The 288358-nt window shown below is 41.4% G+C and overlaps 1 protein-coding gene and 1 pseudogene across 4 annotated transcripts; both read left to right on the top strand.

The window, feature by feature from the left end:
• The first annotated feature begins 47519 nt into the window (after positions 1 to 47519).
• Positions 47520 to 283989, top strand: RAPGEF4 (Rap guanine nucleotide exchange factor 4). 4 transcript variants are annotated; one of them, XM_050968978.1, is made up of 32 exons: positions 47520 to 47613; positions 48368 to 48553; positions 70693 to 70835; positions 73146 to 73234; positions 104737 to 104883; positions 176660 to 176732; positions 178138 to 178202; positions 201841 to 201894; positions 204271 to 204377; positions 208033 to 208154; positions 209658 to 209841; positions 219753 to 219837; positions 220251 to 220311; positions 221047 to 221123; positions 233237 to 233383; positions 234559 to 234674; positions 239694 to 239782; positions 242963 to 243041; positions 250332 to 250482; positions 251576 to 251664; positions 252204 to 252234; positions 252480 to 252558; positions 259757 to 259903; positions 260631 to 260728; positions 265377 to 265502; positions 265941 to 266119; positions 270189 to 270279; positions 272515 to 272565; positions 273133 to 273220; positions 273583 to 273647; positions 282007 to 282061; positions 283846 to 283989. In XM_050968978.1, the coding sequence occupies exons 1-32, from the start codon at positions 47549 to 47551 to the stop codon at positions 283971 to 283973; spliced, it is 3267 nt and encodes a 1088-aa protein (XP_050824935.1). In that variant the 5' UTR covers positions 47520 to 47548; the 3' UTR covers positions 283974 to 283989. The 4 variants fall into 4 exon arrangements, with proteins under 4 accessions (XP_050824935.1, XP_050824937.1, XP_050824936.1 ...); XM_050968980.1 differs by lacking the exon at positions 48368 to 48553; XM_050968979.1 differs by lacking the exon at positions 201841 to 201894.
• LOC127030045 (cyclin-dependent kinases regulatory subunit 2-like) lies at positions 66756 to 66974 on the top strand (annotated as a pseudogene).
• Positions 283990 to 288358: the final 4369 nt, after the last annotated feature.

The raw sequence follows: 288358 nt of genomic DNA, 5'->3' as shown, positions 1-288358 counted from the left end.
GGGTCTTCCTCCTTCTCAGCACCCTCGCTCCCACTTTCCTCCTCCTCCTGCCTTGCTGAACTGGGCTCTGAAGTGTTCGTGGTGGTACTCAGAGTGGAGCTGGGGTCGCTCCCAAGTATCGTGTCCAGCTCTTTATAGAAATGGCGAGTTGCGGCGGTTTGCCTTGCGGGCTTTGCGGTAGGCATTCCGCAGCTCCTTCACTTTAACCCTGCACTTCAGTGCCTCCCAGTCATGGCCTCTTTCCATCATGTCCCTTGATATCTGCCTGAAGCTATCATAATTCATATGGCTGGAGCACAACTAGGACTGGACAGCTTCCACCCCTGATGAGGTCCAGCACCTCGCCACTGCTCTATACTGGGGATTGCTTGGTGCATGGAGGCATGGTCACCTGAAAAGATTCACTGAGAGCACTCCATGCCTGGCTGAGGAAGGGGATTTTCAAAATTCATAGAGAATTAAAGGGCGGGTCTGATGGTTGGTCACCTGAGGGCAGGGCAATAGAGTTCAAAGTGATGGCCAGAGTGGCTAGAACAGGCATTGTGGGACACTTCTGGAGGCTGATCAAAGTGCATTAACAGACCAGGGCATCACACTGGTGCCATGGCACTCCAGTGGTGGCGCATCAAACATTATTCCACTCACCGAGGTGGAGTACCAGGAGCGCTCTAGCCACGGAGTCAGAGCGCTCTACGTGCCTTCCCAGTATGGACATGTCATAAGTTAGAGCACACGGGGCTTCTTTAATGCACTCTAACTCCCAAGTGTAGCCCTGCCCTGATGCAATTAGAGCTTATTAGGTATCTAGTTGGAGAGAAGGTATAGCAATTCTATTAACTGCAGGTGCCTGTGACTAAGACTAGTGCTCAGGCTCCTGGGAATGTACAGTTTATGCACTCTAAGGCTTAACATACCCAGCATAGTCACTCCCATACTAGTAACAGATGTAGCCTTCCAGTAAGCATAGGTTAAAAATGGAAAAATATATTTAAATTCATATGTTATTAGTGTTGTTAATAATTACTGCAGTATGTGAAATATATGCTCTCATATGTTGTCAGTTACTTAACTACAAAAATTAGATCTCCTGGCTTGGTCACAATGTGGGAAGGTTTCCTGTGCTTTTTCTGTATTAAAAATACATATATAAAAGAGCCTTCCTGTTTCTTTTAATATTATAAAACTGTCCAGTTTTGGCTCAGGTTCTGGGTCCTTTCTGACTCTGAGAACAGTAATCAGTGCTTGGTTCTTTATATCACCTACCTCTGAAACCATGAAGGACCTATCTGATTCACAGGTCTCAGACAGAAAGCAATGTAGGGTAAATGGTCAATTTTCACCATGGCAATCGATTAGCAGTGGGCGGGGGACGGGGGGAAGAGGAACAGCCTTGAAGTTCTGCAGCTTGACCAATGTAATTTAATGTATTTATCGGTGATCTGGAAAAAGGGGATAAACTCTGAAGTGGCAACACTTGCAGATGACAAAAAATGTAGGCCAGTCAGTTCTAGAGGAGACAGTGAGGCATTAGGTTAGGGGTTTGTTATAGAAGTGGATGGGTGAGATTGTATGGCCTGCATTGTGCAGGAGGTCAGACTAGATGATCATAACGGTCCCTTCTGACCTTAAAGTCTATGAGTCTATTTCAGAAGACCCTAATGCTAGATGAATAGGCAGCATGACGACAGGGGAAATTCAGTGTTGACAAATGCAAGGTAATGTACTTTTGAAACAAATAATTTGACTTACTTATACATATTTCTGGGTTCTATTTTAACTATTGCTATTCAGGGAAAATACCTGTCTGTCAGGGTGGATAGTTCTATGAAAACCTCTAGGACAGACAATATGACTGGAAATGTTATAATGCTATTAGACAAAGAAATGCTGCACCCTTACCTATAATATTATGTTCCGTTCTGGTCATCTTATCTCAAAAGAGATAGAGCACAAATAGATTGGGTACAAATACACAGCCAAAATCTGTTAGATGTCTGTATGAAAAGATTGAAAAAAAGACTAATGTAGGATAGGTCCATCAATGGCTATTAGCCAGGATGGGCAGGGATGGTGTCCCTAGCTTCTGTTTGCCAGAATCTGGGAATGGGCGACAGGAAATGGATCACTTGATCATTACCTGTTCTGTTCATTCCCTCTGGGACAGCTGGCGTTGGCCACTGTCGGAAGACAGGATACTGGGCTAGATAGACCTTTGGTCTAATCCAGTATGGCTCTTCTTATGTACCGTTTAATTGACAGAGGGCCTAAAAAGGCATGATAGATACATACAAAATAAAGATTGCTATAGAGAAAGTAAAGGAGTTGCTCCTAATTACTTTTTCTCACATTAAGGGGAAAAAGTGAAACTGAAAGGCACCACATTTAAAACAGATACAAGGAATTTTTTTTAGACATTGCATAATTAACCTATAGAACTCCATTGCCACAAGTTATCATTGAGGTCAAAAGCTTAGTAGGGGTCAGAAATGGAGTATATATTTGTGAATGTTCTCATTATCCAAATAATTACTATAGATAGAAAAAAAATAGGATTTATGCCCAACTGATGGGGCTAGAAAAAAACCTCCATGAGCAGGAGACTCCATCATTCTCCTCTACAGGGTTTCTTGCCTCCTCCTTTGAAGCATCTGGTACTGAACTAGACTGGCCAGTGATCTGATCAGGTATGACCATTCTTAGGTTCCTCTTCTGGAGGGAATCAACAAATAGTTTAATTTCCACACCCATTTTTTTAGCTTTTTCTGCTGAGACTTGCAATAAGTGTGTTTGTTTCTTGGAGAATTTCTTTATTGTTTGGATTTAGAAATCTTCATTAGGAGACCGCCAGTTTATTTCATGTAGGCCACAAACCAGCAATCACATATTAACAATTTTCGTTTATCATCCATCTGAGCTGTATTTGGACCAGTGACACATTGTGAACCATGCTCACAATCCCTGAGCTAAATGTTCATCTCTCAAGGGAGGTATTTTAGGTCTTTGATATTCAACTGCTAACTTATGTAGAGAGCATAGGTAAAGAAGTCGATCAGCCCTCATAAGTAAATTTTAATGTTTGGTATATTTCTGTAGTTGAAAACAAAATCTCTCTCCTGATATGGAAACTCTAACTGTCCAAATATGGAAATGAGGCCCAATATGGCCCGTTTAAAAACAATTTGGCTCAGTCCCTTGAGAACTTGAGTCTGAATGACAGCCTTAAAATGGCCGTATAACTACCACCCTATACCGGAAACCTACTGACCACTATACTTACCTACATGCCTCCAGCTTTCATCCAGACCACACCACTCGATCCATTGTCTACAGCCAAGCTCTACGATACAATCACATTTGCTCCAACCCCTCAGACAGAGACAAACACCTACAAGATCTCTATCAAGTGTTCTTACAACTACAATATCCACCTGCTGAAGTGAAGAAACAGATTGACAGAGTCAGAAGAGTACCCAGAAGCCACCTACTACAGGACAGGCCCAACAAAGAAAGTAACAGAATGCCACTAGCCATCTCCTACAGCCCCCAACTAAAACCTCTCCAGTGCATCCTCAAGGATCTACAACCTATCCTGAAGGACGATCCATCACTCTCACAGATCTTGGGAAACAGGCCACTCCTTGCTTACAGACAGCCTCCCAACCTGAAGCAAATACTCACCAGCAACCACAGACCACACAACAAAAACACTACCCCAGGAACCTATCCTTGCAACAAAGCCCGTTGCCAGCTCTGTCCACATACCTATTCAGGGAACACCATCATAGGACCTAATCACCATCTCTGCTTAGCAGTCCTTCCTGGAACAGCATCCCATGGTCAAGGACAGGGCCACCCAGAGGAGTCGGGGGCCTGGGACAAAGCAATTTTGGGGGCCCCTTCCATAAAAAAAGTTGCAATACTATAGAATACTATATTCTTGAGGGCTTGGGGCAAATTGCCCCACTTTCCCACCGTCCCCCTGCCCGGTCCTGGTCAAGGAAGCTGAAGCCCTTCTGCCAACACCATTTTCTAGGGTGATCAGATGTCCCTATAAAATTGAGAGAGTCCCGATTTTTGGGTCTAATCTGTGCCTTGCTGTGTTATTTTCCCAACAGATGTTTGAGTTGTTGAAGTCCCCCATCACTACCAAGTCCTGTGCTTTGTATGATTTTGTTAGTAGTTTTAAAAAAGCCTCATCCAATTCTTTCTGGTTAGGTACTCTGTAGTAGGCCCCTACCATGACATCATCCTTGTTTACCCGCTTTACCCTTACCCAGAGACTTTCAACAAGTCTGTCTTCTATTTCCATCTCAACCTCAGCCCAAGTGTATACATTTTTAATATATAAGGAAACACTTCCTCCCTTTCCCCCCCCCCACAGTCTCTCCTTCCTGAGCAAGCTGTATGCTTCTATACCAATATTCCAGTCATGCATATTATCCCACCCAGTCTCTGTGATATGTCATAGTTGTGTTTATTTAGTACCATTTCGAGTTCTTCCTGCTTATTCCCCATACTTCTCGTATTAGTGTATAGACATCTATGATAGTGATTTGATTTCCCCCCTCCTCAGTTCTGTCTTGTCTCTCCCTTATCCCTGCCATAACAGCCCATGCTCCTCTGAAATTCTGACCCTTCTCCTAGGCCTTCATGTTTACCTGTGGGCTATAGTCACCCGCCCCCTTCAAACTTAGTTTAAAGCCCTCCTCAGTAGGTTAGCCAGTCTATAACCAAATATGCTCTTCTCTTTCCTCGATAGATGTTAAGCTAAATAGATTGAGCTCCTTGATTCTATAACTATAAGACATGTTTTCTAATCCTTTAATCACTCTCATGGCTCTTCTCTGAACCCTCTTCAATGAGTCAACATCCTTCTTGAATTATGCACACGAGAACTGGACACAGTATTCCAACAGAAGTCATACTAGTGCCAAATACGGAGATCAAATGCCCTCTCTACTCTTAAACTTGAGATTCTCTTGCTTATGCATCCCATGATTGGAATTGTATGTTCAGCTGATTGACACACATACCCAAAAATCTTTTTCAGCATTGCTGCTTTCCAGGATACAGTCCCTCATCCTGAAGGAATAGCCCATGTTCGTTATTCCCAGATGTATACATTTAAATTTAGCTGTATTAAAAAACAGTTATCTAGATCACTCTGAATCAGTGACCTGTACTCTTCATTATTTACCACTCCCCCAATTTTTGGGTCATCTGCAAACTGTATCAGCAATGATTTTGTTTTCTTCCAGGTAATTGATAAATGTGCTAAATAGCATAGAGCCAAGAATAGACTTCTATGGGGCCCCACTGGAAACAGACCTGCTCAGTGATGCTTCCCAATTTATAGTTACGTTTTAAGACCTATCAGTTAGCCAGTTTTTAATCCATTTAATATGTGCCAGTTAATAATATATATTCTCATTTTTCAGGCAAAATGCCCTGTGGCTCGAAATCAATTGCCTTATGGAAGTCTGCACTTATGTCAAAACTATTACCTTTATCAACCAAAATTGATATTTTAAAAATGAGATTACAGGTTAGTTTGACATGATTTATTTTCCATAAACCCATGTTGATGTGCATTAATTACATCAACCTCCTTTAATTCATTATTATTTGAGTCCTGTAACAGCTGCTCCATTATCTTGCCTGAATCGATGTCAGGCTGACAGGCCTATAATTACCCAGGTCATTCTATTTTCCCTTTTTAAAAACTGGCAGAACACTTTCTTCCAGTCTATGTGTATATACACACACCATACAAACACTTCTGGTCTGGACTTTATTCTGTTTGCACATTATAAATGTGATCAAGTCATGATCACTTGCATCTAAGCTACCGTTAAATTTTAGTTCTGTGATCAGTTTCTCATTATCTGTTAGAGAAAGATCTAATATTGAATTCCCCCATGTTGGCTGCAATACTTTGTTAGGAAATTGTCACCTATAATGTTTATAAATTCCAAAGGTAGCATGGCAGCATGAGGCATACATCACTCAAATTGAAATCTAACATGAGCACACAGCTCCCCCCCGCACACATAGTAGATAGGCACATAATACAGTGATTGTTCTGTTCCCTAGTGTGATTTGGTAGTCTGTAGCAGACATCAACTAATACGCCATCTTGTGCTTTATCTGTTAGGGCATTGGTCCAATAAGCATTCAAGATCACTATCTTAGTTATCCATATCTCAGAAAAAGTAATGCCACTTTGGACATGGAATGCCACTCCCTCACAGCTTTTGCTCACTCAATTCTTCCTAAACATGTTATAACCATTTATTTTAACATTTCAGTTGTGCAAGTCATCCCATCAGCTTTCAGTAATACAGTACCAACTAGACTGAATTGCTCATTTGTGACTATACATCCAAATTCCTTGTTTGATACCCAGGCTCCAAGTATTAGCATATAGGCAATTCAAGAATTTCTTTTTATATACTTTATTTCCTTGATTCATTTTGTCCTCAACATCTTGATTTTATGCTGAGTGTTCATATCTTCCTCTCTCTACCCTCCCATTTTGCTATGAGTTTAACCCTTTCCTGACTACTCTAGCCAGCCTGTCCCCAAGGAAATTGGTTCCCCTTCTACTGAGGTAGAGGTCAACCTAACTATACAGCTCCCTCTCCCCACAGAAGGTGGACCAATATTCCACATAACCAAAGCCCTGCACCCTACATAACTTATTTAGCCAGTGATTCGCTTCCAAAATCTTCTGCTTTCTGTCTTCCTTTGCTCAAGGGTCAGGAAGAACCTCAAAGAAGATTGCTTGGATATTCTTCTTCTTCAGCATGCTTCTGAGTTGCCTGAAGTCATCTACAATCTCTGAGATATCCTGCAATGCAGTGTTCTTAGTGCTGACATGAATCATTACCACTGGATCCAGGCTTCTGAAGTGTATGGGCATATCTAGTCTTAGAGCAATGTCTTGTGTCCTAGCTTCGGGAAGGCAACACACCATCCTGTTGTCTGCTTGTCCCTTTCAGAATGTTCTAATTCTTTGGACTATTTACTCTCTTAACAAAAATCACCTGTCTTGGGCGATTGGGGAACTCTTTGCAGGTAAACTTGATTTTCCTACAGGTTTGTCTGAGCTACCATCCACACATGTGTCCTATACATCTCTCCCTTCCTTTGTACCTGCTGGATCTTGAACGGTATCTTCCATAGTTTCCCCATTGAGGAAATAATGTTGATTTGAAACTTCTAGTTGTGTGTAATTCCTGACTGAGTGTACAAATCAGTAATTCAGGGAACAATGCATTACTGAGGACATTCAGAATTAAGGTTAGATTTAAAAGACATTGAAACATGTTACAGTATGGAAATGCACATTAGAGCACTCAAGCAACCTTAGCCTTAACTTACGCATGAAGAGAAGTTGAGGGCAAGAGGGAGTGGGTCCATAGTTCATGGCCCTACAGGGATTCTGGGCTATATTAATGCCCATAGGAAGCATGTGACAGGCTGCTGTAAGTTGTACAACAACCCCAGCTGCTCTACAGGCCAGTGGTCTGACTGGTGGTCCTTTTGCTCTATGTGGATCTCAGACAGAGTGAGGAATGTTGATTAGAAGAGCGAATGAATGCAAGGCAATGTAGGGAACATTGAACAATTAAACTACTGGTGTAGGAACGACTTTCTTCATCTGTGCAGAGGGGAAGGAATTGTTGCAGGGACCCTGTCTCCTTCAAAGCAGCCAGAAAAAAGAGTAGGAAGGAGGAGACAGAGGAGAGACACATTACATCTTTACCTCTCAGCAGTCAGGAGACTTGCATAGCTTTTATACCCTAAAAGAGATTCATATTTTAAATAACTGGAATGATTTTAATAGAGACTTAGGAAATGGTAAAGCTGAATTTACCAGCAGGTACTGCAACATTTCCTCTAAGAACGCAGAATAGCTGCACGAAAAGCTGGCCACTTATAAGAAAACTATTTTTAGGCAATATTGAAGTTAGAAGTTTAATTGACAGAAGCAAGAGAAGACAAGGACTGAAATCCCGTTCCTAAATTTTACTCTCTCCATGACTAACTCAGTTCCTAGCTGGCATTGAACACATGCTGTGTAATCCATAATTCCACATTCTGCTTTCAGACTTCTGCAATAATTAGGCCCAATGGCTAGCACTGAGGACTGGTGGCAGCAAGTTCACACATTGATCCCACAGAGTTACTCTCAAAGGCTCTCATTTCCTGCAAAAGGTTTGTTTTTGTATTTTGTTTTTTTCCCCCCATGGGATAACTAATGCACTGTAAAATCCTAGTGGAGACAAGGTGCCAGCAGTTTTTACCATGAGGTAGGCTAGGCAAGGTTGGCCCCAAGTGAGGGTGTCATGTTGATTTCGCTAGTGATTTCACACTAAAAACTATAGTGCCTTGCCTCCACTAGGCTTTTACCACAGGACAAACAATGTGTGTTAGTTATCCTGCAGTAAAAATACATAACCTTTTTAGCAGAGAAGACAAAGTGAAAGTCTAGAGAATATCCAGCTCAACGCATGACAGGATTAGGAATACTGTTTTAACCTCACTTTGGAATTTCTTCCTGCTTGTCAGTTTATGCTCCCACATTAATGTTGTTTAAATTAAGGGTTTCATTGAATATTTTTTAAATAGACCACGCTCTACAATATATGTTTTAGGAAATCCCTGTAAAGCACCCTTTGCAATGGGAATTATGGACAAGGTGTCACATCTTAAAGTTAAAGTTTTTTCCTAATTTTTTTATTATTGAATAGAGAAGCTTATCTGAACTACTAAATGCAGTTCACTATGCCCTCAGTGCTAATGGGACTTCAAGATAAGACATGCATCCAGGGAAGGGTAAAGTATGCCTAAGGACTTCATTTTCAGAAGTGCTGAGCCTCCAGAGCTTCCATTGAGGTAAATGGGTGCCTCTGAAAATTAGGCCCTTTAAAATGGTATATGGTTTGAGAAGCCATTCCATTCTGTGTAGTTGCAAGAAACCCAGCAAATGCATAGTCCACATCACATCTCTCCTTCTATTTGGGTGTTAGGTTCCCACATTGGCATGTTGCATCACACACAAAAATGAACACACCCCTGTCTTTCCTCAGGACCAGTCAGCAGGTTTGCCTGCCTTCCCTTAAGTTGTTTAGTAGAAGCTAGTTGCACTAGTAAGTTTCTTTTTCACTGAAATGAAAACTAGCTTACTATAGAGAAGGGTAAGAGGTGATTGATTGCAGTCTATAAGAACCTACGTGGAGAGATGATTTCTGATAGATTAAAGAGCCTTCTGCTAACAGACTCTGGCATAACAACATCCAATGGCAGGAAGTGAAACTAGATAAATTCAGATGGAAAATTTTTTAGTAGTTCAGGTAATTACCCATTGGAATAACTTAACAATGAATATGGTGGATTCTTTATCATTTGAATTTTTTAACTCAAGATTGGAGTCTTTGTAAAACAGATGCTGTAGCTCATCCAAAAATTATTGAGTTGGTTCACAAATTGCTTGGTGAAATTCTGGGGGGCCTGTGCAACTCAGGAAGTCAGCATAGATTTAATGGTCCCTTCTGGCAAAAAAACGCTATGAATTTATGAAATTTTCCATTATCTTATAGACTGATTTTTACCAATGCTTGTGAGACTGGTAATTTCATAGTTGAAGGTGCTTTTGTGACCTATGTTCCATATTTTCTCAGCTCTATTAATCTTTGAATATATGAGTTTATGCTGAAAAAAAGATAGCACAATCTTAATTCTCTTTATTCCCTGAGTCCAGAACAGTGATACATGTATAGTCCTATGAACGTTTGCTGAACACCTTAGTGTTTTGCTCAAGCTTTTCATGGCACCCATCCCAAGTGGCTCCTGGGAAAGCACCAGGTGTAATACTCAAGAGATTAATTATGCTTGCACAACTGGTGCTGCAATAAATAATCTTATGCCCATCTCTCCCTTTTTAAATAAAGCTGACATAGTGGAATTTGTTAAATAGGTAGCTGAAATCCTTTGAGTGTCCAAACTATTACTATTAATTACAACAAGGTCCTTTGAGATCTCTATAGATATTAATCACAAATTTATAATTTAATTAACTCAGCACTACTTGTTGTTTCTGATCCACTTACAAACAGATAAAGCAGCCTTAATCTGACACCTACAAAGTCTGGGCCAAATGGTGGTCTTACTTAGACACTACATCCCAGCTGAGGCCAGAGTGAGAACAGAATTTGTCCATTTAGGGATTGCTTTGTCCAGGCAATGTTAAAGCCCATCTTTTTATTTAATTTAGTAGTGTGCTCAGATGTATTCTGTTTGTCTCCATTACACACTAGATACTGTTTTTTCCCAGGACGAATGTCATTTTGAAACTCGGATACTGTTTATTTTTAAATTGTGTATATATGAAAAAAGACTAATTTTAACTTGATACATTACTGCATATGAGTAGCACTGCAAATAAATTGCCAAGATTCCAGCTGTCTTTTTATCAGTGTCAGAGCAATTTATCCAGTGTTTCATATTCTACACTAAATGTTCTAACTTTGCATCCAGAGCTTTAACATTAATACACAGAGCAAAGTGCACAATTTCTTTTGAGATATACATGTAAAACATGCATTGTTGATATCAGAAATAATACTTTATTGCATTCCATCATATTAGAAAAGAGGGAATGTTGTAGATTAGAGCCACAAAACGAATAGCACAAATGTAGACGTTATGTACAGCCCAATTCTATGAAGTGTATTCTCATTAATTTCAGTGGACATTAAGATGCTTTATTCTATGCTAGCCTGTTTAGGTTCATCCCTGTGCTATTGGCTCAGCACTTCTCAGTACCCTTTACTTTAAGCAAGAGGAAGTCAACACTGGAGATTTTTGGTTAAGCTGTAAATAAACCCAAGTTTAAAAAAAACCTTTGAACTCTAACCTTTTAGCTGGATGTTTTTCAAATTCTTGAATGGATGCCATTTGCTTGTGGGTCTCCATTTTTTCCAAGTATAACCAGATATGAGTTCCTTATTATGTTTTTAGGCACTAAGCTAAAATAATATTTAATCCATGAATCAGAATAAATGACAGTTCAAATCCATTTTTTCTTTTTAAAATATTGTTAAAACTATTATTGATTTAAAAATTGTATTGTGGATTTAAAACTAATTTGATATGTTCTTTAGATGTATGCAGTGTTGTTGTAGCTGTGCCAGTCCCAAAATATTAGAGAGACAAGGTGGCTGAGGTAATACCTGTTATTGGACCAACTTCCGTTGATGACAGAGAAACTTTGAGCTTACACAGAGATCTTCTTCAGGTCTGTGTAAGCTTGAAAGTTTGTCTCTCTCACCAACAGAAGTTGGTCCAATAAAAGCTATTACTTCATCAACCTTGTATCTCTATGTTCCTTGGACTCTTGCACTTCTGAGATATACAAAATGTGAGCAACTGGCTCAGATTTCTGTCTTGAGTAGGTTTCTCAAGGGAACTGCAACCTAAATATTTGGGGCCAGAGCCAACACTTTCTGAAGTAAGAGAAGGTTCCCAGTGGTTACAGTGGGAGTTGGACTGGGTCCATAAAGTCCAGTCCTGCAAGCTGCTTCTCATTGGTAGACCTGACACCTGTGAAGAGCTCAACTGAAATCAATGGGGGTCCAAACAGACACAGAGTCATACCTTTCTGGAACAGATTGAGGCCATTTTACTTAAGTTTTTCCTTAAGTGAATGTACACGATTTCAGATACACTACCTTTCACATGCTATTAATTGTAATTTTCAACAATATTACAATGCTTTCAAAATGTTTGACATTGCTATATTTGAGATATTCCCTATTTATTAATGGAAACATAGAAGGGAATATCAAAGTGTTCGTTATTATTTCTTGCTTTTTATTTCTAGCTGGTGAGTTTGTGCCTACTGCTGTAATGAGTTACCTTAAAAAAATAACCAACCCAGATTCCAACTTGTGAAAACATTGTTCCAGGCAGAGCAGGCTAAATGACTCCGAGGCAGGCACAAGAATCTCTTAGATTTGCCTGTTGTGAAACATGGCTGCCCATAAGTCTTTTTCTTCTTAGTCCTGGATACACTTCTGATTCTGAGTAATACAAACATCTGTAGCCAAATCAAAACTTCCTGTATATATTTACATCAGCTCTATATACAATTTTTATAGTCTAAAGAGGGTTTTAATGCCTGTATGTTTGCTGTTTCAAATCTATGTGATGCAATATCTATGTAGCTCCAGTGCTTCAAGTGTCTTCCACCAGTGCTGTTGCAATAGATTTTACAGTATGTTGAAAATTTGTAACTCGTGAGTGAAGTTTAACGCAATCATTATCTTGTCATTGTGAGCTAATCCCTCACATCCTCTGAATAGCAATACTAATTTTATGAGGACACAATAGGTACTTATTATTAGTGGTATTATTACTGTTATTTTGTAGCAACTTCACAGAGGAAAAGAACCCTGCTCCAATAAATCTCATCTTTGCCACTAACTGAAGTTTAACATGGTAAAAACTGAATTCATCTCCCTCTCTTTCCCCCTTTGCTTTGCTCTGTTGGACACTCCATTGTCTTACCTGATATCCAGACCAACAATCTTAATGTCATGTTTGACTCCTTCTTCCTATCACATCCAGGATGGTGGCTTTGTTGACACATCCTCTTAATTCTTCCTTTTTAACATCTCAGTAATCAATTTGTTCCTCTCTGCTCCCTCACCCTGCTACAAAAAACCTTGAAAACAAACACATTATTCTGGCTTTGCTCATCTCTTCCTCTCACTACTGCAACTTCCTTTTCGGTCTTCCTGCAGCTATCTCCCCATTCCTCCCAGTCTATAGAAATGCTGTGTCAACAGGCTTAGTGGCTCCTTTAAGAGGTATGGGACAGTGCAGCTGTGATTTATCAGCTGCTTCTCAATTAGGCTTAATTGGCTACCTGGATTATATAAGACCAGTGCAGCTAGGAAGCGTTGCTTGAGAGAAAGAAGAGCAATAGGGAAGTTGGTAAGAGGTGCCTTGGTGGGGGGAGAGATTGCTGAGCTCTGAGGGTAGCTGGAAGAGAGTTGTTGGTTGGAACTGACTAAATCTGGGGAGTGGATGAGTGGAAAACTTGAAATGAGGCCCCTAGGAGAAGGGGAAGATCCAGCTTGATCAGGGGAAGCTGAGCCCAGAAGCAAGAAGGCTGTTGCTAGAGGGTGAATCCCCAGGCATAGGTGTAGGACTCACAGGCAGGGAGGCCTGGGGAGTGGAACACTGCAGGAGAAGGTGTCCTCTGGATGAAGTACTGAGTGGGGGGGCTGTTGGAAGAGTCCAGGTTGGTCATGGAGGGCTGTTCCCTGAGCAGGGATAAGGCTCCCAGGCAGAGAGACCTGGGGAGTGGAACACTGGTGAGTTCTGTTGGGGAAGACCTGACTACAATGCTATGATACATAATCATGAGTCTGGCCATTCTCAAGTGGAGGCCTGGAGATTGGGGCCCTGGAAGAGAGGGAAAAAGAGCTGGAAACCAAGTGCTGGTGGACTCTTGTGTGATGATCTGGAAGTGATTTCCCTGGAGAGGGAAATAGAAAACTGCTGAACTGTTTATATGTTTTACTGTGGGAATCAGAGAATGGTTTTATTACAAGGATTTTGGGGAGCTACTGCTCAGGTGTATATGAATAAATTAGGCCAAAAAGTGGGACTTCATACTAGATGCTAAGAGACTATGCTTCTTTGATGGATGAAATAAGAGGAAACTGAAGTAGATGTACATGTTCTGCTGTGGCCTGGTGCTGGAGGGTACTCAAGGTGGGGGCTGCTACACATTGTTTTCTTCTCTTGTCACTTTCTGAAAATGTATTTCCCTTCTTAAATCTTTCTACTGGCATCTTATAATCTTCCATATCAAGTCCAAGCTTGCCTTCTAGTCTTTAAGAATCTTTATCCCTGCCTAAATCCCAGCTTTCATTTCTTCCTCCCCGACTTATGTGCCCCTTAAACTATCTTATTTCAACTTTCTTTTATGTTGCTCCCATTCTTATATACGTACCTTCTTCCATGCTGTCCTTAATGCTTGCAGATGTTTCCCTCTCCTTGTGCAGCAAACACGTGCCCTCTGTATAAATCCCTCACTAAAACACTTCTTCTGAAAGCCCATCAATATTAATCTCCCAGCAAAGGAAGTGAGGGACACGGGAGGGAATTAGATGAGATTAAACTATTCTCTGATAAGATGGTGTGTTATGTTTTAACTGTATTAGTTGTCTAATGTAAATTATGAACTCCTTGGATAAGGAACAGGCTTCCTTCTTCTGTATAGCACTGAGCATGCTAACATCATGCAAATATTAAATAATTAGTATTAGTCAAAAGGGATCAACTGTAAGCATTATTGAAGAGAGCCAAAAACTTGTAAGTAATATAAAATTTACTTACACACTAGGGATTTTTCTGTACTGCTGTGGTTGGTGGATTTAATACTGGAGTGATTAGGACACTTTTGAATAAGTGGGCCTTTTAAAAAATGTTAGTTATTGCTCTGTTCTCTTCCTTGCATTGCTAGCCCAGTGTCTCAGTTCCCAGGCGTGAACTTTTTGCTTAGGTAAATACCATTGACTTCAGCGGGATTTTTGCCTGACAAAGGACTTCAGTACTACTTACTGCTGCAAAGACACACTGATGGCATAAAGAGTGCAGGGCATTTCTCTTCTTCACTGCTGGGTAATTATATTACAGAGAAGAGCTTTTAACTAAAAATCTGACTGAGAAAACATTCCTGAAACATGAATTTCAGTCTGGCATGCTGAATGTGATGTTCCCACATCTACTGCTATTGCTGACCAGACGGGAGGAGAACGGCATCTTAAGACAATGGGGTATGGGCAGGCTGGAAAGAGGTGAGGGGTATAAATACTGTTGGTGGCTGGAGTGGCCATGAATTATAACAGTATCTTGAAAATTTTGACATGGCTTTTAGAAGAAGGGCAAGGATTAACATTTTCATACATGAAACACCATCGGCACATGTTTGCCCCACACAGCAGTAGTTCATGATTGCAGTTCTCCCTGTTCAAATTCTAATTGCATCACTGATCTTCTAATCAACCCAATAGAATGAAAGAGTTAACTTCCAGCTGAGTTTATTCATTTCTATTACACACCATTGTTCTATGGTTAATCTTACAATGATTACTATTTATGCAATAAAAATTGCCTTTTTATCAATGGAAAAAAATGCCTATTACGAAGTAATTCAAGCTCTGGGTCCCTGTGCAACTTTAATTTAAAAAAAAGCAATACACATTTTTAATACCCTTCCACTATGCAGAACTTGGAGGGACCTAAAGTTTGGAGCACCTTTTGTGCTGTTGATTCTTACCAATTTCTTGGCTTGAGGGGAAACTTCTAAGTGTAGTTTGAAAGGCTTCCTGATCTGTAGTGTTTGGTTTTTTTTAAGAAAATTAAGTTAATCTTTGAGAAGTAAAACTTGGTTCACATTGGTGTGTTTTCTCACTGGATTTTCTCACAGTTCTGAAACCCCATGTGCATATGAACAAGCCCCCTGTAGAGTAGGGGTTTGATGCCAAGAACCTCCTACATCACTTTTGCAGCTGGTTCTCAAGATTGCAAAAATGGCAAATTTGGGGTGCTTTCAGTGTTTCAACCAACCACAAGCTGACAGAGGAGGAAGAAACTTTCCTATGACAAGGCTATTCCACAAATTCCAAACCAAGAAGTTTCTTGTACCTTCCTCTAAAGCATCTGATACTAGCCTTTGTCCAGACACAGGACAAGATAGGCCACCTGTCTGACTGGCATGGCAATTCCTATATTGGTACATTCTCTGTACCAGCATGTTTGTGTGACTCATCCTTGCAATAGCTCTGCACAGAGAAATGGTCACATATATAACTGAAAAGCTGGAGATGGGGCTTTACCCTGTGATAATGTGACTAATCTGTTTCAGTCAGTGGATTAAAGTGAAAGGCTGCTGCAGAATTATGCTTGGCAAAATTCATGTTTTAAAAATTTTGATGGATAATATTGATATTTTAAAGCATTGTTTTAGATTTTTATCAATGTAAATGTTCACAGTTGTAGGAATTATGAGTGGGTGGTCAAACAATTATTTAATGATAGATACTGAGATTCAAAAAGTTAAAGCTTCACAACTGTTAAAACACAAATTCAATATTTTGACATGTGATATTGACCAAGTAATTATCTGTAAATCAAACACTAAAGTTCTCAAGCAGCATTTTTCTTACTTTGCCTAACTGTAAATTTTATTATGGATACAAACATTTTTTCATTGATTAGTGTAGGGTGAGATTGACATTTACTGACACTTAACAAGAAAAATCGAATCTTTCCAAGCCTAAACATAATGCAGTGTAAAATGTCCTACTTCTGTGTGTGCTTAAAAAAAATAAATTCAAATAACAGAAAATAAGCAAAAAAACCCACACACCTATTTGACAATGTCCTTTGAAAAATTAACATGTCTGACAAATGTAGGAATGCTTGTTGGAGAATATTGTGCTGTTGCATTAATTTAGATGGACTAAATGGGCCTAAGGTGTTAACATGAACCAGTGTTAAAAAAGGTTTTGGATCTGATATACAGAGACCTTAGCCTGCTTAATACTGTAGCAAACACCCCATTAAAATCCTTTTATCATATTAAAGGTAAAGGAAAGATGGTTAAAACAGTTGAAATGTAAAGTATGAAGTAAGGATTGCATTTTAACATCCCATGTTCCTTTTTCCATTAGCCTGTTTTTGTTTTTGTTTTTGTTTGACAGTCTCTTGGATGGTATAGAAGATGTTAATAGGACTAATAGCTGTCCTTTTGGTCAAAAGAAGAAAAAAATAGTTCCAATGGGCTGGAGGAGGAGTTGTTTCTGTTATAGCCCAAATCTGTTTCATTCTAGATATTTGGTAATCGGATGGAGTCAGTCAGGTTGCCAAATTTTGGTTGGACATTTCAGACTTCATCGCATGACATAATCTTTAATTCCTTTAATTTTGATTAGTTAATTTCCAGTTCCACATCATTTTGTTTTCTTTAAATATAGTTCTTGAACCATGCCAATAGGCCCTTTTGTTTAGGCTAATTTAGGGTATGTCTACACAGCTGCTAGGCACCTGTGCCTGGCCCATGCTAGCAGACTCAGGCTTGTGGGGCTCAGTCTTAGGCTGTTCCAGTGCTGTATTGATGTCTGGACCTGCAGGGTGGGAGGGTCCTAGAGCTTGGGGTCCAGCCTGAGCCTGGAAATCTACACAGAACTGAAACAGCCCCACACCCCAAGTCCTGTGAGCTTGAATCAGCTGGCATGGGCCAGGCATGGGTTTTTCTTTGTGTAGACATACCCTTAGTCGACTTGTCCCCCTTAATACTTTTTCCAGCAACATTTCCTCTTATAGGTTATTGTGACATCTTATGAACTTTCATATACTTTTACAGTTGAGGTCACAATTAGAGTACATTTTTCAGCTCAATTATCACAACAGCTGTAACCCAAAATGAGTGTTCAGTATAGGATTTCTGAGCTGGTAGTTGGGGAGCAGACAGTTTCAGCAAAACCTACCTGACTTAAAAGCCTGTGTTTGCAAGCCACTAAATGTGAATGGGTTTATGTCCAAAAATGGAGCAGCTGTCACAGGGGCTTACCTAAATGGCCTGGTTAGTTGACTGGGAGAAACCAGTCTAAGGCAAAAAGAGGACATCACCCCTGGGCCCTATAACAAAAGCATTTTGATATATGCTATAGGCCTCAGGCTCGCACAAGGAGGGTGTTTTTTTAGAAAAGGGCATTTTCCTGACAGGAAGAACAGACTGGCAGACACACTCTTTGAAAGAAAAAAGGCTCAAGAGGTTCTAGGCTTGCTTAAACAGAAAAAAAAAATGTAGGTTGGGTCTGCTCTGGTCCTGGAACTCAAGAGGGAATCCCATTTAATTTGCCTTGTAGTGAAGCATAAGATTAGATGAGCATGCATCCAAGCTATTTGGGTTAAAATCATTTTCCCTAATATTTTGTTCCAACTACCAAATCTTTCTTGTTTTAAAAAGGCTGTTTGCCACTGCACAGGAAGGGAACAGAGGTGCAGCCAATGCCACAATTGTGGCAGTAACAGAGTTCATTTAGTAGGCAAAGTCAGAAAGAGGTATAGCCTTGGGCTAGACTACAAATTTATGTCAGAATAACTGTCACTTGGGGTGGAAAATCCACACCTCTGAGCAACATAGTTATACTGACCTAACTCACTGACAAAACAGTGCTATGTTGATGGGAGGGCTTCTCCTGATAACACAACTACTGCCTCTCGGGGAGGTGGAGTACCTATGTTGATGGAAGAAGCATTCCTGTCAGCATAGGTAGCGTCTTCACTAAGTGCTACAGTGGCACAGCCTGCATCTGTACTTTTCACTCCATGCATCTGAAGAAGTGGGCTTTTTACCCACGAAAGCATATGCCCAAATAAATCTTAGTTTTTAAGGTGCCACCAGACTCATTTTTGTGGATATAGACTAGCATGGCTACCCCTCTGATACTTGCATTTCTTTGTAATTTCTTACAGGCTTCAGAAAGGTGATCTCTATTACTTTCCACCCCTTCAGAAAGGTACTCCAGCAGTTCTATTTGCAGGGATGCAAAGAATCTTCTGTCTGAGGGAGTTAGTCCTATGAAAGGCCAGAAGAACTCTCTAGTGCTGCTGTAGGCTGAGGTGGGAAGGAAAGAAGATTTATTGGCCTATAGTCAAACTTCAGAAAATCTCTTGAGCTGTTCCCAAGGGGGAAGGAGTGAGGGCTTTGAGGTAGCTCTATGCTTAAAATCCTTTTATTTTTGCATTTGCACCATTTAAAACAACTCTGAAAGCTTCTTGTCTCATTGGCAGGTCCTCTCTGTGAGCTCAGCCAAGAAGAACCTTATTTAGCATTTGCTCTTACTGAAGCTCTCTCTGTCTGTAACAAAATTCAGTGGGATTTTAGAACAGAAATGCAGTACAGACACTTTTTTGGCTATGTAAGCAGAGTCAGGGTGAGCTCTAACCAGAAATCTGGTGGCAAGTTGTGGAAAAGAACTTCAGGGGCTGATCTTGTTTGAATAGTCACACCCACCCCACCTAGCATGAACCCACAGCAGCCCAAATGGTCACTTTGGCTGCTGTGTGATCCTTAGTTTCTCTGTTATTGGGTCAGGAAGAATGAAGTGTTACCCTGTGTAGCAGAGTGGTTACCCTGCTCCTGCCCTGAAGGGCTTAAGACAGGCTGTGGCAAAGGAAAAGCTGAGCTGACTGGGGAAGAAGCTGCAGCTGGGCCATGCCCCAATCAGGCAACAGCTGGCCTGTATAGAAAGACTGAGCCAGAGGCCCAGAGGAAGTCCCTCTCTCTGCCTGTAGAGGGAGAAGGGCCTGGCTGCAGAGAGCTAGAGACCAGGTAACTGAGTAGAGCAAGACTTCAGAAAGGCAGAGGAGCAGGGGAGCTCCCCAGGCTGTGACCTAGCACAAGGACAACAGGTACTGGGGGTTGCAGAGGGCAGCCCAGGGTAGGCAAAGGCAGCAGGTCCAAACCCAGCCTTGCCAGTGATGAGTAGGCTGATACTGCAGTCTGCCCCAGGGCGTGGGGACTAGACAATGACTGGCAGTAGCCTGATACTGAGGCAAGGTGGGGATAGTGTGTTGGGGTTCCCTGGGGAGGGGAGACCCTGAGGCTAAAAAGGGTTACTGCCAGGGGCAGCACCCTAGATAAAGGGGCACTGGGTCCTGGGAGGGACATGGGGGTGGGGGCAAGAGACAGGCAGATCACTGGCCTGCAGAGGGTGCTCTGGAGCTGGAACTAGCTAATTCCTGGAGAGACCAGCAGGAGGCACTGTAGGGGTGAATCTGAATGCTTATACCCTGATTATGTGAATCAAGGACAATGAAACTGTTTTATGCCAGAGGGACTTGCCAGCAACTAAGTAGCACTCGCTAGACAAGGGACATGGGTTCAAAACCTAGTGAATGGAGAGAGGCTGAGGACACGTATTTGTGCCTGATGGTATGGGCCCCTTTTGAGGGCCTGAAATGCCAATTGTACCTCCTCCCTCTATTGTAGAATATCGGAGCTAATTTTAATTCCGTTAGGAGTCTAGTTACAGGCTGCTGAGCTGAATTAACGTTGGACTAATGGTGCACCAGCACTGAGGCTCCCCTACTACAAGCTGAAATCACTGAAGTGCTAAAATCATTAAGAGCTGAAATCACTGAGTGCTGGTGGGTGTGGGGCTGAAGCTATGTTGCGGAGTGGCTGGCAGACTTGAGCAGCTTGCAGGACAGCTGGTGGAGCTGAGCGGTTCACAGAATGGCTGGTGGAGCATCTTGTGGTGAAGGCTGCAGTAGAACCCCATGGAGAGGCAGGTCAGTTGGCCTTGTAAGGTGCCCCTTAATACTGTTGTGCCCTCCCAGGTTGGGAGGTAAGTCTGCAGATAAACTTTTGAACTCTGGGGCTGTGCTGACCAAGGACAGAGACTTTGTGGTGGTGGACTTTTGGGACTTTGGGTGATTTTTTTGGGTTGCTGGATTTATGACTCTGAGGGGAAAATGACACTGCCAAACTTACATGGGGGTGGGTCTTTTGCTCATGGTTTGTGTTATGAATCCTGTTTGTGGTGTTTCCCCAACATAATGCCACATTGGTTCCCTCCTTTATTAAAAGGATTTTGCTACATTCAGACTCTGTGCTTGCAAGAGGGGAAGTATTGGCTCTTAGAGGCACATAGGGAGTGGTATGTAATTGTCCCAGGTCACTGGGTGAGGGCTTGAGCCAGTCTTTCACTGCATTATTGAAATGGAACTGTTGGTTACTGAACCCAGCCCTTGTTACTGCCAACTCAGATGGGCAAAAGAGTTACACCTATAATCAAACTACAGGTGCAATTAATTGGTGTGTCCTGATCTATGGGGAGCTTGCTTCTGATTTTATAAGCTAGGGGAAGGGGTGTGTGGGGGGGTTTGGGAAGATTTTTGAATTTGTTTTAGTTTAACTTCCACCCATTGGATTGTGTTACTTTTCTCTACTGAATTGCAGTCTGTTAAATACTTCTTCCCTGTATAGGTACTTACAGACTCTGATCAAGTTATCCCTTAGCTTCCTCTTTGTTAGTCTCAAAGAGCTCAATTTATTGAGCTTATCTCTATAAGGCATGTTTTCTAATCCTTTAATCACTCTTGTGGCTCTTCTCTGAACCCGCTCCAGCTTATTAATATTCTCCTTGAATTGTGGACATCAGAACTGGACAGTGATTCCAGCAGTGATCACACCAGCCGCAGATATACAGGTAAAATAACTTCTCCTATTTGAGATTCCCTTGTTTATGCATCCAAGGATCACATTAGCCCTTTTGGCCACGGTTGCACTGAGAGCTCGTTTAGCTGAGTATCTACTTCAAACTCCAAATCCTTTTCAGAGTCACTGCTTCCCAAGATATAGACCATGCTTGCAGGATAAAGGACTCTATATTTTTTTGTTCCTAGATATATACATTAATATTTAGTCACATTAAAACTAGTATAGTGCAAGGTAGAACAGAATCTTTTCTTGCTTCTCAGATGCCTTTCCGTGTGCTTTAAATTTATGCTCATATTATAAAAATAGAAATCTGTAACCCTGTAGCATTTACGTTACAATACCTTTCATGTTCTCTAACCTGTACTCTGCACAGGCTTTAGGGAATATAGTTTATGATCCCTAAGCCAACAGGCTGCTATATGGCATTTCAACTACTCATACATTCTTTCAGTTGGCATAAAATTCCATATGATTAGCACTTTGCTCCAAGATTGTAGTATAAATAGTGTTATTGGAGAGACAAGGTGGGTGAGGTACTAACTTGTATTGGACCAGCTTCTGTTGGTGAGAGAGAAGATTGAGAACTTAAACAGAGTTCTTCATCAGGTCTCAGATCTCTGTGTAAGCTCAAAAGCATCTTTCTCTCTCACCAACAGAAGTTGATCTATAAAAGCAGCAAAGAATCCTGTGGCACCTTATAGACTAACAGACATTTTGGAGCATGAGCTTTCGTGGGTGAATACCCACTTCATCAAATGTATTCACCCACGAAAGCTCATGCTCCAAAATGTCTGTTAGTCTATAAGGTGCCACAGGATTCTTTGCTGCTTTTACAGATCCAGACTAACACGGCTACCCCTCTGAGAAGTTGATCTAGTAAAAGATATTACTTCACTCACCCCATGTTTCTCTAATATCCTGAGACTGACACAGCTATAGCACAATACACTACCTTTTTGTAGTCTAAGTGTGGAAAAAGCTAAGTGTCTCAAGAACTCACTTACACTCCTGACTTGTATAAACTAAAGAGTGTTACATGTCTACATGAGGGGGAAAAAATTGCCTGCTGTCTGTTATGTGCTTCAAAATACCATAAAAGACCCCCAACTGGAGTAGTCACTCTGCTGCATTCCTCCCCATCCATCTGACCTTAGAGACCCTACTCCATGAACTCCATGTCTGTAAGCAGAATGAGCTACAGAACAGTCACTGTGCATGGCATACTCACCTAAAGTCAAGGCAGATATCCAGGGCCAAACTGGACTATTGGTAGCTGGGCCATGGTATCCTGCATGCTGTTGCTTTAGCACAACTGTTGTGTGTTTGTGTGGGGGGATTACACATGGCAGCACCATCAGGAATGTATGGTCCTAATCTCTGCAGATATCACTACTGGAACATAGGTGGAGGGTGGGGAGTCAAATCCTGCCCACCACCAAAGGAAATACAAGAGAAATTCTGAATGATCTCTATCAATTCTAAGTGGCGATTTTAGTGAGAGACAGTTGGCCATGTAGTTGCGTCTAGATTAGTGAAACAGGAACACAGATGTTGCACATGAACCCATCATACCTGGCCTCTCAATAAACAAGCACTTTCAGTTTCTCAAATTTCACTGTGAAATCTTTTATTTACCCCATATTGACTTCCCTGAAACTATTTTTGGCTGGGAAAACCCAACATCTGGATCCATCCTTGAATCTTACTAGTTTTACTAATTTTTTTAGTTGTACTACATTTTGTGGCTGCCATGAACTGATTTCAGATTGGCTCTTTTTAATTTGATGTAACATACTGTAGATTTACATGGCCTCCAGTACTCTGCTAGACACTTCCATTTAAAAAATGCAGGTGTTTCCAAGTCATGAATAACCAAAGCGATGTTTTCATGTTGCTTGGATACAGTTTGTTTAGTTGGTGACAGTCTTCACTAAAATATTTCAGCTTCTGCTCTAAGAGCTAGAAACATGCTTTCACATGTAATCTTATAAGCTCAAGTATTGTCCAATATATGCACATTGTATATTCACAAATGAAAATAAAGAATTGCATTGCAAAGACAGTGTCATTACTGAACAATCCTGTATATTTGGTTAATTAAAAAGTTCCCTAGCTGACCCACTTCCCCTGCTGTTACTACAGTGGCCTACCACATGTGAAACAATGTTGAAGGGCAAACACCAGTACTTTGTTCCTCTGATTAGCAAAGACCAAGTTCCAGTGTTACTATCAGGAGATGATTACTATTTCATCATCACCATTTAACACACCAATTTACCAGCCGGGTATGTCTATACTGGCAAGTTTCTGCACCACAAGTTATACCACTTTTATTAAAACACTGGAATTAAACTGCTGTTGCATGTCCACACTGTGCTCCTTGTGATGCTGGAGTGCATCCACAGTAGCAGCTCTTGCAAGAGCAAAGACAGCAGTGCACTGTGGTAGCTATCCCACTCTGCAACTGGCTGCAGAGTGCTTTGGGAAGGGTTTGCAAAGCTTCATGGGGCAGGTTTTCCAATCCCATTGTTCCAGGGGCATCCTACTACATTGCCAGCTGCTTTTCAACTGAAATGGGGAAAGGGGAGAGTGGGGAGGGAGAGAGAGACGGTGTGTTTCTGGGGACAGAGTGTGTATCCGCATGCTATCTTGTAAGTTCAGACAGTGGCAGGAAGTAACCAGTCCTGAAGCAGCTGGAGGGGAAAACCAGGACATCAGCCCCTGGCTCTCTGCACAGCAATCTCTCTCTCTCCCTCTCTCTCGCACACAGGCGCTTCTGGGTTCAACAGCATGAGCATTTCACATTAATGGTTTGCTATGTGCCTGGAGCAGGTCAGCACAGCATGCAACAGCTGTCAAAAACAGTGCTTTGAGAAGGGAGGGGCATGTGTCTCCAGGGCAGCCGAGTTCAAAACAATGAGCAGAGCAGTCACTTGAGGGACATTAGGTACAGTTCTGGAGGCCAATTACAGCACAGAAAGCAATCCAGTGTCTACATTGGCAATAGACCGCTGGAACCTCTATGTAAATAGCCTCATGATTCTCATCAAGGGTTTTCTCCCCCCTCCAGTCCCAGTGCTGCAGCTGAGGAGTTTTTGTGCACAAAGTGGCTTGGCAGTGTGGAAACATCTGCTGTTTGAGCAAAAAAGCTGCTATACTGTGCAGAAACTGTCCAGTGAGGACTAGCCCTGCTTGTCCTTTCAGCCACATGGGGAAGAGCAGCATTCACAAGAATAATGCATGACTAACATTTATGAAAAGTTATGATGCTTGGAATTGGAGGGAAAAGGTGAAACCTTAAGTTTTGACCCCTGCTTGGACTAGCCAGATTCCAACAACAATCAGTTTGGAATGGTGAAAGCTCCTTCCCCTTTCTTTTACCACAGTCAGGTTTTTGTGGGATGAAGTTTGAAATTTTGCTCAGGTCCCTCAACTACAAAAATGGATGAAACAATAAAAGTTGGATTTGTTTTGACACTCACTTACTGAGAAGAGTTAATCTAATGAAACCAAGATAAATAAGCCTGATGCTTAAGTGAAGCATTCTGGATTTAAAAATCAATCAGGGAACCTAAAGCATACTCTGCTGGATAAAAAATTGGGATGTCCTGCCAATTAGAGGGCCTCCATGAGTCACAGTTGCTGTACCATAAGCTGGGAATGTATTATAGCAAAAAAAAAAAAAAAAAAAAAAAAAGGCTGCATCAAAATGAGTTTATGAATGAGACAAAATAAACTTAGCTGGTTTCTCAAAATTTCTCAGTGACTACATTTTAATGCAGAAACTGTCTTCTCACATTTGTAGTCCCATACTATCCTTGTGGCACCTGCAGCAATTGCTTACATGAGAAAGCAATATTAGGGTTGCTTTAAATGTATTTTTAATTTACTTTTAGCTTGATTTTAATGCAGATTAGCAGCTGTTACCTGCTCAATTTAGGGCACGCTGCCTGCAATTAGAAATAAGATGCAGGATACAGCATCATGTGACCAGTCAGTGCTGGGGAACACATGCAAGTGCTCTGGAGACCAGTTTGGGAACCTTTGTATTGTATCCTTCTACAAGGTGAATCCTCATCCTGGGCAATTCATCTAACTATGAGCCCATCAGATCTGAGGGGAGTAGGTAAACCAATGAATGGTACGGTGAGTCACCGCTATACTTGTCTGAGAGCTTAAACCTGTATGGTGAGGAGATGAAAGTATATGTGTGGAGAGGCAGATATTGCTATATATAAGTGTGTAAAGGGATCCCAAAGGAATATTTGGGATAGATCCTCTTCTAATATACACATTTTATAGGAGATGCAGTGTACCTGAAAGGTGCAGGTTTGAGCATGTTTTCTTGCTATTTTATTCCCTTGGGAGAAAGAAGCTAAATTCTTACAGCTTTTTAATTCTGGGGAGTACCCAGGCAAGGGGTTAGTCTGGGTATTCCTCGGTTTCTGCCTTATTTATACAAACACTATGGATGATATAAACCAGCATCACTAATGGCACTGAGTGGTGCCCTTATTGGTCATGGTCATGGTTAGCAGAGAGGCCTAAGACGAAAGATGAAAATGAAACCCCTATTAGTTGGTCCCTGCTGCTCAGTGAGGCATCTTGGCATCACAGTTGGGGAAACTTGCATTTTTGCTGCCTCTGCCATATCGTGGATAAATAGAGGATTTCAGGCTTAAAGGATGTCAATCCATCTCCCTTCAACATTTAATTCTCAAGAAAAAATTAAAAGGCTATTTGAACAAGAATATTGATATTCAAATTTAACAAGATGAGACACAGATCAGGGAAATGGCCCACTTGTCCCAGAATCACAATTACTGTTTAAAGAATTTAAAGCTATATCCTCCCCCCTTCTGGGGCTCGTGGGGAAGGTTATGCCACATAGAAACTTCTGAGCAATGGCCGTTCCTCTGGGCAAGAGGGACCTATGAGAACACATGACACAGATGTCCCAGGCATGCCACTGACTCTCCATTAGTTTCCAGATTAATTTCAAAGTCATGGTCCTAAATTTAAAGTCATTAATGAGCTAGGGTAGCTAGGTAAGAATGTTCTTGGCAGAGGGTCACCATTTGAGGAGCTTTTTCCAATAGGAGAGCAGAATGGTCTCATGACTGATGATTACAGGGGGAGGGATAGCTCAGTGGTTTGAGCGTTGGCCAAGGTTGTGAGTTCAATCCTTGAGGGGGCCATTTAGAGATCTAGGGCGAAAATCTGTCTGGGGCTTGGTCCTGCTTTGAGCAGTGGGTTGGTCCGGCTTTGAGCAGGGGGTTGGACATGACCTCCTGAGGTCCCTTCCAACCCTGATATTCTATGATTATAGAATGCAAGGCCCAATTGTTTGCATAAGACTTTACCCAATAATAAAGGCTAAAGAACATCTCAACATCTTGCAATGATGGAAGAGCAATAAAACAAACATCTCTTATGTTACAGCAACTAAATCAACAGTTGGTGAAAAGTAGGGTCTTTTGTAGACAAACCTAGTGTGTAACCCTTAATTTTGCATTTGATGTGATGTCATGGTGATGGCTATATTAGAAATGCCTTTGATAATAAATACAGTAACTCTTGTCTCAGTGAAGCTAAATTAATCCTGAACCAGTACTGGAGGTACTGTAGCAGCCACATAATCATCTCTACCTTGAAGGATGCAAAGAAAGTAATCTAACTGACACTTGCAGCCATGAATCAGTATGTTGCTCCCAGATATGACTGTCCCAAGTATTCTGGCAGTTTTAAATAAAAAATTATTAATGTGCCTGTTTACATTTCAGAATGTTAGGTGAACATTTCTCTGCATCATTTTGCTCAGTAACTAAGGAGAGCTTAATTTTCCTTTCATTGCTCAATCTGAGAACTGACAATCTTGGTCAGTAAGAGATTGTGGCTAGACTATGGAGATTGGAAGATGAGCTATTCACGAAAGAGTTTCTAACTGATGGTCTGTTTTAATGCCCCAAATCTGCAAAGACTTTAGTAAGTGTTTAAGAACATGCGTGGTCCCAGTGACACTACTCATCTGCTGAAAGCTAAACATCTTTATATCTTTGCAGGATCGGGGCCTCTGTAAATTAAGTGAACTTTCCCCCATAGTAGATAAAATATTGTTATTTACTGATTTCACCAAATTTATCTTTACCAAGATATTTCTGCTGTTCTAGACAAAAGTTAATTATTCATCCATGATCCTTAATAGCTCTGGCCCTAGTAAAATTAATAACAATGGGAGGAAAGCTAAATCCCTCCAGCTCCTCCCTGTTGTTGTTGCTGTTTTGTTTTTGGGGTTTTTAAATTTTTTTTTAGAGACATCAAAATAACAAACTGAAAGAAATCAGAAGCATAGAAATTAAAGCTCTGATCCTGCAACGATGTAAGTATGTGCATAAATTACTCACCCAAGTAATTCCATTTACTTCAGTGAAACTACTCAAGTGAGTAATGTTGCTCACAAGTATTTTCAGGACTGGGGCCCTTAGATATTAGACGTATTCTGTCTTTTCTTGTAAAATACCATGGCTTAACTGAGAATGGAAACAGTGTTAGGTAGATTAACAGTATCTGGTTTAAAATAATCCAGAATATGAATATTTTTCCACAGTACCATACAATTTTTAGCAGGACACCCCTCTCCCCCAAATCTAGGCCCTGATCATACAAACTGTTCCACACTCTTTGCAGCATTGTGGATTTATTTTTAAAAGCATCCTTTTTTCTTTTCTTTTCTTTTTTCCTTTCTAATGGTGGTCATTCCTTCGTGGTTAGCTGGTCCCATTTAATCCCATTGGATGGTAGTCAGATGCATCTATTATCTCAAGAGACCCAGGGTTCATTGGCTTCAGGGTCCATAGTACTGTTTCATCCACAACAAAAGCTGTTTTTCAGTTTCACTTGTCTAGTAATGGATAATAAAAATCTAATTCTGCCAGTCTATCAATTGCCATTTTGTAGCAGAACTGTAAAAGCCTGACCTAATAAGTGGAGGTAAAGATATTCAAATATTTTGTTCTGAAGTGGATTTTTGTAACTTTCACCATGCACATTTCAATATGCTCATTCTGTCACTGATTAGGGATTTTAAACAGTCTTTTTATTTTTGTTTTATAAGAAATTGTGTGGGTCACCTTTTAAATGATCTATTTCTGCATCTACCATACAAGAGGCAGAATTTAATTACATTCACAAAATGAGGAATAAAAACGTGGAATGTGGCATATGTTCATAGGTGACTCTGTAGTTCACTGGAAAATTGGTTTTTATGGTACATTGGTAGGCTAAGGTAGGAAGTGCTCAGTTTGTAATGGCACAGGCATAGGATGGTTCAAATGAATAATGGAGTTCTATTTATTTCACTGAAATATCAAAGAGCTAAAAACTTAAAGTAGTGTATTATTTTTTTCATCTTTCTACAAAGCAGCACCAGACATGTAAGGTCTGTTGGCTATTTCCCCTCAAAACTAATTCACTTTAACTTATGAGAAATATGAAAAGCTTTTTTTTTCCAACTGCAGTGCACGAAGCAGGATTTTTTGCCCAAAGAGATGGATGAGTAGTTCCCCTTAAAACTGGAGCTAGAGTATTCAAAACATGTAAAACAATAAGGCAAGAATTTAAATCTTTAGACTCCAATGTAGCACAAAAAGATTTAGGGAAAGCATAGGAGAACAAATACAAATCTGCTAAACTTCTTGCACAACAAATTAAGACAAATGAAGTGCAGAAACATATTATTGGTGTCAAATCCCTTTAGTATATTGTCTTATAAATGAGGTGTCTGTTATAGCATAAAATCTTCTGCAGAAAAATGTCATTTTTTAAAATTGTGCATCTGAAATAATTGAAAACTAAGAATAAATTAGATCAGTGTCACTTCATCTGAATTTGCATTTTAAATGTTGCAACTGTGAAAGCTCCATGTAATTGGAGTATTAACATTCAGTTCCCCTCACCCCACAAACTGGTAAACTCCATGCTGGTGACTTTTTGTACTGGGGAGGGTGTGCAGAAAGACGGGGAGGAAGGAGAGAGAGCATGCATCATATTTTTCCCACCACCCCAGCGTGCAGGTTTGCAGAAAGCTCCATATCCCTTTCTCCACAACTTTAAGCATTATAATTAATATTGCATGTGTGTTGGTGGAAACTCATCCCTGTGCTGAGGGCCTACACAAGGCCCTTCTTCATCAATTCAGCCCCACTAAAGCTCTGCATTTAGCTTCATTAAGGTCCTCCCACTGAATTCAATGGCAAAAGCCTCACTGCCTTTTGTGGGACTAGGATTTGGCCCTTAACACCAGGCTGAAGCAATGCAAATGGATTGACACAGCTAAGGAGTCATATAGCATCCCAGGCTTTGCTCCCCCTTCCTCTGTATATGAATAGTTGTATCCCTTTAAATAGCTTGTGATAGTTCTCATTGTGTTCTGTTTTACAAACCAGTCAGAGGAGCAATGTGCATTTGCAGCTGATCTGGCATATTGTGCAAATATAATAAATATGGTGATCTGAACCCCACCATCCCCATGTGGGTCCTTCATATTACGTAATATTCACAGCTGTCATCTTTTGCCCTTTATGTTTCACACTTCTTAGGTGGCAGAACTTCTCTTTCCTTCTGGAACTATGCTGAGTTTGTGCCCACTCTACTCTCCATCCTCCTATAATTAGAGTCTCAGGCAAAAGAGGCTTTCCCCCCTCTCCAATCTTCTTTATCTAGCTGCTGCTTGAAGGAGCAGTTTCTTGTCTGGAGGTAGAAGTGGTTACAAAGGTTCTGCTGTTCACTATACTCCTGCTACTGGTGTGTGGTGCTGTCTGAGCGGCTATTTTTATTTTTTTTTAAGTGTGTAAACTTATTACAAATTTCAAGCATAAAATAAACTGCACTGTACACCTAATGTAACCAACCAACCAAAGCTAGACAGGCTGTTCAGATGGGTTTATAATATACAGCTGGGTGAAATTCTTTTAGTTGAATAGTTTATTTGCCAAAAAATGCAGTGTAGGAGGTGAACAGTTCCAGCCAAATTTAAAAAAATGAAGACAAAATGTCTACATTTTGTCTCTGTTTTTAAAAAGTGTTTGGTTTAGAAATTTAGCTTGATTTGTTTCCTTTAAAAAAGAAAAAGACCGATTTAAAAAAAAACCTGAAACAAAAACTAAAACCAACATTTTTCAGGTGAAAGTCAAACTGCAAATTTAGGTTAGTTGTTGAGTCTGGAGCTGTATAACTTTGTTATCTGGGTCTGAATCTGCAACATGCTGAGCCAGGTCAGCATCTCTTTTGAGGCACTGAGCACTTCAAATAAATGGGCCTTCAATCCAGAAGTTAGACCCAATTTCCAAACTACTAATACCAGCTGTCAGGTGAGCAAAGTGTTAACAGGGATCACAGGTCAGTGTATTTTGCCCCATGAAAGAACTGTTTGCATGTTCCCATATAGAAAATGCAAAGTTACAGCACATGTAAATAGTTTCTTTCAGATTCCTTCTTTTCCATGGATGAACAGTATTTAAAGAGCAGTGAATGCATTTCTAGGTGTACTATGGAAATGAATTTATCATTTTATAACACCTGTTAAAATATTTTTACTATGAATCAGTGTAGTAATAGCCTTCTTTCCTAGAGGCCTCAACCCTACACCTGTACAGTACATACCCTTATGATATAGCCTGATGTACAGGTTTCCTGGTTTAGCTTCAGTTTAAATATTGTTTTTAAAGGACCCTGGAAGCATAGGGGCTGCAATTCATATCTTGTCCTGGTTTCTCTGCTAAAGAAGATTAACTGATGCCACAACCTTTATGGACTTACATCTTCAACAGAAAGAGATGCTGACAACCTACAGGGATCCAATCTGTCTCCAAAACTGGGTGGTGTTGGCCAGGAAGGGGGCATGGCAGGTCCAAGAGAATGTGTTCTTTCCATATACTTGCTCAGGAGCCTCAACCAGCAGGAACCTCAGCTGAAAACTAAAACTGCTCCCCTCTATTCCTCCCAGAAGACCCCGAGGGTAGGTCTACACTGAAATTAAAAACCTGCGGCTGGCCTGTGCCAGCTGACTCGGGCTCATGGGGCTGAAGTTAAGGGTCTGTTTAATAATGGTGGTGTAGACATTCAGGCTTGAGCTGGAGCTGGGATCTAGGACCCTGTGAGGCGGCAGGGCCCCGGGCTTGGGCTGCTGCCTGAGCATGAACATCTATACTATAATTAAACAACCAGTAAATTCATTCTGTAACACTTATTTTACTATTTTAAAAAGGCCCTAACAGAATAGCATAAATATTACAAAGAACAGATTTAGAATCTGCATTCTGGTAAAGCTAGTTAATAGACTGCTAACATTACAAGGAACTGTGTTACAAAAGAAAATGTATATATGTATTTTGGGCATTTTCTCTAAGTCATATATTACTTACAAAAACTATATTAAAAGAACATTATTCTGGTTTCAAAGTCAGGCACTTAAAAGTTAGGAAATGCTAGTGTTAAGGTCGCCTGTGCAATCTTAATTCGGCTTCTTTGTGCATATGCATTATGATATAGTCTTTAATTACATGATTAGATACTATATTTTTCAGAGGGCCCCTGTTTCATTCAGTACACAGAATGGAAGGCAGTCACTGAATGAGCAGCTATTCAATGTTTTTCTCCTTACTGTTCAGGGTATGACCTCAGGTCTTATCCACTGCACACTATTCAAAGACTTCTGAAGACAGAATTATTGACGTCCTCATGAGCTTCTTTGTGTTGCTCCTCACTGTGGTATATAAGTGCTTCAGACATATTTTCACTGCACCCTAGGAGGTTAGGAGATAGTCCAGTTTTTACAAATGGGGAGCTGAGGCCCAAAGAGATTAAAGTTAAAAGTATCCACTAATTTTGCATGCCCAATCTGACACATCCAGGGACCTGATATTTTTTCAGAGTAGTTAGGAGGGTGGATTGATTTTAAATCAAGGTGATTTAAATCACCAAGTGAAAAGCCTCTATTTTAATTCAGTTATTTGCTAAAGAAAGATACATTCTCACTGGTTGATATAACGACTAAAACACATTGATTTAAAACTAAATAGAGCCTTTCCATTGGATTTGGTATATCTTTTTGCTACATAGGAGGGTATACTAACTATATACATTTATTTAAGCAATTTTCAGATTCATATTGTCCATTTTTAGTATGTTAGAAAATGGTGACCTGATAGTCTTATTTACTAGATAATTAACTTTTTGTTCCTGTTTTGTGTCAAGCTGCATTAGGTCAGTAACTGGAATTAAATAGACACACAACAGACTATAAAGTTTTATTTTTATTAAGCAAAACACCTTCAGTGTTTTGGATACATAAACATCTCTTATGAAAACACGTTTCACATTTACCACTAACTGATTTACTAAACATAGGGATTAACTGTAGTCAGTGAATTAAACTGGTTGTTTCAGGTCAGCCTGGGAAAATTTACAAATATTCCTGTGACTGGAATTTAAGGCTGTGTCTAGACTTAAAATGCTGCAGTGGCATAGCTGCAGTGCTTCATCTGTGCTGCTATAATGCTGTAGATAATTATTACAGTGACAGGAGGGTTTCTTTGGTCACTGTACTTAATCCAACTCCCTGAGAGACAGTAGCTAGGTCAACAGAAGAAGAATTCTTGATTGATTTAGTGCTGATTGCATTGGGGGTTGGATCAGCATAGTTATGCCTCTCTTGGGGTCTGGATGGCAGTAGCAGGTTCTCATCTTGTATGTGAACCAGCACTAGAGGAAGACGGGACACATTTTTCAGTGGATTTCACAGCTATTTGCTTACAGAAAAGGAATGGTGAGACTCAGGAATCCTGTCTTTACCCAACCATATTCAGTTCTTCCCCAACATCCAAGCTCCTTGTCAGATATGTTTCCCTCTTCCTCTTCCCCAACACCCCTGTTCTCTCCAAACCTCACTGGTTCTCATTGTGCAGCTAGTCCCAATCTCCCCCTTTCTGATCTCAGCATCCTTCCTCCCCACAACAAGCTGCCAGTGCCCCTCCCCCTCCTTCAGTGGCTCTCATTCCCAGTCTCCCTCCTCTGACTCAGTCTCCTTGCCCAGTCAAACCCACTCTCTCCCCCCATTTCCAATCCCAGTCTTCTCTCCTCCTCCCCTGCTCTCTCAGTCCCCATGTCACCAGACTCCTTGTCCCCATCTAATTCTTTTCCTCCCCCTGGCCTGGATTTTGTTCCCTCTGGATTTGAGTCCAGAGGCTTCCTCTTCTGTGAGTTCTCGTTGTCAGTGGTGGGTGCCATTGGGTGTACAGAAGAGACAGATTCCCTGCACTCAGTTCCAGTGCCTGGCTCACCCTATCCTTGAGCAGCTGTGAGCAGCCATTACAAGGAAACTTCCTTGTCTGGTCAGCACAAGAAGCTGTGAGAGGCTGGAGCATGTTCAGTGAGGAGAGAATCTTAGAGATTTTAGCGCTAATTTCTAAAATGTCTCTAAGTGTGTGAGAATTGTGGGGATTTCCTCCTCCTCCCCCCAAAGCTTTATAACTTGGCCAAATTTGGGTAGATTTCACAGGACCAGTAAAAGACAAATTCCTGACACAAAGGCTACCCTCCTGCCAAATTTCCGCTCCCTGTCTAAAGTATGAGGGTGTCAGAAATGTTCAAATAAAAGGCTGCCAAACTATTTTAAAATAGCAAAATATATTTTATTTTTCTCTAGCCTCATTAGTAGAAACAGCCAAACTTTTGACTGATACTTTACAACTGGTGTCTGCTGCAGGCTGACACCAGACATTGAAAATTTTAAACTGGATGGTTAAAGTTTGACAAAGTTATAAGCAACTGAAAACAGGACCTTGTGAAGTGTCAGGCAACCTTGATAAGAAATTGTGCTACCAGCCTATATTATCGCAATCAGTCATAGGAGCTGGAATCTCAGAGAGTGAAAGCTGATTGTATAGGGTTCCCTATTTATGTCTTCAGTCTTTATCATTTCCTCTTTTCCTACTTTCTCTGGAGTGCTCCAAAAAGTAATTCATGCTGGGCTTCCCAAGAATAGTTAATCTAAAATGACCTCGTTTTAGGCATACCTTGTTGGTAGCAGAATATGTGGCATGATGTCACAGAATTTTGCCTTTCCTGTTGGGAGTTGAAAGTTCCCTCCTTTATTTGTAGACAATCTTTTCAAAAGATTTAGCTTTGGAATAACAAAAGATCTATTACAACTTATTTTCAGTTTAAATGGATCATCTCAGTTGTTAAGTCATCTCGGTCGCTCTTAGGAGTTCAGAAAAAATGTATTCCTTTTTCCACTTTCAGATATGTTTCCAATTCAGTAAGACTGCTAACATCAAAATGATAGAAATCAGGAATAGCAAAAACTGTATCCTATCTGGGCTATGTTATGACAAGACAATGCTAGTACTGAAAGTTGAAATAGACACACTAAACCTTCTCTATAACTTAATCACTTAAATTTCTAATTACTTTTCAGGAACATTTTCATAAGAACCTAAGAATGGACATACTGGGTCAGACCAAAGGTGCATCCAGCCCAGTATCCTGTCTACCAACAGTGGCCATGCCGGGTGACCCAAAGGGAGTGAACCTAACAGGTAATGATAAAGTGATCTCCACCCTCTGACAAACAGAGGTTAGGGATACCTTTCCTTACTCATTTCAACTATCAAATGTCTGAAAAGCCAAAACAGCAATGAAGAGATTTGCACAATAGAATCTCTGGCCACTATGTCTAAGAGTCAAAATTTTGGCACAAGGTTAAGTGAATGTCTAAGAAATAACTGTGATGCTGGCAGGCCAGATGCCAGCTCATGCCCAGGCTGCAGACACTAGCTAAGAACTGACAACCTTGTAGCTGAAGACCAGACCAGGTCACTTGATATTAGTTTTGCGCAAAATAGGTATTGGTCTTATAAGAATGAATTTACTGTTTAGACTATGAAATGCTTGTATGTTACTGCATGCATTAATCTCACTTATAATATCTGTATCCCATGTTATAAGATAATATTTACGTGTTTTGCTCTGAAACTGTAAAACCCAGACAGGACAGAAACATTACTAAGTGTGAAATACTAGTGTACCACAAGAGGTGTTATCTCCTGCCCAATAAAAGACCCATAGACACCAGACAAACCATTGTGGAACATCAGAGGACAAAATATTTTGATAGCTCTCCCCTCACCCGCACCCCGGAAGAGGAGACGTACAAGTGAACTCATCCCATCATCTTGAACTCTAGGGGGAAGAGAATAAAAATCCCTGAGAAGAAGAAACTTCATCTTTTTGGCTGTTTGAACTCCGAAGGGCCAGAGACTTTAAACTGAAGTCAGAGATCCCAAGAGGGCTGCTTCCAGGGTCTGCCCTGAAAGACTTCTTGAATAGACAGATCACCACAACTCTGTCACTCTTCAGATTTAGATGGTAACTGATTGGTGTGTGTATTTTTTGCTTGCTTTAACCTCTAAAATCGCTCTTACTCCTTATTGCTAGTTAAACCTTTAAATAGTTTATTACAGGATTGGCTACAAGCATTGTCTTTGGTGTAGGATCTAGAGTAGCAATTGATTTGGGGTGAGTGACTGGTCTCTCGGGACTGAGAGCAACCTGAATGTCGTGTGTTTGTGTTTGTTTTTGTTTTGTTTTGTTTTTTTGTAAGCGACCATTTATCACAAAGTCCAGTTTGTCTGGGTAGTAAGATAGACTGGAGAGTCTGAGGGGACTGTTTGTGATTCCATGGTAAGATTGATATTGTGTGATCCAAGAGTTCGCATTTTGTTACTGGCTTGGTGAAATCTAATTATAGAACACATCGTGTCTACCCTGTTTTTGACAGTCTGCCCTGAGGTAGACACTTACGGTCGTGAGCCACCCCAGACAGCGTGACAGTAACCATTCTCTGTTTTAGCCAAGCAAATAATGCTTTTTTTTCTTGATCAGTATGATGATTTTGTTAAATTACTTCTGCCTTGTCCTTGAGAAATTCAGATACTGTACATAGTAGGATTCAATTAATTTCTGCAGTCTGTTCCAGCCATTTGTTTCCAGTCTGGTCGCCCTCTTTCACCCCTTTTTTTTTTTGCCTGCTCCTCATTTGCTTTCTCTCCTAGCCTTCTCTAGTCTGCCTAGTCCACTTTATCCCTGTCTTCCTTCTTTAAACTATGAAAGAATCCATTGGAAAGACAGACATTTTTAGACAATTTAAAAACTATTGTCAAGCATGAATCTTGTTAATTTCAGGGGACAAGAGAGACCTTGAAATGGAAAGACTCGCATCAGGAAAAAAGAGACCACAGAAAATAAGTGAAGGTTTCTGAAGAGTTTGACTATGCATAATATAATGTATCCTGAAGCTTGTAGATTTGTTCACAACTTCCTCTAGCACTAATGGGAATTCTATGTGGAAATCTCTGTGTAGCAAAAAGGGTGTTTATTGCATCATTTCTTTTGTGGTGTCTTATCACTAACATGTTTTAATTCATTCAGGCTCCTCTCATTACTCGTACAAGCAGGTAGCACCTGATGGGTGCTGTTTTACTATAGGGCAGATTGTGTTGCACAACAGCACTCTACAGTCTGTTTGCTACCAATAAATGCCATCTGTTTGTGGCAGCCAGAACGAAGCCTTCAGCTATGGCATTTTTGTATTTATCCAGCAGCTCACCTTTGTTCTTCTCGGCTAGAACACTTTTCCCTCAGGGCTGTCTATGTTGTAAACAGCTCACTCCTTAATCATTTAGTTTGACCATAACGTAAATGATTTTTGTACACAAGCCTGTGTTTGATTGTGAAGAATGTTTAAGATTATAAAAAGAATCCTGTAAATATTACTGTAAAATTTATTTTTAAGTCTAGTGTATGCAGTGTTTGTTTCTCTAGTTTTATTTACCAAGTTTCACTATTTGTTTTTAAGGATGTGTTGGTGCCCCCAGCAGGCTCTGAGGGAAATAAAACATCTAGTAAGAGGCTAAAGTTGGTTCCTTACTCCAGTTCCTTTTTTGTGGCTCCCAAAGGCCAAAATTATTTTAAGAATATCAGTGTAAGATTAAATTTCTAGAAACTTCATCACATGAATGTGATTGTGGCAAATGTAAATGACTAATTAAATAAGAAGCTGAGTTTTGATAGACAGTTTGACAACATAAGTTCTGATCACGCTTCTTGATTGTAGAAGCACAGCTCTTTGTCCATCCAAAAAGCTCCTCTTAGGGAACTCACAATTTTCATTCACATTTTTCTGTCTAATTTTTTTTCCTCCCAATCAATTTCATTCATAATTTTCCTCAGCTTTGGAAGATTAGCCTTCTTGTAGAACCGTGTGTGTGTGTGTATATATATATATATATATTACTGGTTGGGACTGTTCTTTGTTTGCCTGTATTGAATGTAATCAGGTCATGATCACTGGTCCCCTACCACCAACATCCAGTGCAGTGATTAATTCCCCATTACCTGTCATAATGACACCCAAAATGGAGCTACCTCCTGCTGGATGCAGTACTTGATGATGTGTTAGAAAGTTATCTATAATTTCTAATAACTGGAATGATGTTTTATTAGTGGCTGCATAAGGCCTCCAATGTGTCTCCTAAATTGAATTCCCCCATAACAGCACCATTTCTGTCAACACATTAAGCAGCCCTGCCTTTACGCCAATTCCCTGGAATCGGGCCCCATGCTAAAGAGTGCCCCGCTCCGGGGGTCTTTGGCATTTCGGTGGGGGGTGGGTCCGCTCTGGGAGTCTTTGGTGGCATTTCGCAGGTGGGGGGTCCTTCAGTGCCACCGATGCCCCAGACCACTGCCGAGTACTCCAATGGGGCCCCGCAGGTCATAAAGCCAGCCTTGATGTTAAGCATTGGTCTGTAAGGAGTAATTCATCTTGTTCTCAAGTTTGATTTAGTGGCCTGTAACAGACTCCATGCTAAGCTTTATTAATTAGCATATTGATCCATGTACATTCAAGACTCTGTGGGTCTGAATTATTCTAAAACAGATAATGATGTTTTTAAATTAGAGTGGTACCCTCCCACCCCAAAAACATATACCCTTTTTACCCACTCTATTTTTCCTAAACAGGTTAAAACCAATCATTTGGTGAATTGTGAATTGCTCAGCCAGGTTTCTGTAATGCTAATTATATAAAAACATTTTCTCATAGACTTTAAGGCCAGAATGATCATCTTAGTATGACTTCCTGCACATCACTGGCCACAAAACCTCACCAACCTACTCCTGCAATAGGCCCATAACCTCTGGCTGAAGTACTGAAGTTTGCAAATCTTGATTTTAAAGACTTCAAGTTACACAGAATCCACCATTTACTTTAGTTAAAACCATCAAGTAACCCATGTTGCAGGAATGAGAATTTCTAATTATTATTTTTGATAGCTAGAAAGAATTAGTATATAAGCAATTGAAAAATTCTTCTTTGTGTTTTTTTGCAATCTTAAGTCTGAGTTTTAGCACCCTCCCCTTGCACTGGTAGTTTAATGTCCTCCTTGCTACTCCAGGTAGTCTCTAGCCAAGAAGGTCAGCCCCCTACCTGTGACATGCAGGCCCATACATTTGTACAGTCACCTCTCTCAAGGGAATGTGAACCAATGTTCCACAAAACATTCAGTCTCAAGCCAATTGTGCAGCCAACAGTTCACTTCCAGTATTTTCTTCCTTCCCTCACTCATTGGACCTGTAGGATCTACAAGACCATGTGAACTTTCCTTTTCTTCCACTCCATTCCAAGATGCTGGAGGTCTCCTATAATCTGTATATTCCATGTGATACTCTGTCATTGGTTCCAGTGTGTATCACTCAGTGGAGACTTGCCAGACAACTTCATAATCCTATCTAATCCTGTGGTTACAACTCAGAAGAATTCTTCCATTGACCTAGCTACAGACTCTCAGGGAGATGGATTACCTATGCTGACAGGAGAACCCTCTTGTAGGCATAGGTAGTGTAGCACTGTCATGTTTCTATAGTAGATAAGCCCTCAGACACTCTGGTTTCCTTCCCCCAACCTAAAGAAGAGGTGTGTGTAGCACAAAAGCTTATCCCTTCCACCAAAGGAAGTTGGTCCAATGAAAGATATTATTTCACTTAGCTTATCTCATATCCTGGGATGAACACAGCCACAATACTGCAAACATAAAGTTATGAAAGCATGGTAGTGTCTCCTTAGTCAATGTTGTTTTAGGGGCTACGCTGTCTTGTAATCCTTAGTGTGACACCCACCCACCATATCTTTAACCTTAGATCTGAGTGAATGATTTTGTTCTGTGCATAACATACATTGGGGGAAACTTTTTCCAGAAAATTTCACTTTAGGAGAGCATTTTTACATATTAATTAATAAAAATTAGCACTTTTCAACATTTTGTTGCAATGCTTGATTTTCTTCATCCTCTTGTTTTCTCATCATTAGACATATTTAAATTCCCCTATTGGCATATATATAGTTTCGTTCGCACACTTGATCATAGTATTCTTTGTAAAGCTATTGCATTTGAGAAATAACCAAATTGTTGTGATTAAATGGATTTCTGTTATAGGAGCCAGTTTGTAAAGGTAAATGTATGAGTCAACTGGCATTCAGGCAGCTCTAAATTGTGCTTGGGGAAGTGACCGACATACTGCTGAGTTCTGACTAGGGGTGCACAAAATGACAAAAGCCTCCCTGGCACCTTCCCCTGTACTTATCTGTCCCCGTGTTGTCCTTAGTTGCAGCTGTGAATTTGGGCTATGTTTCAGTGAGAATTTTTCTGTTTGGTCTGTTTTTTGTGAACAGCATGTAAAGGTTGATGTGAGAATTTATTTTTGTCAGCTTGGTTGTTATTTCCATAATTCTTAATGTTTGCAGGGGTTTGGTTGTGATGTTTTGTGGTTCTTTTATAAAGATGTGGTTTAATATCTTGTCCTAATTTGTACTCATTTAGCAACCTTAATGGTAACCCTGTCAAACCTTAGTCCCAGATTTGGACCTTAGCGTCCAAAATATGGGGGTTAGCATGAAAACCTCCAAGCTTAGTTACCAGCTTGGACCTGGTACTTGCTGCCACCACCCAAAAAATTAGAGTGTTTTGGGGCACTCTGGTCCCCCTGAAAAACCTTCCCTGGGGACCCCAAGACCCAAATCCCTTGAGTCTCACAACAAAGGGAAATAATCCTTTTTCCCTTCCCCCCCTCCAGGTGCTCCTGGAGAGATACACAGACACAAGCTCTGTGAATCCAAACAGAGTGACTCCCCCTCTCCGTTCCCAGTCCTGGAAACAAAAGCACTTTCCTCTTCACCCAGAGGAAATGCAAAATCAGGCTAGCAAATCCAACACACACAGATCTCCCCCTGATTTCTTCCTCCCACCAATTCCCTGGTGAGTACAGACTCAATTTCCCTGAAGTAAAGAAAAACTCCAACAGGTTTTAAAAAGAGAGAAAAATACATACAAATGGTCTCTCTGTATTAAGGTGACAAAATACAGGGTTAATTGCTTAAAAGAAATATGAATAAACAGCCTTATTCAAAAAGAATACAAATCAAAGCACTCCAGCACTTATATTCATGCAAATACCAAAGAAAAGAAACCATATAACTTACTATCTGATCTCTTTGTCCTTACACTTAGAAACAGAAGATTAGAAAGCAAAAACTACTTCTCCAAAGCTCAGAGACAGCAGGCAGACAGAAAACAAAGACCTCAGACACAAAATTCCCTCCACCCAAAGTTGAAAAAATCCGGTTTCCTGATTGGTCCTCTGGTCAGGTGCTTCAGGTGAAAGAGACATTAACCCTTAGCTATCTGTTTATGACAAACCCTAAAAGGATTTTCTTTATTTGGGAATTTACACATTACTAACTTATATTGCACTCCTTATAGCATCCGTTGTCAAAGGGTAAAGACACTGCAGATGTGTATTTAGTGTGAAACTCTGTTCTTTCAGAATACAAAGACAAATTTCATGGTTATCTTCTGCAAACTAAATAATAATACTTGGTATCTAGAGTTATCCTGCTAATGTGTGATGTTCTTATTTACTAATAAATAACATGATAGCATTGGTGTCTGCCTGCCATGCATAGAGGGCCAGATCCTGCAACCTTTACATAAAAAAGAAGAGTAAATAATTGACTGGTTGTATTCTATCTTATGTATCTGTTTATTGGTACGTCTTTATCCACTATTGTAGCTAGAATAGATGAGTCCTGGAGTTCATCCTTATATAAGTTACTGTCCATTTGATAATTACGAAAGCACAAACCTACCTAATCCTGGATCTAATTATCATGCATCTTTATGTGTACTCATCTAATTTTCTGTGTCATGGAGTTCTGAAAATAATTAGACATTTTATGTAAAATGTGATAATAGAATAAAAAATTAGGAGTGTGACTGAAAATTAGCATATATATTGTATAATAAAATCTTCACATAAATATTTTTTACTTTAATCGCCTGCTTCATTTAAAAAATAGAACTCCCCCCTTATCCAAAGTGGTTTAGCTTGCAGATTATTTCAGTGCAGCAGACAGTTTTTTCTTTCCTTATAAGAACTGGTACCATCAATTAACCAAGAGACTTTTAGCTATGGATCCAAAGCTAAATGATATGATATTCCCATTGTTCTTTGTTTCAAGATTGATTTCCATAATAGCTGTGTGTTGTTACAAATACTGACTTTTAGCACATGATGACTGAAAGGTAAAAGTAATAATGGTACAAATTCAGTGCTTTTAACACTTAACAGGAAAACCATTTACAACATTAAATATTTGTCATTCTACATGTGTTATGTAGGACTGTGCATTTGAATTTCTGCCTACACCTAAATAAACCCAAATGTATTGATATTTGTGTAGCTCCTAATAACAAAATAGTCATATTTATGTAGTGCCTTTCATCTCCAAAGCAATGTTTTCCAACTGTTTAATATTCATAACATCCCATGAGGTATGTAACTATGGATTATTAATCATGAATCTATATATTATGTAACTTTTCGTATTTATGGGCTCTTTCTTCTTCTCCATTTTAAAGGGGCCAAAATAATAGGATATCTAGCCTTTCTATAATAGTTCCATCATCCAGGGACTGAAATAGCCTGAGAAGACCCAAACCCACTTGGCTTTTTCTTCCCTATTCTATAAGTCTGTTTCAAGGAGTTAAAAAAATTACAATTTTTGAAAGAAAAATACTAAAACTCATGCATTTCTTCCATATTGTCAATGTGTGAATATCAACATTAGTAGTAGTAGTAGGTCATTTCTTACCTTAATATGGTTTCTTTAAGTCCTTTTATAATCCAGGATATAGGCTCTGTTCATATGTGGAAATCAGATAACCCTCTGTTTAAAAATGATATTTTACAGAGAGGCTTTGATATTGGGCATCCAAAATTTTTGGCAAGAATGTCTGTGAAATATCCTGTTAAAGTTCCTTCTGCCAAATAATAATGCAAAAGGTGGTTCTGAGAACAGCTTTTGTTACTGAGGAATGACTTGATTTTAATCGGATGCTAAATATCTGAGATGATTTTGGTATTAAGGAATATTAGCAAACATAGCCTTCTGTTGTGATTGGCCACACCTACTCTTGTATGAGCAAAATCCCTGAAGTTTTTAATTCATTTTCATTAGAAAGGGTAACATCAAATTAGGAGAAGTAAAACTACTGCAGAACGCTACATAGTATAAGACCTATATGAACAAGAAGTCCTCCACTGCTCAGGAAAGCTGTACAAACTGGGCGTATATAAAGTTACAGCCACAATACAACTCAGTTTAGGTCCTCCAGTTTCAGGAACATTCCAGGTCCCATTGAAGCCAATACTAAAATGCCCAATGATTTCACTGGGGCCTGGATGTCACAATTCTGATTTAAATAGCTAATGAGAGATACACTATGCCATCCTTTCCCATGTAACTTTTTTGCATTTATGACTGCTTGGTAATGGGGCAATCTTCAGGCTCCTGTATGTTTTCTCATTGATATGCTATACAAATACTCTATTTTGTCTTTGATAAGGCTGTAACCTTCCTGTAATTTATCAGTGTTTGAGATGGAAAGAGGGCCAAACTAATATGTTGCTTATAAGATTCATATGACAGAATTATTAATATATAGATCAAGTTGCTTTTGTGTGTTCTGCATCCATTGCAGCATGAAATCCCAATAGTGCTCCTATTCCTGCTTCTGTCTTTATTATGCTGGGTCCTGTTTATCCCTTTGAAGTCAATAGTAGTTATATATGCCACTGATGAGACAGTTTTAGGTTGGAACTTTAGCTGTGCTGAATCCAGCATGAGTTGGTGCTAAACTTGTCTCATAATTTTGAACCTGCCAGATTCATTCTTAATTTCCACCCCCCAAGGAATCTTTTGAAGTACCATCAGTTTAGCCATACAGTAACTCCTCATTTAACATTGTTTCAATGTTACGTCCCTGCTCAGTTAGGGAACATGTTCATTTAAAGTTGCGCAATGCTCCCTTATAATGTCCTTTGGCTGCCTACTCGTAAGATTCTGTGGAAGACCAGCAACTTTACAAGGGAGCATTGCACAAGTTCCACTTCTCCGCCTTCTCCTCCTCCCTCCTAGTGCTTCCCCCACCACCAAACAGAGCTTAGGACTTAGTGGCGGGGAAGGGATGTGGTGTGCTCTGGAGACGAGGTGGAGTGGGGGTGGGAAGAGGTGGGCCTGGAGCGGAGCGGGGACAGAAAGAGGTGGGCCTGGAGCATTCCTAGCAAAATCTGAGCCTGTTCTCGGGGAAGCTGCCGCTGCTGCTGCAAAGGTGTTTCCTAGTGTCCTTGCCTGCAGTGGGCTGTGCCTGTGTGGGGTAAGCCAGGGGCACTTCTCAACCACAGTACAATATACAGTATAATGCCTTTTGTCTGCCCCTCCCCCCCAAATTTCCTTGGAACCTAACCCCTCACATTTACATTAAATGTTATGGGACAACTGGATTTGTTGAACATTGTTTCACTTAAAGTTGCATTTTTTAGGAACATAACTACAACATAAAGTGAGGAGTTACTGTACTCTAAAATGTATTCTCCTGCTATGTTGGATACACAGCAGGACCATGTGCTGCATGGGAACTGAACATGACCAGTTCAGTATTTGAGGTCAGGAAGGAATTTTCCCCCAGGTCAGATTGGCAGAGACCCTGGGGGTTTTTTGCCTTCCTCTGAAGCATGGGGCGTGAGTCACTTGCAGGTTTAAACTACTGTAAATGGTTGATTCTCTGCAACTTGAAGTCTTTAAATCATGATTTGAGGACTTCAGTAAGAGGTTGGGGGTCTATTATAAGAGTGGGTGGGTGAGGTTCTATGGCCTGAAACGTGCAGGTCAGATTATATTATCATGATGGTCCCTTCTAGCCTTAAAGTCTATGATGTGTTAGCATGAATCATTGTTTGAGCTGGAGTCTGAGAACCAGATCCTGGCCTACACTAATTACTTGGCTTCATTCTGGCAGCACAAAGCAGACGAAGTTAGCCTAAGTGACTAGCTGTGGATTCTCCTAGAATAAAGGGAACCCTTGAATGACTTATACTTGGTGGTGGAGCCAGTCCTACCTGACCCTCTCTCTGAGTCACTTGTGTACGGTCTGGGGCACGTCAGGGTGAAGGAGTCTTGCTGTGCTCTGGTGATCTCCAGCTCGTACAGTGGCACCTTTTGGAGTCAGTCTAGCTGTCTTAAGTTAGAACAGCCTGAGGCAGAACATAGGAAGCAGGGGAGTGTACCGATGGCCCACAGCCACCTTTTGTTTCTTCTTGGGTCCTGTGTTGAGCACAGATGGCTGGAGCTGAGGAGTGAGCTTGCCATGAAGTGAGATGCATTACAGAGGTTAGACTAAAGCAAGTTGACAGCTCATAGGCCCCGGAACCATTAATTCATTATTTATTATGACACTAGTTGTATTTATTTTCATTGGTGGAGCAGGAACCTGATAGCACCTAAAACTATAATACAAAGCATGGCAAGCCTTGCTGTTACCAATTTTATCACAATATTATAACAGTGGTGTGGTAGTTACTGCTGTAATTAATACTGCAAATACATTTCTATAATTTTTGTACTGCTACTGTGGTAATGGACACTCTATACATACATTTTAATAAATCTTATTTTTCAAGCTCTGTCACAAGGTAGCTGGTTTCTGTGAATAGACTGAGCCCTGTGCCCCTGGACTAGAGCAGGTGAGCCCAATCCAGCTAATTAAAGAGGGCTGGCTACACCTGGTCTATAAGGGCTGTTAGTAGGGAGCTGAGAGGTAGACTGAGGCTGGCTGAGTCCTGGGGAGGAAAACTCAGACAAGCTGAATTGCAAAGTCAGCATAAAAGTGGTGGCATTAACTCCTGGGGTGAGTCCCTAGAACAAGAGGGGTTCCAGGGAAGCAATCCTGAGGTTGCTGCTATAAGGGGGGAGCAGAGCTGGCTGAGACTAGGAAGCTGCCAAGAGCTGGAGTGTCAGAGCCTCCTGGGAGGGGTGGTTCTGAAGCCTGTGGGCCAGGTACTGACTTAGGGCTGTATATTGGTGGTTGTTTTAACCTTTGTCACAAAAGAATAAACCTCCTTGACTGGGTGTGGCAGTGCATGGTTACAGCTGGGGCATAGTGGCAGCCATCTTGGTGACAAGCTCCAGCTCACAAATTCACCTTTTTTGGATCAAATTCTTCACGTCTAGTCTCTGGCTGAAGATGACTTTTTTCTGGAACATTTGAGAAAGCTCTCAATGGCCATGTCTGAATTAGTCAAGGGTGAATGGCTGGTTAGCTGTTCTGAAAAACTCCGATAATGCTCTTTAAAAACAGATATAGTGAAGAACAGTGGGAGTCTGAAATTTGACATTTTCAGCATTACATCCAAGTAACACAAATAACAACTTGAAGGTCTGCATTTTAGGGGCTCTGAGGTCTTGCTGTTACTGGAAAACTTGCAGGCTGGCCTGATTTCTGGTCTTCCGTGTTGAAGGCTCTTAAGTGGCACTGTTGTTCTTTGTAAAAAGCAGCAGATTAAAAAGGCATTTCATCCCTCAGATACCCAGGTTGACAAATGTCTATTTCCCAGCAGCAGACTCCTTTAGAAGCAGCTGCCCTCCCAACTCTTTGGCTATAGAGTCAAGTCTCATGAATCTAATTATATTAAATCTTATTCCCATCCCATTGCAGCAAGAGAAACAAAATTGGTGACAACATTAGGAAATTTCACAAATGATGGAAAGGCTTAATCTGTTTCGAATGAAAGACACCAATACCAGCAGCCATTTTAATAAAGTCTAATCCTTCCAGTTTTCCTGAACGTAACCTTGTAAAAACTCTAGTAGAAAATATGTGTGGATGCAAGTAAGGTTGAGTACTAGGCATAATCCTCAGCAATAAATGGGAGTAAGTCTCAAACCCCTTAGGGTCTCCTCTTTTACCGGTAGGTGCATCGTAGCAAAGTTGGGCAGGGGGAGGAGAATGACTTTGCAGATGCGAGGGGCTCTTCTGAGAAAGTGGGCAGAGGGGTAGGTGGCACGAGACTGTGGGGGAGGGCTGCCTGTGCAGTGGCGTGAGAGAGCAGATGCCTCCAGGAGCGGTGGGTGGGGCACTGGAAGGATTTATATAATAGGGTGATACCGAGAGCCACTGCCTGGAACTGTAAACATGGTGGCTCATAGACACATAGGACTGGGAGGGAGCTGGAGAGGGCAGTTACTCCCGTCCCCTGCTCTCAGGGCAGGACTATTACCTAGACCATCCCTGACAGGGGTCTGTCTAACCAGCTCTTAAAAATCTCCACTGATGGAGATGGAAGCCGCCTCAAGCCCCCCTTCCAGCCCTCTGCTGCTGGGGCTGGAGCGGGCAGGGCTGCGCTTGGCACGGCTCGGGCCCCACACAGCCTGCAGCGTCTGGCCCTATGACGCTGATGCCGGTGCTACAGGAAGGCTCGCTCCCATCCCCTGAGTTTTTCTCACGCAAGGTGACATCCCCCCCCCCCATCTGTGCCCTTCCCGCCTGCTGGCTCCGCTCTGCCGTGACCCAAGGGCCCGCCCTGCTCAGAGCCAGCACCTGAGCCGCGGGGAGCCCGAGCGCTGGGCCAGGTGGCTCTGCCCACGCGGAGGCAGCCGGAGCCTGTGGCTGGGAGAGCCCATTGCTCAGCGGGGGGAGAGGCGGCAGCAGCCGCGGGAGGGGGAGGCAGGGAGCAGGGGAGGGGGCAGAGCAGCCGCCGCCTGGGTACGCAGGGAGCCGGGCAAACATGGTCGCTGCTCACGCTTCTCATTCGTCCTCCTCCAGCGAGTGGATCGCTTGCCTGGATAAAAGGTACCAGCATCTTCCCGGGAGCGGCGGCAGGAGGGCTGGAGCGGGCCTGCGGCCCCAGCTTCCCCGATAAACCCGGCTTACATAAGCAGGTGCTGGGGGGCGCAGTGGGGCCGTTCGGGGGCTGAAAATGCCCAGAGGAGGGGTACGGGCACCGGCAGGAGAGGGGGTTTGGTGCCATTGTAAGAGCCCGGCGGGTCTCGTTGCCCTGGGATTCTGGTGCCTAGGAAATATTGCACGTGGTGGAGGTGAAATGTATCAAAGAACCGCCTCCCCCCCGGGTTTTTGCTGGGTGTTGGTTTAGGGCTGCTGCTGGCTTTGCAGAGCTTGCCGATAGGTGCAGGAGGCAGAGGAATCAGTAAGCAGCACACAAGCATACATCCGGCACTGATGGTAAAACTACTGTGGGCATTATGGGAGAGGTTAAATCCTGCATTGATGGGGAATGGACTGTGGTCTAGGTCTTTCCCAGCTGTAACTTTTTTTATCCTAAATAACGTCGAGGTTGGTGCACTCTGATTTAATAGCTCCAGTGGACGCTTTGAATGACTGCATGTTGGGATTACAGCATAAACCTTGTGAAGCTTTCAGTTAATAGACTGATGGTCTAAAAGTCAACCACAGCTACTTGCCTTTTGAATGCCTAGGGTAGGTGAAACCCATCCATTCGGTTTGTTGTGTTCATAGGTCCTGTTCCACATCTAGATATAGATTTGCATGAAGCAACCCCATCAAGATCATCCTTCTCTCCCCACAGATCTCCCTTCCATCATCCATGTAGGATGAGAAAAGGAGACCCCCATTCTGCTACCCCATTCACCAGGCTGAAGAAAGAAAAGATCCTCACCACCCTAACCAGGCAGATGAAGGACACTTGGCTTGTAGAGGCTTGTATAAATACAAGTTTTCTCTGCAGTCTCTTTAAAGAGCACATCAATGAACTGTAATTGTTCCCAAAACACTGACAGGATAATTTTCTGTTGGATCAGATTGTAGGCCTAGTAGTAAACACTGAACAGTTAGTATATATAGTTTTAACATGGATTAAAAGGTGATATGTGAAAAACTTTATAAAATGTAAATAAATAGTTATTTTAAAAAAAAACCATTTTTGTATTTCACACTGGGTGTTGGTGGAGGTAAAAATGTAAGTCCTATGCTGTCAGCAGCTGTGTGATATCTGGTTATATAGTAGGTGTGGGACGTTATACATTCCTTACTATATTATCTTCAGATTTAATTGATTGGATTACACTGCAAGCTTTAAAGATATCCAAGAGAATGTACTGTACTTAACAATATAGCAGATTATTGAATGCTTCTGGCAGTAGGAGTCATTCTGGGCTATATTTTGGTTAGCCTTTTGTGTGTGCGCAAGCAATCTTTTTGTCCCTTCTGCCTTTGTGTAGGTGCAAGCCATGGTGTCACTGGTGTTAGAATCCCAAAGGAGAGATGGTTGGAGCACAAGTTGAGAGGATAGTAGAGCTCCCCGTCCAGTGTGGACTCCTCAGATCCCATAGAAGAATTCTGGCTGAAACAGCCTCCCTGAGCCCACCACACCTACACAATGCAGGCTTTTACTCAAAAGTATAACTCTGTTAAAAAATAATATACAATATCTGTGAAAATTAGAACTACCAAGACAAATACAGATAAAACTGGAGTAGGTTGGTCAGTCATATAAAATTATGGGCTACTTAAGCTGAAAGCATGGGCCTGATTCTCTACTCTGATATTAAATGTAAGAGGAAAGGAATGCAAACCAAAATAGGGAAAGAATAGGTGAAATAATATTGAAATAAGTTCGATGTATTCAAATTGTCAGAGCCTGATGAAACTCATCCTAGGTTACTTAAGGAACTAGCAGAATCAAGCTTGAAACAGTTAGCAGTTATCTTCGAGAACTACTGGAGGATGGGTGAGGTCCCAGAAGACTGGGGAAGGACAAACCTAGGACCCACCTTTAAAAAGGGGGATTTCTAGAATCAACCTAATTTTGAAAGTTGGAAAGATACTCGCGCAAATTATGAAACTATCAGTTTGTAAGTACCTAGAGGATAAAAGTGTTATAAGGACAAATCCATTCGGGCTATTGAAGAATAAATCAAGCCAAACCAACCTTATTTCCTTTTTGACAGGGTTACTGGCCTAGTGGATGGGGGAGAAGCAGCTGATGCAGTCCTAAATTACATTCTCATAAGCAAACCAGGGCAGTGTGGTCTAGATAAAATTACTATAAAATGGGTGCACAACTAATTTCCCTCTAAGCTGCATGGCTGCACAACAGGTTCTCAAGGGCTGTGCAGGGGCGAGAGGCACCTCTCCCCTGGCCCCAGAGCTGCTGTGGCGAGAGACGGCTGAGGGGTGTCCTCCCTACCCACCGCAGCCCTGGGGCAGCCTGCACGCCAAACCCCTCATCTCTGGCCACATTCCAAAGCCTTCATCTCCCAACCAGAGCCCTCACCCTCCACACCCCAACCGTCTGCCCTAGCTCTGAGCCCTCACCCACACCACACATCCCCTCCATGTTGGTGCACATAACAAAATTAATTCCGCATGTGGATGTAAAATATTAGAGGGAATGTTGGTGCACAACTGGTTGAAAGATCGTACCCAAAGCATAGTTATCAATAATTTTTTTCTTTTGGCAAACTGGGAGGACATATGTAGTGGGATGCTGCAGGGGTCAGTGTTGGGTCTAATACTAGTCAATATTTTCATTAATGACGTGAATAATGAAGTGGAGAGTACGCTTATAACATTTGTGATGACGCTAACATGGCAGAGGTTGCTTGAACTTTGGAAGCCAGAATTAAAATTCAAAACAACCTTGACAAATTGGAGAATTGGTCTGACATTAACAAGATACAATTCAATATATATAAGTGCAGAATACTTCACTTAGGAAGGATAAATCAAATGTACAACTAAAGAATAACTGGCTAGATAGTTCCAGCAGCTCCCATTGGCCTGGACCAGCGAACTATGACCACTGGGATCTGCGATCGGCCGAACCTGCAGATGCGGCAGGTACGCAAACTGGCCCAGCCTGGCCTGCCAGGGGCTTTCCCTGCACAAGTGGCGAAACAAGTTTGGGAACCACTGGTTTAAACAGACACCTGTCAAGGAAGGTCTAGGTTTACTTGGTCCTGCCTCACTGCAGGGGGCTGAACTTGAAAACTTCTCAAGATCCCATCAGCCCTATGTTTCTCTGATTCTATGGTATGTTGACATTAGTTTGACATTGCAGTTAATGCACTACACTGCCACTGGTGTGAGGAAGTTGAGAATCAGGGCCAGAATTTTAAATGAATAGTCTGACATTTATCAAGTAATTTAACCATAATAGTTTATGAAGTACAAATTTCAAGTTTGACTAAACCTGCGAGCCTGAATTTTATTTCAATGCATGAAGAATAAATGTGGGTGGGGAATGGTAGTTTCTAGGAAATACACATTTTGAGTAGTAGGTTTTCAATTTATATCTATTATTATGTATGTTTTTTATTGGCAGCTGGGCTGGTACTTTATTTTGTCCCTGTTGCTCACTTAGAATAACTTAGCAATAGGTGTTTGACAGCTGAACAGTTTAGGTTAAAACTGCTTTTTGAAGTAATTGTTTGAGAAGTGCATGTAGTAAGATGAGGCCCTGAAACATAACCTCTTGTGTCAGAGGCCCAGACTGAGGCCTGAAGCCTGAACCAAAGTACTTTCAAGCACTGCTAAGCAAAAGCTGGGCTGTGAGCGAGAGGCAGGCCTCACTCACAGAAATTGGTGAGAAGAGGGTTGTTAGAAGCAGGTGAGTTCACACATAAGAGCTAATAAGAGGAACTTGCACCAAGATGGCAGCTGGACAGCCTGATATAAGGACACTCCATAGACAACAAGGAACAGGCAGGTGCATCTTAAAGACAGGACAGCACGATGGATAGATCTGTATGTCTGGAACAACATGATCAAAGGGGAGACAGCATCCTAATGAGCCAAGGGGCTGAACCTCAATACATCAGTAGGGATGAGTAATCTGTCCTGTAACTGTATAAAAGTAGGTCCCGAAGTGCGTGTCTTTGGCCAGCCTAGAGGGCAATGGAAAGTCCCGTCACTGACTGAGCTGTGTCCATTGCCAGGGGGCACAATATTCGTAGTATGTCCTGTAGAGTCTGTAGGAAACTATTACTGTGCTTCATTTGACAATAAACCTGGCTTGGGTTCCATCGTACTTTACTAGAGTCTGTGGTCTTTGGGGGTTCTCTTGGGGTTTGCTGTGTCAGCTATCTGTGCAGAGGGAGCATGCATGCAGCCAACTGTTCTCATCATCGAACAAGAGCAGAGCACCACGCCAGTAGCTACTGACAACAGTGCACTTTCTACAGAGGCAGTGTTATTTAGGGGATATGTCACAAACTTGGAGGTGAGAAACATGGATTTTCTTCCTGGCTCTGCTACTGACTTGCTGAGTGACCTTGAAAAAACATTAATATTTCTTTTCCTCATCCCATCTGTAACTAAGAATAACACTATTTTAGTAAAGTGCATTGAGAACTACAGAGGAAAATGCTGCAAGATTACAAGTATTATATAGGTTTCAGAGTAGCAGCCGCATTAGTCTGTATCAGCAAAAAGAACAGGAGTATTTGTGGCACCGCAGAGACTAACAAATTTATTTGAGCATAAACTTTCGTGGGCTACAGCCCACTTCATTGGATGCATACATAGAATGGAACATACAGTAAGAAGATATTTATAGATACAGAGAACATGAAAAGGTGGAAGTACCCATACCAACTATAAGAGGCTAATTAATTAAGAGAAGCTATTATCAGCTGGAGAGAAAAACTTTAGAAGTGATAATCAAGATGGCCCATTTCAGACAGTTGACAGGAAGGTGTGAGGATACTTTAACATCGGGAAATAGATTCAAGTAGTGTAATGACTGAGCCATTCTCACTCTCTGTTCAAACCTAAGTTAATGGTATCTAGTTTGCATATTAATTCAAGTTCAGCAGCTTCTCATTCGAGTCTGTTTTTGAAGCTTTTCTGTTGCAAAATTGCCACCTTAACATCTGTCACTGAGTGATTAGAGAGGTTGAAGTGTTCTCCTACTGATTTTTGAATGTTATAATTGCTGATGTCAGATTTGTGTCTGTTTATTCTTTTGCGTAGAGACTGTCCGGTTTGGCCAATGTATATGGCAGAGGGGCATTGCTGGCACATGATGGCACATATTACATTGGTAGATGTGCAGGTGAACGAGCCCCTGATGGCGTAGCTGATGTGATTAGGTCCTACGATGGTGTTACCTGATTAAATATGTGGACAGAGTTGGCCACGGGGTTTGTTGCAAGGACAGATTCCTGGGTTAGTGTTGTTGTATGGTGCGTGGTTGCTGGTGAGTATGTGCTTCAGGTTGGGGGGCTGTCTGTAAGTGAGGACAAGTGTGTCTCCCAAGATCTGTGAGAGTGAGGGATCATCTTTCAGAATAGGTTGTAGATCTTTGATGCGCTGGAGAGGTTTTAGTTGGGGGCTGAAGGTGACGGCTAGTGACGTTCTGTTATTTTCTTTGTTGGGCCTGTCCTGTAGTAGGTGACTCTTCTGGCTCTGTCAATCTGTTTTTTCACTTCAGTATTTGTCATAACTATAAAAGGAAAGGTAACAGCCCTCTTGTAGACAATACTATAAAATCCCTCCTGGCCAGAGACACCAAAATCCTTTTACCTGTAAAGGGTTAAGAAGCTCAGGTAACTTGGCTGACACCTGACCCAAAGGACCACTAAAGGGACAAGATACTTTCAAATCTTGGTGGGGAGAAGGCTTTTGTTGGTGCTGTTTGTTTTGGGGGTTGTTCGCTCTTGGGACTAAGAGGGACCAGACATCAATCCATGCTCTCCAAATCTTTCTGAACAAGTCTCTTATATTTCAGACTTGTAAGTAACAGCCAGGCAAGGCATGTTAGTTTTATCTTTGTTTTCTCAACTTGTAAATGTTCCTTTTGCTAAAGGGTTTACCTCCTGTTTGCTGTAACTTTGAACCTAAGGCTAGAGGGAGTTTCTCTGGGCTCCTTGAATCTGATTACTCTGTAAAGTTATTTTCCATCCTGATTTTACAGAGATGATTTTTACCTTTCTTTCTTTAATTAAAAGCCTTCTTTTTAAGAACCTGATTGATTTTTCCTTGTTTTAAGATCCATGGGGGTTGGAACTGGACTCACCAGGAATTGGTTGGGGGAGGAGGAAGAAAGGAGGAGTAATAGTTAATTTCTTCTTGTTTTAAGATCCAAGGGTTTGGATCGGTGTTCACCAGGAACTTGGTGGAGAAGTCTCTCAAGGCTACCCAGGGAAGGGTTATAGTACTTGAGAGGAAGATATTCTGGGGGGAGGTAGACAGAGTTTCCCAAATGACCCATAAATAATTTGGGTGGTGGCAGCAAAACCAGATCTAAGCTGGTAGTTAGGCTTAGAGGTTCTCATGCAGGTCTCCACATCTGTACCCTAGAGTTCAGAGTGGGGAAGGAACCTTGACAGTATTATATAATTACTTTATATATTTTTCCACATGTATTTTTCATATTGTACTTCTTTGTTCTGTAGGTGTTCTGTGATTAACTCGTTGAATTATTATGCAATTTCTGTGTATTTTAAGGTTGTTTTATAATACTGTTTCTTTTATCTTAAGACATTTCCTTATTTTAAAGGTGGATTTTGTATCTGTGGGACTGACCCCCAGCCCTTCAATGTATCCGTTCACTTTAGAAAAATACTTGTTTTTTATAAAATGTTTGTTAGACTTCTAATAAACCTGAAATACAGAATATGTAGCATATGTTAAGCAGACATTATTTATGAATATAGCCAGAATTATGTAATGGATTTACCCTGTAGAGTGATAGAAGGAGCCAAGGTAATTTAAAAATAAATATAATCTGGTATCTCAAACCCAATTTTTTTTTGTTTAAAAAAGAATGGAACTTTAAACAGAGGTAGCAAAACATCTCAAACAAAATAATGATGTGTCTAAGATCTTCATGTTCTTCTCCAACCTCTGTGGCAAACTAGAACTAATAAAAATCTAAAACGAGAGCATATTTATAACAAGTAAAGAACCTCCAGAGCGTTTTATGACAAGTATGTTATTACTTCATAGGGCCATGTGGGCTAAGATCACTGATGTTTAACTGCATAGCCTTGTTGATGACATTACTGAACACAGAGGCCAAACATCAGCACTTAGGAATAAGACATCAGACATTATATGTTAATGTCATAAGAACAAAGCACAGGGAAAACATGACAGTCAGAGAGACCAAAAAGGTCACAAAACCCTGTTGTGTTAAGAATTTTTCATTGTTACTGGACAGAATAGATTCTCAAGAGGAGGTGAACCCACATTATTGTTGAGTACTGAAATAATTTATTTTTTGAGGAGCCTGATCCTGTTCTCATTGAAGTCAGTGGGAGTCTTGCCATTGACTTCTGTGGGAGCAGAAGCAGGCCCACTCTCTTAGCATTTTCCATATGTCTTATCTGCATACATCTCAGTAAAATGTTGCTAAATCTGTTCAAATGTGTTTAATGTATTTAGCCTATGGGCAGCCCTCCTGATTTCTTTTACCCCAATGTGTGTTGGTGTGAGAGAGAGAGAGCGAGAGTTCTATACTGACTTTTTTTTCAAATCTTTAATTTTAAATAAATATACAGTATGTGTTCAGGGCAGGCTGAGTGTCTTTTATAGAATTCTGTCATTTGACAAAACCAGAGTACAGCTTTAATTCTTCTGTGGGTTTTAATTTGATTCAGCCATCAACTCTTTTTAATGATGTACAGTGTTCACAACAATTAGATAACCCACAGATTTCAGGTCTATCATCATAATTCTGTGCTTTCCTGTGTTTTCGATATAACCTGCAGTGCCTTAGCTGACTGGTATGTTTGACTGCAGGAGCAGATCACAGAGGAAATCATGTAACTTTGCTATCCTGGTGTGTCAAGAATGTAATGATCTTGGCTAAGCTGTTTATGAATTATTTAGATATGAATGGTGTTTTGAGGGCATATTGTACATAGTTACTTTCTGTATCTTTTGTTACCCCGATAGACTTTAGGTCTCCATTATTTAGATCTAACAAGAATAAAATACCGCATGTGGAACACTGATCTTGCAGTCCTTAATCAGGCAACGTTTTCATTTATTTAATTAGACTAAGACTGGACTATAGGATTGGGCCAAAAATTTGATTCAGGATTTCCCATCTGGCTCATTATATTTATGTTTGAGACCTAGCCAGCTCTTTATACCCTTAGTGATAAATACAGACAGGAGTAGCGCTGATAGTGATTGTGCAGATAAACTAATGCGGAGAACTGGGATTTTGAAAGGAGAATACATGGTGATAGAAAGAAGGTAGTTGCCATCCTGGGCAATGTATCATTGTTTCAAGGAAGTAAGAACTTGATTGGCTTGTACTTAACCTGCCTGATCTAGCTGTACTATTGCTTATGACAACCACATTTTATTTCTTTTAAAAATATGTATTTTATAAGACTATAAGGAAGCACTCATTGCTTTCTATGTATTTGTCTCTAGTCCAGTTCTATATTTATAATTCTTCCTTGGAAGCAACATCACAGTGTTTCACCCAGTGTTTTCTAGTTTCCTGTTTAATACTCAGTCTTCTGACAGTGATAAATAAATAACAACTTTTCCTGTCTGTCACCTGACTAAGGCCATTTTACAACTACGATATATAATACTAATATAGGCATACTATAATGTTGTCACCTCTTTGCATTTTATAAGGTGCTCTGCTTGAAAATACCCATACCAAAGGCAGGAGAAGCAAGGTACTTCAAGTAAACTCGAGAAGGTTTATTTTCTGTAATCACAAGATTAGGATTTTCAGTTGCATCAGCTTCCATTTTTGCTCATACAGGATTACTAGTCTTCCTTTCTACCTTCCTTCCTTTACACACCTACGTAGGCAAAGTGAGTGCACAAGCATTACGTGCCTGATGCATCTTTTTACAGTCCACAAGTGCACTAGCAAATGATGTGTTGTGTCCTCTTCTGCAACACCAGGATATATCTGGAAACCTGCCTGTGCTGGATGCATCTGCAGTTGTCTGTGTTGCTTCTTGCATATTGATAGGATTTGACTATTGAAGTCTTGTATTCCAAGCAAAAATGCACATGATTTTATGTCATCTCATTTGCTATTGCTCTCACCTTTACCTTTGACCTTGATACCGAGGGCCTGGTTGTCTTTTATAGTAAGGTGTGTTTTACGCTGCTCCTCGCAGACCTGTTGTCATTGTCAGAGCAATATAAAGGATAGAGCTGGCTGGAAAATGAACTTTATTCCCATTAATAAACTATATTTTGGACTGTCAAAAACAAAATCTAAAACCTAAAATGTGACTATCAAGAACAATTGATCACCATCCTTTTTTACAGCCCTTAACATATTTGAAAACTGTTATTCCCCTCACAGCTTCTTTTGTCAAGACTAAACGTGTCCAGTTTTTTCAACCTTTCCTCATAGGTCAGGTTTTTTAAAAACCTTTTATCATTTTTGTTGCTCTCATCTGGATTCTTTCTAGTTTGTCCACATCTTTTCAAAAGTGTGGTGCCCAGAATTGAACATAGTACTCAGCTGAGGCCTCACCAGTGCCAACTAGAATGGGACAATTACCTCCCGTGTCTTATATATTGACATTCTTGTTAATACACCCCAGAATACTAGCCTATTTTGCAACTGAATTACATTCTTAACTGGTATTGAGTTTGTGGTCTACTATAAGATCGAGGTCCTTTTCAGCCATACTACTGACTAGCTAGTTGTTCTCCATTTTGTATTTGTGCATTTGATTTTTCCTTATCTTCATTTCATCTTGTTGATTTCAGACCAATTCTCCAATTTATTAAGGTCATTTGAATTCTTATTCTGTCATCCAGTGTGCTTGCAACCCCTCCCAGTTTGGTGTCATCTGCAAGTGTTATAACTGTACTTTACTCCATTATCCAAGTCATTTAATGAAAATATTGAAGAGCATTGGATCATGCAAGACCCTTGCGGGACTCCATAAGATACAGCCTCCTTATTTGACAGCAAACTATTCATAACTACCCTGAGTATTTTCTTTCAACCTGTTATGCACCCATCGTATAGTAATTTTATCTAGACCACATTTCCCTGCTTTGCTTATGAGAATGTTATTTAGGACTGATATGAAATGCAAGATTTAATTTTCTTTGTTTTTTGCATCTTGATACTTATTGTACATTACAGCTCATGTTGTGTTACTCCCTTTATTCTGTTATCGTTCTAACTGTATTTTGCATTATAGCAACTCTTAGTATTCTTACTAATTTTTTCAATAGAGTTAATGCACATTAACTTTAATGGCTTTAGTGGATGATCTTCGAATTAAACAGCTGTCAAAATTTATATATGGCAATGTAATCTTCCAGAAGTGATCTCATAGTTTCTATAAAGTTAAAATATTTATTAACTTCAGCATTAAGCTAGACTATATGTGGGTGCAGGTGCAATGAGGATAAAACTCTCATCATGGATTCTCATGGCTAGAGTTTATATCCGGATATTTTTGTCACTAAATCATATTGTTCTGTTGTACATTTCGAACAGTGTTTATCTCCACTAGTCTTCACATTGAAGTCCTCAAAATGTCTGTTACATTAAATGGCATGTTTGCTTTATAATATTATCTAGCTCCACTCTGATCAGAAGGAATGTTAATTGCGAGCTCTAGTTCATATTCACGAGAGCTTGTGTTTAATTCAATGACATTTGATCTGTATTTTAGTTCTAAAGTGTGCATTATGTGGAAAGGACATTTTCACAAATGAAACAGATACATTTCCTTATAATTTTAATCTCTCTTTAATATGGAATATATTCGTCTTTTTCTTAAAGGTAATCTTATTATGAAAAAATAACAGTTTTATATTTTCCTGTGCTTGCAACTCTTCCTGTAACCGCTGCACTATTTAAATAATGAATTTCTACCTGGAGATAAATCTCTATGGATGTCATTACTCAACAAATCAGTTTTTCTCTCACAATTGTTACAGCTTGAATGCTGACCTTTGTGTTGGATGAAAATTCTGTTTGTTGTTCAGCAGAATTGCCTGAGTGTATACAGTGTTTGTTTCCATGCCAAATCTTTTTTCAAGGGACACTGCCAAGTAGTTTGAACTTAAAATGCAGTGTGTTTAAGTTTGCAATATTAAAAGTGTTCGATACAAAATACTGTTTTTTATTATACTATTCCCATGCAGTGTTGCAAATCCCAACACTTGAGTCCTGTGTTGATATATCATTAAGTGCAAGTGGCTATAAAGAGAGGAGTCTTGCTTTATTTATCTCATGAGTCAAATGGAAAACATAAGTAAACAAACAGCATACATGGAAAAGAGTGTTTTTTCAGAGAGACAGTCTCTGCTATGAGATGCCTACATCTAAACAACTGAGCGTACTGGTGTTTCCAATTCTCATGAGTTTATTGCAAGTCTTGTGATATTTCATGGCTCCTGGAGTCATGTGATAGATGTTAATCTTAATCTTTTTTTGTTTTGTTTTTTGGTTTCCTGGTGATGAGGGGAGGGGAAAAGCTTGAAAATATGAACCCTAAAGACTCAGAAACGGAATGCAAATTGTCTCCCGTACTGCTTGGGATTGGCAGTACTGCCTCACTAGGTGCTGTGCACCTCCTGGGAGGGGCTGAGTGCCCTCCATTATGGTAAAATTAACACCATCTCCTGACATGACATCATATTTCAAGTCCCCTCTTTCTTTCTGTCCTCGTATACCTCCCTCTCTCAGAGCATTTATATATCCGAGAGCCAAAGGGAAAAATTAGCAGCCAGTCAGTGAGCCCCAAAACTGTTTGTTTGGAAGAGAAACTTGCTTCATTGTTCTCCTACTCCCACATGATGTAGGGGACGGAGAACATTCTCCTACTGCTGAGATTCTGCTGCTGTTTCCTCCTTCCCTCCTCCCTGCCAGAAGGTGGAAGTGGGTACGCAGGGCACAGAGAGCCGCATCTGGTAGAAAAGACTACCCGGCTGCTTTTTGCAGTGACTTCAAAACAAAATATATACTCTAACATACCAATAAAATGAGCAGGATTTTCAGCTGTAGTGGTTAGTTATACTTGTCAGCTCATTGAGTTTGTGTTTATAGCGTTGGAAGTAACTGTTGCAGTTTTAGCCCATGGAAGGACTAGTTGTATTTGTGAAGGACCCTGTTGTGTGACTTTTCTGTGTCTAACAGATTGTAGACTCTTAAGGGCAAGGACTCTGATGATTTCTGTGTCTTGTACAGCACTGAGCAACATACAAATAATTAATAACACAGCCAAAATATTAAAATGTTTTATGAAAAGTGATACATGCTGTGCACTAAGGGAAATACTCTCCCAGATTATGTACAGCTGAGTAGGAGACTCAACTCTCCCTTTTTGTATATGTGTGGTGGGGTTTTTTTTTAACTTTGAACTTGAGTAGCTGTTTTTGAAGATATAAAATATTCTCCTTTAATTATGCTTTTAGAAGGCTTTTTCTAATGTCTGTTGTATAAACTTCCTTGCAAGGAGAAATGTCAGGTAGGTTACCTGAGATCCTGATGATCAAATAAATAAATCAAATAAATGTTGTTTAGGGGAGAGAGATTGACATAATTGAGTAGGGTTATGTCATTAGTAATGATGCTGTCACATGTGTATGCATGCTGTGAAAGTGGTTATGCAGTCTAACCAGGCAAGAAACTGGAGGAGAGAGGAATAAGAGGATGCAGGGTATGAAAATGTTACTGTAAGATAAACTCTGTGCCATTGTTCTGAAGAGGGAAATTAATTATGTAGTATAAATAAATAGAGATTAAAGTGTTCAGTGGATAAGCAAGGCAAGAGTGTGTATAGTGGACTGATAGGAAAATACAAAATTCTGACAATGTAATGCATGATTGCCTACTCTGAGTTTCATCATTTTGTGATGGTGGTTTTTTTTAATTTAATTTAATTTTTTTTAAATCCATATTGAAAAATTGCACGCATGGATCAGGGGTAGTCCTCTGACAGCCTTTTCCAGATTTACTCCCTTTGCCCCATGTTCAGGATCTAATAATATGAAGGAAGAACAACAAGGAGGCCTACATTCCCCCGCCCCCAGATATTTCAGCTGGGAGATGAAAAGCTGTATTGTTAAGCTAGCAATGAAGACAAACTTCAACATTTCTTTATTTATATAACTTAAATTTTATCTTCCCTTTTTTCTCTAAGTGGGGCAACAGCTCAGCACTTTCATTGTATCCTGGATATTCGCAAAGTTGGAAATAATCCTAGAAGCTACTACACAGTTATCATCAAAATAGAACACTAAGGCTTAAGGTTTATCATTTACTTTGTTTTGAACAAACAATTGGGCAGTATGAAGAACTGGACAATAGTAATAGGCAAACTACCAAACAATTAAGGTTTTTAATTTCATTGTTAGATACAAATTGCAGAAATGCCTTGGATAACTTCAGTCCATTTTCTGGGAGGGAAAGCACTATGTGCATTTGCAAATGGATTAAACTTCAAGTGAAATTTTGTGTCAGAATCCTATGGTACATGTCAGCTGTAACCTAGTGTAGAATCAGAACTAATAGTTTGGAAGTTAGAACAACAAATATTGGAAAGAATCAATAGTCAACCTTAATTCAGTTTTTAATGTCAGAAGATAACCTTCTCACCGATCTGAATTGTAATTACTTCTACGCATTTAGACATGCTCTTTCTGGCTGTTTTTCATTCTTTTCCATGAAATGTGCCAGAAATTGGCTGAGAAATACTATGTGCAAAATATAATTTCTGCTACGCCCAGTCCGCACACACAACTAGACTTAAGTGAAAAATACTGTATGAAGAACCAGACTCCTGCTTTTTCTGGCTATGATGTTTTATCATCCTAAAAATAGATTGTGTCAATAAACATTGGCTGCTAATCATCACAGATTCTCCTTTGCGGACTTAGCCAAGCATTTTTCAGGTGGCAATTTCTAAATTGTGCTACCTCCACTTTTTTTTTTTTTTAACTGCTTTGCTTTGTGACCAAGTTAAAGTTAGGATACACTTATAGAAGTAAATCACTGCTAGAGTCTGTCACGGGAAGTGTTTCTATTGTATGTCTTGCAGTGGTGGAAAGGAACAGTATGCAGAACCTGCTGTGCTTCAGAACTGTAGTTATTGCACTGTGTAGTTTGCAATACTCTCCTTCATTTGCCTTTTCAGGGAGGTGGGGGAGGAGAGCAGGGTGTATCATATTCTCATAGCATTTACATTGTTTTTTCTGTTTCTCACTTCACTCCATTACATTCTTCAGAGCAGTGGTTTGTGGACCACCAATGGTCCATAGGCCTTTCTCTCACATTGATTGAAGAGTCTGTCTTCAAGTGGTGATGCTATCCGATAGTTTTAGCCCAGTACAGGACTCTTTAAAATTTGTTTAACACAAAGAAATGCTACTCTGTATGTTGTATGGGTGTTATGTCTTTTCTGTGCTGTTTCTTTGGTATAAATTCAATCAATTTACAGGCAGCACCAATGTTTGTAGATTTCAAGGCCAGGAGGGACCCACTGTGATCATATAGTTTAGTATAACAAGCCATAGAACTTTCCCAAAATAATTCCTAGAGCGTATCTAGGAAGGGTAGCAAACACACTAGAAGACAGAAACAAATGCAAAGTGACATGAACAGACTGGAATGCAGAGACTGAGGAGTATTGATTAAATGTGAAGACCAACATCCTGGTAGAGGAAAGAAACAGCTACAAAATGAGAGAAACATAACCAAGCAGCTGGGACACCATAACAACACCCAGATACCATGGTGATGAGCATGGTATAAAAATTCAGGAAGATGGAGTACATCTCTCATTAGAGCAAGATGATTTTCATCTTGTTGCCTTAAGAGCATTTTAATTTTACCCTCATGTAATCAAGCACCATAGTTACCTCAGGGAAAGGGTGGAATGTGAGGGGAGGAGAGGATGTGGCACTTGACTGCCTAGATTCATGGATTTTAAGGCCAGAGGGACCATTAGGATCACTTAGTACAGTGGTTCTCAACTAGGGGTACTCTTACCCCTGGGGGTATGCAGAGGTCTTACAGGGGGTACATCAACTCATCTAGATATTTACCTAGTTTTACAACAGGCAACATAAAAAGCATTAGCAAAATCAGTACAAGCTCAAATTTTTATTCAATTACTTGTTTATACTCCTCTGCATACTATATACTGAAATGTAAGTACAATATTTATATTCCAATTGATTTATTTTATAATTATATGGTAAAATGAGAAAGTAAGCAATTTTTCAGTAATAGTGTGCTGGGACATTTTTATGTCTGATTTTGTAAGCAAGTGGTTTTTAAGTGAGGTGAAATTTTGGGGTACACAAGACAAATCAGACTTCTGAAAGGGGTACAGTAGTCTGGAAAGGTTGAGAGCCACTGATCTAGTCTGACCTCCTGCATAACACAGGCCCCAGAACCTCACTTAGTAATTCTTGCATCAAGTCCATAACTTTTGTTGGAGCTATAATGTGTATCTTTTAGAAAGGCATCCAGTGTCAGTTTACTACTTAACCTTCACTGATATGCTTTTTTAAAAAGCAGTACTATGCTCATCAGTTCATAACACTATGGCTTCAACAGCAGGGGGAATATTTTCACTTCAGCAATGGAAGAACATTGGTGTCACAATATGTAACTAAATTATCAGTGTTCAGGATGGATTTGATTTAAATCATGATTTACATCACTAGTCAGGAAGATTCTATTTAATCATGGTTCTCTACATAAAAGTGCATTCTTGTTGGTTGTCATTAACCTTAATACATATTCTTCACAACTCAGATGTAGGTTTAATTTTTAGAAGGTACACGCTGTAAATGTTTAAACAGTGATTTATTTTGAACATTTCAGATTAGTTGTAGAGCTATATCAGAAGATGAATGATTGCTTATTTCATTTACCTCTGGTAAATGAAGCAGATATTTATGAAGTCATTGAAAGGTGAACTATCTCCAATTCAACAGGTTAATCATTAATATTTGGAGGATTTTTTTTGCCATGCTATATTAGGAGGAGAACATCAGGAGACAGACATTTAAACTGCTTTATTTAACTAAAACAACAATGTTAAGTATTCTGGATTTTTTTCTTCAACAGCAAGCATATAAAATTTTAACATAAGCATATATTCCTCGCTTCTCACATTTCTCTCCGGACTTCTTCTCCTTGTCCAGATCTATTCCATCCCCAACAATCTTCTATTCATTGAACTTTGAAACTTTGCACTTTTAGAGAGAGGTAAGGGATTGACTCTGTGCACAAATTGCAGAGGGACAATAGAGTTGAGGTCTGTTATTTCTTACCTCTATATATTTTATGTATGTATGTATGTATTTATTTAAAAACATGTTTGCTGTTAACAAGCATGTTACCTCTGGGGAGACAAATCCACAGTTTGAGAACTACAAGACTAAAGCATCTCTGATGGTATCTTTTTAGACTGAGCACTGAGTCCCATTGAGTGGATAGAAAGATTAACCTAAATAATCTATACAGAAGCCTGTGGAACCCCGTAAAATTGGGTCCCTAATTCATGAACTATTGGAACTCACTTAAAAAAACATTACATGAATATATTATCTCATGCTATAGAATTAGCATTTATAATCCCTATTCCATGATGAGATAGTAGAGCTGTAATGAATCTTAATTAAAACTACATTCAGATAGGCTTTTTCCTCAAGAAGCATTTTATCAAAAAATTTTATTTATTTTAAATAATTGATTTTTATCCACCCTGTCCGTGTTCCTTTTTAGATTGGTATGAACGAGCCCTGCACTTGAAGCATACAGCTAAATGTGATTGGACTCACATCTGCCATTAGTTTTTCTTTTCTAATTACTGGATCAATTATTAACTTTCTAAAGACTGTGTCACAATAGTATTTAGTTAGCTTTAACATTAAAATCTGCTTTATTTATTAAAATCAAGTCAAATCTTCAACCCCTTAATAAGAGAGCTTGAGAAAGGAAGTTAATTTATTTTATACTGTATTGACATTGTTCCTTGCTAGGCAGCTTGTACCTAGAATAGAACACACTTGGTCATACATAGATTGTTAATATTTAATTTCATGATGATGATTATGATTTTGTTAAAAGACATAAGTGGTCAGTGTGATCAAGCCTGAGTTTCACTAGTGTTTTAAGGAATAAGTAATTGAAGGTATGACACTTAACTAGCTCCATTACAACTTGCTATTAAGTCAAACCATTCTTCCTTCAAAAACTAGTGCTATTGATATAGTTTATAAATGCTTAATAAAATTATCTTAAGTAAAACTACCATTGTTGTTGTTGGACTGAAATCTGCAGAGATGTACTAAAGCTGTGGTGGAGCCCACAGTTGTCTCACTGCTACAGAGGCTGTAGAATGGATACTGTACAGAAATTTGGGTGCGGTTACAGGGGAGGGTGTAGTTAAGGCAGACCCCTCACATCCAAAGTAATACATCTAGGAGCAATGCATGCAGACTATGCCTCCAGAATAGGGGACTGTATTCTGGAAAATAGCGACTCTGGTATGGTGAATAAGCAGCTCGATATCAGCTCCCAAGTCCTTAGCTGTGTCAAAAAGAGCTAATGTGATCTTTGGATATATAAATGGGAGGAATGAACAGGAGCAGAGAGGTGACTCTGAACAGCGTTGGTGAAACTGATACTGGAATGCTGCATATCCACATTTTAAAAAGGATTTGGAAAAACAGGAGAAGGTGAAGAAAAGGTCTACAAAAATGATCTGAGGCTGAAGGAAATGCCTTGAGACTTAAAGAACTCAGTCTGTTTGTCTTATCAAAAAGAAAGGTGAATAGGTACTGACCATTGCTGCCTCAGAGTTCCTCTCCTTCCATGAGGACCTTTTGAGGTACAGTATGATGACCTTATGAAGCAACAGCCAAAGACTAGCTTTGTTGGAGGAGAGAACTTTCATGGAACTGGTCCAAGCCTATGGCATTCATAGCCAGACAGAATAAGAGAGAGCCCCACTCATTGTATTTGTAGCCAATTGTAAAACCCATCTCTTTGGCTTATGGCAACCCTTTTCAACAGATGAGCATTCTCACACGTTGCAAAAAAAGCCCAACAAAGCTTGTTCCTGCTAGCAAGGCTGGAAGAAAGATGTTTGTTCTTTTCATGAAAGGCACTCAGATAACATTGGTAGGCAATTTTAAAAATCTAGATTGCCTGCTAACCCTTCTTGCTTGCGTCTTGTCCCTTGATATCAAACAATAATAATAAGGCTATTTTTTCCATAAGTACAGTCTGCTGGTCCCATATGGAGCCCACTGCACTTCAGTGGGGCTCTCCAGGGATGCAACAGTCAACTTACATATAGCAAATTATGGGATCAAGGCATTAAATATTGACAAAGTTCCTCTATCTTGGTGCGTCCTGCGCTTATTGGTGGATTTGTTCACCTCAGAGATTCACCATGTGGGTCAGGGAACAGTCCAGAGACCTTCCCCTCTGGTAGAACTCACAGTCCAGGTCAATTTCTCTTGTGTCTGATCAAGAGTTGGGAGGTTTAGGGGGGAACCTAGGCCCGCCCTCTACTCCAGGTTCCAGCCCAGGACCCTGTGGACTGCAGCTGTCTAGAGTGCCTCCTGGAACAGCTGTGCGACAGCAACAACTCCCTGGGCTTACTTCCCCATGGCTTCCTCCCAACAACTTCTTTATCCTCACCCCAGAACTTTTCTCCTGATATCTGATAATGCTTGTACTCTTCAATCCTCCAGCAATACACCTTCCCACTCTCACCTCCTAGTGCCTCTTGCTTCCAGCTCCTCACATGCACACTACAGACTGGAGTGAGGTCCTTTTTAAACTCAAGTGCCCTGATTAGCCAACCTGTCCTAATTAATTCTAGCAGTTTCTTAATTTACTCTAGGTGTCCTAATTAGCCTGCCTTAATTGGTTCCAGCAAGTTCCTGCTTGTTCTGGAACTGCCCTTGTTACCTTACCCAGGGAAAACGGATCTGCTTAATCTGGGACTAATATATCTGCCTTCTAACACTACTCCGACAAATACTTCGAGCATTACGAGTATCGACATGTGATGTTACCCAGAGAGCTTTCAAAGCAAGTACCAAAAACCCATCAAATGTCTGAAGAGGAATGGAAAAGACTTGGTGTCCAGCAGAGTCTTGGCTGGGTCCATTACATGATCCATGAGCCAGAACCACACATCCTTCTCTTTAGATGACCTCTTCCGAAAGACCAAGAAAAATGAACGTTTTTTTCTGGAAAACATCTATTAAATCTTCTGGAACTTTATGTATATGAGTGTATATATGTTGGTAGTATTCAGTGAATACTTGAAAAAAAATGTACAAAACATACATCCGTATCTGTGCATGAGCAGTATTATTCACAGCAACAGAGCTCAGTCAAATGCAATTCCAGGTAGGCTGCTATGGTGTCTAAAGATTAATACAAACATATTCATTTGCTGTAAAACAAACAAGAACACTCTCCTGTAGCCATCTGGCCTGACCTTGTCACAATATTTCGAAGTACCTTGTTCCCAGCCCTGTGCTTTCCCAACTCCCTGATATCATCCTCTGGTTTGTAAGTAGAACTGGGTGAATGCTGCAAAAATATAATGAAATATTAATTTGACTTTAAGCACATTTGCTTTGATTTGGTGTTTATTTTGTTGTTCCTTTGTAACCTACCAGTGTTTCCAACACAGAAGGAAGCAAACTACTGGAGGCAAAATGACACACATTTATTTTAAAAATTGAGAAAGTGACTTTGACATGAGGAGTTTAGGGTTTCTGTGGGAAAAGTGTGCTGTGCTGAGAATTATTATTGTCTTCCCTTTCTTTGTCAACCCTTGCTGTTAATGTTGGGGTACATGAAAGAAGTGAGCTGGTGTTCCAAGTGCCAGCATGGTGTAGGTAGGGATCTAGTATAAATGGATTTTAATTCTGTTTTCAAGCTGCACTTCCTAATATTCTTAAAAGCATTTTGACAAGAGAATTAATACTTATTAATAACTGGCAGATAGTGCAAAGATTTAAAAAAATAAGGAGGGTGAAAACCTTGCTTGAAAGAATTTAAAAGGGAGCAATTGTAATTGACTGTGGTTTGAAGAAAGTAAGAGGATATACCTATGGTAGTAGGTAAGAGGATATTGCTGTGATGTAGAAGCAACTGTATATACCAGAGTTGGCCAGCCTGTGGCTCCGCGGAGAGCCATATGCAGCTCTTCAGAAGTTAATGTGTGTCTCTTTGCATAGGCACGGACTGCGGGGTTGGAGCTACAGGTACCAACTTTCCAATGTGCTGGGCAGTGCTCACTGCTCAATCCCTGGCTCTCCCACAGCCCTGGCCCCACTCCATTTCTTCTTGCACCCTCCCCTGAGCCTACCATGCCCTCGCTCCTCCCCAGAGCCTCCTGAACACCACGAAACAGCTGATTGAGAGGAAGGGGAGGTGCTGATCGGCAGGGCTGCTGGTGGGCAGGAGGCACTGGGAGCAGGGGGTGAGGAGCTGACACGAGGGCTGTTGACGTATTACTGTGGCTCTTTGGCAATGTACATTGGTAAATTCTGGCTCCTCAGGCTAAGGTTGGCTACCCTGGTATACACCATAGAATTATTACTCTCATCTGTGTTAATAAAGGTAAATTGGAATGCAAGTGAGGATAGAGGATTTAATCCCTCCCAGACACAGTTTAATAATAAATTGAGGGCCAGTGAGACAGTGTGAAAGGGATATGGTATTCCTCACTGGGGCAAGCACTGATGCCAGCATTGAATGACCAATTTATATATATAAATTAAGCTAAACTTTGTCCCTTTTTAGTCATGCTATTTCCATGTATTTAAAAGAAATTAGCATTTTGGTCAGTTAAATTAACTGATTTGTGGAATCACTAGATTCAGTGTCTAGACATGAAGGGCACTGAAAATGATTTAAATTTTCCAGACTCCTTTGTACAAGAATAATTTCAGCACCTGAATTTCCAACATACTGTCATTGAAACATTAAAATTGCCATACTACAGCAGACCAGCAGTCCATCTATTGCAGAATCCCACTCTAGAAGTGGTCAGTTTCAGTAGTTCCACAAGAAGATGCAAGAAAGCTTGTACTGAATCTTCCATAATTGTTCTTCCCAATGCCTTCAATTAGTGGTCAGTTTATTCTCTGAATTACAGAGTTTTATAACTACATTTTAAAATGTTCTATTAAAGTAACTATGGAGGTTCACATTAGCCATGTAAATGTCAAATTGTTTTTTGAACCTACTAAGCTCTTGGGCTCAATTCCATCTTCTGCCAGTGAGTTCAACAGTCTTGCCCTACCTCCAATTATTTTCACTCCCCGTTGTATGATACAGCATGAATAAAAAAGTATCTGTTTAGAGATAGGGGCACTTTTGTGTTTAGTTTTTAATGAAGTTGTTCATATCCAGCTTGCATAACTTGTATGCTTTTATACAACAGTATTTTACTTTTCTTGTACAAAGAAAAGGACAGAAGAGGTGGAGCAGAGAAATGGATTTGTTGGAATCATTTGTGTTTCTATATGTATGCAGAAAACTGAGTTGGAGATTCAGAAGTGCCAAGTAAAATCTAAAAGAGCGGGGTGGGTGTAATAGTTATTGAGCATGCTTACTAGCATTCCTTAAAATAATATAGAAAACCTCCATTATGGCAAGCAGTTCTGTATGTCTGATGTATCCTCAGTCTTCAGAGGTGGGCCAGGACTCTAGGTTTCAATGCTATGTTTACCCCTTGTTCTCCACATTGTGGTGTGGTTTTGCTCTTTGTTTTAGTTTTAAGACTGCAAGATCTTTTGGGCAGAGACCATGTCTTCATAAATATTTATACAGTGCTTGAGACAATGGGGATTCAGTTTGTGACTGGGGTTGTCAGGCACTATGATAACAATAATAAAGTTGAATATAGTGGCTAGGTGTTTTCATAGAATGTCAGGGTTGGAAGGGACCTCAGGAGGTCATCTAGTCCAACTCCCTGCTCAAAGCAGGACCAATCCCCAGACAGATTTTTGCCCCAGATCCCTAAATGGCCCCTTCAAGGACTGAACTCATAGCCCTGGGTTTGGCAGGCCAATGCTCAAACCACTGAGCTCTCTCTCCCACCTTTAGCGTTGCACAACTTGTAAAGCCCGGGGTGCAGGGCATGCCCTGGCCCAGGTACTCTCACTAAACAACTAATTAACTATAGGTACCATGCACTGAATAGACAAGCAGTTTTGGGGACAAGCTACAGCAAAGCTGGAGCAAAATGGTTCCGAAGCATCTTCACTGGTGGCAAGAAGGAACTGACGGTGGTGGTGGTGGGGGAAGTGTGCAGTGCCCCTTATACTGCGCCATGGAGACACCACTCTAGGGGTCGCTGGCTCCCCTATAGGTACTGCCAGGGGAAAAACTTCCAGCACCAGTGCACATAGTGAGCACACACACCTATTATAGAATACACATGAGCAATCACTCAAAGAAGAACACAACTGCGAAAGGTTCTAAAAACAGAAAGCAAATAAAAAGCAACATTATTTTTTAAAAAATCTCATTATTCTGAAATGAAGATTGGTAGCCTTGCAATATTTAAGACAAAAATTGTTTCCTTGTTAAAACAAAAAACAAATACAATCTTGCAATCTTTGTAAACTGGAACCCTGCAACAGTATACTAATTCCTGACAATCTGAAACAGATTCAAAACTGACAGACAAAAGTGACTAATGTGTTAACTCACCAAGCTCAGAAAAATGCGGAAAGCAAACAGTGCAATTAAAGATAGGAAGCAAAATTGAGTTTAATTTTATTAATCTAAGGTGTTCTGTACCTACCACCTGCATTTAATAGTCTCACAAATATTAAATTTTAACTAACAATCTTAGTTTTAGTGTATGTGGATGAGAATTACCTGTTTCTGTGATAAAGCCTTTATGAGCCATTCTTTTTCTCTTCATGTAGACCATTGGAACGTTCCAGTGAAGATGTAGATATTATATTCACCCGACTGAAAGAAGTGAAAGCTTTTGAGAAATTTCATCCAAACCTTCTCCAGCAGATATGTCTCTGTGGATACTATGAAAATCTGGAAAAGGGAATCACATGTAAGTTGTTGTTGTTTCATAATATATTTGACTTAGTAAGTCAAGATTTGGACTAGGATTCCATCCTAGGGACAGATAAGGCAACAGAATATATGGGGAATCCTGTTGAAGAAGTCTACATTGTGTGACAAAATTCCTCCTCTACTTTGGTAGGTCCTGCGCTTATTGGCAGATTTGCTCACCTCAGTGATCTTCCCCTCTTGTGGAACCCACAGTCTGGGTCAGCTCCTCCTGTGTCTCATCAGGAGTTGGGAGGTTTGTGGGGGAACCCGGGCCCACCCTCTATTCTGGGTTCCAGCCCAGAGCCCTGTGGATCACAGCTGTCTATAGTGCCTCCTGTAACAGCTGCATGACAGCTACAGCTCCCTGGGCTACTTCCCCATAGCCTCCTCCAAACACCTTCTTTACCCTCACCACAGGACCTTCCTCCTGGTGTCTGATAATGCTTGTCCTCCTTGATCCTCCAGCAGTTCACTGTCAGCTCCTCTCACACACTCCTTCTCCTCTGACTCCTGACTGGAGTGAGCTCCTTGGTAAATCCAGGTGCCCTGATTAGCCTGCCTTGATTGGCTGCAGGTGTTCTAATTAAAGTAGCTATCTCCACTGCCTTCTAGAAAGATCTTAATTGGCCCCAGGTGCCTTGATTAACCTGGAGCAACTGCCATTTGGTTACTAGGGTCCTAGGGATTTGTTTAGCCTGGGGCTAACATACCTGTTTCTCAGTACTTTACTGTAGCCATCTGGCCTTGCCCCCATCACAACTGCTGGGACAGAGTTGACTAAACTGCTATATGACATCATGCAGTTCTACTCTGAGATCCTGGAGACAGTGCTCGATAGTGGATAGAACACTGGACCAGGACTCTGCCACTGGTTGGCTGGGTGACCTTGAGCAAGTCATGTCTCCTTGTGATGTCTCCATTACCATGTCTGTAATTGGGGATAATGATGCTTACCTCCTTTGAAAAGTGCTTTGAGATGTAAGGATAAAAGGCAGTGAACAACAGCTAGATATTAGTATGTGACCTGCAGTCTCCCTTGTTAATACAGAAGAACTCAATCTTACAGCAAGTTGCCAATGCAGCATTAGCTTTGACAGACTTTTAGAACAGAAAAGATGCCACAAAAATACAAAAACATCAAGCAATAAAAATAAGTTATTTGTCTAAAATTACTTTCAGAGAAATACATATCCGATAGATTTATAATATGTACGCATGAACACAATTTAAAGTAGGTATTAACACAAAAATGGTGATCTGTGCTACAGAAATTATTCACACAAACATTGACATTGCTTTTGCAGGCTTGTGTGCCTTTGCTTCGTCTTTTACAGTCATAAAATGGATTTTTTGTGTTTTGTTTTTGTATACATGTAGTTAATGTACCTAAACCATTCTAAAGCACACATCAATATAGTACATACATCCTCTATATTTTACTTTAATATAAAATAGCATGAAATAAAGTTGATTCTCAGCATAAACTTTATTAAAGCACAAGAGGAATCCACAAAAGTAGCACTGTAGATAAATATTTTAAGTCTTTTCTGAAACAGAGTTATAGGGACCTTCCCCAGAAAGAGAAAAGTGAATTATCTCCTTGTATTTCTCCTGATAAGGGTATTTTTCTAAATATCTTTGGTTTCTATTATCTATTCTTTTTCCTGATGGGAATCAGAAAATAGTAGCAACATAACAAAGACATGTGGATCTCACTGTAATATAAAGATCCATTTAGGAATGGTTAATAAAGGGTTAGCAAATGATCAATAGATGTTATAAGCTATTACAGATATAAATAGAATGTGTTATAAATTATTATAATCCATGGCTTATAAACAACTTACTGATCTGTTGGACTGTATAGCTATCTAAAACAATTGATTAAAAAATTTATTAAACACCTGTTAATAATTTAACCTTTTTATAAAAATAATTTTAATATAAAGTGTGATTGATGGGAAAGTCAATAAATATTTAAAATTTCAGAGGCATCATAGTAAACGCAAGTTCAGAGGACCTTTTTATTAACTAGAATAGCAGAAAAAAGAAAAGCAAACAAGAAAGGTGGCCTGAAACATTTCTATCTATTTCCATTTGTACTGAGATTCTATGTATGGATACCCTAAAGTTGGTATGCTACAGTTTCACTGGGTATCTTAGCAGATAGATAAATAGTCAGATATGGTGTGGTGAATCCTATGGTGCTAGCAGTCAGTACAGTAATATATCAACATGAAAACGTTTATCAGCATTGTTAGATATGCTTACAATAATAGTGTTTATTTACAATATTTCATCTCTTCAGTATTTCGTCAGGGTGATATCGGAACAAATTGGTATGCTGTTTTGGCAGGATCACTGGATGTTAAAGTTTCTGATACGAGCAACTACCAGGTAAAAATACAACTGTTCTTTAAAACAACCCAGCTGTATGGCACAAAGAAATATTATGAACTACATAAAAGGGCTAGATGAAAATGGTCTGCATAGTGTCAATACTTTGCTCTTTTGTCCATCATAAGCATGCTAGTGTTATCTGTGTTTTCTGTTTAAATTTACTTTTTGTCTTTTTGCTCCTGTAAGAGGCAACCCATGTTCTTGATTTAGGGGAACTGAAATTTAATAATCTGAAAGAGGATCTGGATCTGAATATAAAATAGGAATCACCACAGTCTGTCATATTGTGGGTTTGCATTAAGTGCAGCTCAAGGTCTAACTTTTTAAACTTATTTATGTGGAAAAATTTTATTTTAGTCCTTTACTTAAGAAGTTTAAACTGAAGCCCCAGCCACTGCAGTTTGCTGATCCTGACCGTCAGGAAGCAAGGTCTGCAAAGCCTCACCCTACTGAGCACAGCTGGCCTGTAGTAGGCTCCTTGATTGGTTGGAAGAGTCAGCGGACCAGCTCTTAAGCCTCGCAGCAATTTAGTGTCTGCTCAAAACATTTGCCCATGGCTGTGGTAGCTTCCTTGTTTGCTTGCTCACAGCCTTGTTCCTGCTTTATTCCAGCCTTGATTTAGTTTTGCCTTGGATCTCCTGCCTTGGCCTTAGCATTGCCCCTGCTTTACCTGGCACCAGGTAACCTGGTCCTAACCCTCAGCTAGGGCTGCCAACTTTCTGATTTGCAGAAAACTGAACACCCTTGCCCTGCCCCTGCCCTGAGGCCTTGCCCCCTGATCACTCCATTCCCCACCCCCATTGCTTGCTCTTTTCCACACTTGCTCATTTTCACTGGCAAGAGGTTGGGGTGCAGGAGGGGGCGAGGGCTCTATCTGGAGGTGTGCTCCAGGGTGGGGCCAGGGATGTGAGGTTCAGGGTGTTGGGGGAGGCTCAGGGCTGGGGCAGGGGTTGGGGTGCATGCTCCGGTAGGGAGTTTAGGTACCGGAGGAGGCTCAGGATTGGGGTATAGGAGGGGGCTGGGGCAGGGGGTTGGGATGTGGGCTCTGGGTGGCGCTTACCAAAGGTGGCGGGAAGCGGCGACATGTCCCTCTGACTCCTAGGTGCAGGGTTGGCCAGTTGGCCATCCGGAGGCACCGCCCCCGCAGCATCCATTGGCCGCAGTTCCCGGTTGGCTGCAGCGGCCAGCTCTGCATGGCTCCCGGAAGTGGCCGGCATGTCCTGCTGGCTCCTAGACGCAGGAGCGGCCAGGGTGGGTCTGCGCGCTGCCTCAGGCACAGACGCTACCTTGAGCCCCAGCTCTGCAGCTCCTACTCACCGGGAACTGCTGCTAATGGGAGCGATGCCTGCGGACGGGGGCAGTCCATGGAGACCCCTGACCGCTCCTGTGCCTAGTAGCCAGTGGGATGTGCCGGCCAATCCCAGGAGCCATGCAGAGTCATCTGCTCTGGCAAACCAGACTTTTAGTGGCCCATTCAGCTGTGCTGACCAGAGCTACCAGGGTCCCTTTTTAACTGGGCATTCCAGTTGAATGCTACCCTCAGCTCTGATTCCAGACTTCTGACCATGGGCTCTGATTCCTGGCTACCGACTCCAGCTCCAACTGCTAGACATGAGCACCCATGTGTCTGGTCTCTGACAGTAATAGCACACTGCAGCCTTCACTGTAAGATGAGGAAGCTAGTATAATAACATCAAAGTATTAGGACTGCTGGCAGGGTTGCCCAGAGGATTCAGGGGACCTGGGGCAAAGTAGGGGAGCTGTGGTGGTTGTACTCACCTGGCGGCAGTCTGGGTCTTCTGTGGCATTTTGTCAGCGGGGGGCCCTTTGGTCACTTCGCATCTTCAGCAGTACTGAAGGGCCCCCCGCTGCTGAAATGCCGCTGAAGACCCAGACCGCTGCCAGGCCAGGGCTCGTGGGGCCCCTATGGGGCCTGGGGCAAATTGCCCCATTTGCCCCCCTCACCCCCCAGGCAGCACTGACTGATGGTGTGCTAGGCCAGGCACCAAGAAATAATATATGTGCAAGACATGGAGAGAGGAGAAGCAGTAAAACACTTACTAAATTCTCAATAGCTTGGAACTCCTGGAAATTGCAAAATTTAAAGTTTATATTAAACACATAAGAGGACCTTTTCTCCCAGAGTGTAATCAACACATTGAATTCTCTGCCTGAGGAGATACTGGAAAAAGCCACACATAGAGCTTATTTGTATTGTTTGTTTTTTTGGATTTGTGTAACAAGTTCCTTGAGCCTGTGTAGCTTCCCCCAGTTTGAAATCCATCTGAAACCATTTCAGGTCACTTCTTGCAGCTATGTATCATGTACTCTAGAAGTTTGCACCAATATAGCTACATCAGTGTAGCTACACTAGTGTAAAAACTTTAGTGTAAACAAGCCTATGAAAGCTGGGGTTCAAGAAGAAAAAATCACCTGACAGTTACTTCCATATTTCCATATTCAGTATAGCTGACTGGCTTCCCCTATAAAGACAATCAAATGGCAGATACTAGTAAACTTACATGATTCACTTATGATTTGGGATTATGTTTTTCTCATTTCTGATTATGACCTTTAAATGTGAGCTGGAAATTTTTTTGGTTAAAAACAACAACAAACCATTTATAATCCCAGTCCCTTCTGACCTTAAAGTCTATGAGTCTATCACTGACAGAATATAGATCCATAGATTCCACGCACGAAAGAGACCATTGTGATCATCTAGTTCAGTGGTTTTCAACCTACGGTCTGCAGATTATCTCCCAAAGGGGTCTGCACCGCTATTTGAAAATGTTTAGGTGTCCACAAATGAAAAAAGGTTGAAAATCACTGATCTACTCTGACCTTTGGTATAACACAAGCCATAGAACTTCCCCCAAAAAATTCCTAGAGTGTATCTTTCAGAAAAAAAATCCAATCTTGATTTTTAAAATGACCAGTGATGGCAAATCCACTATGACCCTTGGTAAATTATTACAATGTTAATTACTTGCACTGTTAAAAATGGATCTTCTTTCCAGGCTGAATTTGTCTAGCTTCAGCCTTCAGCCATTGGATCATGTTTATATCTATCTTTCTCTGCTAGATTGAAGAGACCATTATTAAATATTTGTTCCCCATATAGACTGTCATCTAGTCACCCCTTAGCCTTCTCTTTGTTAAGCTAAATAGATTGAGCTCATTTGATTCTGTCATTATAAGGCAATGGTGGGCAACCTGGGGCCCGTGGTTCAACCGACTATCCACCAGGGCCCCTATATCTTTTTTAGAGTAACTGCTTCCCACGACAGAATCCCCCATCCCGTAAGCATGGCCTACACATTCTTTGTTCCTAAATGTATGCATTTACATTTAGCTGCATTAAAATGTTTGCTTGCACCCAGCTAACTAAGTGATCTGGATTGCTCTATATCAGTGACCTGTCCTCTTCATTATGTACCATTCCCCCAATTTTTCTGTCATCTACAAACATTATCAGTGGTGATTTATGTTTTCTTCTAGGATGTTAATAAAATTGTTAAATAATATAGGGCTAAGAACCAGTTCCTGTAGGGCCCCTCAGAAAAACACCTGTTGGATGATGATTCCCCCATTTACAATGACTTTTGAGACCTATCAGTTAGCTTTTAATTGTTTAATATGTGCCAGGTTAACATTATATTTTAGTTTTTAATCAAAATGTGTGGTTCCAAGTCAAACACCTTACAGAAATCTAAATGTAGTGCTGTACACTATATCAACATAACTCCCTTTTATCAACCAAACTTGTAATCTCATTGGAAAAAGATATCAGCATAGACTTAAACATGGCAAATCAACAATTTTAATTTAAAATGAGATAATCAGCTCTTCTTTTTACTTAGTTAACACCTGAACAGGCTCTGTGTTTCTTTTGTAGTAGACGTTGATGATGTTAACTACTACCAGCAAGATGGGAACTCAACTGTATGGTGTTGAAATTCCTGATTCTTTTCTATTTTATTGAAACAAGGTATTTCCCACATTGATTTAGATGTTAGAGATAAAAGGAAAAACACAAATTTAGGATTTGACAGGTAAAATGTCTTGTTTTACCTGAGTTGGGATAGTATTAAGCTATCTTAATATGTGCAGAACTGTAGTGTATCACAAGAGGGCAGTGTTAGAATACATAAGAAACAAGAGAAATTAGCTTGAGGGAACCTAGAATATTTCATACCAAAATGACTAGTTTAAAAATCTCATCCAGCTATTTAATCTATTCATTTGTTGAGTTTTAACCAGAATAGATTTCTCTGTTAATAGTAATTCTGTCTCTGTGACAGAAAGAGATGCTAGCTGCTCCCTACTTCTGCAATAATTTCACTTGTCATTAAAATGGGGCAAGACAATTACAATGCAGAAAAGTGTCAGAATTACATGTCCAGTAAATGTTGAGCGGTGTATGGGCATTTCCACACAAATTGTTTAAGTTTTGACTATGTGTTCAGCAATGTGTAAGAAACGGAAGAGGATGTCTCTGTTTTAGTGATAAAAGTATCACACTGGAAGGGATGGAAGAATTTGCAGTAGATTTTCTTGCCCCCGTCCCTACTCCATTTATTCCCTTCTTTTATGGGTTAGGTAGTTGCATCTACCCTGATAACACTTGTACATGGGATCAGCGAAGACAACTTCCTGGGCTTGTTATGAGTTTGGTAGAATAAGGTCCTTACTCAGTGTTGTAAATGGATTCTGTGCACAATTTTTTTTCCTACAATGTTTTTAATTTGTACTGTGATAGCACCCAAAGGCCCCCATCGTAATCAAGGCCCTATTGAGCTGGGTGCTGTAGAAACACACAGGAAACCTCTACATACTATAAATTTGTTAACTCTCTTTAAAAATAGGCAGTTTTTCAAGTGTCACAACTGCAATGCCTCAAAATGAAGCTGTGAGTAAGTTTTTGATAAGAGAAGGCCTCTAAGCAGCCATTTAGGATCATCTTTATTATTATTTTGTTTTTTATTGCCACAAAGTGTGCTGAACTCATAACAGCAGACATAAAAAGACACTGGGCCAGCCTGATCTTGCACTATTGAGCTTTGTCATTGACTTCAGTGGACACAGGATTGGACTCACTAACTCTTCCCACAAATGCTTACAATTTTAATGTGGACAAGACACAATGGAGGAAATGGGGCAGTGAAGGGCTAAGATATCTGCAAAAAAGTCACGTAGGCCCTGATCCTGCTGCAGTCCATCAGCATGACTCAGAATGCAGGATTGGGCCACAGTTACTAAGTTTAAGGCTTGTATGCATTTTGGTGGAATTTTAAAGACCATGTGTCAAGTTAAAAATAGTGAAAATAACTCAATTGCTTATTGCAGGCTTCAGAGAAGTGAATTTCCAGGAGGAATTTAAACAATGAGGGATGAGGGCTTGGCACACCAAAGTAGGGGAGGCACATCGATCATAAGCACCTAAAGAATAATAGGGTTGTAAGGAGTAGGCAGCATGGCTTTGCCAAGACCAAATCATGCCAAACCAACCTAATTTCTTTCTTTCACAGGGTCACTGACTTAGTGAATAGGAGGAAGCAGTAGATGATGTGTCTTGATTTTTTAGTAAGGCCTTTGACACAGTCTCACATGACATTCTCAAAGCAAACTATGGAAATGAAGTCTAGATGAAATTACTATAATGTGGGTACACAACAGGTTCAAAGACAGTACTCAAAGAATAGTGCTCAATGGTCCTCTGTCAAACTGTCTGTATCAAGTGAGGTTCCACAGTCGTGGATCCAGTACTAGTCAATATATTCATTAATTACTTGGATAATGGAGTGGAGAGTATGCATAGAAAATTTGCAGATGATACCAACATGGGAGAAGTTACAAGGACTTTGGAGGACTGGGTTAGAATTCAGAATGACCTGGATGAATTGAAGAATTGATCTGAAATCAACAAGATGATGATAAATTAAGAAAAGTGCAAAGCACTTAAGAAGGAAAAATCAGATGCACAGTTACAAAATGGGGAATAATTGGCTAGGTGGTATTAGTGCTGAAAAGGATCTGGAGTTTTTAGTGGATCATAAATTGAATGAGTCACAATGTGATGTATTGTGAAAATGGCTAATACCATTCTGGGTTGTACGTAAGACAAGGGAGGTAATTGTCCTATCCAGCAGTAGTGAGACCTTAGCTGGAGTACAGTGTACAGTTCTGGGCCCCACACTGTAGGAAAGATGTGGACAAACTGAAAAGAGTCCAGAGAAGAGCAACAAAAATGATCAAAGGTTTAGAAAACCTGACCTATAAGGAAAGGTTTTTAAAAAACAAACAAAGAAACTGGGCATGTTTAGTCTTCAGACTTAAGTCTAAGATTACCAGAGGGGGAGTCTTCATTGTCTTCTTAATAACAGCCCTTAACATAGTTGATCAATGGTTCTCCATATCCACTGAAAGTAGGACAAGAAGTAATGGATTTAATCTGACGCCAGGAAAATTCAGGTTAGATAACAGGAAGAATATTTTGACTGTAAGTATAGTTAAGCTTTGGAATGGGTGTCAAAGGGAGGTTGTGGAATCCCCATCGCTGGAGGTTTTTAAGAACAGTTTGGACATATACCTGCAAGGGATGGTGTAGGTTTACGTCTTCCTGCCTCAATGTAGGGGCTGGACTTGACTTTTTTTTTTCTCCTCCAGGTCCCTTTTAGTGCTACATTTTTATAATTCTTTGATTTTTATAAGGGACTGCTTGCTCTAGTGTAAATGAAACAGTCATTATGAGATATATGTGTATATCTCTGTGTGTGTGTGTACATATATGTGTGTATATATATGTATGTGATAACAGACTATTTGGAACTACAAGAAACTTTCATGTAGTTTCTGTTTAAATGTGAATTTTTAGACATTTGCTTATCTGCGCATTACCAGAATTTTAGGACTTTTTAGACTGTTTAAACCATGCTTGCTACACTTGAGCAAAGTGTCTGAGATCTTTGCCTAATTTTCCTATGAAATATTAAAACTATCTTCTCAAGCCATCTTGCTTTGGAAAATGTGATTATGCATATGTGACACATGCCCTTTGCTGGCTCCTGCGTTAACTATGTAAGTAGCCCAGTTGGTGTGGTATGTAAATATTTTAATTGGAAGCTAGAAGAGAAATAGTGCTTCTAAGAAACATGATGATCTCCCAACGCAAATTACCTTTCCTCATATAAAGAGTATTTCCCTAACAGTTTTTTCACAATGACCATATACTGTTGAACTGCTATTCTAATATGGAAAATCATTGCCACCTTAGCTCTTACAGATAAGCCAGTAGCTGGGCAAGAGCTTCTTTTCTTAGCAGTTTAAATGTATTTTTATGTGGATGATACTACAGGAACGTTCCTTCATAATACAGATTCTTCTGATTCATTTATATCCTTTAGTTTCTCTGATTATATAAGGGAACTTGGCTTGAAGTAAACCTGAAATAGTCAGCAAGCCATGGTGTTTTTAACAGTTCACCTTTAAAAATACATATTTGTATATTCCTCAGAATGAATGTGCAAAGGGTGGGGAAATAATAATCCAATTTTTTTTAACTGAAACAACCAAATCACCTTTCCATCATAGATTCAAAACACTGAATAAAATTAACTTTCCAATTTAAAAAACCCCAAAACCTCTTCTATTCCCACAAAATTATTTTTCTCTTTCTCATTCTCTCCTTCTGTGAGATTGCTCACACAGAAAGGCACTACTCCATATGAATGAGGGTGGCAGAATTTGGACTTTAGGGAATAAGTAATTCCCTTGTGCACACTACAGTCTGCCATGTTTGAAAAAGGATGTTCCAGAAGAAGGGGAGGAACATACATTGTAGATGTCTGGTGTTTGAGGGTTTAAATTTGTGATTCTGATCAGTTCCATAGGATGTTATTACAGCTCTGTTATAACTGAGGATTTTTGAAACAACATCTTTCATCACGAGTCTTAAACCTGCCACTGAAATGCAGTGAACCTAAGTACATAGTCTGCGACCTGAACTCTCTCTGATTTCACAGTGTGTGCAAAGAACATACAGCAATGGGAACAAACATATCTTTCCAAGTCCTTAATGCTTCTTCCTTTTAAATAACTATGTGACCCTTGGCTGGTACCTGGCAGACAGAACCTCCTGCTGCTTCTGGGATTGCAGAGGGCAACAGCAGCCTGAGCTTCTAGCTGCCACAATCCTCAAGATAGTCTACATGAACAGCAGGAGATCCTTGAGTGTAATGTTAACAGGCCTAATAGGAAGTGTTCCTAGGGGCTGGGAGATACATAAACAGAGAGCAGGGGGAAAAAATGGGACTCTGAAGCCTTGAAGAAGCGAGATGGGCTTGCTCCCTAACTGGCTCAGAGAAACCACTTCTCATGTAGAGAAATGATGGCTAGAGAAAAGTTGAAAGAACTTTCACTTGACAGAATCCTGGACTTTTCTTTTATGAACACATGATTCCTCAGGCTCCTTGACCTGAAAACCTATGGTGTTAATTTATTTCTCAGGGTGAACAGCTGCCTCATCAAAAGGTCTCTTAGAAAGTGACTCCTTAACAAACACATGTCCCTGTCTATCCTTCATCTAGTCTGGTTTTAACAAGTCTTTCCTTTCATTGCTGAAACCCCCAAAACGTGGAGCGGTTTTTTTTTCTATTTTTGAGGGGTAAAGAGAGTAATAGATGTAAATGTTGTTCATAATCTGTCTAATTGGAAAGTTTCTATTTCTTCCATTCTATGCAGGGCCGGCTCTAGCCATTTCGTCGCCGCAAGCATGGCGGCAAGTCGCGGGGAGCGCTCTGCTGCTCGCCGGTCCCGCGGCTCCGGTGGACCTCCCGCAGGCGTGCCTGCGGATGCTCCACTAGAGCTGCGGGACCAGCGGACCCTCCACAGGCATGCCTGCGGGAGGTCCACCGGAGCCGCCTGCTGCCCTCTTGGCAACCGGCAGAGTGCCCCCCGTGGCATGCCACCCCAAGCACGCGCTTGGCACGCTGGGGCCTGGAGCCGGCCCTGATTCTATGAATTTATTTCTGCAGTAAGGACAAAACAGAAGCCATTTACTGAATTTAATAAATAAAGCTGAGAGTATCGGAGTCCTTGAGAACAAAATCAGTATGGACAATAAAGGCATTTCTTTGTACCTCCATTTGAGTGCATTGTTTGATAATGGTTGGATAGTTACAGGACGTCACCTCTAAAAACATCATACAAAGTTTTGTCTAGGGAGAGACGTTGTCTCTGGGTATAATTGGACTGCTGTGTAACCGCTATCTATAGAATCCTATATGCTCTCTCCCACACACCCTCCCCCATAACTGCTCACAGTTGCCTTCCTGGAAAATGTATTACCAACAGTTGTTAAATTTTTTCCTAGATCCTTAATTCTTTTCCAAGACTATACTTATTTTATTTTTCTGACTATATAATTTTATATGGAAATATCTGTACAAAAGCAATTTGCCATGGTTCAGGGAACTGGACTATTATGGATATTTGTCTTTGTAATGTGATTACAGAACCACTTACTTGGTCTTAATAACATTTGCCTATTATCATGTATTAGATGCATGAAAGGAAAACAATGCAATTTTCAGACAGAGAATGATGCTGAAATATGCTCATGAATGTCCCCTGGTTTATGAGCCATGGACAAGAAGTAGGTACATTGCCAGAAATTACTGTTTATATTTTGTGTCCATTGCAAGAATCCTAAATTTTAGAATTAAATCAAACTGTGTTATTAATGTTATATCAGGTAAAATGAGCTTTACATTTTCTCTGTCTTCTTGTATGTTTCCCCAGTAAACTACAATATATGCATTTTTTTTATCAGACTATTGATTGATTTGAGGCCTTCATTTCTAGTACTCTGCTTTTGTTTGGCTGCAGTAATGTCATTTATGTCAGAACTATCCCAGGGGACTGGATGATTAAGGAGACTGGACTATGGGTCTTCTCAGTTCTAAGGCCGTGATCTTACAATGAGATCCATGTGAGTGGCTTCCTGTGCTCATGTGGAATCTCACCCACTGAAGTCATTGAAGTGGATTTCACTGCAGTTTGGGGACCATAGTTATTAATCTGAATCCATTCCCAGTTGTTCTGGACTTGTTACCTTAAAATGCCTGATCTGTGTAAAATGAGTTTATAGTTTTAGTCTAATTTCTAATGTACTAAACCATTGGCAGATTTACTGTAAGTCTCAGTTGAAAGGCCATGAATTGATTTGATTTATAGAGGGCACTGCCATCAGACCTTGAAAGATAGACAAATATATTATACATACAAGAGGATATAAATCCATTATTATTGGAAGATGACTTTGTTAAGAAAAAAAAGTTGCAGTCAAATATTCCTTCTGCTCACAGCCAGGGCCATCCTTAGGCATAGACAACATATGCAGCTGCGTAGGGCACCTGAAAATTTGGGGCACCACTGGGTCTTAGTGTCCACCCCCTTGTTTTCCTATCCCTGTTCTGACCCTTCCTGCAGGCTCCCACAGATGGTTGCTCTAGCCTGGTGAGTCTTCCTTGGGAGGGAATCTAGTAGTTAAAAGTGAAAAAACCTCCAGCCTGCCAGACCTATTAGCACAACATTGAAACTGTTAAAGAGATATTCAAGGGGTAATAACGCCATTTAACAGGCATTTGCCAACCCCAAGGTATATACTGACAGGTTTCAGAGTGGTAGTCCTGTTAGTCTGTATCAGCAAAAACAAGGACGAGTCCTTGTGTCACCTCAAAGACTAATAAATTATTTGGGCATAAGCTTTTGTGAAGTAGAACCCATTTCATCAGATGTCCACAAAAGCTTATACCCAAATAAATTTTTATACTGTCAGTTTCTGACGTTACTGACAAAAACAGTTGTGCATTAATGTAATATTTACACAGAACATGTCAGTCTACAGGACCTTTGTTTAAAATTTGCTTTAAAAATATTTCATTAGTGAGCTGGTGAAGATTATAAAATCACATTTCTAAAAAATGCTTGCATAGAGTTTTAGATGCACAATCATCTTTAGCCTTAAATGCGTGGATCTTCAGACATACAGTTGTGTAAATAAATCCTTCAAAAGACCTCCCTTATCTAAAATACACATTTTAATTACTATAGTTAAAAAAAAAGTGCTTCCAAGTGTAACCCTTCTGCCCCTCTGAGTTGGCAGCAACAAGGGCCGGGTTCAGTATCCAGGGGTTCCGTTTCAGTAACACAATGCATAACCGGCTCGAGCCCCCACCCAGTGACCTGGGACACTCACATACCACACCCCCCTGGGCGCCTCTAGGAGGCAATACTTCCCCTCTCGCAAGCACGGAGTCTGAGTGTAGAAAAATCTTTTTAATAAAGGAAGGAATTAATGCGGCATCCCAATGGAGAAACACCACAAACAGGGTTATAACACAAACCATAAACAAAAACCCACCTCCAAGTACGTTTGGCACTGTCCTTTTTCCCCTTAGGGTTTTAAGTCCAATCACCCCAAAGTCCAACAACCCAAAAGTCTCTGGTCAATGCCACCCCAGAGTTCGAGAGTTTATCTGTAGAGGTCCCTCCCCCCCAGCCTGGATAGAAAGGGGCACCTTACATGGTCCGGGGCCAACTGCCCTGCCTCTCCGTGGGTTCTGCTTCCGCCTTCTCCACGAACTGCTCCGCTTTACCAGCTGCTCCACGCTGCTCCTCCAGCCGTCCTCACAAAATACTCCGCTCCACCAGCTGCTCCAGTTCTCTCTGCAAACTGCTCGGCTCCGCTCGCTCTGTGGGCCGCTCCACCCGTCCCACAGCTACTCCGCTCTGTCAGCCACTCTGCTGCCACCAGCTGTCCCGTGATCCGCTCCAGCCGTCCCCACAACTGCTCCACTCCGCCAGCCGCTCTGTTCTACAGCATATCTTCAGGCTCCCCCACTAGTTAGCACAGTACTCAGTGCTCTCAGCTCAGTTATTTCAGCTCTTTAGTGATTTCAACTCTTAGTGATCTCAGCTCTTAGTGGGGGAGCCCCAGTACAAGTGCACCATTAGCCCAAAGTGATTTCAGCTCAGTAACCTGTATTTAAACTCTTAAGGGAATAAAAAAAATCAACTCTGACATTCCACAGTGGAGAGAGGAGGGGGTGCAACTGGTGCTTCTGGCTCCACAAGGAGACTGCACCACCAGGCACAAATACCTGTCCCCAGCCTCTCTCAATTCTCTGGGTTTTGGAACCCATGTCCCATGTCTAGCCAGTACCACCCAACTGAGGGTGAGCAATTTGTCACCAAGCAGTCCCACAGCTTGGGAGTCTGGGATAGGGTAGGCGTGCCTATGCAAATACACTCTCTGAAATTCTTTCCACCAGATGTCAGTGTAGAGCTTATCCTGACTCTGCTTACATCCTCCCCCCAGCCAAGAATTTGTCGTCCCGACAAATCACATTCCCTACTATACCAACTTATTGGTCCCCTCCAAAAGGCATTAGATAGCCCACTTTAGCTTTCACAAACCTGTGTGCTAAATGTATAGGCTCCTCACTAATCACCCCAGGTGCATCGTAAGTTAACCGTTTCACTGGTCTTATTACCCTGTCTCGCCTATTGAGAATCTCTGTTGCTATGGTAGGGGGGACATCCTCTTGAGTGACGGATGGGGAGGTTTCCTGTGAGTTCCCCTCAGGTACTGGCATAGGCCCCTGCATTTCTAGTTCTAACAGTGGAGGATCGCAGGTGCTCTGGACATCCTCCATCTGTATGTCGCCACTGTCCAATAGTCTGTGTAAGTCATTACACGGGGGTCCCACCAGTGGCTCAGGGATGTCAGGAATGGGCCTAAATACTTCTGCCATAGGGTTTAGGGCGGAAGAGGATGTGCTCTCTTCTGATTCAGCGGATCGAGACTGAAATCTTGTCTTCATCCCAGGATACACCATGGTTGTGTCTTCCTCCTCAGACTCACTGTCAGATGTGCTGAGTAGGGGTAGGTTAGCTGCAGGAGGCCGGCTGTCCACGTTGGAAGGCGGCTTTGGTACAGCACCTTCGTTCTGCCCAGTTGCCCTGTTGTGGCCCATCTCATAAGGGCTGCCTACCAATTCTCCCACCGGAAGCAAAAGGTTTCTATGCACGGTTTTGGTCTGCCCTGGACCCTCTTCAGGTTTGATCTTGTAGACCGGCAGGTCTCCTAGCTTTTCCATCACTAAGTAAGGTATTGCCTTCCATCTGTCAGCTATCTTGTGCTTGCCAGCAATACCCAAATTTCGCAGCAGGACTCTGTCCCCTGGCTGGAGCTCTTGCAGACGCACCCTAGCATCATATCGCTGTTTGTTGCGGTCTGCGTTCTTCCGAGCTGCAGACGTAGCTAAGTGATAAGCATCCCGTAGCTTTTCTCGTAGTCGGGATACATATTGCTGATGGGTTTCATAGCTATCGCCATCCTCTGATACACCAAAGCACAAATCTATGGGTAGTCTTGGTTCTCGCCCAAACATCAAGAGATATGGGGTGACCCCCGTAGCATCGTTCTTTGTGGCATTGTAGGCGTGCACCAGAAATGCAACATGTTGGCTCCAGGTTGCCTTCTGCTCTGGCCGCAAAGTCCCTAACATATCCAATAGGGTTCGGTTGAACCTCTCTGGCTGAGGGTCACCTTGTGGGTGGTAAGGCGTTGTCCTCGACTTTTTAATACCTGCTATCCTCAGCACCTCCTTCAGAAGGTGACTCTCAAAATCTCGTCCCTGATCTGAGTGTATCCGGGCTGGGAATCCATAAACTGAGAAATATTTTTCCCACAGTACTCGAGCGACAGTGGTGGCCCTCTGATCACGTGTGGGGTATGCCTGTGCATATCGCGTATAATGGTCGGTCACTACTAGAATGTTCCCAATATTCCTCTTGTCTACTTCTAAGGACAAGAAATCAATGCAAACCAGCTCCAGAGGTTTGTTGCTGGTGATGTTCTTCAGATATGCGGCCCTTGTGGGCAGAGTTTTCCTTTGAACACATCGAGCGCAGGTGTCACATTTTCTGCGAACATCTTCGGCCATCCGAGGCCAATAGAACCTACTGCGGATAAGTTCCAGGGTCCTCTCCATCCCTAAATGTCCAAAGTCATCATGCAGGGCCCTCATGGCCAGGGCTCTGTACTCTTTTGGCAGCACTAGTTGATTCCGTTGCTTTTGTAGAGGGTCTGTGGTCACGCGGTGTAGCACTCCCTGAATCAGTTTCAGTTTGGTCCATTCTCTCAATAGTAGTTTACCCTCTGGGGTAGGTGGGACAACCGCAGCTGGGCCTCGCCCCTCTCTTTTGGCAAGTAGTGTATCACAAATGTCAACATCTTGCAGCTGGGCTTCCTGCCAGTCAGCTGCATTGAGCATGGGCAAGGGAGATTGGTCCAAAGCAATATAGTTCACTGAAGCAGAAGGCACGCATTCAGGGGGCAGGCCCAAAGCTTCAGCAACACATCCATGAAGGCTCTCAGGGGCCTCCGGCTCTCGGCGACTCACACTGCAGATAGCTCTCACGCCATCCGTGGGTATCACAGCGACATCAGGTGCCTGCGGACGTCTGGGCAAGGCATCTGCATCTACATTGCTCCTCCCTGATCGGTATTGAATGCTGAACTCATAGCTAGCCAAGGCGGCCACCCATCTCTGGCCTGTAGCATCCAATTTAGCACTTGTTAACACATAGGTCAGTGGGTTGTTGTCCGTCCACACCTGGAACTGAGCACCGTACAAGTAGTCTCGAAATTTCTCAGTGATGGCCCATTTCAAGGCCAAGAACTCCAGCTTGTGGATGGGGTAGCGAGTTTCACTGTCAGACAGTCCTCGGCTGGCAAAGGCTACCGGTTTGCGTTTGCCTTCCACTTCCTGATACAGTACTGCTCCCAGACCCTCCAAACTGGCATCAGTATGCAGGATAAATGGTTTGCTTGGGTCAGCAAAGACTAGGATGGGAGCATGAGTTAGGCAAGTAATGATTTCCCGAAAAGCCCTCTCACATCTTTCATCCCACCGCGGCCCAAATGGTTCGAAGGGGCCATAGTGTCTCTGCAAAGGAGGCTTTGGAGGCCTCCGCTTATTCTGGGTCTTAGATTTGTTCTTGTTGGACTGGTATCCCCTGGTAAGATCATTCAGAGGTTTTACAATCGTAGCATAGTTCTTCACAAATCTGCGGTAGTAGCCACTAAATCCAAGAAACGTCTTGAGTTCTCTGTAGTTACTGGGACGTGGCCAGGTAGTGAGTGCTTCTATTTTATCGGGGTCAGTACTCACACCCTCTTGGGACACGATGTGACCTACATACTTCACTGAGGTTTGGCAGAACTGGCATTTATCGATTGAAAGCTTCAAACCGTATGCCTCCAACCTATCGAGCACTTTAAGAAGTCTTTCTTCATGTTCCTCCAGGGTTCTTCCAAACACAATCAGGTCATCCAAGTAAACTAACACCTGCAGTAAATTCATGTCTCCCACGACTTTTTCCATAAGTCGTTGAAATGTGGCAGGGGCCCCAGAAATCCCTTGTGGCATGCGTTCGAACTGGTAGAACCCTAACGGGCAGATGAAGGCTGTCTTCTCCTTATCCTCTTCTCCCAGAGGGATCTGGTAGTATCCACTCCGAAGATCCAACACAGAGAACCACTGACTACCCAGCAAACAGTCCAAGGCATCTTGTACTCGAGGCATGGTGTATTGATCAACTGTAGTGCGCCTGTTTAGGGTGCGGTAGTCAATACACATCCGGATTTTTCCACTCTTCTTACGAACGACCACAATGGGTGAGGCATAGGGGCTTCGTGACTCTGTGATGATACCATTCGCGATCAGCTCTTGAAGATGATGGCGCACGTCTTCCATCTCAGAGAGGGCAATCCTCCTAGACCTCTCCCTGAAGGGTCGGGGATCTTGTAGCCTGATATGGTGTTCCACTCCCTTTGCACATCCCACGTCCCACTCATGTAGTGAGAACACCTTGGATCTCTCGCAAAGCTTCTTCCTCAGGCGATCCTTCCACTCCTCAGACAGCGGTGAGTCCCCGAAGTCAAACTTCGCAGGATCTATCATTGGAACTTCAGCTTCACACTGGGGTCTCACAACGCTTTCAGGCTCAAAGATGTCTGCAATCTTCTGCCCTGGTTTTACAAACACATCACGGCGTGTTTCATTAGCAACCAGTATCATCACCTCCTCCTGGGCTTCAACAGGTAGGGTTATGACTCCACTGAGAACCAGCACTCCCTCTGGGAGCCCTCCCTTGGTTGGTTGCTCTACCACAGCTAATGTTCCCTTACTGCCTTTTAGGCAGGTACTCCTGACAATCACCTCTTTTTCTGACATGGCAGGCACCACTAAAGGGACCGGGCCCGCAAACCTCAGTGCTCCTACTGGCAAATCAGGCATCACTTTTCTTGTGTCCTCAATTTTTCTGTAAGCCGCGGCACAGTGTGTGTTTATCACCAAGGTGTTCAAATATTGGTCTCCTGCTTGCTGTCTGCAGTAATCAGCCAGTATCCTAAAGAGGCTGGAGTTGATCCCTATCAGCACAGACACATCAGAGGTCCCTTTCGGGTCAGGGCATATTAAGGCAGCGGTGTCTACCTCTTGCCTTACCCCAGCAACCTCCTCTGGGAATTCCAGGTGCACTATGACATACCCTTGATAGGGGCATTCATCCATGCTGAGGCCACACAGACCAATGCCAGTCAGTGGCTGTATGGGCAGGTGCCTAAGCATCTGTTGGTAGAATGACTGAAATATAATAGTCACTTGAGATCCAGTGTCAAGCACGGCTTTACACTCCGCCCCTTCAATCCTCACCATGACCTCTGCTCGAGGCCCTATCAGTCCTGCAGGGATCCCAGCTGGATGGTCTCTTCTGGGGGAATCTTCAAATCCTCCAGGCCTAGGTGGTCTCGGTCCCCGGACCTTCTGACAGCTACTGGATCTCTTCCAACTAATCCTCAGTTCTTCATACACTAAAGAGGGGTTCTCTTCCTTATGGCAGTTAGCAGCACTGTGCCCATCCTGACCACACCGGTAGCAAAAGAATTGTCCTTTCCCCATTCGGCGAGGTGGGACGGTGACTCTAGATACTGACTTCTCTATCGTCACAGTCTGAGGCTCCTTTTTCCTGGAAATCTTAGCTTGGTCAATGATGCTTTGCAGCTCAGCTATCCGTTCTGTCAGGACTTGCATTTGTTTGGCAAGTTCCTCTGTGGTGCTCACCATCAGTACACTGGCCATTGGCGGTGGCGTCGTGCTGGCTGGTTCCAATGTTTGGGCTTCCCAACACTCGCTGGCCGCCTGCCTTTCTTCTTCTTCCCTGACCTCCTTTATCAGCTGGGAGTAACTTGGGGGATGTTCCTGCCGTTCTCTTAGTCGGAGGTGAAGTAGGATCAGGTTCTGATACTGAGTCCCTCTTACAACTTGAGCCAGTCTGGTCTGATCCATCTGCTCAGCAGTCACTGCTCCCCTCATAACAGCTCTCTGAAGTAGTCTCTCCAGCCTCTGTATATAGGCTGAAATTTTCTCACCCCTTTGCTGTTGGGAATTAATGAATTTACAGTAACTGTCCTCAGGGCCCTCTGTGCTCCCAAAGGTATTATCAAGGGCCTCTGGGCAGTCCTTCACACTGACCTCAGGGTCAATGAGCTTCAGGGTGCGAATTACATCTAATGCTGGGCCACTAAGGCTCTCTATTAGACATCATCGCTTTTCTACATCGGGTACGGCCCAATCCCGCAGCATTTCAGTAGTATGCTCTGACCAGAGTTCAAACTCCTCTTCCCCATCAAATAACCTTAACTTACGACAAGAGGTCGACGTAGCATAGGCCAACACAATCTTTTCCAATATATGCCCCCGTGCGTTTGCCCAATCATAGGCTGAATCTGCTGCCCCTGAGCTAGAGGCTGCAGGACTGGAGCCCAACAAACCCGACATATTAGCCATTATACAAACAGTAGTTTCCTCAAAATATAAAACACAATTATTTCCCATTACAGTGGAACACTCAATAGGTTCATTGCGAGGGGTACTGACCCAGGCATCCCGGACGAGCCCCCAAAAATGTAACCCTTCTGCCCCTCTGAGTTGGCAGCAACAAGGGCCGGGTTCAGTATCCAGGGGTTCCGTTTCAGTAACACAATGCATAACCGGCTCGAGCCCCCACCCAGTGACCTGGGACACTCACATACCACACCCCCCTGGGCGCCTCTAGGAGGCAATACTTCCCCTCTCGCAAGCACGGAGTCTGAGTGTAGAAAAATCTTTTTAATAAAGGAAGGAATTAATGCGGCATCCCATTGGAGAAACACCACAAACAGGGTTATAACACAAACCATAAACAAAAACCCACCTCCAAGTACGTTTGGCACTGTCCTTTTTCCCCTTAGGGTTTTAAGTCCAATCACCCCAAAGTCCAACAACCCAAAAGTCTCTGGTCAATGCCACCCCAGAGTTTGAGAGTTTATCTGTAGAGGTCCCTCCCCCCCAGCCTGGATAGAAAGGGGCACCTTACATGGTCCGGGGCCAACTGCGCTGCCTCTCCGTGGATTCTGCTTCTGCCTTCTCCACGAACTGCTCCGCTTTACCAGCCGCTCCACGCTGCTCCTCCAGCCGTCCTCAGAAACTGCTCCGCTCCACCAGCTGCTCTGCTCCATGAGCTGCTCCAGTTCTTTCTGCAAACTGCTCGGCTCCGCTCGCTCTGTGGGCCGCTCCACCCGTCCCACAGCTACTCCGCTCTGTCAGCCGCTCTGCTGCCACCAGCTGTCCCGTGAGCCACTCCAGCCGTCCCCACAACTGCTCCACTCCGCCAGCCGCTCTGTTCCACAGCATATCTTCAGGCTCCCCCACTAGTTAGCACAGTACTCAGTGCTCTCAGCTCAGTTATTTCAGCTCTTTAGTGATTTCAACTCTTAGTGATCTCAGCTCTTAGTGGGGGAGCCCCAGTACGAGTGCACCATTAGCCCAAAGTGATTTCAGCTCAGTAACCTGTATTTAAACTCTTAAAGGAATAAAAAAAAATCAACTCTGACATTCCACAGTGGAGAGAGGAGGGGGTGCAACTGGTGCTTCTGGTTCCACAAGGAGACTGCACCACCAGGCACAAATACCTGTCCCCAACTTCTCTCAATTCTCTGGGTTTTGGAACCCATGTCCCATGTCTAGCCAGTACCACCCAACTGAGGGTGAGCAATTTGTCACCAATCAGTCCCACAGCTTGGGAGTCTGGGATAGGGTAGGCGTGCCTATGCAAATACACTCTCTGAAATTCTTTCCACCAGATGTCAGTGTAGAGCTTATCCTGACTCTGCTTACACAAGTCTTCCTGTGTCCTTTCTGTCCATCCCTTCACCACCTCTCCCCCCACTCTCCACTGAAGAGAGCCCTTAAAGGGACAACAGTCCTTCCCTTCCAGATAGCTGGACAAAGAGTTTCCCTTTCTTTACTTCTGACTATCCGACGAACTAGTTTTAAAAGAACCCTCCAGCAAAATCAGTACCTTAGTAAGACAAAATCCTTGTTATACCTAAAATCTTTGGAAACATATTTTTTTAAAGTTGTTGAAATTTCATAACCATGTCTTTTGTTATGATCACACAAAGTAAATTACTGTTCCCTTTTTCTAAAAGCAATGAACATTGTTATGAACACACTAAACCTCTCTGATTAATTTAAAAGAATGTCTTTGTTTCAGTGAGTTAAATATGTAGTAATCTGGAATGCTGGCTTCAGATTTGAGTACATTTAAAATATAAATTCAGCTTAGAAATATTGATTAAGAAAATGTAAAACAGAGAAGAGCTGCATCATGTATTCCATTATATGTAATGTTGTATTCAGCAGGACAGCTGACTCACCCTTACTATGAAGTTTTTGCAAATAAATCTCTGACAAACTTCAGGGCATATCAAAAAACCTGTGACTGACATTTTTTATTCCCAAATTTTAGTGCTTTTAATTAGGTACTTTCTTCATGTCCATTCTGCATGAGGGAGAGGGCATGGAAGTCTCTGTGGGGAACTGTGACTCTCCGCCACCATGAGGCAGGCCAGGCATCTCATTATCCTTTGCTGTCAAGTCCCTCCTCCCCCTCCCCCACCAGGCTGTGAGCTTGGGCTGCCATCTGGCATAGGGGCACCAGTTTAATAATACTGCGTAGGGCCTCATAAATCCTAAGGACGGCCCTGCTCACAGCAGCCTAGAAAGAACAGAAACTTTAGATACAAGAATTGCCTTTTCTCTCCTAGTTACCTTCTGATCACCCCTGTCATTTTTAAAGGATCTCATTGTAACACGTTGCCCCCCTTTAAGGTGCCACCTGATGTGCTGGTGTTAGGTAAATAAAGCAAGTCCTCACTCACCTCTCCAGCACCCGAGTTCGTGCGGAGTTGGTATGGGGCACACAATTCTGTCAGAGACCAGACACCAATGCGTTGATCAACGGGCTCACACTATCCTTAGCTCTAAAAGCTTTAGATTAAGTGTGGCCCCTTTATTAGGGGTGAGCATCAATATTTATACACAGAAGTAAACAAAGTGATTAACAAAAGATAATGGTCATGCATAATCAATCAAGATTTTACAGGAAAAGCAAGTTAACAAGTAAATGCATAGAGATAAAGGCTAATGGCTATTTGAGAAAAGGGGGTGTCATGAGTAGTTTGCAGGTCAGTGCTTTGTTCAAAAGGGTTCAGGAAGGATTATGCAGAGACAGCCAGTCTGGGTGTGTTTTGGCTCCCCAAAGTTCACCAAAAGTTTAGACCCAACATTCCTCCATTTGTAGCTTTGGGATAACTATTAATCAAAAAGCTACACCCTATTTCAAGATCTCAAGGGCCGCTTGGCAATTTCAGCCTGGGCCAATTCGAAGAGAGTAAGGCTTTTAGCTGAAGTGGGAAAAGAATAAACTGACTTACATGAGTTTATGAGGGAGGGGACACACTGAATACAGCAACACAGTATTATAAGGACTACTATGGCCCCAACAACACCCACCAAGAGTTTTTTAACCCACCCAAATCCGGGCAGCCAATTCCATAAGGCTCCCCACCAATCATAAGGTGGCTGGCCAGAGGAGTAGTTTTTAGCCATTTCCCTTAGGTGTTTGGTACGTTGAAAAGTGTCAGAGTAGGTGTCATTTACAAAAACACAGCATTCTTCATTTATGAGGGCGCACGTTCCTCCCTGGGCTGCTAACATTATGTCTAAAGCCATTCTGTTTTGCAAAGCTAACTGGCGCAGCTGGGACATTTCCCCGGCCTGATTTTCAAATAGGGTTGCAGTTTCATTGGTCAAAGATTCTAATAGTCCCTGTAGACGGATGATAGCACCCTTCAAGCTAGTGTGACCAGCCCACCGCTGCCAGGACAAACCATCACGGAGATTAATATCTCTGTCAGTTTCACGGATGTTACGAACGTGGGGAAAATGAGGGGGAGTGAGGGAGATGCGAGAAGGCGGTGCTAGCCATGCCAAATAACATGACCCTGCCCAATCAGGGGAGAGAAAATAATAAGCTTTGGGCCCGCACACCCAGTATGTTCCATATAATGCGTTTTGGGTATTCCATTTCTCAAAGTAGGAGGTAACCCACCACCCGTTGTACCACTACAGTTGTCAGAATAAAGGGTCCTCTCATTTTTTTCGAGTCAATTTAAGTCTAATGTCTGAGAGAGGTAAGCTGGTCCACTGGTCGGAGGCAGTGTCCTCAGTGGTGACAAGAGCTGCTGGTCCGTCACTGTGGTCCACTACGGCTGGCTTGACGTGGGAGTGGTGGATCCAAGATTTGCGTCCTTCCAGGAACACTGCAGTCTGGGTTGTCAAAAGAACCTGGTGGGGTCCAGTAAACCTTGGCTGGAGGGTGTCGTCACGAACGAACTTTTTGGCCCAGACGAAGTCCCCTGGTTGGAACGGGTGGATCTGTTCCTCCAGCGGCACGGTCTGGGAAAACTGCGAGGCTTTCCAAAGGGTACGGAGGCGAGCCTGTAGGGAGAGAAACTGACACGCGGTCATATGATCCCCTCCCAATAGTGAAACATCAGTACGTGGTAGCGCCCCGCCTTTGAAAGGGGGGTGTCCATAGAGCAGTTCAAAGGGGGATAATCCCAATGCGCGGGTTGGGCGAGTACGAAGGTGAAACAGGACCAAAGGAAGTACCTGAGGCCACTTTAATCCTGTTTCCTGACAGTATTTAGCCAATGTAAACTTAAGTTCCCTATTCATACGCTCAACTTTCCCGCTAGACTGGGGGTGGTAGGGTGTATGAAAGGAGTGTGAAATGCCCAGTCCTTGTTCTAAACGGCCAAGGACATGACCAGTAAAGTGAGGTCCGCGATCTGAGTCGAGCACAAGAGGGATGCCAAAACGGGGTACAATGTCTCTAAGGAGAATCTTCGCCACTGTGGCAGCAGTACAATTAGCAGTAGGAAAAGCTTCGACCCAGGAAGTCAGAGGGCAAACCAAAACAAGGAGGTGCTTTTTCCCAAAAGCCTTTGGCATATCTGCAAAGTCAATTTGAAGATGTTGAAATGGAGCAGCAGGCGGAGGTCTTCCACCCTTAATTTTGTTAAGAGGCGGAGCAGGTCCATTACGCTGACATGTGCTGCATGCTTTCACTATTGATAGGCAATAGGGTTGAATGCCTGGAGCATACCAAAAGCGAGCGATGGTGTCCACGAGGGCGTGCGTGCCGTAGTGACCCCCTTTATCATGGTGCCAGCGAACTGCCACGGGGTATGTGGAGCGAGGGAGGCAGGCTCGGCCATCTGGCATAAGCCAGGTCCCTTTGACCTGAGTGGCCCCGAGGCTCTCCCACGATTGTAGTTCAGCAGCGGGTACTGGTACGGGGTGCGGTGGAGTAAAGGAGGAGGCTGCAATAGCCAAGGTGGGCATGGCTAAAGGTAAGGTGGCAGCCTTCTTGGCGGAGGCGTCAGCCAGGGCATTCCCACGGGTAACGGGGCTACTATCTTTAGTATGGGCCCGGCAGTGAACTACAGCCAGGACAGAGGGTTTTTGGAGGGCGTCCAAAAGCTTGTGGATGAGGGGGAGGTGCTGAATGGGTTTACCGGCAGCTGTCTGGAAACCTCGAAACTTCCAGAGGTGGATATGACAATGCACAACTCCAAAAGCATATTTGCTATCAGTAAAAATGGTAACGGTCTTACCAGCGGCCAACTGGCAAGCTCGGGCCAGGGCATAGAGTTCAGCGGCTTGGGCTCCCCAGTTGCCTGGCAGTGAGGCGGCCTCTTGAATGTCCCATTCAGAGGTGACAGCATAACCAGTGAAATGCTTGCCATCAACATAGAAGGAGCTTCCGTCCGAGAAGAGGATGCAATCGGGATTGTCCAGTGGCACGTCAAACAGGTTGTCTCTTATCTGTAAGATGCTGTAAACTACTTCCACACAGTCGTGCTGATCCTGGAGGACTGGCAGGTCAGGAAGCAAGGTAGCTGGATTAAGGGGTCCACACCTTTCAAAAATTAGGTTAGTGTCTTCTAAGAGTTCGGCCTCTAGCTGTTGCTGACGATGGGCCGAAAAGACTTGGGTTGTGCCCCTACGCAGAAGGGCTGACAAGGCATGAGAGGTCCAAACCGTGGTAAAATGACCCAGGGTTAGGCTCTTTGCCTTTGTGATCAGCAGGGCAGCTGCTGCCAGAGTCCGGGTGCAGGATGGGGTTCCCTGAGCGACAGGGTCGATTTGCTGAGAGTAAAAAGCAAGCGGGAAATGGTGGGGCCCGCTCAGCTGGGTAAGGACACCACTAGCAATTCCGCCCCTCTCGTGGACAAAAAGGTGAAAGGGTTTGCTGTAATTGGGGGGGCGGAGAGACATGGAGGAGGCCACACTGTCCTTGAGTAACTGAAAGGCTTGAATAGTGTCCGGGGACCACTGCAAAGGGTCAGGAGCAAGGTTAGCAGTGAGTCGGTGGAGCGGTTTGCTTAACTCCCCGCAGGACGGCAACCAGGGGCGACAGAAGCCAATTAATCCTAAGAAACCTCGAAGTTGTTTCTTGGTGTTCGGTAGAGGGCAGTTTTGAATAGTCTTTATGCGGGCTGGGTCCATCTGTCTTCCCTCTGGGGTTAACAGGAAGCCCAGATATCGGACCTTCTGTGAGACCCACTGAATCTTTTTAGGGTCTACCTTGTGGCCTCTGGTGTGTAGGTATAATAAAAGTGCCTTACCATCGATGCGGAGGGCAGCTTCTTCGCGATTACCTAATAGGATGTCATCTACGTATAGGACCAATGTGGATCCCTGCGGACTGGTGAAACTTTCCAAGTCGTGGCGGAGGCACTGGCTGAAAATCGTGGGGCTGTCTCTGTAGCCTTGAGGAAGTCGTTGCCAGATATAACTTTGTCCCTCCCAGGTGAAACCAAAGAGATACTGAGAGTCTGGGTGCACAGGAATGCTGAAAAAAGCTGATTTTAAGTCAATAACAGTGAACCACTCAGCATCCCAGGGGATTTGGCTGATGATAGTAGCTGGGTCAGGAACTACTGCATGAAGAGGGACCACATATTGATTAACAACTCGTAGATCCTGTACAAAGCGCCAACGAACAGGGTCTCCGTCCTTTTTAGGAGGCTTTTTGACAGGCAGTATAGGGGTGTTACAGGGAGTGCGCTGAGGGCGGACTAGCTTTTGTGCAATGAATCCCTCGATAATGGGGCGGATGCCCTCCCGGGCTTCCAGCGACAGGGGGTATTGAGGGACTGACGGGGGGGTTAAGGAAGGCTTCACCTGAATCCTTACGGGCTCTGCCGAAAGGAGCAGGCCAACATCAGTGTCAGAAATTCCCCAGAGGGTTGAAGGCAAGTCAGTGAGGTCAGGGGAGAGAGAGGGGGGTGTTTCCCAATTACCCTGAGTAGGGGCCGAATCTCCTAACACTGTCATCAATAATCCTACCCCTTCAGGAGTGCAGGTTAAAGTAGCCTCAAGCTTACAGAGTAAATCCCGGCCCATCAAAGGGATCGGACAAGCTGGGGAAAAAAGAAAACGGTGAGGAGAACATTTATCAGCATAAATAACATTCAAAGGCAAAGTGAGTCCCAGAGACTGTGGGTTGCCCTCCACCCCAGTCGCAGTTTTAACCTCAGAGGATAGCCAGGGAGAGGGGGCATGATTTAAAAGAGAGAAAGTAGCCCCAGTATCAATGAGGAAAGAGACAGGCAGTCCCTGGACTGAAAGGGTTAAACGAGGCTCTTTGCTGGGAGGGGAGAAAGTGAGAAGGGAGCCGGCTAAAGACATTAAGGAAATAAGACCATCACATTGTTTGCCTTCGCCCCCGGGGTACCGTCATTGAGGAGGCTGAGTTTGCTGCGGCTGCTGCTGTTTCCCGTAGTTGATCCAGGCCTGGGGAATGGGCTGAGCTGGTGGTGCAGGGGTGTATTCCTCACTTGTGTAAGCATCTGCGGATGCAACCAGACCCTCTGGGCGTCCCCAGGGGCATTCACGTTTAAAGTGACCGGGCTGTCCGCACTGAAAACAATTTCCTGATGGCTGGGGTCGCCAGGACCCTCTTCCCCGAGCACCCTGGAATCCCCTGCCACGGCCACGGCCTTTGCCTCGAACACCGCCGTGAAAAGCTAAAGCCATCAGCTTATATTCTTCCTTTTTCTCTTTCTTTTTACTTCTTTCCCTTTCTTTCTCCCAGGCAAAATCAGCTACGTCCAACACTGAAGTGACTGACTCACCTCCCCAACCAGGGCGAAACTTTAAGAAGTAATCCCTTACAGGGGGCACCGACTGATTCACAAAAAACGAAATAAGAGTAGGGTGGTCTGCTTCTCTCTCAGGATCCATCTGAGTGAACATTCGGGCCCCCTCCAATAGCCTCGACCAGAACTTTCTGGGCGGCTCATCAGATTCCTGCCGAATCTGCATGAACTTAGCCTGATTAGGCGAGCGGCGAGCCATTTACTTGAGTCTCTCTAACAATCGCTCTCGATCTGTTCGCAGCTGAGTCAGCCTTGGCTGAGTCCAGTCTAGGGGATTCCAGCCAGCGGCCAGATCCCGCCTATCCATCCAAGTAAGATTAACTGCATTGCTATCTCCCCATGTCCTTTCTGCCGTCCACAATCTACTACGTTCCTCTCCGGTCAAAACTCTACTTAACAACTGATCCACATCCGTATAAGTAGGATTATAACTTAAAAACAATCTTTCTAGAAGTTCTATGATCTTTCGGGGATTTTCCCCAAAAGACCCTGACAACCGTCCCCACTCTTTCAAATCCCATTCTAGCCATCCTTTATATTCCACAATATTAGCATGTTGTAACCGTCCATCATTGCCCATATAAGGTTGATCGTGCACCTGTAAAGGCATCTCTCTAACTATACTTTTATTACTCGCAAGAGATTTGACGGGGACATCCTCTGGGCTATCCTCAGGGGGGGGGCATGCACCCTGCTGTATCTGCTTGGACATTAGCCTAGTAACTACTCCTCCCGAGGTTTGCCCCTTCATTTCCTCCTCATCCTTCTGCAGAAATTCCAATCTGGGATCCTGCAGATTCCCCTCTGCTACATGGAGAGAGTCCCCCTGCGGAGGAATAGGGGCAGGTGCAGAGGGGACCAGCTGACGAGTCAAAACACGCCGTGGTCTACACCCTTCATCGAAATAACCTGGAGGGGGTTCACTCTCGGGAGAGTACCTGACTGCCATAATTTTTAAAGATTTCCACAGCTCTGCTGCTGTGTCCCAACAAAACCAGTAACATAACTGTCCCGGATGGTCTTTTTCGATCTGGCTCTTTACTCCTCTTAAGGCAGCCTGTTCGAAAGAGCCATACGAAGGCCACCTCATCTCCGGGTCGGCCAATACCGCGGTATACCCAGTCCAATTCCTTACACATAGTGTGTACAACTTCTTCCTAGACATTCCTGTCTGTACTGGGAGTTTCCCTTCGTTCCATAACTTATTTACAATCCCCAACGGACTCTCAAGAGGCACGCTAGTCCCTTGACCCATGGTGTCTGACAGGAGCCCTCCAACTGGCGTTTACCCTGCTGTCCAATACACGACCCCTCAATATTGAATTGGCTGGGAGAAATCTCCTGTGGCGCCTTGCCAATTCATATATGAGTGGTCTGACCACTGGACAGAGGTACCGCACCAGAAGGAATCCCAGACGAGCCCCCAAATTGTTAGGTAAATAAAGCAAGTCCTCACTCACCTCTCCAGCACCCGAGTTCGTGCGGAGTTGGTATGGGGCACACAATTCTGTCAGAGACCAGACACCAATGCGTTGATCAACGGGCTCACACTATCCTTAGCTCTAAAAGCTTTAGATTAAGTGTGGCCCCTTTATTAGGGGTGAGCATCAATATTTATACACAGAAGTAAACAAAGTGATTAACAAAAGATAATGGTCATGCATAATCAATCAAGATTTTACAGGAAAAGCAAGTTAACAAGTAAATGCATAGAGATAAAGGCTAATGGCTATTTGAGAAAAGGGGGTGTCATGAGTAGTTTGCAGGTCAGTGCTTTGTTCAAAAGGGTTCAGGAAGGATTATGCAGAGACAGCCAGTCTGGGTGTGTTTTGGCTCCCCAAAGTTCACCAAAAGTTTAGACCCAACACTGGGATACCACTGAGCCCATCTGTTCCACCAGGCTGGGCCCCCTTCTAGGGCGCAACCCCCTGTGCTCCCTAGAATGGAATCTGTCCCCTGTCAGCTGTGGGCTCACAACTAACAGCCAGAACAGACCCTTCACTGGTAAGCTTTGTACCCTCCTCTCTCCTCGAATTGGGTTTGCCTCCAGTTAGAGTCCATGGAATCTGCACCCACCGCAGCAGTCTCTAGGATTCCAACACTTTTTTCCTTTGGGCTTTCTGCTAGGACACATTTTTCTATGCATTTTAGAGTGAGTTCTGTTCCTTGCTTAACTACCACTTCCTGGCAGCCAGCAACCTGGACAGACTCCCTACCATCAGGCAAAACACTCCTATCCCCTGAGGGGATAGCCACCGGACAGGAACTGGTTTTACCCACTCCCATTCCTTTGTAGCAAACTGCTGCAAAGGAATTAGAGAAACTCTCCCATTTCCTCAGCAGTTTCTGTAGCTTGGTTCTTTCTCTCTGGGGCTTCAGCACAAGATTCTTTCTTGCTGCTGACAGAGCTCTGGACAGCATGAGCCACATTAAAAAAATCGTTACCCAAAAGAATTATTGTAGGATTATGAGGAACCACAGCAACAGGCAATTCAGCTTGCAGAGCCCCAGTTTCCATGTGCATGTTAGCCAAAGGCACAAGAATTTTGTGACCTCCTACTAACAAAGGCTCTGCCAGCTGTCCTGGCAGAATGTCTTTCTCCTGAACCAGGTCTCTCCTGACCACAGAAATTTCTGCACCAGTATTTCTCCAGTCAGGGAATTCTCTGCCATTTACTCTAAAAGCTGTCAGGTGCTTACTGCGTGGCTGTGCAGTGTCAATCTTAAAAAACCCTGTATGATAAGTGGCAATTGCCTGATGTGCCTCTGTGCTCTGCAAAAAAGACAAGAAGTCCGGTGGCACCTTAAAGACTAAGGGATTTATTTGTGCATAAGCTTTCATGGGTAGAAAACCTACTTATTCAGATGCATGGAGTCAAAATTACAGATACAGGCATAAATATATATTGCACATGAAGAGAAGAGAGTTTCCATACAAGTGGAGAACCAATGTTGAAGGCCAATTTAGTCAGGGTGGATGTAGTCCAAATAAATCTGTTAGTCTTTAAGGTGCCACCACGCTCCTCATTGTTTTTGTGGATACAGATTAACACGGCTACCCCTCTGATATGCTGTGCTCTGGGTAGCAGCATTTCCATGAGTTACCTGCTGCTTGTTTCCACTAAGTACAGGGTATTTATTCCTCAGATGCTCAGTGGAATTACAATGATAGTACCTTCACAGCTCTTCTGGTTTTACAGGAGATTTGGGACAAGGACTGGAGGAGTGAACTTGGGGAGGTGAGTGTCCAGCCTCCCATCCACCCTCCTTCATCCCAGGGGTAAATGAGGACCTTACTTCCCACCAAACTTTAACCCCTCTGCCTGTGATTTATTCCTAATTGGTGCTTGGGATTGTTAAAATTTATCTGCAAAAGTTGCAAGTTCTTCGACCTCCTCTATCTTTTTATCCCATAAACAAAGTTTTACATCATCATTAGACATAGTCAGGAACTGTTCCTGAGCAACCAAATCACACATTGCTTCAAAGCTTATAATACCTTTTTCCGTTACCCACTTATTCAGTACATCTCTCATTTGGTTCATATAAGTCACATTACTTAATCCAGCCTCTCTCTTACCGCGTCTAAATTTTACTCTGTAAGTTTCAGGGGTAAACTGAAACTGTTTCAAAACCAATTCCTTAAATTTACTATAGCTTGAAGCATCACTAATTGGCATCTTATTGAATATATCCAGAGCTCTCCCATTAAATTTTACAACCAAAGTCGTCATCTTTTGATCCTCAGGAATTGTATGGAGCATGCACAGCCTCTCAAAGGTGATGATGAAGTATTCAGCAATGTCCCCATATTTGCTGTATGCTGGACACAAGCGCTTCCACTTGTGAATTTTTGGAGAGGTGGAGCTCCTGGGGGGGTTCTGTCTCCTCCACTCCATTACGGCCAGTTTATGCTTCATTTCTTTGTCTTTCAGTTCCAGGGCATTTTTCTGCCTGTCTGCTTCTGCTTCTGTGGCTCTCTGGTGGGCTGCCTCTTGCTCATCAATTTCCATCTGTTTCAATTCTAACTGTCTCTTATGCATTTTTTCGCTTTCTTCTACTTGCAATCTATAGAGCTCCAACTCTTTGGTAGCTTCACTTTCAGTCGTTTTTATGCTTTCCCTGTTCTTACTTCTCTTGCCTGAAATAAGCAAACAGAAAATAACAAACCAGTAACCACTTTGTCTGTTCTCTAGCCAGCACACTTAAAACTTACTTAAAATCACCACCAGTGTCTCATAACAATAAACGGTGCACAAAATCCTTCTCGACTACGCCTCAGTGACAGGTTTTCCTCCCTTTAAGGTGCTACCTGATACCACTGAGCCTGCCTGTTCCGCCAGCCTGGGCCCCCTTTCCACTGTCTTGCTGAGCTGGGCTTGTAAGCCTCCACTAGCACACGCACAGGCAGGGCCACACCCAGCTGCAGAAAGACACAGAGACTGAGGTCAGCTCTGGGAAGACTCAGCTTAAGGGACTTGCTCCAGCACCAAGTGCCCACCTCTCTTGGAGTGCAGACCCAAAGGTATATTTTCTTGCTCTGTATTCAAAAATCTGCATAGCGCAAGCTCACAAAAATTCACCCTCTCCCTCAATGTGAAGAGAGCGATGCACAGCTCCTTGGCCGCCCACCCCCAGATATGAATTGCACAAACTGGGTTATGTTATAAACAAGAAATAAGTTTATTAACTACAAAAGACAGATTTTAAGTGATTATAAGGGATAAAGCAGATTACTAAGCAAATAAAGCAAAACACGCAAACTAAGCTTGATTAACTAAAAAAAAACCAGGTTACAAAATGTAATTTCTCACCCTAAATGTTGAATTAGGCAGGATGCAGAGTTTCTGTAGCTCAGAGTTCCAGTTATTTCCTCTTACAGAGTGGACCCCTGTCTCAGTCTGGACTCACCCCTGCATTTCCCTTCAGGTTAGTTCCTTTGTCCTTTCAGGTTCTTTCAGCAGTCCTCCTTCTTGGGTAGGCAATGGAGGAAAGTCAAGATCAGCCCCCTCCCCAGCCCTTAAAAAAGATTTACCTAAGGCAGGAATCCTTTGTTTGATCCCCACCCCCCTACAGAGGAAAAGTACCAGCAGTGTCCAAGATGGTATTTTGTATCAAGTGGTCTTATCACCTGACCTGGTAGTGTCACAGCTACATCTCTTAGGAAGGAGAGAGATTAGAATCTTCACAGTCTTATTGGTTCTTCCTATTGGGTCGTTCAGAGTGATTGCCTACTGTCTGGTAGGTGTTCCCCCCAAGTACACATGCAGTTGTAATTGTTACATAATCAATATTCCTAACTCTGGATACAGAAGTGATACGTGTATACAAATTGGATAATCACATTCAGTAAATCATAACCTTTCCAATGATATCTTAAACGAGCCATCTTGTAAAAAGTATATCTCAGTTATGTCATTCATATCACACACTCCATATTCTTTAGAGAAATATGGTTAACGTCACTCTCATCATCACAGCTACCTAAAGGGATACATGACCAGAGATCATGACTTTTTCTTCCAAAGGTGATGGTGACTCCTGTGCTGTGTAGTTTACAACAAGGCAGATCTGATCCAGCTAGTGAGCAGGGAAAACAGAAGTCCTAAGTGCATTCTGAAATCAAGGCTTCCTGCGCCACTGGACCAACCCAGCCCTATCCTTCCACTCCAGTGTTAAAATGCTTATCCTAAAAAATTAATTAAGAATCTAAGGCTGTGCTGTGTAGCATAATCAGCTGATAAGTGATATAAAACTACAGACCACTTCAAAAGCCAGGAATTTAATGCATGTCCTTCTTTTTGATTCAAAGGATGCTGTGACAATATGTACTCTGGGAATAGGAACTGCTTTTGGAGAGTCAATTCTGGATAACACCCCTCGCCATGCTACTATTGTTACCAGGGAATACAGTGAGCTCCTTCGAATTGAGCAGAAGGATTTCAAAGCACTTTGGGAGGTAAAGCCAAAAGATTTATTGAACAATTAATACAGTTAGAGAAAAGTGAAATGTATGTATATAATGACTTTATGTTTTCAGTTTTAGCAGAGGAGTATAATTTTAAAAAATGTTTTTTGGAGAATGAGTTAAATCCACTTGTCCCTTTTTTGATACTTCATCTTCTGCAAGATTACATATCCTTATTAATATTTCTTCAAAGACCATCCTGTTTTTTTGTCTTGACAACTTAGCTTAATAAGTTACTCCACAAATGCATTAGTCTCCATCAATAAATAATTTTCTAATATTTGTTTTAAAATTTACTTTAACTGCTGTTTACTTCTCCCTTTAACTTATTTTGTAAAATGAAACTAACTCAGATTAACATATTTATTTGTTGGTTTGTCAGACTTCTGTTTACTTTTGACACCAGCTAGTCGAATCACGTAGCAGACCCTGATCAAATTGCACTTGCATATTGTTCCTCATTCCTCCTTGTTGTTATCACCAAATGGAAGAGTTTTAGAGTTGGTAACTGACTGAAGAGCACTTTAAAATTCATTGGTATTATTTGGCATCGTGAATGCTTGCAAAGCCCCCCAATACTTCCCTCTTTAGTGAATGTGTAGTTCTTGAATCTGCTTTCTAATGTTGTTTAGTTGGGTGTCCCTGCCAAGCAAGTGTCATTTGTGTGCTTGCATGCTTAGTTGGCAGATTTTAATAATTCATGTCTGAATTTTTGCAAGATTTGAAAAATATTACTGGCAATTGGAAGACACCATTTAGGTCTAGTCCACATTATGCTATCTAATCCATATGAATGAACCGTTGGATCCATGCAGAGCCCTATTGATTTAATTGGAATCTGTACAAGTTAAGGGGTCCGCCTGCATGTAACAGATTGTGGCCTCGAGGTTCTGCAAGTAATAATTATGTTTAAAGAATGATTACTGCTTGTAGCATTCTAGCTTAGTTTCCTTGGCCAGTGTGGGCAAGGTTTGGGTTTTTTCCACTCTCTGTGACCTGTATTAACAAAACAGTGCTATCCTCTAAGAAGCATTCTGGTAATATTATTATAATAAAGTTTTCAGAAAAATTTCCTGGCAACATTGGTCAGAGGAATGTCACTAGTGTCAGTCCCCTGTAAACTTGGTTGTTCCATGCATGTTTTATGTAGTATAGCAGGGGCGGGCAAACTTTTTGGGTTGAGGGCTGCATCGGGTTTCTGAAAATGTATGGAGGGCTGATTAGGAGAGGCTGTGCCTCCCCAAACAGTCAGGCATGGCCCAGCCCCTGCCCCAACCCCCTATCCAACCCTTCCTGCCTCTTAGCCCCTGCCAGTCCTCTGGGACTCCTGTCCCATCCAGCCCACCCTGTTCCCTGTCCCCTGACAGCCCTTGGAACTCCCACCCCTGACTGCCCGCCGCCACCCCATCTGACCTCTCCTCTCCTTCCAGACTGCCCCCGCAGGACCTCTGCCCTCATTCAACCTCCCTGTTCCCTGCCCCCTATCCACACCCCCGCCCCCTGACCACCACCCCAAACGCCCCTTCCTTTATCCAACCCCCCCGCTCCCTACCCCCTCACCACACTTCCTGGAGCACTGGCGGCTGGCAGCACTACAGCTGCACCACCCAGACCACCAGGACAGGCAGCTGTGCCACCCGGCTGGAGCCAGCCACACCACCGCGCAGCATAGAGCACCGGGTCAGGGCCCGGCTCTGTAGCTGTGCTTCCCCAGGAGCTTGCAGCCCTGCCTTTCAGAGCATTGCACCAGAGGTGAAGTGAGCTGAGGCTACGGGGGAAGGGGGAACAGCAGGGGAAGGGGCCGGGGAGTAGCCTTCCCAGGCAGGCACTCAGGGGCCGGGCAAGAGGGTCCTGCGGGCTGTAGTTTGCCCACCTCTGTACTATAGCGTGGGCAGGGCATCAGAGTGCCAAGGTTGAAACATGTCTGCCACTGAATATACTGATAGTGGCAGACTTTGCTTCATTGGTTGTGCTTCTGTAACTTACAGCAGAATTTGGCCTAATGTCTTTAGCTCAAATAGAGCTGTAGGTAAACACTCGAGCAAATATGTGAAGAATGCTGTTCCTGCAACGCTCTAGGCTCCATCTCTCTACAGATATTACAGTGTTTAAGTGCCATGCTTAACTTTGGCATGCCTTGACTGTCTTGTAACTTGGTTTAGTGTTACATTTACAGATGGCAAAACTTGCAATGCAGATGGAGTCTTGGATGTTAGTGATGGAAGAGAACAAACTTGGGCTCAGGTTTTGTCAGTTAAAATGCTTTTAGTTTACCTTTCCCTAGATGTAGGACAAGAGGTGTCATCTGTGACATCCAAGAGATTTCCTTTCTAAAAAGAAAGTAATTGGATCTCAGCTTTGATAAATGGAAAAAAAGAAAAAAAACGTTAGCATATGGTTTGCTTTTTTCGATTCTGAACGTTGTATGCTTTTAAAAATATTTTCCTCTGTCAGAAACACCTTAAAGATGTTCAAACGAAAATTACAAAGCACTTTTAAAATGTTTTTCCTTTGACTACTTAAATGGTTGATACAAGGTTGTTTATTTTTACAGAGCAACTTTTATTTTTTATTATGTTGAAATTATAACAACTCAATCCAAAAATGGTAGTTTCCATCAAGAGAGAGCTGTCTTGGGAGCATTTAGCAGTCACTTTTCAGTGTATTTCTGACCTGTTAAACTTTTATACAAAGAATATTGTACGTGCTGCAGGTGTGACTCATAGACTGTAGGTTGACTGGCATGTGCTTTCTGTGCACTTTCCAATCAAATTATTTCTGAATCTTTGAAGTCTTTCTTGTGGGCAATATTCCTGAACATCCTATTCAACAGGAATGCTGAAGAAGTTAGCACTAGTTGGTAGTTTAGGATGTATTAGCAGGACTTGAAAAGGGGTATTTGGTTTTTGCAAGGCTGCTTTTGTCTCTATGCGGTACGTTAATTCCAAAGCCACAACATATGTGGCAGATAAAAAATAAAAATTCTTTACAAAGAAAATATATATTCAAAATATGTGACTTCTTTATGAAAATCTCTGAAAATAGTAATATTATAATATCATTTTACTATAAGTGCACATCTTTCCTTTTGCAGTAACTTTTTGATGAGTTGTGGGACTTGTGTTGTTCAGGGCTTGTTCTAAGATCAGGTCACCTTGTTTAGCCAAAGCAGATTTTGGCAGACTTGTTCTGACGCAGTGAACAAAGACCATGCCATTCCATAACTTCTATATTTACTTTTATTAAAATGCTCTACATAACCAAGAATGGGACACAGATTAGTTTTCAGTGTGTCCTGGGAAAGACAAGAAGACTACAATGTTAACATCATTACAGCAAATATCTTCAGGAAATTAATATTAAAATCCACTGCATACCATTTTCAGCCCTCTAGATAACTAGAGCTGAACTGCAGGGTTGGGATGGGAGAAGCTGTTTAGTTTCTTTAACAAATTCAGAAAGAATTTTAAAGTAAGGCTATCTTTATAAAGTCACATTGTAGTGCCAATTTTGAATCAGTGCTATTTTCATACAATTTTCTCTGTGTATTTATTTAAATGAAATTGTAAATTGGTTCTATGCCTGTATAAAGTTACACCACTGTAAGAAACAATATTATTGATCTTCTGTATTGCTTCATATCTCAGGACGCACACAACCTGATGATTAAGTGTGAGGGTTTACGCCCCGGTAGCAGGGCAGTGCAGCCTAACGGCCGGAGTCTATAGCAGGGGTCGGCAACCTTTCAGAAATGGTGTGCCGAGTCTTCATTTATTCACTCTAATTTAAGGTTTCGTGTGCCAGTAATACATGTTAATGTTTTTAGAAGGTCTCTTTCTTTAAGTCTATAATATGTAACTAAACTATTGTTGTATGTAAAGTAAATAAGGTTTTTAAAATATTTAAGAAACTTCATTTAAAATTAAATTAAAATGCAGAGTCCTCCGGACTGGTGGCCAGGACCCGGGCAGTGTGAGTGCCACTGAAAGTCAGCTTGTGTGCTTCCTTCGGCACACATGCCATAGGTTGCTTACCCCTGGTCTATAGAATTGCCCCTGGTTGCAGGCCAGCGCGGCCTAGCGGCCAGAGTCTATAGAATCGCCCCTGGTTGCAGGACAGCACGGCCTAGTGGCTGGAGTCTATAGAATTGCCCCTGGTTGCAGGGCAGCGCGGCCTAGCGGCCAGTCTCTCCCACTCTGCCGGGCCCCGACCCGCGGCTGTAACAGCAACATAGGACCTTGCTATTGGCTCAGCGGGGGGGGGGGGGGGGGGGGGGTCCTACCGAAACACGCTGAGGCTTACCAGGGGCAAGGTACCAGTCCGTCACCCCCCCGGGTCGCTTCCTATCGGCTTGAGAGTTGAGGTCTCCCACGAGTCCCTAAGTTCTCCATGGGTCTCCGGGTCCGTCGCCTCCTCGGGCTCCTCCTGTAGTAGGGCTTCCTGCTGGCATGGAGAAGCTTCAGTTTCAGGCAACTTCCAGGGTGGTGGCTGGTCCTCTGCAGGAGCTTCCTGGTTAGGATCTTCCCCTGCAGCCGCCATCCCAGACTGAGCTGAGTTCCCTCCTTTTATACTCTCTTGGAGCATGCCCAGTATGGCCGGGGCAGGACTTCCGCCATCAGAGCTACTGGTTTGACGCTGCTAGGGCTAGTGCAGGGTGAGGCTGCCCCGTCACAAATAGTTAATGTGTATTTGGCTTAATACAGAACTTGTGACTCTTATTTTAATTACTGTAGGACTTCATTGAGAATGCTTCACCCTCTACCTGAAAAATAATAGATTTACTTCTGTACAGATTTTTGCGGGGAGTCTTTTTTCCTCCCTGAATTTTATAGACTTTGTATATATGGAAATACAGTAGTTCTACCAAATATGTGTAGGAGGGAAGGCAGCTCGTGTTTCTTGGGAAAGAATATTTGAAAAAAATCGGATATTCTTTCTGCCCTTTAAATACAGACAGGATCTTCTATGACCTCCATTTTTAATACTCAGGGAATAAGCCAGTCAAAACAGATGATATCGTCCTGATAAGAGCAATTACCAGTGAAAATGGTCTTGTCTTTTCTCTAATGCCTACGTCCATTTAAGCAGCACCCTGTTCATGAACATCTGCTCAGCCTCAGACTGTGCTCATCCTCAGAGACATCTAGTTTTACACCAACAGCTGCTGCAGCACATTGGAGAAGATGAAATTTCTGGCTAAGTTCTTACAGTGAGCTGGACATTATTGCTTGACAAAGAAGCTCCAGGAGGAGTCCAGAATCTCCAGTGTCCTGCTTTTGTGCACTGGCTTATCTCTGGTCTTCCTCTTCAAGGAGTGTTAACATAGTCAAAAAATATGCTTCATGTGCAAACTTATTAGTCGCTCTGTTAGTACATGGTGTTTTATGAACGTAAGAGACATTCCCTCTCCCGAAAAGAACTTATTTTTCCCCTGTGGCATTATCAGGTTAGTACAGAGCTACTTTCTGGCCCTGAATACTGCAAAGGACTAAGAAAACCATATCCAAAAATAAACATAAAGGCAGAAACTACACACCAGGAGCTCTGGTCACGCATATCCTTTTGGGTCTGTGGTTCACTCTGCCTCCAATTTTCTGTTTCTTTTAGACAGACGAGGAAAGAACTACATTTATTTATATGGTGTATCTGTTATAGGAGTTCCCTCACTACTCTATCCACAAGCTTTGTCCTTTTATGCAGTTACGAACCGACACAAACTATGACAGGAAGGAAGTGCATCTGCTGGGAGGTGACTTATTTTTAGAAGTCTTTCCTACTACTGTGAATTGCTCAAACTTCTTGGATAATGCACAAACAGCTAGTTTCTTCTTCTGTGGAATAACATACATGCCCTGAGAGATATTTGATCATGATTAAATGAAGAACTGATCTTTACTTGGTGTGCAGTAACGTTGGAGAGAGAAAGAGAGCTGGCCTCTACAAGGTCAGATTGAATACTTTTATTCTTTTTATTTGCATTCAGCAGCATTATACACATTACAGCCTGATAAATAATAGTGTAACTTGTGTCCTACTGTTGCCCTTCCGATGGTATTCTAGCGGCCCTCAGTGTGTCTCTCTGCATTGAAATCAGAACTTCTGAAAAAAATGCTTTCCCTTGGAAAGTTCTAATGTTACCATTTAATGAGCTGGTCAAAAATAGATCCTCTGTGAAAACACAGGAATTTACAAGAAGATGCAGTGGAAATTTGTTTAAGAAATACAAATATTGAACTGTGTAGTGACTTGAATGTTCCATAGTATTAGATGTGAACTTTTTGAAAGGGTTAGTTAGGTTCTCAAATAATCAGATTAACGGCAATTACTTTGCCCTCAGTGCACATGTACATGATGTCTGTCTGACCTTTCTAATGCAGTCTTCATCTTAGGATGCAGGCACCAATTTTATGTCAGTGGGACTTCTGTGTGGATCTTAACAACAGGCTGCATGTGTAAAGATTTTCATTCATTTATATTTTCCATTTGATCATTCTTCTTAAACAGAGCAAATGAGTTATTTATCTAAACAGTACTGTGTCATTGTTAAATTGCATTTAAGTGTTTTGGAATTAAATACAGTAGGCTATTTCTGAGAGGTAGGATTTCCCTTTCCTCTTGATAAGTGGAGAGCATACATTAAATATTGGTAGAGAAGAACCTTATGTTTTCTCTGTAGTAGAACCTTTCTCAGAATACTGTTTCTTGTGTAAGGAATATTGAGAATTTCGAGTCAGTGTCAGCACTTTCTAATTCACCTTTTCATCACTGAGTATTGCATAGCTGATATGTTTCACAGTTAATTTGAGAGGGAGAGTAAACTAGATACAGGAAATGAAATATTGAAATAAAAATGCAAGAGAAAAATCAGATTCGAGTCCAGACACCTGAATGGTTTGGTTGATTTATGGTATACTATTTTGACAGTTTATTGCTCAGTAATCAGTTGCACAAATCATTACTATAATTTATTAATTACCACTAGGCAAGTACAGTACAGATATAAAACCATATAATTAATAAAGTGAAGAATATTTAGCTTGATGGGATAATCGGGTGATTTAAAATAGTGAAGTGTTGAGACCACATAAGTATAAGAAATGTGTGCATGGAATACTCAGCTACATGTAACCACTTAATGGCATCCTCTTCATTGGCTGCTGAAACTCGACTTGGATAGTTCATTTCTCTTATATGGGTTTATTTAAGAAATGGAAAGGAGATCAAGTTATAGTAGATTGCCGGATGCTATGCTCAGACAGCAACCTGTCAAATACTTGTTTAATCAGACTGAAGGAGAAACAGTCCATGTAATAAGGAAGACAACACACATTACAGGAAAATAAAGATATGGAGAAGTACAAGCTTGTAAAATCTAGTGTCTTGTGTAGTTTGGAAATACACACTTGACCATCAGATGCTTGTGCAAAGGAACAGAGCTAATGTGAGAGATGCTGAGAAATGTAGTGGTGATTGGCAGACAGAAGATTGTTGCTGGAATAACACATTAAAAAAGTCAGAGCATATGCTAATTACTAATATGACAGTAAACACAGATTTGGCAGAAAGTGGGGGAAAAGCTTCTTACGCAGCCAACATCTCACCTTCGTATTTTGCATAATACTCCTCTTACGTGTTTTACCAACATGAACAAGGAGAGCTTCCAAAATATTTATTACACTCAAATTAGTGTCAGATTTTGCTCTCGGTTACAGTGGTATAAATTCAGAGTTACTCCCATGAAGATGGTGAAATAATGCTGGATTTACACATGTATGACTGAGAGCAGAACTGGCCCAAAGTGTTGCTATTACTCTGGATTTGATTATTTTGCAATATGCTTTTACAGTTTGTTCTTTAGTTTTAAATGTTTATTTTCAAAGAAAAATTCTTAACTTAAATAAATGATTCTCTGTCTGGTAGTGCAGATGTAAATCAATATGGAATGAAATTCTAGCCGAGTAGGTGAACTGAAGAGTACACCAGAAGAAGCTGAAATTGTGTAAGAACGCAGCAATAATGGAGCTGTGCTGGTGGAAGGTGGAATGCTGAATACTTGCCCAGGTTTTGTGGCTCTGTGGCAGGCCATAATGGGTCATAAGAGTGTACCTCAGCGGGAGGGCTTTGCTTAAGCAAAAGTCTCTCTAGCAGTATTTGTTCCCAAGCCCTCCTCAACTGCTTTTGAGATAAGTTAAGAGACTTTTAGTAAGGGAGCAGACATAAGATGGAACCTTTCTTTGATAAAATCCTTGATAATGGCAGGAAAAAAATAGGCATCCATTTGAGATTGGGATGTTTTCTTTGTCTGAGGAGACAGTACATAACAGATATCAGGCGTAGTTTTGTTTGCAATCAGAGAACACCATGGAGTCCTATCACGTATACTATGTTTATGTATATATATGGCTGTTTCACCTGAAAGGTTGTTTAATACTTTTTACCTCTATTTATGGCTTGAATTAAATGTTAACAGATGAAGTTTTATTTCCAGTCATCGATCTGTCATCTCATTAGATTTCATTAACAAAGTAAGGTCAGGTCTGGTCAGTTCTTGAGTGGGAGACCTCCAGGGAAAACTGAAGGTGCTACCCAGAAGTGGTTCGGAGTATCTCAATATTGTCTCTCTGAGACTGTAGCAAACCAGAGGTGCCTTATAATGCTCTTTCAGGTCTATAAAGATATAAAGCTGAAGCATTGACCACTGTGGTTATGAAAGATCACAACGCACATTTGAAAGAGTGGGCAAATTATATTCTGCCTTCCTGGGTAGTTTTCATTTGGATGTATTCATCACTTCTTGTAACAAAACTGCTGTATATTATGTAACACTCTTTATGACAAATCTTTCTTCTGTGAGGACTTTACTGGTAATTGCCTTAGAAGAGAAATCACCAACTGTTCAGAATTTCCATGGCAGTCATCCAGAGGAATTTTTCTGTTGGAGCTGATGGTGCTGGTGAGCATGCTGAACTGATTTTGTATATGCTTACAAATAATGTAGTGGGATTATGCTCAGTAAGATCATAATCAATGGTGATCTACTCTGTTTCAATTGATGCGCTGTGTCCTTATGTATAATATGTAGTATTGCCATGCAGATGCAATTTATGCAAAAGACTAAAGGGGCCAAGTGGCATGAAATCCGCTTGTCTACACAAACATTTTAGTTTGTGGCAAACTGGGGTGTAAATTTACCCCACTCTAGTCTGCCATGCACTCTCTGTGTGGGCCCTGCTGCTGCACCCTAATAGTTACTTAGGCACTTTGAGCTACCCATTTCAAAGCAGTGTTTCCATTTCGCTTTAGTTATCCTTGGTTTAAGGTGACAGAGTCTTGGGAATCTCCTTAAGCAATTAAAATGGTGTTCTCTGTAGATGTTTTGAAGCTGCTGTTTCTCCTGGAATTTGTACAGCTAAAGTTGCATTTTACCCAATGAACTTGTTTTATTTTTAATTAATGCTAAAAGCACTTTTGATCCTGAGCAGCCAGCTTATATTTTTAAAATGGCATCTCTATTATTGTATGTTATTCCTTCATTTAACATATTCCAAAAAACGCAACTCCCATTTTGAGAAGCATAGTTCCGGACTTCAGTTAATAGAAAGTAATGAATGGGAGAAAATTTGCAAAACAGTCTCACTGTCTTTCTTGCCAAACGTTCACTTTTCTTGTTAAATGTTTGCTTCGGTGACAAACAGTGCAGCACCATGTGCACACAAGAAAATCACTGCATTAAAATTTAATTAATCTTGTCCAGAATTTGTGTTAAATTGACTGGAGCTTTGATTCTGACTGGATTTGTAGTTGGTGCGGACTTTCATCGCCTTAGAACGGATACCAAAGTAATCAACTGCGAAAGCTGTGCTTATACTTCTGGATCTTTTGACTTGACACAGTTTATCCATTCTTCTGCTCAAGCTCATGGTTATGGGGGTGAGGTTATTTTGGGCATTGACCCGTCCTAATCTCTCAATGTTGCCATCTCAGTTTTTGGTTTCTTTACAAATGAATCTTTCTTTTTCATCTTGCACAAAAGATTAATCTGTTCTCCACCCCAGAGACAGTTCAGTTCCTTCAGGTTTTGAAGTAAAATAAATTCATTGCTTAGTTAGAGGTTTCCTTTTAATAATGAGATATATTGCTGTTTTATGTAACTCTACAGTGCTGGGTATTTCAGTGTGTCTCTTAAAGCATTGCTTTAAAGAGCATACTATGTCTGTGTACTTGGTGCTTATGCTTATAATGGACAAGACACATAATATCATTTATTGCATCTATATATGTTTTAACATTTACTTTTTTAATCCTTCAGTTTCAGATGCTGGCAGTTTAAAAAAATTAATATACAGGTCCTTGATAATAAACAGTGGAAGATCTTTTTGCAGATTAATGAGCAAGCAAGCAAACAGAAAAGCAGTGATAGTGCATCAGATTGTATCCTGTTCACTTTTCTGATGTGTAGCTTAGTTTTTTATAAATATTTTTATAAATGTTTGTGAATAACACATAAGACATGCCTTATAAAACCTACTTATTTTTGATTTCTCCTTCCCAGAGGCTTGAGTAGCCTTCATCTAAATAAATCCAACTATTTAAATCTAATCTAGGTGTGTAGTATAAGAAATGATCTAATTTTTTTTTATTTTTTTTTTTAAGTTCTTGGCCTGTGTAGGGTATAACAATTCTGGGGAAAGGAAATGCTTTTAATTGAATATATTCCAAGTTTTAAAATAGAGCTTCTCCCCTTCTAGGGTATAAACAGGAGACCCTTTGCCCTTTCCTTGAGGCTGGTTTCTCCTACTACCATGGGTGAAATCCTGACTTTATTGAAGTCCATTGGAATTACTCTGTTGACTTCAGTTGGGCCAGGATTTCATCCCAGATTACCACTTCTTGTTTCCTTTTAGGACCTGCAGTTTGGCCATCTCATAATCTATTGACACCAGGTTTATATTCTCTGCATCTTTTGCCACTTCCTTGCTGTTTCCACATCTTTACCTAGGTGACTGGAAATGAGAGGGTTTGGTCTGTCAAGTAGATTTGAGGGCCAGTTGTTCAAGGGCTCCATGTAAATCAGACAGGTATAGGCATATATATAGATAGATAGATATTAAAAGCAATAGATACGCTCAGGTAAGTCAAATTAAAGATTTACAAATTATACAAATTCCATATGCACCAGACTAATCTAACACTTATACAGGATCCATCCAGCGAGCCATATTCCAGTATTGTCTCCAACTCTGCCCTGTATCAAATGCTTCAGAAAAAGGTTCAAGAATCCTTGTGTAACAAGGCATGCTGGCACTATTCTGTTCCTGTTTCAGCCCAAACAAGAAGGTAATTCTGAGACTTGTAGTTTCCAGGGTTGATGGGAGATAGAGGCACAGCAAGAAATGCTGGGGAGACACACTATGGGATAAATGAATTACATGTCCTAGTCATTTGTTTGAGGGCAATTATATAATCAGAGTTTAAAATTGCCATCCTACGTTTAGTATTTATTGATATAAATTCAGACTGCTTAAATATCAGCCTCCAATCTTCTCCTGAGTAATCTGTCTTTTATTTTGCATTCCACCTCCTGGTTGAGCTTTGAGAATATCTCTTTGACTGGCAATCAAAAACATCATCTTGGAGTATTAATCACTCAACTTTCCAAATATAGCTGAGACTCATTCAGTTATTTCCCCAAACTATATAAATATATTGTTTGAATATCAAAAATGGGCAGAAATGACCAGCTGTAATATCATATGTTTTGTTTTATCATTGAAAAAGAGATTGATATTTCTTTATCAAACACATCAGTCAACCTAATTATGCCTTTTCTACATGCAGTTTAAAATAGATACCTAAATAATATACTAGTTGATCTAGAGTTTATATTAGATATACTGTTATGTAACATAACATTACATAACTATAATTATTACTATTGGGTTGTATAATCTAATTTTGATGAGTTAATCCAATCATATTGGAATATATTAATATGTTTGAAAAAATAAAATCAACATCATGAATCCTCACTACAGCATTCCGCCAATAATAATTTGGTGAGAAGTAGGCAAAGTCCAGCTTCTATATCAGGAGTCTGATTTGTCTTGTGCATCCCAAGTTTCACCTCACTTAAAAATCACTTGCTTACAAAATCAGACACAGCACACTATTACTGAAAAATTGCTTATTGTCTCATTTTTGCCATATAATTATAAAATAAATCAAATGAAATATAAATATTGTACTTATATTTCAGTTATAGTATATAGAGCAGTATAAGCAAGTCATTGTCTGTAAGACATTTTAATTTGTACTGACTTTGCTAGTGCTTTTTATGTAACCTGTTGTAAAACTAGGCAAATATCTAGATGAGTTGAAGACCTCAGCGTACCCCGGGGGTAGACATACCCTTGGTTGAAAGCCACTGTTCTATATGATGTATTGGATCTGGGATTAGCCTGGTGTGCAGTCTTCAAAAAATATGTATTCCTTTGTTATCCCATGTAACCATGTGTGTAATATCTATGTGTATTGTGTGTGTGATTAATACAATATGAATGTTAAATATAACTGTGTGTGTGTGTATATATATATGTGTGTGTGTGTGTGTGTGTGTGTGTTAAATTATATAGCTTATGCTTGCTGTCACCAACTGATACAAGGCAATACCATAAGCATGAAAGGAAATAATCCTCATTGGACATCTGACATGTAGCTTTGCAAAGACTGGAGCCAGCAGTTGGAATCTGCTGGATGAAAAACAGCTCCAGCTTTTCATTCCACCAGCAAAATGTAGGGCACCAGTATCAGAAGATGCCTCCCATCTGTCAAGTGATTCCAGCACTGTAGACTCACTCTTAGAGCACTGGGAAATAATAAACCAAAATGAACATTGTCCTCAAGTAAAAATAAACCCTCAGCCTTTGGCTATCTTACTGCTGTTGCCCCCAGACCAATCATTTTTTTTATGCTGTACACATTCATATGTGTACATATTCCAAGGCATGTTTTGGGCTGTGCAGTCTGACTTTTATCTGAATTGGATCCCGGCCAACTAAATCCTCCTATGGCACTACAAAAAATTGTATTTTTCTTAAATTTAATTTTGGGGAAAATTTTTTTGGCTGATGTATGCTCTTTTGTTTAATTATCTCTGGAGGTAATGCTATAATGTCTATCTATTTTATCTATCTACACACACTCAAAAGCCTGTTTCCTTTCTGCCTCCATTTCCTGGACATAACCATTGTATTGGATGACTTTTCTTCCCTAAGTGTATGAATTTGATTTTTAACTTTGTTTTTTTCATTTTTAATGTTTCAAAACTCTACACCACCTTTGCAGCTCTTATCCCCTATGAAGTCAAAGCCAAAATTCCCATTGACTTCAGTGGTGCAGGAGCATGCCCTGAGCTCTGTGGCAATCCCTGGCTGCTGGAAATATCCTTTGGAGCCAGTAAATAGGTGCACAGTAGTACAGTCATGAGGGCTGAAAAAGTCCTTTCATTGTCCCAGGATTCACACTCCCCCACCAGTTAGACAAACCCTTGCACTTTTTCAACTGTGTTGCCTATGGGAGCACAAAGTAGTAAAAGTTTAATCACTTAAGTAAGCAGATATGACACTGAATACACAGAAGTAGCAGGTTTGATTATTTAGAAGACATCATTTTACATAGTGCCTTTTCAAGTAGAATCACATCTTACGCTATCCTAGAGCATAGAATGGCTGGAGCATTTACCTTTGAGTTGCTGTATTATTGTGAGCTGTGCCGAGTGCTTTGAGCTATATCAAGTATGACATGAAACCTATGATAGAAAACTAAATTCTATTCTATAAATAACATTAAAGTTTACCAGTAAATGTTGGCAATATGAATGAACAACAACTCCAATTTCTTTACATAAATGTGACCCAATTCTAAAATATATTTCAGATGTATATCAGCGGGTGTTATTTTTTCAGAGTAGTTAGTGCCTGAGATATGATTGTTTAAAATATTATATATTGTGAGATGATGGTAGAAAGTCACATTGAAACTCTTAGCAGGATATTTCTGTCAGATGTGATTATATTCATTTTGTACTGGGAGTTGCCTGATACCCATTTTAATAAATACATTTCTTACACTGAGGCACAGACTTCTTTTGTTTTTCCTCAACAAAATGAAGGGTTTCCTGCCTCTGTGCCTTTCTGATGAATAATATGATGAGACTTCAGGAAGCGACAGATGGTACCAGTCAGGTCGTAAGTATTTGTATTTTAACTGAATTATTGACAACTTTGTGCTCTCAAATCATATCTAATTTCTATACAGTTGAGACCTGCAGGACATACTGGAAATATCTCAGGAATCTAGCAGAGCAATCATAATCTTGCATGATGGTACTTGTTGGACCCAGATGCCCTATATTATATCATCACCTACTTTTTATATAGCACCTTTAATCAGTAGATCTCTAAGCACTTTACAAAGGAGGTCATTATAACTGTCCCCATTTCTACACATGGGGAAAATGAGGCACAGAGAGGAGAAGTGACTTTCTCAGGATTGCTCTGCAGGCCCGTGAGGCCCAGTCCAGTGCTCCATCTACTATGTTGCTGGTGTTCATTAATTAGGCAGGATTGTCAATTAATCTCTGTTGAGTAGTGCATAGATGTGCTGTGCAGGAGCAGACAAGAGCCCATATGGTTCCAAAGGGAAAGTGATCTGCTACCTGTAACACTAGAAGCTGTGCTGACTAGTTTATTGCATGCGGGATAGTAGCCCAGCAGAAACTGCTCCCCAACGAAAGTGGCCCCATTGCCCAGTCTGTGCCCATTTGAAGTCAGTAGGAGTGACAGGTGCTCAGCGTCACTCAAGATTAGACCCTTACATTGTAAACTGTCTCTGGAGCAGTGATTCATATATCCATAAAGTAATACATACACTGTTGCTGTATACGTGTTGGCTGTTGTTCTCTGCATCCAACCTGTGTGCTTTATTTCTATCTTGTTTCAGAGTAAAAAAATATCGTGCATAAAGATTCTCTCTGTGTGGATAAAGATTTATATCTTTCTTTCAGTGTTCATGGCATGCATAAAGTTCCATTAACATTTTAAGGGCCAAATTCATACTTAGCATAAAGTCTGTTTGTTACACTGGGACTCAGTTTGGCCCATAAAGTTAGTTATGTCTAGTTCTTTTATGCAAGGGAAACACATGTTTAGAGGTCAATGGAGCCTTTTAAGAAAGATCAATATTTATATAAGCCAGATTCTAAGATGGTGTAAGTAGTTGATGTTGTTCTAATTTTAAAGCTTGTGCTTAAATAAATTGGTAGTCTCTAAGGTGCCACAAGTACTCCTGTTCTTTTTGCTAATGTTTATATTATCTCACTTATTGGGATTTCACTTTTACTGTGGAAGTCAGAGAATTCCCTTGCTTTAGTCTAGGAAATCTGCTACAGTTTTCTGCATATACAGAAAAGCTTTCTCCCTCCTTCCCCCTGCTGCCCTTTCCGCTCCCCATAAGAAGTGAAAGAGGTCACTCTTCCTGAGTTTATTTTGGAAAGTTTTTGATGGACTCAACCTGTGATTTACTTGGAAAATAGCAGTTTTACTGTGGGGATTAGGCCAATTTCCATGGACCTTTGTAACGACTAGAGCTAGATCTGAATTGAGGAGTGGAGGCCCAGCCAGCATCATTACATAGCATAGGGCTTTTATGCCAACCCTGAACTTTTTAAAGGTCAAATTCTGCTCTCAAATGCATATGAACATCTTCTACTTGAAGTCAATAGGTCAAATGGAATTATGTTTGCTTATGTCAATGATGGCGTTAGCCCAATGGTTGCTGCTCATGTGTCCAAAGCAGAATTTGTCCCATACTGTTTGCAGGGTTCTAGTGATGAATTTCAGTTGTGAAGGATTGATTACAGCTCTTTGAAAAATGGATCCCATATCATAGTGATGTTTTTATTTATCCATTTTAGTATTATTTATCCTATGTTTTTATAAAATCTTATAGACGGAATAATTGGACAGTGCTTTTTTGGTGGTGTTTTTTGCTTAATAATATAGCCAAAATTCTAGTAAAGTTGTCCAATATTTCATTTACGAAAAGGATGTGTGAGGCAACAGAATATTGACAAAGTTGTTGCCACATTGCAGAAATGCAATATAAATCATATACTCTAAAATCCAAAAAAAGCTTTTATAGTAAAAAGAAAAAGCAGCCCTGTTTTGAAAACTGTTAAAGAATAATGAATACTGTCTTTATATTAAATATATTCCTTTTTAAGTGAACACATTTGAATGGCTTTCTTTGTATAAGAATGATTTGCTGTAATAGAAAACTCTAAGCATGTGACACTCCCCAAAATCAGGACTCCTCAGCATGAAGAAAATAAATAGAAATATATATGGAAGTTTCTGATAACCAGCATTTTCTTCTGAATGGTATCTTAACTAAAAGATTAACTGTAAAGATTCTGCTGGGTTACAAGACTTGAATCTCCTGCGTTGTGGACCTGTATCTTGTCATTTTTTCTGCCATATCAGAGCTGTTCTTTTGCACTTGGCATTCATCAGACTACTCCATCAGAAGAAGTGGGATAGAATTCTTATATTGTCAGTTGCTCTGAGTGGCAAGTTAAGGAGCAGCAGCAAAGATTATATATTCCAAGGCTTTTTGGACTGAGCAGGCTGAGTTCTGGCAAATTACATCATCTTAAATCTGTATTCCCAGTAGAAGCATAGGGTAATATTCTTTCTTCATTTACAGTACATCCATGCAATCCTCTTGATTTCATTGTGACTGGTGATGTAATTGAGGGTAGAATTTGGTCCATAGTGTTTACTCTAGCATAGCAGTTCTCAAAATGTGCGTCGGGACTCCAAAGTGGGTTGTGACCCCATTTTAATACGGTCGCCAGGGCTGGCATTACACTTGCTGGCCAAAGCCTGAGTGCTGCTGCCCAGGGCTGAATCTGGAGCCCAGGGGCATCAGCCACGGGTGGTAGGGCTCAGGTTACAGCAACCCTGCCTGGGGCTGAAGCCCTTGGTCTTTGACTTTGCCCCCCCACCACCTGAGGCAGTGGGGCTTGGGTGGGCTCAGGCTTCGATTCCCACCGCCTGGGGTCATGTAGTAATTTTGTTATCAGAAGGCTGTTGCAGTGAAATGAAGTTTGAGAACCCCTGCTAGCACATAATACAAGACTTCATCTAGTCCTTTGTCCAATCTCCAGCAGCAATCAATATCTGATAGTTTAGAAAGGTCGGAGGGGAGGAGGGGGGACCTTTAATGAACCTTGCCATTTATTTATGCAGTGCTAAATACAGAGGGAAACAACATGCTGAGAGAGAATCCTGGAACTGGATAAATAAAAAGACTGGCATGTTTCTTTCCTCTCAGCCCTCAGGACTTGTTTCAGCCTCATCCCGTCTTTGGGAGAATATTCCACAGCCTCATCCACAGCCTCATCCTGTCTTTGGGAGAATATTCCACAGCCTCATCTCGTCTTTGGGAGAATATTCCACAGTCAAATGCATCTCACATTATTTAAGAAATTTATTCTGATATTCAGACTAAATTTTCTCTTTTAAAATTTCTGCCTATTATTCCTTCTTATATCACCTTACGGTTCCTCTCTGTCATCATTTACGGCCTTCAAGTATTTGTATACGTTTGTCTCTGTTTTGTTATCTCTCAACAGATTTTACAGATGTCTGTTTTAATTTTCCTGAAAAGCTAGTTCCTCCAGCTCTGGATTATTTTTGTTGATGTTTCCTGAATCTCTTCAATTTGTCACTGTCTTTTTTAATATGGTGCCTAGCAATTAACACAGCATTCCAGATATGGTCATTACAGAGCCACAAGGAGTGTGATTGTTACTGCCCTACTCTGTGACGTGATGCCTCTTTGAATACAGCCAAATACTGCATTGGCCTATTTGCAGCTGTATCTGCAACACATGTCTAATTTGCTGTCTACCATCTCCCCTGCAGTGGTCACCATTAAAGAGTCATTATTTGCCAGCAGTTACCATTCACTAGTATTTAAGATGATAGCATTTGCCCCTTGTATTTAGAAAGACTATAGTTTGGTAACTGTTGTATCTGAGAATAAAGGTAGAAATTTGAATGGTGACCAATGCACTTTCGTTCTTTTTCAACATTACTGCTTCCCAGGTTTTTCCTTCCCCTTGAGTATCTCTTTCAGATTACATTTTTTTCTGGCGAAACAAACATTTTTCCAAGTTGAACTTCAATTTTGTTGTTTTCTCCCAAGGTTTTTGACCTCTCTAGGTTCCTTTGTGTTATTTTCCTGTCCTGATAGGTGTTCACAACTCCTCCCAATGTAGGATCATTTCTATTTCATTATTGAACATGTTGTTTACTTTCTTTTGGTAAATTATTAATGAAAATATTAAATAGGACAGGATCTAAAACCAGTCCATTTGGTACTCTGTTAGATACCTTATACCCCACCCTCCATATCTATATGTTGCCATGTTTAATCACCTTTAGTTTTTGTTCATTTGGTCAGTTTTTAATTCCAACAGTGCTTCTCTCCAAATCCTTTTCAGTTAATTTTTCAGATGAGATTTCATGACATTAAATATCAGATACCTTAATGAAATGCAAATATATCTATTGCATTTCCTTAATCCACTAAATTGGTGATCGATTTTTGTAAAAGAATCTCTCCTTCCCCAGCAAGTTTGTCTGGTAAGATTTATTTAACTGGTTTGTGAATTAATTAACATCAAGGCAATGTGGAGGAACCTCAGTCTAAATGCAGTGGTATCCGTAAATATTCACCCATTAGATCATTTAAATACTTGCTTGTTTGTTTTTATGTTAACTGTAAGGTGCCTAGACATCTTAAGTCAAATGCAGCCTGGAGTGAACTGGTGTCATTCCCATAGAAGTCTTTTGGCCAAATCTTTTAGTGCCAGCATTGGTGGTGTAAATTACTTTTGGCTGTAAGCTGTTAGAAAATGGGTGTCAGTGGGGAATTTTCACTGATTTGGCATTTGAAGATGTGCAAAAGTGAGTGTAACTTCATCCCTGGGGTGGGGGGAAAGGTACAGAAAAAGCTGTTGAAGGAAGTGCGTAATAAAAGCAGCCCCACTGATCTCTTTTTCCCCCGACGCATACTTTACCCTGTCTCTGCATTACCCCCAACAGTCTCAGAACCAAATTCAACCCTGGCATAAGCTGATACAACTTTTATTGCATTCTTGTTTTGCACTCCCACCGAGTTCCAAATGAAAGCAAGTTACACTGTTTTGATACTTACCCCTGTTTCCCAACCACCTTCCATTATGAATTTGGTTCCTTGGCAACAGGTGTGCTGTATAAACTTTTAAATAAGTAAACTAAATTAAATTTACTAACTGATCTTCTGTGGCAGTGAATTCTACTGATTAACTGTAGGCTGCATTACTGGTTACAGATGTATTGCCTGGCAATTGAATGCTCTCTTGTTCCCATGTTCCAGGGCTAGGTAAAGAAGAGGGAATGATCAATTTCAATTATACCTCTTTTTCATTTGGCATGACCTTAAGTTCACCTTCAAAGTTTCCCTTTTTTGCGTCATTGCCTGCTTTTTGTTCTCCTATTGAAAATTTGTCTTGGCTTTTGCAAATAAGCAATTAAAGGTCTGGAATATAAGCAGAAATAGAACAATTGCAGCCTGTACATTGGCGAAGCAGTGATTTTTAATGCATACGCAGTGGATTTGAGTGAACAGCTGAAATTTATTTTCAAAAACATAAATTTGCTAAAAAAACACTCCATCCCCTTTTGTTTGATTTCCGTAAATATTCATATGAAAGTTTGATAAACAAGATTGTTCACCAAAACAGTGAATTTATAACTCATAAATGGGAACTTGCTCCCCAGAAGCCAGATTATAAATGTTGCACCCATCTGTCTCTATTACTGACATAGCTGAAACAAACAAGTCCATTCTCTGTATCCTAGCCTGAGGGTCTCCATAGTGCTAGCTGTTCCACTTCCTCCCAATTGCCTTGCCTCCCTAAAAGCAACAAAAATAAGCCACAGAAGCAAGGAAACTTCTTCAGTCTGACAAGAATGGCAAAATGCAGAGGTTTGCTCAGTCTGAGACAGCAAAGAAGAGGACAGGGTCACATCAGGGAAGAGTTGGAGTCCTGGATCCACAGAGCTTTAGCAGCCCCTAAACTTTATTATATAGCAATATCCCAGATTGGGTGTGGAGCTGGACCCTTGTTCCAGCCTGCCTTAGCCTTTTGCTATGCACCTCTCTTGGGAGAGAAGGCTAAAGCCCAGAGCTCATTGACTGTGAGACTAGAGTGAGGGTTTAGGTTCCAGAAACTTTTACCACTTTAGTATCTCTCCTTAGAAGTTGCGGGATGCATTTTTCAGATGGACTGAGTGAGAATTCCCCCCACAATATTAAAACTTAGTAAAAAGATTTATTGAAAAAAAATGGAGTAAAATAGAAAAAAAAATCTACATGTTAGGCTTTGTGACAGAGTACTGGGCAACAGCAACTGAGCCATCACTCTGGTCACTGCAACTCCAGAGCAGGAGAAGAGCTGTGCCTGACTGATGGGCTGAGGAGATCTAAGAGGCTAACTAGGCCATTAGGCTGATTGTAGGAAAGGCACAGGAGGGAAGTAGGAGAGGGGGAATGCAAAAAGAGAAATGAGGAAAGGAAGAGAGTCATTACTCTTCCCTGCTTGTCTCAGGAATGGAGGGCTCCCTTGGACTATAGGGGTGAAGCTACAGAGTGTGTAAGGGAGATGGAAACTAATATTGTAAATAAACCGCACCAGGCTTTTTACCAGCAAAAAAGGTCTCTGAGCCATTTGTGATCTTGAATAGAGGCAGGAGCAAACAGGTGCCGCCACCACGCTTTTCATCAACTAGACAAGAACTCTGATATAGAAAAAAATGCAGTCACATATGTAAATAACTTTTTCCTGGCATTCACCTCCCAATCAGAGTTTCAGCCCTCTGCTGTCCAGAGTGAGAGAGACCCCTCACCCCATCCCGTAGCCTCTTTTTCTGTGCCCAGAATATCTGTCTTTGGGTTATTCTGCAGGCCAGGACATGCCATTTTTCACGGCAGGAGCTCAAAGTGCACCATAGAACTTCTAGTGCACGGTAGCAGGATCAATATGGCCAGTTAGCGTGAGGCGGGCTATAGTGCGTTGTGCATTAACAGATTGTGTCGATAAACTCTTGGGCAGTTTATCCCAGTTCCCTACACTCACAATGGAGTTTTGGGCATCACTGCTTTCTCTGAGGCTTTGTCTAAACAAGAGCTAAGAGGTGGCCCATTAAGGATAAAGTGGCCTTTAGTAACTGAGTTTCAAAGGCTTAACATATTATCTCAGAGACCACTTTTCACAGAGCAGTGTGTCCATCAGAATGGTTGCTGATGGGCCATGCTCACCTTCCATGGAGAAAGGTAGTTTTATTTGATTGGCTGGAGGATTTTAAAGCTGAACTCATGTCCCTTGATTATTAAATATAAATTTAATGATGGATCAGGTTCAATCTGTCACAGATTCTTTAAGGAAAAGTTTAGGGGAAAACTCATATTGTTATGTTATGTGATATTTTATGTTGTGATGCATCCTAACAAGTTGCAATTGTCATATCATGTTTTATCTGTCTTTAACCTTCAATATGGACTTATGCAACCTAATATGACATGAGAGGTTAAAAAAAAAAGTTTTCCAAAATTGCCATTAAAAAAGAAGCAGACCTACAGGACAGTTTTGGGAAAAGCAGAGCTATAGCTTGGTTTACACTTCTATTGTTCTAGCAAATGTTTCAGATTAGACATAAGCTGCCCAAAGAGTAAAGCCAATAGTGATAGCAGAATGAGATTGACTAATATTGCATCTTATTTCAGTAGTTCTCAGTATTTCACTGTTTTGGCACAAAGTGGCTTCTGTGATCCATGTGACAACATACTAGCTTTCCTGTTATGGTCACATTTCATCCTTAGCCCTACAGAGACATCTTTGTGACCCATGAAATCTGTAGCTGCCAATCTCCCTTGATTTCTGGGGAGTTAACATTTCATTCAGAAAAATGTTCTTGCTGGTTTCCTCGCAAGGAAAGTCTGGAAAATGTAAACTGATCACTGGAGTTGAAATGTTGTTACTAATTGATATCCCTTAAACATCACTGATTATTCATGATCTTCCTAAAGTCACCTAGGTGTGGTCTACTTGTAGAAGTTTTGTCGGCATAGCTGCAACTCCACTAAGAGGATTTGGTGGTATAGCCATTCTGATAATTCCTTCTAGTATAGGCAAGGCCCTGTGGCTGCCCTTTGGGACCAGTGAAACCCATGGTTATAATCCCTTGATTTTTCTGGAGGACTTCAAACTAATTCCTGGCTATTTTGTTAGTACTATCTGGGCTGTCACTGGTAGTGGTAGGGTCATTGCTCTCACCTCTCAGACAGTTGCTTGCAGTTTAGCTGGCTCTTCTACTGAGCAGCCATGGTGATCCCTGGCCACAAGGAGAAAGGTGGTCCAGTATGATTCCTGGCTCTGATGTGGTCACCCTATGTGACCTTAATCCAGTCAATTAACCTTTCCCGCATTACTTTCTCCTCAATAAAGATAATCATATTTCTCTACCTTCTAGGGGTGTCATGGGTTAATTTTGCAAATTCTGTAAGTGTTAAAAATCAATGTATGCAAACACACAGTTCTTAAATAGGCCACAAACTCCAATCCTCTGTGGCAAGTTATCATTTGGACATTTTTAAATGTTGGTCCCCATGCCACGGATCCAGCAAAAGCAGCTGGGTTACATTTCTGTGGCTGGAGTCTGATTATAGTCTGAAAATTCTGTGTATTTTTGAAATATGATGAAGAGGTCCCAAAGAATCATTTCACTGGTCCTTTTACCCCCAAACTTCTGCCTGTCTGTATATATCTAATATTTGATCTTAGTAGCAAGCCTGTCACCTTTTTATAAGCACTGTTGTGTCTTAGGGATTTGGTTTTGTGAATCAAGAGTAAGTTGAAAAAAACCCCGAAATGTGGGTTTTCATTTTAATTACTATTTTTTCATGCAGCCAAGCTTGCTTATTTTCTCAGTTGGCCGACTTCTCTGCTGAAAAGGAAAACATTAAAATCTCATAACAGAAGAAGTCATGTTTAATTAAAGCTTACTTGCATGTATTCAATTATAGATGATAATTTATTTGACTTTACACTCAAAATTGCCTTGAGTAATTTCCTGTAGACGTACATTTAATCCATATACGTGTAGATTCTCCCTCCCCCCTCAAATATTTATTCCAGGAGTATCTAGATTAGCATTTGCAAAGGAGTTAGTTAATTAATTGCTAGTTAATTCAGGTTCACTGATTACAACTGGACGAGAAAGTCTAGTATAGACAAAACGTAAGGGCTTGCCTACACTTGAAATGCTACAGCTGCAGCACTTCTGTGTAAACACTGTCTACCCAGACAGGATTGGTTCTCCAGTTGATGTAGGTAATCCACCTCCCAAAGAAGTGATAGGTAGGATCTAGTGCTGTCTACATGGGGACTTAGGTTGGCTTAACTACATTGCTAGGGGGGTTGGATTTTTCACATCCCTGAGTGACATACCTGGGTCAATCTAATTTTCTATGGCTATATCTACACTGCAGCTGGAAGGTGTAATTCCCAGCTAGGGTAGAGTTACATGCACTAGCTCTGCTCAAGCATCATGCTAAAAATAGCAGTGTGGCCATGGCAACATGAACCATGGCTTGGATTAGCCGCAGCTACTCTGCTCTTTTTAACACACTAATATGTCTACCTGAGCTGGAATCACGCTTCCCAGCTATAGTGTAGAGCAGAGGTGGGCAAACTACGGGACCCCCCTGGGCCCTCCCCTGCAGTTCCCCTTCCCCCGCAACCTCAGCTTGCTCGCTCTGCTGCTGGCGCAATGCTCTGGGTGGTGGGGCTGTGAGCTTCTGTGGCTGTGCAGCTGCAGAGCCTGGCCTGACCCAATGCTCTGTGCTGTGCAGTGGTGACAGCATGGCTGGCTCCAGCCAGGTGGTGCAGCTGTAGCACCACCAGCCACCAGTGCTCCAGGCAGTGCAGTAAGGGAACGGGGTGGGGTGGGGCATGGGGTTGGATAGAGGGCAGGGAAGTTCGGGGGATGAGGGTTTGGGTAGGGGTGGTCAGAGGGTGGGGAACAGGGGTGTTGAATGGGGGCAGGGGTCCTGAGGGGCAGTCAGGAATGAGAGGAGGGGTTGCATGGGGTGGTGGTGGGGGCTTGCAGGGCACGGGGGGGGGTGGCTGCATGGGGCAGGGGTCCCATACGGGCTGTCGGGAATGAGAGGAGGGATTGGATGGGGCAGTATTTCCGGGGTTGGTCAGGGGACAGGGAGCGGGGTGGTGATGGATGAGGCAGCGGTCCCTGGGTGGGGGGCAGGCCACGACCCCCCTCCCTAACTGGGCCTCCATACAATTTCCGAAACCTAATGTGGCCCTCAGGCCAAAAAGTTTGCTCACCTCTGGTGTAGAGATACCCTAAGGGAGCACACTTCTGGTAGGTAAAGATGTATTATTTGTATAACACTTTCATCTGCAAGTGTTGTACTGTATTTGTGCAAGTGAATAACTATGAATTTAATCTGGATTTAATGCACCACTGCAATGCAATAGTAACTGAACTCTGTTTTTAGTTTCGCACAATACTTGTATGGAAGTACTTCCAATGAACTCTTAAGTGCTGAAGAGAGTGGTATTCGTGATTCTTTTGAATTAATATTAAATCAGTGCCCTATTGAGTTTGAGTGCTTCTGTCGCTGAAGGGTACCATCTTTGAAAGGGGGAGGGCCTATTTACTTCTGGCCATTAAAAATTCTACCATATCATTTTGCAAGAGTAGAAGTGTTTATCTAGCTGTCCAGGACAAATTCCAATTTGGGTAACCACATTGTGCCTGCTTAAAATGCTTCCGTCAGTTTCAGTTGGATATAGTATTCTTCTTTATTTCCTGTCTTAAAGTGTTGTTTAGTGTTGCTGCATGCTTTTGAACCATTGCTACATCCATCAGTGTACTGGCTGCACTTCATTGGTGGGTGAATATATAAAATCTGTAAAGCACTTTGAGAAGATGAAAGGTGCTGCATTTTTAATTGCTATTATTATTTAAATAAGTGAACTAAAATAGCAGCTTTTTATGTTTTGTTTTAGGGATTATCATAAAATAGTAAATGAACAGTAAAAGAACAGTAAGTCCTTTTTTGGTGTTTCATGCTTAGCCTAGAATGCTCCATGTAACTTATATTTAAAGTTAATGCTGGTAATAATCGGAGATCAGGGCTCCAAGAATCTTGTCTGCTACTCAGATATTCCTAGTGTTTAAGTGACATGAATTGGATGCTTATTTAATAATAATCAAGAACCATGTTTGTTTCTTTAGGGCAGAGAGGAATACTAATCTTTTTCTGTGTTCAAGAGGAGAAACCATCTAGGAAGAGCAGTGATATGAGCAAACTTGTCAGCATGTTCAAAATTTCCATGAATAAATGTTCTCAGACATTTACTTTTTTCCTAAACCTTTTTCAAAGTCTGTATGAAAATTTAAACTATTGTATCTCAGGGTGGCTTGAACTGAAAACTTCATGAATTAAAAATGACGTTTTACTGATAAAATACTACTTGTTTACTGGAAAGACAAAACTGGTCATTCAGTTCGTTCTTACAACATTTTATAGTGAAGTGTGCTGATTTCATCAGTTCCACAGCATAAAATATTCCTAACCTAAGAGACAACATGAGAAAAAATGAGGGGGCAAATATTTTAAAAATATCATTTTAGAAACAAAAAAGGAGCAAGAGAAAGAGAGTTTATAACAAGCACATATATTGTAATATAGTGAAATCTTCCATATTCACATGAGTTCATGTCTCCCCAGCATCCTTGATATTTTAAAAAACCTTGTTTGTCTAAATTTCATGTTGGCCATGCCCTCTAGGTAAACTGGATTTCACTGTATATATACATATTCTGTTACAAATAGTGAAAATCCTATGTTTCTGGCTGAAGAATTTGTGTATTACTGCTGTCCGTTGTTTGGGGCCATCTGCACAAGAGTATATTCCTTGTAATAGAATAAATCATAAAAAGATGTTTGGACTACAGCAGTCTTATTGGACCCACCCTTCTATGTCTGTGACTACCATTCTCAGCAGGGATATTGAAAAGGAGGTTCAATAGATTAAACAGTGATATTCTTGTGTGAGACTAACTGCCTAGCAGTTGTTTCACAGGAAAAAAAAGTCTGGGTTACATTTACTGACTCTTTAATTTGGATTGCCAATGATAACGCAGAGCCTACTGCTGAAGAAAGGTGGGATGCAGAAGCAGAAACATTAGTGCTAATCTGCTGCAGAAAGACTAGATAAATCAGCACAGCTCTCATACATCTCTAAGAGAGAAGCTGATTGTAACTTGACCATGTGCCTGAATAGTCACATCAGAGAGAAGAACAGAGCATGGATAAAAAATCTAAAATGTACCCTTAGGGCTACTTGCTGTGCTGGACTTACGATAACCCATCATTGTAAGTTTAAGATTTCTTAATTTTTTTTCTTAGTGTTGTAATTACAGGTTTGAGCCAGTGGTTTACAAGTCTGTGTTTTTAGTTTTCACAAATTTAGGGTAAATGTCCTGGAGTAAAGTATAGTACTAACTAGATAATAGTTTGATGTTGTGTATGTCTGTAAACGATACGTACTTTAGTGTTGCTGTCTGTTTCAATACACAGCTCACGTAGAGGTTACTTGGACATTTTTCATTAGCAGCTTAGTCTTTTAGGGGTACCTCATTTTCACCATTGAAGTCTTATATTTTGAAATGACTTAAGATGCAAGTAGAATGTCTCAAATGTATTCTACTTTTACTGTGAGAGTGTTTGTATTGTTTTATTTTTGCTATTAGGAAAAATAATCATTGAAAGATGTTTTCTAAGGACCTTCTTGTATTCCAGAATTAAGTGTGGATGGTAATTTTCCTGCAGTTCTTAAATTTTGTGCAATTGTTTAATTTAACGTCACTTGAGCATCTGCAAAGCAAAAAGACAGAGATGACATGGAAACTGAATAAGCATTGATTGCTAGGCTGAAAATTACATTTAAAAAGTTTTTGCAGCAGATCTGATTTCAGTTTATTTTTCACCAAATTGGATTATCATATTTAATTGTTGAAAATGAACATAGCAAACAAATGTGTGAAACTATCCTGCATATCCCATATTTCCTGCTGTACCAGACTATAAAACTGTTGTTGATTGTTGCTCCATGGAAAACCCTAATGCTAGAATAAAGAGCAGCATGCTTAAATAATGCATAGGCAAGTAAAAAAGGAAGAATGAATTTTACTGTTCAGATGCTGAGATGGGGTGCTTTTGTTCAAAGATAGAAGTATGAACTTAAAAAGGTACAGAAATGTAAACTCAGAGTTTCCTTTATTATTTCAGAGAAAGATGAGGGAAAGTCTATAGATGACTTTGCTGTGCACCCCAAGGGTGGTGAAATTTTTAAAATGTATTTAAGAAACTGTTTGAACGATGTATTGAAATATTCTTTTAGGTTGGGATAGCAATTCAGGGAAGCTAATGAATGGAGTGTAAAAAGCAGAACTGAGGAGGAACTCGTGCTTTTCTGGGCTTCTGTGGAAGGGAATTCTTTTTAAATAATTGCATTCTCCTTTTTAATACGAAATTGGGACTACTGTTTCTATTATTTAGTAGAAATACAAACCTTCACCCAGCTGCAATATATTCTATGCCTTTGATTCTGGAGACATATGCTTCCTAATTTTTGGAACTGTTGATGAAATAAACGTGGAGTTATCTAAAAATACACGCATCCATTTATTTTACAGTCGTATGAGTGTTGCCAAATATAATAAACAAAGGAAGCTTAGAAACAGAGAGAGCCTAAATGTGTATTTTCTAAAATTGGCTTCTCTCTGAAGCAGTTGGAAATGTTATGGATGGTTGTGAAGCTGTTGCCCTATTCACTTTCAGCAACTGCATTTTAGCCTCCCATTTTCTAGGTCTTGTGTTTGCTTTGGGCTAAGCATTAAGCAAAGTGAAGGTGCTGCTTTTGATATTTTCACCATATTTACTAAAACTAAAATGTACAAGGGGGGGAAATGATGTGCTATAACATAGTGGTAGCTTGTTCTCCTTCCCAGCAGAGTAAATGGCCAACTGGGGCAAATGTCAAATGAGGGTTGCATCAAGTTAGGAAATTGGCTTTAAAAAGTGTGTGTGTGTGTGTGTGTGTGTGTGTGTGTGTGTGTGTGTGTGTGTGTGTGTGTGTGAGAGAGAGAGAGAGAGCTCATCAGTTGCCTTAATTCCTTTTCACTGTCATTCTGATGCTCTAATGAGGTATTAAATTAATAACTCTATGGGGCAGTTCTCTATTTATTTCTTCTTTGAACTGCCATATAAATCTGTGGCATAACATAAAATATATAATAATGAGTTAGAATGGTTTTGTCGAGTAAGGAACAGAACTAGGGCTGGCTGAAAATTTTCTGTTCTTGAATGGAAAATTAGATTAAATTTTTTTTTGTGAACAGTGTCTGCTTTCTTTGGAATTTTTTGTTGTTGAAAAACAGAACACCTGAAAATTGAAACTAGAGCATCATAGAGGATACAGTTTGACCAACTAGCCTGGCTTATCGAGGAGAATAGGAGAATAATGCAGGATGGTGGTTTTTCTGAATGGCAATATTTATGGGGAAATATTTATTTTCCGACCAGCTATGGAAAGTTGGTAGCTGTTCCTCAGAAGCAAACGAGGGACCATGGTGTTACTCAGTCACAGTATGGCCAATTTGGCCTTTTATTGACATTGCCAGAACAGTTCCACTTAATGCCAGTAGTGATGGTGTTTTAATAATGTGCATACAGTTCCTTCTTGTTGGGAATGGCCCAAGAAGGACACATTTTGCATGAGCCAGTTAGTATTAATTTTTAACATGCATCAGTATTCTCCCATTACCGGTCCCCTGAGTTATTCCATCCATCCCCTGAATTACCCATTTCTCTAGGAGCTACAAAATTAAGCCAACGATTGCCTAACAAGATGAGCAAGAGGTGTGACTGGTCTTGTGGACTCTCAGTTCAAGTTTCAAGTCCCCGAGAGGATCTACCCTTCCCACTGCTTATGAAAGACAGTTTTTAGTTCTGTGATGCTTATTCAATTTTCAAAATGGAGTTTGTTTACAAAATCTGCATATCAGTGATATCTGACCATTTTAGTTTAGCTGCCTTTCCTTGTGGCTTGGAATGTTGCTGAACACTAAAGTATCATATAATGTGTGTACGCATATGTGTATGTAACATACAGATATAGAGCATTATTAGGCAGATCCTGACCTCTGCTTGGACTGTTTTGCGCTGTTCCAGAAACACAGAACCAATTGTAAAACTGGTTTAAACTGCTGTCTGAAGAATCCACTTGCCTAGGGGAATCTCTGGATGGCATAGAGCCCTGTCTGGCTTATATGTAGCAGCTTCCCATGCTATCCTTTCCTGGCCCCTGGAGCAAAAAGCCCCTGGAGCAGAAAGGGTGCCAGCCCCTTTGCCTGGCTGATCCCCTGGCTTCTGGAAAAGCCCCAGGGCTGCTCTGACTATAAGGTGGGAACAGACCCACTCACTCACTGGCTTTTTGAATCGGAGGAGCCTGAAGGTGGCTAACCATAAAGTCACCTTTTTTCTCCTCTTGTGTCGAGTACAGTTCAGGCAGTGCCCCCCAAGCTCGGCACCCCAGGCAATCACCTGGGTTGCCTGCCCCTAAATCTGGCCTTGGGTGTAGATGTGCTTGCACTAGCTCTGTTCCAGCTACCTCCTAAAAATAGCAATGTGTCTGTGATGGTACAGTTGGCTGCTTAAGCTAGCTGCCATGATTACAGTCCTGCCCGACCTGGCTAAGTACTCAGACAGCTTCGGCTACTGGGTACATGCTGCTATATTGAGGCGCTAGCACAGAAATGTCTTCGTGAGCTGGGGGTCTCATCTCCCAGATCAAATGTAGAAAACCCCTCCATTTTAAAGGATTAGATTCATTGAGTAAGCATATGCTGAATGTAGTGTTCACTTCTCATTTGGTGTGCCTCATACAGTCTATGCTGTGTGCACAAGTGACTCTAAGAAACTAAAATAAACAGTACTGTTACTGGTAGGGTTTCTGATTTTACAGTTTTGCTTGGCTTTTATTTACTATTATTCCTATAGTACTCATCTCCTCATAGTATCATAACATGTTATAGATCTGTGAGTCTCAGGACCCAGTTGTGCATACCTTGCCGACCCAAAATTCCTCTGTATTTCAAAGGGAACTGGGCTATGTAAGGCATGCTGAATCATGAAAGTTGTAGTAGCATCCTACATTCAGTCCAGAGTTAGGGTTAGAAAAGAGAAATTTAAAAGTTTTTTTTTGAAACATGACTTTGTTTGGACCTATAATAGCAATGTACAGTATATGAGTATACAGCACTACTTTTAGAGGAGAGTCAAAAAACACTGCAATATTCCCCTTTTGCAAAAATCACAGTAGTATAATCAATCCTGGTTCACATTGGTGGAACAGGGTTCTGTTAGTAAAGTAAAGCAATCCTGCTTTCTGTGATCTGCATTCACTTAAACTTTGGGAGATTATGCTGACTTTTAAAACGTAACACAACAATTAAAATCTGTATCTTCTCTTTTTAGTTCTGTAATCAGCCACAATGTGTTTAGATTTTTGCCAGGATTATTATTTTTAATGGGTCAGCAATTCTGCATTCTCCAAAGTGGAATACAGCTGTTTTCACAATGAGATTTTAAAACAAATGTTTGCCACTGTGAGTTTGCTGCAAAGCTTCATAAAATAAGTGGACTTCAATTTACTGCTTTGCACATTGAGAAAGCTGGTATTCAATTGCTTTCCCTCCAGATTTCATGGATTTTATTTTCTAACCCAAGAGACTGGAGTTTACCGTCTATTTTTTTTAATAAGGTGCCTGTCTGTGGGCCAGTTTTGACCTTGGGATGAGTGTGTGCACTCCCATTAGTCAATGAGAGGCATATCCTCTTCCTTCAGAGCTCAACTCTGGCCCATGTATTTATTTATTATGCTGAATGTTTGAGTGTAAACAATGGCTATTTTGCTAGACGCACACATGGCTTTTATTTCCGTTTTCTGTTTTAGTCAGTACATGAATATTATCTAAATATAGTTTTGTGTATGGTGTAGAAAAGAGAGAAAACATGTGGTAATGGACATTTATTGCAGTTTCAGAGCAGCAGCTGACTTATTAATGCTAGCTTTTGCATATTAAATTTGCTTATATCTGTGCTATTCATCCAAACAGTCTACAGAACATTCCTGCCCCCACAGAGCTTAATGGAAATGCTGCCATTGACTATAATGGAATCAAGAGGCCCCAGAATCTTAAAGGAGCACATGTCCCACACCAATATATCCTGTGATCAAAGGGCTTTATAGTGAAAAATGTATAATAATAATAATAATAATCAAAGTTCAGACTATAATTTGTGGAGCATGTTTTGGTTACACAGCATTTCTTATACATTTCTGTCTACAAAAAAATCAACAGTTTCATTTTAAAATTGAATCCATGAAAGTCTAAACTGTACCATTTTAGGCTCTTGCACAAATGGAGTGTTTGTACTGCTACTTTGTTTGAGCATGTTCCCATCATGCAGCCAATCAACTCTGCTAGCCAGCAAGGGTTTTGTCTACTTTCGCCCTCTCCCTGCCTCTTTTGGGCAATGGGCCTGATGGATTAGTTGGGGAGCCAGGGGCTGCAACACTTTCTAAGCCCTTACATGTACAAGTGTGGGGAAGTCTCCTTACTCCTTCTTTTCTCCCCTTCTGCTCCATGACACATAAAAGAGCAAGGCAGAATCCAGGCCATAATGATTATCATTTATTATTGATGCAGCTGTAGTCTCTTGAGGCTCTAGCCAAGGATGAGGACCTGATTGGGCTAGGAAACATATGGACACTCAGAAAATAGAGACAGTCCCTGACCCCAACTACTCAGTCTAGATTATGACAAGGTGGGGCAGGAAGGAAGTAGGACAAAGCAAAAATAAAGCAAGTAAGTTATTGTTCATTAAGCAGGGACCGCGATTCACCGTCTGCCTCACCATTGTCACTTTCCCCTGTTGGTCTGTGAAATAATCTTGAATTTGTTAACCTTCAGGGCATGTGGCAAGGCCCATCTTCTGCTGGGGATGGGTGTTGGGTAGGGCTGGATAGTGGCACTGGAACTCAAGTGGAGATTCTGTGAGGAAGTTAACTCAGTTTTGTTATCTGTATATTGTCAGTGGGTGTTGATTTAAGCTGGGGTAACTGGTGGGTCAGTTTGTTTATTAGTGTATTTTAAAAGATTGTTGAGAGGACCCAGAGCACTAGATCCATACGCCATTATAGTAGAAATGCAAAAATCCAAATAAATAGCTACAGGATGAGAGAGGGAAAACTACAGTAGAAAGATGAGGAGTGTTCTCCCTGGATAGGCAACGATGGAGGGAGGAGGAGGAGGAAGACACAGAGAGAAAAGGGGAGGGGCTTGAAGAAGACAAGGGGAAATATCACTTCTCAGTAACAGTGGCAAAATTCAGGGAGTGGTGAACTTTAATGGAGGAGTTCTCTTGCATTTCTTGTTCGGCGCTTAGCTACTTTGGTGATAGATGCATTAGCAATACCAGCGAAAGAGAGAACGAGAACCCTGTAATACCAGTACAGGGCTACTGAAGCATTAATGTAACTATGCTGAACTGTATAAGTGATACAGTAGAAATCTGGGAACAGTTTGAAATCCTAAGGCTCTTTCTTTTAATCATGTTTTTTGTCATAAGCTGAAGTCTCTGATAATCAAAGCAAGAAGGATTCAGATGTTTTAAAGACCAGAATTTTTTATCCAATAGGGAGACTTGAGAAATGCCTAAGGGGAAACCCTGCTCAGAGTAGAGTTGGCTATTTTATTATCAGAGGTTACGTTTTTCATTTTGCTCTGCTTGCCAGAAATTCTTTAAAGATCTAGTAAATTGGAAACTCTGTCACTTGAGCATTTATCTGTTTCTGATGGGAAGGAAGTTAGCCATCCTAGTAACATCGCCATTCTAACAGCAGTAGCCTGAATAACCACCTGTAGACAGTGCAATTTAGGGAAATCTGATAATTGCACACAAATGCATGACTTCCCTAGGCCACAATAAGCAGAAGGAGAATTGCCAACTCCATTTTACATTGGAATGTTACTTCAGTGCAGACCCATGTCTTTAATATTAAGTAGCTGGTGGACAATTCCGAAATAGCTAGCTGGTATATATTTATTTTATGTTTTTCTGCTCTTTGGTGCATTATGCATATACACCGCTACCTCGATATAACGCTACCCGATATAACACGACTTTGGATATAACGCAGTAAAGCAGTGCTCCGGGGGGAGGGGGAGGGCTGCGCACTCTGGTGGATCAAAGCAAGTTCAATATAACACGGTTTCACCTATAACGCGGTAAGATTTTTTGGCTCCCAAGGACAGTGTTATATCGAGGTAGAGGTGTACAATTGATAGTTATGATCAGTATAAAAACCCTAAGCATGCTCAATTAATTGATGAAACTACCTCTGAGAAGGTGCTGTCAGATCTGGGTTAGATTTTTCAAATATTCAGCTACAGGTGGCCAGATTCTGTCCTCATTTATGCAAATATGAATGCACAACTCCCAAGTCTTTAGTGGAAGTTGTACTTCGGTTGTAAGTTCTTGGGGGCTGTTGTGTATTTGTACAGTGAGGTCTTGGTCCATGACCAGGCACTATGATAATACAAATAATAAATGATGTGTGCATATCTGAGTGCAGAATTTGGTCCAGTATGTTTTTGACTTATCAAACAATCTGGACTTGTCTTATGCACTTACCATTGCTCTAATAAATGTAAGACTGAGCACACTTCTTTGTACATTATGAAAGCAGTAGTTTAAATTGATGAATTCTTTATTCCATATACAGAGTATGCTATAATAATGAGCTTTTGAATATAAACATGGAGTTCAGCTTTTGGGGGGGGGGGCATAGTATGCATTGCCAAGTACTCAAAGAGACCTCTTTTCCATTCCAGTTGTTGCTTGCTATATTGAGAATTACTGTTGTGGTGAATGGTAGCATTCCAGATTGCATTTTAGTCAGATGGATTATTCTTCAGAGTAGTGGTTTCCTGGGGAAAGGAACACCAAGAGGTCAGGATTTGAAGGGGTGTGTTTTTTATCTGTGCAGAAAGTTTTATTTTTTTTAATTTTAAATAATGATTCAAAGGAGACTAGAGCATCTCCTGGGATTAATGAGTAGCTGGGAGGAGTTGATAGCCTGAGGCACAACCACTGAACCTTAATTCCAGCCAGTCATTAATCCCTATGTAAGGCCCTAGGCTGAGGTCATTGTTGCTATTATATGATGGAAATGGAAAAAAAATCATAGATGTGTGGATTTTGTGGGTAATATTCTTATGATTACATACATTTCTAAGTCCTCCATCACCCTAGTGTCTGATATATTTTCAGTTGATATGCTGAGTGCCATTCTAGAGAGGTAATGCCATATATGTTACTCATTCAGGAGGCTTGAATGGTTCTTCCATTCTAGGCTTTAAACACAAACCTTGCAAAACATTCCAACTCATTTGAAAAATGTCTGTTGTAGTGACTCTTGTGGAAAAAGCAATTTGATGTTGGTAGCCTAAAAAGATAATTACGATACATATTTTCAAAATAGTATCCAGGGAAAATGGAGAAATTGGACCTCTGGTTCCCCTGCTGTGTATTTGACATGAAAGATACTTACAATGTGTGCAATTTCAACTGAATTCATTTTATAAAAACGAAAATGAAGCTGACATTTTGAATAACATATTCATATCGAAACATGAATAGTGATAGCAGATTTGGCTAATTATTTAGTAGTATTTAATGATGCACAGTACTTTCATGAAGCCATAATGCACATGATAACATACCCGGGGCTCATATAACAGCAGGAGATAGAGAAGAGGCATCATCTTGATTCTCACCCTACAGACCATTTGAACACGCATGACTGTTAGCCAGCTCAGGGGTTAGCTTTCAAACTGCAGCTGCAGAAAAGGTTTCCAGAAAGCCAGAGACTGATAACTCTGTCTTAAATTATATTCTAACGTTTTTCAAAAAGATGGTCAATAATATTGTCTTTGTACAGCACCTTTCATTGTAAAGGATCCCAAAGCATTGACATCTCTACTGAGTAGTGGTGGGATGATTGACCAGTTGATGTTTGTACAGCGCACTGAAAATGCAGAAAGTGCTAACTATTGTTGCTATTAAACCTTGGGTTATATTATTATTTATCCACCATTTAAATGAGATATGGCCACTGTTTAAGAGCACACAATAATACTACATAACAATTTAGGCTGGGAAGTGAAGAATACTGTATCCAGCTGAAACTACAGCAGAATTAGCCAAGTTTGTATTTCTGAGACATGGTAAACTAGTCTAAAAAGACAGAAAGGATTCAGGGTGGGGATAGCCATAGTATCTCTAATTACTACTGGGGCTCAGGACATAAACTATACATGCCAACTGAAAAAGTCATCTCCAACACTACAGCAACCCCTAAAACCATGATAGGGTGGTTTCAGTACTGATGCAGAAGGAAGGGTGTTATCCATATATTACACTTCCTACAATGCTCTGAGCATTCAATGTTGACTCCTCTGGACCATGTTTAGCTTACCAGTTCTAAATGGATCACAGCACAGGGTCCTATAGCTGTAAGTTTAAGAACAATTCTCAGACAAATGTTTAGGGCCTACAATGATAGAAGAGAAGCCTTGGGTAGACTGATCTTGGTATCAGTCAAACAAACAAATTAAAACCTCACACATCAGAAAAGATTTTCACAGGAGCACTCCCTTCCCTAGTATATAAAAATTCTTGGGAGTGTGAAAAGGGCAAGTTAGTTCAGTCATCTCTTTTTCCTCTATAGATGTAATTCCCATTGACATTAGTGATAGTTTTATTTAGGCGTAGGGAGACAAGCATAGATGGATGGTGAACAGTAGGGTATGTTGGAGCCTAGCTCCAAGGCTCATCATTATGATTGCGTTTGAGTATCTCATACAAAAGCAAGCCTGAGGTACCAGTCCATGTAAGGGTGACTGGGAACCATTACTTTAGAGCAACCAATGCATGAGACCCATCATTTCATGTTCTGTGTTCCTTGGAGGGACTAGGGATCTGTATATTGTTTCTAAAGCAGCATGATACTTACATTTGATTGTTACATTATTATTATTCTAATGTATCTGACTTCAGTTTCCTTTTTCTTTGAAAGGATTTTTTTCCAAATACATTTTTTTAAATTTCCTTCCTGATGTCTGTCTTTTTTCCAGATTCCAAAATTAGAACAAGTCACATTTCCTCATGGAACTTCTGGTGCCAGGAGACATTGAGTTTTTGCAGTCCCTAGTCTGAAGGTGCCTGCGCCGGCGGATGACCTGCGCTGTCACACATGCTAGCTGTCCCTAAATTTGACAATGGCAAACTTAAAAAAGTTAATGCATGTCCCTTTGCCCCCCTCATCTCACCCCCCTACCCTCTGAAGAATTGCTGTCTGTACATTTTGAGTCTTGCTGAATCTTCTTTAAGAAACTATTTAATCTATTATTTGCTTGCTATTTATACTTTTAAGATGTTAACTGTGAAATCAAGCAAAGTTTTGTTTTGTTTATTTAAGAATGGGCTTGTCAAAGTGATAATGTCTTCCTTGAAACCTGAGGGTCAGTGTTTGATTAAAAGGGTCAGTGCTTGATTAAAAATGACAGCAGTGTTAAAATTGGTGCCCTGTGTCTGTCTCTTTATAAATGACTGACTAGTGAACTTGTGGATGGGCTAGTTTTTAACTGGTGTATTGTTTTATCATTGTTTTGATGGGTTGATGGAGGGGGAATGGGGAACCATTTGATTAATAAATTCATTATTATCTTTGACATAATGTCAAGATTAACAAGATGCAGTTTGGGGGAAAATAAACTAAAGACACACATGAAACGTGTGGTTTTAAAATTTCTTTCCAGTAATGGGAAAAACTCAGACCAACATCAAAAGCAGGGTGCTGGGTTTGTGGTGATCTTAGTCATGAGTGTAAGTACAATATGAGCATGCAGTTGTCACACCATTCCTCTGCTCTATCTTCCCCTTTCTTCTGAGCCCCTGTGTCCTGAAACTGATGGAAATCTGATCTTAAAAGAGCCCAGAGACCTAAATTATTGTCCATTTCAGTACTTGGATGGCTCATGGGGACAGAGTGGTGCTTACGAACAGTGATTTGCTCTACAGAAAGCGCTAAAATAGAGCAGATGGGGAAATGGTAGCTAGGTTTGTTGTCTTACAGAGCAACTGGGACTTTAAATCTGTTGCAGCCCACTTTAGGGGCTGATCATAGTGTGGAATTTAACTGTTAGGACACTCTAGAAAGAAAAGTATAACTGGAATCTATTCACCTCTCCATTTTTGTAACTCCCAATAGCATGAATGATTTCAAATTTATGTACAATATATATATCAAGAGGAGAATATATCCTTTTCTTGTTTTATAATCATTGTTCACATGAGAGGGATTCCTTTCAGGAGTAAGGGTTCCATAATTGGGCCCTGTGGTTGTGTGTGTGTGGCAAAGAGTGCTGGGTTTGTCAACCTTGAATGTGTCCTTTGAAACATTTTGTTTTCTGAATATATTTCTGCCGTTGAGTTGATACAGAGCGATGTAGACTACTATGAAATAGAAGACTTAAAACTAAAGGACAGCTGCCAGTTCCTAGGTGCTCTTGATCCAGAATCTGAGCACTTCTTGGAAGTGACATATTCAGTCTCTGGGAAGAAAGGAGGCGACATACAGTACCTAAACACTCCTTGTGAGAAGGCCACGGAACGGTAGTGCCGGCCAGAGTCTGAGGCACTTGTGTGCTCTGTCAGGTGGAAGAAAGGCAGTTGGACTTGGCAGTCCGTGTTCATGTGTGTACGAATTGGTGAAAGTTAGATGTTGCATGACAATTCAAAGAGGATGTGAGAGTCAACTATTTCCTTAGCTTTTCTTTCAGTGGCAAGGGGCCTCTATTTTAATAGAAGGAAAGACCATCCAATCAAATTAATATAATAATTAAGCAATAATCACATACTGCATGTTGTGAAACTGGAAATACCTTTTCCTTTCCTGGCTGCCAGTTGTCAGAATGTTTCATTGAATGATATGAATGTTCAGTGAGAGATTCTAAAATGTTACATGCACTGCCGAAGAAGCCTGCACTCCAAGAGCTAGGTAATGAAGAGCTGTTTTAATTTCCCAATGGGTATTTTTGCACTGAAAGAATTTTTATGGGACTATTGTTAGATATAAGTTGTAAAAACCACGTATAATTATGAGTGTGCTATCATGGAATCTGCTGCCAGGTACTCTGTTTTTATTAATTTTATACTCTGTGTATTATTTTAATTTATTATTTATGCAGAACCATAGCTGGGCCAAATTCAGAAGTAATGTGTAAGGGCATTGCAATGGGGTCAAGATGGTATAATTTATACCTTCCGGTGGTCCTTTTGCATGTAAGTTACTCAAGTTGAGACTGATGGATCCACTTACAATGTTGCACTTCATCACAGAATTTGGTCAAATTCTCTGCTGCAAATAGATTGTAGCCTAAATTTAGAAATTATATGCTGAGGGAAGGTAAGAAACTTTTCAGGGGTGGGGAAGTGATTTCCAGGGTTATGGGATCCTATAGCAGCTTCAGTTTTTAATGTGTGCGTTCTTGAAGAGTAAGGGAGGTTTGTTTCTCTTTAAGCTATATCTCAGAGAAAGGCTATAGATTTTGGAAATGTTGCTGAAGAAGGCCCTATTCTGTGATGGGGGATAGGTATTTTTAAAAATTCGTTTAGGTGATATTATTCATGGTACATAACTTTCTATTGCCAGACTTACATAATGTTATTCAGTACTGCTCTAATGACCTTCTCTAGTTAACACTGCGTTATGAAAAGTCCGTATGTTTGTTCCAGGAGCAGTCAATCCCCTAGTACTCCCTGATCCTAGCAATCAGCTTTTGATATTCTCACAGCTTATGACCTGTGACCTTCTTGTAGAGCAGGGTTTCTCAAACGGGTTGCCGCTTGTGCAGGAAAAGCCTAAGTGGGTGATTTTTAAAGGTGCAGATAGGTACCTAGTAGGATTTTCACCTGGGAGTTGGGTGCTTCATGGCTTTTGAAAATTCCACTAGGAACCTCTCTGTATCTTATGGCACCTTTGAAAATCTATGCCTAAGTGACTTAAGAACCTGAGCCCCATTTTCAAAAGTGACGCATTAATGTTCAATGACACTTAGATCCCTGAGTGCCTGTGTCACTTTTGAAAATGGGGCTTAGGTTCCTAGAGCATTCAGGTGTGTTTGGAAATTTTACCCTTTCTTCCTGTTTGCCAGGTACTCGTGGAAGATTATTTGTTGAAAAATTTTGTATATGTTATTATTCACTATATTTGCATTAGGAAGCCTCCTGCCAGATTTCCCTTGACAGTTCGCATTTAATGCAGAGAGACGCAGATTGAGGTTCATCATTCAATATTTGTTGGAAGGCTCCATCACTCAGTGCTCTATATCTGTACAGCAAGCCAATCCTGCATACAGTCTTGTATTCTGCTAGGAAATCTGCTAACCTTTTATTTAATATTTAATAGCTTTTATAGTCAATGCTGCAAAAGCCTTTCATACAGAACGATATTCAGCTATTTTTCTGCTGTCTCTGATGGGATTTGCAGTGGTTCTCACTACCACGCCAGAATTGTAGGTAAAGCAGGAAATTATACAGTCACTTCTTGCTTATCCTGCAGGAGAAGAGTATCTTTCTTTTAAAACCTATTTGGACAAGTTTTATAGAAGTGCTGAGGTTAAGTAGCCAAATGAAGTGTGGGAGATAGGGAACAGTCACGACAAACATTCCTGAATGTGATAATGAATATTAAGTCTCAGACCATGTGCTAACATTACAGTGAATACGTTGAATGTATAACCATCATAGATATATGCATGCATTTTTGTATTATTTGAGAATAAAATGAATAGCTCTTTGTACATACATTCACTGACTCCGATGTGTATCTCACTGGAATTCTAATGATGCATATTTTAAAGGATATCATTCCAAATATGTATTTCAGTGTATGTCTTTCCCCTAACATATTCAGTATAATCATGATAGTATTTTGCTTAGCACTTCTGCTTCACCCTTCATCCAAAGAAATTGGAGTATTTTACAAATATCAAGCTAGCCAGCACCCTCAAAAAAATTCCCTAGCTGATGATCCATAGACAGACAAGTGCTTTGGTCAAGTGTTTACTTCGTTGTAGGTCATTACTAGGGAAGTTTTTCTTATGGTGTGTTTGACAAAGGTTTCTATTCACTGTTTTGGGGAGGTTATTTTAATCAGCCAAATTCATTCTAGTATAAAACCATTTAAATCAATAGAATTACACTGAGATGTGTTTGGTCCAATGTATTGCTTATTTTTAGTCTATGTCATGCAACCAGATATCCTGAGGAAGGGCACATAAATATGATTATACTAAATAAACACCTGATTCCCAGTGTTAATTACTATACACAAATGCTGGAGCCTGGATCCAAGAGTCCTACCTCCCAATCTCTTGCGTTAACTGCATCCAGCAGTCTTCTGTGTGTGTCATGAAAGAAGAGTCTTGATGGTGCTCATCAAACATGTCGATGAGCGCAAAAAGTAACCATTGAGAAATTGCAAACTAAGGATGTGTTATTGTTGAAACTGTCAGATGGATACTTTTATGGTTTAAAGGTTTGGGGAGGACCACAGCTAACAAGCTGACAGTAATGTCTTTGCTATGTGTGCATTAGCACTGACCAAATGTGAGCAAGTCAGGCTTTTGACTATAGCTTTCCAGTGTTACAATACTGCATGGTAAGAATTTATGAAGCCATTAGTTCTTCCTAAAGAAGTGAAATGAACATCCTCACTGAGAATTCATTTCCCTCTAAATTAAAAATTGGTTGCATGTATGGTGATGTAGTAGTCTGGGATCTTCTCATAAGATCACTGTATTCTACAGCTTTCTCCCTCCAAACAGAGTGTAGCTCTGTCCTACAACGAAGCCTCCCTCCTCTTGCAAGAACTCATAGAATATGCTGATAAATATCTTAATTTCAGAGAAGCTTCAGTTCACAGTATTACACAAGCTTTTTCTCAGCCATACTGAGAACTGACTATGTAGCTCTGTTAAGTAAACAGAGAGATATGTATATTTGTCATAGCTATTTTCTTGTGCTTTATTCACACAGGTCCCTGTTTAGGTTTTTTAACAGAACACAGCTATAAGGAAAAGGCCTTCTACTTATTGCTACAAGATCTGCTCCTCCGACAAAGGCACATGGAGCTACACAGTCCAGTTCAGTGTCTTGTTTCTGACACACACCCCCTTTTGTTTATTAGCTTAAAACAGTTCCTCTTGCCATCGCCACCTCTTTGCTTCCAGATGTAGGAAATGTCTTCTTTCCAGTTAAAGGCTCAATGTATCTAATTAGCCTGACATGTTAGTGGCTTGATTCATTTCTGTGTTTCTTGAGTTGTGTACCAGTGTGGCTCCAAAAGAAATGGAAAGAAGTTTACATTGGTGTAAAACTGGATGAACACATTGATTTATCAGGCCCTCAGTATCTGTCAGTTGGAAAAGCAGAGAAACAGACTATTATATTGGTGATTTATGAAGATTGTGCATTATAGTTAATTTCCACCTTCTCTTCATTGCCTGCTGCTTTATTGAAATGGAACTTTTGGACACTGTCTAGTATCTATTAGAAATTCTGTTTTTCCTGAGAGGACTAGTTTTATCCTTGCCTCCATTAACTGGTTTCTGTTCACTATGCACTACCCTAAAACCTCTGCCTTTTTCTACATCCTTAACCTTCCTGACTAATTGTTTCTGTTTGTTTAAATGAATAAACTTATCTAAAGTTGTCACTGACACATTGGTCAGACAATGTGGTCTTTCATAAATCAGTAGGCCTCCCAATTCACTGTGCTCTTTGCATTTTTTATCACATCAAGTTTGTGATCCTACCAAATTCATTAAGCTTTACTCTTATATTGATGATGCTAATCACTGCATTCTGCCGCAAGGCCAAGTTGCTGTATAAGCTCCTCATCTGAACCAGAGTCAGAAGTATTTTTAATACTTGTTCCATAGAGATTAATAACGGCCTGATTTTGGAACCTGCCACGATTACCTAAATTGCTGAAGAGTTAGCACAGATAAAAGTGTCAGGTATTGCCTTCATGTAGTACCTTTCACCTAACACAAAGAGTGAATTCTTCACTCCATTGAAGGAGTGGCGAAAACTCCTAGTGACTTCAGTGGAGCCAGGGTTTCACCCTGATCATCACAACAGCCATTTAAAGTAGGTCTATATTAATATACCTATTTTGTTTTGGTACAAGTGCAGACATGTGTAGCCAATGTTTTTAGTTTATTATTCATTTATTGTATAATGTTATGATTATTCAACATGTTAAACCATATATATTCATTGTATGTAAATTAATTTGTAGAGTTATAGAATCATGTGTTAGACATAAGTAAAACAAGCTGAAATGCAAGAACCTGTAGGCTGAGAGCTGAACGATTTCAGCTTAGCTATTTTAGGCCTTGGAGACAAGAAATGCCGACAAATAACCCAATGGTCTAAGATTATGGAAAAAGTAGTACCATCTGGTAATATTGCAAGAGACTAGCCAGAAGATTAAATTTTAAATTATAAAATGCTATAACAGCAAATATCGTCTCCAACATAGGTCTTAACCACAGGATAAAGGTGATACATCAATGTTAATGAGAACCTATAGAATTCAGGGTCCCTTATGTTTCTAGGGGACACGGACCAACAAAAATAGAGGGTTGACACTTTCAAGTACATGTGCAGAATGCACATATAGACAGAATCACATTCTAAAAAAGTATCAGAGGGGTAGTCGTGTTAGTCTGGATCTGTAAAAGGTGACAAAGTGTCCTGTGGCACCTTACAGACTAACAGACGTATTGGAGCATAAGCTTTCATGTGTCTGACGCAGTGGGTATTCACCCACAAAAGTTTATGCTCCAATATGTCTGTTAGCCTATAAGATGTCACAAGACACTTTGTTGCTTTCTGAAAAAGAGTGCCCAGAGCAGAAAAATTGAGCTTCCTATGGGAAACCTCCAGCAGGAACCCCTCCTGTATTGATCAATCCATAAGAAGGCCATCAGACTCTAACACCTAGGAGGATGTGAGTATGTCTGTTATAACTGGTACATGGATATATTTAGGAATTGTATATGCTGTGACATTTATAATTTTGTTGGTAACTTTAATAAAACTACTAAAAGATAGTGAACTTGGTCTTGTGATTGTATGTGTTACTTGCCTATGGTTTCATGTGTTCCTATGGGCTCTAGATCCAGAGCAAACAGAGATAACTCTATTGAACTTAAAGACTGGAGCTGCCAGAGCGAAACCCACTGTGGTATAATTAACATTAAATAAAATAAAAGCTACTCATGATTTCCACAGGGCTATGCTCAATCAGTGGCATACCTGGGAATAGAATGCAGAAGTCCAGATGCATAGTCCTCTGTTCTAATCATTTTATTGATGAGATTTTAAGGTGTTAGACAAATTAACTTGTTTATAGGATCAGCTAAAACTGTGAAAATCGTATCTAAAAGCTATCAAGGTTTGTCATGAAATCCAAAAAGTTAGTTTCAAAATGTTACAAAGTTGGAGAGACTGTGTTATAATTAAATGACATTTTACAATGATGAGACAGGTAGAATGGTGGTGATACTTAGTAACAAAGCCAAACCAAACCCATGAGCTGTATTCTAAGTGAAAACATGATGTGCATATTCATACAGCTCTTCTTCAGACCCTTTAGCTTTTTCTTTCCTGTGTTGTCAAAGGAAAACAAACAGACTTCGTAAACGACAGTTACCATGCAATACGCTCTTCTTAAAAAAAAAAAAAAAATCTAAAACCCCTTCAAATGTATTACATGAGAAACATTCTTGTCTTACTTTCAAGATTACACGGGCATTTTTTTTGCTAAATACATACTATAATCATTGTAATTTTAAAATTGTGCTAGAAACTAGTATCTTTGGCAGAACAATTATGTAAGAGAGTGTGTAAGAGAGATTTAAACATGAAGGAATCATTTTGTCTCTTTTGATTAAACCTTTCTTTGAGACCATTTCATAATTACACTTGAGGCTTGGCGAATAATGCCTCTTTCTGACATGTAACTCATCTGATTCCTCTTGTGCCTCATAATGCACAAAAAGCATAGATTCTCTTGCAATATGATGCATGCTGTAGTTTATTTACTGCATAGTCTATACAAAGACTTTCTTTGAACAGTGAGTGGATACTTGATATCAAAATCTGTTAACTTGCTCTGTGAGTCCTGAATCACTACAGGGAGGAAAGCTAATAAAAAATAAATTGACATTTTGTTCATTTGAAATTGAGCCACCATTTAGCTCAGGAATCATTCTGATATTGTATTATCATTGGCTTCCTCTTATGCTGCCTTCCAGAAAGAAGAAAATTATCATCTCAATGTATCAACATACTTGCTAGAAGTATTAATATTGTAATTTCTGTTTGCTGTCAGTTACTTTAGAGAAAGTATGTATTATGTTACTTGACTGAGAGTAGGGTGACCAGGCAGCAAGTGTGAAAAATCAGGACGGGGTGGGGGATAATAGGAGCTTTTATAAGAAAAAGACCCAAAAATCAGGACTGTCCCTATAAAATCAGAACATCTGGTCACCCTAAGTGAGAGGCGCTGTATATCTTGGAGATTACATCCATGTGTGTATGAGAATGTCCACCTATATGTTTTATCACAGCAATAACAGACAACAGAAGAGTATGCTCTTGACATAGAACTGCATACCTCAGGTGCCTAATCCCTTCAGGAACCCGAGAATTGTGAGTATAGGACAATAGTAATTGGGGACAAGTGCCTTATTGCTGCTCTAAAATAGATCCTGGATATAAAAAAGAAAAAAAGGACTAATGAAGACAATAAAAATCAATTCAAAGTCTCTGTGCAGAAAGTCAAATTCAGAAGATTCTAGCCAGTCAAGTACAGCACCATAACTGCATGTGTAAAACTCATCACAGTCACGTAGGTCACTCTAATTCCTAATGCCAATTTATAATAAAATATACAGACCCAATCTCCAAGTCCATCTAAGTTGCAGTTAGTGTAAAACCAAAGGTGGAGGAGAGGGAGGAGAATGATGGTTTTGTATCATCATTACAACCTGCTGATCCTGGGTTGTTGGGCAGTTGAGCCCTTGGTGCAAGCGCAGCTTCAGGGCTGCTCTAAGTTTCACCCAGCTATTCCAAGTTACATCCAGCTGTAAAGGTAGCAGTGCTCTGGCTGCTCCTCCGATCCCCAACTAGTTTATCTGTGCTTGGGATGTGATAGGGTTAATATAGGGCTAACTAATCCATTTCTGTACCACTAGAGGACTTCTCTATACAATGGAATCTCAGCTAGCCAATTAGGTCAGCTTCAAGTCTGAAGCATCACAGATGTAATGAATTTGGATCCAGCCCTATAATTTTTTTGTACTAACACGCATAGACCCTGAGTTTTCTTTTTTCTCAGGAGTGTTCCACACCTGCTCTGCTGCAAGGCCCTGCCCCACTCTGCCCCTCCCCTGAGGGCCTGCCCTCACTCCACCACATCCCCGAGGCCCTGCCCTCACTGCACCTCTTCCTGCCCTGTTCCAACCCCCCCCCCGAGGCCCTGCCCTCACTCCACCACATCCCCGAGGCCCTGCCCTCACTGCACCTCTTCCTGTCCTGTTCCAACCCCTCCCCCGAGGCCCTGCCCACCTGCTGTTTGCTGTTCTCTGCCATTCTCCAAGCACCTTCCCCGAGCAGCTGTGGCTGGTTGGTGCTGAGCGCCCACTATTTTTTTTCTCTGTGGGTGCCCCAGCCCTGCAGCACCCACGGAGTCGGCATCTATGCTAGCGTATATTTATTCATAGATTCCAAGGCCAGAAGGGACTATTGTGATCATCTAGTCTGACCTCCTGTATTGCACAGACCACAGAACTTCCCCAAAATAATTCCTAGAGCAGATATTTAAAAAAACAACATCCTGTCTTGATTTAAAATTGTCAGCGATGGAGAATCTGCTACAACACTTAGTAAATTGTTCCAGTATTTAATTACTCTTTTTTACAGTCTGAATTTTTCTAGCTTCAACTTCCAGCCATTGGATCATGTTATACCTTTCTCTGCTAGATTGATGAGCCCATTATTAAATATTCCTCCTAGTACTTATAAATTGTGATCTAGTCGCTCCTTAACTTTCTTTTTGTTAAGTTAGACTTGAGGAGCTCAATTTATTTATCATTATAAGGCATGTTTTCTAATTCTTAATCATTCTTGTGGTTCTTCTCTGAACCCTCTCCAATTTATTAATACCTTCTTGGATTGTGAGCACTGGGACTGAACACAGTGTTCCAACAATGGTCACACCAGTGGCAAATATAGAGGTAAAATAACCTCTCTATTCCTACTTGAGATTCCTCTGTTTATGCATTCTAGGATTGCATTAGCTCTTTTGTCCATAGCATTATCCACCATGACGCCCAATTTTTTTTTCAGAATCACTGCTTCCTGGGATAGAATCCCCCATCCTGCAAGTATGGCCTACATTCTTTGTTCCCAGATATATAAGTTTACATTTATCTGTGTTAAAATGCATAATATTTGCTTGTGCCCAGTATATCACGTGATATAGATTTTTCTGAATCAGTGACCTGTCCTCTACATTATTTACCACTTGACAATTTTAGTGTCATCTGCAGATTTTATCATTTATTATTTCATGTTGTGTTTATTGGGATTTATTTTCTTGAAAAGCATCACTTTTTGAAAATGTCTTTATTTGCTAGGACAATAATTAGTCTGAATGTGTGTAACACAGAGTGTACATCAGGAAAGGATCTCCTGGTAGCAAAAATCTAGTCACTAAGTCATAGTTTGTCTTAAGAATTCTGTGATGTCATTAGAAATTGTTCTGATAGGCAAATTCAGCTCTGGATTCAAATATCTCCAAAGTATGATTCTATTTGGTTAAGGGGCTGTGGTGGAGACCATTATACGAAGAAGAGACTGTGATGTAGTTTGGGTCCAAATCAGAACTTGCTCAAAGTTCAGGGAAGTTGGGATTTAATATTTTGGTTGAGGCCCATCCGTAGTTTATAAGGTATAGATTCAGGTTTTAAAATACAAAGAAGTGCACTAATAAAGGTAGGTCAACACCACTGACGTTAGAGCCAAAAGGTGCAAGAATCATTAGTGTCTTTGTAATTTAAAAACTCTCTTCTGAGAATCTAAGTGAACAGTTCATACTCACATTAGGTACTGATAGTGGTGTGATTAGGTTCTGAGATGTGGTGTAAAAGTTCATTGTGGCAAAGAAATGAAGTGACCCTATCCAAGGTCAGACACTGAGTCTGTAGCCAAGGAAGGATTAGAACTCAGGATTTCTTGAACTTGAAGCTCATAAATCTTCATCTAGGAATATACAGTGTGTCTTCATTAAATACAAGGAAGATCTTGTGATTAAGGAACTGAAATGAGGCAATCAGGCAATCAAGGTTTAATTCCTGGTTCTACTACTGTGTGACTTTTGGCAAGTCATGAAGGCCAATGGGCCAGGTTTTCAAAGGTATTTAGGCAGCTAACGATGCAGATAGGTGCCTATGGGATTTTCAGAAGCACCTTGGCACCTAGTTCCCATTGAGATCAGGACCTAAATACTTCTGAAAAACTGGACCAATTTTTTAGAAAGTGGTCACTGATTCTGGGTGCCCAATTTGATACACTTGGGGGCCTATATTCCAAAGGTGCTGAGCATCCCCAGCTTCAGCGGAAGTTAGTTGGAGCTTCAGATGCTCAGTACATCTGAAAAATTAAGCCCCAGGCATTGCAAATAGGGCTTTGCCAATATTTAAGGTGCCCCAAATCAGTGGCCACATTCAAAAATTTCATTCCTAATTTTTCTGTGTTTCAGTTCCTCATCTGTAATGTGATTGTAATAGTCTCCTACCTCATGAGGATGTTCTGAGAATAAATTCATTAAGTTCCTTTTGAAGATGCAGTTCTACGGTGTTCGCTGCAATAAATCAAACTAACTTGTATTAAAAAAAATCCCTGCTTATTGTTTCTCTTCCCGCTAACCTCTGTCTTCTTGCCTCCGAATTTCTTGAGGGGGAAATTTCTCTTCTTGAATGTCTAGAAAGCACCCAGCATATTGTAGGCATGATCATAACAGAAATGATAATTAATGTTTGTTCAGATACTATGGTCACGGGGGCCATCTAAGTTCCTACATATGTAGGCTTAATGGATGTTATCTGGAACTCTTTGTTGGAGAAATTAACAGGAAAAGAAATGGAAAATATTTCCCATCCTAATATATCACTGCAAACAGAACCTCATCTTCCTTATTGTACCTACCTCAAAAGGGTCTTCTGAGGATGGATTAGCTCATATTTATAATGCACTTTTGAAAGTGCAAACAAGCAATAAATACCCTAAATATCACGCTCCGATTGGTGTGTTAATCTTATTGAAACAATATGAAATTAAATATGTACTATGCTACTGTTTTTTTTCAACCTCCTGTCTCCAAAAGCTCTTAATTTCCTTTCTGTGTATACAGTAAAGTAGTGTGTGCACCCAGTGCTGCTGTTTCCTATATATATAAATATTGTTACCGGTTGGCTAGTCAAAGTTCAGCATCCTAGGGGATATTCCAGTTATCTGTAGAAATGGATGATGGAGTCTGGTATTTTCATTGGTGCAGTCTTGTTTATTTACAAGGAAAGTAAAAGTCCTGCTTCTCCAAATGCAGGAGGAACCAAAGACAAAAAAAGTAGTTTCTTTGTTTACAGGCTCAAGGTTCTTTTCAGCCAGCACCCTCAGACCAGAATCTCTCTCCAGGTTTCTCTCAGGGTCACATCGTGCTTACAGGCTTCTTGGATTTCTTCTATTTTTCTCTCTCTCTCTGTAGTTCTGTGTTCCGCTTTTCCTCACACATACACCCCATTCTCCCAAACTGTACTCAGCAAAACACACTCTGCCCACATAGTCCGAAACTCCTGGGTCTGTTCACATAACCCTTTTGTCCTAAGTGGGGATGGTGATAACAGGGCCGCTCAGAGGATTCAGAGGGCTTGGGGCAAAGCAATTTCAGGGACCCTTTCCATAAAAAAAAAGTTGCAGTACTATAGTCTTGTGGAGGGCCCCTGCGGGGCCTCGGGCAAATTGCCCCACTCCCCCCCCCCCCCCCCCCGGCCACCCTGGGAAAAATAAACATTTAAAAACCTTCCGCATCTCGGCACAAACCCAGTTTTGAGAGAACTTCTGTTCAAGTCACCTTTACCAAAGTATCACTGGTTCTAGCATCAGCTAGTGCTGAAAGACACTAAAGCTCATTAAAAGAGTTGGACGCATATTTTCCATCAAAACTTTTTTTGGATCGAAAACTAGGGGTTTTTAAAAAGCAGAAAAAATCATGGACAATGTCTGCTTTCATTCAAAATTTGTTGTGGTTTTCTTAACTGAAAAGCTGAAATTAGTCTGCCAAAACCTGAACATGGTTTGGGGTTTCAGAAGTGTGTGGCCAAATATTTGCTGTTTGTTGTGTTTGATTGTTTAAAGAAACAATTAAAAAATTCTGCTTAAAAAAATCCAAAACTTTTGTGTGACCAAATGCCTGAGCCCATCCAGTCAGAGTTTTCCAGGTTTCTGATACTCTGCTGGCTTCCTTGACTCATATCTGTCTCCATTACTTTGGGTTCATTTAGGTTAGAACATAAGAATGGCCACACTGGGTCAGACCAAAGGTCCATCCAGCCCAGTATCCTGTCTACTGACAGTGGCCAATGCCAGGTGCCCCAGAGGGAGTGAACCTAACAGGTAATGATCAAGTTATCTCTCTCCTGCCATCCATCTCCACCATCTGACAAACAGAGGGTAGGGACACCATTCCTTACCTATCCTGGCTAATAGCTATTAATGGACTTAACCTCCATGAATTTATCTGTTTCCTGGAGACTGGCTCCATGGGGTCCCTCACAAACTGTAGACAGTTACTGTGGGTTTGTCTTTAGTATAGCTTATGTACATACTCCATGAACGGAGTATTTGAGCTTGTTCCAGAATCTGGGATGAGCCAATGTTGTGAAAACAGAAATGTTCAAAATAGCACATGCATGTGAATGGACATAGGATGCTAAAATTAAATTAACCCAGGGGGTCTCAAACTGGGAGTTGAGACACCTCGGGGTCATGAGGCTTTTACTGGGGGTCATGAGCTGTCAGCCTCCACCTCAAACCCTGCTTTGCCTCCAGCATTTATAATAGTGTTAAATATATAAAAAAGTGTTTTTAATTTATAAGAGGAGGTTGCACTCAGAGGTTTGCTATGTGAAAGGGGTCACCAGTACAAAAGTTTGAGAACCACTGAATTAATCCCTCTGGAGCCTCAGGGAATGCCGGGGGGGGGTCTCCCTTGGTAGAGTTGGGAAGGAGGTAGGTGGTGTAGGATATTGCTCTTCTTATGTGATCCTTCCCCCATGGCTCTCTTGGCTCTATCACTGTTAATCTAAAGTGGCTAATTTTAAATGAAGCTACCCTCTCCTGACATGAATCTCCCTATGGCACTGAAATTAAATGTAAACTATAATTTGGCATTTGAGAAGTAAAAGGGATGGTAGCCCGAAGGGAAAAGATAACAGCTTGGCCTTTTATGTTAAATAGCCGTCTGCAAGCCTCAAACTGCTGAATGAGCTTTAGGGTAGGGAAGGCTGTGCCTCCCCAAACAGCCTGGCCCTGCCCCCATCTGATCCCCACCCACTTCCTACCCCCTGACTGCCCCCCTCAGAATCCCTAACCCATCCTGCTCCTTGTCCCCTCACCACCCCCTAAGATGCCCCCCAACCACCACCCCGGGACCCCATGTCCCCCCCCGCTCCCTGTCCCCTGACTGCCCTGACCCCTATCTACCCCCCCGAGTCCTGACAGACCCCTGCAACTCCCACGATCCAACCCCCCAGTCCCTGTCCCCTGAACGACCCCCCCAGAACCTCTGCCCCCTCCCTGTGCCCTGATTGTCCCTGGGACTCCCTGCCCCTTATCCGACTCCCTGCCCCTTATCCAACCCCCCGGCCCGACCCCTTACCATGCAGCTTACCCCCACCTCCCCCCTCTCCCGGAGCCTCAGCGTGTCGTGTCCAGGAGTGGCCCTGGACAGCGCTGCAGCGGTGTGGCTCCGGCGGGATCTGAGCTCTCAGCCCCACCCCCTTACCACGCAGCTCTGAGCGGGAGGAGCTCAGGCCCCACCTGAGCCACGCCACTTTAGCTCTGTCCAGGGCCGCTCCTGGACACGATGCGCTGAGGCGCTAGAAGGTGGGGGAAGGCAGAGGTGGGAGTGGGGCCAGAGGTGAGCCTCCGACATTCTCGTCGCGGCCCCTGTGGGGAAAATTGCCCCACTTGCCCCCCCCCGGGCGGCCCTGGGTGATAAACTTTTCCATACAGTTACATTAATTAAAGGGTGAAATCACCCCCATAAATCTCAGCAAGGCTTTAACTCAACCCATAATAAGTTTTTCACCAGCTCATGACAGAATCATCTCTTTAATGCTGTTCTTCCAGTGGGTTTGGAATAAGAACTGTTAGGGTTCATGTGACACAAGTGACAAGCCTCCTCGGGCCGCCTGCTGGGGCATGTAGATTTTCCTATTTTCATATCATTCTGTAAAAGAAAAAAGATTCTGTGTAGATGTGTCTTAGCAAAACATACAAATAAAGCGGAGCAGCAGACAAGTGAATTAACTGGGCTAATGATACCATTTTAATTGCAAAATGACTGATTACTGTATGTGCTATTGTCTGTGAGGAAGATAATTTAGGGCACAACCTAGCTCCCATTGATGTCAATAGCAAAAGTCCCATTGACTTTAGTGGTGCAGAATTAAGACTTTAATGTGTGATTAAAATGATTTTCTGCCATGTGATGCATAGGTGCTGTGCCGTGTCACTCACTCAGGCCTCTGCTCTGAGTTTCTTCACTTAAGAAGCTCACCCATGTGGCTGAGTCCCAGATAGTCCATCCCTCTCTGGGTTTGTCAGTAAACGCAAATGAGGTCAATACAAATGAACATCCCACAGGTGGATTGGTGGGTTGGAGTAGCAAGAGTCCTCTTTCCTCAGAGGGCTTCCTGTAAAGCAGTAGTCCTTATCTAGGCTCAGAGGCTAGTGTCAAAGAATAGTCCCATCATAAGTGGATCCACAGCAGGTCCTCCCTTCCTACAAGGATGGGTTGCTGGGCTGCGGGCAGCTGAGGAGCCCTTGCCTTTAGCCAGGCTTTGCTCCTGAAATTGAGGCCTGGGAGATCTGCTCTCCTCAGTGGTCCACCATCAGCTGAGCTCCTCCCTCCAGTTCTGACATCTCCTGGGTGCAATGGGGAGGGCCACTTGAGCCCGCGTTAGCTCGTTAAGCCTGTGTTGCCCTGGATGGCGTTTGTATACCCCCTCACAGTGCCCAGAAGAAATGTTTGCTCTAAAAGAGCAAAGGCACAGAAGCTCAAAGTAGGAGTTTCATTTCTTAGCCATCTGTTTGTCTAACCTAGCATTTATTAACCTAGCATTTTTAATCAAGCACAATCTTTGAAATATATATTCAAGTGACTCAGAATAGCAAACCAAACTCATTAATGCAGACAAGTTCCATAGACAGCATCTTCTAACTAGCTACCTAAGAACTGACTTCCACCTGACAGGCCAATACTGGGGTGCTAGTGCTGTCAGACCCTAGATTTTGGGACAGGTGGTAAGGCATTCTTCCTGGAGCATTCCCAGTTTTGGAACCTGATTCCCTCATTGGTAAGTCCAAGCCTGTTACTTGATGTGGAGTTCCCTTACCAAATTGATTTGCATAGCTACTACTTGGTCGTCATGCACCCAGTACACTATCTAATAATGGTCGGGCATGGTGGCCTGTGAGTTTTATACTGTCCTTCCTCACTATTGTGCCTGAGCTCCTTCTGTGTAAATTCATTGGAAATAGTGAAGCCCCAGTTGACTTCGTATAGTCTCTGGCACTTCTACCTTTTGAGGATCAAAACTGCTTGGTGTAGGACTTATTTTCTTTTAAAATTCCTCTGTTTTTTTTTTGTTGTTCAGGGCATAAGGGTCGAGGGGGTGGCAGGTGTCATTCTTATGGTGGGAAGGCTTTTTCAGAGAGGAAGGTTTTGCAGCATTTCTTCAGATGATTAGATTCCAATTTTCCCTGATCTCCTCTGGAAGTTTGTTCCATAGCTGGAACCCTCTTACTGAGAATGTATTATGCCTACCTTTCATGTGCCTCATCGTGAGTTTTGTTCTTGTTCACTTTATTTTAAAGTAAAAATTTCACATTGATCTCAGTCATCTGTGCAACCTTGTGTTCTTATAGCTATCACCCTTGCCTTCCTCCTAACTCCACCAATTGTGTTCCACTCCCCCCCCCCCGCCCTTTCTGGATCTTGTCCCTAATTACACTGTAAGCTTTTGCAGGCCGGCCTGCCCTTTATTCTTTATGTAGAGCACAGCACAATGGACCCCCCGATTATGTTTGTGGGTTCCAATTGCCTCAGTTGGGTGGAAAGATAGGTTTTATGTCACACTCTCTTTTCCTTTTGTTCCGTGGAGAAAAGAAGCAACAGTGAAATATTCAGTATATGCACCCTGAGATGTCACGGTTAGAGCATGTTTTTCAAATCAGTATCAAATGAGATTCTTCTCTTTATTCTTAACTATTTTGTGAATTGTTCCCTGTTTTTCCTATTTCTCTTGTTATATTTTTTTTATGGCACATATGGATTCTGATTTCATTTCTTTTCTTTTTACTGCTGTTTTTTTCCTTAAGAAATTACAATGCTTCTTCATTACTGTGACCATCTGCTTATCACCAAATGCTGTTCTGGTCTTAACCATGACGGATCATAGTGAGAATGAAGGCTCATTACAAGAAAGGAAAAGAGAGTGACCACTTTATGATTATATAATGCACTGTGAAAGGAAACATCCAGTAAAAGAGAGAACACAGTACTACTTAACTCAGAATTCTTGCCCGCACTGGAATACCAACCCTTGCCACATCCATGTTCAAAATCTCTTGTCAATTTTAGCTATACCAGCCAAATGTTTTCAATCAGTGTTGTAGCTGGCATGGGTTGATGCTCTTGGCCAAACTGCTCTACAAAAACTGACCAAAGTAATTCTTAAAATATGTCTCAGTTGTGTTTGATCCATCCCATTAAAATAGGACAAATTATTATCGATAGGTTAAATGCATTCTGGTGAATGTTACTGTATGTCATTTTTTATATGAGCATCTGCTCAAGCCCTCAAAACTGATACTTGTTTTTCAGAATTCTCAAGGATCTGAACTCCTACTATATTTCTAAAAAAATCCCCTATGCCCTGCATTCTCTGCGCCATATATTGTATTATGACTTTGCCTTAGAACTTGATGTTTTGCCATGATGACACATTGTAAGATCATACATAATACACTGTAAATATATAAATTAAGCCAGTGATGGGAGAACTTTCAAAGGTTTTGAGCAGTATCTTATGTGGATGTTTATCTAGACCTATAGAAACCTCCCACCTGGCCTCAAAGCCATCTCGCACATACCCAGTCTTAACTGGCCTGGGTTTCTCCTACTTGTCTGGCTTCTTCATTCACCCTCTGATGTGTGAGGGGCACTAGTAAACATCCTTTCCCCAGTAGCACCATTAGGAGTAGATGGCAGGCCTGTTCCTCCATTTGACATATTTGTGGGTCATCTCAACCTTTTCCCTCTCCCTGTTCCCATATTCCCTGAATTCCATTCACTCTCCATGGTGTTTCAGTTTTTCCTTCCTTCGTCCAGCTGTGGTGTCTCCTTCTGGGGAACCCACTTCCTTTCAGTCTGCTTATCTTAGGGTTTTTTGTAGCATCCATCACCACTGGAATTCTTTCCAGGTTAATTCTTTGTGCATGGCAAGCCCCCTATCTGATTTCATGTGTTTCTGCTCATCTCCCTTCTCTAGTAAAAGAGGTTCTGCTTAAGTTATATATTTTTTTGCCTTTCTAAGCCTTGCCTCAGTGGGATTTCTCTCCTTCTTCGCAGTCTCCAAGACCTGCTTTCTTTCATTGCACCCTTTCAGGATGGGGGCTGAAAATGCAATTTGGGCTGGGGAGAAACAGGTGAAGCTGCCTGCAGAGAAAAACACTTAAGGTAGGCTGAGAGCCTGCATCTAGTCGTGCTGTTTCGATCTGCACAGCAGTAGTGAGTGGAACAGCTTTAGTAGCTGAAATGGATAACTACAGTATAAATTAAGTGTTTTCAGGCTGAGGAAGTTGTCTGGGTGGACTGGAGACAGAGGTCAAAAACTTGGGACTACCTCATCCAAATCAATACGGTTGGCAGTTACTTTGTAGGTTACAACACAATTTGGCCCTCTTCATATGTTACAACACAGTTGAACTGCAATCAGATTTAACCACCATTGTTAATGCTGGTTGCTTTGTAGTGTATAATGATAGTACTTAACATCTATTTACTCATTTACATCTCTAGATTTTGAAGCCTTGAGGCCCAATACAGACAGGGCTTTATTACAAACAAACACATTAGAAGAAGGGTGGGGAGGGATAGCTCAGTGGTTTGAGCATTGGCCTGCTAAACCCAGGTTTTGAGCTCAATCCTTGAGGGGGCCATTTAGGGACCTTGGGCAAAATCAGTACTTGATCCTGCTAGTGAAGGCATGGGGCTGGACTTGATTACCTTTCAGGGTCCCTTCCAGTTCTATGAGATAGGTATATCTCCATATATTAAAAACTGCACTTCAGACTGCTCTCATAGGAGGAATCAAGCATGGTTTATCAGCATAGCTTCTAACTATGGCCTGGTCTACACTACGCATTTAAAGTGATTTTAGCAGCGTTAAACCAATTTAACGCTGTACCCGTCCACACTACGAGGCCCTTTATATCGATATAAAGGGCTCTTTAAATCGGTTTCTGTACTCCTCCCCAACGGGAGGAGTAGCGCTAAAATCGGTATTACCATATCGGATTAGGGTTAGTGTGGCCGCAAATTGACGGTATTGGCCTCCGGGCGGTATCCCACAGTGCACCACTGTGATCGCTCTGGACAGCAATCTGAACTTGGATACAGTGGCCAGGTAAACAGGAAAAGCCCCACGCACTTTTGAATTTCATTTCCTGTTTGCCCAGCGTGGAGCTCTGATCAGCACGGGTGGCGATGCAGTCCCAAATCCAAAAAAAGCTCCAGCATGGACCCTACGGGAGATACTGGATCTGATCGCTGTATAGGGAGACAAATCTGTTCTATCAGAGCTGCGTTACAGAAGACGAAATGCCAAAGTTTTTGAAAAAAATCTCCAGGCTACACAGTGCTGCGTGACAAGTAATGGAAATGGTAATGGAAAGCCAAAGAATCAAATAGACACTCATGGAGGGAGGGAGGGGGTACTGAGGACTCCAGCTATCCCACAGTCCACAGCAGTCTCCGAAAAATATTTACATTCTTGGCTGAGCTCCCAATGCCTGTAGGTTCAAACATTGTCCGGTGTGGTTCAGGGTATAGCTCAACAATTTACTCCCTCTGCCCCCACGTGAAAGAAAAGGGAAAGAAATTGTTTCTTGACTTCTTTCAATGTCACCCTATGTCTACTGAATGCTGCTGGTAGACGCGATGCTGCGGCAGTGAAGAGCAGTATCCGCTCCTCTCCCCTCCCTGGTGGCAGATGGTGCAGTAGGAATGCTAGCCGTCCTTGTCATGAGCCTGTGAGTGCTCCTGGCTGGCATCAGGTGAGGCTGGCCAGGGGCGCCTGGGTAAAAATAGGAATGATTCCCGGTCATTCCCAGTAGATGGTACAGAACGGCTGGTAACCGTCCTCATCAATAGCAACTGGGGGCTGAGCTCCATCAGCCCCCTCCCTTTCATGTGTAAAGAAAAGATTCTGTACTGCCTGGACTATCATAGCAGCGGGATGCTGGGCTCCTCTCCCCCGCACTGCTTAATGTTCTGCTTTGACTGTCATAGCACCGGGAGGCTGCCTCCCCATCATTTTATCTCACTAACAAGTCACTGTTTCTTATTTCTGCATTCTTTAATACTTCATGACACAAATGGGGGGGACACTGCCACGGTAGCCCAGGAAGGTTGGGGGAGGAGGGAAGCAACAGGTGGGGTTGTTGCAGGGCCCCCCTCCGTGAATGGCATGCAGCTCATCATTTCTGCGGGATCTGACACGGAGCAGCTGTGCTCTCTGGTACACTGGTTCTCTAGTATACTTGCCCCATATTCTAGGCAGGACTGACTCTATTTTTAGAAACCATAAAGGAGGGATTGACTTGGGGAGTCATTGCCAGTTTTGCCTTTGCGCCTCCGGCCGATCTCAGCCGGGGCACCCATGATAGCAGCAGACAGTACAGAACGACAGATAGCCATCATCTCATTGCCAATTTACAATGGCAGCAGACGGTACAGAACGACTGATAACCGTCTCTACTATCATGCAAAAGCAAACGAATGCTACTGTGTAGCGCTGCAGTAACGCCTCTGTTAGCAGCATCCAGTACACATACGGTGACAGTAAAAAAAAAGCTGAACGGGCTCCATGGTTGCCGTGCTATGACGTCTGCCAGGGCAATCCAGGGAAAAAGGGCGTGAAATGATTATCTGCCGTTGTTTTCCCGGAGGAAGGAATGAGTGACGACATTTACCCAGAACCACCCGTGACAATGATTTTTGCCCCATCAGGCATCTCAACCCAGAATTCCAAGGGGCGGGGGAGACTGTGGGAACTATGGGATAGCTATGGAATAGCTACCCACAGTGCAACACTCCGGAAATCGGCGCTAGCCTCGGACCATGGACACACACCGCCGAATTAATGTGCTTAGTGTGGCCACGTGCACTCGACTGTATACAATCTGTTTTACAAAACCGGTTTTGTAAAATCGTAATAATCCCATAGTGTAGACGTACCCTATGCAGCCACGCTGATAGTACAACCATGCTAGGGCTTAACTGTGGTAGAAAATAGTTGAAATATGGTTGCAACTTGTATCAGAGGAGTAGCTGTGTTAGTCTGGAACTGTAAAAGCAGCAAAGAATCCTGTGACACCTTATAGACTAATGGACGTTTTGGAGCATGAGCTTTCATGGGTGAATACCCACTTTGTCAGATGCATGTAGTGGAAATTTCCAGGGGCAGGTGTGTGTGTGTATATATATATATATATATATGCAAGCAAGCTAGAGATAATGAGGTTAGTTCAGTCAGGGAGGATGAGGCCCTGTTCTAGCAGTTGAGGTGTGAAAACCAAGGGAGGAGAAACTGGTTTTGTAGTTGGCAAGCCATTCACAGTCTTGTTTAATCCTGAGCTGATGGTGTCAAATTTGCAGATGAACTGAAGTTCGGCAGTTTCTCTTTGAAGTCTGGTCCTGAAGTTTTTTTGCTGCAGGATGGCCACCTTAAGGTCTGCTACAGTGTGGCCAGGGAGGTTGAAGTATTCTCCTACAGGTTTTTGTATATTGCCATTCCTAATGTCTGATTTGTGTCCATTTATCCTTTTCCGTAGAGATTGTCCAGTTTGGCCGATGTATATAGCAGAAGGGCATTGCTGGCATATGATGGCGTATATTACATTGGTGGACGTGCAGGTGAATGAACCGCTGATGGTGTGGCTGATCTGGTTAGGTCCTGTGATGGTGTCGCTGGTGTAGATATGTGGGTAGAGTTGGCATCGAGGTTTGTTGCATGGATTGGTTCCTGAGCTAGAGTTACTATGATGCGGTGTGCAGTTACTGGTGAGAATATGTTTCAGGTTGGCAGGTTGTCTGTGGGTGAGGACTGGCCTGCCACCCAAGGCCTGTGAAAGTGTGGGATCATTGTCCAGGATGGGTTGTAGATCCCTGACGATGAGTTGGAGGGGTTTTACCTGGGGACTGTATGTGATGGCCAGTGGAGTCCTGTTGGTTTCTTTCTTGGGTTTGTCTTGCAGTAGGAGGCTTCTGGGTACACGTCTGGCTCTGTTGATCTGTTTCCTTATTTCCTTGTACGGGTATTGTAGTTTTGAGAATGCTTGGTGGAGATTTTGTAGGTGTTGGTCTCTGTCTGAGGGGTTAGAGCAGATGCGGTTGTATCTCAGTGCTTGGCTGTAGACAATGGATCGTGTGGTGTGCCCGGGATGGGAGCTGGAGGCATGAAGGTAGGCATAGCGGTCGGTAGGTTTTCAGTATAGGGTGATGTTAATGTGACCATCACCTATTTGCACCATGATGTCTAGGAAGTGGACCTTCTGTGTAGATTGGTCCAGGCTGAGGTTGATGGTGGGGTGGAAGCTGTTGAAATCGTGGTGGAATTTTTCCAGAGACTCCTTCCCATGGGTCCAGATGATGAAAATGTCATCAATATAGCGTAGGTAGAGAAGGGGCGTGAGTGTATGAGAGCTGAGGAAGCGTTGTTCCAGGTCGGCCATAAAAATATTGGCATATTGTGGGGCCATGCGGGTGCCCATAGCGGTGCCACTGATCTGGAGATATATATTGTCAGCTGCTCTGTGTCAGATCCCGCAGAAATGATGAGCTACATGCCATTCATGGAGGGGGGAGCCCTGCAACTTGGAAGCACTATTGTGGAAACACTGTGAGTGGCACTAATTACCCTACAACCTATATAATGTTTTGGGTGTGGTGGGTTCTGAGCCACATGAACTGGCAGATTAACTTCAGTGGTGCTATAATAGTGACTGTGTTTTTGGTGTGGGGCCCAGGCCTTACACAATCCTCTTAAATAATACTTATCAGATTTTTTTGAATTGTTTGTCAGTGCCACACTGTTCTCCATGCACTGGGCAGATCAAGGCATGCACACACAAATTGCAATAAAATTGTACAGTCTGTACTCAAGTGTTTGGGGTTTTTTGCTTTGATTTTCCTATAGCATGTTGAGGTTTTGCAACAACATTGAGAGATATGTACAAACTGCTATTAAAGCTACTCTTGTTATAATTAAAGTAATATTTTAAAAAAACCGTTGAAGAAAAGATAATTCATTGAGCTGCACTCAGAGGAAAACACATTTATATTTTATTTACATGCACTTACCAAATAAACTCATTTTTGTTAGATATAATCATTGCAGAAATTGGCTTCTCATTATGGGATTACCTGTCAAAAGAACTGATTTTATGGTAGAAGGGCTTCAGATGGCAGATGGTTTTTATGAGAGGTAAAAGCTCAAGGTGAAGTCTTGTTCTATTGAACTCATCATGGGGGTTGCCATTGATTTCAATGATGCTAGGATTTAATGCATGGTTTTCTTCCAGCGGAAAACAAGCTTGTTGAAGAACATTTCCCTGTTTGGGAGTTGTAAATATGAACACCAGTATTACACATCAGCTCACTCTATTGATCTCTAGGGCTCTCATGAGACCTCTGTGCACCATTTACATCCTACTGAAGTCCTATGTTTAGGATTTAAGTGCTGCATAGACCTTGTGCTAACTCTATAGAATTTCACTCTATAAGAGCACAACTTATACCTTCCACTTCAGCAGAACGTTCACTGGATACTTGATATAAGTAACTTGTACTTAATTACTGTTCACTTTTGTTCCAATCAGCCCTCTTTTTTCATAACATTCAAGCACAGGCTATTAATGTATATCATCCTAACACATTTGGAAGAGAACATTGTCGTGGTGGAACAAGAGTTTGGTTCAGAGAACGTTATGAACCTCTCCAATACATATTATTCCCTTTTTTACATGCTATGCATGTGAGGAAATCAGAAACAGTTGGGCACGTTACAGTAATAATACCTGCAATGTTTTCAGAATGCTTTACAAACAAAATGCCCCTGTTAGGTATGTTGATGAGTGCTTTCCCACTCCCTTTTATACATGTGAGGCAAACAGAGGCAGAGGTGTTCAGTGACTTGTCAAGGTCGAGGGATGGAGTCAGTGTTACAATGAGATATAGGTTATGTAATGTACCTTGGGCATGATGGTTGTTAAAGTTGGATGAAGAGGTAGGTCTCTTTACTGTGCTGCAGTGGTTATATTTTAGATAGTCATGTGATCAAGCTGTGGTCATTCTTCCAAAAATTGGCATAACTCAACACAGTATGCTCACATAGATGGCAAATCAGCTGTTGTCTTTTATTTCCCCAGCTGCTGGTACCAATATACGTTTGGGGAGCCAGGACAAGGGGGACATATTTAGGCTACTCAGTCTTAATCTACCCTAGTCAACATTACTACTATTGAAAAAAGAGCAATATAAATTTTTCTTGCATAACTTTATCCATGCCACTGGGATCTTGAAGTGGACCAGATCTTATGCTTCATTGCTACCTTGATGGATACAGAAGAATATGAACATTAATAGAGAGTAGGATTTACCCAACACCTGTTATGAAATATAACAATAACATATTTACTATATTTATAGTACTATAGTACCTAGGAGCACCAGGCAGGGATAGGGCTCCATTGTGCTAGCCACTGTACATGTACACACAACCATAGTCCCTAATCTAAATCTAAGGTTGCAAATGACATTTGGTTGTAGAGGAGACAGGATCTGATCAAATATATATACTTTTTATATGAAATACATATTCGATTTTTAAAATTGTGTATTTTCATATAATGCCAGCTGTATCCCCATCTGTCCTTCATCTTATCCATAATTAATAGGCTGATTTCTTATAGGTGTCTGAGAAGAACAGTAATATGGAGGAGGAGTAGATAGAGGGGTAGATCCTCAAATGATGTAAATTGCCACAGGCTCATTGCCTGTGACACATTACACCAGCTGAGGATCTGCTCCAGGAAGGGACAGATGGATCAGTTCAGAGAGGGGCTCCATGTGTCAGATGTAGCGCAGAAGGCAGCCTATAGATGTTTGTCAGGACCTGACAAATGCCAGCCTCATCTAGTGGCAGCTGTAGCCATATGCACGTTATGTATGGCGTGTACCATTGGGTGTGGGGAGGAGGAGTGGCTCTGGTTGTCCCACGTTCAGGTTTGGCCCTGCTGGCCCTCCATCATGACTGGTGTTGTTGGCAGAACCAAAGCTAAGTGAGTGACGTTGCAACCTGGTGCACAGGGGCAGCAGCGCCACTCACATTTGGCAAATTTGGCAAACCCAAGTGGCACTGCAACCACTGTGCACTAGATTGCAGCACCACTCACTCGGTTTTAACCCCGCTGTGTGTAATGCTGGAGAGCCAGTGGGGCCAAACCTGAGTGGCGGTGGGGCAGCCAATGTTGTTCCTCCTTGCTACTGCCATGAAGCTAGCTTCCACAACAGGCCCCCCTCCCTCTCCCTTGGAGGCCTACCCAACCTCTCACCACCTTCCAGCAGCCCATGTCCCCTCTCTGGGATGGGGAGTGACACTGCACCTGGGCAGGCCAGGCTGAAAGGGTGGGGGATGAGGCTGAGGCTGGCACAGACTTGGTGGGCAAGGCAGTGGGGCCAGCAGCTGCAGCAGAGATAGCTCCACAGGGATTGGTGGTGCATACCATGTGAAAAATTTCTGGGGGTGCCCCTGGCCTCATCCACCTATTTGTTAGCTTCTCACAAGAGTCTCTGCACCTTCTTACAGGCTACCCACCCACATCAAACTGACCTGTAAGAGCACTTCTTCAGTACTCTCATTATTAAAGTAATATGTGTGGAAAAAGGAACTGCACCTGCCTAATATCGAAAGGATCCCTTTTATAGCCAACAAATTGTGGAAATTGTTCCAGAATAGCTCACCCCTTTGAGAATTGGACCCTGGCAATGTTGTCAGACTTGGCGAGAACTAAGGTGTTCTGCTGAGTTAGTGCTGTGCATGGAACTGAAAGGATGACCATTGTCAGAAAAACGGTTATGTTCAAACAGCACTTTGACTCAATAGTTCTGCTCTGTGTGTGTTTTCAAGTCATATCTGTTGACTTCACTGTTAAAAACATAGTTTTACAATTGTTAGCACTCAAGAACAGCTTGAAGAGAGAGATAGATACTGTTCTGCTGCATGCATCATTCAGAACATTTCCAGCTAAGCTGTGATTTGCAGAATCTTTATAAGTTATAATAGAAGAGGCAGAAAGAACACAGCTTAATTTTCAGATACTGGGTTAAGATTGCAGCCAGGACACTTAGAGAAATCATTATCTGATTTGTCTACTGAACAAATTCAGCATGGAGATCATTGAGAGAGAATATATATGGATGGAATCCCATAATGTTCTTTTTTTAGGGACTTTCTACTTGAACTTCACTTTAAAGATGTTTAGTTGTAACTTACTTAGTATAAGTAAATGATTTATGTCACAATTTTAGAAGTGGAGTGAAAGAATACATGTTGCAGATGGGTCATTTGTTTTCCTTTATATATATTTTTCTGCCCTCATTTGAGCATGCACAATCCCCTTCATTCATTTACTAAGTGGATTCCTCTAGGAAACAGAATTAAACATGCTGAGTTTAGAACCAGAGAGCTGCATGATGTCATTTCTATATTTAAATTAGAGGTAGTAGAATAGAACTGAGTAATTTGTTTAATCATTGTTCATGCATTAATTTCCCTGGGAGCTGATTTTTTTACAGTGCACTGTTGTCTAGAATTTATCTCTCTTAGCGACGTCTCTTATTTGGCATGATTTCAATGAACTGGGCACATTTTTCTTCTTGACTTAAACTCAAGGAGATTCTGTAATCGAGCAAATACTGCATACAAAGTTTTTCAAGCACAGTAAATTGATTTAAGCAGGAATGTGGCAGAAAAAATATGCCCCCAAGACACAGAAGTGAAATAAACGCTAAAACAAATTTGATTAGAACTAAGCTGAAAACATTTTGAAAAGTGGTAAATAAACAAGGAAAAATGTGCAGGATTAATTTTGTGTGTACATTGTGCAATATGTACTGCTTTCAGAGTAGCAGCCATTAATTGGGTTAATTCTGGGGTCGGAAGTCAACTGACTTTTGGCCGTGAGGTTTTGCGAGTAGCGCTGATATATTTAGAGAACGTTTGAATAAAAAAATGTCTGCTTTGTACCTGTGCAATAAAACATTTTAGTATCACTTTTTATTCATTCTCTTTCTGCATTTCAGGAAAAATATGTTTAATCTTTACTTGTTGCCTTATTTTTTTCATTTAATTTAGTCTCCATTTTCCTTTCTAATTTTTTTAAATTATTTTAGAAAATACTTGAATTTCATTATATTGGCTGCATGGTATATATGTTAGTATTTAGGAATATATAATAGATTTTAAAGCACTGTCCAACACAAATCATGTATGTATGTAGTTTATGTACTTCTTTTTGTACTGAGATAAAAATTATCCCATAGTACAGTGTATGCACTCCATAACTCATATCTAAACATTGAGTACTGTGATATGCAGTGTGGTGATACAATACGTATTTTACATTATTCTATCTTATTGTATTACCATCCAATAGCTGCTTTGTATTTGTGAACAAAGTTCAGACTATTTTCATTAGGTTCTCTTGACTGTAAGTCACATGGATACTACCGGGAGATGCAATTTACCTCATCCAATTGGATTTCTGCTAGGATGCATGCTGTTCAATACACATCTATAAGTAATGGAATGACACAGATTAATCCCCCCCTCTTTGGAGATGTGAGAAAAATTAAATTCAGACAGATATTTTTCAAAAGCACATTTTAGAGTGCAATCCACACAAGAATCCCTGTTCATTTCTTACATGCCTGGGTTACTTCCTTTGCCACCGTCTTGAACTCCCATTTAAGAGAGCATGGAGCATGTGGTGTGAACAGTTTTTTGTTCTGGAGTCAATTTTGCTTTAAAGATCAATTTTTAAATAAAGTCGAAATTGCTTAATCAGTAGGTGAAGTTTTGGACCATTGATGCTGAGGAACCTGAGTTGCTTCACTTCCTCAAAGTTTGCCCTCATCTGAATAGTTTTTTCAGGTGCTTATCACCACTCCAATGTAGATTGGGTTAACATCTGAGTCAGTTATGGCAGTAGTAGTAATGATATTACTGCAACCTCAGTCAAGGATTTACTTTCCAATAATAAATAGCCCTTGGGCAAGTCCTTTTTATGACATTCAATTAAGTGACATTGACTTGCGGTGTGGTTTTTTTTTCTATTTGATCTTGCATTTACACTCACTAATTACCCTGATATACTGAGCAAGCAATATCTTAAATCAGAATCATGCCAGTGAGTTTCTGCAAGTCTCAGAACATAATATGGTACAAATGTGAATGTGTCATATGGTTTTTCTTTAGGAACATGCACAGTATAGAAAGTGAGAAAATGCCTAATAGCTTTACCATCATCTGCTGATGAATGCAATGTTATCACAGAACATGCAGAAATGTTAGGCCATTTATCCAAGACTTAGGCCTGCCTTTAGTCCAATGAAGAGTGACACAAAGAATATTAGCCATATTGTAAAAGTTTGTTTTTGAAAAGAATGATCTGTGCTTGGTGTTGTAGTAAGAAGGGGGACTTAATGCAGCTCGTTTGCCTATTTTCTGTCATTCAGTATAATTTTGGTGAAAATTCAGATTCCGTATGAATACAGGAAGTAGCAACATGCCATATAAGCCTGAATTGTTTGTTTTGCCTGGTACGAGCAGTATGACCAAAGCTCAGAAGAAGCAGTTTTTGAGGGCATCGGTGTTGATCAAATATTTATCATATTAAGAAAATAGACAACTCGGGCTAGATCTTTCAATACGATCAGGCCCTTTTGTGCCATTTAGGGATCAGATTGTGCTTGAAAATTGGCAACAGGGGATTCCCCTGATGGAAAGGAACTCCCACTGACATAAAGCTGGTGGAGCCAGTTCCTGCGACCAGCTCTTCCACCAAACTCCAGCACAGAGCTCCACTCTGCTGAGACCAATTGCTAGGGTGCTCCAGTCGGGGCAGCACTGTCATAGATTGACCCGCCACGTTAAGGAATTGTAACTAGCTCCTGATGCTCACCTCTGCAGAGCCTGAATATAGCTGACTAGTATAAAGTAATGAGTGTTCTGTAAATCTGGAGAAGATTTCAAAGACTAAGAAAGATACTTAGTTGGGGAATTGATCTTTTGTTTCTGAACCTGTGGACTCTGTTCGATTCTCACACTCACTCACTTGCAAGGAAACAACCTAAGTAAGGAAAGCCATTTTTGAACGGTTGCTTCTCTGCTGCATCCTCCACTCTCCAGGGCTGGCCAGCATTGGCATTGGCTTCTATCCAATACCTGAACTCTGTATTTTCCCCCTTTTTGTCAATGCAAGCTGCAGTAATGGTTCCTGTTTTGGTGCATAATGTGTGGCTCATAGATGTCCTGTTTTTATAGGGACAGTCCCGATTTTTGGGTCTTTTTCTTATACAGGCTCCTATTACCCCCTACCCCCATCCCGATTTTTCACATTTGCTGTCTGGTCACCCTACTCATAGTGGAAAGAGGAACATACCATGTAGGGTGACTGTTCCCCAGTTCCATCCTTTCCCCTGTGATGTATGCCCCTTTGTTGATTTAGTGCTGAGCTTTTTCATAGTTCTTGTGGAAGGGACAGAGGCAGCTGTGTGCAGCAGAATTTGCCATCGGTACGACCCCTGTTTGCAGGATTTTTGTGGCTCTGCTCCCCCTTACATATTATAAAGCAGTGAGGGGGGGAGCAAACATAGGATCTTATACTTGGACACATCGTTAAATAGCATATGATTTTATTTGTCGTGTTTGTGCTAAATAGGTGACTTTTGCTTACAATGTGTCCTTTCCATTCTTTGCTTCAGAGATTTGCAATAGAAAAGGGAAGGGAGTGGATGGTAATTTAGCACATTTTATCCTCCAGGTATCCCCAATAGTTCACAGTCACTGTCCTTCCTAATAGCATTGAATGGGCTCGTAAAGAGTTTATGTTGGCACTAAAAATAAACAAATGTCTTTTTAAAAGCTGTTATGTAAGAGTCTTTGCCAAATTATGTTAATGCTGTGGAAGGAAATCTAGTTATAATGGAAACATAATTTGAGACCAGCAGCCAAGTACCACTGAACACGATCCAACTAACAGTGTGTGGGGGATGCTCTGAAAAGCATGCTTGTGTGTGTCTTTAAAAACTGTAAGCATGTGAAAATTCACTAGCATCATTCCCCCACCCCCCATTCTGAAGAATATGTTGTCCTCCTTAGTTTTCCTCTAGTGTTTGCACTTTAAAACTCTCCTTTGCTTCAGGAGATAAAAGTGTCAGGTTTAATTTTCTCAACTGCATGGACATTATAGAAGTGCTCTGGTTAAAAACTAGTGTCTTTATTATTGATGTTAATCTGCAGGGTCCTGAATTTGTTCAGAAGATGCAGGGAGGGTCTAACCTTTAAACTGTTGCATCACGGAGTTTGTAAATTGGTAGATTTAGAAAGTGTAATGAAGACACGATGAATAGGTCATTGAGTGGAGCTTGGAAACCTGCTGTCATGTTGTTTTTACAGATTTTCAGGGCTCCTAGTAATAAGCAGGCTGCTGGTGATTTGAAAGCTACTCTTGCCTTTTGTAAGACACTTTTTCTTAGGGCTCGTACCACAAACGGAATGCATTCTAAGAAATCTTGTGTAAATATTTGGTTCTTTTAATCTGCGGAATCATTGCAAATGTTCCCAAGCAGAACACTTTTGTTTATCACATTTTCTTTTTATTTACAGACACTGCAGTAACAAGCTAGGTCTTGCATTGAATATTGTATTTTCCTCATTATCTCAGCTTTGAAAGATGGCATGCTTGGGACTCTATTACTCAGCCGGATACTGTGAATCTTTATGCAGCCTTAGCACACATGCTTCCTCAGCACGGGATAATCTAACCTCTCTGCGAGTGAATGTCCTTTGGCATTAATTTGACTGAGGGAAGGCTCCTTTTTAGTTACATTGAGCCATATTCATCCAAAGCCAATACAAAGTGGCGTGAATTGCACCTCCTTTTGGCAACCTGCACCCTAGGTGGGAGGGTTATTCTAACAGGAAAGCACTGATGGTACTGATGCCTGTCTTCTCTCAATCTTTCTGCTGTAGTAGGGAGGGCAGCTTTAGTTTCTGCTGAGGCCCCTAAAGTCGTTTAGAGCAGAGATTTCTAAGGGGAGGCAGTGAATCAGTGCCTCCCCAGTAATGTTGGCTTTACTGCCTTGCTGGCCAGCAATGCCCATTGCTGTACTGGTCCCCTGAGCAGGCACACCAGAGTGGAATGGGAGGGTCTTCTAGTGGCGTAAATCTGACTATCTGCCTTTCAGGCTTTTTGCCTTGTTTGCTGTGGCTTCCTCTGGTGTAACACTGGGCTGCGTGTGGCTATGTCTGCACATATGCAGGGAAGATAGTGATATTCCAAAGTTTAAGCATTGTGAACCCAAATAATTAAGAAAATAATATCTGAGATGAGCCTGAAATATTGGACCTGTTATACTGCTAGAGACCATCTACAAAGTTCTGAGGTACTTAAAACTGGGGTTGTGGTTTAAATAATGGTAGGTTTCTATAACACAGAAACAGGGCCGGCTCTAGCAATTTCGCCGCCCCAAGCACGGCGGCATGCCGCGGGGGGCACTATGCCACTCGCCGGTCCCGCGGCTCCAGTGAACCTCCCGCAGGCATTTCTGCGGACGGTCAGCTGGTCCCACGGCTCTGGTGGAGTTGCCTTCCGCCCTCCCAGCAACCGGCAGAGCGCCCCCTGTGGCGTGCCGCCCCAAGCACGCGCTTGGCGCGCTGTGGCCTGGAGCTGGCCCTGCACAGAAAGCCACATGGGATTCCAGCAGCCCTAACGTATCAGCTCCCAGTGGTATTGGGTATCACTGGTTGCTTGAGTGTAATTATCTCTCTCCCTTTTTGGCTGACCATAGCAATTATACAGGCTAGTTACATCCCACAGCAAAGAGAAGTGTAAAACTTTGCACTTTTGGTGCTGAAGGTTGAATGCCTGCCGACAGCAGTAATGTCTGTGTGTATGTGGCTGTGGTTCATTAAGAGTTCTCTTTGTATTTTTCACTGAGTTAGTCCCAAATCATTTTTGGAAATGACGTATATTACCTGTTTCCTTTCATAAGCAGTGTAAGTCAGGAAGCATATTAAATAATTAGCCAGAGAACAAACTACAGTGCTGCAGTTGACAAGGAACATGATGTGATGGTGAGAAACGCACATTTTTTTAAAACTAAGGGCAAAATTCTAATCTCTGCTGCTCTCTGTGGGTCTCTTAGTGATGTCATTGGAAATTTCATTCACAGGACAAGTGTTGAGTGTGGTATGCAGAAGAGACACACAATGTGGAAGAGAGGAGGATTTTATAAGGGCTAAAGCCCCAGGAATACTTACTTATGATGGCAAATATTTTGCTCCTAATAGTTTGTAGGTGGCTTATGTATGAGGTTTAAATAAAATATTACTAAGCTTTTAGTATGTAAAATTTGTCTAAAAATAGGGTTGGGTTATTAAGATGAATATACAGTTTGTAGCTTTTGTTACCATTTAGAATACAAGGCATTCATTCTTTAGTACCAGAACTAATGGCATTTTTATATCCAATTCCACACAGAAGAAATTTTGAAAAAGTAATTCAGGCAACCGTTAAAATCCAGCAGACAACATATTTAAAGCAAATACATCAAGCCAGTCCCACAGGGCAAAGAATAAACCTTTTTAATTAAAACTGTATTATGAAAGAAGTTTTGTGGTTCAATCGTTAATGTATACTTAGTTGAAACCTATATGCATTTAAACTAGTTATTTTGTTCAACTTCAGCTCAGTGCATATATAGCCAGGCTACAAGATACATCCTACCCTGTTAATTAGTGTTAGTATTCCCTTGGGTATAAGCTGATTGCCTGCCAATTCCAAACGTTTACCCTTAAGCATGACAGCAGTATATGATTGAAAACAAAACTGCCTGTAGGTATTCCCTATATAGTTTTGTATTAAATAGGACAATGTTTCCCATAATATTATTTCCCAGGTTAGTAGTGAGTTACTTAAATCCCAGACAGCAGGTTACATAAGCTTTGAGTGCTATTGATCATGTCTACACGGTACCAACATTCATTGAAGAACAATATCAATTACTGTGCACCTGTTATGATTATAATGCTTACAGCGATGTAATAGACACTATTTTCATCAATCCAAAGTTCCGACTGTTAATGCAGTTTAACTATTGAAACAGTGTATTAACGTGTACTATGCTTTTGTGGTTTTGGAAACCTCTGTTTATTTAATGTGACGGAATAAATAATTCAGAATTGTCACCCTCAATTTACAATTTGTTGGGATCTATTTTAAACTGTGTCTAGCGTAGAAACTGTAGGCAAGATGATGATAATATGCAGTAAAAAATTCTTACTGATGAACCCCATATTAATTCTTCACACAATGCACAGTCAACCTGTGGAACTCATTGCGATGGGATGTTGTGACGGTCAAAAGTATAACTGAGTTCAAAAAAGAATTAGATAAGTTCATGGAGAATAGATCCATTGTTGGCTATCAGCCAAGATGGTCAGGGACACAACCCTGTGCTCTGGGTGTTTCTAAACATCTGACTGCTACAAGCCGAGACTGGATGACGGGTGGATCACTCGATATAATGCCTTGTTCTGTTTGCTCCCTCTGAATGATCTGGCACTGGCCATGGTTGGAAGACAGGATACTGGTTAGATCAGGGTTAGGCAACCTATGGCATGTATGCCGAAGACAGCACACAAGCTGATTTTCAGTGGCACTCACACTGCCCGGGTCCTGGCCGCCAGTCCGGGGGCCTCTGCATTTTAATTTGATTTTAAATGAAGCTTCTTAAACATTTTAAAAACCTTATTTACTTTACATACAACAATAGTTTAGTTATATATTATAGACTTATAGAAAGAGACCTTCTAAAAACATTAAAATGTATTACTGGCACGCAAAACCTTAAATTAGAGTGAATAAATGAAGACTCGGTACACCGCTTCTGAAAGGTTGCCGACCCCTGGGTTAGACGGACCTTTGGTCTGACCCAGTATAGCCATTCTTATGTTATGTTCTTAATTAGTGGCCTTCCCTCCTCCCTCTAAGATAAAACAACTTGTTCAATTTGGTTTAATTTCAAGCAAGCCTTACAAAAAGTTGCATAAATGCTCATGTCTTCATGTACACTTCTGTGTACTATATCAGCTTATGCTGGAACCCAAAATCATACACTCTGGGTAGGTCAGGAAGGGAGGTGAGTGGAAATGCATTATGACTTTTGATAAAGCCAGTGCAATGAACATAGATCAAAAGAGCAAGCAATTGTTTAAATGATAAAGCATTTATTATAGCTTTATGATATGATAGGACATTTCTTACTGGCCATTAATATACAGCTCAGGTGCGTATGAAGCACAAGAGAGCAGACGTCATGAATTCAAACTTCCATTCATCCAAGGAATGGAATGTATATCTGTATCTTAGTGAATTTGTCACTGTTTTTCAGAAATATCGACAGTACATGTCAGGACTTCTGGCTCCTCCTTATGGTGTTATGGAAAGTGGCTCTAACAATGACAGTAAGTAAATATATATATATATATTTGGAAATCAGTTTTTAAAAAGTCACTCCTCCTTAGATATTGGAGTTTTGTTCTCTTTAAGCATTGTGATGCATGCAGGGCCGGAGCTTCCATTAGGCAACTCTAGGCAGTCACCTAGGGCGCCAGGATTCGGGGGGCGGCATTTTGTGCACTCCCACGGGGCGCATGGGAGCTTCTGGTTCCGCTCCCATTGTGCCGCCGAAGAAGGACCTTTTGCCAATGTGCCGCGGAAAACAGCGACAGGCAATTGAGCAGCTCAGTGACTTCCGCTGTTGCCTGTGGCATTTTGGGGTCCTTCTTCGGCGGTGCGATGGGAGTGGAACCAGAAGCTGCCGCGCGCCCCATGGGGAGTGCACAAAATGCCGCCCCCCAAATTCTGCCGAGGGTGCCAGAAACTCTGGCGCCACTCCTGGATGCATGGTCTTTTTTTAGTGTGGACAGGAAGCGGTGTCCGTGTCCACCGTAAAAAAAAAAAAAAAAAAAGAGGAGGAGGGGGGATGGTGTGCCCCAACTTTCTTTCTTTTACCTACCCATTTTTCAGCTGAAAGCAGTGAGAAATGGGGGATAGCAAGGAACAATTACCTACTACACACCAGTCAATTTCAGGACTGCATTCAGTGTTTGTGTTAAGTGCTGAGGGCAACACATCCAAACTTGTGTGCCTATCTAGGTACCTAAATCCCCACTTAGGTATCTAAATTGAAATGAAGTCTTTGGGAGTTGTAGATGCTCAGCACTTCTGAAAATCAAGGATGTTTATTTCGGGCCTGAATATGGATGTAGGATGTCTAACTTTAGTTGCTCAAATCTGCAAATGTTGGCCAGTACGTTTATGCATTTGGTATATTTGTTGTATCTTCAGTGCTTATTGCTGCATCCCATGGGATTCATATGACATTTTAACACAGAACATTCTTCTAAAGAAACACATACCAATGTTATATTATATATTATGTTTTATAGAACAATAGGTTGTTATGGGCAGTGCTATTTTTGTTTATAAATATTAAAACGCAGTGTAATCCCTGGGCACAAAAATTTCTGAGTTTTGTGTGTGCCCAGCCAAATGCCCATGTACAGTCTTGAAATCTTAAAATTGGGGGAGGTCTGCTTAACCTGCCGATACATGTAGGATTTACACATTTGTTATTCTTAATGGGCATTTCATCTTTACAGCTTTCATCCGTAGGTAGGAAGTACATTTTTCATTTCTGAATAATGTGGATCAAACTTACACTAAGTACTCAACTTCATAAGTAAATGCACATGTATTCAAACTGCTAACACCCTCCTAAATTTTTTATTATTTTCATGAATGGTTGCTTTAGTATTTAGAGAATGCACAATATGCTGTATTGATGTATTCCCTGTTTTCTTTTAGGGATGCCTGACAAGGAGAATATGTCTAATAATGCTCTTGGCCCAGTATCTAAAAACTGTAATAAGGTAAATCACACATCATCCTTCACTACTTTGAAAATAGAAAAGAATAAATATAGCATTAAATTGGAAAAACAGCAAAACAATAAAAAGGAATGGGGGGAAAGGTCGCAGTCCTTCAAAGGCTTAGAACACATATGTAACTTTATCACACATGGAAAATCCCAGGCTACAGCTGGGCTTTAGTCTTTGCAGGATCAAAGGGCAGTGGATGAACTTTTCTCTTTCTCATTGCCGGTCCAGGACAAGGACAGTAAAAAAAAAAAAAAAAAGGTCTGTTGTTTCAAATATATTCAGCTACTGTTGAAATTGCAACAGCTTGTGCCTGGATCAGAACTTCACATCTGGGGCTCATCTCTATAATAAAGTCACTGGGATGAAAGAGTGTGTGGGTGAAATGCATCCCTGTGAAGGAGGGCCAATGCAAGCCACGGCACCATTATAGTCCTAATTCAGACCATTCAGACCTACTTTGAGGGCTTAAGTGCATTTATGTAATGCATAGCCCTTGTACTGTCCCTTTACACAGGGCTGAATTTTACCTTGTCTGCACAGAATAGCCATAATCCCAATTCCCGTTCAAAAAGTGCTTCTCTGCCTTCATACTAACCAATTGGAACACACATATGATAAGGTATTGGTAATGCTGTCTGGGTTTAAAATAACCACAATAGCAGGAAGAAATAATAGTAGCGGAGTCTGTTCCTGCTGGGGCCAGGGTGGGAGAGTTACAGGGATATATAATGTTGCTTGGATGTTTTTCTTTCTGGACATAGTATTTTAAAATGATGCATTTATTTTATGTCTTTAAAAAATAGAATTTTTAAGTGGAAATTGAAAATCTCTCTTCACATCAGATAAAGCAAAAGAATACTTTAGCCCATTTCATTAATGTGAATATAACTAATTGAAAAAGGAAACCATTTGTTTTTGTTCACTTCCACCTCTCCCTGTCTGCCTGTCCCTCTTCCTCAGAGATAGTAACCTTTCTTAATCATGTCTTTTAGCCTTTATTAAGCATACTGACACTACTGCATACGCAGTTCCTTTTTCCGCTCTGTCACTAACAGCATAACACTTCCTGACCCAGCCTTATCCTGCATGAAAATTAACACTTTTCCATGAACTTAATAATAGTAATCCTACGCACTCAGATAGCACCTTCCATTCTAAAAGCTTTCTAAAATGAATTAAGGTCGCAACACCTCTGTGAGGCATGATCATCTCCATTCTACATATGAGGAAACTCAGGCACAGAGAGGTTAGGTGACATACTTGAGATACACAGGAAGTTGGTAGCAGAGTTGAAGCGAAGTAGTAGAGCGGAAGTTCACTTGTGGAATCCCACAAGGATCGATGCTCTCTCCTGTTCTATTCAACATCTGCATGCAGCCACTAGGTAAATATGGACTCGGGTGCCAGAAATATGCTGATGTCACACAGCTCTACCTATCCTTCCCCACAAATGGGCATACGACTACCACCCAGATGGCCCAGTGCTTGGATGAGATCAGCTCATGGATGATATCAACTGGCTGAAACTGAACCCAAGCAGAACACAGGTGATGCTGGTGGGCAAAGGAAAGCATTTGGAAGGTTTGCAGCAATGGTGCAATCACCTTTGGTTGAAGATACACGTTCACAATTGGTCAATTCAGTCTGTAGCTTAAGAATGCTCCTGGATTCCTCACTGCAGCTAAGCTTTCACATGGCAGCATCTGTGAGTAATGCTTTCTACTGTCTCCAGTTGACTAGGAGACACTATCACATCCTGGCAAACGCTGACCACATCTTTGTCACCTCTTGGTTGGCCTACAGCAATACAGAATACCTGAGCATGAAGCCTTCAGCACTATGGTGGCCTTCGCTCATGCGGAGCATCTCCTCATAGTCTGGGCTTAGGCCCTTCATACTGTGGAGGCAGGTTTGGTAGGGGAGCCCAGGCCCTCCCACTCCACCAGACTCCAGCTCAGGGCCCCGTGAGGCCTATTAAAGGTCTGACACCTGGGAAACCTTAAGGCTGCCCTCCCTCAGCCACTTCCTACTATCCCAGGATTGTCCAGAGTTTGCTGTCTGTGATGAGAAGATGTGCCTCCTTTCACCTCCTTGTGGCCATGTGTGGTGTGGTGGCTCCTCGTCAGGGTGGCAGCTGCCACGTCTGGTGGCTTTGCCCTTGGCCAGGTCACTTCTCAGTCTCTCCCCTGCTGGGTAGTCCATAGACAAAAGAAGGGGAATTAATGCAAACACTGAGCCCATATAAGAGAGAAGGGAATGCCTCCCCCTCAGGGAGTATCTGCAGCAGGTAGGGTTGCCAGTCCTCCAAGATTAGCCTGGAGTCTCCAGGAATTAAAGATTAATCTTTCATTAAAGATTGTCATTCGATGAAATCTCCAGGAATATATCCAACCAAAATTGGCAACCCTAACAGGGTCTCTCTTCCCTCAGGGAGGCACCTTTGGGCAGTTGTTGCAGGGAGAGATCCTGTCTTCCCTCAGCTCTTTTCTCAGGTCCAATCTCTTTCCTGGCCTGCTTGCAAGTGAGCTGTTCTTCTCCCTTTTAGCTCCTCCTCCTCCAGTCCGTGCATCTCTTGCAGGTGTGGCAGAGTGAGGCTGGCTAAACCCAGAGCAGCTCATTAATCCTCTGTTACCATTGTGGGGTTTGTGTACCCCATCACAAGCTCTTAGGAAATTCCACTTGGTCCAGAATGCTGCAGCTACTCTCCTCAGCAACACAGACTACTGTGAACACATCAAACCTGTCCTCTGCACGCTACACTGGCTTCCCATAGAATGTCAAGTCAAGTTCAGAGTCTCAGCCCTTATCTTCAAGTTGCTCAATGGCCTGGGTCCAAGTTATCTAAAAGATCAGCTAAAGCTCTGGGATGAAGAATGTGGTTGACAATTTCACTTCTCTGGCACAATGTAACTTTCTGCAGTGAGGGTTAAGCTCCTGTGTGCAGGGCCCAGATCTTTCTTGGGGCCAGTCAAGATTGGGGATGAACTCCCCCAGGAACCAAGGACCATCACAAATTACACCACCACCTTCTCTAAGTGAAAAGAACCTTTCTTTGATATTGACTTTTCTGACATAAACATATAGGAACACATATATATTTAAAAACATTCAAAAAAACACTTTACATGCAATTCTTCTTCAGGGAGATGAGAGAACAAACATGAGATGTTAGTAACTTTGCTTAGTGCACTACTGAAAGATGCTCAGATACTATGGTGATGAGTGTGGTATAGGAACCTATGTAGAACAGAATAGCTCATGATTATGCTCATACTTCTATGCCTTTGCCACAAGTTCATACTTCTTTTTATTTACTGGAAGTGAAAAAGCCAGTGCACCAAACAATGTGTAAATGCACAAATGTTTAGTTTACTGCATATCAGATTTATTTATATATGCATTTATGAATTATACCAATACTATAGTACCTGAACAATTTGTACCATTCTCATATACTGCTATCAATTGAAGATTTGATTGACCTGGAAAATATGCCTACAGGTCCAGATTCTCAGATGTGTGGGGGTAGCTTTGCACTGATCCAGGATGCAAAGTTGCCCTAAATCCAGCATTAGCAGCCAGAGAAGGATTCCCCCTGTATAGATGAATCCTTGTGTAATGCAGAGCCACTTGAACAGCTACTAGGTTCATGCTAAATTGCATGTCCGGAGTATCCTTATGCCACAGTTATCCTTGGCTACTGGAATGGCCCTTAATGATGCTGGTGGTAGATGCAGTTTAGAGCAGGGTTCTCAAGCTTTTTCTTTCTGAGGCCCCCAAGATGCTATAAAAACTCCACGGCTCACCTCTGCCACAACAACTCGTTTTCTGCATATAAAGCCAACGCAGGCATTGGGGGTAGCAAGCAGGGCAATTGCCTGGGGCCCCATACTACAGGGGGTCCCGCAAAGCTAAGTTGCTCAGGCTTTGGCTTTAGCCCTGGGTGGCAGGGCTTGTGGCCCCAGGCTTCAGCCCCATGCAGTGGCGCTTCAGCTTTCTGCCCAGGGTCCCAGTGAGTCTAACACTGGCCCTGCTCGGAGGACCCCGTGAAACCTCATGGCCCCCCAGTGGGCCTCGGATCCCCTGGTTGAGAATCACTGGTTTAGAGTACCCTTCAAAGATCAGCCAAGCACTGAGGTGGATGAGGTTTAAAGGAAGCTCTTTAAAATACTATGTTCTGTAAGAAAACATCCTGCACGGATCCTGATATATTTCCAAATTTTTTGTTTTTATTATTTTCGTAGAACTTGCTTGTTTTAATTTTGCATGTAAATAATTCACAAATCTTTTCACATGGCTCATAAATTTGCTTCAAATTAAATATATATTCCACTCTTTAAATATGAAATGTATTCATCTCTTATTCAGTTTATGTTAATTCTTTTAATAGCTCTAGAATAGATGATTTTCCATATTCACCATCTAATTATTTGAGCTGTATGTTCATAGCTTAATTTTTTCTCTTCTCACCTTTTTTCTTTTTTGATGAGTAACATAAGATTTTTCTTCTAATGTATGCCTTCCAAGTATCCCACTATATGGGAGCATTTAGTATTCCTGGTTCAATTAAAATGGATCAAAAATGCATTTCTGTCTGAAGAAAGCTGCAAAGTGATTTTTTTGTACCAAACAGGAATTCATTTGCATTTGGGGTTACTTTAGTGCACATCATTTAATACAAAGACACAATTAAACTGAGCATAAAATAACTGAAACAAAATATGAAATGATTGTGTTAATGTCATCAGTTATATTTTGGGGAATGGAAACAATCAATTCTAGACTCTCTTACCTTAGAAAAAAGAATATAAATGCTTTCTGTTGGATTAGTTAAGTTTAATAATTGTATGATAATGTCTCTTGAAATAGTTTTGAAAAGTCTTATAGAACTAAACCTAGATATGACTGGGTCTAGTAGTTGAGCTCAAATTTCTAGGCTAAATGACAGAATCTATGATCATCTCAGATATATTTTGGAAAAAGTTACAGAAGAATAATAAGACAGGAGAGTCCTGATTGTGTGCAGGTAGAGCCGGGAGCCAGGCCTGTATTTAAGGTTGCCTGATACTTTCCATCATGGGACTCATGGTGTTTAGATGTTGCTTGTGATTATTAGAACTGGGAGCACTGGCTGTTGGGATCTGAAAGGACAGGAAGCAGGAAGGAGAGGGAAGGAGTTGAGGAGGCTGAGTGGAAGTTACAGAGGGTGCAGCAGCAGCTTGGTAAAGAGGTTTCCACTTTCAAAATAAAGTCCTGTTGAAGTTTGTTAGTACCTTGCTTGGTTGATACAACAGAACCCTATTTTCAGTTGCTTATAACTTTTCCAATCTTTAACTTTTGGGGTTGAAATATTCCAGGCCAGGGGTCTGCCTGAGGCTGAAAGTTTCAGCTAAACTGGTTTGGCCATTTCAGAGAATGAAGTTGGGGAAAATACTTTGTTTGTCCATGTTAAAAAAATAAAATAAAGTAATGCTTAGTCTTTTCCTGGAGAAGCTCTAGCATTTCCATGCAGGGACTTGAAATTTATCAGTGGGTGTCACCCTGGCATCAGGGATGCACCTTTTGTCATCCCCATAACACTTTGCCCAAGATATAAGCCCATGGCTGCCCGGGGGGGGGGCAAGAGGGGCAATTTGCCCCAGGCCCTGGGCCCCGCAGGGGCCCCCACGAGAGTTTTTTGGGGCCCCTGGAGCGGGGTCCTTCACTCCCTCCGGTGGGCCCAGAAAACTCTTGCGGGGCCGGGCCCCCGGAGCTTCTTCCACTCCCGGTCTTCACCGGCAGGGGGTCCTTCCATTCTGGGGTGGAAGGACCCCCAGCCAGTGAATTACCGCCGAAGCAGGCCCCGCTGCCGAAGTGCAGCCGGGTCTTCAGTGGTAATTCGGCGGCGGGGGGCCCTTCCGTTCCGGGACGTGCCCCAAAGACTCACGGTGGGGGCTCCCTGCCATCGAATTACCGCCAAAGACCTGGCTGCACCGGCGGGTCTCACTTCGGCAGCAATTCAGCAGCGGGGGGCCCCTGCCGCGGGTCTTCGGGGCACTTCGGCGGCGGGTCCTGGAGTGGAAGGACCCCCCACCGCTGAATTACCGCCGAAGCGGGGGCACCCCACCGCCTAAGACCCCAGGCTCCCAGAATCCTCTGGGCGGCCCTGTATAAGCCTCTGAAAAATCCCAGTTCACACATGCTTGCTAGAGAGATTTGTTAGAGTTTGACATCTAAATTCTCCAAAGATCCCATCTGCGCTGGGCACATTCTGCACATGCATGCCAGCTCAAGGCTGCAGGAACTGAACAAGCTTTTCTCTGCAATTATTTCTCCCAGCTAAGGGGTGACCAACTTTTGGCTCCGGAGCCACATGCTGCTCTTCAGAAGTTAATGTGCGGCTCCTTGTATAGGCATCAACTCCGGGGCTGGAGCTACAGGCGCCAATTTTCCAATGTGCCAGGGGGTGCTCACTGCTCACTCCCTGGTTCTGCCACAGGCCCTGCTCCCACTCCACCCTTCCCACCCCCTCCCCTGAGCCTGCCATGCCCTCGCTCTTCCCCCATCCCCTCCCCCCTAGAGCCTCCTGCTACCATGAAACAGATGATTGGGAGGTGTGGGCAGGGAGTGGGAGGCGCTCATCGGCAGGGTTGCTGGTGGGTGGGAGGTGTTGGGAGCCAGGGGCGGGCGGGGGACTGACGGGGGTGCTGCTGACTTATTACTGTGGCTCTTTGGCAATGTTCATTGATAAATTCTGGCTCCTTCTCAGGCTCAGGTTTGCCACCTCTGTCCCAGCTGCTAGGGGCCTCTGTGGAGCCAGGCACTGGAACTGAAAGGTGGAAGACTGTCAATTCTGTGCTCTCAGTGCATTTCCTGCTGTCACCCAGGCAGTGAGAAGGAGCAGGAGGAAACTGGCTGACTATTCCCAGGGGTTATGGAGACAGGGGAAGAGGGAGTTGCAGGACCAAGACAGTAGGGGGAAGAAGGCAGGATGGCAGGGGTAGATAGGAGCAGAGAAAAACCCAGGCTAGGTGCATAGAGTCTCTAACCACTCTCCTACAGAACCTGGAATTGAACTCAGAAGTCTTCAGTCTTTGCGTTCCTTTCCTGTCAGCAATTAACTGTGAAATCCTCTGCCAAAGCATGTGTCTTATCCTCCTCTAATGATGGTCCCAGAGAGGATAACAGCCTACAACTGCTATCTTTTACTCTGTTAGCTCACGTGGAAGAGATCTGTGCTGCGGACCTAAAGATCTCAACCCTGTTGGTATCCTATGCTGGGGCTCAATATGGTTTCTCATGTTGGGATTTCTGGAGGGGTTTTTGTTTTTGAATTAGGAAATTAAACCCAAAAAACGATGTTAAAAGAACCTTAAAGTCAAGCATTCAAAAGTTAGTCAGTGTCAGAATGTGCAATTTTAATTAGCTCCCCTTGTGTGTATGCATTATGTTATGGGCTTTAATTACATAATCATATTATTTTTTCTGTGGGATCCCTTAACAATATAAATTCTAACCGCAGACAGTAACATTGACGCATTGTTTTTGTTTTGGTCCAGCCTAATTCCGCTAACATTGCATAGAAAATTAATTTAATATATGCCTTATTTGTGGAAAAATATATATCCCAAATGTAGGAAAGCTCCTATTCTTCATTTTTCTTCTTCTCACTGCTTTTGCAGAATAATCTATATACACAATAAATTAGATGTAATTGGCATGAGTTTTTGCATGTAGATCTTGATATGAGCTTGTTTGAACTCTCTTTTATATTTTAATATGTTCCCATGCATACAGTTCTACTATACTGAAATGACAACATGGGCTCCCTCTGGTGGTCAAAATAATACCGTTAAATACCCTTAATATTAGGTAGTGGCTAAACTGTCTGCTTTTTCTTTCAAAGGTAATGCATTCAAATCCTGCTGAGTGTAATTTTATCAAAAATTCGTTTATTTGAGGACATTTTTCTTAACAAGACCTTTAAATATATGCTTATATATCTCTTTGGAAGTTATCTTTTTGTTTTGTTTCCTGCATGTTTTATTTGATAGACAATCATTTAAAATTGTGTTATATCTTTAATATATTATAGCATTTCTGGCTTTTTGGCTGTTGTCCTGTATGACTTCTCACTTGCTAAAAGTTAGGCATGTGCTTAAGTGCCTTGCTAGATCAAAGGTCTAGGTTGGTGTAATTGAGAACAGAATTTGGTCCATTCAAATAATTGAAGTAGCATGGGTGGAAAAGCAGTATTTGGTATTTTGTCAGCCCTAGATCTTTTTAATTAAAATATCTAAAAGAACTTTTAGTAGAAAGAAAAAGTATAATCTGAGTATTAATCCTTTAAATGATAGCATTTTCTACATAAATAACCAAATTAATATTAATTTATTTAAATTTTTAAGCCCTTATTGGTAGCTCTAGGCACTTTAAAATAAGTTAAATGTACTGTTTACAAAGCTAACTCAAAAATTCGCCAGATACAATACTGAACAGCCTATATGACATACCAATAACGGTCATGCTGGTCTACTATAATAACCACAGTAGTAATAAGCACAGTAATTCCACCTCTGGTTATACTGTCTCTCAATTTACCATTCCCAAATGCCTGAGGAGAATGCTTACCTTTTAACATATCCAATAGGCTAACAAATCTGGGGTTTGTCTGACTCCTAGCAGAATTCTTATGGAGAATTTTGGCGCTACTGTAAAATACTGGGTTTGTAGTAAAAGACTGCGTGAAGTATTGTAGCAAGTTGTAGAAGTGATGACAGAGTTTTTTTGGAAAGTGGTGATCTCAGTGTGGCACTTGAATTAAATTTATGTGTTGTAGTTTTGAGTGAATTGATTTTCTATGGTCTTGTCTACCTAGTGTGGCAATGCGCATGAGACAGGTGTGAATTCTAAAGTGTACCAATGTGGTTTGCAGTAAATGGCCTGTGTAGTCCCTACTGGAGCGGACTAAAAGTTCCCTACTGCATGTTAGTGTTCTTCATGTACATGTATCAGAGGCGTAGCCATGTTAATCTAGATCTGTAAAAGCAACAAAGAGTCCTGTGGCACCTTATAGACTAACAGACGTATTGGAGCATAAGCATAAGCTCCAATACGTCTGTTAGTTTATAAGGTGCCACAGGACACTTTACTGCTTTCATTTACATGGTTTGTATAAGTGACCTACAGTGTATATGCACTGTTGTAAGTCCTAACCTTCTTGGGCTGTGTGCCAAAATCTATTATCCTATACACTGTCAGCATAGGATAGCAAAGGTAATAGTTTTGTATTTTCTGTTTTAAAACTGTTACATATGCCTTTTACACAATGATTTCTAAATAATATTTTTATGCAACCCGAACTATAATAGTTCTTTCTGGTGTCTGCTATAATATTTTGGCATCCATTATCTGATATATGAAAATATAATTTTCTTAGATGTCTAAGTTCTTCATTTTGCACTATGTGGAAATGCTTTGGGTTCAGTAATTATCAGATTCCATAGCAATTTGGCTGTTTTAAAGACTGTGTGAGTGAGTATAGTCACTTTGCAGTGAGTCACACTGGAGGCAGCATATGGTGGGAGAGATAATAAATACTGAGGTGTGAAGTGTGAAGGCGTTTGTGACAAATGCATTTTTATACATTAGTAATAAACTTCATCTTGAAAAATGTGCAGGTCTTTATCTGTCGCCAGATCTCTTTACATAAGCTACATTATTAGAAAGGCTGCAGTTTTACATAAACTTGTCTTATGTAAGCTAAATTGTTAGAGAGTCAATAGGGAAGACTGAAAGACACCATGGACTTAGATGTCAGCAGTATGCAGATGACACACATTTCCTTAAAATCAAATGCAGAAGCCATTTGACCCAAAACATATGTGAAGTCAGTATGTGGATGAGAAGCTTCTGGCTGAAGGTGAACCCAGACAAGAAAAACGTGATGATGGTGGGAAAAGAGGTGCTTCTAAGAACTAGCTAACATTCTTTCATCACCTGTCATCCAATTCAACTGACAGATCATCAAAAAAGGTGTGGGACTTTGGGGTCTTTCTGCACTCCTCACTGATCCTGGAGACCCAAATCGTGATGGCTGCCATGAACAACTTCTATTTGTAGCTCACCAGGAGACTAAGCTCTAATGTGACAGACATCGAGCTGACCAGTGTATTCCATCCTGTTGACACTTGCAGGATTAATTATTGATTGTTACTTGATTATTGCTATACCAGGAATGAACACAAGCTTTGAAAAACCTCCGGCTGGTCCAGAATGCCACAGCATGTCAGCCAACCAACATGGATGTTAATAGTCACTAACTTGCCTCTTCATCACATACCTAATCTAGTTCAAGATCATAGTCCTGATCTTCAAAACCTTTCCATGAGTAAGATCACCTCTCCTTCTACAGTCAGGACTTTCCACCACAGCTGCACTTCTCAGGAACAATGGAGCTGTCTACAGCAAGAGTAAAACTGATGAGAGATGCTAACAGAACACTCTTGGTGGATGGTCTTTTCCTGAGGAGGGAAGAACTTCACAACTCTCAGGTCCAAGTGAAATAGCATTTTCTTCACTTTTATTTTCTCACAACAATCACAAACGAGATCAGAATAAAATTAAATCTGCATCGGTGTGTTTGTGTATGTACTAGTTTAAAAGCCTAGTCCAAATTACATTTCTACTTTGGGAAGCCCTGGCAGTGAACCACTGGTCTGCTTTTAATTCTGTGCCTTCAGCCACCACAGCAAGGTGCAATAGAAGCACCTAAAACTGGTGGCCAAGCTTTTATAGTGTGGGCCACAAACAGAGAGATTGTCTTGTAACCACCTCCTCTCCCATTCACAATTGCGAAACATCACTGTGGCGACTACAGTTGTTCACACATGAAAGAGTAATAAGTATAGATGTATTTTAGCTGTCATTGTGCTACAAGCATGTTGTCTATTTGGCACAAAGCTAATCATCCTGTCCTCTTTTACTTTTTGTTTTATCTTTCCTCTCTCATCTGTTCTTTTTTCTGTCTTCTGCAAATGAGAAGAGCCAACATCATGGGACTATGTAACGGTTCCACGACCCACCCCTCTTCCTGGGGCCTGTTTGCCCTCCACAGTAAGGCCCAGAGAGGCCTCAGGGTTGTGCAACACCCGTGTCTTTATTTACTTAATGTTGTCCCACCACCATTGTCCATCTATATACAAGCTTTACAGGTCTGGTTACCTTTCTTACAGGCAGAGTCAGCCTTCAGCTAGGAGGCCTCCAGCTCCCTCCCTGACCAACTTCTTCCTGGCTGCCCGTCTCCAGCTGGCTCCCTCCCAGCCTTTATAGCCCTTGGCTTGTCAGGCTGGCAGGTGTTGCCAATCCTCAGGCCAGCATCAGGCCTTTTCTGTCAGCCCCAATCTGTTTCCCCTGGTGGTCTGTAGCAGGTGCTAATTAGGTGCTTCTGCACCAGCACCCTACTACAGACTACCACCAAGTACTCCCCTGCCTCTCCAGTTTGGGAATCATTGGCCTGGATACATAGGATTGCGCACAATTGATCTTTTCAAATACAATGGGGCAAATTCATCCTTGGTACAACTCCAGTGAAATCAGTGGAGTTACTCTGGAAGCACATTGGTGTAAATAAGAGCCAAATTTGCCCATCTGTTTAACAATGCGAATTAAGCTAAGTAAACCATCCTTTGTAATGCAAGAACTTAGCCCCAGATTGTCCTGTATGCAGGAAAAACCCATGTAGAGAACGGTAAACTGTGGCTAGCTGATGAAGTTTCCCTTGTTTTGTTCCCTTGAGGAGCTGGCAGAATTTACCCCCTTCACTCCCTGTGGCATATGGTTTAACCCTCCAACCCTACACCCATCCCAAAATCCATGGGGATCCACTGGAAGGATGGGCCATCTGTGTGGAGGCCCTATGCCTCTGCCCTCCACCTGGCTCCCTGGCAGCACAGCTCCATTGGAGCCCCAACTGGCAGGTCCCAAGCTGCTAACTCTGCTCTTATAAACACTCCCCTCCCACCCATCACCTCAGGATCTCCCCCGCAACTTCCTTTCTCCCTTTCCTCCCTGCCATCAGTTCAAAATCTCCTGCCTTCCATTGGAATCCTCTTCTCCCTCTACCCCATTCCTCAAGATCCCCACCCTTCTCCCAAGACTCTCCTCTATCCCAGGGGACTTTTCCAAGTGCTGCTCAGGAGTCAGTGTCCCCTGCCAGGACTGAAGAATCTAGCTCCACCTGCCAGGAATCCAGTGCACAGGCAGGGCCCTCACCCTGCACTGCCTTTCCCCCTGCCTAGCCCTAGTGCCGCTGGATGTAGGGCTTCAACCTGCCAATCTGAGCATGCTTGTAGGCAGCGGTGTGGCTCAGAAAACAGATTTAGGGGGGCACCTTCTAGCCCTACCTACCCACAGCGTATGATTGTTTTAAATGAATGTCACAGACAGAAATAATTTCTTTTTTGTGTTTTATGTCCCGGGTTTGTACAGGAAAATAGAGTCCTGATCCTTGACTAGGTTGCACAGGCACTATGGTATTAAAAATAAATAAAATAATAATAAAATCATTTCACAGCTTCCTTCCCCTCACCCTTAATTATTAATCCATCAAATCTTTGTCACCAATATATAGATGAAGAAGGGTCTCACCAGTTATTACCTCAGTGTAATCATTATTCACTGGCTCAGGATGACATTTGATTTTATGGAGTACAAATTCCAGAATACAAGTATATTACTTGTAAGACAGGTAGACAAAATGCTCTGCGGGAGATTATATGACTGACTATAAGAAATCAGATTTTAAGATCCCCGATTCAATTTTTCTGCCAAACTTGAGAGAATAATTACAAGATTCAAGAAACTCATTTTTCTGTTTCAAATCTAAGGGCGAAATGTGTTACTTTTGTATGCGTGACTTGCCTGAAGGCATAAACCTTGAGAAGAACGACCCTTTTCCTCACTGTAATCACCCACTCTCTTTTCCTGCCTTTCAACTGCAAGAGCTAAATTGAGCATATGTGCATGTCTTTATGGGTTGTGATCAGGGCTGGCTCCAGGGTTTTTGCCGCCCCAAGCTGCAAAAAGAAGAAGAAGAAAAAAAAGCAGCGATCGCGATCTGCGGCACTACCACCGCCACCTCAGTCTTCTGTGGCAATTCGGCAGCAGGTCCTTGGCTCCGAGAGGGAGTGAGGGACTCGCCATGAATTGACGCTGAAGAGCTGGACGTGCCACTCCTCTCTGTTGGCTGCCCCAAGCACGTGCTTGCTGGGCTGGTGCCTGGAGCTGGCCATGGTTGTGATGTGTAACAGTGTACCCTTTCTGAGGCACCACATCCAGAGTTGCCGGGGGCAGGGCCATGCCTGTGTGCGGACACGCATGTCAAGTGATGCTCTGGTGAGCTCCTCGGAATCTGCGAGCAGTGAGTGCCAGTGGGCCAAGCAGGAAGCCTGGGCCCAGCTCTTCAGGACAGAAGCTACCTCTGTAGGATGAGTGTGGGACAAGGCTCAGCCCAACTCCCCAAGAATATTTGAGAAAAATTCTGATAAGAAGTTACAAATGTTAGACAGAAGTGTCAGATGTCTTAGACACAGTTGAACATGTTGTTCTAGCCTATTCTTTCTAGGGATGGTAAAATGCTTTTCAAGTATTTAAAGATTTATGGTTTCTTCATTATTTATTCTTTTTGTAAGTTTCTGTCTAGAGGAAAGCTTGACATGAGAGCCTTAATGTGTTTGATGTCTGTGTTGGGGCTTCATCATCAGGGAATTGAAGATTTAAACTGAAGATATCAGTTAGTGAGGCAGTACAAATACACATAGGTACGTGAGTTTGCAAGTACAGAAGTGAAAGCTGTTCATTTGGTTCCAGAACAAAAGCGATAAAGGAAGAAGTCGTGTTCCCAATACCAGTTACTGTACAACAGTATGGTACTAACTTGGGGTTACTGTACTATGCATGTTTTCATCTCACAGAAACAGAGTTTTATAATTTAAAGCAATGGTACAATGCTGTAGGAAGCACTTGACCCATTGAAGAATCAATCCCCAAACAAGGATGTACCATTACCTTACATTATAACTGGGAAGGAAGAGAGAAGGGAGCAGCTTAAAGGAGTGAGAACAAAACTGAACTTCAAATAAACCACTGCATATCACAAAATGGTGTTTAGTCATTCCTCACTCTTTGAAGCTGCTAATGAGCCAGGTGTAGTCTGAGGAAGAGTAAGGAGAAAGCCCTTTCCATCATTCCACTCTTCTGATGTGTTTTTCTGTGTAGCAACGTCTGAAAGCCCCTTAGCCCATTAAATCCTGCAGCCTCTTTATGGGAGTACAAACCACCATTAAATCTATCCCTTTAATCTGATAAAACTGCAGTAAATTCCCCATCACTATCTTCGTATTGGGATCTGAAGCAAGGACTCTTGGATCCAAAAGTCCACTTCAACTAAAGGAGGACTTTTAGTAATGGAAAATCCTTTTGTTAGGGCTCCAACCACCAGAGGACAAAACCATTGCAAGCTGCAGCTAAATAGCAGGTTAAACAGCATAGTATCAATCTCTGGGCTGTGTCTAGATTCAGGTTTTTGTGAGTTTTTTTTTTCCATTGTTGCTGTAGTACTGGCTCAAATCTGGGCAAAGGTATTTTTACCTCTGTGTTGTCTAGGGTTGCTAATTTTGGCTGGATGTATTTCTGGAAGTTTCATCACATGACATAAACTTTATTTAAATATTAATCTTTAATTCCTGGAGGGTTGGCAACCCTAGATTGTCTAACTCTGTTCAGCGCAGGTCTAGAAACACGCTCGTAAAAAAAATTATTATTATTATTATAATAAAAAAGTTGGTGAATGGTCTGCACTAACCACTACTGATGCTAGGAGAGCTGTGTGGATACCACATTAATGGTGGGGAAATTTCACAATAACTTGATTGTAGGCAAGACCATAAAAGTCTGCCCTAGAAGTGGGGTTTTTAATGCATCTTTTACTTGAAAATTTCAGCAACAGCTCTGACGCTCCTGGGACTAATGGTACAATATAATGACAACTTCATGGTCCAAATATACGCATGCACATTCCAAGGAAGGTCAAAGAGGTTACTGTGCTAGAATCTCTAAATATTAGCAATATCTCAAAGGAGTCTGTTAGTTTCTCAGCAGCAATCACTTTATAAAGCTCAATCCTTGAACTGTCATAGTGTGTGTGTGTGTGTGTGTGTGTCTTGTCTGTTTTAGAATGTAAGCTCCTGGGGGGCAGACAACATGTATTACTACTTGGAAAGTCTGTGAATCTGTGGCAATTTATACACATCATTTTCCATGATAATATTGTTGTATACTGCACCATGAGGCATCATGTTACTTCATGATAGTCTCTCAAGCACACTTTGTAATTAGAGGGACTGTTTAGTGCAGTGTTACAGGAATTATGATTTTTAGATTTATTAGTTGCAAATATTGCATCTGCATTCAGTATTTTCACTCAAGTTGTTTTAGATTGCAGTAATTAAACTTCACATCTGGGGCAGCAGACATTAATGTTTTGTCTTCACAGTATTTGCTTTGAGGATAAAATACTTAATCCAATCCAGTATGCTTTATCTAACTGCCAGAATTTATAAAGTTTTTGGTAGGTACTGGGAGAGGTAAGACAAAGCCACATTCTTCACAAACTTGCTAAGGTTGTAGTGGAATGTAATGGGGTAATAGTGAGTGAAAAAGTGTCAGATTTCGCATTGTTATTTATGTCTGTAATGCTGTTGAATTAGAAATTGCTGTGTTGAGCATATTTTTGGAGCCAAATTTTCCTAATTTACCAAAATAGAGTTCAATTTAAAAATGGAAATAGATTACTGTCTGTTCAGAGTTGCGCCAGTCACTCACTAGTTAAGAGGTAACTTGAACTGAAATTCTGAACAATAGATACTTGTGTTCAAAACCATGTGAAATACATTCAGGACTTTCACTGTTTGCTGTCTTGTATTTCCAGCTGTTGTGTGCCTCTCTCCTGTAAATACCACCTGCGGATGCAGATAAACTCAGTGGTTTCCAGTCTACCTACTGGCTATTCCAGTGTTATGGGTATTCCTGTGAACAGCCAGGCAAACCATGCATTTTAATATACAGCCATATCTAATAAGTTAATTTCAAATATCTTTACTGGCATGAAGTCAATACACTGATTGCCAAACTTATTAAGTACTAGGACATCACAGCATTTTCTAAATTATACATATCGTTATAAATTCAGTTTCATGCTAATCACACTTGTCTTCATAGTACATCTCTACCCCGATATAACATGACCCGATTTAACATGAATTCGGATATAACGCGATAAAACAGCGCTCCGGGGGTGAGGTGGAGCTGCACATTCTGGCAGATCAAAGCTAGTTCGATATAACGCGGTTTCACCTATAACGCGGTAAGATTTTTTTGGCTCCCAAGGACAGCATTATATCGGGGTAGAGGTGTATTTGCTTTTAGTATAAGATATTGGATTGGATTAAGTATGTTTATCTACTATCCTTTATTTACATTATCACAAACTTCTTGACCATAAGATTGTGATCATGTTTTATATAACAAACAAAATTTCTCCCTAGCCTTTATAGCTGATGTTTTCCTACTAATACGTATTGTTAGAGTTAGGGCAACCAAATAGCAACTGTGAAAAATTGGGACACTTTTTTTTTGGGGAGGGGAAAGGCAGAGGGGAGAGAGTTGCATATATAAGACAAAGCCCTTAATATTGGGATGGTCACGATATATTGGGACATCTGGTCACCCTAGTTAAATGTCCATTAATCCACATGTAGCCATTGCAGACAGAAATGATGACGCCAAAGAGAAGTTGTACAGAAGATCCATGTTAGCTGTCTTTTGGGGGCCAGCTCTCCTATCTCTCTGTCAAACCTGATCATTCAAAGAGACGCCTTCACTGTCTACCTGGGCTCTGACAATCAGAGCATTCTTCTTCTTATTGTTTATTTGTATTACAGTAGCACGTAGGACCCCTAGTTGTGCTCTACGGCCCTCCTGTGCTACATGCTGTACAAGCACAGAACCACAAGACAGTCCCTGCCTCAAAGAGCTGACAATCTAAATATAAGGCAGGAGACAACCAAGAGATGCAGACAGATAAGGAAATGAGTCCGTATTGGTCAGTGTAGTAGGTTGTGGTCTCAGCATTCCAACAGCCTACCATTGCCACGTTTTTTGTAGGTGTCCTGGAAAAGGAGGGTTTTGAGAAGGGATCTGGAGGAAGATAACGAGTTAATTTTGTGGATGTTTACCACAACCATAATATTTGGTTTTAGGCCATTGTAACAGGAAAAAAAATACTGTTATGAAAAGTCATGCTTGGCTGAAAGAAGAAATTGCATCTAAATGTGTGTGTTTTTTCTTTCAAAAATGGGGTTCTTTCTAGCCATTGATATAGGGTTTATTTCCTCTGTTAATATTCCCAACTAAGAACATTTTTCATGCATTAGGGAACTTCAACTACATCTGTGGAAAACAATACATCATTGTAAAGAATTATTGGATCTACTGTACATATAAGGGTGTAATATGAGATCCTGAGCCAGTCAGATTCCTTTTCAGCTTCATTTGTTAAAAGATTGTTTTATTTTTAAAGAAGGTATTTGTAGGAAGGTGAAGTTTACCTTTGACAGAGGAGAGGAATGAGGAGTACATAAGACAGCTAGACTCTGAGGCAGGTGCATTATACCACCAGAATGTTTCTTCTGTCTATCTTCATTTCACACAGCGTGGCAAATTGAAGCTGGGCAAAATGCACTGTTGTAAACCTGAGGGGTGTGGGAGCCTGGATTCACCAAAGGTGGCACAAGGAGTTGTAAATTGTGCTCCCTGCACCAGCACTGCCCTGTCTACTAAAGGAGAGATTTACTCCGCAGAGGGCAGACAGTGTTACTGTCATAAACAGATAGTTAAGGGTTAATAGAACAGGAGTACTTCATGTCTCTTTTGGCTGTAAAGGGTTAACAAGTTCAGTGAGCCTGGCTGTCACCTGACCAGAGGACCAGTCAGGGGACAGGATACTTTCAAATCTTGATGGAGGGAAGTTTTTGTGTGTGCTGTTAGTTTTTGGTGGTTGTTCTCTCTGGGTTCTGAGAGTGACCAGACGTGCAACCAGGTTTCTCTCCAATCTCCCTGATACAGGTTCTTATAGATTCAAAATAGTAAGTACTAGGTGATAAGGTGAGTTAGGCTTATGTTTGTTTTCTTTATTTGCAAATGTGTATTTGGCTGGGAGGAGTTCAAATGTGTATTTGGCTGGAAGGAGTTCAAATTTGTATTTTGCTGAAAGGATTTTAATTTGTACTTGTATACTTAGGCTGGGAGAGTGGTCCCAGTGTCTATAGCTGAAAGACCCTGTACTTATTCCATTTTAAATTTACAAAGATAATTTTTACTGTTTTTCTTTCTTTAATTAAAAGCTTTTCTTGTTTAAGAACCTGATTGTTTTTTTATTCTGGTGAGACCCCAGGGGACTGGGTCTGGATCCACCAGGGAATTGGTGGGGAGAAAGGAGGGAAGGGGGAGAGAAAGGTTAATTTTCTCTCTGTGTTAGGATTACTTTCTCTCTCAGGGAGAGTCTGGGAGGGGGAGAGAGAAGGAGGGGGGAAGGTGGATTTTCCTCTCTGTTTTAAGATTCAAGGAGTTTGAACCACAGTGATCATCCAGGGTAACCCAGGGAGGGGAAGCCTGGGAGAGGCAACGGTGAGGGAAAGGGTTTACTTTCCTTGTGTTAAGATCCAGAGGGTCTGGGTTTTGGGGATCCCCGGGCAAGGTTTGGGGGGGACCAGAGTGTACCAAGCACTGGAATTCCTGGTTGGTGGCAGCGGTACAAGTACTAAGCTGGTAATTGAGCTTAGAGGAATTCCTGCTGGTACTCCATCTTTTGGACGCTAAGGTTCAGAGTGGGGAATTATACCATGACAGTTACCATTGGTGCCCGCTGCTCAGGGATCTGTAGGAAGCTTTTAAAGTTCGGGGGACCTGTCTCACTTTGATGAAATTTTCTTTGGCAAAATGCACTGTGAGCTTAGAGTGAAACCTGGCCTCACTGAAATCATTGACACTGATGATTAATTGATAGTGTTTTTGATTCCTAGATCTCAAAAACGAAGGTGGTTGATTATCATTATCCCCATTTTACAGATAGAGAAATTTTGCTGGCCAGTGTAGTGGGAGAGCCCAGGAAGCAAAGGTGGCCTTACATTACCTTAGGTACTATCCTGACCCCAGTAAAATCAATGGAAATTTTGCCACTGATTTCAGTAGGTCTAGAATTTCACCGCTTGACTCCTCCTCACCTTAATCTTTGGTGCAGCAAGGCATCAGACCAATCCTTGGCATGAGCCTGCTCAAACTTATATCCACCTCCCTAAGGCTCAAGGAGCAGGTCTGGTATCTAGGGATTGCCAGGTGCCTCATCAATGCCCACTTCACCCCACACATGCCTCTTACAGAGTGTGAGGTATATAGGTGGTGGGTGTCCAGAGAACCCATGAAGAGTCCTCCACTAGATGATTAAACAATAATTTTATTTTAGTTTGCCAAGGCCAATATTTTGAATATTTGTTATAAGCCAAAATATGTTTGGGAAATGATTCTTTAAAAGAAAAATCTCCCCTTTGTTTATGACTTCAATTTTTCATCTGCAGTACCATAGTTGCTTTTGGAGATGTAAATGATAGGTAACCAGTTTGCCATTAATAGTGCTGCAGAGATGAAGAAAACACAGCAGTGTTAGTGAGATATGGTGGAAAAAAAGTTTACTTATTCTTCCTAAAGTTTAAAACAAATGCTGTGGCAGACAAATGAATCACATCTCCTAGATGAGATTGTCCATGACAACTGTATGCCTCTAACAGACTATCCGATGCATTCTCAGTGGAGTTAGCATTTTGGGACATTTTATTCAATGCATTCAGTGTAGTTACCGCAGCTGTTTCATTGTAGCAGGGAAGTAGAAAAATGACAGGAAAATAAGACATCATTAGTTATGCTCTCAAGTTTTTGGTACACTGGTCCTATTCTGCTTCAATATTCTTTTTTCCCTTTGACATTTGCAGTAAAGTATCTTCTTTTTTTGGTAATGGCTGAATCATGTTATGGTTTGTCAAAGAGACATTGTGCAAAATGCTAAGAAATGCATGTCTCATTAAACATTCTAATATAAGTTTGCTGCACTGTTTGCACTTCAAGTATTTAAAGAGAAAGTGTTCCTACCTGTACTATTAATAAACGTAAATTAAGATGCAAACAATGTTTAAACTAATTAAATTTGCACCATTTATGCTGTGTATTTTTTGCATTTTGCTAAGATTCAACAATAAAAATACATTTTAAAGTAATGCTAAGTATCCTCTAGCAGCTTTTTAAACCGTAGTTCTCAAGCACTTTGCAAAAGTAGATAAGTATCATTATCCCTCTTCTGCAGCAGGAGAAACTGAGGCACAGAGACATGTGATTTGCCTACGGTCACGTAGCAAGTTAATGGCAGATTCCTAGTCCTTACAATTTTAATTAGTCAATTTCATTTTTATTTAGTTTATAGTTAGTTATTGCTTCTGGGTGTCATGCATTGCAGTGTTTGAGTTATAATGTGAAGTGATTTCTGGTCCAGAAGGTTTGTGTGAGGTGTAATTTTGCGGTATGGTGGCAGTGCCGTAAGTTTGTAGAAACAGTTTTCGTCTGAGCTTGGACCAGACTCTGTTTTCTGCTACCAGTGCTGAAGTTTTCTTCCTTACTGCTTTTTCAGTCTGAAAACCATGGTGGTCTGTGTCGGCAGTGGTCCAGGAGAAGGTGCTTGGATGCAATAGTGTCTATAGCTATATTCAAAGACTAGTTGTAGCTCCTCACTAATTCTTCTATTCTTTGGACTCTTGGGTAGTTTTCTATTATTAAGTTTTGGAATTTGGCAGGGTCCAAGATTTTTTGGAGTAGTGATAAAGATCAGGTATCAGTGATGATATTATTAGATCTATCATTTGTTAATCATGAGATGTTGCTGACTCACCTGTGGACATCAGCAGAAATACTCAAGGTTGCTCTTTGATGGTTTTGTTCTTTTCTTGCTTGTAATCTCAAATGCTATGCTTAACTCCAATAAATACAGCAAGTTGTTGTTTGTTTTTTTCAAAAGTGGACTGGACTAGCCCATGGGGGGAATATGATTCAGTAGATTTTATTTTATTTCTTCCTAACTTGAGTTAATGTTCCCGACCTTGAAATCTGAGGGTGTAAGTTATGACCTCTCCATCATTCCTTTATTTGAGTCTGCTTTTGTATTGCTGAATTTCCAAATCCTTATTCATTCATAAATTGAGCCAAGCTAATAATTGATTCTTCAGTTCAATGGCTGACCTGAAAAATTTGAAAAAAAGAATCTGGTTAGTTTAAAACAAAAACTGTTTTATGTATGTATGTATGTATGTGCGTTTGTATTTACTGGTTTTTCTCTCTCCAAAACAAATAATTAGGCCATATCAAACATGCTTTTGATCCTACTCCAAAAATAGATTGTGTAGAAAATAAGGGGGAAAATGCCCAGAACTTATATTGGATAGATTTATTTTTTAAAAGAAGGAAGTGTGTATAACCTGACCCAACTCTTTTGGCAAATGTTTTTGTCTTATTAATGAGAGAAAAATATACAAACCCAATTTCATTTTATTAATTTACCTTTGCAAAGGCTTGTTGTAAGATATAACCTTAATTAAAGAAGTTGAACTTGCAATGTTTTCCACCTGTATGGAAGTGACTTAAATAGTATTTGATTAGTGGGCCTGTGTGATTAGATCACCTTCCCTCCTTTAACTTCTGATCATGTGCTTGCCTTCATTTCCCTACTCTGGTTGACTTGCTGCCTCCCTTGGTAGTCCTTCAGCTCTCAGCACTATTGGATCACGGAGGTGAGTTAGCCCTTTGGAAAAGTCTACCCCATTTGGAGTTAACAAACAGACCTCCAACACAACAAAACAGACATACATCAGCCTTGCAATGGGTCTGCCGCCTTACTCCAGGCTCAATAGCCCTTCTGCCCCTCATCTAAGGGGGTTTCTCACCACCTTCCTTAATAACATTGTAGGGAATCTTACCCTCCCTCTATTCTAGGTCCAAGGCCAGCCACTCTGTGATCAGTGGAGAAGGTCCATCAACTTTGATCCCTTGCTACACTTCCCTGGACCTTTCTTTCCCTCTGTCCTGAGCCTCCTAGTGCTTCCTACCACCCCTCTGACTTATTGTAGGAGACCCTTCCTGCTCCCTGCCCCTAGGGTAGGTAGGTCTTTTTCTCTCTCTACCTTAGTCTGCTGGCCAAGAAGCTGAGCTGGTACGAGAGAAAGGAGATTAGTAATTTGGTGATAGTATAGGCCAGCAGCAAATTACTAGCTTCTGTGGAGCAAGTAGGGAGCAGGGAGGCAATTGTGTCTCTCTGAGTCAGCAGCATGCTGTCCCTTCTGTGAGCCATGTCCTTGTGGTACAATCCAGCCCATAATCTTATACTGGACTCGCCCCAGATTCATCCCTGATATAACTTCAGACGATTGAGTCATTTACCGGTAAGTACCTGTCCTTACAAAACAAAGGATTTTCCTGCCACTTTGAGGTGGTTGCTGGGTCTCACTTTTTTTTTTTTCCTTATCCTTCTTCCATCATTTTCAGTCCTGACAGCTTTCCCAGTTTTGTGTTAGTGTTTTTCTGAGGTTTGCTTCCCATTTTTTATTCTTATTTTTCTTTCTCCTTTTTTTCTCATTCTCTTCATGCTTTTCTCCCATTTCACTCCTCTTCTTCTCTCTCTCTTTCTCCCAGGACCTTTTCCACTTCCTTCGTTCTGTTCCAGGATTTTCTGTCCTCTTTCCTCTTCTCTTATTACTTTGCACCTTCTCTTGTGCTTCTACCTCACTTTTTACCAGAGGAATCCATTGATACCTGAGACATATCTGTGTGCTCCTGTAAAGCAGAGAAGCTAAAATAAGATCTGGCCACACTGCTCCCTGAATTGCAGAGCCCCTCCTCGGTGGGAATAATCTTGTTCTCCATTCCCATTTCTCATCCTGTCTCATGTGAGATAATCAGAGAAAGGAGCTGAGGGAAGAGAGAGCTCTTGGAACTCAGAAGGCCCCCTTTGTTTATTTCTTTACAACCAGTGCTGTGGGTGGAGTGGCAGAGACAGTCACTTATAGCTGGAGCCTCTGTTTCCCCTGAAGCAATCTCACACCCTCTTAGGGGACCCAGCACCTAAGCCTAGAACCATCGCAATAGTAAGAGTTGGTGCCTAACTGCCTTGTGGCTTGGCTTTTGAAGTGTTATGATGATCATTAAGCCCTTTGTTACATTTTAAAAGCCCTAAAGAGTAAATAACTGTTTATACATCTTCACATTTCATGTAATTTGTTTTAAAGTGCTAAACATTAAAGTCTTTCTTTGGGATGCTTGTATGTGGTTTCCATACTTCACTATGAATCTTCCACACACATCCAGGGGCAGAGCTTGGCCCTAAGCATTGTTCCTTAATTTGTTTATCCTTTTAAGTTTAATCAATTAATCATTTTTAAGCTCACTTTTTTTGCTTCTTACTTTTTATTATTATTTGTTTCATTTAAATTTTATTTTTCAGACACCTCTCATTGAACCTCACATCCCACTTCGTCCTGCTAAAACTATTACACAGGTAATGGGGACATAGATGTGCCAGGGAGTTAGGCTGCTGTGCAAATTGAAATAACTGATGGTAGCAGTTTTTCCAATATGGGGGCATGATATTCCGCTAATACCATTTGGGCCTTTGAGTATCTTAGGGTATGGCTACACCACGGGATTATTCCGATTTTACATAAACCGGTTTTGTAAAACAGATTGTATGAAGTCGAGTGCACGTGGCCACACTAAGCACATTAATTCGGCGGTGTGCGTCCATGTACCGAGGCTAGCGTCGATTTCCGGAGCTTTGTATTGTGGTTAGCTATCCCGTAGCTATCCCATAGTTCCCGCAGTCTCCTCCGCCCATTGGAATTCTGGGTTGAGATCCCAATGCAAAACAGTGTCGCGAGTGATTCTGGATAAATGTCGTCACTCAATCCTTCGTCTGTGAAAGCAATGGCAGACAATCATTTTGCGCCCTTTTTCCCTGGATTGCCCTGGCAGACGCCATAGCATGGCAACCATGGAGCCTGTTTTGCCTTTTGTCACTGTGACCGTATGTGTACTGGATGCTGCTGACAGACGCGGTACTGCAGTGCTACACAGCAGCATTCATTTGCCTTTGCAAGGTAGCAGAGACGGTTACCATCCCTATTGCACCGTCTGCCATGCCACTGTAAATTGGCAATGAGATGATGGTTATCAGTCATTCTGTACCGTCTGCTGCTGTCATGGGTGATCCTGGCTGGCCTCGCTGAGGTCGGCTGGGGGTGCATGGACAAAAATGGGAATGACTCCCCGGGTCATTCCCTTCTTTATGTTTTGTCTAAAAATAGAGTCAGTCCTACCTAGAATATGAGGCAAGTCTACTAGAGAACCAGAGAGCACAGCCGTTCCGTGTCACAGCCCCAGAGATCCCACAGAAATGATGAGCTGCATGCCATTCTAGAGGGTGCCCCTGCAACAACCCCACCCATTGCTTCCCTCCTCCCCCAACCCTCCTGGGCTGCCATGGCAGTGTCTCCCCATTTGTGTGATGAAGTAATAAAGAATGCAGGAATAAGAAACACTGACTTTTTAGTGAGATAAATGAGGGGGAGGAAGCCTCCAGCTGCTATGGTAGTCCAGGCAGGACATTAAAGGTTTGGGGGGGGAGAGGAGCCCAGCCTCCTGCTGCTATGATAGTCCAGGCAGTACAGAATCTTTTCTTTAGACATGAAAGGGGTGGGAGGCTGATGGAGTTCAGTCTCCAGTTGCTATGATGAGGACGGTTACTAGCCGTTCTGTACCATCTGCTGGGAATGACCGGGAGTCATTCTCATTTTTACCCACGCGCCCCCGGCTGACCTCACCGAGGCCAGCTAGGAGCACTCACGGGCTGATGATGACGATGGATAGCAGTCATATTGTACCGTCTGCCACTGGGAAGGGGCACCCCATCTACCAGCAGCATGCAGTAGACATAGGGTGAATTGAAAAAAGGTGAGAAACGTTTTTTTTCCCCTTTTCTTTTGGGGATGGGGGAAAGGTGTAAATTAACAACATATACCCTGAAACACCCAGGAAAATGTTTTTGACCCTTCAGGTCAAGAATGCAAATACTTTTCGGAGACTGCGGGGACTGTGGGATAGCTGGAGTCCTCGGTACCCCCTCCCTCCCTCCATGACATCCATTTGATTCTTTGGCTTTCCGTTATGCTTGTCACACAGCACTGTGCTGTGGACTCTGTATCATAGCCTGGAGATTTTTTCAAATGCTTTGTCATTTCATCTTCTGTAACAGAGTTCTGATAGAACAGATTTGTCTCCCTTATACAGCGATCAGATCCAGTATCTCCATGCTGGAGCTCTTTTTGGATTTGGGACTGCATCGCCATGCGTGCTGATCAGAGCTTCATGCTGGGCAAACAGGAAATTAAATTCAAAAGTTTGTGAGGCTTTTCCTGTCTACCTGGCCAGTGCATCTGAGTTCAGATTGCTTTCCAGAGCGGTTACAATGGTGCACTCTGGGATACCGCCCAGAGGCCAATATCGTCGATTTGCGGCCACAGTAACCCTAATCCGACATGGCAATACCGATTTCAGCGCTACTCCTCTCGTCAGGGAGGAGTACAGAAATCGGTTTATAGAACCCTTTATATCGATATAAAGGGCCTCGTTGTGTGGACGGGTGCAGGGTTAAATCGGCGTAATGCTGCTAAATTTGGTTTAAACACGTAGTGTAGACCAGGCCTTAGACTTAGAGTCCTCACAATTTTAGTGTTCTTCCCAGTTAACCATTTGTGCAGAGGCTTTTATTTTATGGGGGTTTGGATGGTATTTTTTCTTTCAGCAAGCTATATAGTCAAATATTAAAAATGTTTAACATCTGTTCATTTTGTTCCCTTTTTTCTTCATCTTCACCAAGGTGCCATCAGAAAAGATCCTCAGAGCTGGAAAGATTTTACGCAATGCAATTCTTTCCCGAGCACCTCATATGATAAGAGATCGTAAATATCATCTGAAGACTTACAGGTGTGTGTGAACTGATTGTGTAAAGGGTTTGGAACTTTTACATCTACCATCCTCTGACTTGTGATTTATGCCTTACCATGCCTTCAGGTCTCAAACGGTCTGAAAATATCCTGGGATGATATTTGTTTCTGGGTGTTATGCAGTGCTTAATGTTCTTGGTAAATCCTTTCTAGGTAATTTGACTGGAAATTCACTGTGAACGAAGCATACATATAACCCCCCCATAAAAGTTAATAGTACGGTTAACTGGAATATTTTACACATCAGGGTGAAAATATAGATCCAGGTCTTTTGGTGTATCACTAAATAATGAATGAAAATCTCATTAAAAGACTGCTACTGTATTGATCCCAAAAGTGCTGCACCCATTTTGCTCAATGTGGAGTTCTGAAAGTACACAGAGTGAAATGCGGTTTTCACATCATATAAATTCTCAGGTCTATTTAAAATTAAACTTTTCACTTTACAGTCAGTCTTTCTGATCTTCCTTTTGGTGGCAGCACTGTCTTACTGAAAGGGAACTTTTGTGACACTGGCAAGATAGGCATTGAAAGTCCACAACTATAAATGATTCTCTATCATATTGTCTTGCTGGATTAAGAAACATTTGAGTAGCTTTACTGTTTAATATTTAATCCAAATGATACATACGTAATTCTGAGTATACAGAAAGTGGTTTACAATCTCTAAGTACTTCCACTTTTGATAGTTAATCAGTGTATCACTGATCTCCTTTTTCAGAGAGATAGTTTTCCATTAGATTTCAGTCTAAAATTGACTGACATTAAATTTGATGTATTATAAACCAGTGAGAAATTTGGAACATGTGTGTTTATCAGAATGATTGTAGCAATAAGAGTTTCTGAGGTTATAGTTCCTTGTTTCAGAATTCTTACAGGAGAGATACCCTGGCAGCAGGCACAGTGCATGCAGGTTGGTGCTGAGTCAGCTTCATATGACTCTGCCAATTTGCCGTAAGCAAAAAACCACTTGCTTTTCTGTTCTTCAGCCTCTTGTATAAAGACTACCAGTGCTATAGAACTGTGTCAAACTGGGTAGGTGGCCGGTGGAGTTCTGTTGGTTTCTTTCTTGGGTATCTACAAGATCTTCACCAAGCATTCTCAAAACTATGATACCCACACAAGGAAATAAGGAAACAAATCAACAGAGCCAGATGTGTACCCAGAAGCCTCCTGCTGCAGACAAGTCCAAGAAAGAAACCAACAGAATTCCACAGGCCATCATCTACAGTCCTCAGTTAAAACCTCTCCAATGCATCATCAGTGATGTACAGCCCATCCTGGACAACGATCCCTTGCTTTCACAGACCTTGGGAGGCAGGCCAGTCCTCGCCCACAGACAACCCGCCAACCTTAAGCATATTCTCAGCAGCAACCACACACCGCACCATAGTAAATCTGACTTAGGAACCAATCCATGCAGCAAACCTCAGTGCCAACTCTGCTCACATATCTACACCAGTGACACCATCACAGGACCTAACCAGATCAGCCACATCATCACCGGTTCATTCACCTGCACGTCCACCAATGTGATACATGCCATCATGTGCCAGCAATACCCCTCTGCTATGTACATTGGCCAAACTGGACAGTCCCTAGGTAAAAGGATAAATGGACACAAGTCAGATATTAGGAATGGCAATATACAAAAACCTGTAAGAGAACACTTCAATCTCCCTGGACATAGAATAGCAGATTTAAAGGTAGCCATCCTGCAGCAGAAAAACTTCAGGACCAGACTTCAAAGAGAAACTGCTGAGCTTCAGTTCATTTGCCAATTTGACACCATCAGCTCAGGATTAAACAAAGACTGTGAATGTGTAGCCAACTACAAAAGCAGTTTCTCCTCCCTTGGTGTTCATACCACAGCTGCTAGAAGAAGGCCTCATCTTCCCTGATTGAACTAACCTCATTATCTCTAGGCTGATTCTTGCCTGCATATTTATACCTGCCTCTGGAAATTTCTACTACATGCATCTGACAAAGTGGGTATTTACCCACAAAATCTTATGCTCCAATATGTCTGTTAGTCTGTAAGGTGCCACAGGACTCTTTGTTGCTTTCTTCAAAAACATGTCACACTCTAATCTAAATTCGAGCATTTCAGTAGCCCCTATCACCTTCAGATTTAGAATCTGTACATGTATTGTAGAATAGTGATATTTGTCCAGATGGACCAGACAGTTGCTATTTTATATGTGGTTACTTATGTGATTTTCTAGTTTTGGTCATGCTGCTGGGGTTTCTTCTGCTCTGATGCTTTATCTATTGTTATGACAAAGAGTAGGCCTTTACATCTGAAGATGGTCAGAGCCAGGGTATTTCTGATTTCCTTTGGGAGGTTATTCCAGAGCCTTGGGACTGCTGTTGAGAAGGGTTTTCCTCCAGCATAAGAGCTTATACGTGGGATATGTCAGTCATGATCTGTTAGATAATTACAGCTAGCATGGAGGGTCCTAGAGAAGAGTGTAAGCAAAATTCCTCAATAGGCTTGTAGCTCAATACCAGAAAATCCAATAGTGATCAGGGAACTAATGCAGATTGTGGAGCACCATTATAATAATCTCTTCAGCTCCTCCTGTGTGGGCTCCATTGGTTAGCTAAGTGCTCGAAGCCTAATATATCTGTCTTCATCCAGTACCCTGCAAAATATAAGACTGGCCCCTTCCAAAGGACAAAGGCAACAAATGTACTTTATCAGCCAACTGCCTCATATTGAACTTGTTACATTTAATATCTACTGGAGTAAATTCCCCCCCCACACACACACACACCTTTTTTTTAATGCCTGATAATTTGTAGATAGCTTTCTTAGTCACTGTGCACATGGAGTTTGGAACTCTGTTCTGGGTAGGCCTTGAAATTCTGAGTTAGTCTGTTTCTTAGGAAAATTATAGAAAGATATGGCTACAGTGTAAGATGAATCTGTGAAATTTACTGCTAAAAGAAATGTAGTAGGTGTAAAAAGAATTGAACATTTATGTGAATAATAAATAGTATCTAAAGTTACATTAGCTAGGCTAAAAATTGTTATTGCTGTTGTTAATTAGATAGTACCTCAAATGTGCATGGCTCTTCAATTTCCCCACTTGTAAAATGGGGATCATAATACTGACCATCTTTGTAAAGTGCCTGGAGATCTACGGATGAAAAGCGTTGTATAAGAGTTAGGTGGTGGTATTATTTATTACTTACAGAAATAAAAAAGTCCTTTACCAATACAGCAGTCATCATGCTTCAAGGTAAAAGTTGATCAATTAGTGTCATCCCAGTATAGTATTGCAAACGTAGGTGCTTTGTGTGGTATACTTAAAGCTTCCTTTGAAGTATGAGGCATAAGATACTGCACTAGGTGATCTAGTATGGCACGGAGTAGCTCTTATGTTCTTAGAATTCCATTTCCCAGAAGGTTTGGATTGTTTTGCTTAAATAATTCTCTCAAAACTAAACATATTTGACAGGTCTTTCAAACAGGTATAAATAGATGATAGTGAATGCTTCAGCATTGTTTTTTCTATGATGGGGTCTGACTAGTCCCGCTGATGCAGGTTGCTGATACTGCTACTCTTGACAGATGCTTTAAAAAATCTCCTTTTACTGACCTGTTTTAATATGACTTTTTTGACCCTCAGGCAATGTTGTGTAGGAACAGAACTGGTAGACTGGATGATGCAACAAAGTCCTTGTGTTCATTCGCGAACACAGGCTGTCGGCATGTGGCAAGTATTGCTGGAGGAAGGTGTTCTTAATCATGGTAAGATAAACTTCATCAGATGCCAGCTAACATGTTGGAAATACCTCCCAATAAAGTCTTTATGGGTCTCCTTCATGAAAAAAGAAGGGATTGTGATCCCATTAGAAACACAGCAGACTGCGTCTTAATTCATTCGGGTAAATGCAGCAGTATTGACTGCAGCATTCCACCAATTTATCTTTGTAACTCAGGAGACTGTTCAAAAGTAAATCAAATTGCAATCTAATGGTGGCAGGAATTCTAATTATGTTTATTAGTGTGTGGTCAGGGTTCACGGCTAGTGTGGTTATATAGTCACCTTTGCATATATTGAAAACCCCCATGAGATGTGCTGGCACAGTGACATAAAAGTAATGGATTATGAATAGAGGTAGGCCTGAGCTACAATGTTTGGACCTGGATCCAGATGTTTCCAAGTGTTTGGATCCATGGGTTTGGGTTGGCCTGTTATAAGAACCACTTAAAAAATTCAGATCTGGATCTCAAACATCCTAATGTTCAGATCTAAATTTTGGTTTGGGTTTATCTCTGGTTTTTCCCCTGCCTTTACATATACCCCTCCTGTCCCCTTCTTTAACATCACAAACACTTTCAGATCAGGTTCAGTATCCAAGGTTTTGTGTGTGAATCACTGAACTTCCAAACTGCACCTCCATCTACTTCCTTTGTCCCTTGCACCCCAGAGAGGATTAATCCCTGTAGGAAGGCAGTGTGTTTTCTCCACTGCCCTTCCCTGAGCGGATTTACAGCTCTAACCTATGACAAGGGCTACACAGAATCTGCAGTGTTTGCTGCATGGATGCCTTGAATCAGCGCACCACCTGGTCACCGTGGCCATGCCCCCGTTAAGGCAGCATTTCCCACATTTGGAGTGGAACTGTCTGCTTGCTTGGATGGGAGATTGTTGGTGGGTGTTATGCGCTGTTGTAATCTTATCGTGACAGACATTCTGCTCTCAAAGGCCTTCCACTAGAGTCTGTGCCAGTGAATTTGGCCCTGCCAATATACACAGTAGCCTCCGGGGACCCTTGTGATTGTTAGAGTAGCTTAGAAGGAGTTTAGATACTTCTCAATATATTACCTTTAGGCCGTGGCCACACTGACTGGGTAAGGAAATCATACTAGAGGGTCTTGTTGGAACAGGTTTGTATAAATAGAGTTGTTGTTTATACAATTATTGGTCCAGTATGGACAGTTTCACTTGAATGAATTGCTTTGGGGAAAAAAATGTGTGAGAGAAAGCTACAAGTATAGAAACCTTTAGAAAGCATTTGTAGTGCAAAATTAAGAAAAAGTTCCTAGACCTGCAGTTTTGTACAAACTATTAACGTGTATCAACAAGAAGTGCAATTCACTCTCTTGGTATTTCTCTGCCATTTTCTCTTGCTTGTTAAACTATTATGTCTCTGCCACACACCACATAATATGCCATTTCTGTGAAGGTTCCTTTTTAATGAGGAGATACCTGATATTGATATCTGATGTCAATGATGTTGCTTTCAGTGGATCAAGAACACCATTTCCAAGACAAATACTTGTTTTATCGATTTTTGGATGATGAGCCTGAAGATGCCCCAATGCCAACTGAGGAAGAGAAGAAGGAATGTGATGAGGAGCTGCAGGATACTATGCTTCTGCTATCTCAGATTGGTCCAGATGCCCATATGAGGATGATTCTCAGAAAACCGTAAGCAGATTAATAGGTTAATATTTTAGATTGGTCTCAACAACAACCCTGAACTTTGCAACACAGTGAGGTCAAAATTTTAGCCCAAATCTATAGCCATTTTTTGTGGCTCATGCCTCTGGCCTCTGAAAAAAATCTTTATATTCTGCTGCCTGTTTCTCCATGTAACAAGAGAAACTATGAGGGACCTATGGCATATTGAAAGGCTTCCTTTTGACTGATTACTCCATTTCAGCATCAGTCCATTGAAACTGTACAAAATGTAAAAGTGTCTTATAAAATCTATCCAGTTTCAGCCCTTTATCACTGTTTATAAGCTGGGCTGCGAATTCAAGATGAGCAGCAAGGTCTGTAAATAGTCACTGTGTTCACCTCTGTGGGAAGTACAGCATGTTGAACTTTTATTTCTGCTGCCACTCTTCACAGAAATAAGAAAATATGCAATTTCAGAATATCGCTACATTTAACACTCTCAGAACAGGCATGCCACTCAGCTAGGTGTCAATCATTAACAATTAATGGACTGTCAAGATAGCAACATAGCAGATAGCTTCTTACCTGTAATGTTCCGTAGCAGTCGTTCGGCCAAATTCATCTGCGGTAGAACTTCGCTGTCTTCACTAGAGTTATATCAGGGATTAATTTGGCTCATTGCATTTACTAGCAAAATATGAAACTTTTCATGACTATAGTTTATTGATATGCTTTTTATTGTTATAAAATCAATATATGTTTTTTAAAATTCTGATTCTGTGTCACATGAAGAGGTCTGCATTTTTCAGATGGAAATTAACGCCGTCATATCCACCAGGTTAAACTTCTGTCTCAAAACCATTGGTTCAGTCCATGTTTTTATGAATATACTTCAGGTACAGTGAAACCCGCACTAAGGGCCCTCCTCCAGTAGGCAACCCTATGTCTTAAATGCTTAATTTAGAGTGACTGCAAAGCTTCCAATACAAAGTTCATTCAACCTTTATTTAAAGACCCCTTTATGAGGCACATGAATTTTGGTGACTGCTTAAGACAGGTTTCATTGGCTTTTAAATGCACTGAGAATAATTCTTTCAAGTGAACTTCTGATTTCATAAATGTCAGTTCAAGAAAGATATGCACACAGGGCCTGATCTTGTTTCCTTTGAGGTCATTGACAAAAATCTTTTTGTATTTGCAGGAACTGGGCTGGGCCTATAATGTAACATGAAAGTTTTCCTACTAAAAATTGTTTGAATACAACACAACTATTTGACAAGAGTCCTCTTGTTCACAGGTAGTGAGTTGTATGGGCCTGTGGTGCCTGTGCTCCACCAATATTCAGAGCACAGGGGGCGGCTCCACCAATGTTCAGGGTGGGGCCTCTCCCCTGGCCCCGTTCACCGGCCCTGCGCACCTGCCCCGGAGCATCCCTCCACTCTGGGCAGCGGCTGGCTGCCACTCTCCATGCTGCACTCTCTTGCTGGCCGCTGGCTGTTTCCTTTCATATTGCGTCCACGAGTGCTGCTCCAATGCTTGGACTACAAAGGAGTGGGGCAGGCTGAGGCGGCTGCTGCTGTCTGCAGAGGGAGGAGGCACACAGTAAGGCCACTAGGTGACAGGGTGCATCCTCCTTCCTCTCCCCCACCCTCCCGGTGCTGGACAGCGTGCACACAGCACCGCGCGGGGCGGGAGGGAGGTGGAGTGAGTGTGCTGCCAGCAGCAGGCCCACTGACAGCAATTCTGGGCCCCAGGGCAGATCAATCAATGGGTCCCCTGGCCCCCTCCCTTGGCTGGGGCCAAAAGCCTCCCCGCCAAGAGAAGCCCCGAGCGCCCCTCCCCTGCCAGAGGAGCCCTTGGCCTGCTGCAACCCTGTCCCGCACCTGCCCGGAGGAGCCCCAGGGCAGCCGTGCCGATCCAACCTCCTCTGGGGAAAAGCCGCAGCATCTCTTGATTCAGAGATGCTTTTGATATGCCCCATGCAGGTTCCAGGACGGCTGAGGCAACAGTATTTGCTACTCTTCTGCCTCAGCTGCCCTGGAACCTGCATGGGGCATATCAAAAGCATCTTGGAATCAAGAGATGCTTTTCCCCAGAGCAGGCTGCAGTGCCTGGGACCCCTGGGCCCTTTTAAATTGCCCGGGCCCCTGGGAAATTGTCCCCTTTATCCCCCGCATTGGCAGGCCTGGCTGGCAGGAAGAGGGGAGCCCCTCCCCCGGAGCTCGCTGCTGCTGGTGGAGAGAGGGCTGGGAGGAGTCTTCCTCTGGCCCCAGTCCTGGGGCAGCCTGCCTGCACCCTAAACTCCTCATCTCCAGCCCCACCCTAGAGCTTGCACCCCCAGCCAGAACCCTCACCCCCCGCACCCCAATCCCCTGCCCTATCCCTAAGCCCCCTCCCACACTCTAGAGCCTGCACCCCCAGCCACAGCCCTCATCCCCCCACATCCCAACCTCTGCCCTAGCCTTGAGCTCCCTCCCACACCCCAGATCCCTCACCCTCAGCGAGAGCCCTTATCCCCCCTGTACCCCCACACACCATGCAATATAGGGAAACTGTTAAACGCTTACTTTTTCCAGTCCATTTTTACGTTATTTATATTGGCTACAAGACAGGTGTTGGGGAGCAGGACTTGAACCCGTTCTGGGCACCACCAAAAATTATACAAACCTGTTGCCCATTGCTCTTGTTCTATTTCTGTTCTGCATTCTTTCCTTCCTCCCCTCTTGTCTCTGTGTTGTCTGTTTAAAATGCTCTTTGGCTTTTGTATGTGAAGCAGTTAGCACGTTTTTGAGCACAACATGAATAAATAACAAATGGTTAATAAAAATGTTGAATTTCAAAAAGTATAAGCATTAAAATCAGATATTTGGTCTTGTAGAAGATGATTTCTAGAGTGACAGTATTTGAAAATGGACAGCTTCCATTTTTGTTAATGCTAGGGGTCACTACTGCGCTGAAAATCAAAGGAGCTTTCCCTGTGTCATACATTAAAGGAAAGCCAAGCCATGAGCCTGATGCTTCTGCAAACCTATTTAGGGTCAGTGAAACTCAGCATTTTTCACTCCTGGAGTTTTTCTATCTGTCTTCCATTGAGATGGGGAGCAGAACTCCTCAAACCCATGAGTAGATGGGAGTTGACCCATCAAATTCAGGGACTACCTGAGAACGCTGGAGACCAGAACCATCTCTGCTATTGATGCTGTGACAAAGTTCCTCCTCTACCTTGGTAGGTCCTGTGCTTATTGGCAGATTTTCTTACCTCAGTGATCTTCCCCACAGTCTGGATCAACGCCTCCTGTGTCTGATCAGGAGTTGGGAGGTTTGGGGGGAACCCAGGCCCGCCCTCTACTCCGGGTTCCAGCCCAGGGCTCTGTGGATTGCAGCTGTCTATAGTGCCTTTTGTAACAGCTGCATGACAGCTACAACTCCCTGGGCTACTTCCCCATGGCCTCCTCCAAACACCTTCTTTATCCTCACCACAAGACCTTCCTCCTGGTATCTGATAACACTTGTACTCCTTAGTCCTCCAGCAGAACAGCCTCTCACTCTCAGCTCCTTGTGCCTCTTGCTCCCAGCTCCTCACGCGCACTTCCTCTCCTCCGGCTCCTCCTCGCCTGACTGGAGTGAGCTCCTTTTTCAACCCAGGTGCCCTGATTAGCCTGCCTTGATTGGCTGCAGGTGTTCTAATCAGCCTGTCTGCCTTAATTGGTTCTAGCAGGTTCCTGATTACTCTAGTGCAGCCACTGCTCTGGTCACTCAGGGAACAGAAAACTACTCATCCAGTGACCAGTATATTTGCCCTCTACCAGACTCCTGTACTCCACTGGTCTGAATCTGTCACAACGCATACTTTTGCACCACTTCCTAGCCCCTCACCCTCTGATGGTTGCATGGATTCTGTAGAAGTGTTCTCGTGGACTACGATACTTACGGTGCCCACTAAATCCTTCTGCATATGGTGGCTTTCACTGGACTCAGCACAACCAATATAAGTTAATACTGACAAAGATCAGTGATAATTATCACTGAACTCCTTCCAGAGAGTTGAGAGGAGGATGGGGGAATGTTGCTGAGAATAGCATCTGTTCCCCCTCCATATGTCCTCTCCTTACCTCCACAGGCCGGATCCCCATGGAAAATCCTCTAAGGATATTCCATGAGGTGTTGGGGACAGAGAGAACATATTTCATATTTTCAGCCTATGGTACCATATTAATGACTGTTATCAATCTCACTTTTCGTGCATTACATTACTGGAAGTTGGGCATCCTGTCTGTGCTAAGATGTATCAATGCCTTTGAAACCTCAGTGGATCCTCAAAGGCCTAGCAGTTTTGATTAGAAGCCACTACATCTGTCAGGAGTTGAAGGATGTGTCAGGGCCTCAGGGACATTGGCTCTGCGTCAACCTGAGCAGGACCCGCAATTTTCAAACCAACAGAGCTGCTTTTATAATAGTCACCATTTCCGGAGAGGTTGCAAAGCTCAGATAATTGCCATGAAACAAATAAGACAATATTCTTTGATGAGAAGATTACTTTGAGAATTTGATTGTATAATGAAGCTGTTGCTTTGAAAGGTACTTTCTGTTGTTCGGAATCTGAAACTCTCCAGTAAAAAGTGTCGCTTGTTTTGACAGCCGACTTAAAAACTTCTCTGTTTATTACATTAACTGCAGCATTTTAATTGTCAAACTATGAAAGAATGTTCTATCGTTTAAAAAACAGAATAGAGCTTCAGGGAAATTTTTGACAGGCTCTTGTTGCTATTGGTATTTGAAAAAAACACACATACATTGTGAATGTGAAATTAGCTTTATGTGAAGCTGCAAACTTAGCTCCCTGCTATCTCACAATGCCTGCTATCACAGGTGAAGACCTGTAGGAGGTTCTTGGGAAAATATTTTAGGTCTGACACAGCTCTAGTTTGCAAGCTCTTCAATCCTTCAGTATGAGAATGACATCCTGAAACTGTTTTTTTTCTTTCGATTTTTTAGTTTGTGTTTAATATGTTTAGCTGTAGCATGAATGATGGTAGGACTAATTAAACATGGCAATATAGTATAAAGCCAAACACTAATGACAGAAGTCTGTTTATAAGGTGAAAAATATGCCTTAGATTTAGTATTTAACTTAGGAGGTGATACTGTAATATATACTGTATTCTCTTTTGTACAGTGTTATACTCTAATGTGCAGTATGTTAGCAGCATGACTCTTAAAACAGTAAATCTGTGCTACAGATTTCTTCTTAGTATTCATAAGTACATAAGTACACAGGTGATCACTGATAAACTTTGTGTCCTGGCGTTGGCTCACACTTTTAAAAATATGGTGGATATGCATCATGTTATAGAAAGGAAAAGAAAAGTCTACTGTACAAGGCAAATAGAAGAGGACACACTATATAGCAAAGTAAATGTTTCTGTTATTGCTAACAACCATTTATATAGCACCATGAATGTACTCTCTAACCCTGAAAAAAATTAATTCTAATGCCAAATTCAGCCTTGGTTTAAGTGGACACAACTATAGTGATTTTTTTTCCTCAGAGGCCATATTCTGATTCTATATAAGCCAATGGGATTTTTCACCATTAACTTCTATGAAATCAATCAAGAATTAGCATTGACATAAATTCAGATGTCTTTCTGCATTTCCTCTTTCTGAGGTTTGCACAATAGAACAAGATAAATACGTGATAAAATGGAATTTAAGGAAATTGTCCAGGAGCCCTGAATCAAGAAGACAGATTTAGATGGCCTTCTTCCATAATATGGTGAGAGAACACAGACACACACCCACATATATATTAGTGACAACTAAAAGTAGCCTATTCTCCTGCTTTCAGGAGTCATAGCATGGAAAGATATGATATTTAGAATAATTAGGGAAAATATATGAACCTTTATGAAATCTATGTTCAGTTTAGCTGCCATTGTAATGTGTTTATATGTTTATGGATGTGTAAAATAAAGTTAAAAACAACAAGGAGTCCGGTGGCACCTTAAAGACTAACAGATTTATTTGGGCATAAGCTTTTGTTGCATCTGAAGAAGTGGTTTTTTACCCACGAAAGCTTATGCCCAAATAAATCTGTTAAAATAAAGTTATACTGGCCCTCAGCTAGTCCCAACCCAATTTTTATCATCTCAAAGTTTGGGAAGTGTAATAAAAATACTAAGTGATCTTTCCAGAACATATATGGTTTCTTGATGGTTAAGTAAATTCTGTATTTTTGTCCACATTCTAGTAAAGAGAAGCTCAGTGTCTCTGACCTTGATAAATTCCCCAAACAGTGAACAGAATTTATTGATCACTTAATATCACCTGAGGTCTCCCATTCATTAATGAGTAGTCTGGTTCTCCATCTATCCCCGTTTATTATCCTGTATATAACCAGGCATTGCTGCTAGAATGTGTCCCCTGCAGAAACTAGGTCTTTACACAGCAGGATCCTACAAATCTATATCAGTGGGGCACTACACAGGTTTAACCGAAGCAGTGATGCCTAATATCTCTCCGTGTGACATCTGGAGAAGCAGAAATAAAGACTCGGTATATCCACTATAGATTTCCATTCCTCTCCATGTCATGTGTGATACTCTTAGTAATGCTAAAGAGAGACAAATGAACACATCGACAGAAGAATATATCCGTTTCTCAGAAGAGATCTCATGCAATTGGACATAATCCTTATTTTTTAATTGATGTATTGTATATCTTTACCCGTTTATCCAGACATGCTGCTTTGTACACATCAAATGTGATTAATGCTATTGCTTACTTAAAGAATATATCAGTTTTAACTGTTAAGCCTTACCTCATGTTGTCTTACTATGGCAGATAAATACACAGTGAAAGACACTATGTACTAGTTTAGGATAAAGAGCTTGTTTTACTTAATAGGGCTGAGTTATACTCTGTTATACTGGTCTATTCCCACTGAACCCAGTGGGGGCTTCACTCTTGTACTTGAGAGCAAAATTTTGACCAATTGTTAATAGTAACAGCAACAGGAGAGTGAACATTTTATGAATCACTAGAAAGCAGAGCAGTACCAAATCAATATCTGTTATTCCCTGTACAATTTATTTTGTTTTGTGTAAGAAAAGCATAATTCCATCCATGCTACCTTTATGCTAAGGTATCCTTTCATCTGTGTAATAATAAGCACATGGCATTGGTAAATGTAGAACAAATGAAAAATTTAGCTTGTCTGGCAGACAAGAGAGGTCGATTTATCTTATATTTTATATGATCTCTTCACTACTACTTTTAACCAGTAGAAGTCTCCAACCAATTCCTTTTTAGTGAAAAGATTGCTAGGTGCTGCAACAAATCTCTCTCCCTCTGTCTCTCATAAATGATTTAGTTAGTCTGTTTCTCCAACAGGTGATTAGACGGAGAACTTAAGAGCAATATATTCATTTTTAATGTGATTCTCTGACCCTCTAGTACTGTACTGGCATCTCCTGTTGTACTGAATATTTTTTGGAAACATCTTTTTCAAAAAGCACCATTGTTACATATCTTAGAGGGCTGTTCAAAGATTCAACTGTATTATTAACACTTTGGATGTCATATGTAGCAGAAAGCTAGAGTTAAGGACCCTGCACTAATCTGTTTTCAGTACTGATGTGGAAAACTCTGCATCTCCTGCCATCTGGACCAGGCTTTCTGCATCACTCTACCTGCCTCCATTTTTCAAACCTAATCTTAAAACCTTGCTTTCCTCTCCTGCTTGTACCTTCTGATTGCTCCCTCCGTCTGATGTTGGCCGTATGATTGAATCATTTATTTGCCATGAAATGTATTTGTATCACTGCTTTCTGTGATTTATACCATATACTGTCTGGAATTATTTGGTGCTCTAAAGCAGTGATTCTCAACCAGGGGAACATATAACCTTTGGGGTACGCAGAAGTCTTCCATCTAGATCAGTGTTTCTCAACGTGGGGGTTGTGACCTGGGGGTGTGTGTGTGTCATGGGATAGATTTAAGGGGGTTGCAAATGCAGGGCCAGTGTTAGGATGTAGCAAGCAGGGCAATTTCCTGCACCACAGGAGGCCCCTTGAAGCTAAGTTACATGCTTCAGCCCCGGGTGATGGAGCTCAGGCTTCAGACAGGCTGACAAGTGAAAAACAGGCTCAAGTATCCCACAGAAATGTAAGTACAATGTATTCCAATCAAATTATTTTATAATTCAATGGAAAGTAAGCAATTTCTCAGCCATAGTATGCTATAGCATTTTGGAAATTTTATGTCTGATTTTGTAAGCAAGTAGTTTTTAAATGAGGTGAAACTTGGGGTATGCAGGACAAATCAGACTCCTGATAGGAGTACAGTAGTCTGGAAAGGTTGAGAACCACTGCTCCAGAGTATTTGTGAAACAGTTTTTGTGCCATATTTGTCTGTGTTTTAACTCCATTGGCCTGAATGGAGTTACATCACAGAGGAATTTGGTCCTGTACAAAATAAGGTTGTGGTGCATATTTAAAATTAAGAGGTTCTGGTGAGGGGAAATGAGTTGGAATATACTCAGAGGTTCTTACAACCCTTAATCGTAGTCAATTTAATGTATCTGTTAGGTGTGGAGTTCCTCAAAGGCAACCTCTCTAACATACATCAGTCCTCAGCACTTCAGTGTTAGTGGTTAATGTCCCCAAAATTATCCCAATTACCGTGCTTTCCAGAAACTCAGAATACCCTAACCAGTATGAAGACTCTTTCGCTATTGCACTGCAGGGGGATTGTTCTCTCATCGAATGTGCTTTCCATTAATATTAATGGGGTCTTCCTGCATAAATTGTCCAAAGTAGAGCCTAATAGAGGTAGTAAATAAAAAAGGTCCTTATCAACATACAAAACTAAAGAATAGTGCTGTGAGCTAACTCTATTTGGGAGTCTTTTCATTGCTATGAACATTCTTGATGTGGAAGATGTTAGGGTGTAGCACTCACTACTTCAGAACATCTGTCTCCATCTGATTCCTACATTAAAAAAAAAGGTTTAAAACACTTTTTTTCAAAAGTGATATTAGTCTTCCACTGTATTTTAGGATGTTTTCATTAAAGTGTATGTTTCACACTTAAATGGTACAAATGCTTTTGCAAAATTCATCTTGAAAAAGCTCATTAGGTTCTTTAGTATATATTGTTTTGTGTAATTTTTAGAGCTGAAAATTTTCAGAAAGTGATTGTTTCAGCAAAGACATGCTTTCTGAAATTCGTTTGTTCACAAGTTATCTCTGAGCAACTTACAAAATGTATTCCCTGTTCAAGTTGTTTGTCGACTAATTCATAGTCTATGTAGAGTATCTATGAGAAGCTTATTGTGAGTGTTCAATATTCACAGTTCAAGTTGTGTGGGTTCGTTTTGATTGGACACACACGTCACATGATGTTTTTGTTTACTGACTGGAAAAACATAACACTTAGAACCTGGTTTCTAGTATAAATACTTTCATACACACATTCAAAATTCACTCTAAAATTCACTGATTCCATAAACATATTTCCTATAAATTAGTTGACTAGAATATTAATGGATAGTGAACACATAAGTGGAGCAAAAACAGCCAAGGAAATTCCTTTTATTCCTTTATTTTCCCCCAAGTGTATATTCACAGAACAGTTTTAAGGTTCTCTTCCATTTCTAATTAGCCACACAAATTGAAGGATGACTTTCAAATGTACAGCATACATAATATTCTTCTTTCCCTGTTAGTTACATTTTGTTTCCCAACAAGAAACACTTTAAATAGTTATGTTAGAGTTTATTATGGTGTAAAGCTTATCCAGGGCAAATTTATTTTTATAGTTAAGACATGTCAAGGCACTTAACTGACCCCTTGAGCTCATTCTGCAAACATTACTCATTAGGAGTTTGTTTTGCGGTTGTTTTTTTTGTATTTTGTGGTTTTTGTCTTTTCTTTGTAGACCTGGCCAGAGAACTGTAGATGATCTAGAAATTATATATGAAGAACTTCTTCACATTAAGGCCTTATCTCATCTTTCTACCACAGTAAGTATTTTGGTTGGGCTTTTTTATGTATAACTCATTGACAAAAAAGGACTGAATAGTGAGACTCTTTCCATCCCATGCCAAGAAGCTACCCATAGTTGGGACAATGACCACAGGCACTGTGTGTTGCCAGTGCCACTTCCAGGTCTGGAAGTGGACTTTTGGCTGAGCCAGCTAAAATTCTTTTGGGGACTTCTGTTTCTGCATAGCCCTTCCTCATCTCCCTTATTTGTGACCAATGGCTGAAAGCCACGGTCTGTCCCCAAGTCATATGTAATTTAATACATGTTGATCCTGACCCTGCTCCCAGTTAAGTCAATGGAAGCAGAATGGTGCCCATTGGCATACTGTTACATTTAGCACCAAAAATGCAGTACACAGAAAAACTATAATTCTTCTTTCTTTATTTTAAGGTAAAACGAGAATTAGCAGGTGTTCTAATCTTTGAGTCGCATCCCAAAGGAGGAACTGTTTGTAAGTAAAAGGGATCCAACCATATCTTTTTTTTCTCATGTGTGGTATTAGATCACTATTTAAATTATGATGCAAAACTTGAATACTCCAAAGCTGGCTGTTCAGAACATGCGAGTGGCCAGTTGCAAAAAGTCTCTGGACTGCTTTTTGGACTTCTGCACCTACTAATGTTTGGGGGTGTTTGTATTTGGGGTTTTGGTTTGGACGCATCTCTAATTAAAATGGATTTTAATTTTATCATATTCTAATAAAAATGTTATTTTCATGGTATTCAGAAGCCCAGCTTTGTGTATAAAAATATTATTTTAAATATGATTGTTTTGAACTTTTTATATGGAGAAGCACTGGAAAATTAATGTCAGGTTCTCAGCATTTTAAGGATTAGTGTTACATCACTCAGCACCCTATAAGATCCAAATCTATGTATCAGTTAGCAATTGATAACATAAAGTTCATAAAGACACCTGTAGAGCAATGGCAAATTACAACTGCTTTTAGTATTGTCTTAGAAAAAAGAGAGTGTCATACAAATATTATACAATTATTAGTATTCGTTTTTTCTTCTCAAATCAAAAGAAAATTGCTTTTAAATCCCAATGTAACTTTTTTCAAGATGGTAAGACCCACTGAAATGACTTCAGTATAGTTATTTTATATTGGTGTAACTGAGGGAAGAACCACTTATGCTAAAAGGCACCTATATTCTCAGCATAAAATCTTTTCTCTTTTTTGTAGTATTCAATCAGGGAGAAGAAGGTACTTCCTGGTACATTATCCTAAAGGGATCGGTAAATGTAGTCATTTATGGCAAGGTATTTTTGAAGACCTTTTATTATTCTTTTTATTAGCAGGACTGTAAGAATAAACTTTACTGGAATACACTTTCACTTACAGCAAGATTATATTGCTTGGGGTAAAAAGTAGAATGTCGTTTTCAGTTTTTAATCAAGAAATGATTCCAAACTATTTTATTTATTATGCTTTTACATTGCTGATTAATAATTTCAGGACTACAGTTTGTATGTATATGAACATTTCAAGACTATAGACCACCTAAATATAACTCAGTGCAGTTACATCCACACCTGTACTGCACAGTGGCTTAAATCAAACACAAACAATAAAGCATTATGTCAAAGCACACCCTCTCCAAGATATTCAGTGACTGTTGTGACAAAGTTCCTCCTCTACCTTGGTGGGTCCTGCGCTTATTGGCAGCTTTGCTCACCTCAGTAATCTCCCCCACAGTCTGGATCAACTCCTCTTGTGTCTGATCAGGAGTTGGAAGGTTTGGGGAGAACACGGGCCCGCCCTCTACTCCGGGTTCCAGCCCAGGGCCCTATGGATTTGCAGCTGTTTATAGTGCCTCTTGTAACAGCTGTGTGACAGCTACACCTCCCTGGGCTACTTCCCCAAGGCCTCCTCCAAACACCTTCTTTATCCTCACCACAGGACCTTCGTCCTGGTGTCTGATAACGCTTGTACTCCTTAGTCCTCCAGCAGCACACCCTCTCAGTCACACACATATTTAGCGCTTAGCAGTAGTTACTACTTTAATTACAATAGTAGCTGTCACACCACAATGCTGACATTGTCTTAATATAGCTTTATTCTCATTCATTGATAGCCAACTACTAAACTGCCCCAAGTTATAGCATTATAATCCCTATGTAGCTACGTTCAGTACAACAAAGAATAATGCCCAAATTCATATGTAGGCTACATCTACACGATGAACTGTGATGTGATTTCCCCTGCTCACGTACACGTACTCACACGAGCTGTCATTGAAGGCTAGCAGTGTAGCTGCAGCATCATGGGTACCGGCAGCGGAGGCACGGCTTTGCTGTGCTGAATATGTACTCACTGGTTTCAGGCAGGTTTGTACTTGGCACAGCTACCTGTATCTCTGCTGCTGCTACCCATGCTACTGTGGCTGTGCTGCTCTTTATATTCTTGCTGGCTCTCATCAAACTAGTGCAAATATGCATACATGAGCAGGGGAGTCGCACGCCTAGCTCACAGTGTAGGCATAGCCACGTCCCTTTGACTTTCCCAGCCTTAGCTAAGCCCTGTGCCCACATCATGGTTGCTACAGTCCTTTGGGAATGTAAGATCAACTGTTTCCTTCTGGGTTGTTGATTTAGTCTAGTATTACCATTTGTGAGCATGATCACATATGAGCCATCATAAGTTAGCTTAAATTTTATTATCACTTCACAAAATATAATAATTTGTATACAGGAACTTTAAATACAAAAAAGTATTGTTCATCTTACCAACCTTTTACCATAATATGGAGATACAATTCTGTATTTCCTTTTATGCCATTTCATGTCTAATTATTTAAGCACGTATAATTAATGTTGAAGAAGCTAGATAGTTCTTCGAGTGATTGCTCACATCCATTCCAGGTAGGTGTGCGCGCTGCGCGTGCACGTTCGTCGGAAACTTTTTACCCTAGCAACTCCAGTGGGCCGGCAGGTCGCCCCCTGGAGTGGCGCCGCCATGGCGCTCGATATATACCCTTGCCGGCCCACCCGCTCCTCAGTTCCTTCTTACCGCCGTGTCGGTCGTTGGAACTGTGGAGCGCGGCATAGCTGTCCTCCACGTCCCTAGCTCTCCTTGTTAACTACCGTTATTATTACAGTTGTTAGTAGATCGTTAAGTATAGTTAGTTAATTAGTTGTAGTGTAAATAGTATTGTATATAGTTGTTCGCCGGTCTGGGCTGTAGCCCTTCCCGGCACCCGGCACCGGGCTCATGCCTGGTTCGCCGGGCTTTAAGCAGTGTGCGGCCTGTAAAAAGCCTATGCCAACCAGCGACCCCCACGACGCGTGTCTGAAGTGCCTGGGGGAATCGCACAGGTCGGACAAGTGCCGCATTTGCAAGGCTTTTAAGCCCAGGACAAAGAAGGAGAGAGACCAGAGACTCAGGACTCTCCTAATGGAGGCGGCACTTGACCCAGCAGCTTCACAGGCCGTGATCTCAGCGCCGGCACCGGATCGCACCGGCACCGGGAAGACTCCCCGGCACCGACCTTCCCCGGCACCGGGTGCAGAGGCGAGACCGTCAACGTCTGCTACTCCAGCCAGGCAGACCCGAATGGAGTGCCCGGCATCGACATCGGCCGCGGCACTACCGGCACCATCGACTCCGGGCCCGGTGGGTCCATCGAGTCTGGTGCCGCCAAGCTCCCCCATAAGATCTGGGGTTGAGCTATTGGTCCCATCCACTCCGGAGACCTTCGCCTCGGCACGGGACCTTATCGCCCTAACTGAGTCTACTCAGCCGCCACCCCCGGTACCTCCGGTGCGGGTAGCATCTAGGGGCAAGCCCATGATGACGGCACCGTCTCGGGACTCGTGCTCGCGATCCAGGTCCCGACACCACGGTCGCTCGAGATCCCGCTGCCGCTCGCAGTCCCGGCACCGCTCCCCTCGGCGGTACCGGTCGTACTCGCGGCACCGATCGACCTCCAGACGGTCGCGGTCTGACTCCAGCCGTCGATACCGGCACCGTGACTCTAGGAGCCAGTCTCGCCGTCACTCACCGTGCCGGTCGACCTCCCGGCACCGAGCTGGTGGCAGGTCCCGGTCGACCTCCCGGCACCGCGTCGGTGGCAGGTCCCGGTCCCGATCCCGGCACCGAAGCAGCGGCCGGTACCGTTCCAGATCCCAGCACCGAGACAGAACCCGGTCCCGATCCCGGTGCCGCTATGACTCCCGGTACCGATCCCCGGCACCAAGAAGATCTTCGGTGCCGACCCGTGCAGACCCTTATCAGCCGGGGTCGGCCCCGCCATGGCCTTCTAGGCAGCCGTCGGTGTCGTCTCAAGCAGACAGCGTGTATGCGCTGGGCACCGACAGGCAGGCGGCATTGTTTCAGGACCCTCCGCAACAGGACCAGGGTCCGCAGCAGTGGGGGTTTTGGACCCCCTGGGCATACCATCAAGCCCAGGGCCCCCAACAGCTTCCTGCTAGGCCTGCAACGGCGGAACGCAGGGTGCCAGAGGCTTCGTTGTCTCGCCCCCCTCCCTCCCCGGATGGAGAGGAAGGATCAAAGCAGCAAGACCCTGCTCTTGCTCCTGAGACAGAGGCGAGGGCTGAGGGGGACCTCCCACTGGACACTTTCTTGCCGGGGGTCTCCTCATCCTCCTCCCCCGACGAAGCGGTGGCTGGCACCTCCTCCAGTAGCCCTCCTCCGCTGGATCTCAGGGCGCACCAAGACCTCCTTAGGCGAGTAGCTCAGAATCTGAGCCTGCAAGCCGAGGAGGTCTCTGAGATCGAGGACCCTATTGTCACCATCCTCTCATCTGATGCTCCCACCAGGGTCGCCCTACCCTTCATTAGGACGATCCAGGCCAACGCCAATACAATCTGGCAGTCACCAGCCTCCATCCCCCCTACGGCGAGGGGCGTCGAGAGGAAGTACATGGCCCCCTCCAAGGGCTACGAGTATCTCCACGTCCACCCGACACCGTGTTCCCTGGTGGTGCAGTCGGTGAACGAGAGGGAGCGCCACGGACAGGAAGCTCCAGCCCCCAAATCCAAGGAGGCCAGGCGTATGGACCTCCTTGGCCGCAAGGTCTATTCGGCTGGGGCCCTTCAGCTCAGGGTTTCAAATCAACAAGCCCTGCTCAGCAGATATGCTTTCAACTCATGGGTGGCAGCGGACAAATTCAAAGAGCTGCTGCCACAGGAGGCCCGCCAAGAATTTGCGGCCATTCTGGACGAGGGCAAGAAGGTTGCACGAACCTCGTTGCAAGCTTCTTTGGACGCTGCAGACTCGGCTGCCCGCACCCTCGCCTCGGGGGTAACGATGCGCCGTATCTCCTGGCTTCAGGTCTCTGGCCTTCCACCGGAGCTCCAATACACCATCCAGGACCTCCCGTTCGAAGGCCAGGGCCTGTTTTCAGAAAAGACAGGCCCCAGACTTAAGAGTCTCAAAGACAATCAGGTCATTATGCGCTCCCTTGGGATGCACACGCCGGGAACGCAGCGCAGACCCTTCCAGCCACAGCAGCAACAGCAGCGCAGGCCATACCCCCAGTTCCGCCAACGGCAGGACCTCAATAGGCGCCGTGGCAGGAATGGAAGGCGTAGACATTCGGGGAACCAGGGGGGGCAGAATCAAAGCTCCTCTAAGCCCCCGCCTGAGCCCAAGCCTTCGTTTTGAAGGTGCGCCCGAGGGCGTAGTAACAGTTTTCCCCACGGATCCTTCCCCCCCCGTTTTCCAACCGCCTTTCGTTTTTCCTCCCGGCGTGGACCCAAATAACATCGGACCGCTGGGTCTTACGCACGGTGCAGACGGGATACCGTCTGCAGTTTATCTCATTTCCTCCTTCCCGCCCCCCTTCCTCGTCCCTCTTCAGGGACCCCTCTCACGAGCAATTCCTTCGACAGGAGGTACAGGCGCTCCTCAACAAAGGAGCTATAGAGGCGGTTCCGGAAAACGAGAAAGGCAAAGGGTTTTATTCCCGCTACTTTCTGATCCCCAAGGCCAAGGGAGGCCTCAGGCCTATCCTCGATCTGCGAGAGCTCAACAAATACCTAGTGAAGTTGAAGTTCCGCATGGTATCCCTGGGGACCATTATCCCATCCCTGGATCCGGAAGACTGGTACGCCGCCCTCGACATGCAGGACGCTTATTTTCACATTGCCATTTGGCCACACCACAGACGTTTCCTTCGATTCGTGGTGGGCCACCTTCACTACCAATTTGCAGTCCTCCCATTTGGCCTTTCTACGGCCCCGAGGGTATTCACAAAATGCATGGCAGTCGTTGTGGCACATCTTCGACGCAGTCGTATCCACGTGTTCCCTTACCTAGACGATTGGTTAATTCGGGGCACGTCGGAACTACAGGTTTGCAGCCACGTCCGCAGGATCACCGGCCTGTTTGCTACCTTGGGCCTCATGATCAACATAGACAAGTCCACCCTGCTCCCCATGCAGAGGGTGGAGTTCATCGGGGCCGTCCTGGACTCCACCGTGGCCAGGGCTCTTCTGCCGTTACCGAGGTTCCAGGCGTTGTCGGCGATCGTTCAGCGATTGCGGTCAGCCCCCTTGACATCAATACGGACATGTCTAACCCTGTTAGGCCACATGGCAGCATGCACATTTGTGACCGGTTACGCTCGGCTCCGCATGAGGCCCCTCCAGTTGTGGCTCATCGCACATTACCGGCCGGCAAGGCAACCGCTAGACATGCTGATCACAATCCCCCAGGGGGTGTTAGATTCTCTCGGCTGGTGGCTAGACCAGTCCGTAGTGTGTGCGGGGCTCCCTTTCCACCCACCTCAGCCTTCGGTGTCCCTAACAACGGATGCCTCAGATCTCGGCTGGGGGGCCAACCTGGGAACCCTGAGAACACAGGGCCTGTGGTCCCCGCAGGAGATGAAGCTGCACATCAACATGCGGGAGTTGAGAGCGGTCCGCCTTGCTTGTCAAACGTTCTGTCACCAGCTTCGAGGTCGTTGTGTCGCGGTGTTTACCGACAACACGACGACCATGTACTATATCAACAAGCAGGGCGGCACCAGATCCTCTCCCCTATGTCACGAGGCGATGCGACTCTGGGACTTTTGTGTAGCCCACTCCTTTCATCTCACGGCTTCCTTCCTCCCCGGAGTACGGAACACGCTGGTGGATCGCCTGAGCAGATCCTTCCTATCACACGAGTGGTCCCTTCGCCTGGACGTCGCCCTCTCAATCTTCCAGAGGTGGGGTTATCCCCGTGTGGACCTCTTCGCGTCCGGGGGGAACAAGAAATGCCAGGCGTTCTGCTCCTTTCAGGGCAGGGAGCCCGGGTCTATAGCGGATGCCTTCCTTATTCCGTGGACGACCCACTTGTACTACGCGTTTCCCCCGTTCCCACTGGTCCACAGGGTCCTTCTGAAGGTGCGCAGGGACAGGGCTCGCGTGATCATGGTAGCCCCGGCATGGCCCAGGCAACATTGGTACCCCATGCTGCTGGACCTGGCCATAGCCGACCCAGTTCCCCTGCCCCTTCACCCGGACCTGATCACCCAGGAACACGGGACTCTCTGTCACCCGGACCTGCAGTCGCTGCACCTAGCGGCGTGGTTCCTGCGTGGCTGACCAGTTCTGAACTGCGCTGCTCCACCCCGGTACAGGAGGTACTTTTGGGCAGCAGGAAGCCTTCCACTAGAGTGACATACTCGGCCAAGTGGAAGCGTTTCTCCTGTTGGTGCGTGGAGAAAGGTCTCCGCCCTATGGAAGTTTCGGTGGCCAATATCTTAGACTATATTTGGTCCCTCAAACAACAGGGCCTGGCGATATCGTCTTTGCGGGTCCACCTGGCAGCTATCTCCACCTTTCACCCGGGTGGGGATGGCCGCTCCGTTTTCTCTCACCCGACGGTGACTAGATTCCTGAAGGGGCTGGAACGTTTATACCCTAACGTCCGACTCCCTGCTCCAACCTGGGATCTTAACCTGGTGTTGTCTCGGCTCATGGGGCCCCCCTTTGAGCCGTTAGCTACTTGCTCCCTACTCTATCTCTCTTGGAAGACTGCCTTTCTAGTAGCTATCACCTCAGCTAGACGGGTGTCGGAACTCCGGGCTCTCGTGGTGGACCCCCCGTATACAGTCTTCCACAAAGATAAGGTGCAGCTGAGGCCACACCCTGCCTTTCTCCCCAAGGTGGTCTCGGCCTTCCACATTAACCAAGAGATATTCCTCCCGGTTTTTTTCCCGAAACCTCACTCTTCAGGCAGGGAGCAACAGCTCCACTCGCTTGATGTCCGTAGGGCTCTCGCGTTCTATGTGGAGAGGACCAAACTGTTCCGCAAATCCCCCCAGCTTTTCGTGGCAGTAGCGGACCGCATGAAGGGGCTTCCTATCTCCTCGCAGAGGTTATCCTCATGGGTAACGTCCTGTATCAGGACCTGCTATGACTTGGCCCACGTCCCTACGGGCCGTGTGACTGCGCATTCTACCAGGGCGCAGGCGTCGTCGCTGGCTTTCCTCGCCCGTGTGCCCATCCAGGAAATCTGTTGGGCAGCGACCTGGTCATCGGTCCACACCTTTGCTTCCCACTACGCCCTGGTCCAGCAGTCAAGAGAGGATGCGGCCTTCGGATCTGCAGTGCTCCATGCCGCTACTTCTCACTCCGACCCCTCCGCCTAGGTATGGCTTGGGATTCACCTACCTGGAATGGATGTGAGCAATCACTCGAAGAAGAAAAGATGGTTACTCACCTTTGTAACTGTTGTTCTTCGAGATGTGTTGCTCACATCCATTCCACACCCGCCCTCCTTCCCCACTGTCGGAGTAGCCGGCAAGAAGGAACTGAGGAGCGGGTGGGCCGGCAAGGGTATATATCGAGCGCCATGGCGGCGCCACTCCAGGGGGCGACCTGCCGGCCCACTGGAGTTGCTAGGGTAAAAAGTTTCCGACGAACGTGCACGCGCGGCGCACACACCTACCTGGAATGGATGTGAGCAACACATCTCGAAGAACAACAGTTACAAAGGTGAGTAACCGTCTTTTATTTTCAGTGTAACCAATGTGTCACCTCTCTTTAGAGTATTTTTAAAATGTCCATTGATAAACAATTAAAAATGATCCCTTTAAGTATGTTTCCATTTTAAATAATATGTATATGTATTGTACTTTTTGAATAAGTTGACATAGATTGATGTGCATTCCTCAACCTTCCTCCTCAAGAGTACTCCCATTAAGTAGCTTCAAATGGTCTATTCAGATAAGTACGGATGACTCACACGAGTAAAAGTTAGAAAACTGAGCCCTTAGTTTTCCTTCTGATTTAAGGCAAAAATGTCCCTAAAGGAGTGAAGATATCTACTACATATTCTACTTTCGTACCAGGTACTTTGGAGGAAGGTACAAGAATCCCTGTAGTGGTCAGATAGGAAATAACCTGCTCATAGAGGAAGTTACTTTCTAATCCCTGACAGTTACTAGTCAACTTATGTCCCAAAGCATAACGGTTTATCTCCATTCTAAGAATTTTTTTATCCTGTCTAATGTAACTGTGTATTCTCTCTTTAACCATATAAATGTCAAATCCTTTTAGAAACCAACAATCTTTTTGGCCTCAGTGATACATTGTGGCAAAAGAGTTCCAGAGATTAATTTTAAACTGTGTAAAAAGAATTTTTTAATTCTGTTTTAAATATGTTGCCTTTTGATATTATTAAATTCTCCTTCATTCTTTTGAGAAAGGGTATATAGGAGTACCTGATTTTTACCTTCTGTATGTCATTCATTATTTTCTATATCACTGCCCTGCCTCTTTGATTTCTCTCCTCTCTAAATTAAACAGTCCTAGTGCCTTTCTTCATATGAACGCTTTCCACACATATAATCATATTTGTCTTCCATCTTTGGACTCCTTCTACTGGAAGGTTCTAAAGGAATCAAAGAAAGTAACTTTTTTTTAAAAAGGATAAGTGAGATGACCCGGGTAACTACTGGCTGGTTACCTGAGATTGATCCTGAGCAAAATTCTGGAACAGCAGATATGTGATGCAATCGGTAAAGAATTAAAGGATGATAGCATAACTAATGCCAGTCAGCAGGGCTTTATGGAACATAGGTGTGTCAAATAAACAGGATAGCAGTTTTGATTGACAAATATCACTGATAAAGTATCATAAATTTCTGCAAAAGATAAGGTGAGTCTAATATCTTTTATTGGATCAAATTCTGTTGGTGAAAGAAACAAGCTTTTCAGCCACACAGAACTTTTCTTCAGGTCTGGGAAAGATACTCAGAGAGAGTGTCGCAACTGAATACAAGGTGGAATAGATTGGTTAGCATAAGTAGTTAACCCATATTTCAAGGGACCCTTCAAGGTGAAGTGGGGCATTAACTCCCCTATATCATCTGAGAGAAAAGACCAGACAGTATCCTGGATTGCAGTGACACTGAAAAGGATGTTTCTCCTATGATTGGCAAGGTTTAATGGGTCACTTCAGCTTGAATGGTCTCTGCAAATATGTATGCAGTGGTGTTGTAGTCATGTTGGTCCCAAGATAGTAGAGACACAGGGCAGGTGAGCTAATATCTTTTGGACCAACTTCTGTTGGTGAGAGAGACAAGCTTTTGAGCTCTACAGAGATCTTCAGGTCTGGGAAATATTTCAATGGACCATTCAAGGAGAAATAGCTATTAACACCTCTCCAGTCATGGGGGAAGGGGAAAGGAGAGAAAAAAATATATTACCTCACCCACCTTATCTCTCTTAGAATATGTATTAGCTACTTATGCTAACCAACCTGTTCTACCTTGTATTTAGTTGTGACACTCTGAGTACTTTCCAGACATGAAGAGCTCTCAGTAAGCTTGGAAGCTTGTCTCTCTCACCAACAGAAGTTGGTCCAATAAAAGATATTATCTCACCCACCTTGTGTCTCTAATATCCTGGGGTCAACACAGCTGTAGCAACACTTAAATTTCTGCTGGTCATTTGACTGAGTCCCAGAGACATCTGATAAAGAAATTAGCGCTATACTAAATCAGTGTAAACCATATTAAATGGATTAAAAGTTGGTTAACTCACAGAAATAATAATAATAAATGGGGAATCCTCATCCTATGGGGCATTTCTAGTGAGATCCTACAGCGGTCTGTTATTGGCCCAATGCTTTCAGTATCTTTATCAATGATAAAAAATAAGATCATTGCTGGTAAAATTTGCAGATGACACAAAAATTGGTGGCATACTAAATAATGACTGTGACAGGTCAGTTATACAGTCAAATGTGGGTCGCCTGGTAACGTGGGCTTATTTGAATAATATGCCAAATGTAAGGCAATCTATCTAGAAACAAAAAATGTAGTATCTTGGATAGCAGTGACACTGAAAAAGATTTTGGGATAATGGTGGATAAGCATCTGAATGTAAGCTCCCACTGCAACGCCATGGCTAAGAAGAGGGACACTATCCTTGGACACATAAACAGGGGATATCAAGTAAGAGTAGGGAATTGGTATCTCTGTATATGGCATTAGTAAGATCATTACTGGAATACTTTAAAAGAAGTTGAAAAATTTTAACAGGTTCAGAAAAGAGCTTCAAAAATGATTTGAGGTCTCAAAAACATGCCTTCTAGTCAGACACTTAAGAAACTCAGTCTATTTAATTTATGCAAGAGAAGTTTAAGATGTGACTTGATCACATTCTCGAATTACCTCCATGGGGAAGAGATTTCTGATAGAAGATGGCTCTTTAATTTGGCAGAATTGTGGGGAGGAGGACCTGTTAGTACTCTCCCTAAGTTGTTGTTATTTGAGAAAAACATTTTCTTAAAGGGAAATGTTTGCGAGGGACTGAGGAATTTGGATTCCAATAAACCTACATTTTGAAAAGTTAAGGATAGAAATGACTTTGAAACATTTTAATGTCATCACTTATTTCTTCACACACACAAACTTCCATATAGAATTCTCTGCATTGAACTCTAACCCATGCCTCAGAAAAACTAGTACATCACTCAAGTTTCTCTGTAGAAAGTTACAAAAAATTGTACTGTACAGTGAAAAACAGTAGACTTGGCAGGTCTGCATTCACCCAGCACTGAAGAAAGACTTACTAGTCTGTAATTCGCAGGATCAGTCCATTGCCTTTCAGAAAACTAAGGTACAGCACTGGCTACCTTACAATTCTCAGGTATAGTAGTTAATTTTAATGAGAGATTGCATATTTTTATTAGTAGCTGAGCCATTCTGTTCATATGTCCTTCAGAACTCTTGGATGAATACCATTCAGTCCTACTTTAAATAACTCCAAAACTGTCAATTTTTGTGTCAGCAATCTGTTCTCATTTTAGTTAAGGTACAGCCCAGAAAGTGTCCCAGTACCTAATAAATTTCCTCTTTATGAGGGAGATTTTCACTGGTGAATATGGGAGCTCTTAACTCCTTTTGACTTTTAATGGTAGTTCGGCACCTAACTACACTGTTTGTGCCTTTGAAAATCTCCCCTGACATTTTCTCATGCTGGACCTGCATGTGGAACTCTAAATATTTCAGTGACAGCTACCATAGAGGTCCCGGTATTAAGCCTTTTTCTTATTCATCCAGATTTAGCTTCTAGGTCATCTCTCACTCCAGCGTGTGGTCCCAATTTTCAGCCAGTTAAATTGGTGTAGCTCTGAAGTCAATGGAACTATGCTGATTTACTCCAGCTGAAGATCTGGTCTGTCTCTTTAGTGTCAGTAGATAAAATGACCAAGCAACTCTCCAGCACTCCTACAAGCATATCTAGATGTCTTGTGAGTGCTGTCATCTATATAGCTGGTAAGTCACTGAACAGTTCTCACAATCATCACATATCCAGTTATTCATATTTCTAATGATCAAATCCTCTACCACAGTCTGTTGACTTATTACAGTGGTGTTCTCACCTCCTGTGAGGACTTCCTTGGTATATGAGGAATAATCAGCCTCCTTTACCTAAACTGGAAGATGGAAATTTGTACGTCCGTTCCACCTAGATTCTCCTGTCATTAGATCAGGACATCCATCATGGGCATGTGTATTATGGAAAAGAGCAGAATGGGTAACAGAAACTGACGCTGTTGGAAAGGAGAACTTCACTCCAAATCTGTTCTTCAGCAAACTAGATCTGCATTTTTCATTATCTCTTTTTTTTTTTTACATCAACAGCTTTCTGTCATCAGCAAGGCCAGAAGGATCCTTCGCTCTGAGTCTAATTTCAGAGAACAAGCCCATTCTTTTCTATTCTTGCCTTTCTCTAGTAATAGTAACAGGCAGTTATCAAGTATTGTTTCCTTGTCATTATTTTAGCTGTTGATTTCCTGCCAAATACATTTGTTTTAATATTGGATTTTGAAGTCTAGTGTTTGCACATGGCATTTCAATGGGATGAACTATAATGATGATTTTTGTGTATAAATGTTTTGCTGTTTATAGGGTGTGGTATGTACCCTACACGAAGGAGATGATTTTGGCAAGTTAGCGCTAGTGAATGATGCTCCAAGAGCAGCATCCATTGTTTTACGAGAAGATAACTGCCACTTCTTGAGAGTAGACAAGGAGGACTTTAATAGAATACTGAGGGTAAGTGTTGGGTAAGACATGCCACTAACACCGGTCCTCTCATATTTGCCATATCCAGTGGCCTGCTTTCTCACCTTGCAAACATTTTCAAAACCTGTGTCATTAGTATCAATAAATGCCAGTCAACCCAAAGCATCATTTGAAATAACTTGTAATTAAAGAAGAGAGATGTAACATCCTAGAAAACAAAAAAATCAAGTAGTACATTAAATAAACTACAGGAAAATACATTGACCCTTGCTCAAAGGATCTGGAAAGATGTACTGGCCCAATTTCTGTGGTTATTAATGTTAGAAGAAAAGCTCAGTTGTGGTGTTTATAACTTGAACGTGGGCCCAGATGATCTGATTGTGATTGGTTGGAAACATCCCATAATACCCAAGGCCAGAAATATTATTACCTTCGATTGGAATGTCTACGTGCCTCCTAGAGTGATGACAAAATCAGCTCAGACAGGTGCCACTCAGTGCAGTACTTGAAAAATTTTCTTGCTGCTGCTGAGTGGCTCCTGAACTAATAGGGAGTGAAATGCTTTAGGTCTTGGAGACTCTAGTTGAGTGTTATGTAGCTCTTGCTGTCTGATTTTAGCAGGATTTCAAAGACTGCACTGATGTACTAAAACCTGGGTGCCAGATTACTTTTCATTTGTGTTTAAACGTGCACAAACGTTGGCTCTGGCTTTATTTTAATTGTATATAATTGTTTCCACCCTAGACTCTGAGCAGCTATAACACTTTATTGGGCTAGGATTTATAATTCTTTTATAATCCTTCCAAAAGAACAGTATTTAAAAATGAATGGCCAACAAATGCCAGATTATGGATAATGATGATCATGGAAGGGCAAGGGTTGAAATGACTCTACATTTTAAAGGTGTGGAGAAGGGTTGGTTCTGGCAATCTGCTTTCTTCCCACCTCACACCTATGATCCCCTTCCTGGAAGCTGCTGTGCTAGACTTCCCCATGATTCTCCCCATGCCCACTGGGAAAGATCCTCTTCACTCTGCCTGCAGGGAGAAAGGGTGCGGAGAGGGAAACCAACAAGGAAAGGACCAGCCATACAGGCTTGTCTCCTCGGCTTTTGTTGAAGTTATTTGAAAGTCATTCATTTTAAAAAAGTAATTAAGCAGCCAAGTCAGGTGCAGTCACTGTATTAAAAATAACTTGTCTTGCAGGATGTTGAAGCAAATACAGTAAGACTCAAAGAACATGACCAAGATGTCTTGGTACTGGAGAAAATCCTAGCAGGAAACAGAGCTTCTAATCAAGGAAACGCACAACCTCAGCACAAGTATGTTTTCATTCAGTAGTGCAAATGTCAGACTGTGATTAACCTTTTCATATGGTATTATTATCTAAACAATAGCACATTCTCCCTTTCTGTGGAAAAATTCAGTGTATGTAATGGTGGTTGGTTTTTTTAGCATCAACTAATCACATGCCCTGTAGTGCATAATATATCAATTTTCAGCCACGCACTAGGTCTGCAACTTTATACAATAATTCTGTAAAGCTCTAACTGTAAATATTCATTTCATGAATGGCTTTTAAATAGAATGCACATGGGGAATGATGAAGCCCCATTAAGCAGAGCAATTGTGTAAAATACATGGGGAAAGTACATTGTTTTGTTACTAAGTACAGATGTTTCTCTCTGGATTTCAGATTCAGGATTCTAATACAAATTTGCTAGGTTCAGTTTATGCACAGTGTGAAGAATGCAGACAGGAAAGTAACTCCCTGAATAGGCTTGCATTCTTTTTATAATATTCACCACATTTCCCCTGCCTTCTTACCTAGAGGCAGGAAGCACCATTCTGAAATGAAGTAAGGATGTCCAGGGGAGTCAAGTTATCAATATTGCAAATGAATGGAATTGCTGGAAAAAATCATCAAGATAAGGGCTATGAAACTTACTGGTTTTCTACACTTGAAAATAGGTCTGAATCCTCCATTGAAATACAATCAGATTGGATTGTTGGCTCCGTTATTCCAATAGTTTAAATTCCCCAGTACAGAAGTAATGACCTCATGCACACACATTTGCATGCACATACATATGTTGCACGCACATACATTCACATGTAGATCTGGGCGAATTTGGGTTGAACTAAAACTGAAAATTTTTGGGACAAAAATGGTGAACTGAAAAAGTTGATAAAAGTTTTTTTCTGGTTGAATGATTTAATTTGTGGGCATTTTGAAAATAAAAGCAAAGGAAATAAAGTATGATGTTCACAAAATGGCCAGAAAAGCTGGTGCCTCCCTTTTAACCTTTAGCCCAGTGGTTAGGGCACTCCCCTGAGATGTGGGAGACCTGCCTCAGTTCCCCTCTCTCTGCCTTATTTGGAGCAGGGAATTGATCTCGCACATTGCAAGAGAGTGTCCTAACCACTAAGCTGTGGGGTATTTGGTGGTGGGGTTTTCTCAGTATCTTCTGTTGAGGCTGTTCCTCTTTGTGTAAAATACTTGGCTAATCATTGGGCCAGAGAGAGCATGCCTGAGTGACTATAGCCCACTGGGTAGAGCACCCACCTGTTATGTAGGAGGCCTATGTCCATGTCCCTGCTTCAATGCATGTTCAATTATTTTTATACAGTGGAACAACTTCAATAGGAGAAATCCCTGTTCTGCATCAGGCAGAGGGGGGCATTGAACCTGGGTCACTTGTTTTCCAAGTGAGGACGCAAACCACTGAGCTAAAGATTATAAGGGAGGCACCACCACCTTTCTCCTCCAGCCATTTTGTGCCTAAGTCCACTTGTGAATTCCAGCCCACAAGTGTTTTTGGATGAAACTATCTGATGAATTCCTGTCAAATTGGCAAATAGTTTCAGCTCAACTGAAACTGCATTTTTCAGCAAACAAACTATTGGTCTGAAAAATTTGACCCAGTTCTGTTCACACGTATATGCACTCAAATGCACCAGTCATCTAATGCACACTTATAACAAGTACAAAAAAATAGCAAAATACAGCAGGAGATGGCAGTGCTTTTTATCCCCACGAAGTGTTGTCACGCTGTTCCCCACTTCTGGGGTATACAGTCCCAAGTTCTTATCACAACCCTGGTAGGGGGCCATAGCTCTTAGGCCTCTTCCCAGAGGCACTGTTTTCTTCAGACACCTAGCTAGGGCCCATCTGCTAGGTACCTTCAGCTGGCATCCTTCTTAGCAGCCCTCCCTGGATTCAGTCTGCAACCAGACCAGCAGGGCCCATCTTGGTACCCTCGTCTGGTCTGGCCAGGTTTTGTACTCAGTCCCCTGTGCTCAGGCTGCCCGCAGTGACCTTTCAATGGCTCTGCTGCTATACTATCTAGCCAGCAAGGCACCCAGTCTTTGGCAGTCTTCACTGGGCTCAGTTCTGTCTGGTGAGCTCTCTGCAGTGAGCTATCCACGGTCCTGCTGTTCATCTAGCCAGCCAGGCACCCAGTACTCCCTCATCAAGCTCCACACAGCAACTGAAGACTCTGCTCTGTTGCTTGCCTTTTATCTGACCCTTCTGGCCCCTTATTGGTCGCTCCAGCAGCCCCTCTGATTGGCTGCTCTTATCTAGGCTGCCTAGACTCCTAAAGGAATCCTCACTGCTCTGTTCTGGGACAGGGTGATTCAGGGCTGCGAGGCCTCCAGCAAGGGGCCTCCGGACATAGTGCGTCCTGCCACAGGGCCTAATTCTTTAGTAGTGTAAACGAGTGAAAGTCAGTTGTAGTCAGTGGAACTGCAGTATTTTACATCAGCAGAGAATTTGGGCCTCTAGATTTTAGCCCATTTTGCTTTTAGTTACTTAATTGTGACCACATAATTTTGTGCATTTCTAAAACGGTTCAATGAATGTTTTATGCAAACATATTTCAAACACTGGATTTCTTGAAAACTATTTGCTATGAGTATTACTTCTAGTATCTGACATTTAACAATTCAAAATCTGAACAGATAAGTCATATGGTATGTTTGTACTTCCTGGCTAGATGAGGGTAGCTTTCAAAATCAAGCTTCCAGGGTGAACACTTTTAATGAAAATTCGAAGTTTGCTTTTCACAAATATTTTATCAATTTGTTTAAATATATTGTTTCTGTGAACACTCCTGCCAGTGAACATTCACAGAAAGCAAACCCAAAAGGGGCAGAAGCAGAGAAAAAGCAAAATGTCTTAAAAATTTCTGCATTCACAAATAATTTTTTCAGAGTCCAGCTTATTTTACTGACAGTATGTTTGATAAAGTATTTTTATTTTAAATCTTTTAAATTGTATTAGTACTTGTGAGTGTGACCTCTCTAGTTTCTGCTATAAGCTAGTAAATGGAGGGAGAGGCAACATTAGGTTTCAAAGTCCATATTTAGACACCTAAATAAGTGGTTTGATTTCCAAAATGCTGAGTCTTTGGGGATTACTGAGTGCTCAGCACTTTTGAAAATCTGCCCACTTATTTAGATGCCTAAGTTAGGAATTTAACTGTAAGTACCTACCTTTGAAAGTCTTGGCCAAACCACTCTGTTTATCCACAGAAAATATAAAGCAGAGGCCGTGCAACCTTCCCCATACTTCCCAAACAATGTTGCTCAGGCCTGAGCCAGAGAGCTCACCTCTCTGGCTGGGAGGATAGTTCATTCTCCAGGTCCATTCAAACCTTAGCTTCTCTGCTGAAACTGTCAACAAAGGTACCAATTTTGATGTGGGCACTTTCTAACTAAGACCAGCAGGTGACTTTATATAAGGTACTAAACTACCTTCAGACTTTTGATCCCTACCAAATTATATAGAGGTGAAACACTGTGTAGTGTATTTTTAGTTTCATGAGCCATCCTGTCAAGAATTATTTTTTCCCTTCTCTTAATCTTAAGAAAGAAAGGCTCCATTTTGGGACCAGATGCCTTGAACTGCAGTTTGGGTCCCTCCCTGCCCCCTTGTCTGCTGCAGATCAGTGAGCCACAGTTTCAAAGAATGACAGGCTTGCTACGAAGAGCTAACTCTGAAGTTCTGTGTTCCAAGCTCTAACTTCTCTCTTCGTGGGTGACCACACACATGCAGTGTTACTGACTGACACCTCACAGAGCATTGCTACAGTCTACAGTCACTGTAGGCCACTTCACTGCTTCGTTTTCACTTTCATATTCAAAGTGCAGAAAACTGGGTTCTCTATGCCTCGCTCACCTACAGACTTGGTTAGTATCTCTACAAGGATGTGCACTGGCTTAACAAGTGTTTGTGTTCTTGGGACATCAATACAGTTCTTCCAAAGGGGCTGGTAGGTAAAAGAACTATGATGGTCAGTGCTCAAAGTGAGGGAGAGCTCAGAGGAGCTCAGCTCCACCACTTATTTCTCAGCAGGAGCAGAACACCTACACTTCTCCTAGAGTTTTGGGTTGCTTTTTTTTTAAGTTTCATACTTTTTCACTCAACATGGAAAAATGATGCAAAGATTTAAAGAATGAAATGGAAGATAAAAAGAAATCCTATTCACTAGGAAAGGAGGAAAGAGAGGACAGTTAATTATTGCAGCTGTATTCTGTAATATCCTCTGTTATAGTGCTGGTACATAAATCTTGCCAACGTTCCCTGCAATACATATGATAACCTCACTATATGCAGTATACCCTTGTGCTGTATCTCTCTAGATTTACTGTTAGAAATGGTGCAGGTACTGAAGTTAAGCAGAAACTTATTTACTTCAGTTACCTAAGGCAATTGGCAAGTTTTGAAGTTTTACCACTATACGTTACTGTCTACCACCATGTCCTTTCCCCCAGCTCAGACCTGCAGTACTGCAGGCATTCTTTCACTTCCACTGTTTTCCCTCTGAGCACTGATGATGATAAATAGTGGTGCCCATCTCACCCTAAGAGTTAATCTGTTTAAATCCATCTAAAGCCTACATTTTCAGAAATTTTGTTGTTGCTGATATTTTTGTCCTTAATAATACTTAGCACTGGCAGTGTTTTTCAGAAAGGTCTGATTCACCATTTCTCTGCTCCAGTTTTACACCAGTGCACCTCCACTGAAATAATGGTGTAAAACTGGGTATCGCAGTGGAGAAAGGGCCCTTTGTCATCTTAGTCCTCGTGGTAAGAAGGTAAGTATTATTATTCACATTTTACAGTTGGGGAACCTGAAGCAAAGAGGTTGAGCGATTTTTCCCCTGGGCCACACAGAGTCCATGTCAGAGCAGGTATTTGCATTCTTGGGTTGGTCTTGACTTCCATTCCTATGCTCAGAAGTCTTAGGTTCCACTTCTCTCTGGTACCAATTATTTCTTCAGTTGACATTTTCATTGTGCCTTTAGAAAATTAATTGCTTCTTTTCTCTTCCACAGGTATACTGTGATGTCAGGAACTCCAGAGAAAATTTTAGAGCACTTTCTAGAAACTATGCGCCTTGAATCAACTTTAAATGAAGCGACAGGTAGAATTGTGACAAAAGCTTTATTTCTATTCATAAATAAGATAGGCTTTCGAGATGTAAGTGAAAACGTCATGCTTGGAAATGCAGCCTTTAATTATCTGCAGAAATTCATCTAATCAATATTTAGATACAAATTTTTAAAAGCTAGGAAATTCAAAATTTAAGGTGATAATCCACCATCCTTATCTTGTCCCATTGTATTTAGGGTTTGGAGCGTCTATTGATAGCAAAGCAGCAAAGTCTCACAAGATGTTGTAACACAGGCAATTGCTTGTATTGGTCACAGCTTTGATGATAAATGGAGACATGTAATAACCCAGTTACATTGCTACCACATAATGTACTTGTCATGATGCATGCCACATAGTACTATGCACTAACCTTGATCCCTCCTGCGTCACTTTAAATTTCTTTATTATACTTTTCCAATGGACTCTTATTCAAACAGAAGGAATTCAGCACAACAAGGCCAAACCCTCTGGTGTGTAAATTGCTGCAGCTCCATTGAAGCCTATGGAGCTGCAGCAGTTTACACCATCACAGTCGTCAGATCTGAGAATATGTGTGTCTGCTATCTTATTCCTTGTAGGTCTTTTCATTAAAAAAAAGTCAAGAAAAAAGGCTTTCTCATAATAATAGTAGTTGTAAACTGGCACAGACAATTTATATTATGTTACTGTTTATCAGCTAGGACACCCGTTCAGTAAGCATGTTTTTGACCTTACAGATGGTTGGGAAGAATGAGTGTAAAGGCCTTCTTAAATAATCCATAGATTAGTAGTGCTATAATCAGTACATAAGCCCATGTGCTGAAAGATTGCGTGATGACTTTTAACTTCTCTGTTTTAATTACTTCTGTGAATAAAATAAGCTTCCTATACAGTTGCATAGTCATCTAGCAGCAGAAGCAGGGCATAGGGACTTCATGTCTGCAAACATCTGATGGCAAGTTTACCATCCTTATCCTTTAACTTTCTAAATAGTCTTAAACTTTTAAATTGTTTCAAAACATTTTTTTTCCAAAATGTCCAATAGCAAAATTCCATATTTCAGTCTGATGGCCTGCAAAACATCACATATCCAAACAAAGCCATTCTGAAGTGGTAGGGTCACAAACTTCTGAAACCACCGATTTTTCATTTGTGCATTCTCTTAAATTAAAAACAGCGAAACCAGTTTGTTTTGTGAACTACACAAAGAAAAAATACTCTGACTGAGGTCCATTGGACTTTATATACTTCCAACAGAGAGACATTTCCAGATGCTGAATTATATAAAGAGTGGAAGCGATGATACAGTATGGGTGGCACAGCTGTCACACCATGTTTTCCTTGATATCCCTCCATTACAAGACTTAAATTGTTATTACACTAAAAAGTGGCTCTATAAAAATGGCTCCCCTGGGTAATGGGTTTATTGTGTTTCACTGATTCCATATAAAATTTGCTTAGTTTACAATTAAAACAAACTGTCAAACCTCAAACTTATGCCGGACTCTGAAAGCCATTCCAGATCAGTCCTCTTTATACATCATCACAAGTACAAGGGGTAAAAGATGCCCTGATTTACACCAGTGCAACCCCACTAACAGCTCATTTGGAGGGAGGAGATACCTCACCAGTTGCCATAATGTACTAAGTGTTATTTCTTTCAAACCTAAAAATGTTTTATTTGTATTATTAATCTCATTATAAATCTGTTTTCTATGTTTAATTCAAATGTCATAATTGTGAATTGATTTGAATCAAAATATAAATTAGATCTTTGACAATCAATCTACTTATTTCTCGTCTTTTGCTGATTGCCAACTGAGTCAGCAAGGAATTCTTCCCCATCTTAGTATACTATTTGGAATTGTTATGCTGATACACCTTGTTGATACGTGCTTCCTAGGTACTGAGATGTAGAGGGCCTGATTCTTATTACACAGAAGATCTTAACGTACATGGAGAATTATGCCCAAATATTCTGTTGTACAGGTGTATTGTGATGTGTGGAATGCCTTCTTCTGAAGTATTTAGTATAAGCCAGTGGTTCCCAGACTGGGGTTCATGAACCCTTGGGGGTTCATGAAATGTTACAGGGGATTCTCGGGGAAAAATTCCCTAATGGTGGATAGAGCTGTCCCTAGGAACCCCGGGCAGCATGTGGCCAGCAGCCCAGAACCCCTGGACTTCCAATAGCTAAACAGATCAAAGCAAGCATATCTATCACACTGAGGAGAATTAAACTTCAAGACTCCTTATAAGAAATGGAAAGGGAGGTGGATATTTTCTGCTGTTTTTAATATGAAAATAAGCAGCTAGTATTGTTTTTAAAATTATTATGAAGAACAAGTTTAAGCTTTGTTGTAACGTGCGTTGTTTGCCTGGACTGCTAAAGACCTGAATGCTTGTGTAGGAGGAACTCTCTGAGTCGGCTTCTTAAATACCTTCATGCTGTTTCACATCTATACTCCTTGTTGAAACACAGGTGCCTTGTTTTATAACAGGCTTATTCAAAGTGATACAAGCTATGAAAGCGAGATCTTGGAAGAAAGTTGCTGTTTTCATAATGTAATAAAAATACTGTAATGATAAATAATATTTAATAATACATAGTGTGTAATAAGCATGTCTTAAAAACAAATGTTATATTTCCAAGATCACTGCTTTTATAATTTATACTCAGGTAAAGGAGAAAATCCCTGGAAATATTCATTTTTAGGAGGGGGTTCGCAAGACTTAACATTTTAGTGAAAGGGGTTCACAGGTTGTTAAAGATTGGGAACCACTGGTATAAGCCCATTGAAGTCAAATGGATATGAATGGATACTTAAACTAAGGCACATGCTAACGTATCTTGCTGAATCAGAGCCTTAGTGCAGTATTTCATGGCAAGGATTCATTTGATGCAGACTGAGTACATCTACTAAAGCCAGGTACCTATCAAATCTAGAAGCATAACCACAGCAGAATCCATTCCAAGAAAGCAAACAAATCAATATTTCATGATAAATACATAGATTCTCTCTATTCAAGTTTAATATTGTACCCAAAAAATACAAAACCGAGTCAAACTGCTGACCTCTTCACAGTCTTCAGGAAGCTAATGAGATCTTTAACTGAAAGAAGCATCACTGTTATGAAGCCTGAGTTGTTTGCAAGAGCTTAACTTTCTGCTTTGTTTTTCTCTTCACAGATTCTGTTTTAAATGATTTTGTTATGATGCACTGTGTTTTTATGCCAAATAGTCAGCTTTGTCCAGCCTTGATGGCACAATATCCTTTTGTGATCAAAATTTTACATTCCTTTTAAGACTATTCCTGTTAGAAAAGAGACAGACACATTCTTAAACACTCCCAGCTCTCCAAAGACAAGTAAAGTTTAATGGAGTCGCACTTTTATGCCAAGCTTCCAGTGTGTGAATGACAGAATACTCATAATTAGGCTTGGAAGGATTTGATTTTTATTGGTAAATGTTGGTAATGTAGATTTCACTGTACACACACAAACCAACAAAAAATATTTCCATCGATAGTAATCAAAATTGACAGATAGGCAAAGTAAGAAAAATTCTGCTTACGACTGTAAGAGTTCGATTTAAGGATATTTATTTTCTAGGTTTAGACATGTGATGTTGATCATTTGTGTTTTAATGGTTATAAAGGTTTGTTTTTGAATCTCAATATTTGCAGTCATTAAATAATTGTCTTCCTCCTCACCATTGCCTGACACACGCCCCATAATTTCTTGCAACTGTGACAATTTAAATAAATGAAACAATTAAAAATGCTTAAAACCCATAATTTTCTCAAATGTGAAAATTTAAATTAATAAAAATAAATTTAAATTTTGACAGACAATATTATTTAAACTTTTTTTTGCCAAGCCCACCCATAACTCAAGAGTTGTTTGTTTAAGCTGCCAGCACGTGGTACATGTGAGGGTCCCTGCTGGGGTGCAACTTGGAACTGAGGTACCACTGAGCCCTCTGACTCACCAGCCTGGGTTCACTCTCACACTGTGATAAGCTACAATCCTTTCCAGGAGTTGCACTCACACAGACAAGGACACACCCAGCTGCAGTTTATAGAGTCACAGAATATCAGGATTGGAAGGGACCTCAGGAGGTCATCTAGTCCAACCACCTGCTCAAAGCAGGACCAATCCCCAGACAGATTTTTGCCCCAGATCTCTAAATGACCCCCTTAAGGATTGAACTCACACCCTGAGTTTAGCAGGCCAATGCTCAAACCACTGAGCTATCCCTCCCCCAGTTATGTGAGTGCTTCTCCTCAGCCACTCATGAACTAACAGTAGAGAGGCTATAGCCAGCATTCCCACCGCAGCTCCACAGCCTAGGACCCCAGAGCTGCACCGTCTTGCCCTGACCAGTAAAGATTATTACCCAGTCCGCCCCTCCCTTGATGTGGAGAGGACAATGCATCAGCCCCTGTTCCTGAGCAGATTTCCCTTTTCAGTTCAAACACCACACTGTTTTAGGTAAAAAATATAAAACAAATTTATTAACTACAGAAAGATTTTAAGTGTTTATAAGCAATAACGTACAGATCAAAGCAGATTACCTAAGAAATAAACAAAAACACAATCTGAGTTCTCTAAACTGGATAGGATTTGAATCAAGCCGTGTCTCACCCTGTTAGATAGTACAAACAGTGCACCAAGCTTCCATACACAGGCAGGTTTCCTTGTTTCCCACCAGGGACCCTCCTTCCTCAGTTCAGTCTTTATTCCTAAGGTGTTTCCAGGTGTTGTGTTGTAGGGAGTGAGGCCCAGTGGTGATATCACTTCCCCTTTCTATAGTTTCTTCCATGTGGAGGGAACTTCACAAACACAGTTTGTGGAAAAATACAGGCACTAAAATTGAATCCAATATCACCTGATCTAGTCACATGCCCTGCATGCTTTAATGAGTCATGGCAGCTATTATCCATATGCTGACTGAAGTGTCCATAGGTGAGGATAAGCTTTTCCCATGTCCCATTGTTTTCATTGATGGCCCAATACCTTGAATATTTCCTTCAGAATGTGCTGGCTAGACTGGATGTAAAGTGACCTGTGGGAATTACCCAGAAGCAAACACAGTTGAAATACAGATGCACAGTCAATATTCATAACTCCAGATACAAAAATGATAGATGCATACAAATAGGATAATCATATTCAGCAAACCATAACTTTTCCATTGAAGCCTCACATGACATATTTTGTACAATATGCATCATAATTATATTTTAACCATGTCATATTCATATCATTATAGTGATTATAGGGCGCAGAGTGTCACAGTACATACTCATACTATGGTGAAATAAAGAGTCTGAAAACTCCTCCTTTCCTGCTAGAGATTTCCTATCCTGCACGCTGAATTCCACTGAGTGACATTAGGTGCCTATAAGTTAAAACAATCCCTTCTGGCGTGATAGCTGAAGTCTTAAGGCACCTGGAGTAAATGAGAGTCAGTGGTTGCTTCAGCCAGCAGTTCCTTTTTTGTGCAAAATGAAAGCAGAATAATTAAAACATCAGAACAAAAGTATCCCCAGGGAAGGTGAGTAGTTGCTGTTAAAATTGTCAGCATTGTCCATGTTACCACACAGTGGTATCTGTAATGCCATTTTTCTCCATACATGGTATAGGAAATAGCTGTGGTTGTATGTTAACTGTAGACAAATGTTGATTGTTTTAATGGCAATCACTTTGTTATAATTATTTTATTCTTAGAATATGAATTACAAGTAGCTGAGTTTATCTGGCTGTATTTTCAGAAGGTGCCAGAAGTTCTTGCCAGAACATTGCTTTTTCAGTTAAATTTAATGACGGTAAACAATGAAGCCAAGAAGAGCAGAAACACATTTCTTGAGTGTTTGTACTCTGTACTTCCTCTGTGACAAGTATGGACATTTCTCATGTGCTTCTGGTCTTCTGTTTTTTTCACTTTACTTCAGTTTTCCAAATGACTCTGTTACTAACAATTCAGATAACTACGGCATGTGGGGACGAATGGGGTAGTTTAGATTCAAGTTGGTTGCTGCCACTCTTTCATTCGTTCTGTGCCTTTGGGGTTGGCTTATGTGACAAGTTTCAGCTCCTGAATATGCAGTCTGTTAAATGAATAAACAACATTTCTTTAATTGCCTTCGTTCTTCTTTTGGCAGGAAAGATCCACGTAACTTTTAAATTGAGTTTTAACTCTTTCTTTTAACTTAGAACATTTTATGAGTTTTTGACAGGAAATTAAATTCTGTTTCCCAAAAGTTTAAACACTCCTGTTCTTCATATAAGAGCTTTCAGTTCTCAAAACAGTCTTTCAATATTAAATAACTCCTGGAAATTCATTAGCCTAAGTTGTTGGCAATTTTTGGAATGATAATTTTCTTGTCTTCTTGCAATGAGTGAGGATTTGATTGTGCACTGCCAGTAATTTATTAATTAATTCCCCATTAATGTAAATATTCTATGGTTAAATGGCTTCTTACATTAGTAATTAGTCTGGCATCAAATGACCTTACTATATTAGTAGATAAAACATCTTACTATTAATATAACAATGATATCAGGCAGTTATTATGAAGACTTGCATTTACAAAATACAAAATCTTCAGGAAAACAAATAGCTTTTAAAAGTTCTATGTTGGGGCCAGTCATGTTTGTTTCTCTCTCTTAATTTCTCAACTTTCTCTTCTCATAAACTCACACAAAATCTTCCATCCAGAATGTGTTCATGATGCAGTGATCTTGTTACATCTGTGTCAACAGCTTCACTGTCTTCCACACCTGAAGAACTTTACTTGCTTTACCAACAACTTAGTGACATAGATTTCAGCAGATTGTTCTGAGTTTTCTCTTCAATGCCCATTAAATTGTTGTGAACTCACAAGCCTAGAGGGGGGTGTTTTTGATTTCACCTGATTCTGAACCTCCAATGAAAACTGTAAAGTAGTTGTAATCATCTGATCAAAAATGTGTCATGTAAACACAATAATAATTTAGCCATTAGACCTTTATACTTACATTGGGCAGCTATAGAAAATACATTGTATGTTTTGTTAACTTCATTTACCATCATGCCAACAAGAATTTATACTCCATCACAGTGATGCACATTGGCTTTACACAATTATTAGTTATTAATGTAGTTAAATTTTGATTACATGGATGGAAGAACAGACTCAAAACTTGCTTCTGCTTCCTAGCAAAGATATCCTATGCCAACATAACTAAGATCGAAGTACAGAGCTGTAACCATGTTGGTGTTGATTCATGTTTCACAATTAACTGCATATCTGACACTTACTTATTGCAAAAATACATAATATTGTGTTTCTGATTGCAAACCACAATGCATCTGCCACATGTAGAATTAGGAGGTTTTCACTAACTTGCACCATGATAACATTAATAAAGGAGCCATTATGAGCCAAATTAAAAATAAGCAAATGAGCGTAAAAATTACTGGTGCCTGTGGTGAGTCAGTTAAAATATGTGAAATAATAAGTGTTTGAAAGGTAGAAACTGCATGAGGAAAATGACTCAGTGGAATGTTAAATTTGCTGCCTGAAATGTTAGAGAGCATAGTCTGCAATATATTATTCATTTCCTATGATCCTTGGACTTACACACTCTCATAAATAGGCTGACATGTTGTTTCCCTAGTCGCATTAAATCCATTCTAAACTAAATTAGAATGCAGATCTCTGTTCATACTCAAAAGCTTAGCAGTCATATAACTGTCCCAGTAATCCTAGTGAAATGCCTAATCTGTATGGGTATTTTTGATCAGAGGGATATTAGAAAATTCCATGTTCATAAGCCCATCCTTTTTCCAATTAACGCTTTATTCATATGATGCTTTAATGTGGAAAAAAACAAGAGCCCTTGGTGTAATTTTCAAATGAAAAGATTGAAATATAGATCTTACAGATGATTTTAATTTCTAATGAAGAGTTTGAAGTCTCTTGGGTGAGCTCTTGAAAGTGTACTAAATGAACCCCAGTCTTTGATTTGACAGAAACAACGGAAAGAAATGAATTCTTAAAGTTCACTATGTTCAGATTCATATCAAAGTTATCATATGTGGGAGAGGCCATGGCTAAAAATTCTTCCAAGGAAAGCAACTCCAAGTTACCACCACAATCATTCTCTCCCTAATTCACACACATCAGTTTATTGGGAGCAATTAATGTAAAATCAACAAGAGGCAAGGGCAAGGGTCTGATCCTTCTTCCACTGAGGCAATGATGACATTCCTATTCAGTTCAACAGGAGCAGGATCTAGGAGGGCCAGCTGTCCAGTTTTCAACCAGAAAGTCTAGTTGAAAAGGGGACCTGACTGTCCAGTCAGATCTACTAAGCAGACTCCCAAAGTCCGGTTACTGCGGGTGGGAGAGGCAGGGAGGCGGCATGTCATCACTCGTGCCACTGTCAGCCCCTACTCAGCCAGGGCCACCTCCTACCTGCATTGGGTGGCTGCAGCTCCTAGCCCCGGCTCTGCAGGCGAGTCTCTCTTGACTCACGCAGGGAGGGGGGGAAAAGGGGAAAAGCAGTGAGTGATGGAGGGAGAGAGAAAGAGGAGTGAATGGGGATGGGGTTTCTGGGGGAAGGGGCAGGGCAGGAGCAGGGCCTTGGGGGAAGAGGAGGGGTATGGGTGAGGCCTAGGAGGAAGGGGTGGGACGGGGAGAGGAAGGGGAGGTTCCAGCACTTGCTGGAGTGTCCGGTTTTTAAATATTACAAAGTTGGGAACCCTAGCAGGATAGACTTGAATTAGTGTCAGCATAAGGCCTATAATGGGGCATACAGGCAATTTAAGATTTATGAGGCTAGTATTACCCCATGCCAGATTTTCAATAAAGGACATTTGGGACAGAAAATGAGGTCACTGAGCGAGAGGAGGAAGTCTTGGGAAAGCCATGTGGGCTGCTGATACCTTTGGTTTTAGTGCCCAGGGTGGATTTGTATAATCAGAGGTGGGCTGGAACTTCCCTCTCCCTTCAGTGGTGAGAGATCAAGCTGGTTCTTGGTGGGTCCTGCCTGTCTGTCTGTCAGAACCGGGAGAGCACCACAGGCTTGGAAATGTAATCCCTAGGGCAGGATAGTAGTGTAGGCATGGGGGAAAGCCTGCTGGGATATAAGGAGACTGTATAAACCCTGCCTTTCCTAGAGGTAATAGACCAGGAAGCAGGCAAGCTGCACTGATGGTCTCTCCAGTAAGTAGACCTCTCTGTATTTATTATGTGTGAATTTTGTTTTGCTTTGTAGTGATTCTGAGACAGACTCTTCCAATGAGATTCTGTGAGACCATGTAGACATCTTGACTGCTCCTCCGACTTTTTTCTTTCTGCAAATTGAAATAAAGCTTCCCTGGCCCCAAACTTCCAACCCAGAAAGGGAGCCTTTTCTGTTTACAATTCCATGGACATGCTTTTTATTTATTTATTTCTGTATAAGGCCTCTTATGTGACTAAGCAGCCTGAGCTTAAGCACAAGCTGAATGAAGCCTTTAAATAACACTCAGGCCAGTTGAATTTACAGAGTTCACAAATTATATACCATTACATACTGCATTTTACATTTGCGTTATTTGATCTAATCCTGCATGATATGACTCAATACAATATTTAAAGAAAATGTTTTCCTAAGCCTAGTCTCAATGGGCCCAATTCTCTCCAGTGAATATCTGCTCATTACAGTGGAGGTATACTAGAGGTGCATTTGGCTTAATGTTACTAAAATAAAATCTTGATTTAATAAATCTCTTGAACCTACCTCCCTCTGGTTGGGGAGAGGGTCCACAGGCCAACCTCCTGCTCTCTAGTCTGCTCCCCATAGATTTATAGAGGCATCCGTGCAGTCTTTTAAGCAAGCCCAGTGTTCTTTAGATTAAAGTTGTAGGTACAGGAGTGAGCACTTCAGAGGTGTGCTGTCCTTTGTGGTACTTACAAGATATGTGCATGCAGAAACTATGTTTTGGTGCAGTTTGTTTATACCTTTATCTTTTTTTACATTTTTTTTCCTTTTCAAAAAAAGTTCTTGCATCTATTTCCATGTTTTTGCAATTAAAAATTTAAAGAAGTAAAGCCACCATTGGTTAAATATGTAGCTTTATATTTTATTGTTTATGTTATTAAATACATGTCACAAAGTGCTGTGCACAGGATATGATACACGGCTAACTTATGTGACAGATTCCTTGTTCTTCTACCAGAAGAACAGAACTGAATGTTCTCTTTAGATGAAGTGATTAACTATCTTTTCCCTGGCTCTTAAGTGTCATCTCTCTTGCTCCATTATAAAGCTGTGACAAACAGTCTGATTGTGATTCTTGATACCTTCCTTAGAAAATGCCCTCTATTGTTTCACGAACGGTGTAACTGAGAGGCTTCATTATACCTTTATAATATGGTAAGAAACAAAAAAGGTGTGTAAATCTGACCCTCTAACCTCACTGATCATGAAATTCCTGCTGGAAAGCCCCTGAAAGGAGTAATTTCCTCAATTCTTACTGTATTGGACATCTTAACTCGTAAATATTTTCCTTGACACCTTGGAACTTACCATGCCCAGCCTTCCCAAGGTTCAGAGCAGGAGAAAATGGATTATGCACTTAATAATAAAAGGCGAGTCATCCGACTGGTTCTACAGTGGGCTGCTTTGTATGGAGATCTACTACAAGAGGATGAAGCAGCAATGGCCTTTCTGGAGGTACAGTGGGATTGCTATTGTATCATTATACTGAAGAGCAGCTACCAAAGAGGATTTGCATAAATCCACTTCACAGCCTTTAGAATTCTGTTAATAAGAATGTAGATGCCATAGATAATTTTAAAGTGCAATGTTCTGTTTGTGTTTTCTTTCTCAGTTTTGGCTGCAGAGTACACACGTGATTGGTTTTTATTTTAATGCACAACAATTACAGAGCCAGCAGGTACAAATCCTTTGCTGTGTGGGTATTTGTACGATGCTCTGTCGCACAGTGAGGAGGGCTCTGACAACAGCAGAACCATTGTAGTTCTGCTGTGCAGGGATGAGAGGCAAGATTTCACCAAGGGAGAATAGACCCTCTGCATGCTACAAACCCTTTCATGTAGATTGTTTGTTTGAACCTTGTTGGGATGTGCCAGGGAGGGGCTAGAGGATCTGTCACTATGTGAAGCCAAAGACCACTCTATCCCCAACTGAGGCTGTCCTCAGCCACTCTGGCTGCTGTAGCCTGGAGTCCTTGCCCCCAAGGTTCCTGCAGATCTTCCATACATGCAGTCCAGCTACAGCATTTGACCCATAACAATGTCAATTGTTATGAAGATTGTAAACTCTTTGGGGGCAGGTACCATGCCTTTGTATTTGCTCTATGGTACATTTGGGGTGTCATATAAGGAATAACAACAAAAACAACAACAATAGTGAGATTGCTCCTTTAAAACAAAATGACCTAACTGTAAGAGTGTTTCACTGCATTATGTATAAAATTATAAGAAGTGTGGAGTATGGGCTTTGGCAGGGCCGTGCTTAATTAGAAAAAGCACATTCACATCTGTCTCACATTTTTACTATCATGCTTCCATCCTGTATGTGCAGTTTTAATTTAAATCCACTGGAGTTACACAAACAGAAGGGATACAGGAATAGGCCCAGAATTTGAGTGTTGTGGGCATCTTATTGTTCCCCTATTCACTAAGCTGGGTCTCACTCTTAGTAATCAGTAAACTGGCATATGTAATTTCACTAATCCTTTATCCTTTTAGGTACAACTCATCTATTGTTTTGTTATTCAAAGACTGTTCTGTATCATTTACAGGAATTTTATGTATCTGTATCAGATGATGCAAGAATTATTACAGCACTAAAAGAGCAACTCTCAGAGCTAGAAAAGACTGTAAAACAAATGTAAGGTCTTTACTTTTTTGGTTCATTTTACAACTAAATACCCAGTGAAAAATGTCTATCTTAGAGCTGGCTGGAAAGTGTTCCCCAAATCCATGGGAAGCTTTCAAGATGGCTGCTCTAACAGAAAAATTCTTCCATGCATGCATGTTCAGACAAGCATATGTGACACTTTTTCTCTGTATGAACATTCTTGCAAATACCAAATTCACTCATAAACGTTCACAGACAGAATATGAAAGGAATTGTAAATTCCACTGAAGCAAAGAGATCAGACTAGGTGATCTAATGGTTCCATCTGGCCTTAAAGTCTATGAAGCTGTGAACAAAATTGCAAATTAATATTTGTGTACAATTTTTGCAATATTTGCCCAATCCTAGTTTGGACTATGATAATCTTCCTTTATTTTCTTAGTATAAAACATGTATGAATATCTAGATACAATAGTTTGGAGAGTGGTCAATGTCTAAACTGATATATTGCAGGAAATATCTTCCAAAATATATTTAATGATACAGTATGCTTTTTCTGCTTTCTATAGTTCAGAAGAAACTAAGGCGCCACAAAAGAAGGTAAATGGACTTCGTCTGGCAATCTTCTAAAACAAAGGCTTTGCTTTAAGACTTACAGACTTTCCTTTTGAGTAACATACAATTTATTAGAACAACACATATTGAAATATTTTCAAGAATTACACTGCAAATGTATTTGTTTTACTTTTTCACCTGCATCTTCGATATAGTATGTCTGGTTATATCTACTCCACATTTCTTCTTGCATTTATGATTATGGGATTTTGTTTGTTTGTTTCTGGCAGCACAAAGTACTTTTGCAGCAGTTTAACACAACTGATGACAGAGCTCAAAAACGCCAGCCAATCAGGGGGAGTGATGAAAGTAAGTATATGCATACAGGGGTTTGCAGCACTCTGTTTTCTGATGTTTGTAATAAATTTGTCACTTCTGGAGCAGAGATCAAAATAAACATAAGTATTCCCAATTTATAAATCTGGGCCAAAAACATGTTTGCATTTCCTTGCTTAACGTGGTGCTTAGTCACTGATTTTAATATAACTTCCTCAGAGGAAAAAATACACTTCCTCAGACCCTTTAAAATTAATAAACAAAGCAGTTTGAAAAACAGCACTAGCAAGATGTAGGCGTGTAGTACATATGCAATGAGTGATCTGTAACACACATGACACTGAGGCCCTTCCTCCCCACTAGTTACACACGGGTGTAACTCTGTAGATTTAATTGGAGTTACATTGTCATAAAATGTGTGTAAATAGAATGGAGAGTCAGGCTCTGGATCTCTTGCCTATGACAGAAGGGTCTATTAAATAAAAGCCTTTGTTTGCTCGTATGAACCATTTTGTCTTTAGTTTGTCTCCCATGCAGAGTTGAAAATAAAATTTAGGTCAGTGCCTCAGACTGAGACTTTCAGCTCTACTCACTTTTCAGACTTTCTTTTTATTTTGGACTGAAGAAGCTCCTCTGTGTGGATGCAGATTGGAGACCTGGCTCTGATTTATCCATTGTAACCAAAGATATTTTAAAAATCCCATAAATCCTAGCACCTTTTCCCAACTGTTAGTCAACATTTCAAACAGGTGTTAAAAATTTATCTTCACAATAAAAGCTGCCCCAACTTCGAACCCAGCATTGTTCTGTCAGTCAAGGGACACTTAGGATAACTGTATGAACAATAGTAGTAAAAATATAGCCAAATAAAAAGTTGTACATCTAGGATCAAAAAATGGAATTATAGAATAGGAGACTGTGCCCTGGAAAGCAGTGATCTGAAAAGAACGTCATTGTTGGTAAGTAAATGAATGTGAGCTCCCAGTGTGAAGCTACAGCAAAAAGGGCTACCATGATCCTTAGCTGTATAAAGTGAAGAATATTAAGGAAGTGGCATTATATCTGTATATGGCATTAGTGAGACCACTACTGGAATGTTGTACCCAGTTCTGGTATCCAAACTTTAGAATGGATGCTGAAAAGTTGAAGAGAGCTCAGAGAAGACCTACAAGAATAACTCATGGTCTGGAAACCAGGCCTTACAGTGAGAAACTTAAGAGTTCAATCTATTTAGTTTATGGAAGAGAGGTTTAAGAGGTGACTTGATGATGGTCTATTAGTACCTAAACAAGGAGCGTTTAACTGATATTAGAGGACTATTTAATCTATCAGACAGAAACATAGCAAGATCCAATGGCTGGAATTTGAAGTCAGCAATATTCAGACTGGAAATGAGATACAAGTTTTTAGCAGTGTGGATAATTACCTATTGACACAGGTTACTAAAGGATATGGTCAATTCTCCATCAATTGGAGTCTTTAAATAAAAACTGGATTAAAAATGTGTTCTAGCCCATCAATTGACTGGATTTGCTGCAGGAATTACCAGGAGAAATTCTGTAGCTTGTCTTATACAGGAGGTCAGGCTATATGATCATAATGGTCCCTTCTGGCCTTAAAATCCATGCATTTATGAGTAATGACATTTATAATTATGAATGCTACGGTTAGAGTAATCAAATCTCATGACTGAAGGTGTTTGCTGATTGCCACAGAGAACACTAAGGAATTCCCCCCGCCCATGTCCAGCACTGCCAGTTGGCCAGGTGCATTATTGATAGAAGGGAGTTGCCTTCCTGGAAGTAGGAATGGGCGCTGCAGGAGCCAGGATCATGTACTTAATGGATCAACAACCTGATCTCATTTATCTGTGTTCCCTCCTCACTGAAGTCAATAGAGCAGGGGTCCCCAGCGCGGTGCCCATGGATGCCATGGCACCCACGGGGGCATCTAAATGCGCCTGCATCCTGGCCAGCGGTCGAGCATCCGCCGAAATGCCACTGAAATTCACAATAAGGAGATACTAGGCTCCTCGGTGCAACTTAGAACAATTTACAGCCTGAACTAAGTTGCACCAGCTGCTTATGGCCCTAAGTGCCATTACAGCAACTAAGGATCAGAAGAGCTTAGAGACACCTTGGCCATGCCGCCTTTCCTCAGCCATGCTTCAGGCACTGGTCTCCTGATTGTATGCATAGGAGCCTGCAGAGCAGTGCTGTGCCAGCTGAAGGCCCTGTCCTCTGGAAGCTGGTTAAGCTGGCTTTAGGGCACTTTGCCCTGGGACAGCGGACCATGACTGCCGTACTGCTGTCTAGCTCTGGGTTTCTGACTTTTTCACTTCTAAAACTATATTAGCATGATCTCCCTCTTCTTTTGTCCTCCTTTAGATCTGCACTTCCTTGAGCAAATACCAGCTGCCTCTCCCATTCTGGCATGGAAAATAACAATAAGGAGATACTAGGCTCCTCAAATTTTGGTGGGATCAAGTTCTCACCCCCCAAAATTGAAAAGCAGGGACCTCATTCTGTATTTCTACCAGCTAACTCCTCACCTCACTCTTCCCTCACATTAGCCTCTTTCACACTTTCTCCAGTTTTGAATCATTTTTTTTAATTAGGTCAAGACACAGTTTAAATAGTGCCGTACCCAATACTATTTTCTTTCTTAACAGTTTCTCCAACCTGTGATAGGGACAGCATTTCCAGCAAGTGAGCAGGTCACTGAGGCAGGGACAGTAAGAACATCAGGCAAGAAGCAGGGTTCCCAGGCATCTTTTTTAGTGTATTGGTCTGTGCTCTCTGAAGAAAATAGTGTCCTGCATCACTGTATATCTCTGTGTCTCTCTCTCTTCCCTCCACCCCAACAACACACTGTCAATACAGTCACTCTTACCCTTACCACTATTCATCTCCCATTTACCTATGCAGACACCAACTCATTCACCGTCCCCCTCATACACCATCATGACCAGAAAGGGCCCTAATAGCGTCCTGAATTATTAAGGTTTCTGTCCCTTATACATGATGAAAATCTTGATACATTTAATTGGAAAACATGTTGGTCTGATATGATTTATTGCCCATCCTAGGCAAGAGTGCCACTTGTGGAAATTTCTAGCTCTCTGTATATTGCAAATCTCATGTTGATTCACGGAAAGTACTTTGTAAATTACACATACCATGCCATATTTTACAAACTAGGCAATGTAGGAGGTACAAACTTCTAAAGAACTTTATCTTTAAGACTTATAGATGCATATTGTGACGACATCTTGTGTTTTACTCTGGTTGTTAATATACTAGTCCATCTTCTGAGAAAGCTGACAGCATACAGGAAGCCAGAGCAAGAATTATTTCCAAAAATGAGTTGCAATAGATCTAAACACAGCACGTCTTCTATAATTTAATTCATCTCCAACTCTTTAACATTTGAGAGAGAACATCCAGTTCAATACTCCAGCAGTGGATAAGGTACTTGAACATGAAGAGCAATCTTGCACTGGCGTCTGGAAAGATCTGATTACTCATAGATATTTTCCATCTCTGATGTCTTGTATTCCGTGTCCACTCCGTCCTTCAGAACAATCTGAAGGCTTACTCCAAAGCCTGCTGAAATCAATGGACAGATTTGCACTGACTTCAGTGGGCTCTGGATCAGGCACGCCTTTTTTTTTTTCCTATTTCTCAAATCTCGTCTTGAATCTTTTTTCTCCATTTTAGCTGACAGTCAACATTAAATTCTACTTGCCTTTCTTTTTTCCATTGCTGCATCCTTCCGCCCTCCTTCCCCCTTCTACTAGTTTGCTAAGATATTTACTTTCATCTCTATTGCTTTCACTTGTCTTCTCCCTTGTTCCTTTTGTTCTACTTTACCTCTGTATGTCATTTTATATAGTATGTTGCTGTATCCAACTCCTGTATTATCTTTCTGTTCCACCTCTCATAGCAAAGTGTTTTATGATGCTAGCTGTGGAGGATGCTATATGTAAAATGGATAGTATTTTATAGAGCCAGGACTCCAGGTATGTCCTGCTGATAGAGCAAGCATCATATTTTGATTAAATCGATATTTTAGAAAATTAATTGGTATTGTATTAAAAAAATCCTAACTACAGAAACCCATTGGCTCTGGCCTCTGTGGACTGCATTAAAGTAGCATTGCTAAAAAATACAGCACTAGTCCATATTATCTCATTCTGGGAATCTCCACCAGACTGGAAGAGGGACAGTGTCTGTACTCTTTGACCCTCCTCAGCCCAATCCCTGCCCTCCCCCTAGCATGGAGCCAGATCTGTGGAGTAGGATTAGTGGGAGTCCATTCCACATGTGGAGGCAGCTGGTCACTCTCTTCTTCTGTATGAATAGGAGAAGAGTCATGCATGGAAGGGGCCCTCCATATGGGGATCTGTGAGTGGAAACAACCAGGACGTTGTGTATCCGCAGGCTTTGTGCTGATGAACCAGTATCACATGTGGATCAGTCTGTACAAGTGTTCATCTGATATATGTATTTCATACCTCCATAGGACTCTAGGGGCATCTCGCCATGGATGTACATCACATATTCAGAGAGCCATAATTTGGGTCTCTCCCCTTTGGATTTACATATAGTCATAAAATGTAAAGCCAGAAGGGACTACCAGAACATCTAGTCTGACTTCCTGTATATCACAGACCACTACCTACCACCCAGCCACCAACAGCCGCCATAAGGCCACACAGATATTGCTTCCATGGAGGAAGCTCATCACATTCTATAGGGTTATATAGCAATTGAGCCCAAGGCTGTACATTTCTCATTGATAGGACAGGCACCAAAGTGAACATAAGCTATTTGGCTTGGTTTGACAGTTGGGCTAAAGGAGTTCTTTGCTTGCTTCCTCTTTTGGCTTGAATTTATGCAACTTCTGTCCTGCTCTTTACTGGCTGATGTAACATCATTGCAGTCTCTGCAACAATATGACCTTATATTTCCTATTATTTTATGGGGCAATTCTTACTATACTGTATTTTTATAGTGCTGTCAATTAATCGCAGTTAACTCACGTGATTAACTCAAAAATATTAATCACAATTAAAAAAATGAATTGCAATTAATCACAGTGTTAAATAATAGAATACAAATTGAAATATATTAAATATTTTTGGATGTTTTTCTACATTTTCAAATATATTGATTTCAATTACAACACAGAATACAAAGTGTACAGTGCTCACTTTATATTATTATTTTTGTTGACAAATATTTCCACTGTAAAAATCATAAACAAAAGAAATAGTATTTTTCAGTTCACCTCACACAAGTACTGTAGTGAAATCTCTTTATTATGAAAGTGCAATTTACAAATATAGATTTTTTTTGTTACATAACTGCACTCAAAAACAAAATAATGTAAAACTTTAGAGCCTACAAGTCCACTCAGTCCTACTTCTTATTCAGTCAATGGCTAAGACAAACAAGTTTGTTTACATTTACAGGAGATAATGCTGCCTGCTTCTTATTTACAATGTCACCTGAAAGTGAGAACAGGTATTCGCGTGGCAATTTTGTAGCCAGCATTGCAAGGTATTTACATGCCAGATATGCTAAACATTCATATGCACCTTTCTTCTTCCGCCATCATTCCAGAGGACATGCTTCCAGGCTGATGATGCTCGTTAAAAAATAATGTGTTAATCAAATTTGTGACTGAACTCCTTGGGGGAGAATTGTATGTCTCCTGCTCTGTTTTATCCACATTCTGCCATATATTTCATGTTATAGCAGTCTTGGATGATGACCCAGCACATGTTGTTCATTTTAACAACACCTTCACTGAAGATTTGACAAAATGCAAAGAAGGTACCAATGTGAGATTTCTAAAGATAGCTACAGCACTCAACCAAGGTTTAAGAATCTGAAGTGCCTTCCAAAATCTGAGAGGGACAAGGTGTGGAGCATGTTTTCAGAAGCCTTAAAAGAGCAGCACTCTGATGGGGAAACTACAGAACCCGAACCACCAAAAAAGAAAGTCAGCCCTCTTCTGGTGGCATCTGACTCAGATGATGAAAATGAACATGAGTTGGTCCACACTACTTTGGATTGTTATCGAGCAAAACCCGTCATCGGCATGGATGCATGTCCTCTGGAATGGTGGTTGAATCATGGAGGGACATATGAATCTTTAGCGCATCTGGCATGTAAATAACTTAGCGATGCTGGCTACAACAGTGCCACACAAATGCCTGTTCTCAATTTCCGGTGACATTGTAAACAAGAAGCAAGCATTATCTCCTGCAAATGTAAACAAACTTGTTTGTGCAATTGGCTGAACAAGAAGTAGCACTGAGTGGACTCAGAGGCACTAAAGTTTTCCATTGTTTTATTTTTTAATTAAGTTATTTTTTGTACATAATCCTATATTGGTAAGTTCAGCTTTCATGATAAAGAGATTGCACTACAGTATTTGTATTAGGTGAATTGAAAAATACTATTTCTTTTGTTTTTTACATTGCAAATATTTGTAATAAAAATAGATATAAAATGAGAACTGTACACTTTGTGTTCTGTGTTGTAACTGAAATTTGAAAATGTAGAAAATGTCCAAAAATATTTAAACAAATGATATTCTATTATTGTTTAACAGCACGATTAAGCATGATTAATTTTTTTAATTGCTTCAGAGCCCCAGTTTTTTACAGTTGTATGTTTGTTGCAAGGCCGTTTCCTCTCATTTTCCAAAACATTCTTGATTTCTCAATAATATATTCAGATATAAAAAAGAGGGGCTAGAACAAATGCAATGCAGCTTAAATTAAGCTTTGATTGTGATCATGAATCTCTTATCAAATCTAGTTTTGTAAATATGTAAACTTTATATTGTATATAGAGCATTTATAGCCAATTTTTCTTAAGTTTTGAAAAAAGAAAAATCGACTACTAAATATTTGACTATCCAGTGGCCTGAAACTTAAGGAAATATCAAGTGATACTGCCTTTTATGAATAATATGGTAACATTGGAGTTTCTGATATTGTATAATTTGCTAGAAGTTCCTGCAAATCAGTTATTGAAATTAGTCAAACTTTAGAACATGTAGCAATCTTGGAGCTACAGTATCAAATAAACTTGTGGCGACCTGCTAGTGTTTGTTATATCTGTGAGCAATTGGTTATTGAAGTACAGCAAATAGTTTGCACAGTAAACTGTATTCGGTTATGTAGAGTATTCACAATGCACTCTTTTGTCTTTAGTTCTGTTTAAGGTATACTGTATAGATCACACCTACACTACTATCCGCGTGCCGGTGGTGGCCTCTGTTAAGGAAGTGATCAGCGCGGTAGCAGATAAACTGGGTTCTGGAGAAGGCTTGATCATAGTAAAGATGAGTTCAGGAGGAGGTATGGTTTTTGAATGATCTTTAATGCTTCTCATTTAAAATGAAGCACAAAACCAATGCTAGTTTGGTAAAGGCTATTCCAGTACATTTTAATATATGTTCAACTAATATGAAATTTCTTTCTTAGGAGCAAATCCTGTCCCACTTTTTTGCAATTGCAGCATTTTTTTGTTTCAAAAGTGGGTGACAGGGAGCCTTCTTAGCATACCCGGGGAGAGAATGATTCATAAATCAATTTATAAGCTCTTCTTTACTTGTGATCTGCACTCCATTTTTTAAGACTGCCATGATGAGGGCTCAGGCTGAGTACAATTGCCTGAGAGTGTGGTGAACTGCACTTCCTTACTGACTTTCAAGTCAGTTTTGGAATACGAACAGCTATCTAATCTCTCCCTGCTCAAGAGAATGGTGATCTAATTATTGTTGGGTTTTGGTGCTGTGGTAGTTTCTAAAGGTTGCTATGCATGATCCCTGACTCTTGATTTCAGTCTGAAGGTTAGGATTCCATGTCCCAGATTGATGGGAGTTTCATTTGAGCTTTGCTCTTTTATATATTGAGGTCACTTTTCTTCAGAAAGTGGGTTTTTACAGTCATCTACCTTATATCTAAGGCATTCACTATACTCATTCAAGTAATGCACATATCTACTAATTTGTTGTTGTTGTTAGGTCACTGCTGTTAATTCCACATGCATTTAACAGGCAATTGTATGATTTCATTTTTACAGAAAAGGTTGTGCTCAAACCTAACGAAGTTTCAGCATTTACGACTCTCAGTGTTAATGGACGTCTGTTCGCTTGCCCACGAGACCAATTTGATTCCCTGGTATGTATGTATACTGTTCTCAGCATTGCAAATCAGAGAGCTTCTTTGGAACCTAACTTTCCAGATACAGTAAAAGCTTTGTTATCTGGCATGTTGAGGAATGGGGGGTGCCGGTTAGTCAAAAATTCCAGCTAACTAAGAGTTATACTTAACAATGGAATACCAATCTTCAAAGAATTAGAATACAATAAAATGAATAAAGTATAAAATAGTATACAGGTACTCACCAATCCAGTAGTAGTACTGCACTGCAGAAGTGCTTGGTTTCTTGAAGCACTTAGGTGTTTACAGGTAAAGTTTTCTATACAGTAGGTTATCTTATAACACTACACATCACTATGTGCAGCGTATGGCGTACAGCTACATCACTAAAAATACACTTAACACTAAAACTATACTGAACATAATTTAATCTTTCTTTGATTCAGAAGTGTAGACGGGCTCTGCCAGGGCTCGACCCTCCCTGAGGGGGAAGGGAGCCACACCGGCCTCGATGTCTTCCCTGCAATTACAGTCTGCTCTGGCCTTTCGGCAGGGCAGAGCAGTGACAAAGTCAAAGGAGGCCCAGCCCTTGGTTTGGGCGGGGCACCAAACACAGTTTAAACAGTTACAGGCCTCTCCGACTGGGAAGAGGGGGAATCTGCCACCCGGTTACGGGTGGCAGGGGGAACGCAGGCCCACCCACTCCTCTGCGTTCCAGCCCGGGGACCTGGTAGCGGTTGTCACCGCTACTGGTGGTCAGTGGGGTCCTGACTGCAACACACTGACATGGGCAATGGTAGCTCTGCAGCCTGACTGGAGTCAGCTGCCCCCGGGCTACTTCCTGACTCCCCCTCTATTCCTACCTGGTCCGGGGCCTCTGTTCCGGAGACGTCCAGGACCATCGGTTCCTCCCAATCCGGACTGGGCGACAGGTCCGGTAGGGTTTCGGGGAATTCGGGCCTTGCCTGGTCTGGGGGCTCCTCGGGGCCGTAGTAGGGGTGAGGCAGTTCTGGCGGCCCCTCGTCGAAGTAGGGGCGAGGCAGCTCTGGCGGCCCCTCGTCGTAGTAGGGGCGAGGCAGCTCTGGCGGCCCCTCGTCGTAGTAGGGGCGAGGCAGCTCTGGCGGCCCCTCGTCGTAGTAGGGGCGAGGCAGCTCTGGCGGCCCCTCGTCGTAGTAGGGGCGAGGCAGCTCTGGCGGCCCCTCGTCGTAGTAGGGGCGAGGCAGCTCTGGCGGCCCCTCGTCGTAGTAGGGGCGAGGCAGCTCTGGCGGCCCCTCGTCGTAGTAGGGGCGAGGCAGCTCTGGCGGCTCCTCGTCGTAGTGGGGCGAGGCAGTTCTGGCGGCCCCTCGTCGTAGTAGGGGCGAGGCAGCTCTGGCGGCTCCTCGTCGTAGTAGGGGCGAGGCAGCTCTGGCGGCTCCTCGTCGTAGTAGGGGCGAGGCAACTCTGGCGGCCCCTCGTCGTAGTAGGGGCGAGGCAGCTCTGGCGGCTCCTCGTCGTAGTAGGGGCGAGGCAGCTCTGGCGGCCCCTCGTCGTAGTAGGGGCGAGGCAGTTCTGGCGGCCCCTCGTCGTAGTAGGGGCGAGGCAACTCTGGCAGCTCCTGGTCTCGACCTCTGGCTTGGGCAGCCTCCCAGTCACGAGCGGCGGCAGGCACGTCTGCTCCTGCCGGTGGCCGAGCCGCAACTGAAGGCTGGGGCCCGGCTTTTATTCTTCCGGGTCGCTGCCTGACCCTTTGAGGGGCGGGACTTCTGCCCAGCGGCCCCACCCCCATGGATGACTGACGGGGCTCGACCCTCCCTGAGGGGGAGGGGAGCCACACTGCCTCGCTACAAGAAGACACTTCAGGATCTTGCAGTGCCTTAGGATTATCATTATCAATACAAATTACCGTTGTAGATGTAGAAGGTGTAGGGGATTGGGCTGAATCTGTAATGACTTTATGACACATCCTGGAAGCTGCTTTTTTGAATAAATCCGTGATATCAGCTTGCTTACTTGTGTTCTGCCTCTTTTCCATAAAAGTAGAGTGCAGAATGTTCAATTGCATAACTTCCTGGGCAGTATACTAGTCCCAGTTACTAGACTGAAGATTTGTATTGGGAGATAGCAGAAATGCCAGTTGATAGAGTTTTCTGTTTGATCAAGTGCTGGATAACACAGCTTTTACTGTACTTTGAACACTAGTAGTTCAAAAGTTTCTTGCCCCATTCTGCCTTTTGAATGTCTTAGCTCATCTGAGAGATTCAGAGCGAAAATTTTGTCACCGTGCTCTGGGAAGAGCACCCTTATTTTAAAAAAAAAAAAAAGAGTAATAGTATCATTTCTTAAACTAGGGCACAAATTGTTCTCTTATCCACACCGCAAATTTTGACTCCAATATTCTAAATGGAATTGAGTATGTAGGCAGAGGAAAATATTATAACCCAGATCTGTGGTGCAGATCTGATTATAGAATTATCTTCTCCCCACCCCCCGTCCCTGTTTGTATAAGGGGAGTTAGATGTTATCAACTGAAGTATTATACAGACTTGATTCATGCAGTAAGTGCTTTAAAACCATTTCTACCTGACCCCTCCCCCAAATACCATGACAAAATCACAGAAAATATTCTAAGTAGAAAGTCAGGATTTCCTTAAGTAAAATTGTTCATAAGAGCTTATTCATACAGTAGCTTTAACAATGTCCATGGGGCCTGCTTTTATGGAGCTTGATTTTTACTGTACTTTTTGTTCCTTTTACTTCATTAAAAACAACTGTCATTGCTAAGCCATGTCAGCATAAACTCTATTACTCCAAACCTCCTGTATGCTTTTAACAAGTTACTTAGCATGTATGCCTTCTTTCTTTTATAGGTATTGCAAAATCTGAGTTTTGCTTCTATTTTAGATTTAGAAATTTAGTTGTAAATTTTCAGTCCTTGGCTACCTTTTCCATCTTTGCTATCTCCAGTTAGCATGGACTGAATATGTCAAATACACTTTATTGTACCGTTCAAATGTGACAAAGTCCCAGTCCTGTGATGTTGTGACAGTTCTCAGCTCCTGTTGGCTTCAGGAGGAATAGAGGGCATTAAGCATCTTATAGTTGCTTCTCAGCTCTCCGTAAAAGAAGTCCACACATTGACTGTTCCTGCAGTATTCTGAAGAATGGTGTTAACAACTAGCAGAATCCTACAAAATGAAACACCTTTTACCATTTAAGAATGCGCTTTCTAATTTGTGAATTTGTTGATGTTTTGCTTGACAAGCCCCTTGTGAAAATAAGGAGGTATTCTGAAATGGATAAATTTGCAAATATCTTGTGTGTCTAAGTCTAAATGTTTCTTCTCCAGCACTGGAAAATATATTTAGGGCCAGCTGCTTGTAATGATAACACAGAAATGTGTTGTGATAATCTCTGAATAGGAACAAAAATTTATTTCATTTTGTGCAAAAGTCACTCTTTCCTGAACGTAACAATAAAAAGCTAGGCTTGTAGAGCCATAATGTCAGTAGTTTATTGCAAATTATTTTGGATCAGTTTGACGTGATTGTATCATTATGTTGTTTGTGATGCAAGTTTATCACAGAGAACAAAAAGTAGCAACTCTAGCAGAAATAAATTTACTATTTACTTATGTATTACTTAGGGGCTGGCTGGTATATTAATCCAGAGAGCTCTGTTTATTTTTAAATTTTTGCAGCCATAATTTCTTTTGTAAGTGCAAAATAATGTAGTAATCATAACTTTCTTGTTTGAAAATATAGTCTGTTGAAATATGACACCTGATCTTGCAGCCCTGGTTCAGGTTGGACTCAGGATGGGATCTGGTCTGTTGACAGCACATTTTTCTATCATAATCTGCAACATATTAGATTATGGTCATTAAAAATTAAAGACAGCATGGAGGAATTTGTGGAGAAAATTGTAAGTGAACTACACTGCCCTCTCCTGGAAGCAAAAGCAATTTAAAATGTAGGTTCACATAAAACACTGTTTAAGAAGTCCCAGGATGTGTTTACAGGGTGCATGTGAACTTTCAACAGGTATATTGTTTGGCAACCGAATAATTTTTGTATGGATGGTTTAGTGTGTTTGACCCTAAAATATACAGTAGATGACTCCAAATATGGAATCATCCGAGACTACATTTTAAATAGATTTAGTTTAAGAATTGTGTTTTGTGCAAAACTGCAGCTCACATCTTTTATTAGATTATATGAAAATCCATTTAAAATTAATACCTTAATAACTCAAAGGAATGTATTCTTTGAGCACATAAAACTCCCAATAACACAAGTGGGAGTTATACAATTACAAATGTCAGATAATGATCCGAAGACTGGAATATATGCAATGTATACTGAAAGAGAAAGTATGAGATACACTTATTAGATTGTTACAGCTTTCTAAATTATAATAAAGGAAATAATTCACATCACTAAAATCTGTTTGTTGCAAAAACATTAGGTTTGTATGTTGTGGTTCGGATCCGTGTGCACGTAGAAATGGGAATTGATAAAAGCGGCTTTATTGCTACCTGTAGTTGAAAGCAAACTCCAGCTATACTATTTGAAACCCCTTCAGAATTTGGTGACATAGGAAAAAAAATCAGGAGTTCTTCAGAGGACTAAGCATTGGTTGTGCAAATTAGCATTTTGAAATACTCTTGTATCATTATTCTTATTGACAGACACCCCTGCCAGAACAAGAAGGCCCATCGACTGGAACTGTGGGAACTTTTGAACTCATGAGCTCCAAAGACTTAGCATACCAGATGACAATTTATGATTGGGAGCTCTTCAACTGTGTGCATGAGGTATGGGGAATCTAAATAGTATCTTAGTATTTATTATTAAACATTTAGCTCTTCAGTGTAGATACTGATACTGTTTGCCAGATTTTCTCTGAGTTTAACTTGTAGAACCTTGAAGCTATTAAATACTATTCCAGCCACAGCAAAAATATAAAGTATATAAAAGAAACATCACCTAATAGTGCATTCTATATTGAATTACTTTGATATGTCTCATTGAGGGTATTAAACTGTTACTACATAGTCTATATTTATGCTTTTAGTGGTTGTCTACTGAATTTGCAATGCAAGCTGAATCCTTGTCAGCTGTATCATGCACACATTTACTGCACAGCAAGTTTCAAGCTTGAATAATTTAGAAACCTAATAGTGACTTCTCACTCCTCTTAACCGCTCCCAAAAAGAAACATCTGAAAACCAACTCTGTTTTTTCTCTCCTAGCTGGAGCTGATTTACCACACATTTGGAAGGCACAATTTTAAAAAGACCACAGCAAATTTGGACCTTTTTTTGAGAAGATTTAATGAAATCCAGTTCTGGGTGGTCACAGAGATTTGTCTGTGCTCCCAACTCAGCAAGCGTGTTCAGCTGTTAAAGAAATTCATTAAGATAGCAGCCCAGTGAGTATACACTAGTATATACAGGCAAAGGCTGAAATACATGTCAAGTTTTTAATATATTTGTTGTTTGTAATTTTTACAGAGAATCAAACTGAGCTGAAAAAGCCTACTTAGTCTTGCCCATCCCTGTTAATGTAGGATTGTTCCCTGTTACTGTTTGTCTTCCCCTTTTCTGTTCATCTCCTCTATTTACCCTTGCTCCCGGCATTCTTAGAGCCCAGTCTTGCAACCACCTACAAGAGTAATTTATTGAGTTCAGTGGGACCAATCCACTTATGTTACATGCAGGAGGTCATTTACATTCTTCTGGGGTAGAAGTCTCTCAAGCAGAGTGAAAGTAGAGCAGGAGAGGAGCAAGGTGAAAGTGTAGAGCAGCTCCTGTTAGCCTCACTCTGGTATTTTTTCAGACACCCAAAATGTTATTGTCTCTCTCTTTCCAGCTACTAAGCTTAAAGATGGATAGCAGCAGGACACATGGGAAACAACAGTCCTTCGCAATTAAAGCTTATTATAACATTCTGTAATACTCCAGCTGAGTGATACATTTTGGATGACTCATTACAAAAACTAAGCATTTGCATATTTTGCTGGAAAATTGCAAATTATCCTAGTTTTGCCTCCCAAAAAGTATGGCTCAGTGAAAACAGATAAGTTTGTGAGTAAAAACAGACAATTGACCCCAAAAATAGGCATTGCTGATCTCTTACTTGTTTGTTAATATCTCATTATTTAAAATAAATTTAATATTACTTAGAACCTTCAATTTGTGCTTTTAGGGCCTGATTCCTCACCACTGAATTCAGTAGGAATGTTCTGTTGACTTCAAAGGGAGCAGGGCCACAACTATCCTATGTAACCAGAGTTCCTAGCACTGTTACTCTCTTCTTCCCTCCTCCCAATCCCTGCTATTGTTTGTTACACCCACTTGTTGCTTCTAAACTCTTCAAGGGAAGAACTGCGTCTTTCTATGTGTTTGCACAATGCCTTGGATGATGGACCCAGATCTTGACTGGGCCACTGGGTACTATTATAATACAAATAAGTAATTTACACTTAAAACGTTTTTTTTTATTTTAATTTTTTTTTTTTTGCATTTTAGAAAACAAACCCCCCACTTTTAAAAGTGTCATAGGGGAGTGAGGGAGGAAAGGATTGCCATAAAATAAACTCTGAATTCTGCTCTAGAAATCATAATTTTTCATATCCCAAACCCATGCCCACATACATATCCTACACAAGCCTTAGCATTACCAGTTCTGCTGCATAGAGGGCCTGATCTTGCAAGGTACTGAGTTCCTTCTGGAAATTGCTGAGTGCTCTCAATGTTCACTAAAGGTAGTGGAAGTTTAAGGCACCCAACACCTATAAGGTGCACTCAGCACCTTACAGGATCAGACTCATAGTAAGATAAATAGAACATACTCCTCTCCAGTAGTCTCTAAAAACAGCCATTCCGTTATCTGGTTCTTTACAGGGAAATTGTAAACCAGAAAGCAGCTTTGATATATTCTGTCCAGTAGAGGGCAGTAGGATACATACACACAAATGAATAAGGTTTATTCCTCAAATCAGTAGTGTGAAATGGGAAAATGCATAAATGCAAGTAAATGAAGATATTAAGGTAAATTTAATAAGCCTTTAAAATCAAGCATCTTCAAAATAACAGTTAAACTTCACCTGAAGAAAAAACAGGGAAAATAATCAATCATAAAGTTCCCCAGACCCATTAGATTTCCCAGTGTCACAGGGTTAACTTGTGCTGTTTAGATCAGCTTAATGACCTGTTTACTTCCATGTTTCTGGTCTCACTACAATTCTAAAAATAAATGGCTAAACGTGACCTGCTCTGCTGAGACCTCTGTGTCTCCTAAAGGCAGGGAGTGCTGAAGCACAAGAATTTCCTAAATAAAAACTGAGCTGGCAGATTTATTTTCAGTGGCTACAAGAGAACTTTAAAAATTATGGGGCTCTTTCTTACCATATAAATTGTTGCCATGGTAACAGGTGCTACAGAACATACTGAAACAAATACAATGTGCTGAAGAGTTAGAACAAAAAGAGCGAAGGGATTGGGTTAAAAAAAGGTAGGCCCCGGCCTTGAAGTAATATCTCTGGCTAAATTTGCACATGAAGAGCCTTGATAAACCAGTAACTGAATGAGAGTATAATCCTTCCTGGGAGTGGAGGAAGGTGCACTAGACTCATTAGGGAGGGCACTCAGTTCAGTACAGCACTGTTACTCTTCCAGGGTAGCTGGTGGTGAAATTGTGTGGCTCTGCAGCTTTCCCGGCATACTGATATTCAGAGATAATGGCTGCTGAGCACCTTGTTTCCATACTGTGACTGAGGAGTCCCCGCTTTTCCAGTAGGCATGCTCTCTCTGCCCCGAAATGCACCCTTATTAGTGCTCACGTCCCTAGGGGAAGTTGCATAACCAGATGCGGGCTCATTGTGCTGAGCCTGGTCTACTTTCAGCTTACTGTGCAATGGTTGCCCCTGCCACTTGCTGGGTAAAAGTGCTCAGCTCACCAGGTTCACAAACTCGGCGTCTCTACATGCACATTATTTAAAAGAACCTCTTTATGTGTATACACAAAAGATATTCACTCACTCTTCTATGCCTCCTCTCTCTCATCTCGATACACACTAGTTCACACGCAGTCATTAAAAATCTCTCTCCATATGCACACCCACAAAACATTCCCTTATTTCAGACAAAGGATAGTTGTAAATTGCAAGTTGCAGCTTCCTTAAATAAGCCCATACTATGCTTGAACACTAGTATTTTAATAGTTATTATTTCTACAGAACCCAGATTTATGCTTGGTGTCTCCCAGAACAAGTAAAGACATGTTACCATCATTAAAGCAACATGTGAGGGAAATAATTTTGGCAGCAACATTAGAAGGTTGGAGGGTAGTAAGGTTGTTAACAAGAAGACCCGAGAGCAGAAGAGGTCACAGTAGTCAGTAGACGATTAGGTTGTGGACAAACAATTTGACCATCAGGGAAAAAAAAGAAAAAGGTGTGTTTTTTTAAATGTTGTGAAGGAAAAGCTACAGGATGTGGCTATGGCTTGGAGGTGAGGAGAAACAGAGCGAAGTTAATTCCCAAGGCTACAAACCTGGGTGACAGGATTATGGTAACAGTGTTCACTGGTGTAGTATAGGGAGGAGAGAGAGTTTTCGGAGGAGAGACTATGAGCTCACTCTTGGTCATGCTGAGTTTAAGGTAAAGATCAGCCATACAAGATGAGATATCTGAGAGGATAAAATATTAAAGATTGAAGTAGTGCTGAAGTAGAGAATTATATTTGAGAATCAGTTTGAATCTCTTGCTTTTATAGTTTCCTTAATATCTTGCCACCCAACCTTTTCAAAAGAAGCATAGGCCTAAAGATTTCTGCTTTGGGTAATTATAGTAACAAACATAGCAAATCATTTGCAAAGATGTGGCATGTCAGATATTCTGTAACATGCAGTTATATCCTTCAGTCTCTCCTGAGCACTAATGAAGAAGCACTGAAACACAGCCATCTCTGGGCATCTGCCTCTTGAATCTGGAGTAAGACTCTTCTGGGGTGTAGACAACCTGCCAGACCACCAAGTTCTGCAGCAATGGGAGTGTAAACCATGCTTCTCCTACTGTTTTTAGCATTCCTTGGGCCTTAACTTAGTCTCGTGTCAAGCGATGTCCCATAGTGCACTGGTAGGAGGGAAAGGCGTTAAAAGGCCATGGATTTCCATATGCCAAAGATGACATCAGATAAGAAGAAAACTGGTGGCCAGTTTTGAGGCGTGAGGGGAGACAAGCTTCCAGGTGAATTTGATCAGTATAGATACAATTATCCTGGGTTTACCAAGCTTGTCATTATGCTTTGAGTTTGAGGTTCTCACAAAACTCAGGGGGGGAGGGGTCGCAAAATGATGTGTTTCAAACCCACTGGTAAGGTTTGCCAGAATGTAATCAAACTCAAACCAAAGGCTTCTATTCCACTCTTCAAGACCTCAGTTTTACTTCTCTCTGATTATATGCATAACATTAAAAGTCTGGACCTCTTGTATTTCAGCTGTAAGGAATACAAAAATCTTAATTCCTTTTTCGCTATTATCATGGGACTAAGTAATGTTGCTGTGAGCCGCCTTTCACTAACATGGGAGGTAAGTGATAGCTACAATCTAGTTCCGAGACCTTTGGTTGCATTTCTGCTTTTAGTAAGCAACATCCATCCATGTTATTTCTAGAATTAGAGTTGAGAGGGAGGCATGCCATTCTTCAAGACAGTAATTCAGCTCCTGAGAGGGGAGGTTACTACTGTAGGCCCAAAGCTTGGAGACATCCCACACCATTAATGAGCATTTGTGTAGCACAATACTGAGCTGCTGTGCTGTGTTTTATTTTACAAAAAAGGAGGTGAGGAGGGAGTCAAAATCATTGGGGGAAGCTAGGTGAAATTACATTTCATAGGCCAAATTCTCCTTTACCCCAGTGTAGCCCTGCTCCAAAAATTCTGAAAGATTTTTCATGAAAATTTTTAGCAAAACATATTTTCATCAAAATTTCCATTTTTATAAAAATGTTGACCTATATATGCTGGTTAAAAACAGAAAATGTTTGCACATTTTTTGGATATTTCTGTGAACATTTTTTCATGAAAAATAGAAAAATGTTTGGCCAAGTTGCTGTGATATGTCAGTGATGTGTTACTGGTATAATTGAAACCAAAATATGACCTATTGCATTTAACACGTTTCTAAAATCTGGCCTGAAAATGGGGATTCAAGGTACCATCAGAAGACAGCAGTTTACAAAAAGACCTCAACCTGAAATCTAAATGTACATCTGCAATTTGCAGCCAGAGAAGCCTATATTGATTTTTCTAAATACCAGCATAAACCTTCTCACAATTAACATTGAAGGCATGAATTTGAAGGCTAATTTCTAAATAAATGGCCCTTTATTTCTAGCTACTAAGATTGGGGGTTTAAAAGAGGGTAGGAGTTCTAGGCAGACAAGAGGTGGAATTTAATTTATTTACTGTGTACAACAAGCTGGAATTTACAATAGATATGGGGATTGAGCTGGAAGAGGGAAGAGATAATTTGTAAGTGAAAGAGGTATGATACTGTATTCAGAGAAATGTTTTCACATTCTTTTGTTCAGCAGAGCAGTTAGGTTATCAAAGCATAATCTAAGAGTATCTCTGCTGGTTTTTTTCAGGATATATGCAGTGAACATCATTAAAAATAAATATTTAGGGCCTGTTTTTTACTAATGTTCATATGCAGGTATGTCAGTTGCACACACAAATCAGGTAGTTGCAGGTGCATATGGCTACTTCATTCACTAATACCTAATTTGTATGCATATAGAAAATAGGCACACAATTGTTCATGTCCATCATTAGAAATGAGGCCCTTACTGTGGTACTCTCTTCCTATAACCTGTCTATTAAATAGAGGAAATACTTTGCTGCAGAATTGACTTTAAGGAAAGATTTCTTTATTGCTTATGATGCCCGCTCAATGTTGTAATGTGATTTGATCAGAAATATATTCAAATTTGTAATGCAAATTAGAAAGCTGACATGTTTCAATTTGAAATATTAAAGTTACTGTGATCTTTGAAGCTGTCTTTTTCACATACCAGTATCCAGTTCCAGTAAATTTGCTCGACATTTCTAGTATAATATGAGATAGAAAACAACTATTTCATAATGTTCCACCATATCCTTTGTTCACTGTAGGCATAGCTGACAAAAGTTCATTTTCAGTGTCTATTGTGAACTGAAAAGTTATTAATTAACTTAAACCCAAACAAATGAACACTGACCCTTGGATGCCAGGCGAATCAAGGATTTGTATAATAGCTGATGATACATTTGCCTTAACGATATCTCCTGGAAGTGCCCAGGTGTGGTTTGACTGACTTGTGAATATTCCAAAAATCACTTATGTGAATGATCCAGCTGAAATAATACTGCCCAAGGTATTTTTGTGAATTGCTTTGGGTCAAACAGGCTGTCATTACGACAGGCCTGAACTGGAACACTGAATTAAACTTTCATTTGCACTTTGGATCCAGATATGAATGCGAATTACTTGGCTGCAGCATGTCACTGTAATGGGCCAATTCAACATCTGAATCGGAACATCTCAAACTGGGTAACTTCAGGATTGGATCCAAATCAGGATCCACGTTTTGTAGCTCAGTCCCATCTCTATTTATAATCTGGTTGCTAGGAGACGTGCTGTATTTTACATTACCACATTGTTCCAAAAGGAACAGTTTTTCCTGCTTTATGGATGTTTACAAGAAACATATAAAGTTAAATGATTATACTGAATGCAGATTGAATTTAACACAGTTTTCTGCTGTTTTTATTTTATTAACAGAAACTTCCAAGCAAGTTCAAGAAGATCTATGCAGAGTTTGAAAGCTTGATGGTAAATGACAATAGATCCTTTATTCTGTGCACAATCTGTCCTAATTCAGTTTCTGAGTAACTGATTTGAATTCCTCGATTCAGAACATTTTATATGTCCTTGTTTGAATTTAAGAAGTTTATGATCCCATTTTAGTGCTGCTAAAATAAGCATGTATGACTAATAAATTATACTCTTAGGAACTTACTCTGACAGAATTTATATACCACTTAAGGTCAATCTGGGAAACTCGAAAAAGCTTTATAACATGTTTTCCCATTGTACATATGGGAAATTATATTTTGTAATGTGGATTTTTTTTTATTCCAGTGTCTGCAAATCTATTAGAGGGAGGAAAAATTTGATATTTCTATTCAAATAAGCTCTTCTGTAATCACACTTATATCTTGTCATTTGATAGGAAACCTGTTAAATTTAATAAAAGCTGTCCTTGTTTTGAAGCTGCACTTTTTAAAGCTGCAAGACAAAGTAATTACATTTAATAAACACCATAGCTTTTAAATGAAGCTATACAGTGTCTGCTTTTTGATCCGTGCTAATAATTGTCTGATCTCTTCTTTTTTTAAGGATCCATCAAGAAACCATAGGGCCTACAGGCTTACTGTAGCTAAACTGGACCCTCCTATAATTCCCTTCATGCCCTTACTTATAAAAGGTAATCTAGAAAATCTACCAGCCTTATTCATGTGAAAGATAGTTGTCAGATATTTGAAGAGTGAAAGGCAATAAGAGAAAGTAAAATTCAATCTCAGTGGAAGGTGGAATCCTCTTTTCCATTCAAAAAAAATCATGACATGGAGATAGGTGAAGGAGTTTTCAGTAAATCTGAATGTCAGATTCCAGTTGCACTAGCCTCGGTGAGAAATCTTTCCAAGTTTCACTCTAATGAAAGGAGCAGGCTTTTTAACAATTAAATGGTATGATTGTTGTAACTGAAGAGATAGAGATACAGTGCTGTGCTGTTTTGTATGTCATGATTCAATTATCTATAAGACTATTGCATTTATTTCTATGCAGACATGACGTTTACTCATGAGGGGAACAAGACATTCACTGACAATCTAGTAAACTTTGAAAAAATGGTACGTACCATATGTTCTCAGCTATGGTTGTATGTTGAGATTTACAGTGGTGCAAAAGAGAATTGATGGTTTTATATAAGAGATTTCTAGATACAAAATAGGCACACAAACTTCATTTTCTTCTGAAACTGAGTTGCATTGTTGAAACTTTGAGGGCAAATTTCCAGGCGTGGTAGCTCTCCTTCCTGTTGGAAAGTCAGGGTTATGTTCCAGTGTAATTTATGTATTAACAATTGTAAACAAGTTCTGTTTACCTAGAACAGAAGTGGCAACAACTGCACACAGGCAATTTCCTTTTGCAGAAATCTCAGCTAAGAAACATCTTCCTGCTACTGAGAAGTGGGGGGGTTGCTATTGTTCATATTGGTTACTCAGAGTATGTCTTCACTTGAGAGTTAACTCAGATGATCAAGCCTAGCCCCAGTGTAAGACACCACAGTGCAAGGCCCTACCCAAGTTACTGTGTCCTCCTCTTTGCTGCAGTCAGCCATGTGTGCTGCTAGGACTAGTGGGAGCATATTCCATGATTCTTTGTGCTGCAATAAGCTGAGCCACTCTGATTCTTTCCCAGTGAATTGTGGGAGAACTTGTCTGCCTTTCAAGCACTTGGGGGAACTGTGAGAAGGCCTATCAGCATTTGAGTGATTAGCCTGTGTGCTCACTGCAATGTGGGCAGATTATCAACCCAAATGAATGCATCACTCAGATTTTGGCCTACAGCCCCAGACAAGCCGACTAGCCTGGGTTAAAATCACCGCCACGTTCAGGTGAGAAGTTCTTTTTGGGGTGGAGAAGGCTTAGAGGCAATGCCCAGGTATCAACCTGAGTTAGTTCTACAGTGAAGGCATACCCTAACTGCATATAAGCACTCTCTGTTCCCTTCTCCTGCCTCAGCCCCGAGCTTTCTTTCTGGGAAAGAACTGTTTGACCAGGACTTCATGATTTAAGTAGGTGAGCATAAGTGCTAGCTCCTTTTTGAAGTTGTTGTGCAATACACAGGAACCTCAGACGGGTTTGCCTGGAGTTGGCTTCTGGTCAGTCCCCAGTCTGACAAAAGAAAGTGCTGAATCCCTTTAGTGATAATCTGGATGTGGTTACTGAATGGTATCTCTAGGTCCAGGCCATCCAATTAATTCTTGCTATGCAAAGTTTCATACTGAATGCTTATGTATTGATGACTCATAACGTGCATAACATTAACACCTGCCGTGACTATATATTTTTGTGGTGTTAATTATTGTAACAGTGAATCAGGACAGCATTCAGATTTTGTGTGTGTATGTGTGTACGTTGGCTGCCTATTGCTATAATATACAGTTGTCAATTCCAAATGGACGACTGACTTCATACCATTGTTTTTCTCAAGACTTATAGAGTCTGCCAGCCATAAGAAGGAATTTTTCAAACGTGTATCTCCACAACCTGGTTTTATTAATAGTAGCAGAAGATTTTAGAAGTAGTTTTATACAGCGTTATCCCTTTTGACCCAAGCAGTTATCCAATATTTAGGGTCTTGTGGATTGTTTCCAACAGGAGGGGAAAAAGATGATGAAGTCACATATTTCTTTGATGTAGTTCTGTTCCACTGAACACAGTAAGAATCAAACAGGAAACAGTTTGTGTGCTCACAGTTCCAAGCCTCTTCTTCAGCCCACACTGTACCCAAAAGCGCTCTCTCTTGGGGTATGTCTACACTACAGCTGGGAGCGTGCTTCCCAGTGCAGGTAGCCAGACACATGCTAGTTCTGCTTGAGCTAATGTGCTAAGAGTAGCAGTGTTGTCGGGGGTAGCAGGATGGCAGCTTGGGCTAGCTTCCCACATAAGTACCTAAGGGGGCTGGCCCCGTGGGTTTGTACTCAGGCAGCTAGCCCTGGTTGCACTGCTGCTTTTAGTGCACTCACTCAAGTAGAGCTAGTGTGTGTCTATCTACTTGTGCTGGGAAGCACGCTGCCATCTGCAGCTTAGACATACCCTCAGGGTCATGTTACAAGCACTTCTCTAGATGTCGCTGGGGCTTCCTTGCTGCTTTCTCTATCTGCTTCTGTAGTGTTTCTGATGCTTCTTTCCACACACACAGGTCTCTCAAGCAATATACAGCCTCCAGTCAAAGCTCTCCCACATAGCTCAGTTCACTGGCCTGGCATGTAGCCTATGTTTCAGCCTCCTGAGTACAATCCCATGGGAGACCCCAAGTACGTACTCTGGCAGTTAGCCCCTCCCACCGCTCACATGGCTGCAGTTACTCATTTTTAGCATGCTAGCTCGATCCGAGTTAGTGTGGGAATTTCTACTTAGGCTGGAAATTACAGTATGGACGTACTGTAAGAAAATGAAAGTAGTAAGATCTTGAGGGGGAAAGAAGGACAGATTAGGAAGGTAGAGAGAAAGCATGGAGAAGAGAGAACATATGAAGAAAGACAAGAAGAGGACATAGAGAGAGAAGGAGACAAGAAATTGGGAAAGGAAGGAGAAAGATTTGTAATAGATGGGAGATAGAGCAGGTTAATGAAAAGCTATAAAAGGCACCTGATGAACAGGGAATAAGTAGGAAAAAAGGTGATTTTTTTTTTATTTTTATTTTTTTTAGCATGTGCTAGCTAACACTGTAAAATCCTAGTGTGGACAAGGCAGTCTTTAGTTTTTACATGTGTTATCAGGTCAAGATAAATAAATGGGGGAGGGAGACTATTGTTTATCTGAGTCTTTTAACTCATGTTACAACTACAACTGCCTGGTCACATGTTAGTTACCATGTCTAAGCTAACACGGGCTAAAAAATACTTTTTTTCCTAGTGAAGACAAGGCCATGCAGTCACATATTACTGGCTAAATTCTGCTGTCATTTACACTGGTATAAATTCTGAGCAACACCATTGTCAATATTCTGCTACTTTCATGTACTTTTAGATAGAAACCAGAAAATAGGCAGTGGGAGATTTTCTCCAGGAGCCATATCTAGTGATTTCTCATTTCTAGCTATATAGTTAACTCTAGTTGCTTCTGATGGTTAGGAATTATTGATCTGTCCTGAATTTCTTCATCCTTTGGAAAACAGTTTCTTTTGATCTATCCTGATTATGAGATTTTAACTTTTGTTCTGCTTACAAATAAAAATCTCTTGATGATCCCTACTGAAATCCTTGTTTAATTCCAAAAAGGGGTTTTCCTCTGCTTCTGGTGTAACTACAGCACTATGTCTGAATGCTCACCAAAGAGTTTCAGTCCCAACAGCTGATGGGTTACCAACAACTGTCTGCTTGTAATTGGCCACCCAGACTGGAAATAGCATAATAAATGACATCCTTCCAACCAGCACAGCTTTCTTATTCACTCTCATCTCTGTTTAATGTTTCAACTGTATTTTTAAAAAGACTGACACTTTTTCAGACTTGTGAAAACTCTTTCATACATTATTTTCTCACAAGTTTAAAGTACTAAATCACAGCCTGCTCTTTGTGTGCCCTTGTAATACCGTTATGGGAAGCTGGGAGGGGGCAGCAGATAGCAGGAGTTGTCCCCTGGGTTTATGGGGGCATGATCAATATTTTTGTCAGTAATTAGATGTTTGAATTATTAGCATACCAGTAGCATTACTAGTGCCTTATAGCTTTGTCTTCACTGCCAAAAAGTTCTATTTTTACAGTAACTACAGTACCATGTGTTTGCTATTTTACTGAAAACCCTAGTGGAGAAAAGTGCAGTGTAGCTAGGCGAGGTCAATATTGTACTCTTTACCCAGATTTGATCTCACCTAACTACACTGCAGTAAAAGCTGTGCCTTATCTCCACTAGGATTTTTACATGACATGCATTAGCTATTGTACTGTAAAAATGCACCCTTTTTGGCAGTGAAGACAAAGCCATAACTAGCAGGAGGAATTAGCTTGCGAAGTTGTAGAAGTTCTGCTGTTGCAAGGTTGAGAACATACAATTTGGGAGCTGCAGAAAGGTAAAGCAGTAGTGAAGAGGACTGTAGTAGACCACAAATGCAACAATTAGGTACCTCACACACGTTTATCTCTCAACTTCAGAAACAAGCCTCTACCCTTTGAGGCAAAGGAGAAGTCCCATAGCTGTTAGTAGTAGTAGTTCCTGTTTATTTCCTGTGGGATAGCCACTAGAGGGCAACATGCAACCTACAAAACCATAGAAGTTGAACTGCTTTCGTACCTATCAATTTTTAAACAATTTCACAGGTTTTTGTAAATAGATGGGATATGTTAGGCAAGCCCTTTTCTAGAACAGTTGTTCTATGGATGGCTCCAGGGGCTGGCTCTCCATGTGAAGATGCTATATTCCATACCACATTTGTGTCCCCAAATGAATTCAAACATGGTCTTTATCTTTTCCCTCACAATTCATTTGAAAGCCATAATTTACCACCTTTTCCTCCCATTTCCTCTATAACCTGAGTATATGTGGTTGTCATTGCAGCATCATGCCTTCATAAGGGAAGGCAGGGGATGCACTTCCTTTGGAGCTTATGTCAACACTATTCCTTAAATCATCTGGCAGTGTGATCAGAGATCAATTTACCTGGCAGCCTCTGCACACTCTGCTTACCAGTCGTGGCACGTGCAGAGGGAATAGAAGTTGCAAGGATGGGCAAGGGCCCATCTTCCTATGGCACCACAAGACAGTACCATCAAGCTACAAAGCTGGTCACTGGTTCTTCTTTTATTGAGTCTCTTCATCCTTGAGGTGTGAAATGAGGATTAGAGAATTTGTGCATATTGGTTTTCAGGTTTTGTGGTTATGAACAAAACGGATTTCACATTCTGATCCTTATGCAAAAAAAGAGTAAACATTCTTTCATTTTTTGAACATAAAGATTATGCAGAAAGTGTGTGACTAAAGTCCCTGGTAGTTTTATATGGCATATATGAATATTTATAACATTTAGAAGCCTAGGCTAGGAATGGATTAGCAGATATTGTGCTGGCCTGCTGCCACTCTTCTAGGCAGCATAAAACTTGAAATGATATTGTTATATATATATAGCATGCTGATAGTAGCAGTTGCTATTGTGTTACATGGTTGGTTCTATTTCAGATGGCTCCATATTTAGGTTTATATGGCTTTTCAATAATGGTCTTTCTTAGCATAGTGAGTAAACACAAGCTAATTTTTGGAGATATTAATCTGAGGCAATCCAAAGATGAAGAAAAGTTTAAGGTGCTAACGATTGAACTTCTGTGTTAATGTTTGCTCAGTAATACAACCCTTCATCTACATGTAGTAAAACTCTGCTGTTAATGGATCAAAAGAAGAGAATCCACCACATTTGCAAGGCACTGGTAAAATAAATCTGTTTTTTCTTTATGAGTCAGTGATATGTCCAACTCACACCTTTTGTGTCAATACTTGTAAAGTATACAGGACATACAAAGAGCCACGTGAATGGGGCTTTTTGTAGGATGTATGGTGTGCTTTTGGGATCATCTCATTGGGTTGAAGCAACATATTCTGCTGCGTTAACTCCCAGTTCCAAAAGCCTTGCTGTTGCATCACTACCTGCATCCTTACGAATGAAAAGGATTGGATGAGACTATCTTTAGAGCCATGCAACACCGCTCCTTAAAATGGAATCCTTCAGACAGTTCAGTGAGAGAAGATACTTCTATCCCAACAAGAGGCTAAATGCACAACTTCCATTTTCCTAATTTTGGATAGTCCATAAAGGGAGAAGCTTAGAGTTAGAACTTTTGAAGCTCATACTCCTGATTTCTTTTATCTTTCTGAACTGCACACAATAGACTTGTCCTGATCCCAAATGTTACTCCAATATACAGAACATTCCCAAAATAAAGAAAATACATGGGGTGAAAAAGTTTCAGTGACACTTGTCTGTTACCGCAAGGTAAGATTCTTAACCATAAAATTTGATCCAAAACTAATCAAACTTTGGAGAAGTTTGAATATAGCTCTAGATCCAAACTTCATGGCTCAGTTCAAATATTTTGTGAACTGAAGCCTAAGACACTGAAGATTTATAAGTATAGAAAGATAAGGCTGCATGTTTCAAACAAACACCCAGCAATATACAGGTCAAGCAACTAACCATCATCTTGAAAGACAGAACTTTCAAAAGTGCCTCCCCTAAAAGAAGTAATTCTGGAAGCTGCATCAAGGCATTAGTCAGCTAGCCTTGTTCCATGCTATGATACCTCTCCTGGAAGTACTTATTTTAAGGGAGTATTTCCTCATAGAGTATGATCAAAATAGCAACATCATTAGTAAATGTGTTGGCCAAAACGACATGGCTTCCACAGAAGTATGTAACATGTCTGTTTTCAGAGCATATTCAAGTGTAGATTAGACTTCCAGGCTTGATCCTACAAGGGGCTGTGCACTCTGGGTTGATCCAGCACAACTCTTAGATATGTCTTTATCATTAGGTATCGGAGTAGCGCTAGTGAAGTCAGTTGGATTACTCATGTGCTTAATGTTAAGCACATGCAAGAGAATCTGCAGGATTGGAGCCTTAGATTGTAAACACCTAAAGGAGAACGCCATGCACACCTGTAGTACTAGACAAGTAATAATAATGATTTGGAGAAATGTAAAAAGAACTAAGGTAATGTAGCATTAAAATTACTTTTACTTGAGGGCCCTTTATCTGTTTAATTGTGCATCTGTTTATCTAGAGAGTATAAAAATAATCCTTGGTCCATATGCCCCAAAACGTTGGCAAAGTTGTGATGTACACTCAGGCACCTCTTGGGCACTATCACAGGCTAGTTACATATTGTGTAGGTATTAGATTTCTCGTGCTGATCAACAGTCATGCCAGTCATGGTCTGATTTACATGCAGTATTAAAATGTCTGAGATTACTCCATTCATGTATATGAAAAATGTCAATTACAAGCCTGTTCCGGAGTAGTGCTTACTATTTTCCTCTGAGCTGTTGGGTTAAGACCTATTTTATTTTCACATAAAAGCCTAATCTGTGGATTTTTTTTGCGAGGCATCTAAATTTAACCAGACAATTCTCTCACTACTCACTAGTTGGAAATAGGCTAGTCCACTGTATGGGTTTAGAATTTTCTTGATCATCTTAATTTCCAGTGTGTGTAAAACAGCCTGTTGAGAATATGCTGTGAAAGTATGTTAACATATAACTATTAGAATATAGTTTAACATGTTAAATGTGTTGGAACACATGTGAACAAACTTCAGATTCCTTGTAGCAATAGCAGTTTTGCCATTTGAAACTTTTTTCCTACTTCTTTTTCTTAATTTAAATAAGTAAATTAAACCACAAGCTTTCATGCCTAAATCAAACTCCCCAACTATGGAAATTCAGATTTACTCCTAAAGTTGTAATTTAACTGATACTTTGCTCAGCCAGGAGAACATTATCTATCAGGTGACAATTGAGCCAGTGAGCTTAGTTTGGGGTTGTAGAATTAGATTTCAGCTTCCTTACTTTTTGTTTAATGAGCAGCAGTTCTACTCTGAAACATTACTGTAAAATGGCACTTCTTCCTTATCAGATCTACCCCCCATGTTTATTGAGTCATTGTGGCTTACTTTAGGGATTGCAATAATTTTTTGCTACATTTCACTCTTGTTTCCACTGCAAAGCAAGCACATCTAGGAGGGACAGAGTTGGACTCTATTCCTTCCTGTGAATTATCAACAAAAGTCTCAACTCTAGCCATAGGAAAAGAAAAGAATCTAAGTTGAATTTGCAGGACTGGTAGTTAGAAAAATCATGGGTGAAATTGTGGTGCCACTGAAGTCAATGGCAAAACTCCTCTTGACTTCAGTAGGGCCAGGTTTCCACCAATCCGCTTTCTAATTATAAACTGAGCACATTTCATCAGGAAATCAATAAACATGGATCCCCAGGATGCCACTTCTACAGCCACTTTTCAAAGTGGAGCTGCATTTTAACTCAAATCCGTAATAAAATGTGAAATGTCTTAAAGTGCTCAGTAATGTAATGAAATGTGTTCTAGAATGTCCTTGCTGTTAGGAACTAATGACCTTAAAATTAGATTTGAGTATTCATGTGCAGAGGGTTTGGGATAACCCTTTTGTGTCGTGTGAAGATGGGAGCAAGGTTAAATATTAAAGGAACTGATTCTCACTTATATTAAGGCCCCCTTACACCACTTAGGAAATGGAAGTCACATTTATGCCCACTTCGAGGCCTATGTAAATGAGAATCAGACCCAAAATGTCAGGGCAAAGTTAAAATTCTGAATCTTTAACATCATATGAATATGTTTTAATTGACTTTGTCAGTATCTTCAGACCTGTGCTTAGTTCAGATGATGATGAAATACGATGTTTGTTTTCTCTTTGCATCTTCCACCAAGAAGGACACTTAAAATACATTTTCTTTTCAGCGTATGATCGCCAACACTGTAAGGACAGTGAAATTTTGCCGAAGCCAATCTTTCAGTAAGTGTATTGCAATATGTGCATTGTCAGAATTATCATTGGCAATGGGGATGTTAAAAATGAGTTTGTTGTGGATGATAGAGACATACTGGATAATGCATTTTGAGTCTATTGTTTCAATAGTTTCACCATACTTTTGGTCATGCACAATGACAGAGGTGTGATCAACCAGACTGGATAATTTCAGCCTCACTCTGCTAAAGAGCATCACTCAGTCTCTGATTTTCTTTTTAACACAGCAGCCTCTTACCCTTCTTCACAGAAAGCAGAATAAAAGAAACACTTACAATGAGATAGATTTTTTTCCATCCTAGCTCCAGAATCTCATGTTGACTAAACTTTTTCTTTGTTCCAGCCAGCATCTCGGTTGGACATATCTCTTTTTTAATTTTGGGACATATCTCTGGGACTTCTCTTTTTTAATGTTGACTTATTAGGCACTCTGAGACCTTCAGATATAAATTATTTAGAAATTAAAATATACTCTCATTATCTTCTAAATGTAAACACGCACGCATGTCTTAAGTTAAAGTCCATGGACATATGCATATACATTGAGAATAAAGTAAACCCTTTAGTTTGCACCTCGTGTAGATTCTGCATCATCTTCTTTTCTAAAAGAAGAGTAAACGTTTGTAAAGCACCTAGTGCATATTGCTGTGAAGCAGCAGTTGCTCAGCTCTGAAGTCACCAGTCTGTGGAACAATATATAGCAATACTTTAATAAATATTGCAGGAATGCATACAGTGCAATTACATTATATTGTATAGCTAGAGTAAAAAAGTGATGAAATTAAACACAAAAGACCTGATTCTCCCTGGCTACCACCTTGTGTGGTCATTTAGGGAATATCTAGATAAATGCTTTTAAAAATCAAGTTAACTAACTTGATTTAAATAGCCCTTATACCTCATGTAGACACAGTTTAATGCCTTTACAATTGTGTTAGCTGATCAGGCTGTAGCTTAGGCTCCGCCTATGGGTTTGTCTACACTGCAAGTGAAGATGTGATGGTAGTGTGGATAGGAGTAACCATGCTAACTTTAATCTAGCTACCATGAGTAACAATAGTAACGTAGATGCAGATAAGCAGTTAGTGGGATTTTCAAAAGCATGTGAGCACCTAACTCCTGCTGAAACCTGGTCACTTTTGAAAATTACATTTGGTGCCTATCTCCATCTTCAAGAACTAAAATATCTTGACAAATCTGGCCCAGGGAGATTTTAGATTGTAAGCCAGTGACTGTCACTTATAATGTGTTTTTACGACACCTAACATAATGGGTCTGAAGCTGCTTGGCCACTAAACACCACCCCCTTGCAAATGTTAAGTAATAATGAATTAAGGGTTACATTGGTTCATAAAGGAGACCTAAAGCAAATTTACAGTTTTGGGGCAGTGTGAGCTCTCCTAGGTCAACAGTTGATATTACTATACTGTTAAACTGTACCAACTAGATGTGTAATTATTACTATTGACTATTAAGCTAGGTATAAAACTTCACCCAAAGGCCATCAATTTGAGAGAATGTAGCCAAGGACACCAGGAAGCAGAGTTATTCTATGGGGAAAATAATACAAGATAATAAAAATATAAAATACACTGGGGAGAGTGAATTCAAATGGAGGAGACTAGTGGAAGACAGATTTCTAAACATTTTATTTTTACTGCACCAGTATCTAGTGTTTACTTATAGTAGATTTCTGAAAAGAGGAGTATATATTCTACTCAGGCTTTTGTTTGACCAAGTGTACCAATCCTACATCATTTCTGTTTCTTCAGATCCTGACGCAGCTCTAACTAATAAGAACCATCAGGATGTACGGAGCTACGTACGACAATTAAATGTGATTGACAACCAGAGAACTTTATCACAGATGTCTCACCGACTAGAACCACGTCGAGCATAAACATTGAAAGTGACTACAAGAAATGATTTTTTTCCAGTCAAGGTCCTCTATTAAAACTCCACTTATTCTGCTACTGCATTGCCACTACAAAAATAAGCAAAAATATATTCTAAAATCCTAGGTAACGCACAATGTACCAGCCCTCAGAGAAGTTTGACTAATGAAGAGTTTATACATTGTAACTGTGAGGGTGCACATGTTGTGTACTGTTAATTCATTTTAAGGTGAGGCAAAATTCCTGTAAATGGAGAAAATAAAAACGAGATAAAAATTGCCAGAATAGCCGGTGAAATGTGCACCAAAAACTCCTAATAGTTCTAAGGAATGTAGCAATGTTTCTTCTCTCTAATCAAAAATACAATATTTTAAGATTTATTATTCATTTTCGGGCCAAATTCTGCCATTAGCTTTGCATGTTCAGTTCACATTAACTTCAATGGGAAATGTATGTAAGAAACCAGTGGCAGAATTTGGGCCCAAGCTAGGTCCAATGGTATATTTCCAGGGTTTGGTATTCAGGGAGCTATTGAAAAAAATGTTTACTTATTAAATACTACATGTATTAATAATAATTTCACATCTTAACCACATTTGCATACAACTGTAAAGTACTCTGGCCATTTAAGTTACCGTGGCTGGACTGAACTGCCATGTTTTGAATGATAAATAGGTTAATATTTGTAATTTTACTTCTTGGGGTTTTCTTAAACTACCAACCAGGATTTTACAAAATTTCAATTTGAAGCAATGAGCTTCATAAAATTAGTAGCATAAAGGTAGCAAGAGACTGGTTCCAAAAGAGCACAAAATGCACAAAGACAATATTTTCCTGGACATTATAACCTTAAATATCAGCTACAATTAGTTGTGGATTATTAAAACATACTTTCTGGGCTTAAATATTTACAAATATTTCAATTTTTAGCAATTGTTCTGCACTTTCAAATAGACTGTAAATAGAAAAGTTAATTCATCATGTTCTAGAGTATTTATTTGTTTATGTCATAGCTATTGTGCCAAAATAATTGCTTTTTATTTATTTTATTTAGCATGTAATTGAAGTACATTTTTTCTGTCTTTATACTTGGTCTGCACTTTATGTGTAGGAATTGTGTAATGTATGTTTTCTGTAAATAACATGCAGTATCTTAATTAAATGTAATTGCTTAAAAAGATTTGTTCACTGTCTTTAACATCTGTTGTGTGTACTCCAGTCTTCATTACTGCATAAAAACAGGTGTTGTTAGCAGGCTGGTGGAGTGAACTTCAACTGAATTTTGCTAGGTGTTGGACTGCAATGGGGTCCTCCCATTTCTACACACAATGGTCAATTCTGTCCTCATTTAAACCTATTCAGCCCCATCACCATCTTTGGGAGTTGAACAGCTTGAAAGGAGGCTTGTTTAGCTAATTTTTGGGGGGTTCCAGAGAAAACACCTCTGAATCAGCATGAGGCTAGAAACCTTATAAATTTCAAGTATTCATAAATAATCAAGAAATAAACAATATCCCCGATAATATCACGGCAAACCTGGTGGCGGAACTTTGTGACTTTGTCCTCACGCACAGCTGTTTCACATTTGGGGACAATATATACCTTCAAGTCAGCAGCACTGCTCTGAGTGCCACAGTATGTCAACATTTTTATGGCTGATTTAGAACAACACTTCCTCAGCTCTCATCCCCTAATGCCTGTACTCTACTTGTGCTACATTGATGACATCTTCATCATCTGGACCTTTGGAAAAGAAGCCCTTGAGGAATTCCACCATGATTTCAACAATTTCCATCCCACCATCAATCTCAGCCTGGACGAGTCCACACAAGAGATCCACTTCCTGGACACTACAGTGCTAATAAATGATGGTCACATAAACACCATCCTATCCAGAAACCTACTGACCGCTATACTTACCTACATGCCTCAAACTTTCATCCAGACCACATCACACGATCCATTGTCTACAGCCAAGCTTTAAGATACAACCGCATTTGCTCCAGTCCCTCAGACAGAGACAAATACCTACATGATCTCCATCAACCATTTTTAAAACTACAGTACCCACCTGCTGAAGTAAAGAAACAAATCGACAGAGCCAGAGAGTACCCTGAAGTCACCTACTACAGGACGGGACCAACAAAAAAAGTAACAGAATGCCACTAGCCCCCAACTAAAACCTCTCCAGCACATCATCAAGAATCTACAACATATCCTGAAGGATGATCCCTCACTCTCACAGATCTTGGGAGACAGGCCAGCCCTCGCTTACAGACAGCCCCCCAACCTGAAGCAAATACTCACCAGCAACCACACACCCCACAACAAAAACACTAACCCAGGAACCTATCCTTACAACAAAGCCCCTTGCCAACTCTTTCCACATATCTATTCAAGGGACACCATCATAGAACCTAATCACATCAGCCACACCATCAGGGGCTCGTTCACCTGCACATCTACCAACGTCATATGTGACATCATGTGCCAGCAATGCCCCTCTGCCAACCAGACAGTCTCTACACAAAAGAATAAACGGACACAAATCAGACGTCAAGAATTATAACATTCAAAAACCAGTCAGAGAACACTTCAATCTCCCTGGACCCTCAATTACAGACCTAAAAGTCGCAATTCTTCAATAAAAAAACTTCAAAAACAGACTCCAACGAGAAACTGCAGAACCGGAATTAATTTGCAAACTGAACACCGTTAAATTAGGCTTGAATAAAGACTGGGAGTGGATGGGTCATTATACAAACTAAAAACTATTTCCCCATGCTAATTTTCCCCCGACTGTTACTCACACCTTCTTGTCAACTGTTTGAAATGGGCCATCCTGATTAGCACTACAAAAGTTTTTTTCTCCTGATGATAATAGCCCACCTTAATTGATTAGTCTCATTAGAGTTGGTATGGCAACCCCCATTTTTTCATGTTCTCTGTGTTTATATATATCTTCCTACTGTATTTTCCACTGCATGCATCTGATGAAGTGAGTTTTAGCCCATGAAAGTTTATGCCCAAATAAATTTGTTAGTCTCTAAGGTGCCACAAGTACTCCTCTTTCTTTTTTCAAGATACTAGATCTTTTTATTATTGAAAGAGGAAAATTTTTAAAATATCCCAAGCCAAATCCTTGCAATGTAAATGTGAAAAGAGTGTGTTCTTAACCTGAGTGAGTTAATTCTTTAACTTGACCTGCTAGCTCATGTGAAAACTACAAACTGCCTTATCTTCATTAGGAATTTGCATTGAGTTAACTAATTCAAGTTAGAACTTGCTTTTTCCCCTCAGTGAAGACAAGGCCAGGGAGGCAACCAAATGAGTGACAACAACTCCATCTGCTCTTGATTCCCACCCTGCATGGAGTTTACATTCTGTAGGGGGAGGGATAGCTCAGTGGTTTGAGTATTAGCCTGCTAAACCTAGGGTTGTAAGTTCAATCCTTGAGGGGGCCATTTAGGGAATGGGGGTTTAAAAAAAACTGCCTGGGGATTTGTCCTGCTTTGAGCAGGGGGTTGGACTAGATGATCTTCTGAGGTCCCGTCCAACCCTAATATTCCATGATTGTTAGGTCCTCTGCAGTCAGAGCAACGGACCAAGTTGTGATGAGAGTGGGGAATGCATTTTACCATGTGATTGTTTGTGCACTTTCTCTCACTGGGATCATTTATGGTAGCATGAATAATCCATGGAGGCAGCTGCACAACTGCTGGGCTGTGCAGGCATTAGTGGATGACCAAAGAAGGGTGAAAAATAGTGCTGACATTTGACATAGTGATATTCTTTTCTCTTCCACTCACATCACATCTACAGTCTCAGAGTAGCTGGATGTTTGTGATAAATGTATCAACTGTGAATTAAAAGTGACTATTATCATCATTATTCTTCAGAGCTCATATGTCAGGCTATCTAGAGTGGCTCATGAACATTGTGTGTTCTATCATTAGATTTAACCAACTAAGTATCAAGTGTGAACTCCTCAAGCACTATAACAGCCTTAATATGGAATCACAGATAGTGCCCTTGGGCACTCTGGTCTATCTTGCCACCCAAACAAGGCTTCCTCTGTGAAAGATTGTCCCTCACATGAAAAATCACAACAATATTCAGGTTATTCCCAGTCCCAAAGGACCAGCCACTTTCCCCAGGTCAATTGCACCTCAGATCACATACCAAAAACTATGCTTGTAGCCAATCCTATCATAAACTAACTAAATATTTATTATTTAAGAAAAGGAAATGAGTTCTTTACAAGTTTAAAGCAGGTAAATGTACACACACCCACAAATGAGTTACATCTTAGGATCCAAAATGTAACAGCAGCTGCTGTAATGTGCGAGCTCTGTATGTCTGTTAGGGCTAACCCAAGCTAAGCAGCTTT

Source organism: Gopherus flavomarginatus, chromosome 10 (assembly GCF_025201925.1).
Source record: "Gopherus flavomarginatus isolate rGopFla2 chromosome 10, rGopFla2.mat.asm, whole genome shotgun sequence".
NCBI classification, from domain to species: Eukaryota; Metazoa; Chordata; order Testudines; family Testudinidae; genus Gopherus; species Gopherus flavomarginatus.
Note: the sequence above shows the minus strand (reverse complement) of the source record. Positions and strands in the feature narration are given on the sequence as shown.

What these genes read in the sequence shown, in the direction of transcription:
- RAPGEF4 (XM_050968978.1), top strand. Translation starts at nt 47,549, where the DNA reads ATGGTCGCTGCTCACGCTTCTCATTCGTCCTCCTCCAGCGAGTGGATC. An exon ending in TCCCAAAGGAGGAACTGTTT is followed by an intron (nt 220,312 to 221,046) that starts GTAAGTAAAAGG and finishes TCTTTTTTGTAG; the next exon opens with TATTCAATCAGGGAGAAGAA. An exon ending in GAAAAGACTGTAAAACAAAT is followed by an intron (nt 251,665 to 252,203) that starts GTAAGGTCTTTA and finishes TGCTTTCTATAG; the next exon opens with TTCAGAAGAAACTAAGGCGC.